Source organism: Pygocentrus nattereri, chromosome 1 (assembly GCF_015220715.1).
Source record: "Pygocentrus nattereri isolate fPygNat1 chromosome 1, fPygNat1.pri, whole genome shotgun sequence".
In the NCBI taxonomy this organism is placed as follows: domain Eukaryota; kingdom Metazoa; phylum Chordata; class Actinopteri; order Characiformes; family Serrasalmidae; genus Pygocentrus; species Pygocentrus nattereri.
In genome coordinates, this window is record NC_051211.1 from 38,905,571 (window position 1) to 39,193,928 (window position 288,358).

At 39.5% G+C, this 288,358-nt stretch overlaps 5 protein-coding genes across 12 annotated transcripts; 3 read left to right on the top strand and 2 right to left on the bottom strand.

Annotated features, from left to right (window-relative positions):
- Positions 1 to 18,158: 18,158 nt before the first annotated feature.
- On the top strand, positions 18,159 to 28,472 carry nup50 (nucleoporin 50). Of its 4 annotated transcripts, none has more exons than XM_017693937.2 (8): positions 18,159 to 18,290; positions 20,668 to 20,743; positions 21,895 to 21,978; positions 22,492 to 22,690; positions 23,894 to 24,622; positions 25,435 to 25,522; positions 25,625 to 25,743; positions 27,095 to 28,472. In XM_017693937.2, the coding sequence occupies exons 2-8, from the start codon at positions 20,675 to 20,677 to the stop codon at positions 27,292 to 27,294; spliced, it is 1,488 nt and encodes a 495-aa protein (XP_017549426.1). In that variant the 5' UTR covers positions 18,159 to 18,290; positions 20,668 to 20,674; the 3' UTR covers positions 27,295 to 28,472. The 4 variants fall into 4 exon arrangements, with proteins under 4 accessions (XP_017549426.1, XP_017549428.1, XP_017549427.1 ...); XM_017693939.2 differs by having other exon boundaries at positions 18,174 to 18,304; XM_017693938.2 differs by having other exon boundaries at positions 18,174 to 18,290; positions 20,665 to 20,743.
- An 11,494-nt stretch (positions 28,473 to 39,966) lies between these two features.
- kiaa0930 (KIAA0930 ortholog) lies at positions 39,967 to 85,233 on the bottom strand. The gene is made up of 10 exons (XM_017693944.2): positions 84,853 to 85,233; positions 66,677 to 66,825; positions 51,305 to 51,409; positions 49,516 to 49,593; positions 49,125 to 49,226; positions 47,186 to 47,326; positions 46,362 to 46,550; positions 45,160 to 45,319; positions 42,709 to 42,864; positions 39,967 to 41,707 (listed from the first exon to the last, which is right to left on the bottom strand). The coding sequence occupies exons 1-10, from the start codon at positions 84,995 to 84,997 to the stop codon at positions 41,667 to 41,669; spliced, it is 1,266 nt and encodes a 421-aa protein (XP_017549433.1). The 5' UTR covers positions 84,998 to 85,233; the 3' UTR covers positions 39,967 to 41,666.
- On the top strand, positions 60,676 to 66,994 carry LOC108425355 (microfibril-associated glycoprotein 4-like). The gene is made up of 5 exons (XM_017693946.2): positions 60,676 to 60,782; positions 64,040 to 64,228; positions 64,548 to 64,644; positions 64,816 to 64,998; positions 65,913 to 66,994. The coding sequence occupies exons 1-5, from the start codon at positions 60,777 to 60,779 to the stop codon at positions 66,158 to 66,160; spliced, it is 723 nt and encodes a 240-aa protein (XP_017549435.1). The 5' UTR covers positions 60,676 to 60,776; the 3' UTR covers positions 66,161 to 66,994.
- Positions 84,182 to 153,432, top strand: LOC108425354 (stimulated by retinoic acid gene 8 protein homolog). Of its 4 annotated transcripts, XR_005130464.1 has the most exons (10): positions 85,253 to 85,550; positions 91,107 to 91,285; positions 92,795 to 92,870; positions 93,139 to 93,220; positions 93,427 to 93,582; positions 94,381 to 94,645; positions 95,508 to 95,569; positions 99,559 to 99,670; positions 143,170 to 143,329; positions 150,397 to 153,432. XR_005130464.1 is itself a non-coding variant. In XM_037539926.1 (9 exons), exons 2-9 carry the CDS (start codon positions 91,109 to 91,111, stop codon positions 105,832 to 105,834), a joined length of 1,002 nt encoding a protein of 333 aa, XP_037395823.1. In that variant the 5' UTR covers positions 84,182 to 84,541; positions 91,107 to 91,108; the 3' UTR covers positions 105,835 to 106,067. The 4 variants fall into 4 exon arrangements, 3 of the variants coding, with proteins under 3 accessions (XP_037395823.1, XP_037395820.1, XP_017549434.1); XM_037539926.1 differs by lacking the exons at positions 85,253 to 85,550; positions 143,170 to 143,329; positions 150,397 to 153,432 and adding exons at positions 84,182 to 84,541; positions 105,763 to 106,067; XM_037539923.1 differs by lacking the exons at positions 143,170 to 143,329; positions 150,397 to 153,432 and adding an exon at positions 105,763 to 106,067 and having other exon boundaries at positions 85,253 to 85,613.
- Positions 108,489 to 197,352, bottom strand: LOC108425352 (LARGE xylosyl- and glucuronyltransferase 1). Of its 2 annotated transcripts, XM_017693941.2 has the most exons (15): positions 196,614 to 197,352; positions 177,056 to 177,243; positions 162,116 to 162,411; positions 154,755 to 154,837; positions 148,646 to 148,769; positions 147,727 to 147,898; positions 131,411 to 131,515; positions 128,748 to 128,860; positions 124,353 to 124,478; positions 120,108 to 120,263; positions 117,182 to 117,345; positions 112,716 to 112,994; positions 112,191 to 112,337; positions 111,210 to 111,405; positions 108,489 to 110,420 (listed from the first exon to the last, which is right to left on the bottom strand). In XM_017693941.2, the coding sequence occupies exons 2-15, from the start codon at positions 177,159 to 177,161 to the stop codon at positions 110,223 to 110,225; spliced, it is 2,265 nt and encodes a 754-aa protein (XP_017549430.1). In that variant the 5' UTR covers positions 177,162 to 177,243; positions 196,614 to 197,352; the 3' UTR covers positions 108,489 to 110,222. The 2 variants fall into 2 exon arrangements, with proteins under 2 accessions (XP_017549430.1, XP_037395811.1); XM_037539914.1 differs by lacking the exons at positions 154,755 to 154,837; positions 177,056 to 177,243; positions 196,614 to 197,352 and having other exon boundaries at positions 162,116 to 162,385.
- Between the last annotated feature and the right edge of the window lie 91,006 nt (positions 197,353 to 288,358).

Genomic DNA, 288,358 nt, shown 5'->3' on the forward strand with positions numbered 1-288,358 from the left:
CCAAATTATTATGCAAGTGTTAGTATATCAGTAGGATTATAGTAAAATGAGAATTTAGGGTTTAGTTTTTCAAATAAAGTATTTATTTTATTTCTCATATCTTTTAGATGACTGGTATCAGACGGGTTCATTAATAAGTTTGTCAGGTGATCTTGATTAAAGGGAAACTTGCTTAAAGAGGCTGTTCCACATGATGAAGCAAGTCATATTTCTCATGCAATAGGCATTGGAGGAAAGATCTGTCTGAAGATGAAAAGTGTGAAATGCCTTGCAAAAAGCAAGAAAACAATTGATATTTCACCAAAAAAAAAAAAACTGAAGAGATGATCATCAAACTGTCAAAAGGCATGTGAGTGATTCAGAGCATAGGTGAATATGGTCAGATAAAGGCTTATAAAGAAGAGTTTCTGTCAAACTCAAACTTTCTGTTTCAGCAAACAGGTCTTTGAAGCTGCTAGAAACTGTGGAGTCTCAAGAACCTCTCAGTGCAGGATCCTCCACAGGCTGGCAGTTGCGCATAAAGCTGTATTTTGGCCACCAGTTAGCAAAGCTCACAAAAAAATGGAGACTGCAATGTCAGCTAGGAGGTGGCAGACGTGACATGGTAGGTCCCTTTGCTGTCTCTGAGGGAGCTAAAATGAACTCTGCAAGACATGTGGAGGTCCTAAAAGGTCCATTTTCTGCCATGGTATAACAAGAAGAATAGGGCCTGCCAAAATAAAATCATTTTCATGCAGGATAGTGCACCACCCCATGCTGCAAAAACACCTTTAACTCTTTGGTTGCTATGGCATAAAAGGAGAAAGAAATATGGTTTGGCCACCATCATCACCCTCACCTGAATCCCACTGAGAGCCTGTGGAGCATCCAACATCTTTAAAAGGAAGCTTTATAAGGATGGGCATCGGTATATCTTGAAACAGCAATACTGGCATGCTCAAATGAAATCAAGTTCAATGGATGAAAGAATCGTTAAAGTCTTCTTAAAGAAGGGCTCTTATATCAACATTTAACTTGACATGGCACAATGGCTCGGTTTCCTCACTACAAGAAGGGCCTAGGTTTGGCTCCTCAGCTGGACATCCAGGGTCCTTTCTGTGTGGAGTTTGCATGTTCTCCCCATGTCTGTGTGGGTTTTGTCCTACAGTCCAAAGACACGCAGCCACACAAAGCAGAAAGTGCCTGTAGGTGTGAGTCTGTATATCTGCGTGTCTATGACGGACTGGCAGCCTGTCCAGGGTGTTTCCTGCTTTCTGTCCAGTGAACGCTGGAATAGCATCCAATGACCCAATAGGAAAAGTGATTATGTTTTACAAACTGCATTCTGCATAATAAATTGAGAAAGAATATATTTTGTGTTCTGTTCAAAATATCTATAAAGCCATCGCCAGTATCAGTGCTGCCACTTGTACACAAAAAAGAGGCATAAACTGTCTCTGGGGCAGTACCCCTCTAGTCGCTGGGGTGGTATCCTCAAGGGTACATCTCAGTAACTTTAGTCAGGGAACAAAGTTGTACCATAATCCATTGAAATGATATTTTCTAAGTTGTAATGACTGCACATACCCCATCTCGTCTCCAGGTCTTTTATTTCATTGTTCTGTTTTAAAGTGTTAGGTGATGAAAAGATGCAAATATGTACTTTTCACCTGGAAGAAGCTATTTAAGGTGCAAAACTGGACCTTAAAAACACTGTTGTACCCTTGAGGGCACATTTACCTTGTTTATACCTTGATAAACGAAAAACATACCTGCACAGTACCTTTATTTCTAACGGTATAATAAAATCCACTTTGTTATGGAATTGTTGAGGATAAAAAAAAAAATCCTTAAACATACTGAGTGTTTAGAAAAAACAAACAAAATGGCACGTGCATAATAATTTGGAGCAGGGTCTAAAGGCGTATACCTACAATTTTCACATACTTTATTTTTCTCCCTAAAGTGAACAAAACAGTCATAACTCATTTTGCACAACCATTTTCCAACTTCACCCTATTCCTCACAGTTTAACAGGCTGTTTATTGCTTCTGTGCCTTTAAGACTGGCATATGTAATTGAGCTCTGTCCTGATTGGCCGTCCCATATTGTGCCTTAGTCCAGGCTGAGACATTCCTTATAACATTAGTGTGAATGGGTGGGGCTAAACTGATGTAGGTTGTAGAAGTGGATGTATGTATATGGATTGGTTGTTGCGACATCACAGGAACAGGCTTAGTGTCCATATATGAACTGAATGGACAAGTGACAGAACGGTATGTTGTAAACCTTTAACATTGTTTACATACTACATTAGTCCCATCTATTCCAAAAAGTGAGGGTCTTTCAGTTTTCCATGATATGGACCCTTTAAATTCAAAGGGAAATATTAGTTTTTACCATTTTTTCCAAACTTGGACATAAAACATGGTATAATGGTTGGGCTCTGTGCTAGATGAGACTCTTCTCTCAGTGATAGGTGAGGGTGGAAGAAAGGGGAACTGGTGCATGTCACTGAAATTCCGGGGAGATTTTAAAGGCGGAAAAAAAGTCACTACATTTTAAACAACGATTACAAAGAAAGCAAAACATAGTCTTTTAAATGATATGATAGGATGAACGGTGCTTAAAATGATCACAGAAAATGAACTGACTTGATAAAAAGGTCCATTTCAACTTGATTCCAGCTTGATTTTTTTTTATTTTTAAAGTGTAGCATGCAAGACTAGGATGAGTAATACTGTTAATTCAACTATTTCAAAGTTCCTGGTTTACACACAAAATCCAAAATATCCAGAACTTCATAATCTAAAGCGCGGTGCGGTGCTGCAGGGTGTTCATCCAAGACTGTTCCCAGCCACGGACTAAATAAATGAGCGTGAGTAGAGTAAGTAGCCTGAGAGCCAAATGATTATGAAATCAAAATGTGGTCTCAGTAGTGATCTCAACTCAAGCAGGAATAGAGGCTTTAATTTGCGTCAGGACAGCAATTCCTGGCATGGCCATTTGTTAAATGCACACAAAAATAATGCAGTCTCTTTATTTCGTCTTCATATTATCTTCAATACAGCGCGCAGCTCAGATATAAGGTTGCGTCAGTCATGCGATGTCTCTTGTCCTTTAACTAGAGATGCTCAATCACTAAAGTGGTGCTCTGACATTTTTAGTTGCCTCTGTGAGTAAAAGCTTTGGCGTGGAGCATTGCACAAAAGCCTGAGGTATGTGAGCCAAGCAAGCCAGGCTGTACGCTAATGAAAATATATTACACTGCTTTTAATATCAATAGGCAATCAGAGCTGACTGTAAATATTACTCAAATGAAAAGGCAAAGTCAGTAGGGTTTTTTTTAGTAATTGAAAAACTGCCCTGTTTAAGGATCACAATCTTTGTGATTTTTTTAAAGACGCCTTTACGCGATTCGAGCAAGCTGCTAAAATTTTTTAGCTATCAGTGGGGAAAATGAAGTTAGTTCAAATAAGCGACTGCACACTGATCTTCTTATTCCAATATTCAGTTGCTGAAGCGATGAGTGTATTAAGCAAGGAAAAGCATGGAAAATGATCATCATCTAAGGTCCAGAGCGTCAGACCACGGTTAATGATGAACCGGACTCACCAGAGACCTCCTTGAAGGGAGGGGCCCCTCGAAAGCCTCGGAAATAAACAGATTTTGGTTTCTAATTTTGATAGTCTTGTCATTATTAACAATACACAACTGCTTCTTCCAAAAAGTAAAAGTGGCTCGAACATCTGTCGTCAGTGGCTGCCAAATGAAACCAAGCTCTAGATTTGTGGTTTTTGTGGTGGTTGGTTAGTGTAGTGGTTAACACCTTTGCCTTCTACGCTGTAGACTGGGGTTCAATCCCCCACCAGAGCAAGCACCCTACACTATACCAATAAGGGTCCTTGGGCAAGACTCCTAACGCCACCTTGGCCTACCTGTGTAAAATGATCAAATTGTAAGTCGCCCTGGATAAGAGCGTCAGCAAAATAATGTAAATGTAGATTTCAGAAACCAAATGAGCAGAGAGAGAGAAAACAATAATTGTGCAAACAATTTCTGACTATTTTTTTAAGAAAACAGGTGAGACTAAAGTGCCAAACAGCAAAAATGTTGTAATAATGTAAGCTAACTAGTTGAGAAGCTATTAGCCATATCTATGGTGATTAAACTACATTTACAGTCATTTGTAACAAGCACAAGCTGATAAGGAAGCCCAGGAACTGATTTAATGCTGCAAGTAAGTTTTTAAAGCAGACAGTCTTTCTGTGATCATGACCAAATGAAGTTAGCCTTAGCCCAGCAGCTAACTAAAATACATACTGTTAGCTCCAGAGGCAGCCACAGTCACTGAGGGGGAGACAGAAGCCCCTCTTTCTTCACTGATGCAGCTGAAGACTTTAGGCAAGGAGAGCTCACCGAGGTAGGCAGAGAGAATTTGAGTAAGATGCTGAGGGGCCGAATTTACTCTTAAATGCTGCACCTTTTAGGCTGGAATGAGCAAATTGGAACAAGAAGCTGGCGAGAAAGAAGCTGACTTAAGCTTCACTGAGAGTTCAAATGAAAAGGGATGAGGAGGGTTCTCCTGGTTGACAGGTGGGTAACTTTGACTTATTTTTGCACAGAACCAATAGGTCAGTGTTGTTTTGTCCTGTTTGCTAATGCTTGTGATAGCAACTGGTTAGCTTCACCACAGCAATTGTAGCAGCAGCTTGCTAACCGGCAGCCTAGCTGACGTTAGCTACATTACTTGCTTTGTCGTTGTGCACTCTAACATTGCCATGTTGTTTGACTGTACAGTGTTTGTGAAAGTTTTATGGTCATGATGATCTACATAAGTGTTGCTCACCTTGGCAACGCGCATCCATGAATTCGGGGGCAGAGGTTCTGAAGGAGCAATGAGGGTTCTGATTAATAGCTCTCCGGGGGACCTTATTACAGAAACGTTTTATCTGTTTGTCTTAACTTAAGATCTGACAAGTCAAGATAAGATTTTTCACAGAACCAAATCTTATTTTAATGTAAGAATCTTATCTTATCTTACAGCATCTTTTCTTATTTCAGGGCAGGAAATCTTAACAGAGCCGGTTTATGAGGAGCCTGGCCACTTCCTACTCCCCCATTATATTAAAAACAGGACTACTAAACAGCACCTGTAAGGGGGTCATCAATGAATGGGAGTAAAGGGAGCTCAACGGCTAAAAATGAAAAGTTCAAACAGTTTCTAATCACTTGTGCAGAATGTTTCTTTCATTTTTAGAAAGTAGAAGGATGTATTACAATTTGTAATCTTACCTATATATTTCCTTTTTTCTACAGCAAACAGGTTTTGGGCAGCAGAAGGCGGGCATTACTGCCACTGAGTGCTGATTGATTGGTGAGCGGAGCAGCTCATTGGCTGTTCATGTTCACTGATGTCATGGACCTACAATGGTTTACTGCACCTTTTAGTCTAATCCTTATTAAAGTACAGCAAGATTGTCGACTCAGAGCTCATTTTATCACATAAATGTATACCAATCAACCTCATAAAGAAATACAATATAATAAATACATCACATTTATTTTTTTTGCGGGGTGGCCCGGGTACATTACTGGACTTGGGGCCCAAATGTTGGTACTACACCCCAGTCTGCAGTAATCAACTCTACAACACCAAAGTGGCACATAGAGTCTAGACTGAAAAACAGTAGAATATTCCTTCAATGAATTTCAGTCTGTCTGGTCTCTTGTTTTTATGATGCAGCATTTCTTACCTTAGCTAAGATAATGATATTACATAGTATAGGCTCACATGTAAAGTGTATCACTTAAAAAGACAATTGAATTTTGCGTTCTTTCTTTCAGCAATAGTTTTGTGCCATGCTCCTCAGATAAGACAGAGTGGCTTTCTACTGCTTTTTGAAGGTTTTGTTGTTTTTGTGGTATTGAGGCTACAACTTTTCACCCCATGCTGGAGCACCTAACATATGTAGTTATTTCACACTGCAACGATTTGGAGGGGAGAAACAAAGGAAGCGATAAGGGAATGGTGTGGAGGGATACTTGCATGCTTACATGCTTTAGGATCAAGCGAATCATTTGAATCGATCAGCGGCCTATCTCTGCACCGAGCGCGTTCGTGTGTGAATGCTGATGCTGCTCTCGCTCCTGTTCATGCTGTTGTTTTTTTTTTTTTTTGCTTAGCTGGAATGGAAAAGATGCTGCCGCTTTATCTCACACACAGAGAAGTGAATTAAAACCTTATCATGAAGACAAACTCGCTGCTCCGCACAGTTGCGTGATTACCATTTTGCCTACTCAAGTGAAAAGAACAAACAAACAGTCGTTTATGGGCTATCAGGCCTGTGAGACATTAGTCATCAGCAGGACGGGGAGGGCGTCTGAGTCGTGCAACGCTACAAAACTGCAGCCCTTACAGAATAACAGAAGTCCAAACGGATCCCAGACCTTCCTATTGAAGAGGACTGTTCCAGCATTGTTATCCCTGAGTCTTAAACAGGGGGTTTATTTTTGCATTAGTAATTATACACTCCTAAAGGGCACAAAGACAAATTGTCTGCAGCCTTTTTGGTCAATAAAAAATGGAAGCATTGTTAAAGTGTCAAAATATATAGCCCATTCTTCAGTCCACACACTCCATTTATGAAAACTAATCTGCAAGGCAAAATTCAATGATTTTATGATGTCACAAAGGTTTGGATGGCTCGATTACATGTTGTCTTGGCTGCAATTTGTGTTTATTTGGAGAAAAAAAAAATATTATATCGCTGTTGTTGGAAGAAAACCTCGTATCTACTGAAAACTCCGGAGAAGGAAAAAACCTGCTTTACTTTCGGCGTAAGTCAATGGAACTAGACTTTTTTCCAAGACATATTTTGTCATTTCTTTCAGTCCATTCATCATGAAATGTGCATACAATATATAAAGCAACAGGCATTTTCAAATGATATCAAAAACTGAAAAACAGCATAAATGGAGATATGAGGAGACTGGGATACAGCCTGTGAATTTATCTGCCTACTCAGCCAGCATTTTAGCTGTGCCTATTGGCATTGAAGTTGTAAGGAGTGTTTCTGCCCAGGCTCCTTTTTGGGTAAGGTGAATACATGGCAGCCAATCAGAACAGTGCTCATTTACATTCATCAGTCTTAAAGGCACAGTAACAAAAAGAGCCTGTTTAATTCTATGGAAAAAGAGAAGTTGGAAAATTGTCATGAAAAAATGAACAATGACTGTGTTTGGTACACAAAACCACACAAACATTATAGGTGGAAAAAATCAAATGCCAGAAAAATCTAGCTTATTGGCCCTTTAAAAATAAAAGTGCCAAGGGTTTTTTTTTTGGAATAACACGTTTGGTTCCATAAAGTCTTCCAGTGGGTGGTTCTTGGTGCGTGGTTCTTCTAAAAACATGAAGCCACTCAATCAAAAGCTTCTTTAGGGAGCCAAAACTTGGTTCTTACGGGGCATTGCTCCTCGGCATCTTTGTTTTTAATAGCCAGTTTTAGTTGTAGAAGCTGGATTTGTAAGTGTGTAGCTGTATTGTGGTGGGACTGGCAGTCTGCTGCCACAGAGATGGAGGAAAAGTCTCAGAATTCTGCTTGTGCCTGTTAGCAGCATTTTAAAGGTTCATTTTTCAAAACCTTCAGTCCTGATGCCAATATTACTATGGCACTCATTTTCATCTGCATTATTTTAAGACAGCAGAATGTGATAAGGGAATGATAATGAGATTCTTCTTGATGTCTGGTTGAGAAGGTGTCATTAGGTGCAAGACTGCAGTTGCCATTTGAATATTAATATTGCAGAAGAATGATACTGACTTTGCTGCTCTCTTTCTCCTCTATATTTTACACATACAGGAAAAAATGTCGATCCAACTTAAAAGGGAATTATACAAATTTTTAAAAATCCTGCATAATTCAGGCGAGTTGAAGAAAAAAATCAGAGTAATTTGAAAAAATCCATTAGGGAGAAACTTTTAGACTTATAGATTTGTTTACAGTGGTGGGTGTAGATGGTGGATATAGCCAGTTCATTTACTACCCTAAAACCACTGTGAACCTACATGTGTCTTCAGAGTTTTCATATGTAATATTCACAATGACGAAATAGTGATGAGTCTAAAAAAAATGTTTTCTTTGAGGACTACTTAGTCTCGCAAACCTCTCTGCAACGAATGTGTTTCATTCATAACCATGTCATGGAATATTTAAGTCAAATAGTTGAGTCACTTTAAAAGGCACTTCTGATGTCTGGTTCCTATCACCATCACTGTAAACAATTCTGTCTTGGTACGTTTCACATCAAACTACTCTGTAGTCTGATAGTCTCTGTAGTGAATGTCTTTGTTTGCATTTTTTCTGTCTACTTATATAGCAATTGTGAAACATCAGTGGAATTTCCCTTTAATAAATAGAGTCAATATTCTGTGCATGGATTTCCAAGTAAAACCCAAGTTTTGGTAGTATAATTTAAACTTTAATATTGCCAAAACTGGACTCTGTATTTATATCTTGTGTATTTGTTTTGTTTTTTATATGATTTCTTAAAAGATCAGCATTCATTCATAATGTTTTCTCTTCACGCAGTGTAGTTTAGTCTTTTGAAGTAATGTGAAGGCCACAGCAGACAGACAGTAGTACTGTAGAGATCTTGTTGTTGTCCTGAGCTGATTCGGCCGAGCCGCTCACGGTGTCCTCCGTAATGGCCTTGACACACTAGCACTTGGGGGATTTAATATAGATGAATTATTAATTGCTATAAGTCAGTCATATCAGTACGATCATTCTGAGTGCTGTGTTGCCAAAGTGCTTCATACGGAACCTTCTGGACTAGATTTAATCAAGCATGTTTGATTTGTGAGACAGGGAGATGTGTTTTGTCAGACAGTTATGGATGTAGGATTAAAATCTCGAGTCAATTTTTTCCCTTTCAGAATTTCACATGGGGCCAGTTTTCAATAATATTGTATTCTGAATGATCTGGAGGCACCGACTGCATGATTTACAATAATATAACCCATATTCAAATGATTAAACTTTTTATTTGAAGGCTACCCGCTTAAGAACTTTATGACACATTCACTAACATAGAATAACAGCAATCCTTCAGTATATATAAACAGCTTACGTCACTAATCACTCATTATTCAACACAGTTAACATAAATTATATATATATATATATATATATATACACACACACACTTACAAAGCGTCTTATTACATGTTAACTGTGCATTATTCAAGGCTTATGTTAGTGTTATGAAGCCCTGTGTAGGTAACCTTCCAAAAAAGCTTATGATAATTTAACCTACTTTTTGCAAGAAAACCAGACTGTATGAGTAGCTACATGTTAAATACATATGGCTACTATTGCTACACCTCTTGAAACCCCAGGCTTATTGCTCAAATATTAATTGAGAGTTATTATTCAATTACAAGAATGAATTTTTCAGTATGATACTGAATGATATTGATACTGATATGTAAATTATGCATTTATGAGAATGAGGGGCTGAAGTGTGTGCCCACAATGTGCTTAATCCACAGACATGAAGAAATACCACGGTCTAAAAGTTCAATGGGAATACCTCCGATGTTTCAAAGTTTCAACATAATTCTTTCAGTCACGACAAAGTCGTTCACAGTGGTTTGATGTGTAATTCACTGTTCAAGAGAAACGGGCCAACTCAGAATTATTTCAGTGTTGATGAAAGGAACCAGGGGGCTGTCATGTCTAAAATGCAAATATTGCCATTTTGTTTACTAACCACCAGCAAACGTACACGACGTCTGAGTTTTTAAACGTGAGGTTGATAACTGTAAAATTGTAGAAAATCTGACAATCAAAATCTGGAAAAAAGCTTTCCATATGTTTTATTTGGGGATCATTTTGTCTCTATTTTTCACGTAATACCATTTCACGTAATAGCTTTCTGTGAGGGAGCATTGCGTTCTTCAGACGTCTGGTTCCCATCACCACCACTATAAACGATTCTGACTCAGTAAGTTTCTGTACAAAGGAGAATTTCACATCAGACCACTCTGAATTACTTTCTTTACACTTTCTTGTCTTTAAACATTGAAAAATCGGTGGATTTCTCCTTTAAGGTTAGTTGTTTTTTTTTTATAAGCTGCACTTTCTGAGATTTTCTTACACCAATCATTACATAAACTTCACAACTGTTCAGGGACCTGGAATGCAGGAATGCATGGACTGTGCCAGGGGAAGGACGGGTGAACAGCCTGTTTCATGTTTAGCCTTACTTAGTACCAATAACAGCCACTAGAAGGCATTAGACTGGTGATTTGCATTTGGCCATTTAAAGAGGAGAAACTGGCTTAGCATTGCTTGGGGATGCTGCTTTTTTGCAATAGTTTTATGACAGAAGCTGCTTTCATGTGAGATTTATTCATTTTTCATCCTATGATAGAACCCATATGTCCCCAGGAGAGACTTCCAGGTTGCTCTGGCATGCATTGCACATTTTTGTAAAATGTTTTTATCATAGATTTTCCACATAATGAACAAATTGAAATTTTAACGGTGGGCCTTGCAGAGTTAACATATATTTAGCTCCATTAAGAGCAACCAATTAAATTTCCTCTTAATTTATCCATTCACTCCAGTAATTACTGCATATGACAGTTAACTAATTGTGCATAATTAGGCTTTCAGTGATCTGTGGTGGCTGATTGACATTTAAATATGTCTTGTGAGCACATCTGCGATTAGAAATGCATGCAGAAAAAAAATGATAATCAGTGCTCCCTGATTCAATTAAGAAAAGCAACAAGGATGAAGACATTGCTCTAATTTCAAAGGGCAGCAAGGGGTGATGATGAAAAGACCCCCGAAGCCAATGTGGGCATGCGGGTAGTTCAAAAGGGCACGTTTTTTATTGAAAAAGAGAGTCATAAAGTTGGCCCGTGATTGATTTGAAACTGTAATCTCTCAATAAAAACTGAACAGTGTTGGAATAAGGCTGCCATAATTATTTACAACAGTCACTGATGTAAAACATCTCCTCATAAACAGTGATCGATTGCGCTGCGAGGCCTCGGGGGACAAAGCGGCTTTGGATGAGCGGCTGCCAGCTCGGAGTTTAGTTGTGTCAAAAAATCTGAAATCAATCCATTTCTCCTTCACCCCCGTAGAGAACATTGCAGCTGTGCTCCATGCACACCAGGATGTGACAGTCTGACGGAGGCCCCCTCTCCTTTATGACAAGCCAGAGGCCCCCTAATTGTATCAGCCCAATAATCTTCATAACTACTAGGAGGCCCTCTCATCTCCCCCCTTTGTCAGGGACAGGCCATGGCCCCTCCCACCACAGTGAACCAGCGTCCATTTTAACACTTTTTGTGGTGTTGATGCATCTCATTGGAATTTACCCTGAAGGGGTGCTTGGATAGATTTCATCACCTGCTCAAGCCAAAAATAAAGATTGTATATGATAAAAGCCTTTAAAAACATGCTTTATTAGTAATAACAGAAAATCAAAGCACTTTGGCAGCTCTAACAGAAGATATTTAGGCCATCCAGAGAGCAGATACTGTACCCACCATCCCTCTTAAAGGGGAACTCTAACCAGAGTGGTTTGGAAATTATTCATTCCAGAGAAAAATACAAACCCACCACAAACCAGGCGTCTGAGGAGTTCCCTCACAAAAACTTATTCCATATATAATGAGTATAAATACATTGCGTGATGTCTGAGACATTGTTTTACAGCAGTTTTATGAGGAAGTTTTAATTAGAAATGTTTTTTAATCAATTTAAAGATGGCACGTGTAGGCCCACTGGTTGTTTTGGATAGTAAATAGACTGGCTATATTTGCATTGTAGATATGGTGACCCCTGCATCCTATCATCACCACTGTAAAGAAATCTTATGAGTTTCTCCATAATGGACCATTTCACGCAAAACCACTCTGAATGACTTTGTTTACATCTCAACCATCTGTATTAAGCAGATTTTTAACAAATTTCCTTTTAAGCATCAACATGTTTTAAAAGAAATCTGAGTTACTAAGTGAGCAAGAACTCACCTTTAAGATTAAGATTTTGATTGCACATGTGCAAATGAAATTTCAAGACGAAAACAAATAAAGTGAGGTTGCTATCTATGGAGTTATTTTCAAAACAATCAAATTTTAAATGTAAAAAATGAGTAAAAAATATTAGTGAAGTTACTGTTTATTTGCTGACTTTAACATATTGAAAAAAAGTCAAATTTGGCCTGTAAAAAAAAATATGGCACATTTTATATTTTATGCTTTATTTGTATTTTTAAACTTTTAGTGTTAACCCATTAAAGGCCATTTAGGCCAGGGCCTAAAGTTTCATTACACACTTCTGTAACCTAAGAATAGCTCAACCAGTTTACATTGAAGTCCCTGTAGTTACTGAATAAGAAGCCTTAGTATGTAATAAGCCTGGCATTTTAGGGGTAAAATTAAGTATATTAACAGAAACTATGCACTAGAATTGCAGACAAATTCCTTATTTAAGCTAACTTTTTTTACTTCAAACATTTTTACTATTTGAATTTTACTTAAATTAGTTCAAACTACAGTACCACTGTGAAAAAAACTATTTAAATAACAATAAAGTATTCTGGCCCCAGATATTTACAAGGATTATGTTATGATCTATTGAAACCTAAGGCAATAATTAAGATAGTAATAAGCTAAACATAGTCAAGTGAGAGGAAGTGAGACTTCATTCGTATCCTATCACATTGTGCCACTTCATTGTTATGAAGTAAATTTAATAAATTTAATTATATATATATATACATATATAGTACTGTGCAAAAGTCTTGGGCATTTAAGTGAGTGAGTTTATCACAATATACATTAGAATGAAGTCATATTCATAATTTAAATAAACATAAAAACAATAAAAAGTAACAAGAATTTCTTGGGTCCATATTTTTCCTTGACACCTTTACAGCCACCACAGAAACTTGTTAATATCATCAATTACATCATGAGCACAATTTACTGAAGCACTGATTGGTCAAACCAGGAGCTGCTTTTTAACTACATATAATACTGGACTTCCTCAAGGAGAGGTTTGAAAATGGTTAAACAACTAACTCTGTCACTATTTATATATATATATATATATATATATCCATCCATCCATCCATTTTCCAAGCCGCTTCTCCGTCAGGGTCGCGGGGGGGCGCTGGAGCCTATCCCAGCAGTCTTCGGGCGAAAGGCACGATACACAGCGTGATACACGCCTCACAGCGAGGAGGGCCTGGGTTCAATTCCCTGGCCGGGCGACCGGGGTCCTCTCTGTGTGGAGTTTGCATGTTCTCCCCGTGTCTGCGTGGGTTTCCTCCGGGTTCTCCGGTTTCCTCCCACAGTCCAAAGACATGCAGTCAGGCCAATTGGACATGCTAAATTGCCCCTAGGTGTGAGTGTGTGAGTGACTGTCTGTGTGTATATATATATATATATATATATATATATATATATATATATAAATATAAATATATAAATAAAATCATTGTTAATTAATATTCTATCAATTTTGTTGATTCAAATATTAACACTTTTCTCAGCAAATAAACACAAACTACACAAATAAATTGATTTTGAAAATGTGTCTTGGGTGCCTAAGACTTTGCACAATATTGTATATATATATATATATATATATATATATATATATATATATATATATATATATATATATATATATATATATATATATAAATAATTTATATAAATAAATTAGTTCTGGTTCCATTGACTTACATTAACAGTAAAGTTGGATTTTTCCCTCTCCTGTAAAGTTATCATTTTTGAGATACAAGGTTTTGTTCCGACAACAGCAATATATGAATTTATTACAGTGAAGGCTGAAATATGGGCCCACAAAGAGACTAAAAGGGTCCTTGGGGTTAATATTAGGAACCACCCATTCATGAATGAAATCAGAATATAAGTAAACTCAAAGACAAAACTGTGTGAAAATGATATTTTTATGTGGAGATCAACTACACAATCAAATTCAACAAATAACCATTTTACTATTTAGTTATTAATCTTAAGTCTTGTTATTCAGTGCTATGAGTCTACTGTTCTGTACTGATGAGAGTGGGCCCACATACAGGTCTTGGGGCATTAAAGGGTTAATACTATGATCCACCCATTCATGAGGAACAGTAAACATGCCCTCTCTTTCTCTTTTGTCCCACACACAGAGCTTGATCCCCCATCTCTCAGTCCTCCGTGCTCTTTCCCGGGCCAGCTGGTCAGGGCTCTCCTGTGGTCGTCCAGGGCCCCAAGCTCACTTCCTACTTTCCTTAGCACCTGTTCCCTGGTTGGCACAACGACTGTGGGATCCTGAGCGTTTGGAGTGGCGCCATCTGTTCCACAACGCCGCAGCATTTTCCACAAAATCCCCCTAAAAGTCTTTCTGAATCAGTTCCTCCCTGCAATGAAGTGGAACCCCACCAACAGCCTGGCAGTAATAGATCGCATCAGCTCTCTTCATCCAGATTTCTCATGAGGGTTTTGCACAGCATAGTAGCTCTAAAGCTACATTTTATTTCCTTTTCTATGCTGTCAATTACAGTTAGCAGAAAAAAAGACTTTAAACAGTGCGACAGTGATTACACAGACAATATATAATGACTACAGTCATAGTGGAGCTCCATGTGTGCACTCAAAACTTAACGCATTAAAGGGGAATTCTGTGTATTTTCCATAATTGCTGCATAATTACATAATTAAGATTTAACGACATTCAGAGTGGGTTAAACGGTTCATGGTGGTGATAGGAACCAGGGGTCATATCTAGAATAACATGTAGCCATTTTAATTACTATCCAAAATGACCAGTGAATCTTCTGAGTTTTTATATGTAAAGCTGATGATGGTAAATTAGCGCTCAGTCTGAAAGTTTTCTTTGAGGGACTGTTTTAACTTAACTTGCCTGTTTCTTTCTGCCATGAATGTATTTTAGGAATTAAACGTTCTCAAAGTTGTCCTAAAATAACGTGTAAGACATCAGGCAGTGTATTAAATACACTAGCATCCATGCTAATGGCACACTATGACATTAATATCATTCTCAAGCTTTACTTCAAATTTGTATGTTTTTTAAATTAGTATTCTAATTTCAGCCCATGATGGACTGGTGACCTGTCCAGGGTATATCCTGCCTTCCACCCAATGACCTGGGATAGGCTTCAGCTCCTCCCGTGACCCAGAAGGATGAGCGGCTTAGAAGATGTGTGTGTGTGTGTGTGTGTGTGTGTGTGTGTACTTTACTTTCATTCTGTAATTTGGGTAACAGGGCTTAACCTTTACAGTTGTTTCACCAGTCCATATCACAATATCTGAAGATAAAGAAAAGAAGCATAACATTTTCTTTTCTACTTCCCATGATCTTCCCGAAAGTTCAGATGAGGCATATTGCTGTCAAAGATGTAACTTTACATTCCAGATGTTTCTCAGAGGGGAATGTGTTCAGGTAACAGGGTTGAATGTTGTGAAACACTAACGTCAATTTTTCACATCCCATAATGGAGGGATGTTTCAACCATGAAATGTTAAATGGATTCACGCATTAGTGCAAAAATAAAACAATGATATGAATATTAACGATTAATTAATGATCAAATTTCAAGGTACAGCTTTAGTTATGTCCTTAATCTTATTTTTAATACGTATTTGTAATTTGTAAAGTGGGACACAAACGGCATGCCATCATCCATTAAACTCCTCAGACGCCCGGTTCCTATCACCACCAAAGTGAACAGTTTGACTTTTCGGTTTCTCTAGAACTTTGATTACTTGTATAAATTTAATAATACAGAAATTTTAAAAAAAGGTAGAATTCCCCTTTAACCCTGCTTGATTTCGGTGTTTAGATTTTGCCTTTCTTATATTTGGCAGTAAGTGAGTTACTGAATCAGGCAAATTCAATGCAGTCTTTTCTTTCTGTGAAAAAAACTGAAATCGGAAAGAAAAAAGTCTCACATTGTTGTGCGTAATAAAAATAAAAGCCATTTTTGGTTCTGTAGTTGCATAGTGAAAATACATGTAGATAAACCTGCCATGGAATAGACTATTTTTGCTCTGCCTCTGCTGCTGATTGACTTTTTTCAGTCTGTACAGTAAAGCCATCCGTGTCAAATTAACACTATGACTGCACTGCCTTCAACACATGCTACAGATGTTGATTTAGCTGAAATGTCAAAAGAGAATTTCCAAAGCAAGGCCTGCTGTCTGAAAGATGTTTTGACATGTTGTCTTGAGACGTGCCACAGTACATTTTTATGGCATTAGATATGTCAAGTGCAGTGAACAGTCAGTGCGGCCACAGGAACCATATCTTATAGAGGTAGGACAACGTTTCTGATACCAGTACTGAAGCTTAAAAACTAGTCTCTTCAAAAACTACCAAGCTTTAAAAGTAGCTATTTCTAACTAGAACACTCCTACCCAACAGGAAAAAACACACATCACAAAATGTGAGCGTGATATTTCAGGATACATTTGTTAAAGCACTGGATCAGATTCGTCCTCTTTTTCCCTTTGATATCCCATCAAGCATTTACTGCTGATATTGGCCCATAACAGATACACATGATACCAATATGCCATCTCTAGTCCCACACAAGGCCTATTTAAAGAAGAAATTTCAATAGAATCAGTTCAGAAATGTGCTGTAGTCCTGCAGGTGACAAGTCTTTATCTGTAGCATGATGTGAACCAAGTCATTTAAAATTTGCAGTTGAAATTATCTTTGCAGCCCACCCCAAATTCTGACATATATTTTGTTACTGTACCTTTAAGACTGTTATGTGTAAAAATGAGCTCTGTTTTGATTGGCTGCCCTGTATTGTACCTTAATCAAAAAGCAGAATGGGCTGAAACACTCTTTGTAACTTCTCATGAAAGTAAGGGCTAAACTGCTGTGGGCTAAATAGGCTGATGTACAACCCCAATTCCAGTGAAGTTGGGACGTTGTGTAAAACATAAATAAAAACAGAATACGATGATTTGCAAATCCTTTTCAACCTATGTCGCATTATGTCGCAAAATATGACAGCGGAGACCCCGGACTGTTGAACAACTGAAGTTGTACATCAAGCAAGAATGGGAAAGAATTCCACCTACAAAGCTTCAACAATTAGTGTCCTCAGTTCCCAAATGCTTATCGAGTGTTGTTAAAAGGAAAGGTGATGTAACACAGTGGTAAACATGCCCCTGTCCCAACTTCTTTGGAACGTGTTGCAGGCATTAAATTCAAAATGAGTGAATATTTGCAAAAAGCAATAAAGTTTATTAATTTGAACATTAAATATCTTGTCTTTGTAGTGTATTCAGTTGAATATAGGTTGAAAAGGATTTGCAAATCATCGTATTCTGTTTTTATTTATGTTTTACACAACGTCCCAACTTCATTGGAATTGGGGTTGTATGTAAATAAGTTGGTTTTCATGACATCGCAGAAACAATCAATACAAAACAGTCTCATAAGTAAACAGAAGACTATGATCTACAATTTTAGCAATGCTCACATACTACACCAAGCTTTTATGTCAAGAAAATGTAAAGTGTAAAAAAGGGTTTTGCACAATATGGACCCTATAAATTCATGCAGAAAAAAAACCTTCCTCTTCCTTGGTTCTTCACATTTAGCTCCTTTCATGGGTTTGATATCTTTCTGTGCAGGTGGTGGAGCATCTAGACTGCTTAGCTGTTGCCCACACATCTCACTTTAGAGCCAGAGCCTTTTATTTTAGACCAAAAATGACAAAAAAAAAAAAAAAACCTAACAACATTCACCGTTTTACCTCTATGCAGATAGACAATGGAAGCCCTAAAACGTTTTGCTAAAGTTTTCTAGGGAGCTTGAGGTTTGAGGTTAAGCTGCTTGAGGATTTGTTTGATCTGATAATTTTTTCTGAAGTAGCTTTTTGTAGCATTTTTTTCTTCTTCTTGAGTCATTGTTTCAATGAAGCAACATCACGTTTACATGACTTTACTGAGAGGTTCACTGTAAACATTTCCTTGTATTACGGCGTGGAGCACATTGCATGTTTTCAGATTACACAAATTGTAGTCCTAAAACGTGCTCGAAAACTGCATTTCCCACAAACATAATCGAGCCTTATTCACCGCACATGCGCAGTGCGGCTCTTCGACGCGCGAATATCCCGTTTTCTAAAATGGTGGCGTGGTGAAAGTGGGAACGCTGCCGGTGTTGTTATTTTAGGCCAGTAATATCTCAGAGTAGCTGCTTGGTGCCGTTTTTGTGCTCGCCAGAAAGGTGTGTATACGACGGTACGCTTTATATTCACCGGAGCATTTTTTCACTGTGAGTCATTCGTCAGTGTTTGCCGGCTAACGGCTAGCAGCTCATTTAGCTGGATGGAAAGTGACCGGCCTTCAGATGGCTGCCGGTCGGCCCCAGGATCGCCTGTAAATCTGACACATCTAAAAATGCCATGTGCTCCTGGAGTAACGCTATATTACAGACTCATGATATGGTGGCTATTTAAAACGAGTTTGTCTTGTCGTCCCTCGCGGCGGTTGAGGAAGGAAGAGCGCGAAGGATGTCGGTTCGCTTAACCCTAAAGAAGTTGGCGTTCCTGTGGACTCGCTGATGGTCGACTTGGTTTTACTTTGTAAATGACTGTAAATCTCGCTCTGTAACTTAACCCTAAAAGTAATTAAGGAGCGGCGGCTGCCAGGTTTTTTTTTTTGCGCTAGGGGCGAATTTGACCGTTTTTGATGTTTAAGCTGTGTAGTTGAGTCGCAGAGCTGTAAAATTTCAGGTGTTTTGGTATGAAGTTGTGTGAACTTAACGACTCTGCTTTCCTTACAGTGGTGGCGATAGGAGCCAGGCGTCCGTAGCTACAACACACACACGACGTTAGTCACTTTATTTGCTATTCGAAATGGCTAGTGAGCCTACACATGTCTTCTGGGTCTTTATATGTAATGTTGATGATGGTAGTTTCGATGACTAGTTGTAAATTTGATAAAGCGAGATTTATTTGAGCGCTATTTTCCTTAGCACTTAACGCCTTGCCTATCCCTTTCCGCCATTAAAGAATTAGCTAACAGCTGGTTTTTAAACCATCGTGAAGTTGTATCCCAGTCAGTGGTCAACATATTTGTAATAATTTTACGTAATAACTGGCCTCCTGTGAGGGGGCTTTTAGAGGCAATAAACCGTTCGGACGTCTGGTTCCTATCACCACCAGTCAAACAGTTCTGTCTCGATAGTTTCTCTGGAACGGTGCGTTACACGTCAAGTCGTACTGAATGTCTTCGGATTAGTCCTGACGTTTTGTTAGTAGTAATTTTGATAAATGGTGGAAATTGCCTTTAATTTCCCACTCAATGCTCAGTGTGACCAGATGACCGCTAATATGTGAGGAAATTTGTCAGGTTAACTTAAACCACATTAAAACACAAGCAGTTAAACGCTGGTTCCATACAAGGCCTAGTTAAAGAGTTTTCAGTCATTTTAGGAAGGTAATATAGTGACAAATTATCATGTGTAGTGTGTTGTAAAGGTGGCTATTTTAAAATTCAACTATAAATGCAACTTGAAAACCCCAGATTTTCTGTTTGTTTTCCTCGAGTGTGGCAGGTCAGTAGTAAATCCGAGCCTCAGCTGCTGAACTCTACAAATACTAAAATCATTTAACATGGACAGTCTTGGGAAAAGTCTTGAGAATGTCTAAAGGGGCAGAAACACTGGGCTGATCTCTGTCCCAACTCTAACAGTGGTGGTTCTGACAGAGGTGGGCGATATGGAAAAATATCACAATAGTTCAGAACATTTTTTACGATGCATGATGTTACGATATTTATTTTTCTGGCATCTGGTAAGTCAGAACAGACAAAGTAGTGCCACGTTTTAGAAACACTATAAAAATGGATCTGGATTTAATCTTCCATACACTGCACTAAATCCGATCAAACAGCTCTCTTTTTAATTGAACATGCAGTTTGGAAGCATTTTTAAGTACCGATGTTATCCATGATATGCGCAGAAAAAGCAAGATGTGATGTAATTTATCATTTTAACACTAAATATGATCGTGTTGCCCAACTCTGGCTCTTAGTGCCTGAAAGGTCTTTAGATGGCCAGAAAAAAAATCAACCTGCTTGTGATATTTTGCTTCGCCAACTTATTGGATTCCAGCGGAACATTTAAAGATAAAGGATTAAAGATGGTGTTGATAAAGAGAAATCCGATCAAATAGCAAAGCCAGATATTCATCAGTATTCAAATGTATAGCTGCTGATTAGAAGCCTTACATTATTTGCTAACTTATAGACAAGAAAACAAAGGCAGCTATGCAGCAGATCGGCTATCTGTTGAATGTACTACATTCCTCTGTTGCTTCCTGAATGTTACAAGCAACAGTTTTTTAAACCATGTTAGAGTTTGGTGGGTTATGCTTTTTTATTTTTGATAGGCTAATAAGTTTACTGTAAGGATATGTGAAAAATCACAAACGTTAGTGTTTTGAAGTTACTTAACTGTTTTTCACAAAATTCATTGGGCAGAAAAAAAAAGTCTGAACTGAAATGACATCGGTTGACTTTTTTTTTTTTTTGCACTTGCATCTTTCATTGTCGAAATTCAGCTGGTTAATAGTTTCCACATTTATTTGACCTGTCAGCAGATCTGTGATGGCAAAGCGGATTGCGGAGAAGGAGCTGACGGACAGGAACTGGGATCAGGAGGATGAAGGAGAAGAAGTAAGTGTTAATTTTATTAATGGTAACTAGGCCTATGATGCAAATACAGCATATGTAGGATTTCTTAAAGACAGTTTGTTTCACTGCATTGAACTCTTAAAAATGTGCCCGTCTTTAAGGCATGAAAATCTTATCCTTGGAGGCAGTTCAGCATAAATCATTCCACTGTCTATATTTAAATTTATTAGTAATTTTCACTAAATCTACAAGAAAAAAAAGAGTTTGATTTACAAATTTTAGAAAGTGCTGCATAAAAGGTCAGGATAAAGTTATTGGCACTCAAATATGGAGTATATACGGTATATTTACACAACTTTTGGCTCTTAGTAAATAAATACTTTTTGATCTGTATTCAGTCAGTAACAGTACAAAGCTGAGGTGTTTAGCATTTTAGAAAGTTATCTTTATTGTATTTTGTATATATGTGCTCATTCTAAATTTTATGCCTGCACATGTTCCAAAATGTTTGGAAAGGGCATATTTACATGGTATGTCAGTATAGTAGATGGCAGTATGTGTTGCTCCAAATTGTGTATGTAAAAATGGATCTAATATGTTGTGATTCTCAAGGTGTTTTGGTTTTTGTTGAAAGGACTAAGTGGCTCTTCTTAACATTTGGGTTGCCAACCCCTGAATTAATGCTTTTCCATACTATCCAAACTTTTCTGTAGCGGTTTTTTAAGTAGCTTGCAAGAAGTATGTTGTGCTGTACTGGTACAGTCTTTTGTGTGTTGGGTTCTGAATGGAGAGGTGTTGCAAAATTGATATCAAAGTGTGACTCAAGTTATAAAGCATCGATATTTTGCATGTCTGATAATTCTACTCTTAATAGTAAATGGATTAGTTAACTGAAAAATCTATTTTATGCAGTTTTCCCCTTACCTCAAATGTAGTGTATCAGTCTACTTGGCAGGGTTTGAGGTGGTAAGATAATTTAGGCCTACAGTTTTCACAGTGCTAATAAGTTTCCATTTATTGTTAGCTGTATTAGCCTCTTAGCTCCAATGGAAAATTACAGAAGCTAACTTTAAACACACCAGATATCTTGGCTCATTGATTATGATTTTTTTTTTTTTTCTTTGTGAACAGTTCATTTCAGACCGTCTTGTGTCCACATTTAACATTTGGGGCTCTTCTGTCTGTCTCCTCAGGCAGGGACATTTTCAATCGCAAGTGAGGATGTGATGAAAAACCGAGCCATCAAGAAAGCCAAGCGTCGAAATCTTGGCGCTGAGGTAACAGATTCGAGACTACTTCCTCACTTCCAGGACACGTGAGGCATATTGCAGAATGTTATTGTATAATACATAGATTTGCATGGCCAAGTGTCATATGAAAATGGGTTATTTAGTATCAGGAATGAGATCACAGCGCATAGTAATATGTTCATACAGTGTTTCTATTATGTCTATTTATTTCCAGGTTTATTATTTAAACATCTGCTAAAGATAGCCTTATCAAGTTTCAGGGTTGAGTACTGACTCCAAGCACTAAGGGCATGTCAAGTACAAGCCACCACTCTTCTTATTCTGAAAGCACCCATACTAATGTACTAGACACTAATGTAAATTTTGCTTAATTCATATATTTAATAACCTTTTCTTCGTTTTTTTATGTGAAAATTATTTTAGTAGTATTATAAAGTGTTGGTATTTTATTTTTTGCTGAGTGCGCAATGTGACTACTGTAACATGCAGTGCAATGGGTTTAAATATGAATAATAGATGAGTTTTCTCCTTTTGCTACAGGGCGAGAGTGCAGGAGCTTTTAAAGGCTTCAAGGGTTTCTCTCTGGCCTCGTCAGCTGGAGGAGCTGGAGGAGCCTTAACAGGCTTTGGAAATGGGGCTGGCTTCAAACCCCTCACTGGTCTGACCAATGGCAGCACATCATCTGTCGCCCCATCTTTCGGAGGCTTCAACTCCCCTGCCACCTCCAAGGCCAACCCTGGTAAACCTTTCAAACTGTAGTAACCACATGACGGATCCAGTCAGTTGTGTTAAATTTGAACCATTAAAGTAGTGGTTCAGTGAAGAATCTAATTTAAACAATTTTCCACTTGCCCCAGATGTAGTCAATCAACTCAGATTTGGTGATACAACGCAAATATAGCCATTGTATTTACTATTCAAAACAGCCAGTGAGCCTGCGTGAGTCTTCTGATGTTATGTCATGTTGATATCCATAACCATTTTGTGTCACAGCTTTCTGTGATGTAGATTTTAGTCCTTAACCTTTTCAGATGTCTTTTTTCTGTCACCACCGCTGTGAACAATTCTAACTCTTGTTTCTCCAGAACTTAGCATTTCACATCAAACCACTCTGAATGACTGTCGTCTTAACCAGTTGGTTATGCAGAAATGTTTAAACAGCGATGGAATTTAACGGGAAAAGAGGAAAGATTATAGAAGACTTGGGTGACTTATGGCTCCTGTTGTTTGTTTGCAACAATATCCTCATAGCTCCAGCTCAAAGTTTGGATACCAAATGTGTCTTGGCTGTTCGACTATAACTGGGGCGAGTAGAAGATTGTGTAATTTAGATTTTTTTGCTGAACCATTCCTTTAGTGATATCCACTTGAGATAAGGGTACGATGGAACAAGCAGAGAGAAGTCTATGAATCTATGAAAAGTCTTCATAAATTCTACAATAAAGTAATTAAATTATAATAAGGGGTTTATTCACTTTTGCTTTATTAAAATACCAGTGAACATGCTAAATCCTATTTCCTAAAAATTAACGTCAGATTTGGATTCCTAAATTTTAAGTGTTGTCCTGAAATGGACTTGTAAAAGCTCCTTTTTTGGGGTTAGAACTGGCATTTGTGACTAATGGAGCTGAATCTGCGGTTAGTGTGTGTACTGTGGAACTCAGCTGAGTGGCCTGAATTAAAAAAAAAAACAAAAAAAAACCAATATAAATGAATCTGAAAAAGCTGCAGTGAGCTTGTTCTGGTTGATCATAGAGTCAGGAGAGGGAGGGGCGAGAGGGGTTTAGCCAGTTTGCACGCCTACTAAATCTGGCCTCCCCCCTTCGTTCTCCTGCTGTGGTAAAGGCAGCATGAGGAATATTGCTTTCCACCGCAGTCAAAATTCTCCTCTCTCTCCCCCCCACACCCCTCCCCCTTATCTTCCCTGGCCCTCCACCCCCAGGCTCCTTGTCATTCAATGGCCCCGCCTCCTCCAAGCCTGCAGACTCTGGTGACATCACATCCAACGGCTCCACCCCCAGCTTGGCTGTGAGCTCTGGCGGCAGTGGCAGTAGCAGTAATAGCAGCAGTAAGGAATACAACCGGCAGCTCACAGCTCTCAACTGCTCTGTGCGTGACTGGATCACCAAGCATGTCAACGACAACCCTCTGTGCGACCTCAACCCTATCTTTCGTGACTACGAGCGTCACCTGGCCAGCATCGAGAAGAAATATGGCAGCTGTTCTGCTGCTGCAGACACTGGGGCCAAGCAGGAGACGGCAGGGGAGGTGCAGAAAGGGCTTCAGGCAAGCAGCAGCGCCACAGCCACTCTGTCCTTCTCTTCCAGCAGCAGTAGCAGCAGCAGCGTAACACCAGCTGCGGCCAGCGTCAGCACAGCTCCTGCTTTATTCTCCTTCACCAAGGACAAGGACAGCGCTGCCCCAGAGAAAAGCTCCGCTCCTGCCTCAGCACCAGCTCCAGTTCCAGCGGGGGTTACCTTTAACTTTGGCCAAAAGCTTGACAGCTCTGTGCTGGGCTCTCTTGCCTCTGGAGGGGCATCTGGTTTTTCATTTTCCTCCTCTTCCTCTTCCACATCCCTATTCGGAGGTGCCGCAAGCAGTGGCTCTTCTGCAGCCACCTTCTCCTTCACTGCAGCCAAGACAGAGGCAGCAAGCAACAGCCAGGCTGCAGGTACACACTCACCTTACACGGGCTTGTTCAGGAGCTTGTTTTTGAATTTTCTAACTAATTTTGAGCTATTCTGTGCCTAGCAAAGCTGAGGCAAAGAAATCAATTGATTTTAATGTGCAGATTTACTGAGGACATTTTATCTATATATTGCCTTAAGTAAATTAAATATAGTGTGTTGTGTTAAATTTGGCCAGTATTAAGCTTTTATTCGAATTGTTTTCCCACTTCCCCCTTAAATTAAATTTCAATATTTATTAACTTGTGTGAAAACTTACAGTATGCATTTGAATTTTTTTTTTCTTTTGGATTTTCTTTTTGGGTTCTTTTTTCAAGTCATGAGGAATGATTAAAGGAGGTATTTAGGTACATATAGTATTTATATTTTAAAGCGTTTTTGTATGAGTGTGGTTTTGCATAAGAAATTGAGCCCTTCATTTTGGTGGAGCGATTTTTATGGAATTTATGGTTTTATATTGATAGTAGAGCAGGTGCTTTTATATTATTATTATATTTTCAACAATTTCAGTAATTATGTAAAAAGAATAATTAAATCATTTGCTAAAATTTCTGCCCAGGTGTATTAATGCACTTATTTTGCACTGTGATTGCAATGAGCTTTTAATTAAAAGCAAATGATAGTTCTGATCTAAACCAGTGTTCATCTTTGAATTTTACTTTACTAATGTAATATAAGATTTTGCATAATCGTGAATTATGCATACCAGTAAAAAATGTTGAAGTCCAGGAGAACGTTCCTCTTTTTTTTTTTTTTTTAATGGAGTCTTACAGTTTAATCTCTACTTTCCTTGCAGATGAGAATGGAGCAGATGAAGAATCGGATGAGCCTCCGGTACCTGTGGTTAAAGAGATTAAGGAGAAAGATGCCTTTTACTCTAAAAAGTAGTCCATCCTTCATTTCTCTCCTAATTCTAATAGCATCTTTGAGTTGATGGTGGATTCTGTTTTATACTTCAGTATTTTTTTGTTTAATGTGCATTACAGGTGCAAGTTGTTCTACAAAAAGGAAAGCGAGTTCAAGGAGAAAGGCGTTGGTACACTGCATTTGAAAATGGTTTTGGAGAACAAACTGCAGCTTCTGGTGCGGGCAGACACCAACCTGGGTAAGTTGCTTTGTTGATTGAACATGCTGCTGTCTGATTTAAGCAGAAGAGAACAGTGTTATTGACCGCAGTGCAAAAGCGCATTTTACCTACACACCTGCCATGTAAAAGAAAAATGGTCGTATTGCATTTTTTAAAATAATAATTTAATGACACATGGACAGCAGACCCTGTGTTTCTCTGCCCAGACTTTATTAGACCATTAGTACAGTGTTGAATCTGTATCACATTTGACAATAATTTGTCACTGTTTAAAACTTAGTCATACTATAGAGTGGATGGAGACTCATGCTGCTGTTGTGTCTGTAAGGAACCTGTGATGAGCATTTCTTCAGTGATAACTCCGCAAGCGTGCCTTGACATCCAGAAGTAGGTCAGATTGCCGCACCGAGTGAGAATCAAAAAGCTAGTGATGTGAGGCGTGAACCCAGCCGTGAAAACGAAGCGTGACGCAGTAAGAAACAAAAGAGAACAGTATATTATAGCTCATTCGGTTGGTGGGCAAGCAAATATTTTTTTGGACAGAGAGCTGTTAATACTGGAGAATACTGTATAAATAACAGGAATAGCATCCTCCCCCTGGTGGACAATAGAACAAATACTGAGAAATCTGGTGCCTTTTCCTCCATTTTCTCTTCAGTCCTCAGATCTAGATTCTAGAAAATGAACCATTAATCAATTAGCAAGAATTATACAAATAAAGTAAATTGGTATGGGATAGCTTTTTCATTTCATCAAATGTTTGTCTTGTGAATAAACTGCACGCTAATTTATTGATTAATGGTTTATTTTTAAGACATTAAAAGCTTATTTTTTTCTCATGTTTTAAGCCACTCGGCATTGATGGATTATAACATTTGAAAAAGCTCTTTGTGTTTAATTTGAGACCAGATATAGGGTTTAAATCTGGACTCTTAACTAGGTCGAAGCCATTAGTAAAAACATTAGTGTTTAGCTTTTTTTTTTTTTTGCATGGGAGTAAAAAACTATAGAAATTATGTAAAAGAATTATTTTAAGCAGACATTTCTGACACTTGCCATTGGCCACATGAGAGTATAGTCACTGCCCAAACAAAACCATGCATACCACCATCTCTAAAATGATAAGTTTACAGAAGATGTCCAAGTTCTTCAATTTTAAGGTAAGTTAAGGGAAGAAGATTTTGTGGAGGATTTCTTTCGATTTATCATAAACTGTTCACACACCGGCACGGACAGCTGTTGATCGTTTTTCGTATGATGGCTATAATAAGCTGAACTGTGATGCTGAAGTAGAAGCCTAAATCAACTTGTCAGTCTTCGCTTTGTGCTATTGATGATGACTGAACGTGGCCCCTTTATTTCTGTCCAGGTAACATTCTGCTGAACATCATGGTCCCTTCCTCCATGCCCTGCTCTCGAACAGGGAAAAACAATGTAATGGTCGTCTGTGTGCCAAATCCCGCTGTGGATGACAAGAACCCCACCACTCCTGTCCCAATGCTCATCCGTGTCAAAACGGCAGAGGACGCTGATGAACTGCACAAAATTCTGCAGGAGAAAAAAGCGTGAGCCATCACCACCCCACCCTTTTACAGACTGTTTCCTGCTCAGATTTTAAGACCCCCCCCACCCCACCCCCTTTGTATGTCATGTATTGCCTGAATGTGGTTTGCACGGCTGTGACGATCACCCCGGTTGTGTCATCGTACACGCACTGGACTCATGCTTATCGTAGTCCATTTGAACTTGGAACAGTTTTTACATGCATGCCAGCGCACATCCTTCATGAGCAGTGGCAACAAATCGGTTCATGTACTGTGAAATCCCGGCCGTGGTCCTACTTTCATGCTTCTGCAAGTATCGGTTGCATAAATGCTGGTTTAACTATTTAAAAATAAAACCGAGTCGGGACAACGGCAACATGCTTAACAGTGAAGATACAGGCTGTAAAAAGCCTAGGTTCTTGAACATTCCGTCGAGTTTTTATTTTTGCTGCTATTTAACAGACAAGTGAAGCAGAGCATATGTTTTTGTTTTGTTTTTTTTTTAAACTTGGGTAAAATTGAGGAGCTGTTTTTATTCAGCTATGAATGTGTGAGGATTAAATAAATTAGTTTGAGTACGAATTGAAGCTCAGCATGATTGATTTGTGCTCACGCCTTTCTTGTAAAAAGGTTAACTTTGGAGGCAATTCAGACGTCTTCAGATTTGGAAAGCATTTAGAATTGCTTAATGACTCTCTAAAGGAGGATAAACTTACATAGGAAAATTATAAACTGTAAAGAAACGTTTGAAAGTTTTTCTCCAGGTATTTGATTGGAGGAACTGCAGAATACTAGATTTCGATCTTTGGACTTCTTTGAGGTGTAATACAGTTTTATTTTTTTGTTCATTTTCATTGTGTTGCTCCAGCCATTTGCTGTAATTGATATTTATTCAGATGGAGAGTCCTCAAGAGTGCTTTGTGTAAATGAACCCTGTAAAGTTCCTCCAGTGAAACATCTGTCATTCTACATCATTATCAAGATTGCAAGTGAATTATCCTGCACCCCCTACCGCCTGGCTCTGTGGCAATCTGTCTTAAAGTGGATCTTGGTGAAAATTTCATTTTTCTTTTCTTTTTTGGGTTCATTTTTCTTTTTCCAAGTGACCTTTGTAACGCCTTAGAAAAATGAGGCATGCATTTAACAGCACCAGATACTTTTTGTAGATTCATTAATTGGCGAATAAATCAAATTGACCTGAAATGTACTTGTGGGTTTCATTACTGTCACTTATTATAGTGTTTCAGGTTACCGTTAGCTAACCAGATTACCTTGTTACAGCAATTTTAACTGCATATATAAAAAGAAACAGCATCCTGCTGAAATGGGACCTGAAATACATGAAGTGGTTCTGAATGGTAAAATTTTCTACATACACCTTTTTTTAACCACTCTGACCGTTTACATCTCAACCATTGAATTATGCAGTTTTGGAAGGTGCGCTCCAGTGTTTTCTGGCCGCATCTCAGGCACAGAGTGGTTCTGAAACTTCTGTCCTTTTGACTTCTTTTGTATGTTTTGAGTCAGTGGATCTGTGCAAGCTGTGCACTACTGCAGCTCGCCTACTTCTCCACTCTAAACAGGACTGGTAAACAGTGATCCAAATAGGAGTATTTGCACTTATAAACCTCCATATATTTGGGACAGTATGTGAAATATTAATAAAACGGAGCAGACATTAGTAACTTTATTAAATTTGAAACATGCTTTGTGTGCAGATGTTGGATGCTTTACTTCAACTGTTATCTTCTTTGGTAAATAATTTTTCAAAAATTTGGTGTCTGCAACATGTTCCAAAAAGGTTGGGACAGGAGCATGTTTACCACGGTTACATCCCCTTTCCTTTTTAGAGCATTAACTGAACATTAACACTAACTGAAGATGGCAGTTGATTTTTTTTTTTTTTTTTTTTTTTTTTTTTTTTACACACATTAATATACACAGATCTTCCGCTGCATCATCAGACAGAGCCTTTGTTGTCATATTTTGCACATCGTAATGCAGGACATGTCTCTCTGAAAACAGGTCTGGACTACAGGCAGGTCAGTCTAGCGTCGACACTCTGTGGTTACACAGCCATACTTGTTGTAACGTGTAGAATGTGGCTTGCTGTTATCTTAGACTAAGCATAGATGTCCCTGATCAAGACTGTGTCCGGAAGGTAGCATATCGCTGTTGTAGGAAGAAAACCTTGTATCTCAATTTTTCAGTTTTTGACATTATTTGAAAGTGCCTGTTGGCCTTTTATGTTGTGGGCAAGTTTCATGAAGAATGGACCAAAAGAAATGACCCAAAATGACTTGGCAAAAATATCTGGTTCCATTGACTGACATTAAAAGTGCAGTATGTTTTTTCCTTCTGTAAAATGACCATTTTGGAGATGCAAGGTTTTCTTCTGACAAGAGTGATATGTTGCTCCATAATGTATATACATCTTACAGCATGAATAGCTCCTCTTCAGATGTTCCGGTTAGCTATAATGTGATGAACCCTGACTTTTAAACTTTGTGCTGGTAACGGTCTGGATAATCCTCTTCTACTTTGGCCCAGAGCACAGTGTGCATTTGAACTGTGTTTATTGACAACGGTTTGTCAGAGTATTCCTGAACCCATGTGGTTATGCCAGTTACAGAAACATGCGAGTTTTAATGTCGTGCGCTTTGAGAGATTGAAGGTTGTAGCTATTCAGTTGTGCTGCTTAAACTTTTGGATTATTCCCTGTTGCATTCTTTGGCAAAGTGCTGAGCCTCAACACATCCTTGCTCGTAAAGGACCAGGCCATTCCTGGATGCTCTTTTTTTTTTTTTTTAAATATCCGAGCATGATTGCATCTCTTTCTTTAAGACGTTTTCTGGATTATTCAGTGTTAGTGAGCTTGTAGAAGAGAATTACCACTCTATAATGTGTTCGTGTTTCTCAAACGCTAGAGGGCGCTCCCGAGTAAGTTCAAATTTTTTTATAAATAGCTAGTATAAAACAATACGTGAGTTACCTGAACCCAGACCGACATGAGTCATTTTAACACCGCTGTTATGTTTTAAGAGCTTTTAAACTCGAGTTATAGGAGTTTGTCAGTGAGCGTGAACAGCCAATGAGCTGCTCCGCTCTCCAACCAATCAGCGCTCAGCAGCAGTAACCCCGGCGTTCTGCTGCCTGAACCCCGTTTGGTGTGGAAAAGGAAACGTGCAGGTAAGTTTTCTGGTTTTAGTGATTCGCGTCCTCCTGCATTCTACACTTAAAGGCAATTTCTGGGCACGTGATTCGAAACTATTTGAACTTTTAATGTTCAGCCTTTTGCCTCCACTCGCCCCGTTCATCGAGGACTCGCTCGCGGGCGCCCTCTGGCGTTCAGCAGTCATTGTTTTTCATGCAACGTGGGGGGGAAATGGGAAGAGAGCAGGCTCCTCAAAATCCTGCAGCTGGGTTAGGGATCTGGATAACGCAGCACACCGCGAGGGCTTTGGGATGACCTTTTTCCCAACGTTATTACGTTCAGTCAATAGCCCTGCTGTGTACCGTTCACCTCGCAATAGGAACTTAATAGGCTTTCATTCGTTTGACGCTATAACCCTCGCAACTGGTGAATCAGTGTACAGGAAACGGTCCACTTCATAAGGATCTAATGAAGTTTGACAGTGGGGTCGCCTGTGTTGCCATCCAAGTTCCAAGGATGCTGGGATTCAGTAAAATGTTTTATTTTGCCGCCCTGTATTAGATATTCCTGCCCACTCCTGCTTTTTTCAATTATTAAGGCAGCTGCCTGCTTTGTTCCCCTGTCTTTCTGTTGCTATGAGCTTTTTTTGCGGACCTGCCTCGGACCTCCTTCCATCTGTGGCCTCGTGATAGACATGCCTCATGAATATGGACGCGGGACCCGGTCAGGCTGGGCCCTCTGTCTGTTTCTCAGAGATAGATGTGCAACTCTGCCTGTCCAGCTCAGCTCTGTGATTCTGAGAGAGCTCTAACCCCTGAGTTAAATCAAAAAAGGCAACACCGTTGCGTTATTGTACCATATGCAGGTGAATAGGTCTGTCGCCCCCTGGTGGTGCACTTATGTATCGTTTTATTTTTTTAAGGGATGGTTAAGTGAAAAATCAATTGTTTGCTACTTTCCACTTCATGTCAAACATGGTCAGTCAGCCAAGACATTTGGTGTCTGAAGTTTGCTTCTTTAGTTCTGCGCTGGAGCTGAAAGGCTGACGCAGCTTCTAAGTAATGGAAGCTTATAAAGCATCAGTTGGTATGGCGTAGACTGCGGGCTAAATCAGCAAGGTGTGTTGAATTGTGAGTTAATCTTAAGTAGAGCGGCTGATTTAGTTTTTGAGGCTTTATGAAATACTTTGATCTAAAAGACGGACAAACGTATGCTGCATAGGAAGAACAGTAGTAGGAAAATTCAGACACCAAATGTGTCTTGGCTGATTATATTTGGCGTTAAAGGGGTTTAAGCTTCTGTTGGACTTAACAGAATATTTATGTAGATGCTTTAAATGCTGAAACAGGACTTTCTTCTACTTTTGACCTATTCTATTTGTAAGAGTTACATGGCTGCACGCTTAAAAAAAGATTGTTCCTCAAGGGTTCTTTAGTAAAGGGAATGGTTCTGTTTAGAACCATGTGTTTCATATGCGTAAAAGGTTCTTCAGGAATTATGGAAAATGTGCCGTGGACGGATCTGTGTAGCACCAAAAAGGGTTCTTCTATTGTGTTACGATGCTAAGCTTGTAACAATAGAAGAACCCCTTTTGGTGCCCATTTTCAAAGAGGTCCAATGTAGGACCATATACACAACAGTCTCCCTCCATGCCTTTTACTGAAGAACCCTTAAAGGACCATCTTTTTTAAGAGTGTACAGTATGTTTTATAAACAGTTTGGGTCACTGCCTCCAAATCCTAAACCTGGAGTAACTCCTGTACAGCATTGGTGCTTCATTCTGCCCTACATGGCTGATCGTATCAGGTTTAGCCGATGAGCTGTGCTGGGTGTTGAGCAGCAGGTAAAATTATACAGTGAGGTGCTGAACTACATTGATATTGCCTTGAGCCGAACATTAGATTGCTTCAATATATGTTCCCCAAGGACTCCGGCTTAGTGGATGCTCAATGAAAGTGTACTTTTTCCGGTAACCTCATCAACTGGCAAATCAACAGGACTTGACATTTCTGCCTCTTTGAAGTGTTTCATCAGCCAAGGATGGAGACTAGCTGATGTAAGTAAAAGCCCGAAACCTAAAAAAACATGTTCTCATCCCTTTCAACTACAAGCAGCCATCAGTTCCTCCAAGCTGACATTGTTTTATCTAAAAGAACAGCAGTAAATTTAAACGCACAGAAACAGAAGAAGTCCTTTCTGAATTCAGAAGTCCAGCACATCTGAAAGGCGTGATGGTTCGGCAGCTTCTGTAACAAACTAAACCTGCAAAAGGTCTTCATGCTTGCCAATGTTCTACTTCCGTGAGAGTATAACCATAAGACATAAGTAAGCTCTTTACGTGATGAGATGTAAAAACAATAACTGAACTTAATGTGTCCTTTCATCTGTATTCAGATAAGGCCCCAGCCCACGGATTAGGAAATGAAACCAAGCTACACCTTGAGTTCAAGCAGAAAGACCTCATGTCAGACAGTGATAATACTGCCCTCTTGTGCTTCTCTTGTGCTTCAGTAATGTTACTGCCACCCCTACAGTTTGTACTGCTCTGTAGAAATAGAAGAGTTTAGCCTTCACACTTTCACTAATGCAAGTTCTTACTGGTCGAGCTCCTGTGTAGTTCACTGAATGTCAGGCTATGTTCCAACATTAGACCTGCAGGCCTGTTTTACCAGGCAGGATTTCTTACTTATCCAGCTAATTTAAGGCTTAGTTCAGTTGAAGCCTGGGCTCCAACACCAGGGGGCTAACCTGCTCCTGGACAGGTCAAGTTCAGTATTTCAGATCATAAACAGATTTTGATTCATTTGAGTTGGAGGTGGACCCTGGTGGTCCTTTTCAGGCCGCCTATTTTTTCTTTGTGACATTTTTGGCCTCAGTTAGTTGAAAATGCTGTAGTGGGAACAAATCATACTGTATAGACATGAAGAATATGAAGCACTTATTACTCCAGTAAGGACTAATATGGTGACAGTGGTGACAGCACTGCTGTTACTGTTACCGAAGAACCCTTTAAGAACCATCTTTGTGAACCAAGAACCAAATGTGACCGGGCCGTCACTGGCATTAGATGCAATATCTGTACAATAGAAGCACCCCAAATTTGTACTTATGTAGACACCTAAAGTAAATAGAGCTTCGACTACGCCACCCCTATATTATGTGGAAGAGGACCCCCTCCACAGGCCACTCAACTAAAAGAGTGTTTAGAGCCAGTCAGAAATACACCTGCATCAATCAGAATATAAAGTTGCAGTCTTCTTCTTCTTCTTCTTCTTCTTTCGGCTGCTCCCTTTAGGGATCGCCACAGCGGATCATCTGCCTCCATCTTGCCCTATCCATTGCCTCCTCTACTTTCACACCAACCATCTCCATGTCCACCTTCACTACATCCATAAACCTTCTCTGAGGTCTACCTCTTCTCCTTCTGCCCGAGAGCTCCATCTCCAACATTCTTTGACCAATATAACCACTATTCCTCCTCAACACATGTCCAAACCATCTCAACCTGGCCTCTCTGGCTTTATCTCCAAACTGCTCCACCTTCACTGTCCCTCTGATCTGCTCATTTCTAATCTTGTGCATCCTTGTCACTCCCAACAAAAATCTCAGCATCTTCATCTCCGCCACCTCCAGCTCAGCCTCCTGTCTTTTAGACAGAGCCACAGTCTCCAAACCATACATCATAGCAGGACGCACTACTGCCTTGTAAACCTTCCCTTTCACTCTTGCTGTTATCCTTCTGTCACACATCAGCCCTGACACCCGTCTCCACCCACTCCATCCTGCCTGCACCCTCTTCTTCACCTCTTTTCTACACTGTCCATTGCTCTGGATGGTTGACCCAAGATATTTGAAGTCATCCACCTTTACGACCTCTACTCCTTGCATCTTCACCTTTCCACCTGCCTCCCTCTCATTCACACACATGTATTCCGTCTTGTCTCTACTGACTTTCTTTCCTCTCCTCTCCAGTGCAAACCTCCACCTCTCCAGATTCTCTTCCACCTGCTCTCTACTCTCACCACAGATTACAATGTCATCTGCAAACATCATGGTCCATGGAGCCTCCTGCCTGACCTCATCTGTCCACCTTTCCATCACCATTGCAAACAAGAAGGGGCTCAGAGCTGATCTCTGATGTAACACTACCTTCACCTTGAAACCATTTGTCACTCCAACTGCACACCTCACCACTGTCTCACTATCCTCATACATGTCCTGCACCACCCTAACATACTTTTCAGCTACACCTGACTTCCTCATACAGTACCACAGTTCCTCTCTTGGCACCCTATCATATGCCTTCTCTAGATCCACAAAGACACAATGTGTGCAAAAATTGCATCTGTGGTACTCTTTCTGGGCATGAAACCAAACTGCTGCTCACTGATCTGGACCTCTTGCCTTAGCCTTGCTTCAACAACTCTTTCCCATACCTTCATGGTGAGGCTCATCAACTTTATACCTCTGTAGTTACTGCAGCTCTGCACATCACCCTTGTTCTTAAAAATGGGGACCAGTACACTGCTTCTCCACTCATCATGTCATCCTCTCACTCTCCAGGATTTTGTTAAACAACCTGGTTAAAAAGTCCACTGCCTTCTCTCCTAAACATCTCCATACCTCCACAGGTATGTCATCTGGACCAACTGCCTTTCCATTCTTCATCCTTTTTAAAGCTGCCCTCACTTCCACCTTACCAATTCTCTGCAGTTCCTGATCCACTATCTCTCCCCCCGTTGTCCTCCTCTTTCTTTCGTTTTCCTCATTCATTAGTTCTTCAAAGTACTCCTTCCATCTACTCAACACTCTCTGTTCACTCACTAGTACATTTCACTCTCTATCCTTTATCAGCCTAACCTGCTGTACATCCTTTCCAGCTCTATCTCTCTGTTTAGCCAAACGATACAAGTCCTTTACTCCTTCTTTACTCTCCAGCCTCTCATACAGCTCATCATAGGCCTGAGCCTTTGCCTTTGCCACCATTCGTTTTGCTATGCGACTAGCCTCACAGTACTCCTGCCTACTTCCTTCATCTCTCTGGTTATCCCACTTTTTCTTAGCTGCCTTCTTCTTCTGAATACTCTCCTGGACTTCCTCATTCCACCACCAACTTTCCTTGTCTTCTTTCCTCTGACCAGACGAAACACCCAACACATTCTTGCCAGTTTCTCTCACCACCTTAGCTGTAGTTTCCCAGCCCTCACGTAGCTCCTCACTGACCCCAAGGGCCTGTTGCAGTTTTTCCCTGAACTGCCTGCAACCATCCTCCTCCTTCAGCTTCCACCATCTAATCTTTGGCTCTGTCTTCACTCTCTTCCTCTTCTTTGTTTCTAATCTCATTCTACAGACAACCACCCTATGCTGCCTTGCTACACTTTCCCCTGGCACCACTTTACAATCTCCAATCTCCTTTAGGTGGCATCTCCTGCTAAGGATATAATCCACCTGTGTGCACCTCCCTCCACTCTTGTATGTCACCCAGTGTTCTTCCCTCTTCTGAAAATACGTGTTCACCACAGCCATTTCCATTCTCTTTGCAAAATCTACAACCATCTGACCTTCCGCATTTCTGTCTTTCACACCATACATACCCAGCACCTCTTCATCCCCTCTGTTCCCTACACCAACATGTCCATTGAAGTCTGCACCAATCACTAATCTCTCCTCTCTAGGGACACCATCTACCACTTCATCCATCTTACTCCAAAATTCCTCTTTCTCCTCTAACTGACAACCAACCTGTGGTGCATATGAACTGACCACATTCAAAATTACTCCATCAACCTCCAACTTCAGGCTCATGATCCTGTCTGACACTCTCTTTACATCCAGAACACTTTTCACAAGCTGTTCCTTTAGGATTATCCCTACTCCATTTCTCTTCCTCTCTACACCATGATAGAACAGTTTGAATCCACCTCCAATGTTCCTGGCCTTGCTTCCTTTCCATCTGGTCTCCTGGACACACAGAATATCTACCTTCCTTCTCTCCATCATGTCTGCAAGCTCTCTGCCTTTACCAGTCATTGTCCCTATGTTCAGAGTCCCTACTCTAACCTCCACCCTGCCTTTCCTTCTCTCTCGCTGCCTTCTAACCCGCCTTCCTCCTCTCCTCTTTGATGGTCTTTGATGACCTACAGTAGTCCAATTTCCACCGGCACCCTGCTGGTCAACGGCACCGGAGGCGGTCATTGTTAACCTGGGCCTTGACTGATCCGGTATGGCAATCGTATTTGTGATCCGCATGATAGTTTTGGCACAAGTTTTACGCCGGATGCCCTTCCTGACGCAACCCTCACCATTTATCCGGGCTTGGGACCGGCACCAGACGTACACAAAGTACACCCCTAATGGCTGGTTTATAAAGTTGCAGTACATATTTTATTTTAAAGTTATAAAAAAAGGAATCTTTAATATTATAATTACTATGAATAACTTTGTGGGATTCCGGCTAATTAGCGGAACTAATTAGCATAGCACAGGCCCAAATAAAACGTGTTAAAAACAACACTCAAAAATCACTATTTACCTGAAGCTGATTGGATTATTGAAAGGATTACCACACAATTAAATGTCTTTCTATCAAAATAAAGCAGTTTCATTGAGCCAACACCGTGAACTTGGCCTTGAATTTTCTGCTGTGGATGGTAACTCATGTTGATCTGGCTACTAGGGTTGAACAAGGTTATAGTTAGGGTGATCTCTTTTGTAGCAAAGTTCAGCAATAGCTATAAATTTATACTCAAGGGTGTCCAAGTCTGACTGGGCCTGTGGACAGACTTTAACTGGCCTGTTGATTCTGTTTTACAGTGTGTTATAAGTGGCCCAACCAGCAATTACTATGCTGATTTTACTTTCACCTGATGGTGGCAGTGTTGCTGTAAATTACAGTGTAATGCACCTCATTGTGGTAGTGAAGTTGGCTAAAGGTTAAGAGCTTTTCATCTCTGATCAGACCTGCGACGTAATTTACCAAAAGACATTGTCAAAACTGAAGCACCAGCCTAACATTTAGAACGGGTGATTTTGGCGAGACGGGAATTTGAATACTTTTTCCATGGAGAGCCGCAACAAATGTGTGTACCTCATGTCACAAGACTGTAAAGGAACGTGAAACAAAGTGTGGACGTTCCAATAAATATTCAGGAGCGGGCAGAGAAACTAAAGCAACTGCAGCTAATCAGGACTCACAGCACCACCTTCTTTTCAGAGCAAATTCAGTAGTTCAGTAAATATTAACACTGAGGCTGAAAATAATGTAGCTAAATATGCTGGTAAATCTGCTCTGCCTGCTTGATAAAGTGATTTCTGAATGTGGTGGCTGCACATTATCTAACAAAATGAGAACGGATAGATTTTTGTGTCGTTATATTTTTGAAGAAGTAAATTTGATTAGACGTTTTATTGTTAAACCCTTTGTTCTAAGCACTTACTGATATTAATCGCTCTGAGCAATCCAACAATAAAAGTTGTGCATATTTTATACAGTGATAGGAATCATACTACTTCACAGAAATCTGAGTCTGTGCACTGATATTTTGAAGATTTTAATCACTTGAGAGTCCTATTTCTGGCCTCAGGCAATCCAGCCTTTTTTAAAAAGGTTTGGACACTCCTGGCCCAGGAGGAAAGACGTAACAGAGATGGTAGTAAAACAAGGAGAAAGATGCCCAATATGCAATCAGATGGCGCCAGGAGCCCATATAATCTTGTCTCCTGTGGCAGTCTCTCCCGCTGCGAATGGCAACAGACTCAATTTTAATATGTTGATACAACTCAAGGGTTCTATTTGAATGCATCTATGAAGTTCTCCTATCTCTAAATAGTCAGTTTATGTGGGATATTTCCTTTTTTAAATACAACCGACTTCATTTCTTTGGGTCTGCATCTCATGACATCAGGTTGGAAAAACACAATTCATTCTCTTTTATTTGATTAATACTTGAGATTTAATCTTGGGATCATTACATTTTTTCAACACTAATACTTTAAGCACATTTTAAAAATGGGTCAGTTCAATTCATATCAACTTAATGTGTTTTCTTACATATTACACATGACCACTGGGATAGGCTCCAGCGACCCTGAGGGAGAAGCGGCTTAGAAAATGGATGGATGGATGGATGGATGGATGGATGGTGTTTTCTTACAAAACAACTCTAACTTTTAGTGTACGTATTACTACAGTGTGATTTTTTTGTTTTTAATATTAGCCACTCAGCTTTTCTTCATGTTGATGGCCGTTTATGATAAATATCAGGCTTTCATCACAGTCTTGAGTACCTCAACTTGGCTCCACAGAGAACGCTGTTAACCACCACTGATAAACAGTTTAGCTGCGGTTGCATGTGTAAGGTTGTGTGAAGCTGAAACTTTGTTAGGAACTCTGTCTAAGCTGAATGTTCATCATGAGACAGATTCCTGGGTTTCTGCAAACATCCTCTGTAGATTACAGAAAAAAGTGGAGAGACCTCCTTCTGGTTTATATTCCACAGTTTAGGAGCCTGAAACTTCTTTCACAGGTCATTTTGGTACATAGTTTTAAGAAACATTTGGAAACATGAATTTCTAACTTTGTTACATTTCTAATGCATTTATCTTTTCATTTGACCCGTTTCATCTTACCTACCCCTGCTGAAAAGAGACCATTAGTATCATTAGAGTTAAAACCTGGTTTTGACTTCTTTTAGTTTAAAAGTTACCATTAGAGACCACTAGTTTCTTGTGGAACACCTTTAGATTCTATTAGAAAACCATCAAAAGCATCTAGTATCAGTCACACCTCATCTGGTAAACCATTAAGATCCTTTATGCTGTGATAGCCCACTGAGAAAAGCCAAAACATTACAAACCCACCAGGAACCAACACTAATATTCAATGGTTGTGTCCTCAGAAGGGATTTTGTTGTATATTTACTACTATCTTAGTGTTTTCTTGTCTAGTTTAAGCTCAGTACATAAAGCTGCTATTATTATTATTATTATTAGTATTTTATTATTATAAAGTATTTTAGCAGTTTGTTAAGGGGTAAAATGCCACATAATACATGATGCTGTTTGCTTGCAGTTGAAGACTAAGCTGATTGTTACAAGAAGCCTTTGGAGGCGTTTATATTTTGCCAAAAGCTGAACAACTAAGCACTAGTTTTTGGTATTTGCGCCAGCATGTTTTATCCCACACAATAGGAACAGTAAACCCTGTGCAGGACAAAGCTTCAGAAAATGTAAATGCCAATAGATTAGAGCTGGAAAGCAGCAATATGGACAGAGCTGCAGGAGGCCTTGATGAGACCTAAGCCTTTCAGCTGTCTTACATAACCGTATGCCACCTCACAATTATTGCGCAGTTCTGACCTTTTCAGGCATGCACAGCTTCACCCACTGCTCTGAAGTGATTTTCTCATCTCTGCTCACCTCAACTCCACACAGACTTCAATACAGAGAACAAATCTGCTTCAAGGACCTGCGGCGTCAGCCTGCACATCAGTTTGTGGCTTGTATTTCTGAAAAACGCAGTGCGTGTAAAGAAGTACAAATTTAGAAAGTTTTTTTGCAATCTGTATTTTCATAAAGAGGTACAGAAAATGTACATTTATTAACTGTGTAACATAAATATTGGCTAAACATGCACATTTACATTTTGTAACTGAATACAAAAGCGCAGTTAAAGCATTTAAAGAAGTGTATGTAACCACAAGACCTCCTTCAAAACAGCCTTCTTTTGGCTTTGAAATGGGCTTTCTATAGCCTACAGGAAGAAAATTAAAATAAATAAATACAAATAAATCGAGTTTCAAAATGTTTTTTAAAAAACATTTTTCAAAATGCTGCTGACAAATCATGTTGCCTTTCGAATATCAAATGGTTATTGAAGCACTCGTAAGCTATTTTTACACTAGGAATACATTCAGCTCACAAAATCCAACGTAATACTGACAGTCTGGGTCGCTGCTCACCTCACGCGATCTTCGCTAAGCCTTTAGCGCAAGTGATTTTCAAAGCCAATCGAACGAACAGAAAAAACAAAAAAAGAGTGTCGAAAGACAACAGCCACCAGACCCACACTCAAACACTTCACAAGACAAAAGCTGGAGAAACTGAATGGCTCCGTGTTCGTTTTTCGAGGTTTGGCTTGTGATTAAATCGCTAAAGCCTAAAGATTATGGGCTAGAACAAAACAGGGACAAGAGTGAACCGGTTAAATGTCATCCAGTGAACAGTTACTACAGTGTAGTAGTGTTTTTGTGCACATATAGCTGTATATAACTGCAATAGTGTGGATGCCAAGCACTGTGCTCTGGTCATAACACAAATCTATGGAGTGGTCCTCTAGGAAGAATAAAAACAAAAAAAAAAAAAAAAAAAAAAAAAACACACACTTTCAAGGCCTTTTGGCAAATTTGCTGTCGTTCTTTCACTCATTCTACCGACATCAGTTATAAAGATCACAAAGGTTACAAATATCTCCAAACATACTAATGAACAAAGATATCGTCACATCTTATTTTTAGCAAAAGAAGAGAAATCCTACTTGTGCAGCTTGTGTTTTTAACTCAAGACACATCCAGCATTTCCAAATACAGACTTTTGTGAGAAGTCTAAGTGATACGTAGGCCATAAAAGGGAGTCTATGTGTCATATTAGCTGGTTAGGAGGTGTTAAGGCCTAGGGATGGGAGGAGGTTACCTTTGGAAAAAAATGCACTATGCACAAATAAACGACATTGAAAGACCCGGGAGAGCCTTTTTTTCTCTTTTTCTTTTCCACACAAGGCTGAGGAGAGGGTCGTGGTTGGTATAATTCACTGAGTTTCTAAGCAGCAGTGTATTTACAAGGAACAAAGACATTCTTTAGCGTTTTCTTTTCTTTTTTTTTCAACTCTTTTACACATTTCCCTTTTGCTCGCAGGCAGGACGTCGGCCAGTAACTGCTTTTGTTCCAGACCTGAGCCAATCTAATGGACGACGAGTCTCAGGAGGTGTTCTGCTGTCCAGGCTCTTTCGCTCTGGTGCCCACATAGAGACAGTGACTCTGGCAGAGCACACAGAAGAACAGGTGGAAGAGGCACTTCTTGATTGGCTGGTTTATTTTTATAAGTCCTTTAGGTCTCAACATTTGTTCTCTTCTCCTTTCAGTGTTGGTTTTTTTGGTTCTCTGTCTGGACGCTAGATGGCGGTGTCGTCTCGGGGGCCTGATGTGGAGAGGCACTTAGTCGTGTGTTCGAGGGAAGTCAGGAACTGCTATGTCATCAGAATGGGCTTTTGTCTCACTTCCAGAATATCTGTGGGAGCAATTCAATAATTAGACACCTTCAGTAAAGACAAGTTGAGTGAAATTCTTTGTTCAAAGAAAAAGGGGGTGTGGGGGAAGAGGGGGTGCAGTAGCCAACAACAGCAACACAACCTGAGATGAATAGCAAGCACTTTGTTGAGTGCTGGCTTAGAATATGTGCCTGCTGTGTTCCTTAATCACATTTACACACATGTAGTTCACCAGCCAAGACATATTTGGTGTCTGAGCTTTGCCTCTTTAGTTTTGAGCTGACGCTATGAGGCTTATGTAGCTAACAAGTAATAGAAGCCTATCCCTCACAAATTAGCATAATGCCTAAATCGGAATGCCTTCATCACACACTTGTTAATTAACCTCATAGAAGTGCCAACTACTGGAAATTAAATGTCCATTACTTGTTAGCCAAGACAGCTTTATAGCCTTAGTCCACCTCCTGCTATGGTCAGCTACCCACTGAAGCTTTGTTCATTTTTGTTGTTTACAGCAAGTCATACTGTGTCCTAAACCACATCTGCGACCTTTAAAGGGCACATATCCTACATTTTCTGTATTATATTTAATGACTTCTAGTGATGAGGTCCACTTCCAACATTTTCTAAACCCAACATTTGTTTGGGTTTATGTACAAAACACACTAATAATTCAGAAAACACAAATAATTCATTTTTACATGACCATTTTCAAACTTTTTTTTAGAATTACACAGGCTGTTTCTGTTACTGTGCCTTTAAGATTGAAATAAGTAAATTATTGATTATATGTAAATTACTGTTCTGATCAGCCCTGTATTGTGCCTTCTTCAGAAAACAGTCTGGACTAAAACACACCTTATAACTTTACCATGAACGAGTTGAGCAAAACTGCTCAAGACACCACACGTCTTAGCTGAGCAACTACATCTGGGGTACGTGGAAAACTGCATAAATTGGATTTTTTTGCTGAACCGTTAGGCTCATTAAGATGGTTATGTGCAGCATGTTTGTGTGCTACCTGTGGTTATACGGTGCAGGGGAAGTGTGACGTAGGTGAGGTGGGAGTACAGCAGGAAGTACTCCTCTGTCCTGTTCAGCTTCAGCCATGAGCCCACTAGCGAGCGGCCCGTCCCCGACAGAGAGCGCGAGCGCAGGTTTGTGGTGTTGCACAGGTCTATATAAACACAAGCATTAGTAAATATAGACGTATGCTTACTGACTAATTTTTTTAACACAATCATTTTAAATTGATGGTCTAGAATACCATATACTTGACTGATATCAAGACAGTGTCATATGTGGCAGTGCCAAGCTACAACCTGAATTACAGTCAGTTATTTAGAATGACAGAATTACAGTTTTCTTCTCAAAAATTTGGTCTCACCCATCATGACTGGTTGATTCCACTGCCAGTTTATAATTACGTCAGTGACGTGTGATATTAGGTCTTCAGTTCAGCTCCTGAAGTCCTAATCTCTTAACCTATGGGAGAACTAGATTGACTACATCTACCTAGAAACCACAGAGGAAAAAAATCCTGATTTGCTTCCAGCCAAACCTAACAATGAGTTTGTTTACATGCACTTAATAACACCATCATAAATGGATTTCTGAAGTTATCAGGATTATTCAAATGGTCGTGTAAACAGCATACTCAGATTTCTTAGATCAGAGTAAGGTCTAGAAACCTGACCAAGAGAGCTGGATTTAAATTCAGTAATCAGATTTCTTAGTGTAAACTCTTACTTGGATTTCTTTTGGAATCTTTCTTTTGGAACACACTGCACCCGTGAGTTTGCAACAAAACCCTTCTGGAGCGACACAGAAACCAACTACCTGCTTGACGAAATGAAGGATTGAAACATCCTTCATCTTCTAGATGATGTATGTTCACAATTTTAGGTGAAGTGACTTCTTCTTCTTTCGGCTGCTCCCTTTAGGGGTCGCCACAGCGGATCATCTGCCTCCATCTTGCCCTATGCACTGCCTCCTCTACTTTTACACCAACCATCTCCATGTCCACCTTCACTACATCCATAAACCTTCTCTGAGGTCTACCTCTTCTCCTTCTGCCCGGCAGCTCCATCTCCAACATTTTTTGCCCAATATATCCACTATTCCTCCTCAACACATCCAAACCGTCCAAACCATCTCAACCTGGCCTCTCTGGCTTTATCTCCAAACTGCTCCACCTTCACTGTCCCTCTGATCTGCTCATTTCTAATCTTGTCCATCCTTGTCACTCCCAACGGAAATCTCAGCATCTTCATCTCTGCCACCTCCAGCTACGCCTCCTGTCTTTTAGACAGAGCCACAGTGACTAGTTAAAAAAAAAAAAAGCTGTGGCATGAAGTTTGTTATTACGTTTACGTCACAACATCTTCTGTGAGTTTATTGGCTGGTTGCAAAGCAGAAACCTTATTAATGCCTGACTCATGTAAACCCGAAGTTTTCCCATTATCTGATTCCCTAAATGCATGCAAACGTTGATCGGATTACTGACAAAAGCTGATTTTCTGCAGTTATCGGAATATTAAGTTAATGTAAACGCTCTCAATAGAACAAAAAAAACAACAAAAATGACCATTATATTAAATAAAAAAGATGTTTTTTTCCCTATTTCACTGAAATCATTAGGCAGAAGGTCCTAATGGCTGAATGGCAGAATCTACGACAACAGACTTAACAGTCTAATTAATAACTTAATACTACATTGACCACAAACATCATCTCAACTAGGCTGTAAGGATATCCCAGTCCAATCCAATGGTGCAAAAGCTGATCAAAGTACTGGTTATATTAAGGCCAGTCAAATTCTCATCCTTTGTTAAGGCTATTTTACCCCACTGTACTGCACGATCACAGTTATGAGATAGCACAAAAGGATATTATCTGTAATTTGTGGCAGTGAAGCATGCTTTCAGAAGCCAACAAGCTGTCTACAAATCCACAGTGTGGGACTATTTAAAAGCAGAAAAATGAAAACAGCCCAACAGCCATTTATAATATCTGCAATGCCGGTTTTTCAGGAGGTTCTGTTAATAGGACTAGCTTCAACACAACCAAAATGATAAAGTTTTTGTTTAAAAAAAAAAAAAAAAAGGAAGAAAACCTTTAAAGGAAAGCTGTAATAAAAAACTGCCACTTTTCTCTAATTCAGAGCTTGAATTTGACTGTTCAGCATATCTTACCTAAGCTGCATTGGCTTTACTACATACAGGAAGTAGCCCTGTGCCACTGTATTGCTTACAAAAATACAAATACTGGATTGGACTGCATTAATTGGTATCAGACAATACTCAATATTAAAGGGCTTGGATCAAGGGTAAACAACCCTGATCTGAGCATCTCTACTAAACTGTATTAGCAATCAAAAGTCAGCATAATGCACTCCTCAGTTTCTCAGCTCGATTCTCCAAAATCCTTTGCATTTCAGCCCAGCATGATGGTCTGATGCAGTAAGCCTCACCTTCATCATCCTCTTCCCTGAAGAACTCCTCACTGTCGTTGGCTGAATGGGATTTCTTCATCTCGGCGATGCGGTTTCGGGGCACTTTTCGGCGCAGAGAAGGGGAGAAGAAGGAGGGCCTGTTTCTCTCTGGTGTGGGAGGGGTGCTGAACGATGTGACCTGCAGCAGAAACAGGACGTGAAAGAATGTAAGAACACAAAAGAATAACACGTAAATATTTCACTTCGTCTTCAAAGCAGTTCTCTGAAATAAACATTAAAGAGTCTTGTTCAAAAAGCAGTCCAGACACAGATTCTTAAGAGGCGTCAGAAAAAAATCTGCGTCAGCCAGACGATATCTGTATGTTTTTGCAGGGTAAACAATGACACCCTTGAGTTCTGGAACAGCACAGCATTTCTCCAACAATGCTCTGATAAATATACTACAGACTGTCTGCAGTGACAACACTACTTATCACTTCAACATGAGTGAGCAGGCATATATATATATAAACAGGTTCAAAGTTGAGACAATGTACCTCTGATGAACTCCAAATGGGCTGCTATTACAGCTTAAGTTGGTTACAAATCTATGGGCAGCGATGTGTAATTAGTTTTTTCCCCTCTGTGTAGTATGTGTAGTCTTCTCTCCAAATTGACTGTAGATTAGTGGGAGGGGAGATGCACTGGACTGGTTGCCACCATGAGAGCTGTGATGAAGAATGTGAACAGGAGGAAGGATGGTGCTTTGCTTTTGACCCGGTTTTTGTTGCGTTCCTGGTTCCCTGACCAGTTGTGTAATTGTCCGCGCAAGAGCCCATTTGTTAATGAAGTGTTTGTTGCATCAGTGTTGAGATTTTCATACTTGGCATAGTTAATAAAGTATTCACTGAATTATCCTGTAACTACAGAGCTAGTGAGTCTGAACAGAGATGCAACTCCTGTATATAAACCTACTTGTTCAGGATAAAGGATCTTTTTGTTTCACTTGGGTTTTCACCTGGTTTGTTTTAGTTAGAAAATTAGGTTAGTTGTCATCTTATTTTCTTTGATAGGCAAATTCATTTCCATAAACTTAAAATTAATCTTAAAATTTGTTATTTTCCATTGCCCTCTTCTGCAGTTTCATTTTCCAAGTAATTTGCATTTTTACCAAGTAATTTTGACATTACTGAGCACATTTGTGCGAATTTCGAATGTTTGTGTGTTATGGTTGTACTGACCCTCTCGTGCATAGGTGAGTCCTGGTCCTCCTCAGTGCCGCAGGGAGAAGTGTCCCCCGTGGGCACTCGGCTAACTGCCATCTCAGCATGGCCCTTCCCCTGCGGACCCTTCATACGCACAAACTCCATGTTGTTGTATTTGTAGAAGCCAAAGGACATGCGCTGGGCCATTTTAGCAGCCACACTCACCTAAACACACACAAGAAAATGAATAGGAATATAATAGTTTCAAGATCTATTCCAGAAATAATCCTACACTGCCTACCTTGCTTTGTAAAATGGTTTTAATAAATGATGCATGTTTTATTTTGCAGACTTGCAATAAAATAAACAGCAACCTGTTGCCATTTTCTTTCGAAAAACTGCAAAACTGAAGGAACAACTGGGACAAAGTCCTTCCACAGGCATAAAGCCATAACCCACACATTTTATTCCCCTTGTGATGTCAGCACTAAACCGTGCCTTTCAGCCAAGTTTAGGCCTAAAGATTTTCAATATGTGCTTTTAACAATAGTTTGGAAAGGAAAACTGGCAAATCATTATTTAGAAAAGAGCTGCTAATCATACCAAAGAAGACACTGATGAATATGAAGCTGAGTGCTGCAGAATATACTTAAGATATTATCCAATAGCTGCTTTATGCTACATTAATACATTTTTACCCAATTTAGTCTTTTCCATCACATAAATTAGATCTATTATAAAATGCAACCAAGCTCAGAGGGTGAGGGCTAGTTCAGCAGAAATGAGAACATCTCTGCTTCAGCTTTGTGGCATGCTCTTTATGTGAACAAGACCTTTGTTGGCCTGTTTGCATATCCTACCCGGTTGTCATAGACCTTCTTGAGGGCCTCATAACGTATGGAACCCTGGAAGATGACTCCCTGGAAGGTAGTGCTCTTGTCACTGGCCACCAACTCCACACAGACCATCTCTCCTTCTCCAACAGTCATATCACTGAACACCTGCAAGTCATGTACACACCTCATTCATTTGTTTGCACATTAGGTGAAGCAACAAAGAGCACTATAACAGGGACGTGTCCACTCTAGATGATGTGTTAAATAGATGTGCGACTGTAAAAGTAAGTGTTAATGCTAACCTAAGTCTATCAATAAATGTGCCAAGTTCCATCGATTTCCCATCCTAAGTGAAGCTATTTAGAGTATGGCTGCTCTGCTGGCTGGTAATAAAACCGCTCTTACAGTACAACAGCTTGCTTCCTACTTCTACTACTTCCACTTACTAATATCCAGTGAGGTCATATCTCATTACACTTCAAGCTATCTAGAGTCCATCAGCTCCTCATCCCAAGGGCAGTATTTGCTAAGGAACACCATCAATCACAGCTCATATTTTATGTTTTCTCTCAATTCTCATCTTGGAATTCCACTGCACTGCATAATTTAGTGTATTCTATGCTATTAAGACACTTCATTAAACTCAGATAATTATCTAAATCTGCCAAAATTGAATCGGGAGGGTTAGAGCAAGGAGTAGGGGTTAGTCTTATACCATGTATTGGAAGTTTGACACATGCTAATTTGAGATGTGCCCATTACGATACCTACACCGTCCAGGTTAGTTTTATTCAGTAACATCTGGCCTGACGCTCCTAAAAACAATCAACATATAATTGTAACTCATTTTAACCCACACTACAAGTTTGTATGCATCAGCTCATCCAAAGTTTCTTCTGAAATTGAACTTATCCCCCCTTTGCTGCAGTACCAGCTCTACTCTTCCGAGAAGACTTTATACTAAATGTTGGAACACTGCAGTGAGAATTTGACTGCATTCAGCCACAGGAGTATTAGAGAGGGCATGTACTGATTACAGATTCTGGGTCACAAATCACTCAGTCACGCCCAGGAATGCAGCTCCACTGCCCCACAGCTCAGTGCTGGGGCCTTTATACCCCTCTAATGCTTGACATTGGGCATAAGTTCGTAAGCGGCTGCTCCAGAGCATCCCATTCTACTGCCGATGCTTTTTTACGGCGAATACACGAGCCGCAACCTGTGCACCTTCAAGTATCTGAAATCACTAATTAGAAAGGGTGTCTACAAACTTTTGGACATATAATGTATCCTTTAATTCACAAGTGACGAGCATCACAATCAATACAAAATTAGCTATATATTATATGAAGAGGATCTCAATTATTTTCTAATTATTTATTAGATTTCACAATAACATAAAGTTGCAACAAACTAAATGTGAATTGAGTGTGTTAAGGCAAATGCATGTAAATAAGAGAAAGCTGTAAATGCTTTCATTGAGGCACTTCATGGGACTTTAAAACAAAAAAACTTTGAACGTGGTGTTTAAAGTAATGTTTTTGTAGCTAATTCTATTGTTTTTAGCATGCATGCTAGCAGAATGACAGCTTTTGGCTTATGTTTTCATTCACAAGAAAACAAGCTGCGCTTGATTCACATGATTCTGTATAACATATTTGTGTGGGAGCATGTGCAGCCAACAGTGTACAGTAATACCAGTGTTAGCTAGTAAACATAACTAGGAAGCAAGACGGCCAATAAGCCGATTTCTTTGTAATTTTTTTTATTGTACATGCAATTATTGGTTTATACATTCATAGATGCATATAATGAAAAAGAAAAGACAACTACATGATTTTGTTGATATGACAATAACTCATCAACTAAAATTTCATAATTGTGACAGCTTTAAGTGTTAAACTGCAGAACTGACAGATTGTGTGCTGTGGTGTTGAATCAGATGCTGAGGGTTTGAGGTTACCTCCTCAAAGTTGTCAATCATGAAGAAGATATTTGGGTAGCTCATCTTGGACTCTTCTCCCTTACTGTCCATGGGGTGTTTGCTGGGAGAGGCGAACACTTGCTGTGAAATGTAGAGTGCAGCAGATACAGAGTTGGTGAGAATCAGCTCAACTGTAGTTATAGAACTCTTTTATACACATTTATAACATTTTAGAACATGTCACAATGCCGCATCTGTCATGCTGTATCTGTGGGTTTTCAGTCATATAACTGATTTGTAAAACATTATTTTGAGCAGATGTTCCAGCAAGTTCAGAACACATAGGATTACTTGGTAACTGATGGCTTACAAGGACACAGATGGGCACATGCCAGTGATACTGAACTTTGTGAATAACTGTTTTCATTACCTGAGACTTCTTCTTATGGATATGGATGTCTCCTGCATCTGAGCGTGTGCAGACAGCACATGTGACCACATAGTCCAGCTGAGGGAGAAAATTTGATATGTCAGCAGTGCTATACCTGGCTTGAATAAGATTGGGCAAAGAAAAAGGTTGAACACATGTCATAATTTTTACATAAGCACCTGATGGCAATTACTATATTCCACAGTCATTAGATTTCACAATCACAAGTAAAGCAAAAAATTCTTCCATCTAACTCGAGTAACTAACTGTGTGCTATAACACATTTTGGGGGAAGTGTTTTCACCATCTCTAGAGAAAAATGTGAGTTGTGGTTGACTGTGTAACTGTAGACACTTGCTATGCACACTACAGCGCAGTGTGTCGTCTCTTGTTAGCTGCAAAACAAAGCTCCAGCTAAGCAGGATCACTAAAAAGCAAGTCTAGCTGTTTAGACTTGTCATTTATTAATTGCTTAAAATGAACAAAACAGACAATTAAATAATTAATTGCAGTTATTTGTATAATAATTACCAGTGCTGGTATTGTAGAGAGCAGCTAACATGCTTTGATATTAGTTTCCTCCCCTTTTCCTTTTTCATGCATCCTTTTTTCTCTTTCCATCTTTTAAGAGTATACTAAAATTTAATACACTATATGGCCAAAAGTATACGGACACCTTTCCTTATTATTGAGTTCAAGTGTTTTAGCCACACTCACTGCTAACACCTTTCCTTATTATTGAGTTCAGTGTTTTAGCCACACTCATTGTTAACAGGTGCATGAAATCAAGCACATAACCTTGCAGTCTACATAGCCAAACAATGGCAGTAGAATGGTTTGTACTGAAGTGCTCAGTGACTTTAAACGTGGTACTGTCATTGGATGCTACTGCTGTCACCTCACCACCACTGTTAGATCTGCCCTGGTCAATTGTGGTTCTCTTGTGAAATGGAAGCATCTAGGGGCAACAACAGCGCAGCCACGAAGTGAAAGACCACACAAACTCACCGAGAGTCTAAAAATCACCCATCTTCAAGATCACTATGCACAATTCCAAGTGTTGGCTGGAGTGGTGCAAAGCACCAACATACAAACATGTTCTCTAAAGTGATGAATCACGCTTCACTATCTGACAGTCCAATGGCCAATCTAGATTTAGTGGATGCCAAATGCTCTTCCGACTGAATGGCTTTTGCATAAATTCCTAAGGACACACTCAGAGTGTAGGCTGTTACAGCCACAGAAGACCAGCCTCATATGAAGGCCCATGGTTTTGGAATGGGATGTCCAACAAGCTCATATAGGTGTGATGGTCAGGTGTCCACACAGTTCTGGCCATATAGTGTATACTCTTTGTTGTGCTATGTAATATTCTATACTGTACCTCTGCATCCCTCAGCCTCATCATTTTGACGTATTTCCCAATTTTATATCTTTCTGTGTTTTCGCTCATCAATGTTCTTTCACTATGATACCCATACAACCATGGGGAACCAGCCCACCTCGCTTCCTAGCAATAATGTTAGCTATCTGATTTTTTTCTGCATTTTTAGTGCAACCCGGTCCCCCCCAAAAAACAAATAAACAAGAAAACAACAACAAACAAACAAAAAAACAAACAGTCCAGTCAGAGTGCTTGTAGTTTTTCAAAACTTCAGATGAGTTTAAGAGACTATTGCAGCACTGCTGTATGAGGTGAGTAGGCATGTCTTCAATAGGTATAGTCATGGCAAAATTTGTCATTTTGGCCAGATTGCCCTTTAATAATTGATCATACACTTCAGCTTACCTTTTGTAAGATGAGGTTCAGGTAGACACTCTCTTCCCAGTCTATGTCAGGATCCCCCAGACCAGGCAGCTTTTTGGAGTCCCTTCTGTATACCTCAACCTCCACCTGAACATAAAAACAAGGCAAATAGCTTCAATATTTATAAGCTGTTATACTGAGAACCTGAACCACACGATGCCTCAGGTTGAACACTTCAATCACCTTACCTACCATATGCTGGCTGATTCAAGTTTCAGGTGATAAGACTCCAATCAACTCAAATATTCTTTTGAACAGAGAACGACAGCTGGTGTTCATATTATCCTGTAATTCTAATGGTGCTAGATAGCTCTGTAATAGCTCTGTATTCAGTTCAGGCCTTTGTTCTCCTTGACTAAGAGACTGATGTACATTCATTTGGGCATGTGGATTGTTATGCTCTAATGCAACAATGACAGGCCTCTGTGTTCAACCTGGAAGCAAAGCAAAGAGTTATTTATGAACTACACAGTCTTTCTTCTAATTTCACAGGCACTAGAAATACAGCTCTGCTGATTGAGACTGAGCCAAATGTCTGATCACTGACAGTACGTATTGTTCTTTTTTTGCTCTTTTTAGTATTTCAGAATCCATGTCTCTCTGCCTCCATGTTCAGCCTTAGCAGTGCCACTGAACCATTAGATAGGATAAATCTAGACTGATGACTGGCTGTCTGAATTATATCCTTGAGCATTTCATTAATGTAAGTGCTTCTTTAATTATGTGCAAGATCTGTGTGTGTCCTGGAAAACTGGACTTCTTAGAAAAGAGAATTAATTGTTTTATGTACAATATTTATTTCTGTAATGTTTTTAATAGAACATCTATTTTTAAGCAATATACAACAACATACAATATACAAACAAAAGTTTGAACACCCCTGGTCAACTGACATGTTTTGTTGATTTTCTAAATGAAAAAAAGTTAATACATCCCCAGTAAAGAAAACATCCTCTTCTGGGAACACACTGAAGTAATACTTCAACATATTTTTTTTATTTGCTGAGTTTAACACACACACACACACATATATATATATATGGGTGTAGGCACTATACCAAACACTCCACAATATAACCAGTGAAAAGTGAAAATTCATACTACGTAAGGGCATCTTCTGTCTGCTTTTGTTTGCTTTACATGAACTCTTGTAGTGTAAAAAAATCCTATGGATTTTAAACATATGGACTAAAGTACTGACAATAGAAATATTAAGCCATACCACTTTAACCCAATGGGGATGGAAGATCTTTTTACAAGGGGAGGAGTGATTGTCATTTTTAAACTAGGGGAATTGCATTCTCTTGCACCCCTCTCCATATCAAGCCCTCCATAACAATGCCCAGCCCTAATACTGAGCTTTAGAAAGGTAGTTTAGTAAGGTTTACTAGGGTTGGGTACTAAACAGAATACCAAAATCCATTTTTGTATTCTTTCTTTCTTTCTACTTCACAAGTTTGTCTGTTTCAGTAAAAAATACCAGTGTGCACTTGAAAAGACAGAGACAGTAATCAAAAGTAACAAAAATGGCTTCAGTTCTGCTCTGATCTAACCCGTATTAGAAGCCTCCATCTCTCTGCTGCCTGAGGAAACACAGGAGATAAAGGGGAAGGCAATGATGCACATTAGGCCTTTAGAGGTTGTCATGGTTACTGGAAGAGAGGTGAACGGTGATGTATGTTAAGAAGATCAGGGGTCAACCACCTGGGGCAACTTTAACCTTTACCACTCGCCACAGCAAGCAGTGCGAAATTAGAGTGGTAAGCAGTATACAGTGTATGCTTGAGGCAGTGGCACTATGCTTTAACAAAAAGCACTTATATTTCCAATAGTAAGGTATTTCATATGGACTACTTATGAGTCTTAGACCCCAATTACAGTGTTTAAAACCGTTTATTTTATTCTATTTTAATAGTCACTTTTAGTATTCTTACAAGTGCCTGGATTTCTACACAGAATAGTGACAGCCTTAATGAGAGTAACACTGCCTCTGAAGCCGAGAGTCACTGAAGGGCAATCATCAATTGAGGGCTTCATTTAAAAAATCTTCATTTTGTGCACTGTAGGCATGTTGTAATGTATGAAATGGTTTCATGGTCGATACCCATTTTAAAAGGGTATAAAATTCAGATAACTGATAATATCAGCTGATGTAAATTTACACTTTAAATGTTTAATTTTATACTCCAGTTGTTTTAGTTAATCAGTGTTTTGCTGAATGAGATGATGGTCGATTTCAGTTGTCACACATCTTAAACTCACAAACAGCAGCAACTAGTTCTCACTAACATAAATTAAACATAAATATATAAAATGTAAATACTGTAAGCACTCAGGGTGGAGTTACACAGTTCTTAATGGTTCTTAATGGTTTTAGTTAATTACAAATTAGTATCTTATTTTTCATCAGTTCTCTTCATTAAAAAACCTTTTTCTGTGTTATGTTAGGTTTGTATACATGTTTTTGTTCTAACCATGATGATTTTTGTGTTCAGAGTCAGCAGTTCAGCCTGTATGTCATACATTTAAACACTGGGTGAATCATACTGGGTCCTCCAGTGGCACAATGTTCTAAGGCAGCGGTCATCAGTCCTATCCACAAAGGACTGGTGTGGCTGAAGGCTTTCATTGTAACCAAGCAGAAACTTGGCAGTGGATAAGAAGCTTGGTAGTGGAAGTTTAGTGCCCCTTGATCCAATGTCCTGCCCTATTGCCAGGGGATTGCAAGCTCATTCCCAACAACACCACAACCAAAAAGTTTCTGATTTGTGGTGCATTATCTGTGATATTTCTGCTGATAGTGATGAAACTAATTGATATATTGGTCCAGCTGTAATCTGAAGTGAACACAAGGACACTAGTCAATCGAAAGACATCATAGTATGCACCTAAATATGTCCCAATTGGCTTAAACAAATCAAACAAGTCAGAGCATGTTACTGTTCATATAAAGAAAACTGTACTAGGATAAGTGACCCATACAGAGGAACGCCTTTCGAAAAACAATCAACAGCTGAGACTGTGATAGTGGCCTTGTTTTCTCTGCCCCATGAAAGCAGTTGACCAGCTGTGAGTCAGTTCCACATTGTTAGACACAGTAATAATTTCAGTCCAGATCAAAATATGGAAAATGAGTGTTAAATTTATCAGTGTCAAAAGACATTTAATTGATATTTGTATGCACGTGAATAAACATGCTGAGTGCATTTACATGCAGACTGATAATATGATCATTTTCAAATTTTGGCAGTTATCTGATTACTCAAATTAAACAGCATGGTCCCTTTTCTTGGATCGCATTAAAGCCATTCTTAGATTTCTTGAAAAGAGCTGAATGTTAGCTCAGTCATCAGGTTTTTCAGCACATTTGTACCCTTACACAGATTTCTTTCACTCACTTAGTCTGCGCATGTGTGCAAATACAGGGCAGCAAGCAGCATTTAACACAGCACTTGTGAAATGGCAACAAACCACAACAATAAGATTTTGAATATTCTTCATCGTCTAGATGTAGTAAATCCATGTTTAAAAAAAGAAGCCGCATCATGAAGTTTGAATGTCACATCACATCCTTCTTCTTCTGAGTTTATTAGCTGGGTGCAAAGCAAAAATCCAATCATTACCTCACTCACGTAGAGTTCTCTCATTATCTGATTACTGAAGTACATGTGAAGTACATACTTACTGAAGTAAATGTGGTGAAGGAATTTCTGACAAAATCTCATTTTCTGTAGTTAACAGGGTATTAAGTACATGTAAACACATAGTACTTTAAACTTAAAATGAAACTTTTTGTAGCGAATCCAAATTCCCACCTAAATTCACAAGGCTGAGCAGGATTTTTGTCAATGTTGTTTAAAGCTCATCCAACCTCGCAACAACTGTGACCACATTTCTGGGCAGGGCATGGCGAGGTCTTTTTTTGCAGAAATGCTTTTCTCCAAGTGTCTTTTATGCTCACTGAGCATTCTTCCTGTATAAAAAAAAAATTCCAGCTTCGAGAACACAGACCAAAGCGGCACGGTGAACGCCAAAACAGCAAGATCCTTTCCAGTGTAATTGAAGTAGACATCAGATAAGAGGTGCCTTGTCACTGTGGCATTTTCTCATTTGTTTGCAGCTGTGCCTCTGGCTAAGGACAGAGAAGACGGCTTCTCTGAAACTCGGCTTCAGAATACTGCATGTCCTTCATTGGCCCTTGTTAAGGGCCTGGCGATAGCCGCAGTGCGAGACTCGGAGCCCTCCCTGCCTGTCTGCAGTGACTGGTCCAATTCCCTCTGACTGAGTCGTGAAAAATTGAGGCCCACAGTGTTTGGAGTGTGAGATAATGTACTCAGCTCTGATGGGTTTGTGCCCTTACAGAGTAGCAGTCTACACCTTTTCTACTTCATGTTCTCATTTCTTTGTTCTTCGTATTTTAAGCTACGTGGATTTGTGTCTCTATGTAACGTACCTCGAAGAGACATTACTAGAGGCTGTGAAATGTCAGCATCACACAATGGCTGTGGCAGCAAGCATTAGGAATTATTTATATGTTTCTTTTTCTTCTGTGGTTGCCATGGAGGCTCTACCTTTTCTCAGAGGGGAAAATGAGGTGATGGCATGAATAAATGTGGCATTTGTTAACCATAATATAATGATGGGACTGATAGTCGTCTCTTACTGCTAGTAGTGTTGCATTTTTTCACCAATTAAAATACTGCAATCTTTGGAGTTTTACCATTTTAGGTGATTGTATGAGGCCTTGGGGTCTTGCAATCATCACAGGTACTCTGTTACCCGTTCACAGTGCCATTCAAATACTGAAACCACTATTAAAGAATTTCTTTCGTTTTTTTATGGAAAGACGAAGAAAATAAACATATGAACAACAGGAATGACAACTGGGCTAACTATGCAACCTGATGTCGGCTAGACTCACAAACAGTGAAAATGTACTTCTCTGACAAACTACCAAACATGTTGGTGCATCGTCCACTGAGGAGAAAATGCTATGTTTCTTGCAGTTAACTGATCATCTGTTCATTAGCCTTTGGATCCCCAAATATTAATAACAGTCAAAAGGCATATTCCTGGTTTTCACAGTTAAAAGCATCACATAATTTAGATAAGATATGCCAGGCTACTACTACAGTTGCTTTTTAAATATATGCCTAATGTGGCATTCTGGACTGACATGCTTTGCTTTTTGTCTTCTTTTCATGATCATTTTATATTGTGTTTAATAGAGGCATATCATCATTTTTATCTGATGATGTTTACACTCTGAACTTGTGGACTATTTATGTGAAATGGCCATTTTACAGTACTGAGAATACCTTATAATTTCATCCTGCTGTAACATGCGTGCAGCAACCTGTTCCTTTCTCTAAGATTTGAATGTCTTGTTTGTGCGGTGTTTAAAACCGGAAGTGGTGAGGCCAAGCAGGTAAAGCAGAACAAAAAACAAGAAACAAAAGATCGGAACTGGATTGGGCTTTTCTAATCAAAAGGAAGGGAAATTCCATTGATTTTTCTAAATGTCTGCATAATTCAGTGGTTAAGATGTAAACAGCCATCTGCAGTGGTTTAATGATGATTCGCTCATTATACAGACTCAGATTTCTTTACAGTGCTGGTGATAGGAACCAAAGGCTGTGATGTATACAAGGCAAGGTACGTTTATTTATATAGCACCTTTCATACACTACTGCCATTCAATGTGCTTCACAAACAAGAAAATAGTCAGTTAAAAAGTAAAGGAGGATAGAAATTAAAAACAAGATAAAAACAATATATTTAAAATAAAATCATTATATTAAAAATCAAATTAATAAAATAAATAAATCAAGAAAGTTAAAAATGAGGTTAAAAATTAGGATAATGAAGTGCTGTTTCAGAGGAGAAGGGCTAGAACTGCTATCAGGGTTTTACACTGAGCTTAAATCAAAGTCAAATAGAAATAGAGATGGATTTAAAAGTGACCAGTGTCGGGATTCTTCCAATGCTCTCTGTCAACCGGCTCAATTTAAGAGCAGCACAGTAACTAAACGCTGCTTCTCCATATTTAGTCTTTACCTTCGGCAGGACTAACTGACTAGTTCCTAATGATCAGAGTTCTGCTCGGCTCATATCATTGTAGGATATGAAATAAAACATGCTGGTCCTGCACTATTAAGCCAATTATAGACCATTAATAGTGTCTTAAATTACTTTTAGTTCCTAATGGGACTAATAAAGCATTATCTTCTCTTATCTTAAAGTCTATTCTGTAACAGACTGGTAACCAGTGTAAGTACTTTTACTCCTATTGGGACTCTGGTAATCAATCCTTCTAGAAATAAAGGCGTGGATGAGTTTCTCCATTTCTGCTTTTGTCAGAAAAACTTGATATTTTTAAGGAGATAAAAAGCTAATTTAGTAACTGCTGTGATATGACTGCTAAACTCGAGACCAGAGTCCATTAGTACACCATGGTTACATGCTACTTCTTTAGAGTTTAGCGCTCTCAAGTCCAGATAGGCAGCTAGTCTGTGCCTCTCATTGCTATTCCCCCCCCTAAAAACTAAACTCTTATCTTAATTCAACTGCAAAAGGTTTTGTCCTGTCCAGTTAGTGATGCTCTCAAGGTACTTAGAAAGTACTTACAATGCAAATACAGCAAAATTTACTATCAAAAATAAACAGTGAAGGTCTTCTGAGTTTCATAAGTAATAATGATGATAGTAAAAAAGTGACGGCGGGGGACAAAAAAAAAAAAAACCTTTTCTTCAAGCACTATTTTGCCTTGTAGCACCCTGCATGTACCGTTCCACCATGAATGGATGTTGAAAAATCTGATGTTTTCCAGCCAAACCCTTCTCCTCACAATGTCTCAGATAGGCAGCGTATTCATAACTATTTTAAGACACAGCTTTCTGTGAGGGAGCTTTTAGAGGCACTAAACTGTTCAGACATCTGGTTCCTTTCAACAACACTGAACAATTCTGACTCGCCAAGTTTTTCTCTAGAATGGCACATTCCACATCAAACCACTTTGTTTACATCTTAACCATTTAATTATTCAGAATTTTGTTAAAACTGGTGAAATTCCCCTTTAATACAGCCAAAGCCCAATTTATTTAAATATACCTGAACTGGCCAGGGGATCGGGATCTGGACATCCCTTGGACAATCACATTGAATGATTTGTTACAGGGCTCACTAGCATTTCATTAGCATCCCACTATGATATCAGTATCTCAAAAGCCAGTTTTACAATAATGATTAACAAATGGTATACTTTGCAGCCCTAGATGCTTCTCTACATCTCTGGATTAGACTTTTTCACTAAAAGGAAAGCATGTGCTTCATTGTTACAACACACCTGGCAGTCTTTCTACAAACACAGCCTCATTAAATCTGTGAAAGAGATTTCCTTTGAATCAGAGAGGTAAGAGAGACAGACAGACAGTCAGGATGAACTTCATTAATGCTCCTCCATGCTCCATTTAATTTAAATGCAAATGCAGACACAGAGAGAGAGAGAGAGAGAGAGATAGAGAGAGAGAGACAGAGAGAGACAGAGAGAGCGCTGAAGAGAATATGCTGATAATAAAAAGGACAAAGAAACGGAGAAAGAGTACACAGCTGAGACAGGTCATAGAAAAGGACAAAGCAAGCGCATCTCTTGCTTCCACGCTGTCTTTCAGTTAATTGAATAATCTGTGCTCTCAAGGCTGCAAAGCAAGCCAAAGCTGCAGGAGCGCAAAGCTGTCAGAAGAGATCAATCAGTGCTGTTGAGGGCAAACGTTCAGAATTGACCGAGCGCTTTCACTCGCGTCATATAAATGACATCACTTGCATTGAGATTGCTTTGACATTTGATTAGTGCCAAAAGAAAGGAGAAGGATCGATATGCTAACGTGCTAGCGAAGCAATGCTATAAGAGAAGCAATGCAAAGCAAAGCAAACAATGCAATGCTGTAACTTTAAAAAACGCTAGGTCATCATTTTGAAGAGAGCTTGGAGAAATAAAAGTCTGTCACAACTACCTGATTAAAAAAGAATGAAGGAGTTAATAATTAATATATTAACAGTTGGCAATTTGCATGATGAAAATGCATATTTTAAAATGTCCTTCTACTTGGCCAATAAGTACAAGTTATTCATTTATCCAGGAGATTAGATACAAGATAATGCACTTTTTGAACTTTCTGAGAAGGAAACAGCCGAAAATGCAGAAAATGCAACCAACTTTTAAAACTGAACTTTGAAGGTTGGAAAAATAATATCCCTGCAGATTTCTTTGAAAAACAGAAAGCAACTCTCCCAAAAAGTATGGAAGCGGTAATAATGGGCAAAGGGTGGACACACTAAATACTAAGAAAACTTATATTCGATTTAGTTGTTGAGACTTCGACAGTCCCGAAGTCTTCAAGACTGTCGAGACGTGTAACCTTCTATTATGTTTTCTGCTTCTTTAGTAACACTGAAAAATGAATAACTTATGTGTTTGGGCTTTTTGCAAAAACTCTGAACACCTGATTAATCATCAAAACGATTGGCAGATCACTGAATTACTAATACAGGGTGATTAAAAAGATTCATCCCATTTCAAAATGATTTATTTCATTTGTAAATCATTACAGAACAATGCAGTAAATGGTTAAGTGAGCTTAAAGTTTAAAGAAAAATTGCAAGGAGAAATTGCAGTGTTACAACAGCAACACATAAAATTGCACATACATATATTACACAAAAATAAAAAATAGACATATATTAGGCATAAATATATAAGGATGTCTTATCTTAATATCTGAGGAAAGAAAAACAGTCTTACATTTATATGCCCCTATTGGCTAATCACTGGGCTGAAAGAAGAAAAAGACAAGACAATGTGCAACGTGTCGCTCTTAATCATTAATCAGATTTCAGAACCCTGTGGACATGCTGTAATGAAATCTTATAATGAGAAGAAATCAATATATAAGATTTCTTATCTTATTGCACCATTAGAATGATTCTCCACATGAGATAAAGAGATTACTAAAGAGCTAGAAGAGGACTGTGACTTATGAAGCTGATTGATGTATTAAAAGATCAGCTTTACTGGAACAGCTCCGCTACAGATTGCATTTGAAATGTGCCTCCAACGACAAAACGTTGTCAATAATTTCCTGAATCACTGGTCTTAATGAAATAAATCCAACATATTATGGAACCTGTGTGGCAAAATGTAATCTTCTGATTATTATTTTACAGTTTCAGAAGTGCATGTGTTACTACTAATTCAGTGGTGAAATTGGGAAATCCTGAACATGAGCAAGATGGGAAAAAGAAGTTGCACAATATTTGGTAAACTGATAGTAAACATTGCCTAAGCTGTAGGGAATGTTATTACATTGCTCTGATAAGCCACTACTTATTAACCAAGAGAAGACACACAAAGTAAAATCTCTGGTCTTCACAAGAGGCTCTGTGATCAGCTACAACAATGAAGGTAAGGTTTAATTCATACTACAATGTACAGTATGTAAACCAAGTTTGTACAATAGTGTACAGCTGTCAACTAGCATGCTCCAAAGTTTAGTAGCATAGTTGCTGTACAGCCTTGACTGGGTCGAATAAGTCCAGTCGTATACTGCTTTCTGACTATGCACTTTGACATATCTCAAAGTCTAAGAGGGTATTTATATCTGTAGCTTCATGCTCTTAAGCAGACTAAAGCAGAAAATAGCGTTTACACTGATATGTTTGACATTGATCCAAAAGATGCAAACAAAAAACATTTATAACTGATATGGAAGAGTTTATGGTGTACATTTGGTGAACATGTGGAGACAGCTGGCCTAACTGAGCTTGTAGATTTTTAAACGAGTTATGTTCAATTCATGGTTCATTCTGCGTTTGCACCAATATTCGGTAATTCTGTACATCGCGATTTTAAAGACGCAATTACTTTTTTTAAATTTAAAAAAGTAATTACTGTGTTTTGTGGACACTGAAATGCCATCACTGCAATTTAGTCAAACAAGTTGTAGTTTCACTAGAGATTTTTAGACATGAAGACCAGGTCAGCTTTCACAAGCTCAAGAAGGTGAAACCTCACATGCCACACAGTTTGGAGAAGAAAATTTAATCTCCAAAATACATGTATGCCTGGGTTCATGTATCTTTTGGTCATCCAATTTTCAAAAACGGGAACATGAGTCAGTTCTTGTTTCTAGTTCTGTTACTGTCAGTAGTAAAATCTATTTAAATTCAAATTTGAGCTTTTCTATCACTTAAAATAGAAATCCCAGCATTTTGGTAGATTTTATGACATTTTTATAGGTGTTTGTATGTCTAATGTAGCTATCCTATCAGCAAAAAACTGAAGCAATATGGGGAAGAGACTCTACAGAACGCCTGCCATTTAACAGTGAAATCAAAGAGAAATGAAAGTCACGCTGGTCAATAAAGATGAGAAAAATTAATCCTGTAATGTCAAATGTCAACTTCATTACAGTGACTGTGTTACAGTTCCAGACTTAAGAATTAAAGTTGTGAGCTGACCTGTGTTCATATTGTTCCTATAATACTACGGCAGCTGCCAGAGGCCCCTGTTTTGGGAGGGAGCTTTAGAGGCACGTTATGAAAAGCTGCATTTTGAGCTCCGCCCCTGTAAAAAGGGACGACATTGTGGTTTAATGTTGTTAAATGTAGTTGTTCTTTTAGTCTAAAATGTATGTGTGTTATTATGTTATTCTGTAGCATCTCCCGCATCTCTTTCTTCACCAAGACCCTCATCATTCAGACTAAAAGCAGCAACTCCATTACAGCAAACTAAATTCTCACTGTGAGACTCTGTGTTCAGCTTTAGGTCCTGTTGTGCTGTTTGTTATAAAGGAAAAATAAGAATTATTTGTTATTTACACACAGAAACAGCCAGAATCACAAGTGTAATCCATTGCGTCCATATGCCTCCAAAACTTCTGAGAGCTTCTGAGACCATGAGTGCACTCTGCGCATCTATTTCAGATGTTTTATTTAGATAAATAAAATAAGACCCTTTATTCCATTGTTCTTTGTTATTAGATTTTATGATTAGTGTGTGAAACTGTAAAAAGAAGCTATTTCTTTATTTTTCCCCCGAAAAATGGGAACTGACCCATTTTCCTGTTTTTCAATGTTGGTTTTAAAATGAAAATTGAACCCATGCCTGTATCACAAACAGCAGTTTGGGACAAATATTATTGGGTTTGTTTGTGTTTTTTTTTAAATGCAATATTTGTGAAAGTATTGTAAACCATGCTAAGACATTAGTTGATTATTGTGATATTTTTTATATTGACACATGCCTAGTCTGTATGAACTACGTTGCGTTTGTATTTTAACCAAACGCACTAGAGTTCATGTGGATATGGATTGAGAGCAACCTCCTCAAGGAGTCTTGGTCCACTTATTTGATGCGCACCAGAATCTGCACAGCAGCATTCTTCACTCTAATGAACTGAACTAAGAGAGCAATTGCACCTGGGTTCATTTTAATCGAATGAAACCTGCCAAGACTGAACACAATGGAAGAACATTGGGCATCAAGCGCACTTAAGAAGAAATTTCTTCTTAAAACACACTTATGCAGTTTTCACATAGACACTTAGCAACGTTTTCTTATTCGGGATTTGTTCCTAGCTAAGAACAGAATCTACACACACTCAAGAGCACAAAGGTGTTAACAGTTCTGTGGTTCGAGAACACGTCATGAATCTGATGCGATTTTTCTCAGCACTGTTGGGATCCAGAGCAGTCCAGCCTCCACCCTGGGTCTCCGACGTAATATTATGTTACAACTAATTCACTTTTTAATTGATATGCTAATTTTAATTTAATCTGTTTCCTAATATAAAAAATAATTTATTAAATCAAAAGATTAAAAACATTCTTGCAAAGTATAAAAAGCAACGCCGCCAAAAAGTTTAAAAGATTTTCTTGCAAGAATGAAGAAGATGAAAAGCCAAATTTCAGCCGTTGGTTCTTTTGAAGGAAAAGGCTTTTATTAAGTTTCAGGTGACAAGTCAGCTTCCGGATAACCAAAAATGCAAAGATTCAACACGTTACATCAGTTTTTATAATGTTTTTCGAATATGCTCATTGCCCCTCCCCAGGGTGCTGTCTTCACTCCTCCTCTCCGACCATCCTAGGGTTTCCATTGGCTATCATTATATTTGCTATGTTAAATTTACTTTTTGACACCTCCATGCTTTGCCTGACAAGGACCATTTTTACGACTTCTCCATAATGGCTTTTTTAATTATTTAAGAGTTACAACCTGTTCCTGCTCCCTGCTTATCTATCTCCTCACTAAAAGCTAACTTGTTTTTTAATAACAAGGCAGTATTTCTTACATGCAGGTGTCTGCTTATCTCTTAAGGCCTTTCAAGCACTGCCTGGCCCGGACACCTCTCGCCTACAAGCAATAGGGCCTAACTTTCCTACCTAAGGCTGCCTGGGCCTTAGTTACAATGACTCTGTACTCTAGTTTAATAGTTTCGAAATTAATAATTGCCTAAATTAACAAACCTTTTATTAATGATAACTTAAAGATATATTTGATCAACAAATCCCTACAGTACCTTTCTCATGAACAAACTTAGGAAAAAACTTAAGAAGATACTGGTGAATCAGGCCCATTATGTTGAACCAAAACCCTCAGTTAGAACTGAATAATTTTGTACTTTTGTTTCATGCAATGATGTCTACCATTTGTTCAATCAGATAATACTGGGGATCTTATGGATGTCCATGCTGGTCCAGTCTAAAAGCCTGATGTTCCAGCCTCTAGACTGTGCAGATATCTATAACGACAGTTCTTTTACCAGTGGAGTGTATCTGATCTATCCTGCCGGCCCCAACTCTGGCCACTATGTATACTGTGACATGGAGACTGATGGAGGAAAATGGACAGTGAGTAGTTACGGATTATTAGTTGATTGGACCGGTAATGCACCTTTTACTGTGGTTACTGTGAGAGCAAGAAAAATGTTAACTCAGTCTAATAGCCAGTGCAAGGAAAAACAACCAGTGGAAAATCACTTCACTAAAGTTGGTTTTGGAGCTTAAAATGGAACATTTAGAGATATTTCCAAGTAAGACATGGAGCAGTAGTTCAGGTGGCAAAATGCAGGTTTTGTAGCACTATGCTTTTTCTATTGTAACAATAATATTGAATAATTTTAGATCTTTCTCACAGGTAACATTGAATTAAAGATGTTTTTTCTGCCAGGTGTTCCAGAGAAGAATGGATGGTACAGTGAACTTCTACAGAGGATGGGATCACTACAAGAACGGGTTCGGGCATGCAGCTGGAGAATACTGGCTGGGTAACACAGTCCATGTTTTGGCCCTAAAATAATAAGAATTACACTTGAATCAATGTTTTTGCAGTCAGCCAGTCAGTCACCGACTTGCTGAGTTTCATTTTTGTCCTGCAGCTTTCAGGAATCCCAGCAGAAATGCTTTGTTTATTTCACCTTTTTGTTACTTGATTGCAGGACTTGAAACGATCCATCTTCTTACCCTGAAGAAGAACTACGAGCTGAGGGTGGATATGGAGGACTTTGAAGGAACAAAGGTCTACGCTAATTACACATCCTTTGGTATCTCTCTAATGGCTGTCAATGCAGAGATGGATGGCTACACACTTCATGTAGATGGTTTTCAAGATGGAGGTGCAGGTATGTCATAAGAGCTCTGTAGAAGACTTTATTTGAACCTTGTAACATAACTAACAATCATGCTATCAACCTGTAATGGCAGATGTGATATGCGGTCATGAGTCGTCATGACAGCTTGCATCATATGAGCATTTTTGCTGTGTGTTAGTTGTCATTAGGGCTCAAAGATGAATTATTTTTATATTGAAATCGCAATTTTAGAGAGAGCAATTTTCAAATCACAACAGCTGCATTTTTTAAAATTATAGCCTACATGATTCAAAACATTGTCCTTCGTTTTAAGAGAGTAATTTAACACAATAACAGAGTTGTATACCATTTGTAGAGTTAGACCAATCACTTACAATAATGATGTCACAATCTACTGCCTTTGTAACTCACTATATTAATGTGTTAAGCTTTAAGCCAGAAAATGTGCATGTTCTGGTCTTCTTGGACAAAAAAAAAAACAAAAAAAAACCCCAAACAGATCTGAATCTGAATTTATAGAAAATAATCACAATTAAAATAGCAGCAGCTGCAATTTTAGCAAGAAAAAGCGCAATTAGATATTTTCCCCAATTGTCAAAACATCAAACATTATATTTGTCATAATATTAAACATTATAACATCTGTCACAACTGCCTCACACAGTTATATTACTGAACAAAATCTATCATGCCAACTAATGACAACACGACATCTGCCAAGATGTTTGTCATGTTTATGTCAATGTTTTGGAGGAGGATTCACTGAAAGCGTTACTTAGAAATTTTACCTCCATAAATGCTTCATTTTAATAATCAGTTACATAATATTAACCGTATATTAACATTGTTCTTTTGTGACAGGTACTGTTTAGATATAAAGGCGTGAAACTGATATGAGATTTACTGTGCAGCCCTAATTCATGCATCATCTGTGTGCTTTGTAGGGGATTCATTATCTTACCACAGTGGATCAAAGTTCTCCACCTTTGACAAAGATCAGGATTCATATGAAGGGAACTGTGCTGTTTCTTATTATGGAGCATACTGGTACAACTCTTGCTACTCGTCCAACCCAAATGGCCTCTACACATGGGGGGCAGATTCTCAACTCGGACTGAACTGGAGGGCTTGGAAAAGTTTCGTCTCTGTGAAGAGTTTCTCCATGATGATCAGACCAGTAAATCTGACCTGATCTTCAAGACGTGACAACACACCTGCTGTTGTAAAGGAGTTTGTCCTGTTGTTCCAGAATGACATGCTTTGAGTTCTTGAACTAGAGAATCCTTTTGAATGTGATTTCTTGATTCATTTAAGCTTGTACCATTGCAAACGCATGGCATCCTAAAGCAATTCAAACTCTCTGAGACATGTTTAGCTTACAGAAGGATGCAATAAAAGTTTGGACCCTTGCCATTCATGGGATTATAAAGAAAAAATAAATAAATAAAAGAAAATATAAACATAAGAAAAAAGTACATATGGACAAATACATATGCACACATACCTTTATACAGTTGTACAGTGTACAGTTATATGCAAAGTGTGAATAGCTCTGGTCAAATTACACATTTTGTTGATTTTATTAATGTAATATTTATTAACATATATATATGTAACACAAACTCACACTCACACACAGGCTGAGATTGTTGAGGTTGTGTACTGTGTTTAAGCAGGTGGTAGAGGGCAGTGAGGAGGTTTCTCTTACCTTTTTTCCTTCTGTGTTGTCTGCACTGACGTAAGAGAGCTTCCGTCGCACATAGAACAGCATGTCATCCTGTCGTGGAGCCCATTTCTCCATAAAGTATGTAGAGAACATCCACGTCCAGAACACAATCCTGTCATCCTTAAAGCATCCTGGAAAAAATAAAATCTGTGGTAAAAACACCAGTCACTGCTTTGAACAGGTGCAGAAGAAAGAAATCCTAATATTGTATTCTGCTTGTTTGTTTTTCAATACCACAGGCAAGAACCCAACATTACCATTACACTGTGTTTAATAGTTTTAAATAAAACTATAAAACTAGCCAAGACTTAAATATGTTTCAAGTTCAAGTTTCACATTTATTTGTGATTCCATCCATAATTTTGTTTTATTCCATCCATATTTTTGTGAATTACATAACTGCATGTAAGAAAAATGGATGGAACAACACATCCAAGATTGCAAGCATGTCACATCATTTTCAGGCTTAGTTGATGGAAAAACTGATTCAATTGTATTACCTTTTCAAAAGTGCACACACAATTTGCGAAACAATATAAACACACAAACAGGACATACAGACTAGGAAAAACAATGCACAGACAATCCTAACAATTAGTATAATATTACTGTTGTAAGAAAACATAAAAAGGAAAATGAAAAAAAAAAAAACAACCAATTCAAAGGTTAGCGTCTTAGCTTAGCCTCTCAAAATTTGTATTGGTCCATGCTACCTGAAATGTTTAAACAGTGTCAAAGAAAAGGTGGCATTTTTCAGAAAGTAAAAATGGCATAGATAGGAGTTCAGAGGTTTTCTATAGAAAGAAATAAGTATATTTTGTATCACAGATCTATGGATTTCTAGTACTGAACATGAGAGAAATAGAGAGAGAGAAAACTAAGCACTCTTCAACCCAAAGAAAGTGAGGTAACTCAGAGCAGAATAATTCTGTGCTTGTTGCTGAGCAACAGCGTTGCCGTTTGGCAGGTGTCTCGGCTTGTGGCAGTATCAGCTGGGGTTACTGAGTACAGACCTCACGTAAACGCTGATACAGTAGTGAAAAGGTGCTCAGCTGCAACCTTACAGAGCTGCAGGGCCTACAGGTGTTCCTCCACCTCTGCACTATAACATGATTTCACTATTTAAGCATTCTTCTCTGCTGAAGTGGGTGGCTCACTAGCAATCTCACCTATACACACAATAAACATATGGAGACATCCAAAAGTGTGTGGACATCACTCCTAATTACTGAGTTCAGAAGTTCTAGCACATGTACAGCCAAATGGCTGTGTATATAAATACACAGCCATGTGATATGTATAGACAAACACTGGCGCTCATACTGAAGAACTCAAAAATGTGGCAACTTTAAACGTGGCCTTGTTATATCACGGCAACTTTGTCACAAGTCAGTTCATGAAATTTCTACATCTGTCAACTGTAAATGCTATTATTGTGAAATGGAATTGTCTAGAAGCAACAATGGCTCAGCCACGAAGTGGCAGATGACACAAACGCTGAAGTGCACAGCATGTAAAAATCACTTGTTTTCTGTAGCATCATTTACCATAGGAGCTGCAAATTGCCTTTGGAAGCAACACCATGACAAGAACTGTGAGAAGAAGCTTTCCTTGGCTGAGTAACTGCACACAAGCCTAAGATCAATACGTGCAATGCCGAGCGTTGGCTGGTGTGGTGTAAAGCATGGTGGCACTCGACTGTGGGGACTCTCAACCCCATTCTACGCACTTGAGATGGAGTGGAACATCAACTATGAACCAGGCCTTTTCGCCCAACATCAGAGCCTGACCTCATAAATGCTCTTTTGAGGCACAAATACCCACACACACTCACATTAATCCTTTTTTGGAGATGTCCAACAAGCTCATATAGGCGTGTTGGGTGTCGCATACTATTGGCTATTTATTCATTTATAAACAGAAATTGTGTAAATGTTATTAGAGCACTCAGTAACAAACATTGATTTGAGTGAAGGCTTTTTACATAGTGCTAGGCTTGACGGTATCATTACTGCAAAGATAATCATTATCACAATAATTAACAACCAGTACCTTGTGCAGCTCTACACATTCCACTGACAGACAAGAAAAAGGCTGATTCAATCTGAAATGCTGACGAGATAATGTTTACATGACAAGATCGGTCAAGTCCCAAAGGGGAAGGACTTAATGATTAACTGCAGCCAGACAGTATGTCTGCATTATTTAGGACAATAGAAGATTTATATTATGCCGTTTTACTTCCATTTACAAGGCAAATATTTATGAGAAGATTCTAGTTCCTCAGTAACATGCTCTACAATTTTAAATCAGATACGATATATCAGTTGCCTTCTCCTGCTGTGAACCTCATGCTACAGCCACGTCTATAGTCAGGGACCTGCACAATCAGGCCAGTAAATGACACATATCTATTTAACTCCCAGCCTTGTCATATAGTGATAATTGAAGGTTCATTCCAGCATAAAACTAGAGTTTAATATGTTTATTGTGATATGAGGTATTCTGCAGTGCAGGTCTATATCCTTCAGCCTCATTCATTGTTTCCATGTTCTCTTGCTATAATACCCAGCATGCATTATGCAAAATACATCACACAACCATTGTATTGTCAACCAAATCTAACAGGGTGATCACAGTCATGGTAAAGTTCTCTCTTAGCATAGCACAGTTTTCAGTCCCACAAAAAATTCTGAAATAATGGTGGCAAAAAATGTTTCAAGAGAAGAACCACTTGTGGGCGTCCCTAATGAGCTTTTCAGTGGATGGGTCTTTAAAGAACCACTCTTCAAAATGTAAAGGAGTTTCCTAGAACTGTAAGTTGAAGCCAAGAAGCAAATTCTAACCTGTATTTAAAGAGGAATTATACTGATTTTTCAAAATGATCTCCATAAATAAATTGCTGAAATGTAAACACAGTAACTCAGAGTGGCTTAACGTGTAATACTGCATTGTACAGAAACTCAATGACTTGGGGTCGTGATGTCTACAACGCACATACAGCCATTTTATTAACGATCCGATACACTGAGTGAAATTACATGTCTTTCTGAGTTTTTATACGTAATGCTGATAAATAGTAAATGCTTTTTGGGTACTATTTTTCCTTAAAAATAACCTGCATGTACCTCTCCACCATTACGAGATTTAAATAATACAAGTTTTAGGCCAAAACATCACATTCAAATGAACAAAAGCTTAATGTCTTATGTATCAGGCAGCATATTTGTAACTATTCCATGGAACAGCTTTCTCTGCAGGAGCTTTTAGAAGTTTTAAACACTTCAGATGTCTGGTTCCTAACAACACCACTGTGAACAATTCTGGCCCTGTATGTTTCTCTAGAGTAGAGCAATTTCACATCAAACCACTCTGAATAACTTTGTTTACATTAAAATTCAATTTTACAGAAATCTGAGAATTTGGCATTCCCCTTTAATAGTGTGAATGACTGTAACTCTTGATGTCAATCATTTCACAGACTAAATGCTACTTCATTAAGATTCTACAAGCACTTTCTTCTGTGGGTAGAAAACCAAAGCAGTAACTCCACCTCTTCCTCACTGAGTGAAACTCTCTCCTTTCCATTGAAAGATCACTTACGTAAGAGGACCCTCATCACTGACGCAGAAGTGAGACCTCACCCTGCTTTATCAAAACTTCTGCACCCAGACTTCTGCCTGGATGCCATCATATGGGACTGACAACAGATGTATGTAGAGGAAAAACACATGATAATAGACTCTTAACTGAATAATCCCAGTCACACCCTTCTTAAACATGAACACGCCATCAAGATGATTCACTAGCTGATGCTGCTAGTTGACGACTCTTTGTGGTTTTGAGGCACATGGCCATATACAGCTTTTTGGCGATGCTACCTCTAGCCTGCAGACCTAAATAAGAGGCATACTGAGATCCAGAGAGTCTTCATATGCAAACACTGAATTTCTATACCATTCTTCACAAGAGGAACTCAGGAAAAGTTCAAAATTCATCCTTTAAAGAGAGAAAAACAGAAAAAACAGGAAACACATCAAGAGCTTTACACCTCAGGGATGTTTGTGCCCTAGGCCAGCTTTATCTCATTTGGTGTTTTATCTAGTTTGGAGTTAAAAATGACTCCCTCCCAGACTTCTGGTCACATGGGTGAGAAAAAAAAGGAAGCAATTTCAGGAAATTAGGTAAGGAACTGAAATTCTGCTTGATGGGAATTGACCCAAAACAGAAGCGCTATTTATTTTCTGCTTTGGGATTACTGACAGTGTGCCAACAGGCAATCACTTGAGACAACTTCAATATTCTGCCCTGAATACACACCAAGCCTGCCTATAAAAATACAACATGTGGACAAAAGTATTGGGGCTTTTTAAGGAGCTTTTATGACATCCCATTCAAATCCAAAGGGATTAATATAGAGTTGGCATCTATAACAGCTTACACTCTTCAGGGAAGCTTTCTACATTATATTGGAGTGTGTCTGTGGGAAATTTAACCCATTTATTCAGAAGATCATTTGTGAGGTCAGGCACTGATGTTGGGTGAGAGGACCTGGCTCACTATCTCTATTCTAGTTCAACCCAAGGGTGTTTGATGGGGTTGAGGTCAGGGCTCTGTGAGGGCCAGTCAAGTTCTTCCACACCAAACCCACCCAGTCATTTATGGACCTTGCTTTGTGCACTGGGGTACAGTCATACTGGAACAGAAAAGGTCCTCCTTCCCTAAACTGTTCCCACAAAGTTGGAAGCAAACAATTGTCCAAACTGTATTGCATGCTGAAGCATTAAGATTTCCCTTCACTGGAACTAAAGGGTCTAGGCTAACCCCTAAAAAACAACCGGTATCGTTTTACAGTGGGTACAGTGTTTTTCTGCTGTTGTTGATGCCAGAGGAGGTTTGGAACTCTACAGCAGAGCCCTGGTGACTTTTATGCTCTGTATCTTCACAGGATCTGTCACCTCCTGGCTGAGTTGCTGTGGTTCCTAAACACTTCCACTTCACAATAATACCACTCAAACTTGATTGTAGAATATATAGGAAAGAAGGAATTTTACGAATTGCCTTTCCACAATGGCACCCCATTACAGTTATTACAGTATCATGCTTGAATTCAGTGAGCTCTTTTTTCCACAAATATTTGTGGAAGACTGCATGGCTAGGTACTTGATTTTATACACCCCTGGCAATGAGAAGAATGAAACACCTAAATTTAATGATTACGAAACTAAAACCCATTCAGAGTGACTGGAGGAGAAATGTCTACAATGCTAATGCAACATTTTATTTTCAAGCAAAAACACCAGTGAACCAACACATGTTTTTATATTGTTGATAATGGAAAAAAGTTCAATTTGAAAAAATATACGTTCTCTTTGGAGATTATTTTGCCTTGTAATGCATGCATGTAGCTTTTATAGGCATTAAACCAGGGGTTTCGAGTCTTATCCATAAAAGATTGTTGTGGCTGCAGGTTTTCACTCCAAACAAGCAGAAGCTGAATAGATTTTACTTATTTAGTCAACTGGTCTCAGTCTTCGAACAGTCAGGTGCACTCCTCCTTTGTCGGATTGAAACTGCAGTTACACCAGACCTTTGTGGATAAGACTGCATCTCCCAGCATTAAATGCTTTGGATGCCTGTTTCCTATCACCACCACTTCGAATTTTGATGCAGTAAGTTTCTCTAGACAGAGTGGTGACCTACAACAGTGGTTTTCAAGCTGTGGGTTATGACTCTGGTGGGCTGCAGAATGGGGACAAGTGTGTTGCGAGGAAGCTGCAATGGTGCATTTTTTTTTCTTCTGTTACTTGGAAATTATGCTAGAAGGCGCGTGTGGTTGCTTACCGCATGATACATGCAACTAGGAACAACATTCCAGTTTGTCAGTTTGTAATCTAATGGAGTTAACAACATGGATCAGAAGTGTAAATAAAACATGTATAGTCCAAATAAATATTAATGAAACCTTTGTGTTCACACTTATGGTCAAACTAAAGGGATTACAATTCAAGTATTGTCATTATTTGATAGTTTTGTATTTAACAATCTTAATAAGTACATAACAGTACAGGCCTATGCATGTTTCTTCCTTTTATAACAATGTGCCTTAGGGCTTGTTGATTGAAATAACATATTCAGTAAAAGTAAATTGAAAGCTAAAGGACTTATAGACTTTCTTGGTAAGTCTGCATATTTCACTTCATTAAAAATTTGGGTCTTGGGGAAAAGCTCTACCTGTACATGTCAGCCCTGGCTTGAAAAAGTTTGGAGCTTCAGTAAGTTTTAAGTTGAATAGAGTTTTACCAATGTTCTCTAAAGTTGGCCCAACCTTGCAACAGTAAGCAGTGAGAATGCATCTGTAAGCCAATTTGCATTTGTGGGTCAGCTGGTGGGCTAATCTCTTCAGGCCACACTTTGTTCGGATAGTATCAATTTTCAATTGAATATACCAATCTGGAGACTGCATACAATCCTGCTTGTTGCCCAGAGTCTAGCACACATTTATTTCAGCCTCTCCTTCGCAGCAGCAGGAGCAGCTTCAGATCAATAGCCACAGATGAGCCAGCACTGATGGGTACTGGGGCATTTCACACCACAGCTCAACATCAGAAAGTGCGTGGAACAGTCCAACCTCTAAGCAGCACCAGTAGCCAGCAGAGAATGTAGTGGAGCAGACTGGAGCTCACTGAGCACAGTGGCACCTAAAAAAAGAGTCATCAAGTGAGGCCTACAGTCTAAGACTTGAATACAATGGGTTCCTGTGAGCTCCAACTGGCTAAGAAGGTTTCAGCCTAGTGCCAAGACCTGAAATCAAATCCTGACAAAGCCACAGCCATCTGTGGTCAAGGGCCCAGGAGAACACAACTGGCCAAGCTGCTGTCTTTGAGTGAGAAGGATGGCTGTCAGTCTATAGCGATGCCAGCCAACAGTGTGTGTCTGCTGGTTCGTGTACACAGATCAGAGGGTTGGAACTTTACTCTAAAATGTTCTTTGCTGTCGTTGCATGACAAGCAGTTTGAAAAGATGCAGTGACCAACCTAATGTGTCTCAAAACGATTAAGGCTTCTTGGCAACTGTTCAGACCATATTTAAGGAATGTAAATGTTACAGGGATGGGCTGCACACGGTGAGATGTATGTGAAGAACTTGCACTCGCAGTGAACTGCAACACAACATCAAGTGACTTTTGGGCATAGTGTTTATTTCTGGATGCCTGAACAGCCTCTTCTACGAAAAAACGCACACACACACACACACACACACACACACACACACACACACACACACACACACACACACACACACACACACACACACACACACCCTGAGTGGAAAGTCAACAAATCAATGCTGTCTTCCTCAAAGCAGTAGCTCTCAAGAGCTCTGAGTCAGTAAGAGCATAAAAACACACATACACACCTGCAGAACTCACATACTGCGAAAGATTACGTAAAGGTGATTCATCTGAAATGTCAGTATGTGGAACACTGACAGTTCATGAGACAAGCTAAAAGATCAAACAGTCCCCAGAAAGCATCAATACGTTTTAAAATAATCACACCAAATCAAAGAATGTGGACAAACTTGTCCACCAAAGCCTTTGAACTGATGCCTCTCGGTATTCAGTCAGGAAGTACAACAGAGAACAGAAAATCAATGTTTTCCTGTTTCTCATTAACAGGACGGCTCTGTTGCAAGGGGTGTGGAAACGGAAAGGAGAGATGACCTCTGGACGGATTCCAGTGAGTCTCGAGGGGGTGACCTTGATTTGGGCAAACGTGAGCAGAGCAGCCTGGCATACGAACCCTATGACTCCACTACAGGATGAGGAAAAAGTGGAAGTTTTATAATAACCACTCACTGATCATGGCTGCCGATATGAACTATGGTGAAGGTAGTATTGCAACTGTATTGCTACATATCGTCAAATGCCTTGCAATATATTAAAGACACACTGATGAATCAGTAACGTGACATGGTTGAAGACTGGCTTGCATCATTTTCTAAGGATGAAAAATGTTATCACAACCATATCGGTGTTGGTAGATAACTGCTTAAAAAAATGACTGGCATCAGGCAGATGTTAGAAGGCAGAATGCTTCACCAATGCTGGGCTACTGTTCTAAAATACCTGCATTTTATTAATTTCACTGCATTTGTACATCTATCGAAATAAATGTTATATTTTTAGCTAATTCAGCTACTTTTAGCCATTATTTCTAAATTTTATAACTGCCAATCATCGGCACCGGCAGATATTTACAAGAAAAATATTGGCTTCAGCATCTGCATCAGCCAGAATTCCTATTTAAGTTGCATTCCTACTACTTACTCGAAAATAACTTGCATTTGTTGGATCGTCACCTAAACATCCTTGATTGGTCAGAATGCTCACAGCAGACAACAAAACATTCAATATTCAGGTTTCTACTGAAACCTATTCCCATCACGAAGTGGTCTCCATCTATCTCCTTTTCTGTTTATAGCTGGAATAAGTCAAAATATTGACTTAGCATCTTTAAATAATGGCTTAAAATTCAATATTCACTGAAGTCTGTATTTTGTGAAAATAAGCCATTATTGCAAGATACTAAGGTAATACTATATTTTGACATACTGCTGCCAGAAACGGTGAAGAAGAAAACTACCTGGTGCAAATGGGCTTCCTTAGGTTTCCTCCCAGCTGTCAAACAAAATTCAAGACAATATCTGAACCAAATTGTCAATATGAATAAGGCTTCATTTCCATCAGCTCTTTCCAAGAGAATAAAAGTCTCTGTCATATTCATACAAACACTTCTGACAAATCTTTAATGTTGTGACTGAGCAACTCTTGTTGCTGTTTTCTTTTGTTTTAATGGCTTTTAAATTTGACACCATAAGGAGTGTGGAAACAGAAAGCAGCGGCAAACGTAACGGCTCAGGAAATGACCAGTTATCAGAGTCAGGCATCTTATCTCTGTCGTACATCAGTTATTTGTTATAGTTATTTACTGGTATCTGCTGCTTTTTCTCATGTTTTTTTTAACAACAGCCAGGCAAAAATGGATATGTGTGATGTCTTTTTAACAGAAGTGCTTATTCACCTCAAGCGAGCATACAAGGATGTATGAAAATGTTTCTGATCTTATTCAACAATCTGCCCCTTTCATCACACCTTTAAATTGGACATGCAAAAATTTGCATTTAAACATGAATAAAATCCTATATGCCTGTGGCTTCAAAAACTGCATTCTGTGTTATCAGCTATAACTGTAAGATGCTACTACTACATGATTGACAAACGGCACACTGTGAAGCTCTAACATGATATTCAACTGCCAGTGATTGTGATTGGCTCTGTGATTGGCTTTGTACTGCACACTGAAACCTCTGCTATTCCTTCAGAGAGCGAGTGCGACCACCACACAAGCCCGCCACGCTTTGGGCAGCAAATTGGCTCACAAGCAACCAACTTAATCCACGGTGACTGAGCACATCGCCATAACTAAGCTCACACACCTCTTTTCATTCCCAGACACACACAATATTGAACTGTGGTAATTACCAGCCATCAATTATGCAAAGTCCTAAACTGGAAAGAAAGAGAGGGGCCGCTGGGACACGGAGAGGCCGATACAATTTAAGACTGGACTCGGAGAGCATGCGGGGAGGACAAAGAGGGCACCACTGCAGCCCAGACTGACTCTCACCGTAATTAGATAATGGTCTACACTTCAGTCTCACATAAAGAGACAAAAGGGGGGGTGGACAGAGAGAGAAAGAGAGAGAAGTTTGATGGATGTAGAAACCGTAACTAAGGAAAGTGGGACTTTGCAAACAGTCAAATAGCTTGATGGGCTTCTGTCACTGTGTGACTGACTAATAAATATGAACATGTGAAACAAGTTACAGTGAAAATTTATTTTATAACTGTGACACAACTTTATGTAATCTTTATGTTCAAAGCCACTGCTTTTGACAGTACAAACTAAACTTTTAATTTCCAACTATTTGACCCCACCACAACTTTACTGACACAAACAAGTGGCCATGTAGCACCCGGTGAAAACAAACTTGTTTGGTGCTTTGGTTACAGTAGATGTTGGTAGGTGACTTTTCCTGAATCTTTTCAACATTTAACCCCTTAAACCCCAAAACTTACACAGTAACTTCAAAGTTGTTTATCGTAGTTCCTAGAACTGGTCTGAACAATTTGAAGATACTGTGTAAATCTTGGAAATTACATGGTTAGTACAGCGCAGGAGCTGCTCTGCAACTTCTTCATCAGCAAGATCATCATATTATAGTGAATTATTATTTTAAAAATACTAGGCCTGCAACTAATTACAATCATCATTATCGATTAGCTGGTCTATCAGAACTCCGATTAGTCGATTAGTTGAGAAACAAAAACCATATCGTTCAGCTAAACTAAAACAGAATTAGCTGTAAAGTTGACCGTGATGTGGAAGTGTTTTACTTTTGATTGTAGTTTTAATAAGATGTTAGTATTCATGCTAACGTCTGACGGTCGTGTTGCCCACTGAGCTCAGTTTTATAAAATCACATTGGAAAGTCTTAGTCCTTTTAGATGATGTTAACATGAAGTGTTTTTACAGTTAATTTTTTGGGTCATCAGTTGATGCTGTATTGCAGTTGCATCTGTACTTCCCTCTTGCAATTGCAAGAAGTATAACGCAAGAACATCATCAAGCCAACCAACTGATGATTCACTGAAACCATTTAAAACATTTTTATTACTAAAAGCGTTCCTCTTTGAGAGGGAGGAGAAAATCAAGCTCCACACTTGCTTCAGATCTGGGAAAAATCCACAGGTGTTTCTGTCCATCCGTCACCTCAACGTCATGTCTGAAAGGATGTGTAGCCCAGAGTCCAGACCTCAACATCACTGAATGAGTTTGGGATTGAAGCAGAAAATGTAACCAAATTTTAAGACTGAGCTTTGGAGGTGTGGAAAAATATCTCTGCTGATGTATGTAGATAGCATGGTTTGTGTTGGTCTGAGTCGATCAGGCACAGCAGTACTGGTGGAGCTTTTAGACACCTCAGTGTCACTGCTGGACTGAGAATAGTCCACCAACCAAAAATATCCAGCCAACAGCATCCTGTGGGCAACGTCCTGAGACCACTGATGAAAAACTAGACGATGACCAACACAAACTGTGCAGCAAAGATGAACTGCTGTCTCTGACTTTATATCTACAAGGTGGACCAACAAGGTAGGTGTGTCTAACAGAATGGACAGTGAGTGGACACAGTGTTTAAAAACTCCAGCAGCACTGCTGTGTCTGATCCACTCTTACCACCACAACACACACTATAGAATGATCCACCAACCTAATGATACCAACTCTGTGGTGGTCTTGTTGGGGTCTAGACCATTGAAGAACAGGGTGAAAGGAGGGTAACAAAGTATGACGAGAAACAGATGGACAACAGTCTGTAACTACAGAGCTACAAAGTGCGTCTGCACAGTAAACGGATCTGATAAAATTGGCCAAAGGTATAGAAATGAGGAAGTGTACTTAATTAAATGGCCAGTCAGTGCGTGTATCAACATGTGCGCCCACACATACCTCTTTCCTCTTGACAGAGCTCAAAAGGCTGCATGTTATTTCTGACTGGCTTCTGATCAATATGTTTAACATTAGTGCTGCTGAGAGTCAGGCAGTGAGGACTGTGTGAGGCCGACTTGACGTGCCAGTCTTTAAAAACATTACTCTTCATCAATTTCCCCTCAAGGTGTGATTCCTGGACAGTGAGCAGGGTTGAAGAGCTATGGCCAGAAAGCTCTGCTCAGCAAGCTGTGTTTATGAGAGTAGTAAAAAGGGCAGTGAGCTTTCGCCAAACCTTTTCACTTCCTCTGGCAACCCGCTGTCATATTTAAGTGGTTTTCAGAACACATGTTAAATATAAGCTAATATATTTATATATTATATAAATATAAGACGAGGCTGAATGTGTTTGGAGAACAGGCTAATTTTTAACAAACCCGTTAAAAATAGGACGTACTGCTACAGTCCATAGTGCTAAATCCAGCTGTCTGAAAGGGTATATTATATATTGAATTTTGAAACTTTTCAAAGGCTTTCATTTTTATCTAGTCTGTATGTAGTACATACTAAGCAGGAATGAACTGCAGATTAAAGATGCTCAGACATTTTAGACACCTTAGATCAAATAAAAAAGACTACTGCGCTACCATGATAAAAACTACACTTAACAAGCACAATTTTTAGGACTGTGAGCAGCACAAATGTCAGAGCAAGTAGGCCTTTCCTGTGACGGGATTAATGTTAGCAGGGCAATGAATTAAACAGCACATTAAGAGGAGCCTTTGGAAGCCTGCAGCTCTGAAAATGAAATATTTAAGCAGGGTCATACGTCAGTGAGAGATGACTGGGGCAATGGGATAACAAAGAGTGAGTGTGTGAAGTACAAAGGCCATCTTACAAGACACTCCAGCCAATGACCACTGCACACACTGCTTTCTGAGGAAGGATAAACAATGCATTACACATCACTTTGCTTGTAAATACAGGACTCCAAAGAGGCAACAGTACAATGGATCAGCACGTGGAATTGTAGCTTTCTTTGTGCTACTGTGTTTTATGTTACTATGAAAAAGAAGCAGTAACACTTTACTGAAGGACATCGTTCATTATTTTAAACAATAACTACATAAGCTACACTTTCGGTTTTAAGCCAAAACAGGAAAAAAGAATGAAAAAAAAAACAAAAACAAAAAAATCGTTATGTTCAAAAAAGCAGCAGATCAACAGTGAAAATGTTAGGGATGTGGCACTATTTCTCAGTTTTATGAGGGACATTAAATAAGTGATTTGTAATAATAATAATAATAATAATCATCATCATCAGTAGTTCATGCTGAATATAATTCAAGAACTTCTCCACTACAAGCTTAAAGCTGACACTGAAAATTCACTTGAAGCATCCTGCAGAATATAACAAAACAACAGAAGTGGAAAGGAAGGTCCCTGCTAGCAAACTGACACCATCTGTTGACATGGGTTTAGAAACTACATACTGTAATCATTTTAAATTCATTCTATTTAAGTTTATCAGATTTCCAATTTATCGCCAGACTTTTCTGGTTTTCAGCTTAGTGTGTCCTGAACTTCGTTTTTTTTTTTTTTGTTTTGGCCAAGAATTTTCACTTCAGTAGGTAATGATATGTAACAATGCAGGCCTAGGTATTTGCCTTCTTTGATCATGGTCTGGTATTGCATTTTTGGATGGAAAAAATTATAGACACTGATAAAAGTGGGCTGAAAATGTCTTTCACAAAAGATCAGGTGGACAATGAGATAAACACTACTTCTACATACTGTCATTAAAAAGTTTGGAAATCTTCGCTTTACATAAAATAAATGCAACAACATTGACAATTAATGTTATTAAAGGAGAAATGTAGGCCGAAATGGTGCTTATTTTGCATCAGCATTAAAACGTTAAATGAAGGCAAAAACCTCAAGGACAACAGGACAAAATGTCTTATTAAAATCAGCCAGATATGTTTTAAGTTGTTTTTTTTACTTGCCAAGCATCTGTAATTGATTTTTGTAGGACCACATTCAATTACATTGATCCAAAGATGTTTAAAATCATTGGGCTTAAGTTACTACTGACAACAAAACAGATAAAGAAAAGAAGTCTAAGTTCACGACACGTATTACCACAAAACACTGATACCAGCCTGAAGAGTAAACATGTGAAAAGGCAGTTAACAAGATCATGAGGGCTAAACAACATGACGAAGTGACACCACTGAACTCGTGACAGGAGAAGCAGAAGTGCAAAATCAACTAACTCTGATTGAAACAGTGTATAAATAGCAGAATCTTTTGAGAATCTGCCTCAGGTTCATATAGCAAATATAGCACCAATAACCAGAGCCAAAGGACTAGAGGAGCCATAACACACCGACTGATGATGTAGTGCACCGACCAGACACACTGATAGAAGCGCCAGTCTAATAATAGCTCAGAGGCTCATTTAAATACACTCATGTCCTGGTCCTGGGCTTCTGAGAGCCTTAAACCTCATTTGACAACTGAGAGCCCAAATCACTATTCTATTTTAAACCTTTCAGAGTCAGAAGCCAAATCATCTTCAAGCTCTTTCCTGTATGCTGCAACGATGCACAGCATCATTTTACCACCTATCTGACATTGAGCTGATGATGTAGTTGGTTTTACCATGAAAGTAAACTTCAAGTAAATCTCAGAGTCTGATTCTGGTTCTTTTCAGGGTTTTTAAGCATTGTACCTCCTCTTGATACTAGACATCTAATGTCTAATGTCTCTTGTAGAATCCATACACATAGTTGCACTAAAACTGCTTTAACGCGTCTGCGCTGACCGATGCAGTAGAGCGAAAAAACTGCTTCTTGTTTATGTTATTATTCCCATCATAAGTGATATGACGTTTTGTTGTATTCCTATTTAATCTACGTTTGGACCAAAATATTCGGCACGTTTTCTCCTTCGGAGGAACACTTAAAGTGCCATTTTTCACCATTTTCAGCCAAAATGTCAGTGCGTATCTAAAAACGTACATTCTAAAAAATCGAAAACATATATGCCAACATTATGCAAATTAGTTATTTTATTTTCTGAATTGAATTATTACCTTTGTGCAATCATTCTGATCTAAAACGTACACAATAGAAAAGGTTGCATTTAAGTACAGGATATACAAGCAGAACATTAGTAACTGCACATAAATCTACTTTAAATGCTACTTAGAAAGTTTACAACCTAAAGTTTCAGTCTGGCAAATAATGCTGGGGTATATGCAAATGAAACAAACCAAGATCTGCTCTCCAAAGAGTGTCAACATGCCCGTTTGACAAGATTTTCATTTTAAACCAAACTATTGTGGTGAACCACCGCATATTAATAGTGTAGCAATATTTAACGCTAATCCATTTGGCTGCTTTCGGAACAAAACCTTGCATCATTATGTATCATTATTATTGTCAAACACTGGAAAATGACAAAAATGGAGATACAAGGTTTTGTTCTGACAGCAGCGATATGGTTATTATACAATACTAGCTAATATCTGATGATAATCCAGACAATAACAACATGGTAATTATGCAGCAGTTATATACAGAGGAAATGTACGCTAAAGTATATAAAGCAAGACCCTCACATGTGGTACTTCAGGACTTGTAAACGGTGACACATAATTCCTCAGATTATAATCTTTCACCTAAATCTACATTATCGTCCAAGCTTGATACCCATGTGTACTGAACACAAAGTGGTTACATAAGCATCTTTTGGAGTCCTCACTTTAACTCTCATCTATGCAAAGGATGTAAACCGATTATTTTTCCAGCAATCACACTGCAGAAAAACCTGGCCAGGGTCCCGGGTTGACCTCTGCTATTCTGCCAGAACCTGGCCTTTTAAACTCTACTGTTCAGTTTTTAGCTGATCACCCAATGCATTTCTCACTGTTTCTATGTTCTTATCTACAGGTTTTACAGCGTATCGCACTATGTTTTGAAATCCAGCCACTCAAGGTCCCATTATGCCTTGCCACTTCTACTTCTAACCGCAGACTATTTCGGACTATTATTTTATGTATTGTTCAAAACAAGTTTGACCCTGAAGGGTCACACAGCAGGTATGGTCATTCAGAGAGGGTGAACTAAATGAGGGAAGGGCAGGTCCAACTGGCCAGCAGGTCAATCTGTAACAAGCACTGCCAGAAAGTGGTGAAAAGGACAAAATGAAAGAGCAAATGAAGTGGCCCAAACAAAAAGACTACAAAACTGCAGTAAAACAAACGAAACGAGACTTCATTCAGTTACAGTATTAGTACAGTATTTTTATTGACCTTTTTCGGGGCTGAGCTTATTCTATGATTCATTTCCGTTCTTCTGCAGGATAAAGCACACCCTGGCTGGTGAATGACTCCCCATCTCCAAAGCCAGAAGGACTTCTCAGTGGGACAGAAGGCAATGGTACCCCAAACCCATATGTTCTACCAAACCCAGTCGCTGCCAGTATTTTATATGGCTCATTGATGGTAGCACTGAACAGGGATGTTAGATCTAAGTGAAGCTATATAGAACAACTACTTTACAGACGTGCATACCTAACTGCATTCGTTTTCTGCATAGCGCAGTGCGTTTATACTTGAAGTGAATACCAACATAGTTTTTGAAGGGAAAAAGAAAGCACTGCTGTACTACGTTAGCATTAGTAAGCACTCTTCACTAGGGCCCACACACACTGTAGTTCCTGAGTAAGCCAATGCCTGAGTCACTGGACTGGGTAATTGATATGCACAGACAGGGCCACTGAGTTAGTGCAGCCTTGTGAAGAGACTGCAGTGCTTCCTACAGTGGTAGAGAAGCCTCCAGCATAACCAGCCTTGTGACCTGAAGAAGAATCAGCTGAACAGCAGCCCTATAAGCAGAGGAATGCTGGTTAAACATTACTATAAGGCACAAAAGTGCTCTCATAAGCAATTCTGCTCCTATGGAATGGAACAGCGACTTCAGTTCCCTCAGAAAATGCCTGGGCTGAGCCTCAGACTATGTATAATCTGTATAACATTCCCTTGATATTATAGCCTACGACATGAAGAAGCGCCAGTACCTCGGCTAAAAGAAGAGGCACACTGCTTGGCCTACAAACGGGAAGTTTGCGAACAGGCACTGCTCCGCCGGGAACAGGCTGGGAGCGTTGCGTTTTTTTATTTTTGAATGCGGTTTTATTTATGAGCCCTGCGCCTCAGAACACTGAAGAGGGCTTCATTTAAAAACCGTCCCCTTCATATGATAATTTACCTTTTAATGTAATTATGCACACCTGGTCAGCAAAGCAGGATGCAAACTGAATGAAAGCCGGATCGCAGGCCAGGTGCCAGCCCTTGTCATTTCAGAGGATTTTAGACCCAGGCTGGAAATACAGTCATCTTCTTTGTTGCATTCATAATGCCCTTATCCAATGTTATGATTTCAAAACCCCACACTTTAAGTCTAATAAGGAATCCTTTCATAGTGCTTGCCTTTATGAGTACTGAAAGACTACACTGGCACGGTACGCCTGCTTAAATATAACAAAGGGGCACTCTGGCCAAAATGAACAATGTAATCAGTGCTACATCTGTTGTAAACATGTCTGCTCGCCTCTCTCATCTGTGCTGCTTAGTCTTCAGAGAGAGCTTTTCCTGTTTTAAAGGCTAAGGAACCCATCCTCTTATGATATATTCTGATAATGAGGAACTTTGAACCACCACCCCCCCCCCCACTAGCTGTTGAATGCAGAAGAAAGCCACACAACTAACATTACTGTTATGAGGCTAGCATGCCAAATACTGTAGTGAGAGAATATTGATCATGGACAAAAAGCAAAGGGATGCAACACTGTAAAAAACACTTCAAAACAGATTACGTTAGTTTTAGGCCCAAATGCCCCTCTGATATACTGCTGTACTGCCACAGAGCATTATTGTATGCTAACCATGACCTTGTTTATCTGGCTAAAAGTGCTTTGTGGTGTAGCACAGCCTGCTTTGTCTTAGGCAGGCCACTTCTGACGTTACCTCAGGGGCTTTCTTTTACTTTTTACTACCAAGGCATCAGAAATGTTGCATTTATTGCACTCAACATGTTGCTCCGTTATTGAGGCTTACAATTTATTCAGTCCATCTGGAGAGAAATAGGCAGTGTTGTCTTTCACCTCACGACCAGCACAGTGGAGCTCAACGGCATGACGTCATTACCGTCCAACAACAACATCAGCGCTGCTTAGCTTAGCTAAACTCGTCCTACTGCCAGACAGTCTTGCGTGTTTTCAGGTTTGTTTTGACACACGACAGGTGTTTTTGTAGGACTTGGGTTGGTTTTATAACAGAACGCGTCCTCGGTGGAGACCACAGCGAGCTTTATTTCTGTGGCAAGGCTGTCCTTAGTGGTGTTAGCGCAGCTAGCCTGAACGAAACTGAAGTTGAATTCTTGTTCGAATTTTCCGTTCCACCTTAAACGGTCCGGCAGCTCCGTTCTGCCCCAGAGGCACAGAATGCAACTGTCGCACCATTTAAGGTGGAACGGAAAATTTGAACTAGGAGCCGATGAAGGCAGTGGCGCTGGAGGCTGAATGAAGACTCACCCAGTCCGCTCATCTCTTGCCGGCTGTTCAGGCGGCTCCTCTCGTCGGCGATGGCCTTTAGCATGTGCTGCAGAGACTGGTCCAACTCGCCGTTCTCCTCCTCCGCTGGCACCGCCGTCTTACCGTAACCTGGAAAGGACGCCATCCCCAAACTGAGCTCATGACAGTCTAATAGCGGCGAGGAGAGAACAGACCTGGATGCGGGAGGGAGACACAGCAACAGCGGGCTGAAGGTGCTTTAAAGTCACAGTTGTCCTCACTAAGTGAGTAAACGGGGGGTGAAAGAGAAGCGGGGTCACACTCCCGCTGTCATTTTACGGACACTGGATGACAGTTGGAGAGGAGTGAGACATGGTCGTTCCTCTCCGTCTGCTTTAGAGAAGAGCTCGGCTCTGCGGGAACACCCCTCACACTTCCTGCAGCGCAGGACAACACAGGCTGCTTAAAGGCACAGGAGTCTCACTTCAGACCGAACCCCTCAGAGACGGGCAGGAGCAACTGTGGTCACCACTGATGGGCGTTTTTCTACTCTTTCAACAGTGGAGGATACATGTTACTGGTCTGTGGAGCAATGGTGTCAGAATGGTGAATAGAGCATTGCTGGACCATTAGCTGTTGAAAAGGTAGAAGTCCTGCCGGTATGTGGTGGCGGGAAAACGTGTGAACAGCAGAGGGCGCCATAATGGCACGACCACCGGGTGAGGGCCAACAGAGCCTCTCTACAGATTCTCTGGGACGGTGTAATAATACTTATTAAAAATGTAATTTTATTTAAAACAAATACATTAGCAGTGTTTTTTCCCTCAGAAAAAATATTTAGGCACTTCTCTCTTTTTTACTTATGTTTGACTATTTTGCTGGCAGGGGTCACCAGTTCTGCTAATGGAGAGCTGCAGTCCAGCACAGTTTGGTGTGAGGGTTGACATGTGGTTGGTTGGTTAGTGTAGTGGTTAACACCTCTGCCTTCTATGCTGTAGACTGGGGTTCAATCCCCCACCAGGGCAAGCACCCTACACTATACCAATAAGGGTCCTTGGGCAAGACTCCTGACACCACCTTGGCCTACCTGTGTAAAATGATCAAACTGTAAGTTGCTCTGGATAAGAGCATCAGCCAAATGCTGTAAATGTAAATATATGCCCTTGGAAAATATATTCCATTGGAAAACTGGACTGGAAAAAATATCTTTTGAAAAAGTCACCATTTTCAAATTCTTTGGCAGTTTGCCGGCATGGCCTACTGTGTCTGTAATTTGGCACCACATATTATGTTTAATAAAATATTATCTTATTCACTGATGTAACACTAAATTCAATTAAAAAATTAATATTTAATACACACACACACACACACACACACACATTTTCTAAGCCGCTTATCCTTCTGAGTCGCAGGGGCTGCTGGAGCCCATCCTAGCAGTCATTGGGCGGAAGGCAGGAAATGCCCCAGACAAGTCACCTGTCCACCACAGGGCAGACAGACATATACATTCACACACACTCACACTGAGGGTCAGTTTAGCACGTCTAATTGGCCTGACCACATGTCTTTGGACTGTGGGAGGAAACCGGAGTACCTACAGGAAACCCACACAGACACAGGGTGAATATGCGAACTCCACACAGAAAGGACCCTGGAAACTGAGCCCAGGCCCTTCTCATTGTGAGCTCTACCCACCACGCCACTGTGCTGCTCTGAATGTTGAACAGAGATGTGAAAATTGAAATACTCATCATTAATGAATTATAAATACTACCATTTTCAGCAGGGATGCACATTTATGTCAGAACTGTGTCTGTAACAATAGATTTTTGTTTGAAAAAAAATGAAGTCATCAGACAGATGCTTTTATTTGACCGATATTTCAAACTGATATTTGATGAGAATCATTGTAGTCTGGAAAAGTAGAGCAGGCATAAATAAATACATACATACATGAATAATCTTTCGTAATTTAATCCCAATCCTACAGTCTGAGTCCAAGTCCTAGTATCTACATTTTTTGAATGTTGATGTTTTGGCAAATAAGTACATGAAAAATACTGGATATCGGCCTGGCCTATAATTCCAGTATTGCTGCATTCCTAATTTTCGGCATAGTCAAATTTTGGTTCTTTGCAATCATAAAAAACCATTAGCCATATGTTAGAGAAGATGCAGGGTTAAATGGTGCCCACCACAACACAGTGCATCGAATGTTTAGCTTTAGCTTCTCAAGCTTCTCCTTGTCTCTGTAATGAAGGAAGGGGACAGTGCAATAACCTGCAGCGGCTGTTTACAGAGTCATGACATTTACACAGGGAAAGTAATTGCTTAATCCATAATCTGAAGGGCTGTTTTGAAGTGAATGATTTGCAAACCCTTTAATAAGGAGCTCTGCACAGATTGACAGGCCAATGCGATTCAGGCCGGACATGTCTGAATCCATTCTAATCACCCTGAAAGCTTCTTCACAGCAAATGGGTGCTCGGATAAAAGGCCATAACGGTGGTGAGTGGTTAGAAGGACATAATTGGACATAATTTGTCACTTATTGCTCTCATAGGACCATCACACAGTGGTGTAACCTTTAAATTGTGTGAGATCACTTCCCATATGGACATACTAACCTTGAAGAACCTTGCTGCAGTTAAACGGACCATAGATTAGCATTATCTGTACTTTAAAGGGCCCAATATGCTAGTTTTCTATTTTATTTAGTTTCTCGGGTTCGCTTATGACTTTTGTAAGAGTTTGTGTACCAAAAACAGATATACTTCACTTTTACATAGTCATTTCCAGCCTTTCATTATCCCTTATGATTAACCCCCAACATGGCTAGGGCCCTCTGGCAGGTGTATTGTTTTACTACACACATCTATAACCTAAGAATAGCTCAACCAGTTTGCACTGAATCCCCAGTAGCAACTGGATAACAAGACTTGGTATGAAATAAGCCTGGGATTTTAATAAGTTAAATAGACTGCTTTTGTTGCTCTATCTTCAAGACTGATATATGTAAATGAGTTCTGCTGTGATTGGCTGTCCTGTATTTTTAAGCATTCTTGGCTGAAACACTCCTTGTAAGTTTAAGGTGAATGCGGAAGATCATGGAAGATTCATTTTTTCCATGATATGGGCCCTTTAAAGCTGCACTTGACATCAAGATTTCTTTACAATGGTGGTGATGGGAACCAGGTGACCCAATGTCTAAAATGCAAATATAGCCATTTTAATTACTTCTGAAAACCACCAGTGAACCCGCATGCGAGCTTTTATATGTAACGTCCATGATGGTAAAACAATGGTCAATTTGAAAGAAAGCGTTCTCTGGGGACTATTTTGCCTTAAACAGCCCTCGTGTATCCCTCCCCTGTGAAATGAATAACTTGATCGTTGGAGTTCCCCTTGCAAGCAACCCATTTAAAATCACCATTCATTAAAATCAAACCATAGAAATTTAAGGGGAAAAAAAGAAAAAAGAAAGTGTTGTTACAAGTGTTCAACTGTTCACAGGCGCTTATTACAAATGATCTACCCTTGCAAGCTTGAGAAGGTATTGCTGCAGATGACCTGTGTCAGGAGTGTACAGCTCCAGTCGTGGAGGGCCAGTGTCCAGCACAGTTTGGTGGGTTCCCTGCTCAAACACACCCACTGAACCTGCCATTTAACACAGGAGTTGAATCAGGTGTGAAGAACACGTCCAAACTGTGCTGCTGGCCATCCAGGACTGGAGGTGTGCAGACCTGATTTATGTGCTTAAAGGAGTTTACTGGTTTGAGTGAAGAACAAATGGAAATTTGACTATGCATTTTATGTAGGAGAACTGGAACTGAACCCTATGAAAAGTAAACTTTAACTGAAATCACTGTATACTTCAGGCATTTAGTTCTCCCAGTGCATATAATACTGTTTATCATAGTCGCTGAATATCCTTTTTGATTTTACTAAAGCACTTTACTCATGTATAACTGATTTTGTCGTTAAGGAAGTGACTGCACAAAATTCAAAGCCTAATCATCGAGGAGTACTAAAGATTTTCAGCAGAACACTGAATAATGCAAGCTGGTGTCCAGGCGGACAGAGAAGTCTCCGTGGTCGAGCGCAGAGGCTGAAGCGCTCAGCTATCTGAGGCGCCGCTTTATAGCTAACGCAGTTAGCTTAGTCAGCTACAGAAGCTCACATCACTTTGTTTTTGCTTATGTTCAGTAAGAAGAAACTGAGGTCCACTGATAAACTAAAGTCAAACTCAGAAGGTCAGTTGTCCGTAACAAGCTGACTGACTTTATTTACTACAGTCTGGATATGTGGCTGAAATTGTTGCTAAATTTCTAGCGTTAACTAACTAGCCAACTAATTAGCCAGCTAACGCTAGCTAGATGGGTATTTCGCCTTCTAAGTGCAGAAAAATGTCCTGTAAAGTTTTCAGTAACAAATATAGCTAAAATTTCGCCTTTCACTCGTTTACTAAGTTATATTCGCCAAGGTTAGCTTATGCTACATTAGCTAGCTACATGAGTTATGCTGAAGGCTCGTACACGTCAGTTCATCGGCTCAGTTAGCTAACGCTAACTAAGCTACGTTAACTAGCTAACCCACCCTAATGAGCGTTCATTTCTCTGACTTGGCTATCTCAAGTGTTGGTTGCGAAAGTCCACATATTTAAGTCGCTGCAGGTGTGGTAAACCCATCTAAAGCCACTGTTTTAAGCATTTTCGTGTTTCAGTAGCGCTTCAATGTTGATCACTCACTGTTCCTACTAAAACTAACGTTACTGTGAGGGACTGGAATTCAAAACCGCAGAAGGGAAACGTTTCTAACGGGTTTTTGACGTTTACCTAACGTTCACTCACCGATACAGATATTTACTACTCTCATTACTCATTAATATTTAGTATTTAGAGTGAAATAAACGATCCATTACTAACAACAGGTAGGTGTATAACCTGCTGTGTGGTAACCCCACATCTGTTTGTTGGATGGGGTGGACAATAATTAATACTTCTGACACGTAATACCTTTTGAAAAACAGTATTGATGGCAGATGGCATGCCAACTGTTCCCTTTCCCAGCTCACCTAATCCAGCTCTCAGGGAATTAATCAGGCTCTTCGTGGGCTGGTTTGTTTGTGGCAGAGATCATGTGCAGGGCAGCGGATCTCCAGGGCTGGAGTTGAAAACCAGTTTTTAAAGGGTAATTCCACCAGTCTTTCAGAATGTCTAAATAATAAATAAATACAATTTTTGGAGATGTAAACAGTCACTCAAAGTGGTTTGGTGTGAAACGATTCATCTAGAAACTCAGAGACTCTTCAGACTCGGAATCAATACTGATTTCTTTACTGTGGTGGTGATAGGGACCGGGGGTCACCATGACTGCAACACAGATTTTTTAGTATACAAAAAGACCAGTGAACCTACACGTGTCTTCTGAGTTTTGAGATGTAATGCTGATGGTGGTAAAAATGTCATCAATAAGGTTTTCCTTGAGGTTTTGTCTTACAACACTCTACATGTACCCTTCTGCCATGCATGGATTAAAATATGCATTTTAAGCCAAAGCATTATCACAAAACTATCATTAAATGGTGTCTTGGACATCAGGCAGTGCATTCGTGTGATAACTTTGTGTGTGGGAGCTTTTAGAGATTAAAATCTTCAGGCGTCTGGTTCCTATCACTACCACTGTAAATAAATCAATAGCATCTGAGGAGTCTTGCGTCTTGAGTTTCTCTACAATGAACCATTTCACATCACAACATTCGGAGTTCCCATCTGAAGGACTGGATTATTTAGAAATTTTGAATAATTGGTGGAACTCCCCTCTATGTATTTGAATTCAAGAATGCACTGATATGGGAACTGTGGGCCGATGTTGATATTTATTATGTACAGTTGGCGATGCTGATCCTGATACGTACACTTCTATGAAGTGTAGAAATTGGGGAGACCTGAATTAGCTTCACAGTAGCTTGGCGTCCAGCAAGTAACATAAAATATCAGTCAAATCTGATCATCTGTCTGATGCCGATTTATTAAAAGCAGATACCAATATAATTCTGAGATCATCCCTATATAAACTAATAGAAATCATATTTACAGATTACTGTATTTTAGCCTAATCAATAACTTTCATTTAGCTAGCTCTGCATTTGTTTTTCTTTACAAAACAGAACACAGCAAAATCCCCAGTGTACTAACACCAGAGTTATACTGTTAAGGACTTAAATGGACCTTCATTAAAGTTAATTGAGCTCTTGGGCTTTTTCTCTGCAGACATGTCTTGTAGAGGCGTTGTCCATTGTAACGAGCAGGGAAAGAAGAGGGAAGCGGCTTCTGGACATCGGTCAGTGCAGGGAACAGCGCTGCAGGCCTGCCAGCGGGTCACTTTAGCAGATCTCTTTGAGTCCCTTAGAAATGTAGTGTGTCCTTCGACTCAGAAGACCCCTGCCAAGGTAATGAAACAGTTAACCGTGTAATCAACCTCTTAATAAATAAGTTATTAAAGGCAGTCTGACAGTTTCCTTCAAAAGAAATTTTTTTTTTCAGATTTCAGAGGTTTTTTAAAAAGATGCTTTAAAGGTAAGATATAGTGCACAGGCTTAGACCATAGGCTTCCACATGGCACAGCATGAGGCAGCAACACTACTTTTATAAACTCTAGTATACTGCAGGAAGTGCTGCAGTGTTCTTTCATAGTTATTTCCATCATAAGATAAAAAGACAAAGAAAAGAAAGCAGTCAATATTGTAAGTTGTCTGGGACTATTTTACTGCTCTGCGCTCATTGGTGTGTTGTTGGGACTGATATGTTGTTGGCACTTCTGTATAACCGTTTCATTCATGGAGAGGAACACAGTTAATAGTTAGTCATGGAGAGAAACACAGTTAATAGTCATGGAGAGGGACACAGTTAATAGTTAGTCATGGAGAGGAACACAATTAATAGTCATGAAGAGGAACACAGTTAATAGTCATGGAGAGGAACACAGTTAATAGTCATGGAGAGGAACACAGCAGTCATGGAGAGGAACACAGTTAACAGTTATTCATGAAGAGGAACACAGTTAACAGTTAGTCATAGAGAGGAACACAGTAGTTAGTCATGAAGAGGAACACAGTTAAGAGTTAGTTATGGAGAGGAACACAGTTAATAGTCATGGAGAGGAACACAGTTAATAGTCATGGAGAGGAACACAGCAGTCATGGAGAGGAACACAGTTAACAGTTATTCATGAAGAGGAACACAGTTAACAGTTAGTCATAGAGAGGAACACAGTAGTTAGTCATGAAGAGGAACACAGTTAAGAGTTAGTTATGGAGAGGAACACAGTTAATAGTCATGGAGAGGAACACAGTTAACAGTTAGTCATAGAGAGGAACACAGTAGTTAGTCATGAAGAGGAACACAGTTAAGAGTTAGTTATGGAGAGGAACACAGTTAATAGTCATGGAGAGGAACACAGCTAATAGTCATGGAGAGGAACACAGTTAACATTGTCAGTATTTTAAAATGCTCATTTATAATCTGCACAATAAGCCAGTAATACAATGATGTTGTACTTTTCTGTGCTTGCTCTGCTAAAAAACTGTTTTGAACCCAAAAGTAGGTGCAGTTCTGTGAAGCTTCCAGAATCATGCCCTGCACATGAAAACTCTCCAAAATAGCACTAAAAACCTTTAATCTTCAAGTTATTTCAGTTACTACCGTGAATTATTCAATAACTACTGTGAAACTAAAATGAAAGTTTTGTAGCAAAAAAATGAGGTGAACTGTAGAACAGCTTGTGGTTCCTGAGAGTTAAATGAGTCATTTTTGCAGTTCAAAGAAGTTAATAAAGACTTAATGAAGATAATTAAAACATCAAAATACAGATGGAGTGCTTAAAGCACCAAAAGAACAGTGTAATTTGATAATTGGGTGTGAATGAGAAGAAAAGTTATTGCTTATGATGGTTTTTGCAGTGGAAGATCCTTGATCATGCCAAGGGATTTCTACTTGAGAAGGAGGCCTACCTCAGTAAATTACTTGCACTGAAAGGTAAAGTAATAAACACGCATACTTTTTTGGACTAATCAGCTTTTACACTCTACCTGAAATCAATATAGATTGTTTTTTTTACCTTGTTAGCTCAGGTCCTGGTTATATTAAGTATGATTCATCATGCCATACAATTAAGAGACAAAATTCTTGTTTTCTCTGAATCAAAATGTAATGATTTTAACCAGGAAAAAAAGATAATGATTTCCTATTCATTTTGACTTTGTATCTATGCTATTGATCATGGCTGAATTATTGACTTTTGCAGCCGTTTTCCTGCAAGATGATGGAGGACCAAAGAGTTTGGAAGAGGTGCGAGAACAGTATAAGAGACTGTATTCCAAATGCTTGTAAGTACTTAAAGTACCAGTAGATGGCAGCAAATACTCTTTTATAGTATAATACTCTAACAGGTTCAAGTCCTTTACCTGCTGTACGCAGTTAGGCTTTGCTATTAGGTACTGGAACATTTTAATATTCTTAATGCATATAATTCTGTACCACTGTTTAGAATTTTGTTGTTAATTAATCTGCTAACATATTTTCTCCTAATCAGTTTGCACACCTGTAGATGCAGGCATAGAATTCATGTGCCTGATGTGGACCAAGGACCATGTAGCAATGAGGAAGACTCTGCTGATGAGGAAGTGGATGTAGCACTGCAGTCCCAGTCCTCTGGGTTATCTGCCTACAGCATCCAGGAGTTTGAGGGGTGAGTTCATCAGACTGAGGATCTCAAATTCAGTAATTTGGCTTAAGGCCCTGCTGATATATCATTTGGATGATACAGTCAGCCAAAATTATGGTTCCACTGATTTACTGGTATCTGTGAAAATCATTTTTTCATTACAGCCAGCTAATTTGCTTTCCTCCAGAACTGTTTGCCTTTAGTGCCACCAAACTAAAACGCCAGCAAATGAGTATTTGCAGAGTTCTGAGTTCTTTTGAGCGCAAAGCTCAAAATATTAGCCAAGGTAATGTTGTCCCACATGTTCAGTACATTTCTTTTTGTAAGCTTTATATTTTTAGCATAGTGTCTCATCATTTTTAGGAGGGGTGGTGGGAATGGGAGTTAGTGATTACTGGTTAATACTATTTTTCTTCGCCAGCTGGTGCACCGCGATGTAGTCTAAAAATAGACCTTTTTGAGGTATGCTGTGAACTGAAGTTTGATGATTGTCTTTTAAACGGTTTGGGATGATGAATCATGCTCAGTATGACCCGAGACATAAACTAGTTACAGGACACAAATCTTGTTTTAAGGTTGACCTTAAGCACAGCCACTGGAATTTCTTTTGGTCATATAAAATTGTATCAGTCAATACTGTTGGTTATTAGAATTCTGAACTCCATACAAAATCAGTATTGTGTCTGAATTTTCACATCATTCAAGCTCTATTACTCACTAATAAGGTGAGGACAAAATCAGAAAGGAGGAATAACCATATAAATAAATAAGCGTAAATAAGCATTTTCACTCAACTGAGCATGAAACTGTTTCTTTGTGTAGATATCTCTTTTTATACAGGCAGACTCTAGAGCTCTTACTGCGCAGTGGAATCCTCTCCCCAGACCAGACGGGCCTGTCTATGGTGTCAGAGGCCATCTCAGGCCTGTGGAATAGCCTGCCTCCAGAGCAAAGGGCTGCAGTCCAGCAGTGCACACTGAAAGAAAGTGCTGTCACTTGGATAGAACCAGCTAATAACACCCCCTGCAGCTCACTGGACTCATCCCAGCTTACCAACTTAAACGCATCTGGAACTGCCTTCGAGGAGGTAAGGAGTGGTACTGCAAATTTTGGTTTATGCTCAGAGTCATTTGTCATTTTCTTACCGTTTCCAATTTCTGCTACAATTACTCCTATTTCTTACAGCCGTTGGCAGCACGTCTTTGCCTCAGCCTATATTCTCCTTAACTCCCCTGAGCCTAGACTTCCTTTAGTAACATTAACCTTGTTAATGTGTGAATAGCATAGCCTGTTACATAAGCAAGATCCTTTCTCCAGGGCCTCATCCAATATGAAAGCTGTTTATCACTGTCTAGAGGACCTGGAGGTGAGATTTCTTTATCAGACAACAGCACAAAGGTGTGCTCCGGAGGAGGTGTGATTTCCAGCAATATCTGCCACATGGGTTTCTCTAAGGACAGATGCCATCATTTAATCCTTCTTTTCCAGCTTGAGAAGGTTTCTGTGGGGAGTGCCAGTCTCTCCTGGCCTCAGGGAGGACAGTCGAATTGTGTTTGCTCGTTGGAGGACTGCTGTGGCTGAAGTTGGCACAGATGATGCTTTGAAAATGAGGCTTATCAGTGCCCACTCCTGTCACATCATCATTCTCATACTCTGATAACTGGAGGAAATAGTTCACTTCTCAGAATACAAAAGATGTCTTTAGCATCCACTGTAGAGGGAGCCTAACCTCCTAACAAGCTGCTTTTGAGATTTCTCTTTTCCCCCCAGTGTGGCTCATCATTTCTGAATTTGCAGAATATTTGTGGTTGGAAGGATCATAAACTAGAAGGAAGGAGATGAGCAAACTGCGTAAAATCTTACCCTGTCTATAGAGTATATAATGTGAATGACCATTTGGTTTTTATAAGAGCCACCGAATATGAAGTTTGCTCCTTGTTCTCTGGTAGGATCTTCTTCAGGATGCTTATGATGTGGTGCAGAGAGACATGGATGACACTACAGCAAACAGGTACCATTTAGCATTCATTTACACATACACATTTATACAAGAGGCCTAGTGTACGATATTCAAATTTATGAATAGTTGACAGGACAGCTGTGGTATCTGTTGACTGTGACAATGCAATCTTTAAAAGAGTGGTTTGGCAATAAAAAAGTACACAATTTACTGCTTACCTCAGATGTAATCAGTGGCCTTGGTGTCCACATTTCACTTCTTTAGCTTAGCACTGGAGCTATAAGGCTAATGTAGCTAACAAACACTAGAACTCAATAGTCTCCCAAATCGCACAGCACGAGATTGCCAAATTCTGACTCTTGACCACATTTATGCACATTCCTAATTAAAATTATGTATCTTCAGTTTGAAATTTCAAGATTAACAGTTGTTTATTAAAGGAAACAACAGAATTACAAAAGAAATCTAGCATCTTTGTGCCTGTGTGAAATGCGTGCACTTAAATTGGAGTCAGATTTTAGCAGCATACCTCTGTTGTCTAAAGTGTCAACACTGTGTAGTTTGACTTGTTTTCACAGTTGGTCATATTATGCCTTAAACCACATCACCAAGTCTGCGTGACCTTATTAAAGACCTGGATATGGTATGAGTGGGTTGAGAGAAGATTTGGGCATGTATCTAAATAAAAGATTAGGGTGGCTGTGGAGTTCTAGTTTTTGTCAGCAAACAGCCTCATATCTTCAACTCAAAACTAAAAAAGCAAAATTTGGACTCCAAACATGCCGTCACCTACTGGTCTAATTCATAATAGCCATGATGAAACCTATCTAACTTTAACTCTTTAAATGGTCAGGGGCTGTCTGCATTGTTGGCTTTCATTTCTTATTCCTGTGACTTAAGAATAATTCAGTGAGTTTGTGTTATTTCTGATGGTGTTATTGAATGATAAGCTTTAAGCCATGTTCGCACTGGACTGTCGCCCATCTGTTTTGTTCCTGAGAGTGGTGCAAAAGTCAGGCAAGTACAGGCAGTAGTGATGTGATGTGGTTTGGAGGGAACATATAGTTCAGTAAATGGTTAATGTTACCTGGCTAACTACTTTTTTTTGTGTTAGTAACTGAGGCTGACCAGCGATACCACAGCTCACCCTCTTGTTTTCTTTTGATTGACGCTTCTAGGGTTCAGAAATTCATGGGGTTAAAGTTGACCTAGATGAACTCACCGTAAAGCGAAATGTATCGCTACCTGGGGTGAATTCATTTTTGCATTCTTTTCAGTCAAGTGAATTGCCTTTTTCATCAGGCAGATTTTACTTGCATTTTGTGTGATCGTGGCTTTAGAATATAATTAACCTATGAATTTAAGAGGTTTTATAAATATTTGAGTGGTTCTTGGCTTTGACTTACTGTGTGAGCCTGTAACCTACAAGGTCTGTGCCTTTAAATTCCATGAAGTATAAACTGAACTAAGAGAGAAAACAGCAAGCGGTGCAGTTTTATCCAACGTAATGGATAAAGGCCAGTTTGTCAGTGGTTCCTGAGTACATTGTAGTCAACCACGTCTGAAAATGTGTGCTTGGCATCCACAGTCACAGTAAAGTAATATACTTTATGGCTTCATGTTAAAGTCCTGTAAGTTATGTGCTCTCTGGAGGACATTATTTTTTTTCCCTGTTTCTCTACTTGTCCATTTTGTATGTCAGTCAGATTAGCTGAGATGAAAGTGATGAAATGGTGAAAACAACATCAGGAACGTGATCGGTTTTAAGTAAGCCGAGTTGAAAAAGTCTCAGGAGTCCTGCATTAAAGACTGTAATACTTTAGGGCCAGAAGAAGGAGGCACTTAGGTGGGATCTGTGATTTTGGAGGAGAAACTGTTGCTAGATGAAATCTCTGGGGAGGACAGAGAGAGGGGAGATGACAGAAGCAGGTAGATGAGTGGATCTGCAGGGAGAGAACAGTCTCCTCACGTAGCACTCTAATCCAGGATGTCTGCTGCGTCCCGATTGAAGCAATCAATCACAGTCAGGGGGGTGCTCCCTCTAGGACAGGCACAAAGCTCACACACAGACACGCACAGGCACACACGCACATGCACACACACACACACACACACACACACACACACACACACACACACACACACACACACATACAAATTATATATATGAAAGCTACATAAAAATAGACAATAGATTGTAACATCCATAAACATACATATACATTCACTCAGAATAAATGTGCACCTTCACATCTACACTAGGATTGCATTGTTTGTTAATCATTATTAGAGTATTAGAGTTTGCTATATCTCAGAAGGTTGCAATATGCAAATGAGCCCTTTATCTAATTATACTACTTTTTGATGTGCGCGGTGAGCATCTCGACCAATCACAGCTCCAGATGAGAGTTTCTCTGTGTGTTCTGATAAATCAAGGTATTAATTCAAATCAGTACATAATTTTAGTCATAATGGTACAAGCCAGCACATTGCAGTCATGATATGCAGCGATATAACGGTATATAGATATTCAGTCCACATAATACATCCCTAATCTAAGCTTAAGGATATTCACACATAGTGACAGGCATGGAAATCTCCACAGAGATACAGGCTTCAGTCAGATTCAATTCAGTTCAATCAGTGATAACACATGAGACTTCAAGTCAAGAGTCAAGTCAAGAGGTTTTAATTGTCATTCCATCTATATACAAGTACACAGTGAAATTACATTCCTCCAGGAACAAGGTGCAACTTGGAACAAACAGTACAAAGTGCAAACCTGCGGACATAAGAGTAAAGAGTTAAATAAGAGAGTTAACATAATTAAACATGAAACAATACAATAAATAGATCAATTAAACAGACATTAGACACAGTGAACAGACAGGACCGTGCAGCACTGGCACAGCACTCATTCACAAAGTTATGTATCACTGCTCTCGAAACAAAAACTTGTATCTCCTTTTTTATTGTTTTCAGTTTTTGTTATAATTTATATATGCCTGTTGTCCCTTTCTGTGTGTAAATTTGTGTATAAATTTCATGATGAATTGACCAAAAGAAATAGCCCAAAATTACTTTTACAAAATTAATAGTAAAAAATTAATAAGTAGTACTTTATCACCATTTTGACTGGAAATTTAATAAACAAAGGATGGGCATTAACTTTTGCACATTACTGTATATTATAATATATACATATAATAGATTCATATATAGCAACCTGAACCCTGACATATTACTAAAACATGTTTAAATAAGTATAGATATTATATGTAGAAATATACAGATGCATTATATAGACATAAATGTCTACGAAAAAGCAATGACTTGTTCATGTTCATTGTAATTCATCTCATTACGCACCAAACAGTATGAGATATGTTTACCATCACGCTTTTAAAACTCAGTATATATCAACTAATATATTGAATAGTGCACTAGAGTCAGTCCCCTAAGGCCAGTCGTAGATGTATACTGTATTGCTTAAGACGAACAGTATATTTTGTTTATGATCACATACAGTGAATGAAACTTGTCGCCTGTAACATCTTAATTAGTCGGTGCACACTGAAAGCATGCTTTATCACCTTGATGTGAAAGCTTGACAGTACATTAACTGCCTCAGTCACGCTTCTTCTGGAAGTGCCTCTTAAACACATGCGATGAATTATAATGCAGTATCCCCCTGTACTTGCATGTTGCATTTACTATTGGTGGATAATGTATGAATATTGTTTACCTCAGCTGTCTTTGCTGATTAAGCCTAGTTGTTTTTTATATAGATCTGGAGAGTCCACTGGAGAGACCATGTAATTTAGTTTGAATCAATGTACTGGAAACTGGCATAAGTGAGTACATAACACTGCTGTTATAAGAAAACATTAACTTATAGAAGAAAAAAAAGCTTTTGTAATGTAACAACTGTTAATGACTTTTCTACTGGTCTGTTCATCAGGGTGGTCTTTTCTGTCTAAGTTTACCAGTACGCATGCCGTTTAGAGTAACATTTCCCTCTGCTGTTTTCTATTCTGCAGCCCTTCACTGGTGCCTCCACTGAATGGTGACAATGAGAAGCTGAGTGAAATCTACAAAGACGTTATGGGCTTCGTCAGGAGCCACATGTCTGAGGACCAGAAACTCACGCAGGTAGGAAATGTTAGTTTAGCCATGGAGAAGGGTACAAAGAGATAATGAAGCTATGTTCAAGGAAGACATGCTCAAATCAGCTCTGTGCCCGTGTCAGTTTATGAGTGTGACTGAAAAGATCAGTTCAGCTGATAAGTCTTCAAAGAAAAAAAGCATTTTCACTGCTTCCTGAAAGGTTTTGCAGAGAATTCAAAATGATTATTTTTGCAGAATACAGCACTTTTACATTCTTTCAAAGAAAAGGAGTTTTTGTTTAGGTTCATACTAGTACAAAGTGAAAAACATCAAATGCCAATAAACAAGTTTTAGCAGTAGAAAAGTACTTGATTGCCTATCCTGTGCATGCAGTAACTATTTGGAGCTGCGACCCACTGGCAGCTTTTGCTTTGATGTTGGCCTTTGAAGTCAGGAGGCATAAACCGGCACAGAGACTTGAGAGGTGTCTATGAAAGAAAACAAGAGTGATATCACCAACACCCTCCAGAGTGCAGGGACAATCTACTGTACACAGAAGACTTATATTATAAAGGCAATAGAGCAACAAAAGTCAGTAACCCCTCAAAACAAACAAGAATAAGGCTGAAAAAGGCTACAGCAGAAACTCCAGAAATCTCAGGACGTGATGATGTCATTGAATTGCCTGACATGATTATTGCATACAGAAAAAAGGCAAATACAAACATTTATACCACTTCAGATAAATCACAATCCATTTAGACCCGAAGTTCACCTCAAGTGCTGATATTACAAAATCACAAAAAGTCAACCTTCCACTATATATATTGTAGGAGTTGCATGACTGTTACCGGTTAACTAATCATTCAGAAAAGTAGTTGACTACTTTTTTGATTGACAAAAGTGTTACAGACATCTGTGAAATGTGGCCACATTTATGTTGTCACTTCTCCTAATTGAGTTCAGGCGTTTCAGCCCCACACATTGCTAGCAGTTGAATAAATTCAAGCACATCACCATGCAAACTCCACAAACACTGTCAGTAGAATGGGTCGTACTGAACATGGCACTGTCATAGGATGCCACCTTTGCCAAGTCAGTTCATGAAATTTCTGCCCTGCTGGATTTGAAGTGTTATCATTGTGAAATGGAAGCATCTAGAAGCAATAACAGCTCAGCCACAAAGTGGTAGACCACACAGAAACTCACAGGGTATTGTGTGTCCTACTGGGCCTAGTGCATAAAAATCACCTATCCTCTGTTGCAACACAGAGTTCCAAACTGCCTCTGGAAGCAATATCAGCATAATAACTACGCATCAGGAGTTTTATGAAATAGGTTTCCATGGCTGAGTATCTGCACACAAGCCTAGAATCACTGTGCACAATGGCAGGTGTCGGCTCGAGTGGTGGAAAGTCCACAGTTCTAGCATCACTGTGCCCCTTAGTTTAGTGTGGAGGAACTCCAATGGCCTGCACACCGAGACCTGACCTCAACCCCACTGAACACATTTGAGATGAATTGGACTGTCAACTGTGAGCCAAGCTTTCTTGTCTAACATTAGTGCCTAATGGAGGGTGTTATAACCACAAGGGGGAGGAGGTGCATTATGGGGGGTGGCAACACCATGGTTTAGGAATGTTATGTTCAGCAACTCCAGCTAGCAGAAAAAATGATGTTCTCTCTGCAATACATTGTAGTTTTTACTACGGCTGTTTTTCAGACAGTGTACTTGATTAGTCGACTGCTGCCCGCAGTGCTGAATAGTGGGATTATAAGTCAAGCCTCTGAGTGTAGTGCTAGGAGGCCATCAGTTTTTTTTTTTTTTGGTAGAACAGTAGTAATTTGTTACAGTAGACATTTACCCAAACATAATTTTAAATGTGATAAATATTGCTGTTTATTTGTGCAAAAAAAGTCAAAACATATAAATTAACCTGGCAAAGTGCTAGCTAGTTATGTTTATAGTTTCAGTGCAAGTAAATGTAACAGCCTTTCACTTTTCAGGCATATGCAACTCATGCATCATGGATGAATGAGAAAGTAAGATAAGAGTCTTTCAAAAGGAAACACACTATATGGATAGAAGTACTGGGACACTCCGCCTAATTATTTAGTTCAGGTGTTTCAGCCACACCCATGGCTAACAGGTGTATACATTTAAGCACATAGCCTTGCAGTTTCCACAGACAAACACTGGCTCAGTGACTTTGAACATGTCATAAGATGCCTATAGGGGGCAGTCTGATGGATGAGTTTGGGTTTGGTGAATGCCAGGAGAACGTTACCTGCCTGACTGCATTGTGCCAGCTATAAAGTTTGGTGGAGGAGTGGTAATGCTATAAGGGGTGTTTTTCAGGGATGGCCTACGTCCCTTAGTTCCTAGATCCAATTTTCCAATCTGACGTCACAAATGCTGCATGAATGGGCAAGAATTTTCCCAGACACTCTCCAAAATCATGTAAAGAATTTCCCGGAAGAGTGGAAGATCTCCATATTAACTCCATATTAATGTCTATAAATTTAGAATAGGATGCCATAAAAACTCCTGAAGGTGTAATGTGTAGGTGTCCAAATACTTTTGTCCATATGGTGTATCCTGAGGCTGGGCATTCGACAAGTGAAGCAGCCAATGTATCTTACTTGAGAAAACCAAGCATATATTAACATGAAGAAAATAAAGCATTGAACACTTAGCGCTAGGCTTTAAGCGCTTGGAAACTTAGAACGGGTAACTACCACACTGTGCTGTTTGTTTAGAGGTCTTTTCAACTGAAGATTTAAAAGGCAATAATTTACACCTTCACGTAGAGACTAAACATAGCAAATATGTATCTAAAAGAGCAAGTTTGCTGCTTTCCTCTCTTCAGCCTGACATTTAGCACTCAGTAGCTTTCAAACAAGATCAGCTCTTATTAGGTGAGTCAGAAAAAATGATCAGATCAGTTAAATCTTGTAGGCTGTGGAGGCTTTTGTGATTGTTTATGTTGGCAGTGAGTTTCAAAAGGTTGGGAACCCCTGGATTAGTCGACTACATTACACAACCCCTAATATATAGTGTCGGGAAAACGCATGTAAAGGATGTACATTTTTGAATTTAAAAACCATCTATTGCTAAATTTCCTTCGGGATCAATAAAGTATCTATCTATCTTTTCTGAACGCGACTGTGGGGAGTTCACCCGCCCGTTTTCATTTACTAATGTAATTCGGTTCTAGTAGAAAAGACAGCTTTTCTCCTAAATTCCTAAAATGAATTGTCAGACTGTACCCAGCCATATTCAGAGGTGACAATCTAATAATCTACGACCTAATAGCTTCAGTCGCAGTGGGTGTGGACAAGTCACCCAGACATGCCACTAGACTAGGCATATAGCCAGGAAATGTAGGTATAATGGTAAGTTATACTGAAGCCATTTTTGCGTCTGTGGTTATTTCATACCACATGATATACATACCACTCATATGAATGTAAAAATATTTCGATTTGATATCATTTCAACAGTAAAACGAAAAGTTCTAGCACATGAACTATGCAGCTCACATAACACTATAGCGATAAAATACATGTTTAGTTTGTCTAGTTGTCCATCATTTTGGGCGCCCACTGAAGTGTAGGGTTCACTCACCTTCTTTAAAGACTAGATCCCTGTTTTCACCTTACTTTTCACTGATTAATCTGAGACTACATTGTTTTCCACATTGGTGGGAGGTAAACTAATCTAAACCGTCACAAAAGGTGGTAAATTTATGGCCAAATCGGAATGCAGACTCATTTATTGGCAAAGCATGGCGTTCATACTGGCTTCAGTTATGCATTATGAGTATGAAATGCATCAGTCATTGACATTAATGTACTGTAAGTAAACAAACTGAGAGTGAGGGTGCTGAAGGTACAGAGCAGCTTGTGTAATGTGTAATCATTACTGACTCTCTAAAAGATGAATAGCATGTGTCTTGGGGCAGTTTGTATTTGCACTATTAATATTACTTGGTGCTATTGATGCAGGGGAGAGGTTATGGAGCATTGCAGAGCAGAAAATATTTAATCATATTTAATCATGGCATGTTCAATAAGAAGGGAGAAGTACTTACAGTTTCCTCTGTGGGCTGAGAAACTAATGAAAATTTGAGCATGGTTTTGAATCATAGAGCACCATAGAGAAAATCACTTTGAGAAGCGTGGAATGTATGGAAGTCAAACGCATACAGAGCAGTGCATACAGCTCATCCTATTAAAGGGGAATTACACTGATTTGTCAAAAACGGTACATAATTCAGTCGTTACGAAGTAAATAAAGTAATTTACAGTGCTTTAATGTGAAATGGTTCATTGTAGAGAAACTCAGATTTCTTTACTGTGGAGGTGATAGGAACCAGAAGTCACCATGTCAACAACCACACAAAGTATAGTCATGTTTTACTATCCAAAACACACGCTGAACCTACATGTGTCTTTTGAGTATTTATATGTAATGTTGATACTGGTAGAACAAAGGTAAATCTCAAAAGAAGTTCCCCCTGGGTGCTGCTTTGCCTTATAATGCTTTTTATGGAGCTCTTTGTAATGAATTGATCTTAAAAAGAAATTTTAGACCAAAGCCTTCTCAAAACTATCGTACAATGAGGTGTCAGGCATCAGGCGAGGCATTTGTAATCATTTCATATATTGGCTTTATGTGGAGTACCATTTAGAGGCATTTAAAGCCCAGGACATATGATTTCTCCAGGTTCCTGCTAGAGTAAAAAATTGTCGAGAGGTATTACATTCTAAAATAATGCCCAAATACCAGGTTTAAAAATGTGTATAATAAACTAATTCAGAATAGTCTGTTAAGCAGGAATCCCCAGCCAACAGTCAGAAACAGATCACTGTTTGAATAAAATAGATATTAAAGAGTCATGGAAACAGGGTTCTTCTTACTTTTTCTTAAGTAAAAGAGTTGTCAAAGTTTCAACACCATTTACTCTCCAGTCTATATGCAGAGAAACTAACCGACATACATTTACCTATTCAGCCCACAGCAGTTTAACTCCACCCATTCACAGCAAAGGAGTGTATCGGGCCAGAATGCGGTTTAAAGGCTGGACAATGTATAAATGAATTATTAGTGTTTTTGGTACATAAAAAACACACAAATGTTATAAATGGACCTCGGGGGTGGGGGGGGGGTACAATACATGAAAAATGTAGCACCATTTATTCCATAACATATTTGAATGTGTACATTAGGATACAGTGGAAATAGTAATGGCACAGCATTCAGAGAGGTGTGCATTGTAGAGACTCATTCTTTCTTCACAATGGTGTTGATAGGAACTAGGTGTTTAAGTGTCTGTAACACAGATATATTCATTTTATGTACTTTTCAAAACCACAAATGAACTTGCACTTGTCCTCAGAATTTTTATATGTAATGTTGATAATGAAAAAATAGTGGTAAATCTGAAAAAAAAATGTTTTCTTTCAGGACTATATTGTAGCACAACATCCTACATGTAAAAAAAAAAACTATTATAAAACAAGGCCTTAGATGCCAGACTGTATTTATAACCATTTTGAAATAACTTTCTGTGAGGGAACTTTCAGAGGCATTAAACTCTCTAGACATCTTGTTCCCATCACCACCACTGTGAACAATTCTGACCCAAGTTTCTCTAAGACAAAAGATCAAAGGATTTCACATCAAATCAGTTTGAATCACTTTGTTTACATCTTAACCAATCAGTAATGCAGAAATAAAATAATGGTTGAATTCCCCTTTAAAAATTCTTAAGTATTTCTGGAAAGACACATTTCAGATCCAGCCACTCTGAATGACTTGGTTTACATCTTAATGGCTGTCCTTTAACAGTACCATTGCATGTCTCTAGATGACTAAAAAGAACATCTGTATTTAGTAAATTACAGTGCAGGACTAAAGGAGAATTTGCATTGTTGCTTGATTTAACATGACTAGAACCACTATTAATCTTCACATTAAGGTCCTGCGTCAAGGTTAGATTTAGCTTTTTATCTGGTTCATGTACCCAAGCCACAGCTTTTTGTCATCATGTGATATATGCAGCTTATTGACTCCATCCTTCTGTGGAAAATTACACATACATTGTTTTAACACCTCCCTCACTGCGTTTCAGGATATGTACCTAACTGCTGACTATGAAGAGCTTTTCCTGAGGTGTTCAGAAAGCTTTGATGAAGATTTTTAGCTTGTTCTGCCAGTCTTTGTAGCTGTCAGTTTTCATTTTGTCAGCATTTTTGTTCATTATTTGAGGAGCTGCATTGTCAGTAGGTTTGTGTCGAACATGTTCCTCATTTAAACTATTTGTTCAAACCTGCCACGCTCTTAGTTTTTAATGTTGTTTTTGAAAACCGGCTATGACCATCGACTTGTGTTCTTGTATTATTCAGATGTTTTAAATAAATAAGGTCAGGCCAACGTGAGCGATCATACATTGTCAGTGTTGTCTGTGCTAGTCACCTTTACTTTGATTTCTCAGCATGGTGCCTCGTTAATCAGTATTTACACTGCTGTGAACGTGAATGTTAAAGCCAGCATGGCCTGTAGATGAGATGCTGTGGCAGACTGCCTGTGCCTATCATCTCACTGTGCCCCTCGCCTCCCTCACTACCGCACACTTCTCCATAAATAAACATCACGCATGGCCATGTGACTACACAGCCCAGCTTTGGGATTCCATGTGTTTATGTGCCTCAGATGAGTCTCGCCTTCTCAGTCTGGATGACTATGCTTGCTGTGCAGGCGGTGTCTACATATTGTTCCCCCCCAGTACAGTGAGATTCAATCACCATACATTATATTTTTCACACTGCGATCACAGCTGTCTTTTAAATATAGTAACACAGGGCTTCCCCATCCCACAGATCCTGAAAACCTGGAAATTTACAGACTCATGGAAAATGAGAAAAAAATGATGTTATCCAGAAAATGTTGCTGTAAAGCTGAGCATATAAGCCACTGAGATGGCTTTGTGTATTTTTAGACATTGATTCCCCACCTGGGCGTCCATTCATACCCGTTGTAGTTTTGAATACTGTAGTGTCACATGACCAGACTGCTACATCAGTGAAATTTGATAGCAAAGGAAAAAGGGCTGAAGAATAGTTTGTGTGAGAGTCTTGTAACAACAACAACATATGTCAAGGTCTGGGATATGTCCGACGGTAAGTTAATAGCCTGTTTTTATAGTTGTAGTGTTGGATGGAGGAAAAATGGGCAGGTATGAAGACCTGACATTGACACCAAGGCTTGTTGGGCACTCCTGCTCAGCAGTGGTGAGTACATACCAACATTGGTCTGAGAAGAGACAAACCACAAACTGTCAACACGGCCAAGGCTAATTGATGTGCGAGAGCAATGAAGGTAATCCCATCTGGTCTGAACCAAGAGGAGGGATTCTGTGGCACAAGTCACAGATTTTTTTTTTTTTAACAATGATTACAGGAGAAATGGGGCTGTGCACCCAGAGGCTATTAGAATGCCCATATTTAGAACTGTTTACTATCGAAAGCGTCTACAATGGTCACAATGTCAGAACTGGACCTTGGAGCAATGGAAGAAGGTTGCCAAGTCCAGTGAGTCACATTTTCCTTTACATCACATGGATGGCCAGGTATGTGTGGTGTTTACCTGGGGAAGTGATGGCACCAGGAGACACTATAGGAAGAAGACATGCCGACGGAGGGAGTGTGATGCTCTGGGCAATGTTCTACTGGGTATCCCCTGATGGCAGGAACCTTTTTCAGCAGGACAGTGTGCACCTGCCACACTGCATACATTGTTCAAGAATGGTTTCAAGGTGTTGCTGTGGCCTCCAAATGCCCAAGAGCTCAGTCCGTTCCAGCATCTGTAGGATGTGCCGGAACATCAAGCCCAGACCGTGGCAACTGCACCTTGTGGGACTTAGAGGATCGGCTGCAAATGTCATGGTGCCATTTACACACCGGCACCTACAGAGGTTTTGTAGAGTTCATGTATCAGAACTCTTAGTGCAGCATATCCAACAGCATATTAGGCAGGTGGTCATGTTTTGGCTCATTAGTGTATATTTAACAGAAGATTACACAGAAGCCTCAACAACTAAATATCATTTTTTAGGATTTAATGTGTCCATTTAACTTCCATTCTTCTGCAGGGTGCTTTTCTATAGCCCCAGAGTTCATTCTGCAGTAATTCCAAACACATTAAGTGAGTTGTCTTCTCACAGTGAAAGAGAGGTTGTGTTCTGATGGTGAGTTTTGGTGGTTGACCAGGTCTTACATGGTTGTTAGGAGTCCCATTTTCTCAGTTCCTTTTAATCATCTGCAGTTCTGGAAACTCTTGTTTTCTACTTATTTTACTTTGCTTATGCGATTGGATTATCTTTTATCTAATCTCCTCAGAAATACCTCAGAAAAATGAACAAATTATTTAAAAGCACTTTTAACTTGAAGGATTATCTCTGTTGGACAGTACTGTGTGATGAGTTTTACTGATTGTAATGTTTTTTTTGTCATGTTCCTTAACTTTATCCCTCATGGTTACCCAGTCCTCTTGAGGTATTCCAGAATATCCAATGTTTAATTAGCCCAAGGGTGTCCAATCTTATCCACAAAGGGTTGGTGTGACTGCAGGTTTTCATTCAAGCAAGCAGGAGCACACCTGATTCCACTTGTTTAATCAGTTAGTTTCAGTCTTCAGACAATTGAACATGTGTGATCCTGCTTTGTTGAAACCTGCAAGAGCACCGACCCTTTGTGGATATGATTGGACACACCTGCATTAGGCAAACGACAACCGCAGCTTTTCCACTTGTTCAGATGGTACAATAATCAAATCCACCAAAAAAAGCAAAAGAAAAGATTATTTTTTCCAACATTTTTATTCATGTAACAGAAAAAAAACTGTCAGTGCTATCCTGCACACTTACGTCTAGTCATATCCAAAGCTGTTCAAAACACACACACATATGCACATCAACCCTGTCTGCACACAACAAAACTGAAATACACATACTTTTTAAGCTTCTCAGCAGTCTTGCTCACCCCTGTTTCAAGAGCATGTCTGGACCTGACTTTGATGTAAAGTTCTAAACATACTTCAAGCCCTTGAGCTACTTGCTCAACATTCAGCAGGTACTGATAGGTACCACATTTCTGCCAATGTTAATGCACAACCAAACTATTTCCAGGTTTGCTCGGAAAGAGAGGGGATTTGGGTTTTTTCCTCCTTAATAAAGTAATCCTAGTTTTGATATTTTGTGGTCAGGCCTAATATTATAATTACTGTTGCTCATTCAGAGCTGAGAATTGGATTTCTTACAACATAGGTGGCTGAGACAGGATGTCTCCATAAGTTTATCATCTCATGGTGCATGAGCTTAACCATAGGGACAGACAGAAAGAAGTGCAAACTATCCCTGCCAAATGGTACACAATTGTATGTACATCATATACTGGCAGTAGGAGTTGTCTTTCATTTCCAGTGCTGCCCTGTGTATTCTTAGTGACACAACCCACCAACCCCACACACACACACACACACACACATCTTCTCAATCTGACTCCACTATGGAGTTAGTGCATTTCTGTTAGCTTGCTTATGCAGCTGCAAGACATGTAAACACATTACTGATACATGATAACATGACAACAAAAATAATCCATTTGAAATTTTAGGACAATTATGCATAAATTTATGAAAACATAATACTGCTGTGTAATACTCTTGAGTTTTTGCTTTAAAAAGAAAAGGACGCTGTCAGAGTGACCCAGTCATTTTGGGTTTTTTGTGTTTGCCATCTTACATCTGGATTGTCAATGCTGATAGCCTGACTTCCTCCAAACGTACAGTAGTTACTATGCACCAAGGTCTCATTCTTGAGCCACAGTGCTTCTAAGAGAAAATCTCTCTATGATCTAACCTATCAAAGTTTTTTCTGCACAAGTCCATTGCTTTGAAATCCAAAACCATTTGTTAAACAGTTTTTGTGGGTAACAATGTAATTTTCCTCTATAGAAGATCTAAACAAATTTCATTAATGCTTTACCAGTCACTTTTAGCAATAAGATACTAGTTACAGCATTTACCAGTTAAATGCCTGATTGGGGATCTCCTTGTGTCCACCTTCTGCTGACAGCTAATACTGCAAAAAGGTGCCCAATGAGTGGACACAAACACACCACCTTCTGTTTCAGGGCATCCGAGTCCTCTTAAGTCCCTGCAGAGCTGCATTCCTATGTAGCTATATGCAGGTTACCATGGCAAATCTCTGCCTGCCCGGTTGTTAATGATGTCCCAATTCCGTTTCATAGAGTGGCTTGACTGAACTCATCCAGTGCTAACCATTTAACCCTATGGTGTCCAACTGAAGACACGCAAGATATTGCACTTTTGCTATTTCTAAAGCAGTGACAAAAAAGTCACAATGGTCATGTCAGCTCCCTGAATGACAGAATGGTTAAGCACAACCCTCTGACTTCTCATTATCTCAACTGTCCATTATCAGAATATTAGGTCCATTATGGGCCTACATTGCCACCTAACTTTAATCTCTAATGTTGCCAGCTCAAAAGTGTAAAACACGAGCTGGCTTTGCTAGCTGTTGTTGTCTGCGGTCATGTATTTAAGTGCAGCGAAGCCGTAGCGTCGGGACATGTTCTGCTGAAACTCCTCTTTCAGAGTCTTGAGGCAAACGCGGTACTGCTTATTGGATCGGAACTTGGTGATGTCGAAGCTGGGCGCATGAGGCATGTGGATCATGTAGGCGTTCGGCAGAACCACAAACTCATATTCCTGTGACAAAGAACCAAATAAAAATGACTTAGTGACACAGTACAGGATGTAGTTAAGTTATACACAAGTTGCTGTAACCAAAATATGTTAAAGGTCCTGTTGTTATTTTGAGTAAACTGTCGAAAAAACTTTAATGAGGGGAAAAAGACTGATATTAGCAATGTATACAATGATAGTGCAAGTAATTAAAATTCAATCACAAAGAGAAATATCTGTTCACACGTTCTTTGCCTATTTAGGAAGCTCACATGTCTGAAATTAGAAACTAAGCATTTAAGAGGGAGTACTCCCACTATCTGACTGCAAAAAAGGGCAGTACTTTAAGAGGTTATGAGCTAGGTATGACTCTAAACTTGACCAGCAAATGCAGCAAAAATAACCTTTGCTTAAAGAATCTGGACTTGGTCTTTTACATAGGAAACGAGGGAAAACAACTACAAAATATGGGATCATAAAAATGTAACAATAAGCACACATTTGGGCAAGCTTGACAAATCAAGCTTTGCCTTATTCTAAGATGTTGCTTGCTAGAACGTTCTGACCAGAAACCAAGAGTACCTTTTCCTAAGCAGTGCAGACTGTCATTTATAAGGAGCCCACACTGGAAAGGTAGCAGTTTTTGAGAGGAGAGGTGAAATTAGTATTTTCTGGTCTACAGAATCATTGGTTTGCTTCACTGAAGCTATTTTGTGAAGTGAGAGCTTTACAGCAATTCTGGTTACTGAGATTAAGGGAGGCAAACTGCCTAAAGCTGTCTTTTGCTGACAAAGGTCATGACAGTTGGTTTACCTGTGCATCCAGCTCCATAATATGGGCTACTTTGTTCCAGCCGAATCCCACAAATCTGCGGTCATACTCAGGACAGTCTCTCCTCACCATCACATACGGCTCAAAGTCCGCCTCCCACTGCACTCTGTACGGCGTTGTGGCTGTTCGCCATTTCGCAAAGTTAGTCGGAGCGTGGCCTTTTGTCCATACATGATACCTGAACACATAGATTACAATAGCAAATAGATACAAAAAGATTAAATCAGACTTTGACTCATCTTGGTAGAAACTGCTTGTCTTTGTAGCAAAAAAAGCTTTTAAAAAAAATTACCATTGCATGTATCCTTGTCAGCCAAGACAACAACTGAGAGTTACATGAAAATTTGGAAAACATGGCAGACAAACTCCAAAGATCAGCGAGCTGGTATGTTCATTAATCTTTCATACATGAAATAAAAGAGAAACACAACCATGCTGTGCATGCACATCATAGTAACGAGGCTGACATCGTTCTCCACTTCATTATTAACTAAATATGAGTTAACAACAACAAGTAATAAATTCTTTATGTGAATGTACTACATAGTAGGCTACAGATTTTCAGTGATTATAGTTTTAAAGCAATTTTTGCTGTATTTAGGAGAGGGATGTGGCATGAGTCAGTTTAAAGCCTTGAGTACCCAAAATACAACAGACCTAGACCCTTCAGTGTTTCCAATATGATGAGGACTGCAAGGAGAAAAAGGAAATTATATGACTGTTCTGCCACTTATTTCCCACACCCTTTCAAGGCTGGAAAACCAAATTTCAAAACCAGTAAAAAAGAGGTTTTAAGTTAAAATACATTCCAAAGAACCTGCGATCTGTAAAGTTTGTAGCTACTTAGGCAGCTCCCTCCTCAATGGAAGGAAGTTATAAATTGTTAATCTGTCTAAAAAGTTGGTTGATGTCATGAAACCAGAACAGTGAGTGCAAATGTATGTGTGAGAGGATGTTGGAAACCTGAAGGTGAATAAGGTGCCCATATCAAGCTGAGACAGAAGCTCAGCCTTGGATTTGGGGTAGGACAGCCGGTAACGCAGGGTCTCAAATGCAGGCACCACCAGAGCCTTCTTAGTATTTGCCATGTCCAGCTGTACCACTGACTTCCTGCAGGATAAATATCAAATGTGTTTCAGGCAATAACAGAGATGACAATAATGGAGCCAGTCAATATAATAACATTCATAATAGATGTCCAAATATTTGAAAGCCTACTTTTAAGAGCATTAAGCATTTTAAACATTAAGAGCAACCAGAAATCCCATTTCTAGACTTGCTAGCTATCTGCTAGCCGCCTGTGCAGTCTAGTCTTCAATCTAGTCCCATTGGACCCACAAGCAGCACCTATTTTTTGTTCTAGTCTATCTTCTTTTACACTTGAACCAGGTAATGTATGGTTCTCGATGTCCTAGCTTGTTGGGAACTGAAGTAGAATAAATATAGGAGAACTGTTCTGACAACCCCTACTCTAAGCAGCAATCTCACCTGAGGTACTCGTAGAGTCCATACATGGGTAAGAAGTCGATGTCAGACAGGAACATGTAGGGGGTGTTGACCTGTCTCATGGCTACGTTGCGCAGCAGGTTAACCGGGTAGAACTGGCCTTCCTTATAGACGATATGGTATCCCACGTTGCTCCTGCTCATGAGCACCTCGGAGCCCTGAGCGTAGCGCAAGAACTGCTGGGCTTCAGCATCAGACAGGTAAAGAGCCAGACTGATGGGGCCCTCCCAGTGTTTACAGATGGCCTCCAGCATCTGCAGCCTGCAGCAAACAAACAATGCCTTGGATCAAAAGTACAAACAACCTTTCAGTGATTCAGTGTGAAAGGGAAAAAATTCTGACACGTACATCCGTATTACTGGTGTCAGACAAGTCTGGATTAATCAACTGGATTGCAGGCCATTTCAAACTGGTGTACTCAAGAAAGGTTATACATCCTTGATTGTCAGTGAGGCTGTTTACAGACAGACTAGATGGAAGTAGATTTATCGCCCAAAATGGAAAGCAAACCTTTTACCCTTTCTCACCACCATGACCTTTTCAATCAAGTCGAGCCAGTAAAGTCCGACATCATTCTCACCTTATCAAGTCTGTAAGGACAACAGTGCACCAAGTGACGGACAAGAGAAAAACTGACTTGACTTTTAAACACTGCCAGCACCTATTTTGGAGATATCAGCATATGGATTTCTCTACAGTCCTTTGTCACAGTACTCTCAATATGCAATTGTCAATCTGTGTAGTTCCATCAACAACTTCAATGGCACTGATTGCAGGAAGGAAATAAACAGTAAATCTGACATGGGTCCTAACACTTGACATCTGAAATCAATGCCAATATCTTAAGAATTGGCTGGCTTTCAGAGATGTCAGAGAAGGAGGCGAACACTCAAGTCTTCATCTGCATCAGAGTGTAGTACAATGTATGCAGAAAGGCCAAACAAACCCAGGAATCAACATTAATGACTGCCCAGTGGTCGGACTGCCTGGGGCAAGAAAAAGGCTAAGTTGGGACAGCAGTGTCTGAAACAATTTGCATGGTGTAGCAAGTGAAAACAGAAAGCAGTCACCAGATTTTTATGGAAAATCTTCCCATCTCTGTGATCTTTCATATACAAAAAAAATACTGCTCACTTGTCAAGAGTGCAGGAGACTGATACACAACAAATGTATAAGACAACAGTTCTAATTAGCAATACAGAAGAGCTACACCCTTAATCTCATATACACTCTTTACATTTCAGTAGCGGTTTTAACAAACCCTCTTTCACTTGGCTTCGTCATTTCCCCTTTGGAGAAATCCCTGATGCCATCTTAAGTCATTCCATTGCTTTCTTAGATCAAGTGAAGTGTGTTCGATGAGCCCTCAGAGGGGCAAGGGTCCATGTGAACGCAACTGTTGACGTTGGCAGCAGAAATAATGGCAGAACTGTTTATAACTTTTAGCAGTAAACTACTTTAAAATGCTAAATATTATAAAACAATAACATTGAATTTGTCGGGCTTTAGCTCCATCCTGTATACATTTCTGCTGACTCAACATCAACACTTGGGTAGTTTACTAATTAGCATGCTGAAGGTTAAACGGCTAAGAAAGGAAAAAAGAATGCCACTACACCATGACCCTACACCACTTTACACCAGACAAAGCTATTTTTAGAGTTTGCAAGGCTAGCTGATCAGCTAACCAAAGCTAATCTAAATGCATCCTATATATTTTTTTTTCTTCACAAAAATTTGTTCAATGCTATTGTTTTCATTCTACATGTCCAATCTGACAAGTTGAGGGACAGTTCATTTTGAACCCTGTAACCTGCTCTGAACGTCATGACAGTAAATAGGAATGTTTTCGGGACTGACTGGACAATAAACAAGATCAGGCTTTTCTGAAGAACTGTCTAATGAAGATCTGGGTGATTAATTATCCAGAGGAAAATCAGTTTCTAGTACTTATGTCTTCTCAGAGTACTAGAACGAAAAAAGATGAAGACAAAAAAAACCTTCATTGTTCACAGTGACCCCCTTTAAATGCTTAAAATGAACTGACTCAATTTAACAATCTTCCCTTTGTTCATAGTAACAAGTCCCTGAAACAAGGTTTGAACTGAAGTGAAGCAGTTTAGGCTGCACACAAAAGCTGATTATTCTGCAGCTAAATATCCTTTGAGAACACCATCAATTCAAGTTGTTATTAGGTTTCCTCTCGAGTCAATTTGTGGGTCAGCATGAGTGAAGATGGGCATAGATTTCTTTAGAGATGTTCTCCTCTCTGAACACAAAGATCAGGATTAACATGTCAATTTCAACGACAACAGTGACAAAAATGTTCATTAAGCATTAAGAAAAAAATCTATTTAACCTAACTGACATGACACTTGATGCATCTTTAGTCAAAGAGGACAGCCACTTGGCAAAAAGCAATAGGAGTCTGCCCTTCTTTTTATATTATTTTTGCCTGCTTCAAAACAGATTAAATATCCCAGACCCACCACCTTGACTTTTTCCAATGATTCCTCAGGCAAAACTGGCTCAGGCAGTGCTGCAACCTGAAGCTGCCTTCCTTAAAGAGGGGTGGGCAGGAGTGACCTAAAACTTGACCTTTCCTGGTGATTCCTCTTCAATCAGAACCGACTCGGTCAGCGCCTCTGTCTGAAGCTGACCTATCACAGCGTTTTGAGATCTAATGAGACAGTGGGCTGTGAGCGAAGGCTGGTGCACAGCAGTGAATACCAATTCAGAGAAAAAGGCCTGCAGGCTTTCACTGCTCTCTTACTCTCTCGTGCTTATCAATATGGACCAGAGGAAACGAACAACTTTCTCACACTGATAATAAAACTGAAGCCGTGATCCGAAACTGAAAATCTATCAGTGTGGAGATGCCTTGGCTTCACTTGAAACTTGCCACATGACCCCATTGGCAAACTGATACTGCACAATTTATAAATGGAAATCATCCATTTTAATAGTTATTTAAATGCAGATAAATATTGTTAGACATCAAAGGTTGCAAAGACCACTGAGGATGGAAAAACCTCATCTGAAAGAACATTTTTGTAAGGTTGCATCAAAAAAACTTCACAGAGATAAAACAATCGCCGTTTCAGACACAGAAAGGCTGATATAGAGGGTTAGAATCAGTATCACATATCAGGAGAGTCCGCAGCTCATATCTGTTCAGTCACTGCCTACACTAAATGAGTAAAATCAGTTCTCTGGGCTATGATTGGAACGCCAAAGACCTTGTTTACTGAGGGCAAACAACACGCACCCAGCATTTCACATACGCTGGCTGTGCTAAATTACTGAGTGGCTCAGCTCTGCTCAGCACTCAGTTTGCCCCAACCGTGAAACGATCAGCGTGAGCAATCAGGAATTAGAGACCCCTGTCAAAGACAGAATGTGCAGTTAGTGTTCCAACCTTCATCTCCTCATTCAAAACATGTTTTAACTGTCAAATAAATAAATAAATAATAAGTATGCCTAAAACTGAAGATGCTACACATTTAGCATTAACATCAGCAACAATCTGCATTTTAAATTAGGCATACAATTAGGTTCGTCCCAAAATTGCCAGACCCTTAACGCTAGAACAAATATAAGTCAGGCGTGTTTTGGAGTGCTGTTGAAGTCGATTATTCTGTTAGCACATGCCTTCCTTACTTTGAGAATAAACTACTTCAGTGCATTACTGTTTGGTTGCTCTAATGCGGTTGTGAAGCTCCAGCTTGAGTAAAATCTAACAGCCAGAATTCTCACTATGACTGAACTTATTAGCTGCTTATGAACAAACAGAGACGTATATGATTCTTGTTATTTATGTTGAGATTATTCTGTTAGAGTACTATTTGAATAATATAGTAGTATGGCTATTGAAGCTGCCCTCAGTGTTCATATTTCTACAGAAATGTGTTTAGTTCCTTGCTTTATATAAACCAGGGGTGCCCAATCTTATCCACAAAGGGCCAGTGTGGCTGCACGTTTTCATTCGCAATGAGCAGGAGGTCAACTGACTCCCTTTGTTTAATTAATCACTCAGGCTTCAAACAACTGATCATTTTGTTGGTACAAAAAAACTGCAGCCACACTGACCATTTATGGATATGATTGGACACCGATTTAAACGATTTCTTGTGGCTTATTTCTATTTACATACTATGTTTATGGCATTTCTGTAGCATTAACTATGCTACTTCAAAATTCTCATAAATGCTTGCTCATTTTTACCATGTTGCATTCAGCATTTCTCAAGTTTCATGCAACTGCTGAATCTGACATAGAGCACGTAGAAAACGTACAGGAAAGTGAGCCATATTCTATATATTTTTTATATCTTGTTCCTATTTTGTCTATTATCTGAAATCTGCCTACTCTGCAATCAAAGCAAAAACAAACTTTTCATACAACTGGAAGTATTAATATATAATATTGCTATACGTAATCATGTATACCTGTCCATAGAGAGCTGGGCCACTAGGGTGACGTCAGTCTGGTCAGCGCTGGGTTCGTACTCGTAGTGCAGGAAGTATAGGTGTGTGCGGTGAACGGTGAAACGCTCCCGTCGGAACTCGTAACACGGGTCGTCTTCATCAAGCTCCAGCAGAGTCTTCTGAAGCTGAGAAAACGGTCAGAAAGATTGGTGAGATTTAACTACATCAGAAGTCAATTTTTAATACTACAACTACCAGCTGTAGTATAAGCAGCACTGAATAGTACATTTTTATTCTCTGGTATGGAATTCTTCAATATTTGGACAATCAAGAGATGATGTTCAGATGCTTGACACTTTTTCTTCTTATAGTCTTCATTAATATTAAGCAGTGCCTTTAATTGGGGCTCTGCCTGAGGGAATTATGATTTGTTGGGCTTTAGAACATTTCCATCTAATGCACAGCTCTATACACAATAGTATAGGTGTCACCATGAGTAACGTTTAAAAATTACATTCAAAACAAATTAATAAATCTCTCATCCACTGTAAGGCACTGGACTGCTTTAATCTATTTGTGGCTGAAACACGCAAAGCTGAAGAAAGCTGGGCCAGCTAATTCCTGAGTGACTTCATTAGCCCAAGCATTCCATTAATGTGATTTAAATAGCTTCTCAAACTCAGCAAAATCAAGTGAACAGCGTGTTTCTACAGTTAAGAAGTACCCATTAAATTGATTAGTGCGACAAAAGCCATGCTAAAGCCATCCTAGAAACTGTCAAGCTAAGAATGATTTGATTAATTGAGGAACCTGGAGATGTACTGGAAATCTTGGAACAATATGCATATTCCATCCAGATTGGTGGGAACGTCACATCTTTGTTTACACACTCCAGTGTGTGAATAATATACAACAAACCTATAAATATAAAATGCAATTCAACAGTAAGTAATGATGAAATAAAACAGATTAGGATACATCAGTGGGGGCTGCACACTGTAAACAGCGAGAGATGCTGACGTCCCTTCTGCAGGGACGCAGCCCATATCACACTCCTCTGATCCTTCCCCACACACACACACACACACACACTCAACATGCCTTACAAAAAAGTGTCTCATTATAAAGACCACCTGCTGTTCTTGCTATGAGGGGAGAGAACGACCTAGAATGAACGCACACGCACGCACGCAGTCACATGAAAGACCCATCTGTGTCCCTCACCCACAGAGGCATCTGTCATTTCACAGCACAGAGAGAGAGACAGAGAGAGAGAGAGAGAGAGAGAGAGAGAGAGAGAGAGAGAGACAGAGAGAGAGAGACAGAGAGAGAGAGAGACAGAGAGAGAGAGAGACAGAGAGAGAGAGACAGAGAGAGAGAGACAGAGAGAGAGAGAGAGAGAGATTCATTCTCATTTGGCCTTTCACCATACCCTATAGAAACATTAACCTTTGCTACAGGTACAGAAGTTGTGTGAATCTGTGGAGCTGTGTAATACTGATTGGCTATCCAGTTGTGTTTGGACAGAATAAGAACCAGAATTAGTACAAAGTCAAATGGAACCCCTGGTCAAAGATATTCCAAATGGGTATATGAGCCATTTTCAAGATTTTACACAGCACAGTGATGTGAGTATTCACTCTTGGAGAGAGAGAGAGGTAAAATATGAGAATTTCCTTTTTGTTTTTTTTGTAAATCCTGGTTGTGCTCACATTCATGTGGAGGTATGTTGGCAGACACCTACGCAAACTTCTGCACACAGTGCCTGGACATGTTGGCAGATACATGGACGCAGATGTATAATTCAGGCTTTACATTCTCATGTTAGGCTGGCACTACACAGGGAAACATTCATGCAACTACTTGCGAGTTGCTGAAATGTAATTTTAATGCAACTTGACAGTTCACTGAATCAATTCAAAGGCAATTATATACTGCAGATGACTTATATAAAGTCATCTGCAGTGTGCTATTTAAATTTGTGTATTTGCTGCAATTTATTTTTCCATCTGTCATTGGAATTCTTTTTGTACTTACACCGTGGCTGTTATTTACTATACCTATGCCTACACAGGTTGCACATTTTGACAAATTATTTTTACCAATAACCAACCATCATTAGTCAGCATCATTAAACAAACCTAAAACCAAGTATGTGATCGATCAAAATATCAAGTACAAAATGGATAGTTTCGGGTCTTAACATTAATTGCTTATTTAAAAGAGATATTAAAAAGATTTCCTTGTATAGACTGTGGAACATGGAACTGATATATGGGGCAGTAAACAGCCTAAATCCCTGCTAAACATACTACTAAAGAACATGGTTTTGTGTAAACTGATAATATGACCAAACTTAACTAACTAGTTGACAAAATGACTAAAATATACACTGAAGGGCTACTGAAAGTTATTTTTTCAAAAAGTTTTAAAGTTATATTTACCAGTCATTAACTAGCCCAAGTTAAAATGCACATAAATGCCATGACCAGGGCTGCTTTTGGCTCAGTGTAGCTCAGTAGCTATTATGAAAGGTATCGCTGTCCACCACGTCCTTCTTTATAAATATTTTCACCCATGTGCGATTTCCTTTCACTGCCATACATCACACTTTTACTCAGAAAACACAGGCAGAGTAGTTTTCCGTTCTCTTCACTTGCAGATGCTTTTGATATTCTGATATGGTACATCATAGTTGTCCAATTGCCCACACTATTTTTATCTTGTGGAATGAATTGCCATCATGCATATAATTCAAAACCATTCTTCAAATTAAATGATAAACTTACATATTCAAATAGGAACTACTGTTTATTGGGACTGAAATTAATGTTGTTTACACAGTAGTAAGTTATAGGGATTTACAGATTTGTTTATAGATGATCAGTTGATCATTTACATCAGTAGTATCTACATTTTCACTGTTCTTAATTCCACCTGTACCTACATTTTCACTGTTGTGGTCAGTCTTGCTCGGGCAGCCGAAGAGTTCCCTCCTCAACAGGTTTCCATCATACTCCAGGAAGGTCAGATAAAGGTTCCTAAAGAACTCCACGTGCTTGTTCTTCACCCGAAGCTTCTTAGGAGAATTCCAGTGGATCACCTGTCCAATCAGACAGAGAGGCAAATTGAGGGAATAGCTGTGTTTATAAAAATTGGTTGTGAGCATGCAAGTGTGACAGAGAAAACAGGACAAGTCTGCCATGCTGTGATGGGGCGATGAGATGCATCAGTTTTTTACGATGGACCTAGGTGTGTGTAGGCAAAAAGGTCAGTGTTAGACAGCCAGTGCTGCTAAAGAGAACAGCAGTTGCAGTTAGGGAGGAGCAGGGGGCACCAGGCAGCCATTCCTCTACTGTCACTCAGCCATTCACAGAGGACACAGAACACACGCACACTCTGAGAGCAGATGGTCACAGTCAGCAGGAAAGGAATCATACATACACCATCACAGATTTGCCTTCTCTCTTCCCTTATCTGCCTCTTTCTCATCGGTTAAATACAGGACTTCAGCTGCTTTCTCAAAACTGACTTTCTCCTGTCGAGTGTTCTGGTGCTACAGAACACTTTATTTGACAGGCACACGGCATTAACTAATTCACTGAATTAATTCACATTGTCGTGACAATGAAACCAGTTCCCTGTAGTGGGACCAACGGCACCGTTCCATACGACAATTTTAGTAATTTCAACATGAAATTTCTGATGTATTGTGAAAATAAATTATAGGGGTAACGGCTTTGTAATTATTTAGTTCATTGAGTTGAACAACAATAAAAATACAAGTCATGACCAAAAATTTTACAGCTTTTTTTTTGCCTATTTGGTAGAAATCTTGGCAGACATCTCCTTTTGAGCCTGATTAAAAATCATCATAAATAGAGAAAATTCTGAAAACTTTGACTATCACTTGTGTTCTTCTGGCTTCGTAAGATGCTTGGACCCCGATGATCACCACTTGAGATGTAATTTGTAGATGATTGCTTAGCTCTCGTATTGGTTATGGCAGTCCACAGAAATCGATGTTCTCTTGTACTGTTTTTGCGGGTCTCATCTAGCATTATTTCAAAACAGATTAAAAATGTGCTTCTACATGCTTAACAAGTGAATGCAATGCACAATTTTCAAGCCATCATACAATAAATGTCAAACCATCTATCGAACAATTGATAAATGTTAAACAGTTGATTAGGAGAGTGGAGCTGGTTAGCATTAGCTATGTTAGCATGCTAACCACTCGACATGTTCGTGTCTGGCTAGCTAAAGCACTGACTCAAGTTTAAATGAGTAAAAAAGCAATGATTTAAAGAGTGAAGTTGAGCAACAATTGATGGGATATAAAAGGCAAAATTAAACCTGTTCTGTGGTGTTCGAATCTGTAGCATGATATGCCACTTTAGCGTTAGCTTAGTGAGCAGGCTATAGACGCAACAATGCCACCAATCACAGTACAGATTTGATTCTGAAAATTGGTACCCTGTTGACACAAATTTAGATGATAAAAATGTTTGAGAGAGCAAAACAGAGTGACAGTAAGCTAAATCAAACCTGTTCTATGGTGTTTGGAAGAGCTTAATTAGCAGGGCAAAATACACCACAGCACAGGCTTAATTGTAGATAACTGATGCTAATATGACCATTAGAATAGGGCATCTTTTAGAGAAAGTGACTGGTGTTGGAGTGAAAGCTGAAATTGAACTTGTTCTGTGGGGTGTGCAGAACATGTGTGTGGTTCTTGTAAGTCTAGCTCTTTGCCATGGCGGAGCTCCTATCGTACATTTTTCTGAAGTTTTTCCTGGCAGAGTGTCTGTTAGTGCCACCTATCATCCCTCTAAAATATAAATGGGTGGAAAGTATTTATTGATCTGTTCAGACATAGAATAGAAAATTGACATAATTGTCATAATTTTTAAATACTGTCAAGTATTTTTAAATATGCTAAAATACTGCAGGTGAAATAAGTATTGAACACATCACCAGTTTTCTAAGTAACTATAGTTCTAAAGGTGCTACTGACATGGAATTCTCACCAGATGTCTGTAACAACCCATCCAATCCACACAGGCAAAGAAATCAAACCGTAGATGTTCATGAATTAAGTTGTGTAATAATGAGAAATGACACAGGGGAAAAGTATTGAACGCTTACTGAAATGCATTTAATACCTCACACAAAAGCCTTTGTTGGTGATGACGGCTTCAAGACGCCTCCTGTATGGAGAAACTAGTCGCATGCATTGCTCAGGTGTGATTTTGGCCCATTCTCTTCAAATTCTCAAGGTTCCGTGGGCTCCTTCTATAAACTCTGAGCTTTATTTCCTTCCATAGATTTTCAATTGGATTCACGTCAGGTGATTGGCCGGGCCATTCTAGCAGCTTTATTTTCTTTCTCTGAAACCAGCTAAGCGTTTCCTTGACTGTGTGTTTGGGATCAATGTCTTGCTGAAATGTCCACCCTCGTTTAGTCTTCACCATCCTGGTAGATAGCAGCAGATTTTTTAAATCAAGAATGTCTCGATATATTTGTCCATTCATCCTTCCTTCAATTATATGAAGCGTGCCAATGCTGCAAGCTGAAAAACAGCCCCACACCATGATATTCCCACCTCCAAACTTCACTGCTGGTGTGGTGTTTTTGGGGTGATATGCAGTGCCTTTTGACCTCCAAACATGGTGTGTATTATGGCATCCAAAGAGTTCAACTTTGGTCTCATGTGACCAGACTATATTCTCCCAGTATTTCACAGGCTTGTCTAAATGTTGTTGAGCAAACTTTAAACGCACTTCAACATGCTTTTTCTTCAGCAATGGAGTCTTGCGTGGTGATTGTGCATACAGGCCATGGCGGTTGCATGCATTACTTATTGTTTTCTTTGAAACAATTGTACCTGCTGATTCCAGGTCTTTCTGTAGCTCTCCACAAGTGGTCCTTGGCTCTTGGACAACTCTTCTGATAATTCTTTTCACTCCTCTGTCTGAAATCTTGTGGCGAGCACCTGGTTGTGGCTGGTTTATGGTGAAATGACGTTCTTTCCACTTCCGGATTATGGCCCCAACAGTGCTCACTGGAACCTTCAGTAGTTTAGAAATTCTTCTGTAACCAATGCCATCAGTATGTTTTGCAATAATAAGGTTGCGAAAGTCTCGAGAGATCTCATGGTTTTACGCATCATGAGATGTTTCTTCTGTGGCATCTTGGTAATGAGATGGGCCATCAGTTGAACCAGCTGATATTAATTTGCACCAAGTGGCAGGATTGCTTTCTAATTACTGATAGATTGTAGTTGGTGTCATGACTTTCCATGGCTGTTTGCACCTCTCTTTCTTCATGTGTTCAACACTTTTTCCCTGTGTCATTTCTCATTATTACACATAATTTATGGACATCTATGGTTTGATTTCTTTGCATGTGTGGATTGGATGGGTTGTTACAGACATCTGGTGAGAATTTCATGTCAATAGCACCTTTAGAAATATATTTAATTAGAAAATTGGTGACGTGTTCAATACTTATTTCACCCACTGTATCATCTTACTGTCATACTACCCAACCCTAATGGTTAAAGAGGCAAAACTATTTAGAAGGATCACAGTTAGATATTTACAAAATATTGTAGCATTTTAGGTTCAACAATCTCCAAAATCTAGAACCCTGGAGGATCTGGAGAAATTTTGTACTACAGAGTGGTCTCAGATTGTTTGCTCATTGTTATGCTGGTAAAGAGTCGTTGCCCAAATGCAGGGGTGCCAATAATTAAGACAATCCTTTTTTTGAAAGGAAAATAAGTTTGTTTTTTTTTTAAACTTACTTTAATTAGTAGTTAGATTTATTTCATACTAACCACAATTTTTTAATGACCCACCCCACTATTTACCAAAAGTGCCAATAATTATGAACCTGACTGTGCTTTTATGAGTTTGCACTGTGAACATTGGCACTATCAAATATTGGTTAAAGACACTATAATGAGGCTAAGTAAAGGCAAATTTGGGGTTCCACAATTTCTTTTTATTTCATTTTATAAAAAAAATTAATTTCATATAAAACAATAAAGCAATTTCTGATCATATACATCAATCATGACACAAAGATGTTATGGGCATCAAAATGCTTACTTGCACATATTTGCACACCATTTGTCTAGAATCCCCTGTCTCATATGCACACAAAAAGCCTCCCGCAAACCACTCACCTTGAGGTCAGACACATCTTTGTAGCACTTCTCGGAGCGGGTGTGATCAGACAGCTGGACATTCCAGAAGCAGGGCAGCTGGTGAACCAGGAAGGGGTTCTGTTTGATAACAGCATTGAAGATATCCTGCAAAGCACAACACCAGAGCTCACATCTTATTACATCACATCCAAACAGACCCGTGGGCTGACAGGCCTCTTCGCAGCATAAACAAAAAACAAAAAAACAAGAAGAAGCGACCAACTCCACCAACCCACAACTACCCGAGAGACACTTATATGGCTGCATACTGTGATTGTGATATGCTTGGCAATATAAAAAAAACTCTGGCAAACCCTTGATGTGATGAGGTTAATGACAGGCCTGCATGATCAAACTGATTTTTGTTTTTTGGCTCATGTGAGTGCCTTGATTCATTCAACCATCCAGAGGACATCTGTGATTGGTCAGGACACTCCCAGCACACAATCACACAAAGCGTTCAGTGTTTAGAGGCTCACTTGCATATTTCAGCATTGTAATATCAGTAATGCAGTACTGTGATACTTGTGCAGGACTATTATCCTATATGTAATACTTTCTTACAAACTGAAACAACATGTGCTGCTTAATTAAACATGTAAATCCCCATCAAATTCTAGAACACAGAAAAAAAGAAAACAACAGAAAAAGAAAACAACTTCATTGTTTGTTTTAAACATGAAAGACTGACAAAAAGTTAAAGGAGAGTATAAAGCAGCTATTATATGAAGATATTATTACATGAGCCGAGAATTAGAAGTCCCTCAGTGGAACAAGGGTACTTGGGTTCAACTATGCTGCGTCCTGAGAGGCAGATCAAAGAGCTGACACACTACAATGCGCAAGACTGCCAAATGTGAAAATGAAACGAGCGTATAATCTGTTCTAATCAACTCTGCTTGGTGATGACAGACTAGCAAATTCCATCTTAGGCTAGCCACATCCCCAGTTGAATATTTGAGGCAATCGAAGGCAAGTCAGGGGTCACCCTTTCATTTAATTAATTTCCTGTCAAAATGGTCATTAAGTAGAACTTCATTTTTCTTCGTGTCAGGAAAAAAAGAAGAAAAACCTATTTAACAGAAAATTACACAGAAGCCTCAACAACTAAACAGAATATCAAAATTATCAGTACTTACTGTGTCCACTCTTTTACCTTTATTGCAGCTTCCATTATTTATAAAGATTTTCAGGAGGCTTTTCAAATAAATCTGCAGTGTTGGGTCTTAGAGGTTTGTTGCATTTTTCATATTTCACGATCAAAGTAATCCCAATTACAAATTTAGAGTCCATAAAATCGTACGCCACATCTGATGTTTGATGTTTTGGTGTTCTAGAGCATTTTTTAAAATTATTTATTTTTGTCTGTTTATTTTTTTTTTCAATAACAGCTTCTTGACAGCTACACATCTTTTTACACCCATACCATTAAGTTGTTTTTTCACAGTGGAAGGACAGAAAATACCTGTAGATTTTTTCAGATTTACAGCAAGAGGAGCTTGATTTTCACAAAGATCAAAGCTTTAAGTACTCTTTGTTTGACGGTGACAGTTTTGGTGGTCTACCAGGTCTTGTGTGGTTGTAGAGAGTCACATTTTCTCTGTATTTTTTCATATTTTGGAAACTTCCTTTAATAAAGGATATTCCTTTAATGAAGTGTTGATGTTCTCAAATTTTTGCACATATAGATATAGTTTTCAGATCTGAAACAAGCGTGGGGCTCGATTTTCTCCCTTCTCTAAAAGATGAAAGCTTTAAGTGCTGTTTATCTGATAGTGACGGTTGTGGTGGTCTACCAGGTCCTGCACTGTGGTTAGGCGCTCCATTTTTTCCACTACGACTTCTAATAATGTTTTGAACTCCTGTTTTTGGAACTCAAAAGTGGATTTTTATATCTAATGTCCTCAGAATTATACCCTTGCCATTTTGGAAGCACATGAGAAACAATCCTGCAGATCAGGTGTGTTTGGGTAGCTGGTTAAATGAATGTTGGTGTCCCTTTGAGGAGGAACATCATTTCAGTGATTTCTTTGGAAACAACTTTAGTTGGGAAGATGCAGCTGTAGATTGTTGGTTTTAAGACTGAAAGGACGCAAGAGTTAAAGAGGTAATAGTTGCACAAAACTAAAAATGGATACTAACAGTTCTGATGTTGTACTTACTGCTGAAGGTTTTTGTGTAGTTCTCTGTTAAATTTATATATCCTACTTTCCCTACTTTCAGTAACAGTCACAGTATTGCATCTGATTTATATTTGACCTAAGATCTCAAATCATTCTTAACCATTTACTTGAAAAGTTGTCCCTGCTGACCAGATAATGATGCAGAATAGTCACAGAATGGCCTCCAAAATGAACTGGAATGGTATGAGGGCAAATGGAAGTAAAGTACTTGGGGAGAGAACATCAAAGACTGAAGATCTGGAGAGAAGAAAACTCTAAAAGAGAACCTGTTAAAACAATGACTGTGAGGTGCTCTGAGAGTTTCAGAGAGATGTGTCTCAGAGAGAGAGAGAGAGCACCAGTGGGAGAGCAACAGAGGGCAGAGGCCTTTGAGGAGAAAATGAAAGATCTGAACCCGAGTGTTTGGTGATGGTGGATAACCAAACGCTTAAGGCTGTAGAAGCGCAGACTGTGGTTTTGCAGGAGAAGGTATGGGCAGAGAGCTGCATTAAAGCAGCTCGGTTCAGAAACGGTCTGGTATGACAACTTTGGAGTTGTACTGTCGATCAGACATTCTGTTCACAGCAGTGAACACAAAATGATAGAGGCTGGAGCAACATACCTGCAGTAGGTCAGGCTTCATGCTGCTTCACTCTAAAGTTCATAAAATGCCATCAAAACAATGTTTTGCCATTAAGCTCATCCCTGTTTTTCACAACACATTTTTAAATGATTTCATTCACTTTCTAAAGACCGCAGCGCCCGGGGAGCAGTTGGGGGTTAGGTGTCTTGCTCAAGGACATGACTGAGGTGTCCTTGAGCAAGACACCTAACCCCCAACTGCTCCCCGGGCGCTGTGGATTGGGCTGCCCACCACTCTGGGCAAGTGTGCTCACTGCCCCCTAGTGTGTGTGTGCTCACTACAGTGTATGTGGTGTTTCACTTCATGGACGGGTTAAATGTGGAGGTGAAATTTCCCCGTTGTGGGACTAATAAGGGTCTCTTAATCTTAAAGACATCAAGTACGTTCTGTACAAGAAAGCTTATCAAGGCTAATGAGCTTTCAAATATCTTTGTGGTGTAGTCTGTAAATAATAATGATAATAATAATAGTGTGTGAACTTTTCTTAACTCTTAGGAGTCTAGAATTGGTATTTTACAACACTTCATTAAATATTGGATATTTAATTATATAGACTGCTATTAAATTGTTTACATTTGCTCTAAATTCAACATCAACAGATTTGAGTATGCAATTCATTTTGCCCCAGCAAGAAATGACAAAAACTTGCTTCCTCTGTTTTAATGAGGTATAAAATTAAAAATCAGCTGTAACTGTGACTTATAATGGTTAATGTGTCCCATAGAAAAACAGTGTTTACATGTGCTGAGGGGAATTGTTTTAATTTAATGCAGAAATGTTGTTTTTCAAAATTTCTGCATAATGAAATGGGTAAGATATAAACAGTGGTTTGATGTAAAATTTGCCATTCCAGAGAAACATGACCCGTCAGAATTGTTCAGTGCTGGTGACAGGAACCAGACAACTGAAGTGTTTAACACCGTTAAAAGATACCCTCACACAATGATATTACAGGAAATGGTTATGAATACACTGCTGCTGCTTTAAAATACATTTGAGATAAAAGTTTTGGACGAAAACATTTTTTTAAACAACATGAATGGTGGAGAGGAACGTGCAGGGTGCTGACGCAACAGTCAGCAAAGAAAACTGTATTCTGATTCATTACTATTTTACCATCAACAACATTACATATGAAAACTAGATTCAATGATCTATTTGGTACACGGCTATATTTGTGTTGTAGGCAACGTGACTCTCAGTTCCTATCACAACCATTGTAAAGAAATCCGAGTTTCCATTTCACATCAAACCACTCTGAACACGCAACATTTGCATCTCAATCATTACATTATACAGAATTTTTTCCGATGACTTTAGCGTTAGTTTGTGAAAATGATTAATATGGGAACAACTCCGTCATGCAAATACAAAAACACATTCCATTAAGATTGGACTAAGTAGAGATCTGATGCCATCTTAGTTTGAAAAAAAATGGTCAGAACAGAATGTGATCTAAAATTCACCCAAAAATGTCACATAGAAGATCAACAACACATTTAAGCCATTTAACCAGGGATAGACTATCTTTTGCATACTATATGAAGAAGAAAGACAGTGTGTTTGTACCTGATCTGCTAGTGATGTTGACAGCATGCTCATCAGCTCCCTCTCTGCTGTCAGTCTCCACATTTGCTCCCATCTGAGCTTCCTCAAACGATCCAACAGCAGGAGAATCACACCTGTAACACATAGGCACATAAAAGCACAGCAGGAGAGAGTCATTAAGTGTTATTAAGATGAGCCACGCAGATGCCCTTTCACTAATCATGACCTTGATAATGCCATTCTAAACAGAGCTTAGAGCTAACATGCTATCACCCAGCTGTCAGCCACACAGTTAGGGTAAAAACCCACATTAAGAGTGCGCCCATGTGGTGATGAGTGTCTGATTACTTTAAGCAGAATGGATGTATTAGGGAACACGGTGTGACAGTGGACTGAATAATGTGACAGCAGTGTAATGAGAGCTATGCCATTTCACTAGTGTGGCAGCAATCATGCTGGACTGCCTGAATCATGGCATCTACTCATAGTTAACTGACCGTAGCTGCATGTTTGATATGGACAGATGATGAATCTTGAACTGAAGAGGGAACGACATTTCAGAGAGTAGAGTACGCTCTTAGCTAAACAGTTTTGAGGACACTCAAGTTAATGGCAAAAAAGCACTATGGAAAACTGCTGAGCAAAAGTTGTCCCCACAGTGGTCTTTACTATGTATTTAGTCGTTTCATCATTCCTTTATGCACCTCCAGCTTCATACTCAAGATCTGTTTAAGAAAAAGCACATGTACACAATTGACCTTGATGCTGTTTCACTGCTTTTCAAAAATGTTTGCATAATACAACCTCTTACATGTAAGCAAAGTCATTCAGAATGGTGTTGTGTGATGGTGGTTTGTAGCTCAGCACAGATTTCTTTATGGTGGAGCTGACAGGAATCAGGAGTTGCAATGTTTACAATGCAACTATAGCCACTCTGCTTATTATTCAGAATAGCGTTTTTATGTGTAAAGTTGTTAGTAAAACAGTGGTAAATCAGAAAATCTAAGCCTTCTTTGGGCACTATTCTGTCTTGTAACATATTTCATGTACCTTTCCACCATACATTTTATCTGAATCTATCCTAAAATCATGTGTCCGATATCAGGCAACATATATGTAGCCATTTAATTGAATAACTTTCTATAAGGTAGCTTTTAGCAGCATTAAAAATTTTGGATGTCTGGTCACCACCACTGTGAACAATTCTATGCGTTTCTCTAAAACTGAGCATTTTATATTAAACCATCTTTAATTTTTTAATGCATTAATGGAATTATCTTTTACCCATGTGAAGTAACCTAAAGGCTACTGTTACTGTGGCTATATGTTGCCATTTTTGTTTTTATTAACTGATGTTATCACAAGGTAAAAATCATTTAAGCTCTCATTCGTGTCATTCTGCGAGTGGAAGGCTGCAGCACGGCTTTATCAGTTTAACAGGCATGACCACACTGTTCTTTGTTCTAAAACCAGACAACATATCAGACCTGATTCAGGACATGGAATAATGCTGCACATTAAAAAAGACTGAACAGTGAGTTTTCAGATATTTAAATCATCCAACTTGACTGATGATTGCGACAGATGAAAGCTATGGACGACTGCAGTCATAATTGTCATCTGCTCAAGCCTAATTTGGTGTTTATGAGAGTCATTTCAGGGCAGATGTGTTCACATTAATGACAACAATGTGCCTTTTACAAACTGAGATATAAACTTCCAGAATGGTCTGAGCAAAATTCAGAGGTGAGCAGTAAAGCTTGTAATGTGAACGTAGCCCACAAGAGCAAAGATATACATATGGAGAAGCTCAGAAAGGTAAGTTAAGATAGACCACAAAGGACTTTCCTTGAAAATGATACAGCGGTTTGTGTTCATACAGGAAAAAATAAGTAATATGTGTAAATGACGAACCGCAAGACTGATACACACATGCCTGATATGGGAGTTAACCATCAGAACTTTCTAAGAACACAAATAAAGAACAAAAAGAAAAAACATTAGGTTTCCTCTCTGAGGGAAAGGGCTTCACAGATAAACATTTTACACCTGACTGTGTTCCATCTGTTACCAAAGCAGCAGAACAACTACTGCAGGAGGGATGCCGGCACTTGGAGATTATTCTTCTAATATCAGTAATAAAAGCTTTTATATTGTTGCAAAAAACTGAACTGTCTTTTTTTAGAGCTTCAAGTGGTTTTATTAAAGAAGAAACAGTCAAGAAGTAGTACATCTTCACAGCATTTCCTGTGTACCTGCAGAAACCTCTTGACAAATGCAGTGTTTATGACAATAAAATGCAAGTATATTCCGAGCTTTTTTATTTTGCTGTCAATATAAATAAGCATGAAGATTAAAGTAATTCTCCTGGTCCTCTTTGGTCCTACAGTGGAGAACATTAGATGAGTGAGGGGAAAAAACAAACAAGCAAGTATTTCCCTGCTTTATCCTCTAATACATTAAAACCAGTCACTGTAAGGCACTTCTCCATGAAACTGACAGGTCAACATATGACACAAAAAAGGATCTCAGCTCACTCTTAAAGAGGGTTTACACATCTCTGCTTTGAGGAAAAGATCAAAATATCTGATCATTAAAGAAGTGTGTGAAGGGTTTGCATGAACCATGTGCGGTGCTGCCTGACATTTTACAACACAGATGCAGCTCCTAACTGTCCGAGTCACCTGTGTTGAATCCTCTGCCTAGAGCAGGCCAAGGCCGATGGTTCTTCCACAGATTCCCCAAATACCAATCACTCTGATTCTCCACCAGTCCCAGCACCTGCTGACCTGAAAGAGAAAGAGAGAGAGAGAGAGAGAGAGAGAGAGAGAGAGAGAGAGAGAGAGAGAGAGACAGAGACAGAGAGAGAGAGAGAGCCAGAGAGAGAGAGAGAGAGAGAGAGAGCCAGAGAGAGAGAGAGAGAGAGAGAGAGAGAGAGAGAGAGAGAGAGAGAGAGCCAGAGAGAGAGAGAGAGAGAGAGAGAGAAGGGGGGAGGTTCATCAGATTCACCAAAGCCAATAGACATTTATAAAAAAGGTGGCAAATGAACATTTTAGTCCACCTGTCTGCAGTGTCTGGAGGAAGCCATTTTTTTAAAACAACATATTACTTGTAACATTGTAAAATTGCAAATATGATTATTAATAATCTGATAAAATAAGTCTAAAATCTGTGTTCTCCATGGACTACTTTCATAACACTGACATGCTGTATCCAGTGTTATGTCACAAATAAATCTGAATACTGATTTAGTAACTGCTCTAGTTAGGTCTAAATAAGCAGACTCTAGAACTGTTACTAGCGTAACAGACACTAAGATGATTTCTACTCACACACACATTGATGCGTTGGGTCAAGCAAATTCTCTATTTTCACTTGAGTGTAAAAATATGAGCAAACATTACACTGTTAAACTGTTACACTAAATGTCTCTAAAACTAGCAATTACCTTATCAAAATGCTGCTTATGCTTACATTCTAGTGTACATATTAGCCAGGTACTAGTCCTTGAAGACTTTCTCATTTGAAAAGGTGAAAATTTAATAAATAACTGGGTTGCACCAGTTTTGCATAAATTTGGAAATAAAGTCTTTACTAGTTTGTTTCAAACTACTGTTTTACTAAATTTACTTGCACCCCAAATCAGTAAGTTTTGTCTTAACTAGTAACAACTAACTAAACCGTATGTCAACAAGATGATAACTTGTTCAGAACCAAATCAGTAAATCTGCTGCCATGGAAACGCAGCACCAGCTGCTTTGACTTTTTCTATGGAAGAAATATCCAGCCTAGAAGAAAACAATGTTTACGAATTAACCTGAATAAAAATGATCTACAGCCACTGTCGGTGTATTCATTAATATTTCCCAGAGAAAACCAAATATGCAGCTTTTTAAATGATAAATTCAAGCAAACTGACACAACAGCAGATCAGTTTAGATGTTTGGGCAGCTGCTGAGTCTCACTGAGCTGGAGCTGTGGATGTTCAGCTTCATGCTCAAGAGTTAAAACCAGGACAATTATTAGAGCTGTGAGAAAAATCACAGTGTATAGTTTAGAATTTTTAGCTTAGTTAACCAAACTGTGCTTTCTATGTGGTTTCTGATGGTTTTCCCAAAGCGTACACCTGTTCAGGGGGAGGTGTAAATATTTAGTAATCTAAATGTCTTAACAAGAATGTAGCACTTTGGAAAATAGCCGACTTGTTGACATGGCAATGGTAAGTGTGTGAGGTAAAGTAATAAAGCGTAAAGTCATCTCTTATGTATAGTATTTACAATACAAATTAAGCAGGTGAGAAATGGTGACTAAGCAGGAAACGAGCAGAGAAAGGCATCTGGCTTTAAGGGCTGGGGCTGTGGAGAGCAATAACGGAGGATAGTAGTGAGAGTGAGCGAGTGATCAGCTGGGGGAAATTGAGAAGTAATTGTGCTGAAAGGGACAGGAGAACAGTAATTGTCAGCAGTTGGAGAAAGAGGCCTCGGTGTGTGGATGTGTATGTGTGTCCCTCAGAGTGGCAGCACCACAGTGCAGGTTTAATGAAGGCTGTGAGCTAGATTAATGAGTGTATCTGAGCAGCAGATCCATGTAAACAAAACACACACACACACACACACACACGCACAGCACAGCACGACCGTTAGAGAGGGACAAGAAAATAACAGGAGTCTCCTTACAATGCTCTTTCCTTTATTAGGACTAACTACAGCACACCACTGTGACTTCCACTGATGCCATTAGAATCAATTGCTCCATTTACATTATGCAGATAATCCACAGATCCAAGCTAAGAATAAGTCATTCACTTTTGCAGTGAAAGGACTAAACAGATTTTTAATGTTGTAAATTCGTAAGTAATAAGGAACAATTTGGCCCACCAGAAAGCAATCCTAACCCCACCCCCTCACCCAATGAGAAAACAGACATACTTGTATACATATATAACTCCAACAGCACTGCTGTGTCTGATCCACTCAGACCAGCGCAACACACACTAACACACCACCACCACAACATCAGTGTTGCTGCAGTGCTGAGAATGATCCACCACCCAAATAGCACCTGCTCTGTGAGGGTCCATGGGGTTCTTGACCACTGAAGAACAGGGTAAAAGGGGGCTAACAAAGTATGCAGAGAAACAGATGGACTACAGTCTGTAATTGTAGAACTAAGTGCACCTATATAGTAAGTGGAGCTGATAAAATGGACAATGGAAGAAACCAGGAACCTCTGTAATGTAACTAATGTAGTGTAAAGTTTCAGCAGTAGCCTAGCTTTCACATTACTAAGTGAGACCAATTAAATATGCCAGAGTGTTTGTTTGCTTGCTGTATGTATTTTAGTCTTTCGACTACTGGATTAAAGAATTACTTAACAGATTGTGACATTTTTAGTACCACCACCAAACTTTAAAATGGCTTGGATTTGGGCCCATTTGCACCAGCAGTATGCAAGTTCAAATGTAGTCTAGTTATAACGTGCTTATTTACATTACAACTTCAGCAAGGCGTGGTGAAGGGCAGCACGGTGGCCTCACAGCGAGGAGGGCCTGGGTTCGATTCCCCGGCCGGGTGACCGGGGTCCTCTCTGTGTGGAGTTTGCATGTTCTCCCCGTGTCTGCGTGGGTTTCCTCCGGGTTCTCCGTTTTCCTCCCACGGTCCAAAGACATGCAGTCAGGTCGATTGGGCATGCTAAATTACCCCTGTCTGTCTGCCCTGCGATGGACTGGCGACCTGTCCAGGGTGTATCCTGCCTTCTGCCCGATGACTGCTGGGATAGGCTCCAGCACCCCCCCGCGACCCTGACGGAGAAGCGGCTTAGAAAATGGATGGATGGATGGATGGATGGATGGATGGATGGAACTTCAGCAAGTTACGTTATAACTTCAGCAAGTTCAGGATCACACATTACTAAATCAAAACAAGTTAATTTTACCATTGAGCTTAGCAGAAGTAAAATAAGAGTAAAATAATTTTATAAAAACACTATATATTGTGTGCTGTGGTTTTATTTTTAACCCTAATCAGGACACTGCCTTAAACTTTCAGCTCCAAAGATGACACTTCAAGTAAGATCTGTAGCTCTAGTTCTGTGGGTCTCGGCAGAGGCTGAAACTTCTAGTTTGATGCTGCTGTTGTGTCAGTTGTCCAGAAACCAGTGTTAAAAAAGCTGCACATTCAGTTGTCACAAGGAATTATTAAAAATAAATAAAGTAGCAAACAATGGCTATAGGTAATCAGTTTTACTCAGTTTAGCTGTAAAACATAAATGTGTACAGATCATTTTCTTTTATACTGGATTGTTTTTTCCACAGATTGCAAAAAGCCAGCGCAAGCTGCTGTTCTTGTTTCAATAGCAGTGTGTTTATTGATTGGTATGAAACTTGTCATCTTTACATTAAAGAGAATCTGTTAAACGGTTGTTGCTATAAGCGCATTTCTTAATTGTTACTAGGGCATTACTGATGGATTGGTGGTGCATCTGAATTCAGTGATATGATAGTTTGAAGCTAACTATTGTTAATTAAGGACTTGGTAAAGTCATTAACAACCAATTACAAAACCCAGACAAGCACAGCTCAAACACACCTCCATCCTGAACTATAAGTTCTAACTACATTAGGACTGTTCTCTTACCCAGTATTGCATTTTAAATGTGTGAGCCATTAATGGCTACTGCTGCAACGAACATATTTAATAGCGAAGTAAAAATAAATAAATAAATAAATAAATGGTATTTGTATGCCTTTATAAAAATAACTATATATGTGTTTTTATGTTTTGTTAAAGCTGAATGTTACTCAGCCTTCCACACAAAACCTGTGTGTGTAGTTCTGATGTTAGCAGCTGTTAGTAAAGGAAATATTTCTAGCTAGATTTCTGTTTACACATCCACAAAAATATCTGTACTTGCGTCACATCCAGTAAGAGGCATTTTAATAACACTATTGCTTATCATATTGTCTTTGTGAAATCCAGCAGTTTTACTGAACAGCAACTTATGTCAATATAATATGGCCCTAAAGCAATTCACAAATTTAGAAAAGCTTGAATAACCTACTTGCTGGGGTTTTGACTGGCACTCAAAGCGGCAGGAGAGCAATAACATTAGGTGAGGGAGTAGCTGACACACACACACACACACACACACTCACATATATATATATATATATATATATATATATATATATATATATATATATATATATATATATATATATTAGTATTTTTTCTCATTGGTAATTTGGCACATCTGACATCACCTGTGCCAAATTTAGTCCCACCCAACTTAAATCTAAGAAAACGCCAAACAAATGTCATTTCTGAAATCTCTCAAAAGAAAAGACCAACATCATTCTTGCTCTGCCAGTTCACATTAAAAAAAAAAAAAAAAAAAAATTCACAAAAACTATAAACTATAGATAAAAAAAGAAAATCATGAAAGTAAGTAGACAGGTATGGAGCAAATCAGTGTCACCATAATCTGAAACTGAATTCATGATTTTGAACCCAAATTCTGAATTTGTGATGCTGAAACAGAATTTGTGACATTCAACCTTAGTTTGTGATGCTGAACCTGAATTCCTGATGCTTCAGGCCTGGAATTTTACCACCTGAATTTCCAGACCTGAATTTCACAACCTGAAAAAGCATCAGGAATTCAGGTTCAGCATCACAAATTCTGTTGTGCAATACAGTCCTGGAGTCTTTATTTGCTTTTTTCGTGGCTACAAAACGAAACATGACTGCACAACTTCAGAGAGGGAAGTCAAATGTGGGCTAGATAGGCACTGCAGAAAGATTACCAAAACAAAAAAGAAATCAATGAGTCACTGTCCATCTGCATAAATGAAGCCATAGATATTTACTTCATCTATTGAGGCCTAATGGAACACTTACAGTCTGGACACAATCAGTTAAATTAAAATAAGATAGTCCTTGCTGTGGTTACAAGTAAACCTTTGACGAATTCTACTAATCCTTAACAAAATCGCTCTCATCAGCTGGATAAGCAGGGCATGCATTCAGTCTTATATGCAGTTAAGTCAGGTTAAAGGGCAGCCTATAACACATGGATGTAATTAAAAGTGATGAGATCCTAATCGAGCTTTTTTTTGTCTGTTCTCTTGCTGCTGGTGCACATGAACAATCAGCAGTCACCACAAACACATTCAACACTCAATTACACCTGTGTTCTATTTTGTCTCCCACACTGTTCACCATGCTCGATGGTTTATGGAAGTCTTTATTTGTACACAGTACTTTTGCTTAGTGACTGTTTTACACCGTGAGCTTTTCAAGATATTTGTGTTCATTTCAAAATTGTGCTGTTGTGCAAAGCAGTAACACCACCAAAACAGTACCACTGCTTCTAGGTAAATAGGCAAAAACCTACAGCTGATATCTGATTGTAGTGCCCCTCATTTGTTATCTCTAGATCCTGGTTAAATGTCATTGTTTCTCTCATTTTCTCTCTTTAACACACCAATAATGCCACTTCTTTATCTTTTCCATTTAGAGAAATAACACTAACAGTGCTAGCTTGATCAATTTCTTCGCTCTCATTTGGAACAATGGGAGTTCAGCCCTGATATTAATGACTTGTGTCTCTGTTCTGGCTGGGCTCCATTCAATATGTTCATTCAAACTGAACAGCACTGCAACGGCTTTGTGCTCCAAGATAATGAAGGTGTTTGGCTATCATAACACCAAATCTACACCCCTCCCCACTTTCACCACTGACTGAGCTGACATTCAAACACATTCTGTGCGTGCTTGTGTATGTGGATAGAGAGAGTTAGTGAAAGAGAAAGAGACTAACCCTTACTTAAGAACAGAGTGATCATGATCGTGCAACTTCTGTGACACAAATATTATGACTGAAATAACAGTGATTCAGGAATTTATGCCACAATTATAGTATAGACCTGATAGTTTAACACCACACAATAATAAATTAATGTGGTTGCCTTTAAGTACACTAAAATTAAAGGCATAAACAATCCACAACTACGCACTAGATGTCGTCATTAATATTATTATACTGTGAGATAACTGCTGTCACAGAGATACTCAGTATTTAAAGAACACTTACCAACTATGCTTCATTACTAAGAGAGTATAATTAGGCTTGTTTAACTGAATTGTGTTGTGAACAGTGTTGTGAAATGTTGAATAAAAGTCTGTATTCAAACCTCAGCAAAGCTAAAGGTTGTGATTAATATTGCATATTATAAAAAGTCTTCAAGTACTGTAAAACTGAAGCTTGAGCAGTTAAGCAAGTAAAATGAAACAAGTTCAGAAATCCTCCTGTAGCAGGGTTCAGAGGTATCGCAGAAACTGTAGGATTATTGCTGTGGAATTCCTACTGGCTCCTTTAGGTGCTTGGACCCCCTGACCACCAATTCTAAAGTAATTCTAGCTGTCATTGCGGTATGACAGTCCACAGAAATCTGTGTGTTCTACATCAGTTTCACACATAAAATAAATAGATGCTGAATATCTTGGCTTATAACAAATGGTAATTTACAAGTTAACCATTTTTAACCTGTTTGTGATGTAAACAAATGATAAAACAGCAGAAAACAAATCACTGTTAGCTCAAACAGTTGTGCTCAGTCATCTACGTAACAATTACGTTAAGCCTAAAGTGGAGTTTGAGGAGGACAAAGAGGCCAAAATGGTATACACCCCAGAAACAAGGAGTAGTGAAAGACAGGCTTATCACAGCAAATGAATGTACGCACATCCACACAACTGTCTATTGCCAAGTTTCCGCATTGTTTTGATTTTTAAGACTGGGATCTATATCTTACCCAGTCAAACCTAAGCATAGTTGAAAGCACAATCAACAAAGCATTGTGCTCTATGGCTGCCTGAACACATCTACAGTAATCATTAGAGTAGCCCTGAATAATTTCAATACTTAAGTATTTGTTGTTTACACTGGTATTTGTTTCTCTATTTAGTATTCAGGTGTCTTTATTTTAAGGCAAACAATTGTAGCCTAAACTCAGCAAAGACCTTTAAATAGAAAATGTTATTGCTAATATATAGAAAATGTTAAAAGTGAATAAAATATAGCTGGTTTAGATTCACATATCCAGGTATGCATGCCAACTCACCCAAGAGCACAACAAACTGCACAACGCTCCACATTGCCATTGAAGCAAAAAGAGCAATAGATGCCTGAGAAACTGTGTGTAGAAATGCTTATTTAAAAAAATATGAGGAGAAAAAAGTATGTAATAAAAGGCTGGTATACTATAGAGGCACAACAAGTATGATAAATGATCTCAAACACTGATTATTATTTGAGTACCGTTCTCTAAGGATCTCTACACATTGGATAAAATTTGGGAACCCACCCCCCAAAAAAAAAGAAAAAAAAAAGAGATGAAGCATGGCCAGTCTTGAGTGAAACAATGATTAAAATTCTTGAGAATAAGAAAAGTGTGGCAACAGGTGGATGACCAAAAACTGCTTTACATTTTGACTGATTCTGAGAACAATTTGAGTACTAACTCGGACGTTGAAGCTTCAAGCCTGTAGAATGATGTTAGGGACAGCACTAGTAAACATGCATCAACAAAAAGCTACAAGAGAGTGCAGAAAAAAAATAATATTTGCTTGTATGTATCTAAACCCAACCCTAGAATAACCCCAAGAGATGATCACTGACAGGCCCTCCCAAAAGCGATGAAGTACACACAGATCAGACTGAAGTATAGATGAGAGATTATTACCAAAATAATCCTTCACACCTTCCAGTATTGTTTACTGAGCAATTCGTCTCAGCTCTATGACTGATGTATTGTGTTAGAGGAATTGTTCCCAGTGATCCCTGCCTCAGCCTTGGAGCGTCTCTCTAGCCTCCTGCCAACAAAAACACGCTCTTATATTATTGATCTGCTTGCCAGAGATGTGTGTCCTAAAGCATTAAAAATACAGCTAGGCTCCCAATACACACCTGTTCTGAGTCATACCACTCAGTGAGGGACTTCAAATTTCATACACTTTCACACGATTGCGTTGGAGTTCTATGTCTTTGTAGATACATAAATAAATAAATAAATAAATGGCACATAGGAATGAAACTCTAATTTTTCCTCCATGGGTTTTGATAATGATTACTGGAGATGGCGCAGTGATTCATTCTTTTCAAGTTCAGATAATGATACTGAAACCTAGAAATATTATGTGATAACAACACTGATCTGATACATTTTCCTAATAAGCTGCTTTAATTTTATTTAAAGCACTTTTCTTATGAAGGTCATCTAAAGCCCCTTTCACACTCAAAACCCAGGACATTGTGGGTATACTCTTGCTAATGTTAAGATTTTGACTTTGTTTCATTCATCTGTGCAGTATTTTATGGGGATGCACACATTCACTAAAAAATCTCAATAAACAGGAGGTGATGCTATCAGTATGAATCTCCAAGAGATACTGAAAATTCTGAATCATGTGCAAAAAAGATTTTTTCGTCTGTAAAACCTGATAACTTGACCATAAAAACACAAATGCTCAACTCTCAGCTGTTTATTATTTAAGCAAGATGAAGTAAAGAAAAAAAAAATCGCTTGCACTACCTTCAGGCTAAGTGCTGCTGCCACTTTATCACTGAATGATAGTGCATGTTATGGGAGGGTGGGACATGATCTGACCATTTTCATTAAGGTCACATATCCATGAATCAGATATGTATCCAACTAGGACCACATATGAAAGTGGCTCAGATCTGATTTGAAAAGATCAGATTTGCATGTCCACACAGCTCGGCAAAAACAAAAATCTGTCTCATTGCCTGAAAATGAGAATGTAGCCTGAATCCAGCTTCCATTTACACCTCCCAATTAATTACTGTTAAATTCATCAGTAAAACTGCACATGTGAAAGGGGTTTAAATGTACCAAACACTAGTAGAGTAGAAATACTAAGCCAAAAACATGGCTTATACAAAATTACAGCTTTTTTTTTTTAATCTGGTAAACTTTCACAGGAAAAGAATACCATGGACAAAGCAAACTAGACTGTGTAGACTATAAGACTGAGTAGGACTTACATTAAAGCTTCTACTTCTACCAGCAGACTTTAGGATTTCTTCCCCAAAATGATGACAGAACTGCTTCAGCTCACTAATCCTTCTGAAAGACCGAATGTAATTGACAGTAAGAGAGGAAGAAAATCACAAAAAAGAAAGGGGAAAGGAGAAAAGCAGGGAGGGAGAGACAGAGAGAGCAAATATAAGGGAAAACATTGAGGGAGTGAGCAGCAGAGGCAGAATGAAAGAAAAGCGAGAGAGAGAAAGAGAGTGCACAAGCGTGACGCTGCATGATAAATCCTATTCATGAGGCAAGTTCATTCGGAACCCTGCCATTTTCCTGTAGACTCGGAGGCGGTGAGCTGTCTTTACTAGGCGTTTGAGAGTGGAGAGACGAGCTGAACGATATGAAGGGGCCGTGTGCGTGTGGGCTGGGGACAAACCTGTTTCTCTCCCAGGGAGTTCACAGTCCACACACTGCAGTGCTCCTGGCACTACCACATTCAGCTGCTGCCACAGAGCCTAGACTGATGGTGAAAGGTTGACGGCTGAGCAAACACTGATTATAATACAGACGGATACGCTCGTCTCCCGGGTGGAATCATGGCGCGGTCAATTTTCCATATGAAAACGACAAATGCTGCCTTTTTATTATTATTTTTTATTAGATAAAAAGTATCCCAATCGCTAAATACTTTCAACAAGGACATATCCATGATGGGTGTGTAGGCCTGTTACGGTCATGAAATTTTAGCTGACGATTAACTGCCATTTAAATTACTTAGAGTTGTCGAAGGATTATAATTACTAATCACACTTAATAGCATTATGTTGTTTAGTCAATTTGAATTCACTGCTTTCACATGATTTCATCACTGACATCTTCAGAGCAACAGTAGCTGCATATTCCAACTCTCAAACATCTAGTTTTGAGGGGAACTGGAGCTTTTCACTTGGCTGTTGCTTTGCTACTTTGTGAGTTGTTGGTTTATCTATAGTCCTTCTATGCTTACTGTACAGCATACACCTTCTGCGTGAAGGTGCCCTTTAGTGCTACCCTTATTGATATGGCCGGCTTCAGCACTGCAGGTTGCTTGCACATAATGTATCAGACTATATGTACCATCGTGTTAACAAAGTCACAGCATTGCAGTAGCTGGAAATGTATAAAGTAGGACAGGGATCACAACCCAAGTGTTAAGAAAAGCCATTTTGTCCTTTCAACAAAAATCCAACCACCCTGAGAGCTACAACATTTTATGTTCATTTTACCATCTTGGCTGTAAATATGTCTCCGTATGTGCTAATGTGCTAGTATAGGCTAAAAAGTATAATATAAACAAAAGCGCAGACTTGCTTTGCTCTGCTTTAAGCTTTAGCTCAGCTATAGCTGCATTTCTTGCACCTCCGGCAGGAAACTTTCCCAAAAGCAGAATAGTTTCTTGTAAAATCTCTCTCAACGTTTGATTTTTTACGAGGCTTAAATCAGCTTCCCACTCCCCTGATCCTTGTTCGAATATACCTTAAATGAACGTAACTGTACATGCTGCACCATTCAAGTGGAACGGGAAAGTTCATGACTTTTTTAGGGTTTGACAGACTGGAAATTAGCTGAAGTGCTTATAAATGCAAATAAGTCCACCTGTCTCCAAATTATTGATGTTTGTCTTGCAGCTTTCTTTTTGCCTTATCGTTAGCTACTAGCTAGGTGAGATTTTTGCCTGCGTTGCCATGTTGCTAGCAGTCTGCATTTGCATCTTTGTTGGCTTACAGACAGCAAAAGAAAGACCTAAAGCAGCACAGTGGCTTCATGATCTCATGCGCTCTTTACATTTGGAAAAGATCAAATATTAAATTAGAGGATCACTAATTTTTTTGATTGAGGACGCCTGTTGTCCTAAGTCTCTAGCATTCGGTCACTCCAAGTAAACTAACTTATTTTTATTATTCTGTTTTGTGTATTGTATTTTTTTCATTATTATGTATGTTTATTTTTTCAAGTTTGTATGGTTGTTACAATGAAGTGGGTCACACTGGGGTTTTCAATTATGTAAAAAATAGCATGGTATAGGCATGTGTTTGTTAATGCTGTCTTACAAATAAAAAAAGTGGCTTTACTATTTTACTAATTACTACTTTAATTACTACTAATTACACACACACACACTAAATGGACACATTATTAGATTATTATTACATATTAGATCACATTTATTATGCTTTGTATCCACACTTACTGAAAACTTATCAGCTCCACTTTCCATATAGATGCACTTTGTAGTTCTACAATTACAGACTGTAGTGCATCTGCTTGCACACTTTGTGAGCTCCTTTTCACCCTGTTTTTCAATGGTCAGAACCATTATTCAGTTGGTGGATCATTCTCATGTCACTGCAGGACTGAGAATTCCCACCATCCACCCAAAAATATCCAGCCAACAGTGTCCTATGGGCAGTGTCCTGTGACCATTGATGAAGGACTAGAGGACGACCAACACAAACTGTACTGCAACAGAGCTATTCTCTCTGACCTTATATCTACAAGGTGGACCAACAAGGTAGGAGTGTCTAATTCAATGTTCACTGTCTGCAGCTATTAAAATACAAATTTAAAATGGCCAAATTGGCTAGAAAATTCTAGATGCTGATACTCAGTAGCTCCCATACGATGACAGACATAGCTCAATAAACAAACACTGCTGCCTTTTTAAGGTGTTTGCACCTCATTCAGAAGGTTTTTAAAGAATCATTACATATTTCTATTTGTACAATTATTTTTTTACATCTGTAAAACTCACATTTGCTAATGCAGAGGATGCGTACTTACTTTAACTTAAAAAAAAAAAAAAAAAAAATCAACAAACCAGGTATTCTAAGTGAGGTGTCCAAAATTTTGCATATAACTGTATTTGCCTCAAACCAACTGATTAAAATGCATGCAACTCCTTTCTGGATACACTTTTATCCTTTTTTTGCATAACACTGTCATGCCACATAAGAGACCACATAACCTGAAAAGGTTTGAGGCAAGTGCATGACTTATGCAGACTACGCTTATGGGGGGGCATAAGCTTCCATTTCTATTATCTGCTGTATTGTTATCCTTGTACCTTGTATGTTTGGTCTGATGAACTATATTTGAAGTAGCTGAAAAACTGTCTCAATTTAAGTTCTGGCTGAACTATTGCTTTAACAGCAACCTTTCTTTCTGTTCACTAATGCCATGAATCAAGCTCAGAATCTACAGCACAGAAGGACCCCTATCCCCCTGTTGCTCTACAAGGTCACCCTGAGAAAGGAAACCCCTTCTGACAACCTGTACCACAAACATTTCTGTCCTTCACTGAGCTAAAGATCATATCTTAGTTCTGCAGTAGATACAGCAGTGTAGTACAAGATTCTGTATAAATTACCAGCGTGCACAAAAAACAAATCATTTAAATGATCTAGTCTCTGCAGCCTGATCCAACCTCTAAAACAGGAATAAACACATTTATACTTCACAGCAGGCCATTGTGATGAACAGATGTAAAGAAAGGGAGCTGAGTTATCCTCGTCTATGCTTTGTCATGTATTAGCAATGAGAGCCCTGATTGCCAGTGTTAATAATAGAAGCATGCTTTCAGTGTGACTTAGTGCATTTCTGCCATTTCATCTGTTATTATCTGCCTACACACAATCCGCAGAAACAGTTTTGCACAAATTCCACACATAATAGAAACAGCTCAAGAAATAAATCACGGTCTTCTCATGTTGAATTAGTTAAGCAACCATGCTCAGTCAGGCTGCAAATCCCACTTAAAGATTTAAAACCAATACTGCTAAGGAGTCACTGCTAAGCACTGTTTTGATTTTAGGTTGTGGCAGTTAACTTACACCAGTGGTCTACAACCATTCTACTGGAGAGCCAGTGTCCTGCAGAGTCTAGTTCCCACCACAGTCTTCCACACCTGCTTCAGGTAGCTTGTTACATTGCAGGCTGGACTAAACTCCGCAGGACAGTAGCTCTTCAGGAGGACTGGAGACCACTGCCTTACACAATGCCATCTAAATAAAAAAAGATAGTTATATAGCTTTGTAGCACAACAAATTGCATATAAAAATAACGCACAGCAATTATCTCAAAACTGGCCCAATTTTCCATGAAGTACTTGTTGTTTGTGGCTTTCAGTGCATCTTTAGAGGACAAGGCACACTCTGATGAAGCCCATAAAGATTTCAGAAGGAAAAGCCTCAGCAGGAGGGCAGAAACACAAGAAAAACTCTAGCAGTTTGCCACATTCAGGCATTTTTCATCATTTTAGGTAGAAATAACTCAAAATACTATTATGATCTACTATGACTTTTATTGTTTAAAGCACAAAACAACTAATTCTTTTGGTCATTCAAAACATACTTTGTTTGGTTAACATTTACTGATTATGCTTACAGTGAGAGCAACCCCATCAGCAGTCACATCAAAAGTATGTTTCTTTTAACTGATTAAAGTAAATTGGCCTTAAGAGAGGTTCCTGACGTCCACCCAGAATACTGAACAGTATCATGTGATAATATCAAAGACCATCGAATCTCTATAGGTGATGAGGGTATTACAAGAGAGACACATCTAGAAGTCACCTCTCAATCAACACTTATTATTGGCATTTGGCTGACGCTCTTATCCAGAGCGACTTACAATTTGATCATTTTACACAAATGGCCTAACTGCATGTCTTTTGGACTGTGGGAGGAAACCGGCGAACCCGGAGGAAACCCACGCAGACACGGGGAGAACATGCAAACTCCACACAGAGAGGACCCCGGTCGGGGGAATCGAACCCAGGCCCTCCTTGCTGTGAGGCGACAGCGCTACCCACCACGCCACCGTGCCGCCACACTCACAGCAATGTCCCAATGAACAGACTTTGCAATTTATCACCCCAAACCAAACCTTAGTTTTCTTTCCCTGCACACATTCTCTGCCATTGACTATGACCTCTGACTCATCTCGTATCCACTAGCACCCAACCACCCCCTCATGTATACTATCTGTCAAGCCTTGCTTTAAAATACCAAGTCAAAATCTCAACAGTGTTCATTTGATGTTCTAACACACACACGTTTACTCCCACAATGCTTTGCACTGAGCATCTCAGTCAGCCCCCATGCTGAGAGCTGGCAGGCACATAGAGAGGCACTCTGCTGCTTGCCTTAAGAGTGGGTGGAGAATGATGACCAAAACTGTGGACTACACAAAACATAAGGCTGGACAGTAACTTTACAGGAGCTTATTTTAACTGCATGCTCTGCTATATTAGTGTGCTACTGGAAAACTGGAAAATATTACAGTGACCTGGGTTTTATTTTTTATTGCAGTGAGTTGAGTTTTATTATTTTATTATAGTGTTTAACTGTAAATTAAACATAAGAACAAGTTTGCATTAATAATACAATATTGTACAAAACCGGATCATGAATGACAAGGTATAAAATTTGACTGCTTATGCTCAATCTTAGTCTGCCGTCTGACTCACACAGGATTCAGTGTGGTGCTTGCTGCGTCTCCTTCTGCTCAAGCATGTGCCTTATATTCTGTATCAGCACTGCAAGATTAATTATATTTTTCTAGTTACTGTGAAAAGTTTTCATTCTAAATAAAACATAAAGGTCTCATACTGGCAGCTCTGTTAGAAGCCTAATGAGGATCTGAATCCTGCTTACCACATGTTGGGGAACAAGCAACTTAACCATATTTAACATATAGTATTTATAGTTTGGTTGAATAGCGAAGTTTGCTTTTATAAATTTGTATTTTGTTTTTTACTTAAATGAGAGGTTAGTTAAATATCTACACCTATAAAAAAAAAAAAAAAAAAAAAAAAAAAAATTTTACCACTCCTTGTATCATTGTGATATCTGACAGCTTTCTTTAACATTGCATTTTCTGTCAATATCAAATGGTATGACTCAATAAATATGATGAGATGCATTTATATAAGGGCAAAAAGACAAACATCAAGACCATAAACACTGAGGCAAATAGCTGCATTAAATGGAACTCTACTGCATATTTCTCCGTAACTTAAAGGCTGAGATGCAAGCAAAGCAATTGAAAGTGGTTTGGTGTGAAATTGAGCATTACAGAAAAACATGCTAAATAGGCAATTCTTTACATGGTGGCAGGAACCAGGTGCCACAATGTCAGAAACACACTTATAGCCATTTGATTTGTTATCCAAAATAACACGTGAACTTACAAGTGTCTCAAGTTTTTTTTGTTACGAGTTTTCTTTTTTTTTGGTGCACCACTCCGCTACAGATATAAAAAAGAGGAGTTAAGGCCAATTCCTTATCTTAAAACTATAGGACACGTCGTCTCAGATATTTGTAACCAAATTAAAGGAATTTATCACAACCGCTGCGAACAATTCTGACTTACCAAGTTTCTCTATAGGGCAGCACTTTATCAAACCACTCTGTATGACTAAAGAATTTAATTATGGAAAACTTTGAACAATGCTGTGTCACGGTTTTCGGGCACAACTGCCAAAACCTGCTGTCCTCAAGTACTGAATCGAACAAAGGGAGTGGGGAAGTGCAGTTACCATTTCTAACAGACCTGGCATTGAAGATTCTTTCCACAGCGATATCAATCACATCTCTTTGAGTAAAACCATTACGCTGTAATGCAGCAGGTGTAGTCCTAATGAAATGCATTAATGAACCACCTTTTGTGATTTAGCTCACTGTCAAACAGCGCACAGCACCTTTTCAACCCATTACTAAGAAGCTTTTATCTATTCCAGCTGGTACCAAAGTTACCACTTATTTGTCATTTTGAAATATGATGAAAAATCCAAAGCAAAATGCCTCAAAAGATTCTAGAAGAAGACTGGAGTTAGAGTTTATAACTGATGGGAGCAGCAACTAAATTACTGAAGGACATTAAAGTCCATTACACAAATACTATAAGTACCTTTGAACTTATGAAAAACAGCCCATAGCTCAGCAATGTCGGTGGCAAAAGTGATGTCAGTATCCAGAACAATGACTTTCTGCAGGTCAGAAGGCAGCGTCTTGGTCAGAACCAGCTTCATCAGGCCATAGATACCCGAGTAATGCTTGTTGGGGATCCATGACACCTCAGACTAAAACAGCAGAGAATGCAAATGTTACTCTTAATGCAGAACCAACATTCATTTTTTTTAATAAATCTATATTTTGAAAGACCCTGGTTGATACACAAAATTGTAATGACATTTCAAAGGGGACACATCCTGCATATTTCTTGTATGGGCAGGGCTAATACTCTGCAAGCTGAATAGTTTATATGTATTACATGTAAACAGATGTAATACATGTAAATACAAGGCGTTCAAAACAAGTTGTTTATACAGATTAATTCCTCATATGGGGAGTGATGTACGTTTTTAGCTGTAACATGTTTACACACTACATCAAATACTTATTTTCAAAAAAGCGAGGAAACTTGGGTCTTTGGTGATTAACAGAACCGTGCAGAAGTAGACCACCCATTTTTTTTCCCAGTCAAAACAGTCATTAAGTACAAGTTATTTATTTTTCATGTGTCAGCACAAAATATACGAATAGAAAATTACCCAGAAGCATCCACTACTAATTGTTTTTTTTCCTAATCATTTTTCAGGGATATTTTCCCACAACTTCAAAGTTCAGTCTTAGAAATTGATCGCATTTTCTGCTTTTCATGATACAAGAAATATCTCCTGAAAAATAAACAGCTTGTACTTAATGGCGTTTTTATTGGAAATACACAAAATGAAGGGAGGCCTCTGACTTTGTATTGTACTGTAGGTCCTTAAATAAAGGATATTCTAGTATTGACTTTCTCAAGATTTTGCACAGATGAGCCTCACCTTTAGTTCATCAGCATCATAGAAGTCCACCCGGACAGCAGGCACCATCCATGTGTGGAAGAGGGAGGCCAAGATCTGCTGGGCGATCGAGTCAGTGATGAAGTGGAAGTGGAGAGGGTTTCGCCTGTTGCGCGCACACACACACACACACACACACACACACACACACACACACACACACACACAGGGAACAAATGCGTTCATTCTCTAGACGACAACACTGTTTTACTTTATCACAAAAGAGGCTTTATTTCAATTAGTCTCAGCCTCAGACATGCCATGCACAACACTAAATGTCTATTCACAGCTAAACTGGCCACAACAACTGGGATTTTGTTAGATCCATTCTGACTGGCTATGCAGACAGCTGTGTTTACAAACTTCTATGCACATCAGTCTGACAGGAAACATAATTTTGTGAGCAACTGCCTGCTTTGTGCCCCGTGACGAGTCTTTCGGAGAAAGATGTTGGTTTGAAAAACATTTGAGAAGCTCACAGCATCACTTCTTACAAATAGATTTGGGGCTCCCGAGTAGCACAACCGTCTAAGCGTCATCCCTATCATCAGGAGGTTGCTTTCCTCCAACTGCGTTCAGCTGTCCAGCAGCATTGCGTGAGCAGCACTGCAAAAAGATGCGGTGGCGCTTAACAGGTCTCAGAGGGAGCGTGTGCTAGCCTTTGCCCTCCTAGCACTGGTGGTATTGTGTGACTGGAGGAGTCTTTACTAGCGGGTGTAATCGAGACGACTAAATTGTGGATGTAGATGAAGATGTAGTATATTTTATATCATTGGATGATTGTCACTTTGTTTCTCAAAGGGTGTTTTTGTTGTAGCCCTGTTTTAAATGCTAACACAACAATGGTCTGGGGCATGGTTGGTTTATGTCAGTCAGACTGCATTTTCTTGTCAGAGTAGCTGTTCTTTTTGCCACTTCAAGCAAGAAAACGTGCTCTCTGATGACAGGCAGGTGTCTGTCTTTGCTGTTCTACTGACATTTAGTCAACAGCAGTGTTGTCTCTATAAGGTTGGCAATAATTACAAAGCAACAACCTCATTCTTAATTAGCTGGCTATCTGTAAAAAGGCCCTTTTATAAAGATCACATCTATGTTTGCTTCCATGTCAGAGTTATTTTACTCGGTTAAGTGTCTTGAAGGCCCTCAACTGTCACCATGAGTAAATGCTCAGGGCACAATAAACTAGCCTTTGTAACAGCTGTCATGGCAACAAACAGATGCAGCAGTTCTTCTGAGCTGGTGTCAAAGTGTCAAAACTGTAATTTATTTAGATGTCTTGTCGTTTTGAAAACACAGTTTTGATGCATGTTGTTTGTTTTATAGCAGGCACCATATAACAATAAGGCCAGAGACAACAAGCCCATACTTTTCAGCCCTAATGCATTCCTAACGTAAGCTGGATTTATGACCAGTCAGCTCATTTATTAATTTCTGTATTCATGATGACGTGACATTTGCAAAGTACTGAGGAAAAGGACATTAATAATTCAGTTCACAATACAGTACAGCTCCACAATACAACTCTTGGCTATAGATCAACCAGCTTGTAAATCACAAAGAAAATGCACACATCCCATTCATCACCATATTGACTCACAGTCCTCGTTGCCATGGTGATTAACTAAGAATTCTCCTCTGAAATTCTGGCAAGCAGGGACCCCCGCATTTCTCGCATTTCAGATCTGGCGTGTTGCACTAATGATGATAATTGCCCTATTGTTTTGCTTCAATAGAGTCTGGCAGGCCAAGCGGGAGGCAAAGGCTTCTGAGGGCTGAGATCTGAGCAGGAGCGGCCTGATGCTGCAGACAGGTATGAACAGAAGAGAGACCGCAGCGGTTGGATGTGTCACAGACACTCGGAGAAAGTTTCCATCAGAGCAGCCGGCGATAAAAAAAAGGAGCAGACTCGTTTAGTGCACTGGAAGACGAAGAGAAACTTGCTCTTTTTTTGTATCTTTCTAGAACTCACTCCACATCTTTCTCCCATGCACAAGAAACTCCCTTTGTCTCCCATATTCAAAGGGGCCGAACCTTTACAGCACACTGAAGGTTTTATTTACTACTCCTGGGTGATAAAGTGCTGATGGGATACACTTTACTGATTCTGAGCCTAGAAAAGTAAAACAACTGAAGTGAACAAGACTGACCACACAACATTAATCATACAGACTAACCATACACATACGGTTGCTATAGTTTGCAAAAGGGAATGTAAACACCTCACTACACTGAAAAAATGATAAAGCGCTTGGGCTTTAAATTGGTGGAGGATTCAATTATTTAAACCAGCAGTTTTCAAAATATTGGACCAAATATCATCCTTGACTAAACCAAAAAAACAACAACAAAAAACCCTACATACTAGGGCATAATCATAAAACTGACTGATATCACACAAAAAAGGAATTGGAAAATCAAATTTCCACTGATAAAAGAGGTCTTCTATGTTGTAAACCAAGGTCTTCTATGTTGTAAACCAAGGTCTTCTATGTTGTAATGCGTATACTTTTATATTCATAAAAGGATCCATAATAGTAGTGGGCAGTACACTGGTTAAAATTCTGAGATAAACATTATAATCGCACGCCACAAATAAGCACAAATAACAGAACATGCAAGCAGTTATCCCAATTGGTTGAACAGCTGGGCCAGGGATCACAATTCAAATAAAAATGAAAATGCAGCAGATCCTCAATCACCTCTCGCGGTCCAGTTTGTTGCATCTGAAGTAGTCCACTTTTATTTTTTCACCACAGCAGACATAATTGAATAGCTGGCCTTTTGGGGTTTGTGTCAGTCTAACACGGACAACAAAGTGCTCCTGTTTATCCTCGTACCTCCTAATAGGAGCAGCCTGACTCAATCAGCTGCATCACACAACATTCTTAGCGTTTTTGTGTGCAACAACTTGTAGACCAGCTGGTACTAACAGTGGTTAGTTTCATTTATTCAATTTAGATTGACTATGACCATGCATATTAATCAGCATTTCTGTAAATGTGCCAGTATAGCCAATTTGGCTCATTCAAAATAAATGCATTTTTCCCCCCAATTTCCAGCTGTGTCTGACAGTTGGAGGTACAAGTGCATAAACCACACAAATCACAGACAAATTTGACTAGTTTCATTTTTTCGTGTTTCTCATTCCACCTTCAAAGGTGTAGCAGTTACACCCAGGTGCCTGTACAGCTGCCCCACTAATTCAGAAGTGAAATAACATTTAGCACTGTTTTTGTCAGGCCTGCAAATCTAGTGTCAGAATGCAATATTGACATGGATTTGTCTATTGGTTTTTCCGTTTTGATTCTACTATATTGCACAATTTTTTTCTGATTTACTTTGGATCTTAAAAATGATTCTTACTGTAAGGTACATTCCAAAACAATAAGCCACAGTTAGCCTGTAAGAATAGGTCCAATTAAGAATCAAAAACAGTTCATTTCCATTACTTCCAAACATACCGTATTCAAAGGCCTGAATCAGTGAAAAATGCTATCATGAGTTTAGACACATCACCTCCCTCACTCCCCTATGGTGTGACCACAGGGTCTGTTTCAGATCTGTGGAAAGCACTGGATGGTTATCTTAAGTGAAATGGAAAAATAGCTCATTTTAAAGCTTAGTAAAGATTAAAGAAGTGTAAAAGTAGAGGAGGCAGTGGATAGGGCAAGATGGAGGCAGATGATCCGCAGTGGCGACCCCTAAAGGGAGCAGCCGAAAGAAGAAGAAGTAAAGATTAAAGAAGAAATATTGTATATATATCAGCTGATAAAGTTCTTAATCTGTTTTGGTAGAGAGTAAAAGAAAAAGTGATATCTAATTTCTGGTATTATGCTCTTATTCTAATCTTGATAAGATACTTCTAAGCCACCAGTAACAAACTGTTCACCTTTAAGATTGCAATACCAGCTGACCTGGTGAACACCACTATGATTACAATAACAAAAGAGTAAATGCATTAAAATCTGATCGTTATCATAAGAATAATGTGTCATAACAAAAAGAAACTTTTGTGAAGAAAACACAACTAAACACTAAAGCTGGGGTGCTCTGCAACCTGTAAGTAGCCATGCTGTGATTTTATCCATGACATTGAAGCCAGATCATCGTAAATTGAAATTTTCATAATGAGCAAACAATTTGTTGAGATACAACATAACAAATGAGAGAGTCTGGTAGTCTAATAGTGTAGCCTAGCTTATTTACAGAGAGGTTTATTTTCTTTTCCTGCTTGTGTCTATCTTGACCTGTTGTGTTAGCCACCACAGTGCAACGCTGTAAACCGGTAATCAGAGCCCAGGTCATCAAATTATTCATGATCCCACCAAAAAAGTGAAAACAGCTTGTTTCATTCTAGGGCCAAATGAGAGGGTTGTAAATGGGTGTGTATAACTACATCTGGGCATTTTTCACCCTGAGCAGTCACAAACCTTCTATGTAGAGGACAATTTAAAATGCTGAGTAAATGCAATTTATGGCACTTTTAACCAAGCAAGGCCTATAACAGATAATACAACACATATATGTACCTTAGTTTTATCCACGTGTCTAACTTGCATGCTTTCTGTGCACAGGATATATTGATTTCACTTGTCAGCTTTGCCCAATGTAGAGGCATTTGACCATGACATAGTTCTCCATGTCACACAGTACAGCAGTGGGATGTAAGAGCTATGGTACTGACCAAAGCTAGCTGTGTATTGTTCACCCTTCTCCTTCCTGAAGCATCTCTCCCTGCTTCAAGATAGATTATGTTAATAAGATCCTAAAATACCTCACACAGTTTATTACCATTATGTCTTTTTCAGTAATATTAAAGGTTCCCTTGGCAGTTACCAAAGGGATGGTTAGCTGTGATGCAGCTCTGGGCAACATGGCTGGATGCTAGCTTTTTTTTTTTTTTTTTTTTTTTTGATAGGAAAAAGAACTTTATTTAAATTAGCCTAATACAAGACTGAAAGTTATTTGATTTTATACTAAAGTCGACTAATTAGTGACAGTTAATTGACCACTTATTATTTGTTAACAACCCTCTGTCATAAGAAACAATGAAAACCTCAATGTCCAAAGACAACATGCATATATGAACACAGAGATCGGAAAAATAACAACACCCTGGGGTTTAGGCTCTTCTAGTGTCCCAAACTCTGTTTTTATAACAACTGCTACTCTCTGTGCCAGGTTCAGCAGCAGGTGCTAGCATAATCCTCCTCACTCTCAACAAGTGTTGCTTATCTATCAGGGCTGACATCAGTCCTCTGAGGCATGTATTCCTTTCAGCCTTGACATAAAGCTTGGTTTTAGTCAGGCACTCGTTGTTTTTTTTTTGTTATGGTAGCCACTCAAAAGATATACACTTAGACTACCTATTAAACACAAACTAATTTTATTACAACACAAAATATGAAAACTCACTTTAAGCTTTTCTTCAGAATTCAATCTATAAAATTGAACTTTTAATTTTCTACTTTTCAGTGCCCACAACCAGCTTCCAGGGTCATCTGGGAAGCAGTTTAAAAACAGCTGCCAATATAGAACGTCAGCTGGGCCACAGTCATCTGACTGTGTAAATGTTTATATTGGACACATACAAACGTTTACTGCCAAAAACCAAGTGTCCAATGTTAAAATTACATATGCTTATATAACAGTGATCAGCATTTTCAGGCTGGTATCTACACTGCTCCATCAGGACAAAGGCAAGTAATGTGGAAGTAAGTTTAGTCCAACAAATCAGTGAAGCATCTTGCATGGATGCTGCAGAGCAATACTTGCACTTCAGCAACTGGTGCAAATACTGCAGATCCTCTAGGCACGCCATTACGATTATGTCTGCTCCACTTCTTAATTGTTTAACTGAAGTGACTAACAGCTGGAAATGGCACACAAACTCATTATGAGATCCTGTCCTCATGAATGATCCATTTTATCTTCTTCAAAATGTACAGTACACAGGTATAATGTCGTATGTAATAACACAAGAACATTTTTTCATTTAGGTATGTCAAAAAGATAAGAAATAAAAATGACAGTCGTCGCCTTCGGGCAGTTTACTAATAACAGTTTCAGTGTATTTTATTATCTAACTCACCTATGGAACAGCACAGACTTGACCAGCGTCACCACATCACGACTTGCATTGTATCCCGCGCACACAATGGCAACGTGAATGGTCTGGGGGAGAGATGATGAATTAATTATAGCAGAAAAAGTGTCAAAAAAGTGAACAAAAACATTAATGCAGAGTGATGCTGACAAGAACATTATACTATGCATAATAGAACTGAAGCTTTCTATTTAGATAGACGTGGTATTTGGATTATTGGCAGTGTATGGGCCTGTGCCCGGTGACAGTTAATTGAGTTGGCAATAGCCCCTAGAGACAGTACAAGCTCACTTACAGTAGTATTGCTACATGTAAATATAAATGTTCAGTGATGTGATATCTTACTTATTTTAGCCTTATTTTATTTCTTATTTAATATTTTAGCTTTATGTTTAAATTGTTTTGTATGTAGGAAGTGCCGTTGGATTGCTGCTCAATTTCGGGGTGTACACTGTGCAATGACAATAAACGCATCTTATCTTATCTTATCTTCTTATCTTATCTTACACTAATACCACATTTATTGTGCCCAACACAGACAAGATTATTCTAGAAACATAGCTGAGCCGACAGCTCACCACAGCGTCAGTTTTAAGACTGAAAAACTGCTTCGTTGTCGACATGAGTAAGAACACGTCTCAGCTCTCATTCATTAGGCAAAACAGGTCGTTTCAAAAGTTCTCTGGTGAAATGGCTTCAGAGAAGAAAGTAAAGGGCTAAGTGGCCAAAAAAATCTCAGGCAGTAAAGTTTTACCAGATTAATTACCGTTAATGACAGGCCAAATTAAAAATGAGAAAAATATTACAACCACCACTTTCACTGAACAGTGCTTTATTATATTCTTTTTCCCCAATGTGCAGTTTAACCATTTACCACATTTCTTTTCCACAAATTTACCCAAATAAGAGGACTCTGTACCTAGCAATGTCTTGCATTTTATAAAAGCTGGACTTGTTTCCCACTGTGATGCTTCGCTTAGAACATCCCCCCCTCCAAGCTGATAAAGATGATAATAAGGACTTTTTCATGCCATCTTCCACTAGTATTATGCATCAATGAGAGACAGATGGATAGACAAAGCAACACCGACAGAGTAGCAGGCGGTGTCACAGGTGGTCTAGCAAGCGGTGCAACAAGCAAGCTTGACCCTGAGGTGCCACTGCATGAACACGAGCACATGCTCACTTCCAAGTTGAGAAGTTTTATATTTGTATGGTCACAACGCAAGGATTGCGCTGCCTTCAGCCAATGAAATCACAGTTTTTGCTGAGGGAAAAATGGATGATCATCTCATCCTTAAATAGGTGGCTCTGTTTTTGATACATTTATCCATATTTTTTTATTTATTATGTTTTTCAGGATTTCTATATTTTGTTTAAATTAGTTGTGCAATCTGTGTTTTCATTAGCTGTCTGCAACGCAGTCACCATGGTTACCACGCGAGAGATGTAAGGGACAATCTGCCTGCTGTATGAAAAGCTGTGCTAAGCAGTGGATATGACCTTTCGTATGGAAAGCAGAGAGAGGCCGAGCGGGTTAAAGGCCCTTTAAAGTGGAATTCTGCTGATGTTTAAAAAAAATCTGCACAATTCAACAATCATTCAGAGTGTTTTATATGAAATTGTGCATTCTGGAGAATCTGCTTTGCAGGTGGGATGTTTACAACACAAATATAACCATTTTATTTACTATCCAAAGTGACCAGTGTCTGAGCCTTTATATGCAATGGTGACAGTGGTAAAACAGTGGTCAATCTGAAACATACAGCAACAGCTTTTCATTAAACTATCAAAGTTTCAGACGTCGGGAAAAGTGTCCATAACCATTTCAAGTAATAATTTTGAAGTAGCTTTGAGAGGCATTAAATGCCTCAGATGTCTGCTCCTTATCATCACTGTTATGACAATTCTGACTCAGTAATTTTCTCTAGAATGGAACATTTCACATCAATCCACTGAAAAGGACTTTGTTTACATTTTAACAATTCAATTATTCAGAAATTGAGAAACTGGCAGAATTTCCCTTTATACTCTTCAGCTGACTGACACACGAGGCCAGTGTTCATCATGCTGCAACAGATATCAGACACTTAGTGAGTCCACCTGTAGCTTTATTTAGAAATGACAGAAATAGATATATATACATATATACACACACACACACACACACACACATACATATACACACATATATATATATATATATATATATATATATATATATATATATATATATATATATACACAGTGGGTTGCAAAAGTATTCATACCCCTTGAACTTTTCCATATTTTGTCACATTACAACCACAAACATAAATATATTTCACTGGAATTTAATGTGAAAGACCAACACAAAGTGGTATACAATTGTGAAGTGGAAAGAAAATTATACATGAATCAAAACATTTTTTACAAATAAAAAACTAATAAGTGCGACGTGCAAAAGTATTCAGCCCCCCTGAGTCAATACTTTGTGGAGCCACCTTTTGCTGCAATTACAGCTGCAAGTCTTTTAGGGTATGTCTCCACCAGCTTTGCACATCTAGTGACTGAAATTCTTGCCCATTCCTCCTTGCAAAACAGCTCAAGCTCAGTCAGATTGGATGGAGAGCGTTTGTGAACAGCAGTTTTGAGATCTTGCCACAAATTCTCAATTGGGTTTAGGTCTGGACTCTGACTGGGCCATTCTAACACATGAATATTCTTTTTTTTAAACCACTCCATTGTAGCTCTGGCTTTATGTTTAGGGTCGTTGTCCTGCTGGAAGGTGAACCTCCGCCCCAGTCTCAAATCTTTTGCTGACTCCAACAGGTTTTCTTCCAAGATTGCCCTGTATTTGGCTCCATCCATCTTCCCATCAACTTTGACCAACTTCCCGGTCCCTGCTGAAGAGAAGCACCCCCAGAGCATGATGCTGCCACCACCATATTTGACAGTGGGGATGGTGTTTTCAGAGTGATGTGCAGTGTTATTTCTCCGCCACGCATAGCGTTTTGCATTGTGGCCAAAAAGTTCTATTTTGGTCTCGTCTGACCAAAGCACCTTCTTCCACATGTTTGCTGTGTCCTCAACATGGCTTCTGGCAAACTGCAAACGGGACTTCTTATGGTTTTCTTTTAACAATGGCTTTCTCCTTGCCACTCTTCCATAAAGACCACATTTGTGTAGTGCACGACTAATTGTTGTCCTGTGGACAGTTTCCCCCACCTGAGCTGTGGCTCTCTGCATTTCATCCAGAGTCACCATGGGCCTCTTGGCTGCCTCTCTGATCAGTGATCTCCTTGTTCGGCCTGTAAGTTTAGGTGGACGGCCTTGTCTTGGCAGGTTTACTGTGGTGCCATACTCTTTCCATTTCCGGATGATGAATTGAACAGTGCTCCGTGAGATGTTCAAAGCTTGGGAAATCTTTTTATAACCTAAGCCTGCTTTAAACTTCTCCAAAACCATATTCCTAACCTGTCTGGTGTGTTCTTTGGACTTCATGATGCTGTTTGCTCCCCAATATTCTCTTAACCAACATCTGAGGCCGTCACGGAGCAGCTGTATTTGTACTGAGATTAGATTACACACAGGTGGACCCTTTTGAGTCATTAGCAGTCATCAGGCAACTTCTGAATGCAATTGGTTGCACTCAGGGAAAAGGGGGCTGAATACTTTTGCACGTCGCACTTATTAGTTTTTTATTTGTAAAAAATGTTTTGATTCATGTATAATTTTCTTTCCACTTCACAATTGTATACCACTTTGTGTTGGTCTTTCACATTAAATTCCAGTGAAATATATTTATGTTTGTGGTTGTAATGTGACAAAATATGGAAAAGTTCAAGGGGTATGAATACTTTTGCAACCCACTGTGTATATATATATATATATATATATATATATATACACACACACACACATATATACATACACATATATACATACATACACACACACATATATACACACATTTTTATATATATATATAATTTTTTTTTTTTTAATTCTCATTCCACAGCTGAGATGTGCACAGGGAGGGGTGTAATTGATCCTGACCCGCTCTAGAGGGTTATCTGCTCTCCCTTTTCCACTCACTGCTGTTTTGCCAGTGGGTAAGTGTAACCTAGCTTATCCAATCAGCAGGAAATGAGACAGTAGAGGCACACACAAAGCCTTCTCAGAATTGCACAGCGCATCATCACTCCTTCTCTCACACAGGGTAGTGTGCAGAAATGTCTGCTGAAAATACAAGAAAATACAATAAAGACATTCTTTGAAAAAAAGAAATAATTTTTTTTTTATATTCTCAGAATTTGTACTTTGTATTTTCCATTCCTATGATGTTTTTATATGATGTTTTTCAGCAGTGTTGCCAAGTGAAACAAGCACACAAATAGCTGTGCAAAAGAAAATCCTTCATTTCCAGTTAAAACAATCATTAAGCCATTCATTTTTCAGGAGATATTTCTGATGTGATTAGACAAAAGATAATCCACTGCATAAGGAAGTCAGAGGGAAATACGTGAGAAAAAGAGTTCAGATATGATTACAAGGTATGAAGAAAATGACTCCTAACATCTGTGCAAGACCTGGTAGACCATCAAAACTGTTACTATCCTTTGACAGAGAGGAGAGAGTCAAGTTCCACACTTGCTTCAGATTTGAAAAAAGTGAACATGTGGAGTGTTGTGGACTGATAAGGCTAAATTTGTAATTTGAGATTAGTGGGATCATGAGAAGCAGAAAATGCAACCAACTTCTACAACTGAACTGAAGGTTTGGATTTTTTTGCAGATTTTTTCTGCTGTTTTTTGGTGAGAATTTCTGCAATTTTTTGAAAAACATGACGTTAGCCACCCAAAAAGAATCAAAACTGTAAAAAAGGCAAAGGGTGGAGACAGTAAATACTGAACAATTTGACGTTACATTCAGTTGTGGAGGCTGTCGTGTCATGTTTTTTCAGCTTTTTACCCAATGCAAAAAAATAAATAAATGTAAAGAAAAGTAGAAATTAAACAAATAAAGGTGGTCTCTGAGTTTTGCACAGTACTGTATATATAAACCATGTATATACATCAAGCCAAGTTTTTTTTTGCTGTCAATTACTTCAGTTAAAATTACTGAAAATGCGGTCTGGTCACTTTTCCTTTTACTTTTGTCTAAAACTGTCGTCGTCTATGAGGCCTAAGAGTGAAGTGTGAGTGAAATTTTATTGCAGTCCAGTAAGCATCAGTCCACCTGTCCACTAATGTAGGATTTGTGTACAGATTTTTCAAATTCTCAAATTTTACTATTACAACATAAAACCCCACAGTTTTTCCTTCATAAATAAATGTTTAATAGGTTTTTCCTTCCAACAATAACAATAGACTTGGAGCACCTTGGTACAGAAGTCAACTGTTCAAGACTCTGACATTGATTGACAGCTCTCGTCTGGCAGAGCTTTGACACATGACCAGCCTCCAGAGATTTAAGCCTCTGGGTGAAGTCTGAAAAGAGTACAGACTTTGGAAACACATGCAATTTGGATTTAATATGGAGTTGTAACCAAGCAAAGTAATCAGTAGAGCAAAGTGGAACACGGATCCAAGATGTACACTATTTAAACAAATACATCAAGACAGTCATGACTTGACTTTAATCATGGCAGCAATATATTGACTGGCTGGAATTACATTAAAAAGATCAGAAACGAATAATGATGTGTTTGAAGCTCTAATGCCAATGAAAGACAAACTCTGTACAAATGCACAACTAACTTCTAAGCCAGTAAATAGACAGCGTATACACTTACAGGCGAAGTGGTACAGACCACCGCTAAGAGGTTTAAAGGGTGAAATTTTTATGATGTACAATATGCATTAGAATTTTTTTTTTCTGAGGTTCGCAAACAAGTGGCATATACCAAATGGCTTAATAGGCTGACATCCAATTAGCTACTTGTTTCTATGCAGTTACTACAGACTGACTGTTGCTGTTTGCAGCTTGTAACTGTTAACTGTTCTAGAAGCACTGATGATATCCACATTATATGACAGACAAAAGCACATTATGATTTAATACCACAGTAATAACAGCATACTGTTGTGCAATTTTCTTGTAAAAACTTATTTTCATTAATATGTTTACACTTTTAGGTACCAAGTCCAGTATGAATGCACTATTAACTCAAATAGTATTGAACAGTGTTGTACAGAGAGTAAAAATAATGCTGCCATTTGTATACTTCTATGTTCCGTCAGTAAGATTTGGGTTGAGCAAGACTATGTTGGGAAAAGCTGATATCATGTTCTTCTTTGTACCAGTCAGAACTAGGCCAGATTTTTCGTCAGCTGTCTCTAACCACAGACCCCCACCACAAAAACCCAAGTTTCTTCAATTGTGCTTGACTGACTACCAGTGATCTTCAAGTCTAAAAACAGTGGGCAATCGTGGTAAAGATTAAGACACATGGTACCAATAAAATTGAGACCCTTCTCTGTCCTGACACCCAGATTTTGGAGCAAACTTCCACTGGCCAATGAAGTACCCAAGCGAACTAATCTAGCATTTAATGAAATACACTTATGCTGTGTCTTAATTCAGTATTTTTTTTCTTGGGTATCAGCACTGGCTTTTGGTTCTGGCATTATCTTAGTTCAATAGTTTGGACTATAACCTATTTGTATTAGTTAAGATATATTCTCTGAGTGGACAACAAAGCACTTTTGCAAGTCACTCTGTAGAAGAGTGTCTTTAAAATGTCATAACTGTAAAGATCAGCCTCTTATGGCTTACAGCATTAATGAGAAACCCATGTCTGCACCCATGCTCACCTGATGAAAGATCAGTTTCACAATTGCACACAAGTGAAATTAGGCTTTAGAAAGAAGGATTGCTCCTCTTTCTCTGTACTATCACATGTCCGAGCTGCAGAGCTGCAAGTTATTTTGACAGTTTCATTCACGAACAAATGCAAGCATTGCTTGATTTGCTGCATGTGATAGCCAGCTGAGCACAGTCCAAATGCTAATGATGTCACTAACTCTATTTCTCTAACTCTAAAGATACCGCAATCACTCCCAGCACAAAACTTCACACCTGTAATCTGACATCTCACACAGATCCAACATCTGCCAGAAAACAAAAGCTTCAAATAGAGAAAGAAAGCTGTTGCTGTGGCTACAGTGCTACCACTATGCCGTATGAAAAGCCCACACATTCAAATGGAGTTTTTCTAAATCCATCTGAATTACAGTGTAGGATTCATATCTACAGAATCATTGTGAGTTTTAATATTATATTTATATTTGCTATTGTGTTGACAGTCTCGTTAAATTCCTTGGGCCTGCATACAGAATACAGTGACTGTCACCTCATCTTACCTCACATTTGTCCACAACAGGCTGTTGGACACAGCTGGAGCTGTTGCCTGTGGAGAACATTTTCTGTGCTTCGCTATCGCCGGTACCTTCCTCCGTGGAGTGTGGATGTGATTGATTGCCATTGCCATGGTGGTTGGAGTGGGTGGGGTTTCTGGGTGGCTGGCTCAGCTCTCTTCTCAGTGCACGGTTCTCTTCCTCCACCTCTCGAACCCGGAGCTCCAGAGCCTGCCGCTCACCAGCCCCACCTACCAGAGTAGAGGACTGAAGCTCTAGCGGAGACAGAGGCAGCGGCTTCACTGAGGAGAGGAAACAGAGACGGTATTTACTTGTAACTGGAGATTACTTTAGAGTGATACAACCACGACCTTTGCAGGAGCATTACTTACACTGAAGAAAAAGCACAACACGTTCAACAGAAAGATGACACCGTTTTGTAGAAGACAGCCTTCATAAGCTAAACTGTCTAACAGTGGGCCAAGTAGTATTACATTCAGGGATGATCCAGATCTTTTGAACAGATGTTTGGTAAGAATGAAGGGAGCAGAGTTGTACTTGAGATCTTTTCTGTTTATTGTTGTACCCAAATTTCTCTGCCTGCCCTAAATCCACTCCACTCCCCATGTGATCAGTGACAGCCAGCTGGTCACATGGCTTCATGTGAAGAGTGATTCCCATCAATAAGGCCAAGATAGTTTCAATTACAAATGAGTATTCAGATATAATAAAGTTGAATAAAAATCAAAACTTTTATAACATTACACAAAGAGATGGCATCAATTTAGTACCAGACATCAGCATCAAGCAGACATCAAGTCAATGAATCTGATTCAATCCTGCAATAAATCTAGCCTGAAATATCTCACACTGGGTGTAGCAATCATGATGTTAGCTGTTTATCTACTCCTGTGGGGTAAAACAATGTTGTCTGCAGATGATAGTATGAGCAATCTGTCAAAGAATGTAATCCTGCTAATATGAAACTATGATAAATATTCCTGTGCCAAGGAAGAGAGAGTGCAACATCACCTCAACAGGCCCGACTTGCTTTTCATTCAGAGACAGCCCTGTAAGCCTTACGTTTTACTTGTACAGATTTTATTTTGAGGTAGAAATATTTTAACGGTTTTTACTGACCAGCTTGTAGATTTTCAGAGAGTATGTTTACTGTGATTGATAATTCTTTCCAAAGTACTAAAAGGACCGCTGGGTTTTCTCTTGTACTTTCCAGTTGGTACACCTGAAGAGGGCAGCAGTTCACTAGTGTCGTACCTATATGAGCAGATAACAAAGCAAAAGAACAAAGTCTGGGAGCATTTTCTTAAAATGAAGGTGAAAGTCGTCATATCCAACATATGTACGTCTGACTTGGCTTTCCAAGGTGAGTAAATGGACAAAACTGAAGTTGATGTAACTGCTGCACCACTTGAGGCAAAAGAAAATTTGAGTAAGAAGCTGGCAACAAACCAAACAATGGCCTGAGGACACATGCTGTTGTCAGAAGGAGTTAACCTTACGCTTACAAAAATCACTAAAGCTCATCATGTTACTCTGTGTAACGTTAGTCAGTGGAATGTTTTACATCATATCCATTTCTGTTTGTTAGAAGTGTTTATCAACTACTTCAAAAAAACTACTGAACATTTGTTCTGCTCATCCCGTTACAGCGTTACACATGTACAACTGGGTAATTAACTCAGTTGTTGTAACAAAGTTGTCATGTGAAAAAAGGGTATTCGCTCATTCTGGAAACCTCTTTCACAAGAGCCTGTCTAGTAAACTAGCTCATTAAAATGTTAAACTGTTTAAATGATGCTGCAGCCTGAAGTGCTATGATGTTTATCTACTTATTTATTACATCGCTTTTTTTCCATGGTGGTAAATTAGCACTTGGGGAACAGTACCTCAGTGCAAAGTTCAGGGAGGGATGGAGGAATGGAGGAATGGAGGGAGGGATGGAAATAATAGTAATAATAAAAAATCCTGTGCATCAGTAACCTTTTACCACAAACAGCAAGAAAACTGCTCAGAGCAGGGGAGACAAAACCTTTCCACACATTAGCACAGCTCATGGAATAACATTTATAAGGTTACTCACAAAAGAGGCTCTTGAATATTTTCTATAGTGGGATGTTAAGTTAGCAAAGCCCAGCGTGGCTAGCCAGTGATTTCCAATTAGCAGTCAGGACAGCGTGGTAATGCGCTGCATGCTTTGAGGAACATGAATGTTATTCAGTCGATTCTGTGGCTTCTGAAAAGACACAGTTACTGAGGTGAAAACAGAGAGCGCCGCAGTTTTCCCTCAGCAGTTGCAACATCTGTGTGTACATGTATAGAAGAGCATGAGTGAGAGGGGTGGAGAAGCCCACAAGCTCCTGCAGCTCTCAGGGAAATAATGATGAACTCTGTCTGAGGGTAATTTTGAACACCAGAATTGTGCAATTAGAAACGGGCTTGTCATACAGACCAAGCAGCACACCTTTTTTCCTGTCTGAAATGGGCTCAGGGAACTACAAACAGTGACAGTGGCCATGAAATGGCCATGTTCACAGCTGCATGGCTTCACCAAACAAACAAATGAAAATGGGGCAATCAAGGGTTGGAGGTTAGGGAAACGGCCCTGTGACAGGAAGGTCGTCGTTTCATTCCCCTGAGCCAACAGTACCAGACTGAAGTGCCCCTGAGCAAGAAACCTAATCCCACACTGCTCCCCGGGCCCCATGGATAAGGCTGCCCACCGCTCCGGGTAAGTGTGCTCACTGCCCCTAGTGTGTGCGTGTGTGTGTTCAAGCCGCAATCCTCAAGGCAAAACACAGCGCAACTGATGTTTCAGCACTCTCACAGGATTTGTATCAGTGTTTCAATAAGTTTGATGACAGGACAGTGCATTCTGTTCATTGTACTGCTGAGGTGGAAGTAGCTGTATATTAAAATATACAATAAAAAAAAATCTTTGTGCACAGCAGTGTTTCCAGAAAGCTTTCCATCTGCATGAGAATTCAAAAACTCAAACACTCACATGAGCACTGCACTAAATACACAGCGCAAAGCTAAAAGCAGAAATTCTTTGTAACAACGTAATGGCAGCATGTTATAAACACTGTAGGCTTCAATCTGCAGGCCATCAGACCTCCATAAGTCAGGATTTCACAATATCCAAATCCAGATTTGTTAAAAATAAAAATTCAGACATGTAGGCTCCTGAGTGGCACAAACATCTAAGCATTGGCCGTATCATCAGGAGATCGTGAGTTCGATCCCTGGTGATGCTAGAGCCGTCCGTAGCCGGGAGTCCAAGACAGCACAATTGGCCTCGCTCTCTGAGTGGGTAGGATGGCCCCCATTCTCCTCCCATCACTCAAAGTGATGCTTGTCAGCGCAGGCGTCTGTTAGCTGACGTAACAAATCTGGCGGTTGGCGCTTTCCTCCGAGCGCATATGGCTGTCCAACGACGTTGCGTGAGTGGCAGTTTGAAAAGAAGCAATGGCTGGTTTCACAGGTCTTGGAGGAAGCCTGTGCTAGCCTCACCCTCCTAGCCTTGGTGTGATAGGGAGAGTCCTAACTAGCAGGTGGAATTGCAGATTACTAAATTGGGGAGAAAATCAGGTACAATTGAGAGAAAAATAAATAAATAAAAATTTAGTGTGGATGGGGCCTAAGACAGACAGTACAGGAGTTACAGACCACTATGCTACAGCACCGCACTAAAGCCAATTGTGCTCATTTCACTTGTCTGGATAAAACAAAATAAACAGATAAGCTTCCATTTTAATCAGTGTTTCAAAGCTGTATAGTCTGTTGTGCTCTGATGTAGAATAATCAAGAGGAATGTGCTTAATGCATTTATTTTAGGATACAATTTTTATGGTTCAAAATATTAAATAATACAATGGTTGTCATAGTTCTGAAAGTTGTGCATTTGTGAGTTCCTGAGTCTTCTCTTTAAATGATGCAGACAAAAACTGTTTTGGATGTTCGAGAAACTTCAGATGCTCATGTAGGTAAGAGAGTTCAAAGCCACATCTAGCTTTAAGCATTTTTGTTTTCATGTTTATAGAGGAGGGACTCTGTAAGTCAACTACAGATGCCTGTGGGAAAGGAAGAAGTAAGCTGTACAGAAAAAGCTGTACACATGCTCTAGGAGACACCCAGCAGAGACAAAGAATGTACCCTAATGTAGCCACTACACAGTTAAAGTGAATAAAACACTGCATGTAAATACGTTTAATATGTATTAAGTTCATAGTTTTAAAAGAACATAATCCTCTCTAGTTCTTTGAATCATCGTCATCGGATGCAGTGCCCCATCACCCGGCTCTAGACAAAATATGACCAGAAGCAACCATGAGTAAGAGAACAAACTAAAGTTCCTGATGATAATCCAAAACAGAAAGCACACATTCTCAGTTTTGGCTAAAATGTCACTTTGGAAATACACCACCACCTTTCTAATATGACCAAAAGCATAAATGAGCCTAAATGGTTAAGTAGAATAAAGCTGTTGCTTAGAGAACAAGAAATACCTTCTATGTGGATATGCCAAAGCACCTCTGCCTCTTTTCAAGGCTGAGCTTTATTTGCTGAGTGGATTCTGGGCTTAGTCTCACTGAACTGGCGGAAGCCGTGTTTGGTAGAAGCATTTTGTCCATGCTTTGGCAGCTGCTGTACAATATGTGCACCTGGGCCTCTTTTGTAGGCCAAAGTCATTGTTGTCCCAATAAAAATGAAAATTTGCTGTGGAAGTAATATCAGGAGATTGAATATTCATGCCAGAGATTTCATTCAAAGAGCACCTTCGCTTCTGTTGAATAGAGTCAGACATGGACAAGATACGGAACACTTTTAAAATAGTTTTTATAGCAAATTATTTTACATTTGAAGAAATCAAATGATCGTTGTAGTTGTAGTATTTTCTTTAAGTAATTGCACCTAGCCTAAAGGGAAACAAGATCATCATGATGCTCTTTCTAGGCTAGAACATGTTTTTTTCCCTAAACGTACACAAGATGACGGCTCTAACTCAGACAGAATATCGTTCCCCGCTAATCAATGGTGCATGAAGAAAACATTTATTTTAAGGCTGTAAGCAGGCCGTGTGTGAAAATCCCCTCATTGTGTTTGCTAAGCCACTGCTCAACCCATGAAGCTGAGATGAGGCGGCGAAGCATTTGACTTGCGACTCATTGGCTGCTGTAATGCTACCGCTCATAGAGCACTCATGTGTACTGCACTTTATTTGCCTGAGCTCAGCGCCTGCTGCAGCGACAGACTTGCGCCCACGACAAGACCACTTACGATCACATCATCTGCGTAACGCACTCAAACTAACCCCAAAAAACCCGCTCCCTTCCATGTGGAACTTGGACAATTCCATTACCTTCATCATCCACCCGAAACAAAGCTCTCCAGATTATCTCAAAGTAAGATAAAGGCTGCCTCTTGCCTCTCTACTGCTCTGTCAGTCAAATGAAGTGGTTGGATGGTAGAAGATAGCGAGGAAAGGTTCCTTATTTGCATCTTCATCAGCTTGGAGGAAGTGTTCTATGAAGAGTTTAAGTAGTACAGGGTGGTGTGGATGTTTTTTCCCCCCTAAATGTTACAGCATCAGATGATACATAAATTTGCATTAATAAAGTTAATGAACCCACATTTACTGAGTGCTGCTACTGTACGCTGAAATCAGGTCTTACAAACCTGGCACAGCATGTTTTGATTGGACTGTATTTTACAAGGAACTTTGTACAGGATTGTAAATGTTAACTACACCTGTGACCAATTAGTGGAGTTTATCACAGTTATTTTCAACATTTGTTACCTTTACAATCATATGTTTAAGCTGCAGCCAACAGAAAGTAAATTGGTTGTGTTTTCTTCAGTTTGAGGCTAAAATGTGTCATGAGTCTTACAAATACAACCAAGTTTCTACAGAAGGGCTATTAGTGATACTTTTGATCCCACAACCGGGGAAATTCCACCTCCGCATTTAACCCATCCACCTCAGTCATGCACTGTCGGCCCTGGGGATCGAACCGGCAACCTTCCGGTCACAGGGCCAGATCCCTAACCTCCAGCCCACGACCGCCCCACTATTACGAAGAGCATTTGACAGGCTTTAAATGCTCTTTGGTATTTGATAATTACTTGAATATAAATTCTCAACATCAAAACAATAATATTCCATGCATTCTTTTAGTTGCCCATCTGACAGAACAGATATGCTTCCATTTTAATCAATGTTTCACTCCACACTGGTTGTGCTAGACATGCATCTCACGTCCACCAAAGTGCAATCACACAATCACACCCTCCAACTTTCTACAGAGTTCCTAACTATATTTAAATAATTTGATAAAATGTGATCATGCTGCCGTTGTAGTTCTGTGAGAGTCAAAGGTGTGTGTGATGGTGTGTGACGGTGATTCGTCTCAGACACAGTGGTAAAAACTTACGATTGTGATTTTTTCACAATAAGTAGATCTTTTGTTTATACTATCCAAGGTTTAAACCTGCTTTAAACAGGAAAATAACAGCTAATATTCTCACCTCAAGCAGAAATGTGAAAGTGCAGAGCCGAAGGCAGTATAGATGTTGTAGAGCATTTTACTCATCACCCAAAAATTAAAAAATCTCCCGTAATTAGACTTCTTTGCTCTTTTAGCATGAATGCCAACATAAAAGCTGTGCTCTGAGGCAAGATGATGTGGAATAATGACGTGAAATGTCTGAAAAACATTAGACTACAATTTATATGGCTTAAAAAAAGATAAAGGTTTAAAATACTATACAGAGAAGTGAATATTACTGTAATGAATGAATCAAGTATTAGAATTGTTTTATGGGGCAGTGCTGAGTAATGTTAGTTTATTTGCACTTGGGCTGTGTATGTTGTCAGCTGGGAACTACTGCATACTGATATCTAGGAAGCAAATTAGCTAAATCAGCCAATTTGGTCACTTTAGGCTTGTGTTTTAGTACATATAGTTAACCAAAAAAGAGATTTACATTGGTAAAAGCAGTTAGTTACACAGTAATTAATCATCAGCCAAAATATCCGAAAGCACAAGAAAGGAAATTGCCATATAAATAATTGATTTTATTAATAGTGTGCAACTATTAAAAGAACAAGCCTAAAGTGACCAAATTAACAGGTTATTCCCAGCTGTCCATGCTCAGATCCCAAATGACGCAAGTGATTTGAGCTCACTGCTGCCCTCTAAAAGTGTTACAGCACCAGACGTTAAAACGTTAGAACGTTTTGAGGTCTCAATAAACATGTTTGCTGTTTTTTTACATGAATTTGACTGAATGAAACAGAAGAAAACACACCCAATTCACATTCTGCTTCTGCCACAAATATATGACTGTGAAATTAAAAAACTAAAAAAAAAAAAAGTGAGCCTCTATAATCACAATCAGGCAATAACGTAATAACTGTGACAAGCCTAAGAGTAGTAGCTCTAGTGTATCACCCAGCTCTAGCTCTAGGTGACAGTGTCAATGTGAATATCTTTCTAAAATGCACATGAATGCTAGGAGTTGGCATACTAGGCAGAAGACCAGACTAAAAATGAATTATTAACATCACCCTGAGCAAACTTTGACTCCCTTGCCGTTATTTGGTGTGGTCTTTGGCTTGTGTGCCATATCTGTTCTTTCCACTTGCTCCAGGCACTGTGAATGGAGAAGAATCTAACTTTTTTCTGCTTTTCCTCCCACACACCTCCCCCCCAAGAGTCTCTAAATGTCACTTTGGGTGTAGCAGAAAAAAAAGCCACACTACGGGCCGTTTCAGAGTGGCACAAACACGACCGGCTCAAACGAGTGCTGTGCCACTAGGTCCGATTCTCTGTGGACGGAAATTTCAGATGAATGCCAAATGCAGCAAATGGGGTGGCCAGAGGTGGTGGGGGATGGTGTTACTGAGGGGAACTGGGGCATATTCATCTCTCTATGCACTATTTTTTCTCTGACAGTTGGTGAGCTCTCTCTTCCAGGTGCAGTCAACTAGGCCTGTCAGTTATTACATAATCACCTAATCACAATTATTTGAGATGATCACAGTCATTTGAGATTATTGCCACTATTTTGGCTGATTGGCATCATTCATTAGATTTCACTGCCATACTATGTTGCAACAAACACAATGTGAATGGTCTGAGCTGAATTAAAGCTAATAAACGTAAATAAATGAAAGCAGTACATGCATTCATCCAGACATCACGAGAACAACAAAAATGTCTAACTTAACTTGGTGCTGTAATGCATAGAGAGCAGTGCTGAATGTTTGAACATTTGTTAGCTATATGTCTATTGCTAAAGTTTTTAGCATGCATGCAGAAAGAATTTTAGGATTATCACTTATTTTCACTAACATGAAGAACACGGCTCAGCTTAACGGTACACATGATTTCTTGTAAATGCAGACCTTTGTTTCAGTGTGAGCACAGCACTGATTTGACTGTACAACCAGTGTTAACTACTAAGTAAATATAGCTGCAAGTAAAATGGCTCATGAGGCGTATTTTAATAGGTGGAAAAAATGAACAAGAAGATTCAAATCATTAATCAAAATTATGAATATGACAGTTAACCGTCAGCTAAAATTTAAAGATCGTGACGGCCCTGCACTCAACAGTACTGGCACAGTATCGTATACCCTGAAGACGTCATGTGCATCCTTAACCCCTCACAGACTTATAGCACTCTCGTGTGGTATAGCAAGAGGCTTGGCATCATTAGAGACACTTGAATAGACTGAAATGCAGAAGCACACCCATGCTGTAATCCATCTGAAAGGAGCTAGTGCAAACAAAAGGAACCGAGAGAAATGAACAAAGCACGCTGAAATAGAACCAAAAAGTTTGGCTGGGTCAAAAGCATTTGCCTCTCATTCCTTAATTTCTAGTCAGGAACACCTGCCGTCTTCAAAAGCAAAGTCAAATTCCTCTGGGCTTTCACATGAAGGCAAGGGAGAGTTTTGACTCGGTGATATTTCAAAAGGGCTCCCTTGGGTACGTACTTGTGAACGAGCGCAGCGGTGAGTGTGCAGTGTATGAGACACGGCAGAGAGAGGTGTGAGGAGATGCAGAGCATTAATGAGATATCAGCAGCAGAGCCAAGAGGCAGCCATTAGCATAAGTTCCTGCTGCTGCGCATTTGTGCATTCAGACGCATTAAAACAGTCAGAGCCCTCCTCTGTCACTTCTGCGTACCCAATCAATCACTCCGAACACCTTCATGTTCTCTCTACTCTGTGATATGAGCAGTCAGAAAAATTTGGAATCAACTTGGCGATAGGGCATCGTCATGGAAACAGCAAAACAGAGCACATATAAAAATGAGTGCTATTAAGGAAGGAGAGATTTTGCCTTGATTTGCCTGTGGCCAAATACTAAATATTCATGAGGAGAATGCAAACGAGACAGGAGAGACCCCACTGTTGTCATGACCACCTATTATAAGTATGCTTTGTAACAGACAGGTCAAAAATTCTCATGCAGTCTCAATGGATGTAAAGGTACTTTTCCTTTACACCGCATACTGGATGGTATGTTACATTGCACAACTGCATTATAAATTCATTTAAGGGGAAAAAAACTTCAACAGAACTATACAATGAGGTGAGTTCATTTGTATTTGAAAGAATGTGTATGCAATTAACAATTTCTCCTGTTTTTGTAATGGATTTGGTCCATTATGACTTCCACTAATCAATTAGTTGGCAAAAACCAGCAGATGTGAGCTTGGTAATAATGTTTCATTTATCAAATTAAAATACACTGATTACCTTCCTTTTTTTTCTTAAAATAGGTTTTATTCAAGGCACAGCAACAGATTTTATGCATTGCCTTGAAAACTTCATTTGTGAAGGTGCAGAAACAATGAAGCAGCAACACATCCAAGTCCATGATATATTTCTGTATCTCTCCTCTAAAGATAAAGCAAAAACAAATAGCTTATAAAGTTTATGCAACATCATATAATAAAACAATGCTACAGATCACTAACAGTGAAGTCACACACACACACACACACACACACACACACACACACACACACACACACACACACACACACACACACACACACACACACACACACGTCAGTCCACATTTGATTACTGGAAATAGAGAAACCTCAGTGACCTAAAGCTCTGTTTGTGTGGACAGGAGGATAAAACCCTGACAAAAAAAAACTAAAAAAACTTCAGTGCTAGTGTGTACCTGTGTGTCAGTATAAACACAGCTCTAAAAATGCATTTTCAAAAGAGTGATGTCCTATATCAAGATATTAATATCTGAGATACTGTATCTCAACAGATTGAGTTTCTGCCATGGATGCAGTGAATATTCTCCCTCATATTCTCGCTTGAAGGTTGCGTAGGCTGCTTTCAATCACTTGGATGTAAATTATGTAAATATTTGGGTCTCACAATCATCATCAACCAAGCTAAACGATAATTTGATTCACTGGCAACAAATTTTTGTGATCACAAATCAATAATATTGATTTGTTGCAGCCCTAATATGTATTACATTACACTTTGATACTACAAAAACATGAGTGCCTTAACATGGTCGTGTTGCCACAGAAGCATGTTTGTTAAGGATGTGACTGAGAAGCTCTGGTGGAGCTTGACTGGTAACTTACTCTAGCTGACGTTAACTAGTTCCATATATATTTCAAATTACATTCAATTCAATGAAGGATTGATTAGCTGAAGCAGGTAACTGTAAATACTGGACTTCCTTGTGAAGAGCTTTGGACGTTAGGTTAACATATTCACATACATCAAATTCTGACAAAGATTTGCAAAACATTTAGTAAAGTTTGTATAGTAAAGCTGTTAGTGTTTTTTGAACAAATAAATGCTTACTAGGGCTGCAACAAACAACTAATTTGATAGTTGAATAATCAATTGATTACTGAAACAAATACTCGATTATTCGGATTATCACCACATTACCAGCTATCAGCTTTTAAATTTAGCTTGAAATTGTTTTATGCATTTGCTAACTAACAATAAAGACAATAAATATGAATAACATTCAAGAATTCACTGTTTTAATGAACTTTCCTGCTAATAAAAATAAATAAATAAATAATGTATTTTTCCTGTCAAAACTTCTAACCAAGTAGCAGCAATAAAATAGAACAAAACTAAATCAGTTTTCCTGCAATCAAGCAAATTAAAAAAATCTATCTGAATTTAAATGTTCATTTTAAACAGTGCAGTCTGTGATCTGTGCATTTTGCTGTCTGACTACACTTTACTGCAACTAAATTCTACAATCACAGGTCTTTAGTGAAACAGTAAAGACAGTATCGCTGTGCTCCTGTGAGAGTCTCGCTCTCCTCCGAGTGCGGCTCTTCCCCGCTGCAGAGGAGACGTGCCCTGATGGAGGGGAGTGGAAAGTGGAGAATTCCTCTACGAACAGTAAAATTTGAACGATTTTGTGTAAACACTTCATTTCAATGGGACCCTTAGCCCAGCTGCCCTGTGTGTTCACAGAGAACTACCTCCTTTAAACTGTTTGCGAGTGGAGCCCAACGTTCGCAAAGAACAGAAAGCTTATTGGATCTGCTGTGTTCCCTGAATCTGAACGCACCAGCGTCCTTGACGCCAAGACGATGACGCGGTGTTTAAAACTGTCATTTGAAAAGTGAACAGGGTCGCTGTGAATAATAGTTACTGGCTTCTTGTTCCAGCTCCATTAACGTTTACAGAGAACCTGCATTTTGAAACAGAAATTGTTTGAGCTCGTCTCAGAACGTGGAGGAGGACGGTTTGTAACTAGCTCACAAACACACCTACCCCTGTGTCCCAAACTACACACTTCTGTATAATTCTGTACACACTACACTAATGAGTGCACTTCTAATGCTATATTACATTGGGACGTAGCATATTTTACTGAGATTAATCTTCACTCAGTGAGTTTCCTCTTCAGATGCTCCAACATGGAGGGCGTGCTCCCATAGTCAGCTGAGGTTGGCTTTACAAATAGTACAACTACAACCTTTTTTCTCCTGAGTTTAGCGCCCACACTTTTAAGGATTTTGTTCTTGAGGCTGCCGTTGTGCTGTTGTTAACTCTCCAGTAAGCGGTAATGTCAAAAAGTTCCTAATTAGCGTGATACAGATGCTAAATGATGTCATCAACTAATCAACTATTAAATTAGTTGCCAACTAATTTGGTCATCGGTTTTAGTCGACCAAGTTCGAATAATCGGTGCACCCCTAATGCTTACTGCCCTCATAAATACCTTGAAATATCATTTCACATATCCTAAGACAGTAAAAAAAGAGCCACATTATTAATGATTCGTTTTTTCATTCAACTGAGCAAAGGAAACAAAAACGTCTCGAGGTAACGCAGAAACAGAGGAGGTTGTACTTAGTTATCCTGACCTTAGAGTCAGCCTAATATCTGAGCTAGCAGTAAGCTCAGTCTAAATACAGAAGCACCTAATTCAATCCACTTTGAAAACCTTCTCTTCTTATCAGGCAAAATACCCACTCAATGCATTTCTGCATTATGGAGAATGACAGTCAATTTATTTAATCTGGGAGGGTTAAGGAGATGACTGTTGCAGGGCTGGCATGCAGAAATATTTTAAAAAGGTAGGAGAGCCAATTCCTCCGAATAATCTCCCAATAATACAACTCCCATTCTGACTGCTTCACTTCTCTCCCCGGGTACTGTGATCTGAGGGCAAAGCAGACACAAGTGTCACCAAATCTAATGACAAAATGATACAGTGTGGAAAACGAAAAGAGAAAAGCAAGCCCTTTCCAGAGAGAAATCGCCGTATCACAGCTCCGCTAGCTTGTGGCGTGACAATGGCAGTTTGGTTTTAAAATGGAGTGGAAAAATGGCTCAGAAAGGGCTTGGAAAAACTAGGCTGCACATCACAAATGCAAAAAGGTGAATTATTAAAAAAGAAAACGGAGACAGAGCAATTTCCTTTGAGTGCAGAACCAGGTACGTGTGAGCCAGTAGACACAGTAGCCAAAGTTTTACATGTACAATAAGGTTACCTTCCTTACATGGAGTGTAAAAACTGCATACACTGAAGTGAGTAGCAGTGGTGTAGGAGAACACTACATTTGTCTTACTTGACACCAATTAACTTTGTAAAGCTGTCGGGAGTCCTTGAAAGTGCATTTACACTACACTGAGCAAAGGAGGCGTCTGCAGTCTGTTCCTGAAAGGAGCTTTCTGACCACAGTCTGGATTCATAAAGAGCAAACACGGTAGCACTGCAATCATTTATTAACTACAGCAGGCTATGTGACAAGCTGTGCTGCTACACTGTTATTGACTGCTGGGAACAAGACTGGACTGATATGAAAACCCTGCAAATAATCTGTATTTTCATGTCTGCCAACACCAACTGTGGTTCTGTTACATTAGAAAAAAAAATGCACATGCAGATTCATTTCACCTTCACCAAATGTGGATACGCGCACCGTGTTGGAATTAATGTTATTACCTTTAAGAGAACACACAATTCCCCTAGTCTGCAGTTTGCGTGGAGTTCAATTTGGCCTAGTTCTACAAATGTAGAATACTGTAAAATAATTACGTTCACTGGACACTTCATTAAAAACACTTACATGAACTCATTGGTCACTTCATGAGCTCCAACTACCATGTACTGTATTGTGTAAAAGTGAACAAGGCACCTCATCATACTGGTTAAACCCATTTATCTTGGCAGTAAGTGTGGTTTTGATTGTCATTTAAATAAAAGCAAATAAATATAAATATAGTACAAAATAGTAGTTTCATTTGGAAAAAAATTGATACATAACTTTATTGATAGATTCCTACTGTATCTTAATTTGTTCATGACCTGCATTTCATGCATCTGTGCACTTAAATGTAAAGAACCTTTAGTAACTTTAACAACAAAATCATTCCGGTATGTTCGATTTTAATGTAAAGCATTTTAGGAATTCTTGGAGAGATTAATGTGATTCTCAAATCAAATCACTGGTAAAGAACATTACAGGCTAAAACAGTGAGCAAACCTGCTTGGTCATTTATTCTTAAAACATTACAGGAAAAAGCTTCATAGCTCTGCCTACATTTCACCAGATATTTATAAAAAAAAAGGAAAACATAAAAAAAAACAAAACAGAAGCCGAGTAAAAGTGGTGAAGTGAAGTAAAAAGCGGTTTGCAATTCTAAAGCTGAGACCATTACGCAGCACACTATTTGAAGCGTTCAAGTTCACTGAACCAAAATCAGAGGCTTAATAAATAATTCACATAACTAATAATGTGAAGGCAGGCAAATTTCTCTTTCGGCCACAAAGTCATTAAAACCTACTGGACTAAATCATCTTGAGGAAGTAATCAATTTCAGACAAGGTACAGTGACTCAATTCATCACAGAAGAAAAATAAACAGCCTAAATGAGTCTGTGATGTACTTCAGTGTGCTTTTCAAATTAAGCCAAAGAGATGTATTACGACATTCTCGAGGCTTCCAAATGTTTAGAAAAGCTCAGCAGAGTGAAGATCTGAAGCAACTCACCAGCTCTTGAAGCCTTAATGTCATTATATTTATTTTTTTGTTTTGCTTTATTACAATAGAGCTTATAATAAATAAACAGTATAAAATAATCAGTGTCATATGTGTAGTTTTTTCCCCACATAGTATTTCTCTCTTTTTTTTTTACTGCTGCTACACCAATACCAAATGTCATAGTAAAATTATGCATGACTCATTGTGCTAAACAGCCAGTCATCTCTTACTTTCGATGTAGCACTTTATTCAATTCATATTGTTAACATCTAATTATTTTATTTATGAACACAAAATTGACCTGTTACTGATTGAATAACTGTGGCAACTGTCCATATGCTACAGAAACATCAGACAGAGATTAGGTAAAAAACAAACTCCAGTTTTCCTTGAAATGTTTTTTCTTACCTGTAAAGTTGGCAGCAGACAGGTAGAGCCAGGTGAGGGCTGGGATGAAGAGCAGGGCGAGGGACGCAGCCAGGAACTTCCTGCGCCCACGACAAATTCCCAGCATCCTCTGGGGCCGGAGAGGACACGATCAGGAGGCTGAGAGACCTCTATGTGGGCAACAGCTGTTCGCCAGGAGGTACATGGCACTGTGAGAAAGGACAGAGTTACTGGGAGGCACACCTCTACAAGAAAAGCTTGACTGTCAAAGCAGACAATCCAACTCAGAGGTAGGCTGAAATGTTATCAGGAACACACGTGTTCAAATCAGCCTGAAATCAAAACTGATTTTTTTTTTTTACCTCGTCAGCTCATGTACCTGGTCATATGAGGTTTCATTACATATCACTATATGATATGTCAGACAAAGTTGCCTTTTTCTAATAAGCACCCATCAAAATGTAATGGCTTTTGCCCACCTATAAAACAACATCTGACTTCTGCACCAGCGGTCAGGGAAAACGATATTAACCAACAATATCACGTTTAATCTCCCCCACCCATCATCACACGAAATACTCTTAACTCAGAGAGGTATGCACAATAACACTGGGATCATACTGATAGAGTTGGGCAACATGACACATGACGATACTGCATTGTGATAAATACAAGATTTCAAGCTGATATTTGATTGTATTTGTATTTATTGTGCAACAGAAGAGCACAATGTTTAGGTGGTGCTGGGCTACTGTGCTAAATTATCTGCATTTTTTCATATTTCTACACTGATAAGCCTACAGAAATAACTATATGCACCTGTAATGGCAAGCTAGGTGGATGCAGTCTCGTTTACGCACGAGCATCAGCAGATACATACATGAAAAATCTTTGATATTGGTGCTTCCCTATCAGAGACCTTTTGTAGCACTGTTTCACTCAGAAATACATCAGTCTTCAGCTTTCAGTTTACTACAAAAGTCCTCAGGCATCCTTCTGACAGAAGTTAGTTTCATGCTTTTCCTTTTAGTTTATACAGTTTTACGTTATACTAGTTAGATCATCACCATCCACTAAAGGAAAGCCAAACACAGTGTAAAAAGAGGAAAGCAACTCCAAGAGGCACTTTTTGTTTTATATGACACACCAAGTCGTTCAACTCAGAACAATCCCCATCTCTATTTTGTGAACAGTCACTGCAGAGGCAGAAAACTGAGAATTCAAAACAAATGACTAGTGGGGGCAGACATTGAGAGCATATTTGGAGGAGGCATCTCATAAAGTAAAAATGATTTGGGGTTTTATGAGGCCATTCCCGCAAAACTGTGTGAGGAGTCTTTCAATGCCAATAAGTGATACTGTTTACTGTCTTCACTAAAAATATCAAAGCCAGCTTTCTCTTGCAGTGTGGTGCGAGTTTAACTGGAGGTGAAAGTGACTTATAAACACAATCCATCTCAGGTGTGAAGCTGTGTTTTTGAAGGGTGAATGAAGCCAAGGCCATCGTAAAGATGGAAGTGTACATAGTGTAATGGAGAAAGTGAATTAATGTGTCGTGAGGAAAGAGGGAAAGAGAGCCAGAGAGAGAAGACATAGGAGGAAGTAAAGAAGAAATAAGAGCAAATATAATTACTTTATTTAATGGCTTGCACTCTTGCACTCTTACATTACTAAAATAAGCCAAATCTGAACTGTAGTTCTTATAAGACTTTTCTCTGCACATGGCATTAAGAAGTTGGTCACAGGTAGATGGTTCAATATCATACGTGACAGGGCTGCACAAGATATCATTTGCTAGTACTGGCCTTTGCAATTCTAATATTGTGTGAAATACAATATGCATGAGCCTCTAACGAATGAGGGTGGTCTTGGGCCCTAGGGTCTGACTGATAGGAAAAGTGGCAATGCCCTTATCTAATGCCATCATTAGAGAATATCTTGAAGGAACCCGTCTTGTTATTGGGGTAACATCATTCCTAGACCAAAAGAGTTCTTTGAGGCCTTTATAAAGAAGACTGTAGGTGCTTATGAATCTGGAAAGGAGTTTGAAAAGTGTTCCCAAAGTATAAAAGTCCATCCTTCCAGTGCCCAGAAGATCATCTACAAGTAGGTCATATTTAAAACCACTGCCAACTTGTCCTTGCCAGGGTGCCCCAGAAAATTTAAACCAAGAGCAGACTGTAAGATGCCAAGACGTTTTTAAGACCCCAAACATTGTGGATGTCAGAGCACACGTATCTACCGTTAGAATAAGACTGCACAAATTTGATTACACAGGAGGTGCACCAGGAGGAAGCATTTGTTGTCTAAAAGCAAATGGGGGGTTTGAATAGGGCTGTACATGCAAGAAGGCCCTCAAACATTGCACGTTTGCACAGTGAAAGAATTCTGCATATAGTGGACAAAAATGTCCCCAGTAGATGCCAGAAACTGGTACATAGTTATAGGAAACATCTTCGTAAAGCTGTTTCTATCAAAAGGGCAATAGTTACTGAAGCCAGGGTTGTTAAATACATGCTTGCAAAAACTTTGATTTCTGTTCTATGACAGAACATTTAGAGTTTAGTTGATGATCAAACACTGATATGTCCACACATGTCAAAGAAGTATATTTTAACAGAAAATCACATTTATTTGAGACTTTCCCCCACTAATAATAACCCATCACTAAATGGATGATGTGCCATCAGCATTTCTCATGTTCCAGATGAGTTTCTATAAATGTTTTGGCAAACAAGGATTCAAAGTGATCCAACAAATGTGAATTATTTTGGTCAAAATAATGCAAAACACATAAATCCGTGATCAAGCCTGTATCTGAATTACAGTTTCCTTTTTTTTTGGAAATTATTATTTATTAGATCACAAAAAGATTCACGACTTCGCAGTCAGGCCACAGTAAAATTAGTATCCTTTTAATGGAGAATCCCCACTCAGAATGCTTTGCAGTCCAGGACTAGATTTAATCCCCATCTTGGAAACCAACCCCGCATGCTTACACCAATGTTTTAGTCCAAATCACGCAGCCCTAGAAGATGATAAAAACCCACAGAGCTCATCACAGAATATAGCAATTAATTATGCAATGGTGTATCCGTCCACACATACAAGATTCTGGATGACTGTGGAAGCTTGTGTGATACGCAGGCTGAATTTTTCTTTCGAGTCAGCACTAGTGAAGGGCATGAGGCCTTCATGTACATTACCATTACAAAGAAAAGCAGGGCAGCCAGAGGCAGAAGCTCAGAGGTGAAGAGCCTTCTCAGTGTTTCCTCCAGCAGCTCTCAGGCTGGAGTTTACAGCGGCAGACAGTCATGCTGACACACCAGCACCAAAACATTCTGCGGGTGGATAATGAAACCCTGCTCAGCCAGAGACATACTGATCATGGGTTACGGCACTGAGGTCAACGCTCAACTGCACAGAAAAAGGCATGCAAATTTGTGTTTTACTAGACTCCTTTACATTTATACTGTATGGTGTCAGGAATTGTGCTAGACATAGTGATATGGTAATAGGCTGTTGCGATATATTACAGCGCACCACTTTTTCGGACTATTTTATAGGCATTGTCAGCACTCTTACAACACCTAAAACAAGCGTATTTAGACCAATTACAGAGAGCCTATTAAAAAACAACCGCTAACTGCATAATGCATAAACTGTTTCACCTTCTAAGTTGTTCATTTTTGAGAAACACTAAATATAGTTTGAAAAATGATTTTACTCCGTTTTTTTCATAGCTTTGTTAAAATAAGGCATTTCTGTGTTTCCTATTTAAACATATTTGCAGACCTCAGAAAAACTAAACATTGTAACACATACCACATGTCATAAAATGCCTAGTAGTGTAATTATTTTTTCCTATATCGTCCACTTCTAGCTGGTCATCAAACTTTGCATGAAACTACTATTTTCAGGAGGTCCACTTAAAACTAGAGGTGGGCCATATGGCAAAAAGTCCAAAACATATTCTCAATACCCAATATGCATCACAATATTTTATTTTTCTGAGCTTTGATATGTTGGAACAAAGACCAGAAGAACAACAAGTGCCATATTTAAAAATTGCAATAAGCTTCATGAAAATAATGAGCTTCACATACTACACAAACTCCAATTAAGCAATACTGATTATACTCTCTTTGTAATGAAACATGCACTAGGCTTTAAGTACTGAAGATTTCCTTCATCTGCTCAGAAACTACACACAATCAACTCCAGAAATATTGGCACTCCTCAGGAAAGTAAGCAAAATAATCAAATATAGGCAACACATCCAAAAATGCTATTTTTCCACTAAACTTTTGAGAAATTGATAAATAGAAGTTAGGACATTTCAAGTTTGTCATTCGCACATGTCAGGACATTTATGCATTGAAATGCTTGTGATGAGGCTCAGGTAATCAAGTAAATCAAGTCAAAATAAAATAAACAAATTTAAATAAATATATATAAAATACAGAGAAAATATACACAAAATATAGAGACAATATACATTTTAAAGTGACTTAAGTGACTGTTATTGTTTTTTAAAGTGACTTAATGTTAAAGTGTTATTGTCCATAGCAGAGATAATATGATACAATAATACTGGCAGAGTGACTGAGTGAAATGGTAGTTGGGGACGGACCCACAGCTTCACAGCTTGTTCAGAAGCCTGACAGCCTGTGGGTAGAAACTGTTCATTAACCACGTTGGTTTAGCCTGTATGCTACAAAATCTACTGCCTCATGGCAGGATGGTGAACAGGCAGAGTCCTGGGTGACGCTGTCTGACCGGATCTTTTTGATCTTCCTGAGGCAGCAGGACTGGTATACGTCCTGTAAGGCTGGTAGTTTGTTACCTATGATGGATTCTGCCATCCTCACCACTCCTTTAAGGATCTTGTAGTCACATGCAGTGCAGCTGCTGTACCGGACAGTGATGCAGCCCATGAGGATGCTCTTTATGGTGCCTGAGGTCTGGCCGTCAGGAAGTCCAGTATCCAGTTGGAGAGATGAGAGTTCAAACCCAAGTCTGTGAGCTTAGGAATGAGTTTGGCAGGGATGATTGTGTTAAATGCTGAGTTGTAATCTATGAACAGCATTCTTATATAGGTGTTCTTCCTGTCCAGGTGTGTGAGAGCAGTGTGTATTGTTAATGCAATGGCGTCATCTGTGGATCTGTTGGAGCAGTATGCAATTTGGTGAGGGTGCATGGCGGCTGGAAGGGTTGAGCACATGTGAGCTTCGACCAGTCACTCGAAGCACTTCATAACTGTAGATGTCAGTGCAACAGAGGGTAGTCATTCAGGCAGGTGACAGATGATATCTTGAGGATTGGTTAAAGACCAGATTGGTTAACTGCCCTGAAGGATCTCACCACCTCAGACAGGGGAATGAGGAAAGAGCGCAGCTCTCCTCATCTACTGGGAGTTTCTCAGCAGGTGAGGTGTTAGTTGCCTCTAAACGAGCATAATGAACATTTCATTTATCTGCAAGTGAGGAGGAAGAGCCCCTATCACAGATCACACCTTCTTTGTAGTCAGTGATGGTGCGCAGGCCACTCCACATACGTCTGAGATCAAAGCCAAGATAGTTGGATTCCACTCTGTCCCTGTAGCTCCTTTTGGCCAGCCTGGTGGTCCTCTGAAGGTCATACCTGGCCTTCTTGTAGTTAGCCAGGTCACAAGAGTTCCCGAGCTCTTAGTTTGGCTCGAACCTCAGCACTGATCCAGGGTTTCGGGTCGGGAAATGTTCTGATACTGATTTTTTGTACAATATCTTCAGTGCATTTATTGATGTAGCTTGTGATGGAGTCAGTGTATTCATCTGCGGTATTCCACTCTGTGGATTCAAAGCAGTCCTGAAGTATGAAGATGGCCTCAATCCATTGATAGACTGGTCTGAGAACTGGTTTTGCCTGTTTAAGGCACAATCCCATTTCACCCCTTGCCCCTAAGACTTAGCCAAACCCCTCCCTTTTGCACGTTCACTACTAGGGGTAGGGTTGTCCCGATTGCTGTTGAGATGGAGGGGTAGGGTGAAGTGTTGGGGCTACATGGCTCTTCAAACAGAGATTTTTCAGAGGCTGCACTACAAACGGAGTATTATGAGAAAATTCCCAGAATACCATGTGAATCATTGGCAAGATGGCTGCACAAGCGGCAAAAGAGACACATAAATGTAAGTATTTCTCTGTTAAAATGCCGCTGTATTGTAAGAGAATCATTGTAATAGCGTTTTATGGTCATTTCCTTCATAACATAAAAATCGCTAGTAATATGCTGATGTCTTGGTCGCTACCTGGTGAAATTTCCTGTTCCACCTTAAATGGTGCAGCAGTTACATTCTGGTACGTGAGGTTGCCTCACCATTTAAGGTGGAACGGGTAAATTCAATCATGAAGCTGGCGATATATCACCGAAGAATTCTTGGTGGCGATAATAAATAATTGCCCCCTCTTTGAAGGCGTATGATGCCCTAAATGTATTTAAGCAGAGAGGAGCTGAACTTCACCCTCCTCTGCTGTCACTGCAGACGGGCAGGGTCGCCTGTAGAGCAGCATTAGTAGCCGTTAATGAAGTTATGTAGTTTCATGTAGTTTGTGCTCTTTTTTATACAGTGACTCGTTTGATTGATTGATTCATAAAACTGAAATTGTGAATGAAGCGCAAGCGCCCACGCCTTTTGGTCTCCTTCGGATAAATGGCACAAGCGTGTTGGTAAACAAAGAGGCAGAGAAGTTGCGAATGGGCAGCCGCTCGCATCCGAGTGCGAGTTAAAGTCAGTCTTGAGCGATGATCAGATGTTCAAAAAAAAAAGATGCTGAGCTGCATAGAATGGGGAAGGGCTACAACAAAATAGGTCTGCAGTTGAAATTACCAGTAAGCACAATCAGATCCATAGTAAAGAAGACTCAAAAGCATTGAACAGTTGAAAATTTGCATTAATGACACATATTGCCCCCAAGCACAGTGACGATGATGCTAAGAGAGCCCAAAAATCAGTTTCACAACTGCACAATTTAATTGTGTTTCACAGTGAGACACCAAGAGCTTTTTGGTTGAGTTCCACAAAAGAAGCCCTTCCTGAGACCAATACACAAGAATCTGAACTTTGCCAAGCCCTGGAATTCCATCCAGAACAGTGTGCTGTGGTCAGAAGAGACGGGTGGCTTTCTGGCCATGCACACCATCATGTTCGGCGAAAAGAAGGGACAGAGTACAAAGAATGGCACCTCATGCCTCATGGTAAAATATGGTGGTGACTCTTTGATGCTTAGAGGCTGTTTTGCTGCCAGTGGCCCAGAGGCTCTTGTTAAGGTCAATGACATAATGAATTCTAATCAGTACCAGAACATTTTAGATAAAAATAAGACAATGACTTAAAGCACACATCAAAATCAACAAAGACATCAACATAAGGCAGCAGCATAAAATCAAGGTTTTGAAATGGCCCTCATTGCCCTCTCAGTCTCCATACTTCAACCCAATTTAAAATCTGTGGTCTCAACTGAAGAGGGCAGTTCACAGAAGAAAACCCAAGGAAATCAATGAGTTGGAAATCTGCATGGGAGAGTGGTCCAAGATCCCTCTACAAGTGTCTAGAAAGAGGCTGAGTGCTGTCATTCTCGCCAGTGGAGACTCCACCAAATACTGAAATTTGGGCTTCCAATATTTTTGGAATCTGCATTTTAATGAAAGGAGACCTGTACTTTGTTCGAAAAATCTTTTTGACAATAAAAACATGAGGCATACTCATTTGTTTAAGCCCAAATTATGACTATATACACTGTATGTGTAGTTCTTTTAATATGTTAATTTTAGCTCATTTTATGAAGTGTGTCAATATTTCTGGGGTTTACTGTAAAGTATGAAATAATGCATCAAAGGTGAAAATTATCATATTGCTCATCCCTACATAAAAATAAGGCAGTCACCCTACAATATACTGCCAAAAGTACCTGCCAAAAACCTGAACAAAGGTCAAGGGAAACGTTGACATAAAACTAATCCATTTTAATACATGTTCTTTAAAAAGACCAGTAAAATACACAATGTACCATTTCATTAGTTGTGTTTGAAGTGCACCTGCATTCAGTACACTGAATAGTTATTAGCTTGCCAAACAGCTTTAATCACAAATGTTTTGCCTACCAGCTGTTTATCATTCACATCAATTGTATTTCTTCAATCAAATTTCATGCTGACTACCTTCTGATGACATGACAAAGTGGCCTTGTTAGACTGTTCCATTTTGCATTAAGTAATACAAATAAGGACAGTGCCACAAAGAACTCATCCTGCACAGCTGCAGTCTAGCTTTGGGAACGTAGCTACTGGCCCTACAGGACTGGAGCTGAACAGCCCTAGACCACCAGACACTTCCTGGTAGACACCAGCACTGTGGAGTTTAGCTTCACTGAACATACCTGATTTAAGTCATCAGCTAAACTCCTAAGAACCTCTGCAGAGCTGTAGTCCTCCAGGACCTGAGTTTGATCTAGGCTTTTATTTTAGTATTCTAACAGGATGGTCCTTTTAAAAGCAGTTTGGTATAAACACAAAGAATCTAAAGAACTAAAACCTAAAGTGAGGGCCTGAGTGAGCTATGGAAACTGACCCTGAACAAGTGCACTATGATACTGCTTTTCAGTTTTAGTGCTTTTTTAGCAACATTCCTTTCTGGAAATCTGATTTGTGCGTGGTAAACATTTACAGTACTGTTGAAAGCTTCCTTTAGTGCAATTTTAAGAGACGAAACAGATAAAAAAGTTATATTGGGCATATTTTAGCATATAGTACTTGTACTCAGGAAGCAGGGGTTCATTTAAATAACTTACATAGGTAAAATACTGTGATAGGGAATTTGATGAATACCACCCAGCACCCAATGCACTGTAAATGTGCTGACCTTCTACTGTAAAGCACTTTTTATTGAATTTTTGAGGAAAGTGGAAGTGGTGGTATATAGTACAGGGCCTAACAGCATAATAATTTTTTTTTTTTTTATTATGCTTGGAGCTGTTTTTCAAACTTCTTATATGGCCACTTTCCCAGACACAGATTAAGCCTAATCCTAGGCTAAATAGAATTGTAGTGGTGAAAGACTATTGCCATTACTATTCAGTCCAAGACTGTGTCTGTGAAGTACACAAAGATTATGTTGTAATCTACAGCATCCTGTATGGCCACAGCAGAAACGTTATCTACAACATTACGTGCAACATTCAGGCACTAACTGTTTATTCGTGAATTACACAATTCTCTTTACTATCTAAACTGGCTGCAGCTGTAAAACCGCAAGCCATATTTTGCTTATTCTAGTTTTATGTATATAATGATTCCTTAAATATGCCATACATAACAGCACATAAACACAACTATTAGCCTACACCACCCAAGAACTATTTCCCTTTCTTGTTTTCCTGGCACAGTGTCTGCATATTTATACTTTTTTTGCTACAATTTATCTTTCCATATACTCTCAAACCACTCCCTCTCCACTTTGTCAAAGTACTTCTTTTTGAAGCATACTTGCACTGCATTTTGAGTAGCTTTTGAAGAGGAAAGTGCTTCATAAATAAAAGATGCATATTGGGTCATAAACACAAGGACTGCAAACTGTGTCAAGATGTCTTTGGGTTTTTTTTTTCTCTTCCCCCTGAATCTGTGAATCAGCTCACGACATGAAAGAGTTCACATTCCAATTTCAAAATGTGATCAATTTGAACCTGTTAATCTGTGAATTATCAATTATCACACTTAACCACCAAAAAAATAACTCCACAAAACTAGGCCACCACATTCATTCCAGATAAAGAATGATGCCCTATTGCTATAGCAACAAAGTCACACACAAGGCTGAGGTTCTCAGTTTCAGTAGATTTCTTCATCTTTCTGATTTCAAGCACAGAAGAGTATCAGAAGTAGGGCTGTATTCAAAACGTCGATATGGCAATATATCGCAGAGAAGCTCATGGTGGTATGGACATCGATACAGTGGCGGCTGAACTGATATTTATAAATGTACTTTTACACGGCACGAGTGAAACAGATCCTGCAATCCGGTTTGAGCGCACATTTTACAGCGTCCAACATGCGAGAAACAAGTGTTCTAATAGTTATGGTTTACTCTTTATTTATTATGTGTACAAAAAATGTACACTTTGGTCTGATGGCATTTTAGGGCCACTTAATAAAAATGAAAATTGTAGACTATGAGAATAAAGTCGTTTAGAGAAAAGAGTCAGACGGTATAATATTTCTAGAAAGAAGTGGTACCATTTTGAAAAAAGAAGTCGTCGATTTATGACATTAAAGTGGCATTAATACCAGGAAAAACTGCAATGTTATGGCCAAAGGGAAGGCAGCACCTCCTCATGTTAAAATGAAAGATGTCGAGGAGTTGGTAGAGCTATACTTTCATATCGATTTCGCCTATAAAGAAATAGTCTCTCTGTCTCTCCTGCACATCAGCACCAGGCTGTTATTAGTATAAGACGTAGCTGTGCAGGAAACTGGTTATTTAGAAGTAGTAGCTATCAGTGGCTTCATCTCCATGCCATTCAGAGAGGGCATGAAGTTTTACAGACAATGAGAAATGATAATTAAAACGATCGATCCACAAAGAGACAGGAGTATGTCGAACTCCGACGGCAGTACAGAAACCGAGGCTAAGCAGTCACAGGCAGGGCAGCTGCTGTACCAGTGATGCAGCCCAGGATGATGCACCATAGATAACATCCTCATGGGCTGCATCACTGTCTGGTACAGCAGCTGCACTGCATGTGACTGCAAGGCCCTTAAAAGAGTGGTGAGGACGGCAGAAGCCATCATAGGTAACAAACTACCAGCCTTACAGGACGTATACCAGTCCTGCTGCCTCAGGAAGATCAAAAAGATCCGGTCAGACAGCGTCACCCAGGACTCTTGCCTGTTCACCATCCTCCTTTTAGGCAGGAGATTTTGCAGCATCCAGGCTAGAACAACCCGGTTAATGAACAGTTTCCACCCACAGGCATTCAGGCTTCTGGACAAGCTGTGAAGCTGTGGGTTCTTCCCCAACTACCATTTCACTCAGTCACTCTGTCAGTATTATTATATCATATCATCTCTGCTATAGACAATAACACTAACATTGTCACTTCAAAGAACAATAACACTGAGTCACTTAAGGCACTTTAAAATGTATATTGTCTCTATATTTTGTGTATAATTTCTCTATATATTGTGTATATTTAATATATTTCAATTTCTTTTTTATATTTTACTTCTACTTATTTACTTTTTGTAGAGTGATACCTGAGCCTCACCACAAGCATTTCAATTCATAAATGTCCTGACATGTTGTGCAAATGACAAACTTGAAACATATTTTTTTGGGGGGGACAAAATAATGTTTGCAATTACCAAAAAAACACAAACAAACAAACAAAAAAAACCCACAACAAATAAATGAGAAAATTATGCCATTTCTTTTCTAATTCTGTATAGCAAACGTATCATATCATGATTCAAAAACAGCAATCAGTATCATACTGCAAAATCTGCATATACTTACATCCCTACAAAGCATACCCTGAAGCTCCCTCTGCGTTATTAGAGGGATTGAAAAGTGCTCTATAGTCATCTCTCATACTTCATTTATTCTACTTTCACACTTTCTGTGATTAATACAGCCCAAACTGCTTAACATACAGGCTCAGTTCAAACTGCATTTCAAAGGTCTCGGCGCTGTGACTTGTGCTATGTATTTTTGGAGTTTATCGGATTGGTAATTTTTAATAAAATTAAGTTTAAAAATTAAAAACCTCCCATAAGAATGAACGGCGGAATGTTCAGAAGTTCAAATTCTAACTGACATCGTCTCACAGTCTCACAGACACAGCTGTCACGCAGGAAATCTGCTTTAAAATCCGTAAACTCTCACCTAGAAACTCCATTTCAGTTTTAAATGGTAGAGAAACTTGTCATTTCTGAAACTTCAAAATCTCTCATCATTTTATCAATTAGCTTTGGAGTTATGAGCATTTGTCTGGCACTAGGCCCAGAAAACTGCCCCATTCACTCCCATGTAAATTTCTCAAAATCAGAATCTGCTTATTTCAAGATTTTCTCTAACTTGTCCTAACTCAGACATTTTCTTCTCAATACACACAACATTACACCAAAATAATCCTCAAGGGTCTTATCTTACACCATCTATCCGGTTACGTGACAGAGTAAACATTTCCTGAGTTATGACTGTTGGTTGATGAGGGTGCAAATCAGACTCACACAAGGCTTCTCCACTAAGAGCTGCATAATAACAGAGTGGCAGTTCATTTGAATGACCCCCCCAAACACACCTCTCCCTCTCACACACACCACACAGACACACATACCTAAGGAGGTGTTGTTCACCTACACAGAAACACACACAAAAACACATGCAGCTCTTTTCAAGCACTCTTGCAGTGACTTCAGGAAATGCACATCTAGTTAATATTACTGTTGCATTTTTTTAAACTTACCATAGAAAAACTTAAGTAAGCATTCATTTATACAGTGTCATCATCATTCTCTCAAACCTTATTTTTTCATTTATTATTACAGTAGGCATTGACCAAAATATCTGTTGCACATTTGGTGTGTTTTTCCACTGTATTGTATCATATTGTGTTGCTTGTATTGTGAAGTTGCTGACAATACTCAGCCCAAGTGAGAAATAGCCCCCAAAATAAATGAATAAATAAAGCCACACATCAAGCCTACAGACTACATACTACTATATTGGTTCTTTTTGCTCACTTGTGTGAACAAACAAAACCCACCAGGAGGTGACAGGTAATCTCACATAGTCTAGTGAAGAAGTTAAACTAACACTGACACCTAGAGACACTTACAAAGCCCCAGTTCACTGACCTTGCCCTATATTTCCCGCAGCTTAGCAATAAGGTAGAACAGAGCTTAGTCTCATGGGACAGGTGACAGGCAATCGCGCACTGTCAGGTGAGGAAGCCAAACTGATGTTGGCACTGTGAAGCTCACTCGCGTTTACAAATCTCCGATTCAGGGATCTCGCCCTATATTTCCCGAACAGCTTAGTGAGGAGGTAGGGTAGTCTCGAGGGATATGGACCAGTACTGTCAACTGCTACTTGTTAAGGGGAAATAAGCAAGAACAGTCAATTCTGAAGGGCCAAGCTAAACTTAGTAAAGGGAAAAAAATAAAAAGTAGCTCTCCTGAAGCTGCTGCAGCTCACACCATCAAATAATGAACCAGGCAGATGATGATATTCATATTTAGGGATGTAAATGATTAACTGACAAATCAATCATTTTTCAACCCGTTCTATCCTTTTAAAATATATTAATTGTTTCATTTTAGGTCATTTTCAACAACAGTTTCTACCTGATTAGGTGGGTTTATCATCCAATTTAAGAAAAGTTTTTAAATTGTACACTAGGGCACAATAAGAAACTGGTGCTGCCAGAGAGGCATACTAAAAAAATGAAGCGTGCAGCTAAAATAGTCTGTTCGGGATCATTTTTCAAGAGGGCGACAGCTCAGCTACAACAATGTTCCACTATGTTTGGAATCAAAGCGTGATATTTGAGAATGGACAATCGTATTGCTCAACAAAGCACTGTTTAACTAAAACCATAACAGCATAAAATTTACAGATATAAAATTTTTCATTTATATTGACCAATATTATCGGTTAGCTGAACTTCTAGCTCCCTAAAGTCGCTATCAGCTGCAGAATTTTTATAGGGATCGGCCTCTAGCTCTGACATGGGAGTATGTTTAATTCAGACCATTTACGAGATATACAAATACACTCACCGGCCACTTTATTAGGCACACCTTGCTAGTAAAAGGTTGGACCCCCTTTTGCCTTCAGAACTGCCTTAATTCTTTGTGGCATACTTTCAACAAGGTGTTGGAAACATTCCTCAGAGATTTTGGTCCATATTGAGTTGATAGCATCACACAGTTGCTGGAGATTTGTCGGCTGCACATCTATGATGTGAATCTCCCGTTCCACCACATCCCAAAGGTGCTCTATTGGATTGAGATCTGGTGACTGTGGAGGCCACTGGAGGACAGTGAATCCATTGTCATGTTCAAGAAACCAGTTTGACATGATATGAGCTTTGTGACATGGTGCACTATCCTGCTGGAAGTAGCCATCAGAAGATGGGTACACTGTGGTCATAAAGGGATGGATATGGTCAGCAACAATACTCAGGTAGGCTGCGGCATTTAAACGATGCTCAATTGGTAATAAGGGGCCCAAAGTGTGCCAAGAAAATATCCCCCACACCATTACACCACCACCACCAGCCTGAACCATTGATACAACGCAGGATGGATCCATGCTTTGATGTTTATACCAAATTCGGACCCTACCATCTGAATGTCGCAGCTGAAATCGAGACTCGTCAGACCAGGCAACAATTTTCCAATCTTCTATTGTCCAATTTCAGTGAGCCTGTGCGAATTGTACTCTCAGTTTCCTGTTCTTAGCTGACAGGAGAGGCACCCGGTGTGGTCTTCTGCTGCTGTAGCCCATCTTCTTCAAGGTTCGACGTGTTGTACGTTCAGAGATGGTATTTTGCATTCCTTGGTTGTAACGAGTGGTTATTTGAGTTACTGTTGCCTTTCTATCATCTCAAACCAGTCTGCCAATTCTCCTCTGACCTCTCACATCAACAAGGCATTTTCGTCCACACAACTGCCACTCACTGGATATTTTCCTTTCTTCTGACCATTTTCTATAAACCCTAGAGACGGTTGTGTGTGAAAATCCCAGTAGATCAGCAGTTTCTGAAATACTCAGACCAGCTCGTCTGGCACCAACAACCATGACATGTTCAAAGTCACTTAAATCACCTTTCTTCCCCGTTCTGATGCTCGGTCTGCACTTCAGCAAGTTGTCTTGACCACCTCTACATACCTAAATGCATTGAGTTGCAGCCATGTGATTGACTGATTAGCTATTTGTGTTAACAAGCAATTGAACCTAATAAAGTGGCCGGTGAGTGTATATGCCTGGCCACACTTAACAATACTACGTTCCACAGTCTACACAAGATATTTAACATCTCCATGCTTTAATACAGAATTCAGCTAATAGGCTACCTGTGCTCTCAAGTGTGTGCACATCAAGTACTTCACAATGGCTTAAAGCATCAGATTTCAGAATGAGTACCATCTGTTTTATAATTGATATTTTGATGGGTTGCAAAATTTGCATCCCTATTGTATTAGAGCAAAAAAAAAATCTATATATCTATGTCCTATTATAGCTCCTTTCAATTTAGAAACTGGCCAAATTTATAATTTGGCTGAATGGTGGATCTGAACAGTTTCCTGCATCGTACACTGACAGTCAAGTATGTTGAACCTTCTTCCACATTATCTACTGTGTGAAAATCAAGCCATTCATTCCTTTGGATTGAATCTCATGTTTGTGTTTATGAATTCCTTCCATCTCAAGTTCTCACATGTCTAGGTGCGAACATTTTGATAAACAGTGTCTGTTAGTACTTGGTTTTGACCTTTCAGTACCAAATTTCAGTACTTTAATATGCAGTCGTAGCTCTGGGGAAACAGGTAAACATGTTCTGCAAACTAGACTGCTAACTGGCTGTCTTAATTACATTACTGAAGCGTAATTTTAATGTCAGTGTTGCGTCCTGTGTCTGGATGTTTCCTTTTCTCTCTCTCTGTCTGACTGTTTTCAGGTGGACGTTGCTGCATGACTGACGTCTCGTGTTTTCCGGCATATGACTGGCTCTTCCAGTTGGCGCTGGTCATAAAAAGCCTTTGATGTCGGAGCAATAGTGGAACGTTTTTTTCTTATTCTGCCTCACACGGTTTCGCTCCCAAGGCTGCCTGCCAGTCGACAGTCCAGTTATTGTTGATTTGCTGGCCTACAGGTATCTGTGGGCCAGTGAAGACACTTTTGTAATTTTGTTTCTTTATTTAGAAAGGAAACGTAGGGGTGGCCTGCCTTCTTGTTTGATCTGTTGGACTTTGTTTATTGGTAGTGTAGTGAGGGTAGTGGTTTTGTAATCCCCCCCTTTTTTGTGTTAGTAAAGCTAGTTATATTTTTCTGTTTTCAGGCTTTTTTTGTTTGTTATTTTGGGCCTTGGGCCCCTGAAGTTATGTTTCCTTTGTTTTTTTTTGGTTTCCTTGCTTCAGTTGATTGCTGAGAATAATTCTGATGACTGGATGAAAGTGCAAAGCCTCGAATAAATTTTCAAATCTGTAATTAATGTGTTTATTATCACTATTTATTCATTCTTTTTTTTGCTCTGGTCTGGCGTCTGGGTGGGCAGTCCTGCTTCCTATTTGTGCATCTCACCCCTAAGAGACATTTCAGTGTTTCTTGATCAAGTCTGCAATCCATTGCAATCGGTAAAAATACCCACTTCCAACATCTCACACTAATTTCTGGTTTAAGCCACTTCCAATTTGAGTTTGTAAGTAAAAGGGAGGCATCAAAAAATAGTGGAAGGCTTATTTCTCTTTGTTAAACACTCACATGCAATAAAATGTAAAAGTTTCCCCATCATATTTCCCCACCGAAACGCAATGTAAATAAATGGAATGTCATTCTGCTAGTTATACAGAACTTGTGTTGGTCACATTTGGTTAAAAAATGAAAGAAATAGAGGGTTAGAGCACACAGAAAATGAGGTTAGGAGCTGTCATTCTGTAATGGCTACTGTCCCAAATTCAGTACTAACTGAAGTTGTCTTGGTGACCAAACAGATAAGATTTCAGGGTTAGGCTGTTTCTGTAACAGAGCCCCTGATCACGCACCCTCTTTACCATGACTACACACCTGATCACATACCCCTTTACCATCACTGCACACCTGGAGCTGTATTACACAAACGTCCTCTCTTTTGTTCCATGTTAAGATCTGACGGGTCAAGAAAAGATTTTTCACAAATTCGAGCTGCACAAATCCAGTCCTGGAGGGTCCAGCAGTTTGGTAGTTCCCTTACTCAAACTCACCCACTACACCTGGCAAATGAACAGATGAACTGAATCAGGTGTGTGTGAGCAGGGAAATCATCAGATTGTCCTTGACACCAGAGGCCCTCCAAGAGTTATGTACGCCATATTACAGAACAAATCCCACCTTCATTTAGGAAAGATGTTATTGTATGTTATTACTTATTGTAGAAATCCTTAAGTCCTCGATCAAGGTCAATAATAACTTATGTCCATTACCAAGCAACTGGAGGTATGTGCACAGCCAATCAAAAGAAAGCTGGTTAGGCAGCCCACCGATGCAAAGAAAATGTCAAAACTACAGGCTAATTAACTGGAAGTTGGAAAAAGTTATTAAACAGCTTCCCATGCTGTTTAACAGGGAATCGTCGCTCCCTAGTTTCAGAGTTTCCATTTCACAGGCTTCAGACCGTTATTCCTGCTAGTGTTATTCCTCTTAGTAAACAGGCATGCAACTTTGTCTGCTCATTATTCACCACCATCACTGCAGTGTTTTATTAGACAAGTTTTCACCGACATTAATATATTCAGGTAATACAGAATAAGAGGGAATGGTACAAAGCGTCTCCTCAGTGTCTGGGATTTTTTTGATTTAGGGAAAAAGATCACTCTCACGAGTGAAACCACTGTTTTACAATATGAATAAATGGAACACCATTATGCCAGGTACGGTGAACATCTGATTTAAAACAATGTTATTATATTTTCAGTAGAGTGGCAAACAACAGAAATGAAAAGGTAAAACAGAAGTTAGGAGACCACGGGGGTTGTGCTAACATTAGGACAGCTTTTAGGAAATTTTATTTAGCTAGAATGGTTCTGTAATGACCGTTTTCTCATTTGGAATTGATGAAAAAGTATTGTTTGTAATAGTATCTGTCCTAAATTGCATTTTAAATTAAACTGTCATGGTGACTAAAAGATAAGACTTAAGAGTCGGGCTCTTTCTGTAATACAGCCCCTTCTCTTTAAATTCTTTCCATCTTTAAATCTAGTTCCTTTACTTTACATGCTGCTGACACCCATCCGTGTACATTGTTTTGTTGTCCTGTCTCATTAGCATCACGTATATTTATACTGAGAAATGACAAAGATCCCAAGATGACTTGTTGTAAATCTCTGGCAACTAAAGGAAAGAAGTATGCAATTATATATAGTTATATTACTAAATTATTTACGCATAAAAACACCAGTAGCGCTACAACAGATCTCCTTATTTAAGAAATGTACCAACGTGTCAGTAAAATGTACTAAGGTATCAGTAGTGGTATCACTCATGCCTGCCATCAGCTGTACTTTCTTTCCCTTCACTTCTTTCTCTTCATCCAATGTGTTAATAAAAAGTCTTAAAGACGTTTGGAAAGTTTTGTTATGAAAACACAGCAATAGCCCAACAGCCAATTCACAATAATAGAAAAACCAACCTTAACGTATTATCAATTGCCAAACATGAGACCACATTCAGAAGCTTCTGAAATTAAAAGCATTTTTCTTTGTTAGAGCATTATCCAGGTATAATACAGGAAAGGAGCAAGTGACAGTGGAAGAACTGAGACACATTACTCTGCACGCTTAAATGATTAATGCACAGCATTCCATGCACCAACATTCATAATATGCAGAATTCTTCGGACATAAAGTGAATATTTTAAATAATTAATGACAGAAGAAAAAAAGCGATGAGTGCCACATAATTATATTCTGATCTCTTTTCATGGCCCAAAGGCCCAAAGGAAATATTATATCATTAAAGCCTTAGAACTGTTACAACGCCCCGTTATATAACGTTACACTGCTTAGACTCCTTCAAATGACCGGGTTCTGATACGTTTAGAAAGCCCATCACTGATGAAATCACCTCACTGTGTACAGTTCCAACCCACAATCCATTCAGAGTGAGATATGAGACTTGTTTCTTTTCTATGGTACTTAAAGGGCCCATAACCTAAAACTTTCTTCATTTTATTCTTCACTCACTGGAGATATTTTGCAGTTTTATGTGGCAAAAGCAGTTTAGAATTTATGAATAAGAATAAGAATTGAATGAATGAGAATTTATGATGTAGTTTCTACACAATCATTTTCCTCTTTTTATCGCCTACAATTGAATTAAAGTGTTATCTTTTATTACTATGACTGATATATGCAAATGAGCTCTGTTTTGATTGGCAACCCTGTATTGGGACTCATTCAAAAAGCAGTCTAACTGAAACACTCCTGATAAGCAAAGTATGAACTGGCAGGACTAAACTGATACAGGCTGAATAGGCAGATGTATGTAAATATAAACTTTTGTGACAGACTGCTGATGTTGTACAATATTTAAAGCTTGACAAATTTTGAATTCAGTCTAAAGAAGTCTGTGAGAGAGAGAGAGAGAGAGAGAGAGAGAGAGAGAGGGAACAGAGATGGAAAGATAAAGAAACAAAAAGAAAGAAATTCTGACTGAATGGTGGTCGTATTTTTTAATTCAATCTAACGTTGTCAGTGAAACGTTAAAAAAATCCTGGATATTTCTGCATAACCTAACTGGGTTAACTAAGCTAATACCAGTGCATTTACACTCATATTTACACTCACCGGTCTGAGAGTGAACAGGTGTCGACTTCTCCTCTCCTCTTCTCGATAGGTTTTCAGTGCCAAGCAATGGAATAAAACACCGTCCACAAATCAGAAACACCGGTTTCTTTCTCCAGTCGCCGTCTATTATTAGGTTTCCACCATGTCGAGCGCCAGCTGGCTGTGTGTCAGCCCGACAGTCAGCGCAGAAAGCCGAGCTCGGCTCTAACGCTGCTACTGTTGTGCCCACGGAGGCAGCTAGCGAGCTAGCCTAGCTACCGTTACCCAAAATAAAGCCTTTCCATATGCTAGCGTGTGCTAACGCTTCAAAACATCGCTCCTGAAACACATGACTCTCCTCCTCAGACAGATAAGGAAGAAACACTTGTGGGCCAATTTCTGAAACGTGCAGCTAAGCCGTGGGTCTACCTACCCGAGCCAATCATACTCTAAAATCACGCGCACGGTTTGCTAGCACTGCGGTACTTTAGTATAAAGAAGTAACGTTAGCGCTACAGTCTGTGGTAAGTTAATGTCTCCACTCATTACCTATATCCTCTAAACGGAGTCGTGTACTGGGTGTGTTAAAAGCACAGGAATCCCTCTGGCGGAAGACTTATTTCGAAGGCAGTGATTGTGTGTCGGACTTCCAAGACGGCCACCAACACACAAATTCTTCCCGGCCTCCTCCAGTCCTGACAACGGAGAGCAGTCCAATGGCTGCGTGCTCCATCCAGCGCCGCCTCCCTCCGCCTGGATCACCCAAAACCTGGAAAGATTTGGATCGAAGCTAATTCCTGTCCTTGTGGACTGTGTTCCATTAGCATGAAGGGGAATGGTTAACATGTCAGAGTCATTCCGAGTGGTTTGCTGAGAAATGCTCCATTCTAGAGAAACTTGGAGCCAGAATTGTTCACAGTGGTGTTGATAGGAACCAGACGTCCACCTTTAAAAGCTGCCACACAGAAAGATTCCATGTAACGGTTATGAATACACTGCCTGACGCCTGAGCCACTGTTTTACAGTAGTTTTTTTCCTTCAGATTTACCACTATTATATCAATATCAGACAATATAAAATCTCAAGACACATGTAGGTGGTTTTGAATAGTAAATAAAATGGCTATATCTGTGTTTCGCACATAGCGACACCTGGTTCTCATCACCACCAGTGTAAAGAAATCAGTCTCTCTACAAATGAACCATTTCACATTAAACCTCTCGGAATGACTTTACATCTCGAATACTGAGATATACAGAGATTTAGAAAAATCAGCGGAATTCCCCTTTAACTATTACTGTTATGGTACACCGTTTTAGCTTATAATCACATCATACATTCAATTTGACCTATTTTCAAATGATTTGGATTTAATGTGAAAATTGATGTGATGTGAAAATATAAGTTTTATCTGGGTGATTCCACAGATATTACATTTAGAAATATGTATGTGAGGTTAAAAGACATTTTAAATGCAGGCAAAGTGTTTTTTTTCTTCACAACAACCTGTTGATGTCTTAGATAAATAACTTTAAAGACATCATTAAAACTTGGCTGCAGCACGGCAGCACAGTGAGGAGGGCCTGGGTTCGATTCCCCGGCCGGGTGACCGGGGTCCTCTCTGTGTGGAGTTTGCATGTTCTCCCCGTGTCTGCGTGGGTTTCTACCAGGTTCTCTTGTTTCCTCCCACAGTTCAAAGACATGCAGTCAGGCCAATTGGACATGCTAAATTGCCCCTGGGTGTGAGTGACTGTCTGTGTCTGTCTGTCTGCCCTGCGATGGACTGGCGACCTGTCCAGGGTGTATCCTGCCTTCCGTCCAATGACCGCTGGGATAGGCTCCAGCACCCCCCCGTGACCCTGACGGAGAAGCGGCTTAGAAAATGGGTGGATGGCTGCAGCACTTAGCCTGTCCCAGCCCACCATAGCTGAACTTTACCTTGAAATATGATGATTAAAATCTTTGATTAAGATCTTCACAAAGCTCATTATTTTTTGCAAGAACGTGAGAATCCATTTCACGTCTCATGATTGAAATATTCTTGTGTCATTATAGCTGTTAAGCAATGTACAATTGAGTTGTATTCAGCATTCAGTCAGCCCTGTTACTTGGACACGTTCACCTCTAAGAAATAAAGTCACATTTTCAACAGCAATTTCCATAATTTCTTTATTTGCAGTGACGTTGTCATATTGACAGATGAGGTCACTTTGAAAGTTCAACCTTTTTATGAAAACACAACATGTTGTACAGGAATGGAACTGAAATCAGGTGCTTAGGTCCTGGTTCGGGTAGCAGCAATAACAAAATCAAGAAGAAAACACAGGGTCACCATAAATAAATAAGGGTAAAGTGAGCAGAGTGTAGAGAGGGATTAGACTATTAAAATCTATAAAGATAAACAAGACTGTCAAGTTCAATCCAAATTTTAGATCAAAACTTTAACCGAATCATTAAAATGCCATTAATGCTAGTTATGCCCATGGATGCTAGTTAGCCACATTCTGTGTATCAGTCAATTCTGTGCTAAAAAACAACCCTGTTACTTTTAATCCAGTTACTCATTTAAAAGCCATAATCAGTGAAGAAACCTCATAACAATGAGATGCTTTGACATATTGTGAACGTTTTTTAATTTGTGTTAAAAACAGATAAAAAAATTAAGTTTCAGTTAAAGAAGCCTAAATGTGTCAAATCGCCTATCGCTGTTCTTCTGACAACAGCGATAAATTAAAATATAGTTCATGCTAGTAAAAAAAAAAATGTTCCTGCCTTTGAGAAATTAGGAAGAGGAAAACTATTGATTCTTACTCGCGAGAACTGAAACCTCAGATGCTATAATATCTTATCAGTAAAAGCTGAATTTAAAACATTCTTTTTTTTTCTAATAATAACAATTTAACCTGTTCACATTTAATTTGTGGTATCAAACTGTGGATTAAAAGCTTAAACAGCTTTCTATGCACTGTATATAGAAACCTACATCCAGCTTAACCCCCTCCCTCAACTTCAGTAGCCAAGAGCAAGTCTTTTGGTTTTTGCCTTCAAATATAAGCTGCTCACTAGAACCAGTAAAACTTCCCCAACATCAAAATCTTCGTTTCCTATTATTGAGGGAATATTTCGGTTCCCACACAGAGGCCAATACAAGGTCACTCAAGCAAACAGCATTACAGAGGAAGTGCAGTTTGGTTCCATTATGAATGTCTTAAGTCTGCAGACAAAACCACATGGAATTGTTAGTACATGCTTATTTACCTCCCTACTGAAGTGGAAATGCCTTTAAAACTTCCTATGAGCTTCTTCTGGGAAGAATGTCTCTTCATTACATACATGACAGCTTTAAAGCCACGATTTGGGTTCATAAATAGTGAGAAGAATGTGAGGTCAGGCTGTTTTGGCAGGTCTTGGTTAAGCAGTGTTGTTAGTAATGTAGCTGGATGATTTGAATACTTGGGGTCAGAGTGGCTATGCTGAGGTGGTCATTTTAAGAAATTCAATGTCCTGTTCATGTACTTCGTTTCAGTAAGACTTACTGCAGCACGCTTAGGCCTACATTATGAAGCTTCAATTCCACCCTGTTCTCAGTCCCACCTCTGAATAATGTGTGGAAGGCAATTTCTCTTTAAAAATAGAGTCAAACCTGGTAGGCTGGGATAAAATACTTGTGACAGCACACCCTGTGTCCAGTGTGAGTCACACACCTGTGTAGTTACATGTCAGACTTGTATTTGAAATTATTTTTTCCTTCTCATCACTCTGATGTAAATGAAAGATTCCCAAAATTAAAATATTTTGTATTACGCAGGATAAAACATAAATAAAAGTACAATATGGCCTAGCATATTGGAACAAGTGCCCCAAAACAAGCTGCCTTAGTAGGGCGTAAGAGGAAAGAAAAACATTGTTTAGGAAGCGAGTGAAATTATGAACTTCTCAAGGCCGAATGGCCAAGATGGGATAAACACCAGCAATCGTGCTATGGTGTGTTAGGATGTGCCTGGTACAATGTCTTTCTTAAAAATGATACAGACCAGACTTGGTTTCCACATGATTCCATATGTTAGACATATAGACATCACATTGGACATAATGGTGGTGTCATGAGATTAGGAGATGACAAAAAAGGGGTGGGATGACACCACCCCATCCTTACTGAGGGTATACATTATGTGTACAAACCCTGTATCTGTGTGAGTGTTACCTGAGGGCCTTTGGGAAGCATTCTCCATGCTCAAGAAGAATAAATGACCTGCACTTCTGAAATAAGAAGAGTCTTCTCGTACTTTTTAGTTCGTTTGATTCTTTTATTTTCTTTCAACAAACCGTTAACTTCGTCTTATTTTACCAACCTTAAATAATACCTAGGCTTAGTAGTTAAATCAAGTGTCAAGCGACGGCAATTCGTAGGTCACCCATGGCACGTGTGCCTTGAACATCTTACATTGTGTTTAATTATTTCTCATTGAAATAAACTTTCCATCAATAACAGTGTTTCTAGATATTTTTTGTTATGATCTGCATTTGATTAAAAGTTACTGTAGTGCAGTGATGGACTGGTGACCTATCCAGGGTGTTTCCATCCTTCCACCCAGTCACTGCTGGGATGGGCTCCAGCAGCCCCCCTGCCGTGACCCAGAAGGACAAATGGCTTAGATAGTGAGTGAGTGCGTGTGTGTGTGTGTGTTACTGTAGTGTGCACATCATTGTTTTGTAGAAAGAAAAAGCATCCTTTGCATTTATCCCACTCTTGTTATTTCTCAAGATTGAAACAAGTGGAAAACCCATCTATGCAAAAGACACAAGTAAATTTAAGTAATTACAATAATAACCAAATATATTGCTAATTTTGGAATTTAGTACTGTGCAAAAGTCAGAGACTACACATTTTTTATTTTACAGTCAGAACAGCCGTTATGCACATGTTCTTCATTTTTCAGGAGGAGATTAAATATAATTCACCTGCATAAGGGTCAGGAAAGTCCAAGGAAAATAAATGTTTCCAAAACTAAAGTTAAAAAACACAGGCTGATTCAAAAAGATTCATCCAATTTCAAAGCAACATATCTTTACAACCGTGAGGCACCTAGGAACCAGTCACATACCAATTGAAAGTGGGGGTCATAGAATTTCTGACTGTTACTGGACGTTGGTTCCACAACACTGGATGATCTTTGAAATCGCATTGAAAGAGCCATGAGTATGGGGACACCCAACATGCTCAACTGAGTATGGGATGAATTTCGCTGTTGCGTTGATGTTGTCCGTACAGCTGGAGGAGGTTCATATTGAGTACTTATAAAATTAAATAATAATAAAAAACTTTATGCTCACTTAAACCATTTACAATTAATTGCATTGTTCTGTGATAATTTACATGTGAAATAAATCATTTTGAAAATAAATGAAATCACCCTGTATATTAAAAGATACAGAGAAAATGACTATCCTGACACCTGTGCAAGACCTGGTAGACCACAAAAACTCCATCAAATAAAGAGTAAAGCTCCCATCTTTGAGAGACGAGAGAAAATCAAGCTCCATTCTTGATCCAGATCTAGAAAATCCTCAGGTGTTTCACAGAAGCTCCATCCTTCCACTGTGAGAAGACAACTCAGTGCTATGGGTCTGAAAAGAACTTTTACTAATCAAACAAAGAAGCTGCTGGTGCTCTCAGAATGATGGACTGACTACCTCAGAGTCCAGACCTCAACATCACTGAATGTGTTTGGAATTACTTGGTTTGTGAGACGCAGAAAATGCTGAACTTCTAAGACTGAACTTTGATGGTGTGGAAAAATATCATTGCAGATTTAGTTGTTGTTGATTCTGTATAATTTTCTGTTTTACTCATGCTGAAAAATGGCCTTCTGGCCTAATATTTACTAGTTCAGTTAATACCATGTCCTGGAAATCCAGCTTACATGTGTTTCAACTTATATTCAACCATTCTTATCCTTGTCTCATAGAGGGATTTCTGAGAAAATTTCATATGCATGATGCATCCTTTATTCTTGACAGAGGGTGGTCATCACTTATTTAAGACTATCTGGATTAGGCATGTAGTGCATTTGGTGTTCACAGATTGTTGGAATGGATGATATTATACATGCTTTAAAAATTGAATCATTCTTATTTTGCTGTTATTGGTGATTTGATGCATTTTCAACTAACACAAATCTTGTCTTTACAGAATGGGTAATAAATGGCATGATGGCATAGCTTGTGATGCTTTCTCAGAACCCATTCACTTAAGCTGAAATATATCAAGGCATGCTGTTACTCATATTTGCTACATGTGGCAAGATGTTACATAGAATTTCTCTCACTTAAGAAAATAAACCTAAAGCTTTAGCATGATGGCTAGTTTGCTACCTAAATAGCCAGCTTACCAGTAAAACATTAAATTGTGTTTTGGACTGAGTTCGCTCAACACATCTGTGTAATATTATGAATCTAGGATACTTGAATAATTATATGCAGGAATTTCACTTGTATAAGCATAAAGATAGTACAGATTTTCCCCCATAGGCACCTGCAGGATTGTACTGTATAACAGCGAATGTCAATGAGTAATTCACATTCTAGGCACACAGCAACCAAACAACGGCTTTTTCACACTGCTTTTCAACAAAGATTTGTTCTGTTGTTATTGCTCTGAACAGAACAGGTTTACAAGGACTTGGACAAGGTGTTTGAAAAGAGGTCATGTAAGTTGCTTGCACATTTATTTAAGCCTCAATCAGGAACTGCAGAAACAGTGCCACTTTTATAACGGAGGGAATGGTAAATACAAATATTGAACAATTTAGTGTCTGAACAACAATTTAGTGCTGTTCCAAATGCACTGTTGCTGCCCGACCAAAAATTGTCCAGCCAGCAGCGATTCGTGACTGGAACTTCAAAGTGCTCGCTGGTAACAGGATCGTAAAAAATCCTTTTCTTTGCCCCTAACCTAATGTCATCAGTATACGTCTACTGTTATAAGCAGCTCCAAAGTTTAAGTATAAATGCTTAATAACAATCTGCGCCGTCTTTATCTCGCAGTGTGCACTGATTGGCTAGACGACTCTAATGCTTATCGTGAATAAGCTCCTTACTGGCACTGTCCTCAGCACCATGAGGCCAGGCAGCAGTGCGTGACATCTTGTCAGTCACTGAGCTTTAACATGGAGCGGCAGCATAGAGACTAAGGACAGTCACCCGGGCCACCGGCGATGGGAAATGCCACAGCAGCAACAGAGCAACCAAGCTGAAAACCCAGAGTGACAGAGAGTGAGGGCGGGGGCTTTGCAATTGACACCACTGTGCAGAAGTTTTAGGCCTGAGAAATGTATATTTAAAGCTTTATTTATCGGATAAACATTTGTTTGCCTGGAGAAGTAGCATTAGGCAAAAAGGAGACAGATACAAGAGAGATGAAGGAGAGACGAGAGTTTGGTGGCAGAGAAACAGGAGTGTTTTTATCTTGCCATATTTGAGGGTTTGACTTTGAGATTACTTCTAATACTCAAGAAGAAGAGACATGTGAGATCACTGAGCTGTTTTTCTTTAGCAGAAGTCTTTTGTTTTTATATCTGATCTCAGTGTTGTCTAGGACAAACTACAGAGATATTAAGGATCTGTTTTTTAATTTAGACGTGAGTAAGAGATGTGTGTATACACATTGTCCCATCATTAGCTGACCTGCCTAGAGGACGTTAGAGAACGTGCCAATACCAATCTGAGTCAACAATTTGGATGATCTCACTCGTATTAAACATGAACAACGTTCATAAACATACAGAAATGACTTGAGTGATGATTTCTACTATGAAAGTGACATGGAATACATTTATTCAGTATTTAAAATTGTCTTCTTATGTCTACGTGGAAGATATTTATCTTTGGTTGGGGCAAAAAATGCCCAGATGCAGTTTTACACAGCCATTTAAAGTCCTCTGATTCAGCCCTAGAACGAAATACGCCATTTTCTTTTTGGGTTGGATGATGAATAATTTGATGAGCTTTGCTGTGATTTACTGTTTTACAGTGAGGCTTGCGATGGCTCACACGAAGCAATAGGCACAGGAGGGAAAATAAAATCACTTAAGTAAATAAGATAAGCTGCCAGACTATTTTGTTAGCTATGCTAGTTGGAGCTTGCTAGTAGCTAATGTTACCTACACTAGCTACTTGATTTCAATCCCAACCACAACAAAGTAAATTAAAGTTGTTTGCTCGTTGTGAAACCTTTAATTTAATATCTCACAGCATGGCTTCTATTTATAGGCTGCTGTTGCGGTTGTGATGCTATAAAAATGTCGGGACTGGTTGGAGAAACTGCCCAGAGTGAAATCCGCTGAGCAAACTAACAACTTTGAGTCAAAGTTGTCCTGAAGTTGGCTCCCTATTTACTAGCTTGTTTTGTGTTCCACCTTAAATAGTGATGAAATTATATTCTGGCACCTGTACAAGCTGTAACATTTAAGGTGGAACAGAACATTCAATCAAGAAGTTGGTGAATGGGAAGTCAACTTCAGCCCTGTTTAAAGATGAACGTCAACAATGCTCGTTGACAGTTCGGTTCCTTGGGGATGGAATGAAGAGTGCTGACATCCCTTCATAGCCTGAACAGTGAAAATTCCACAAACAGTCTGCCATTTAAATTGCTGTTGCTCAACTGTCATTGTTTACATCAGGTCATGCTGTAGCCCAGCAGTATGTATATTTTAGCGGCGTAAATATTAATGAGTCAAAACTGTCAAGTAACAGTTTAGGATTTTGGAATTTTCCTGGCCTCTTTTGTAAATGTGGGATTTGAAGGAGGAGAAGGAGGAGCAGTTTGAGGGTCATGGTATGTCAGGTCCATGTACTGAACTTTTCTAATTCAACTACACCAATAGACCAATAGTTTAAACCAATAGTTTAGACCAACAGACCAATAGTTTTCCATTCCTATGGCACCTTTAATGTAAAGTGATCATTTTTAACAAGTCCAAAAAACTAAAGTGAAAGAGTAAATCAAGAGATGAGAGATGCAGTATCTCCAGCAGGCTATCCCACTAGCATAGCAGAGACAATAGCAAAATATTACTATTCATCATAACTTTTAAAATGATATACATATACAACTTATATATAAAAAAATTTACATGCACTTAACAATCCACTAACTGCAGAAAACCAGACTGTCAGTAAACTGTTCAGCAAGTTTACATGCACTTGAGTATTCAGATAAACCTCCAGGTCTATATCAGTCAAACAATAATACAATTTCTGCTTTGAAACTGGCCAATAAACTCACAGAAGATGACGGGAGGTAAATGTAACTCGAAATTCATATCTCGCCTTTTTTTTTTAAAAACACTGCACCACTTTACCTGAAAATATAAAAAACATACATCATCTAGAAGATGAAGAAAATTTTAATCCTTAATTTTGTCAAGAATGTAGCTGGTTTCAGCATCACTCACGGCATTGCTGCTTGGTTATGTGTGGTACAGCAGTCTGTTTTCATACTCGTGCAGATTGAGAAATCAGAAAGAAATCAGAGAAAGAGTTTACATGCACTGAGTAATCTGATTACTGAGCTAAAATCCGTTATCAGATTTCTTAATCGGGTTTCTAGACCTTACTCTGAACTGAGAAAACGGAGTATGCTGCTTACACGACCATTTCAATAATCAGGTAACAGCAGAAATCCGATTAAGATCAGATTACTGAGTGCCTTTAGATGCACTCACTGTCTACAGGTGTTGAAAATGTTTATAAATACAATAACAAATCTCTTAAATTGTGCTCTTGCTGATTAACTAGAACAGTGATGGAATGTAGTAGAATCTCAAAATGTGGTTCTCTCAGTATTGGCTTTTTAGATGTGGTAAAAATGTTAAAAAACTTGAGATATTTTTTAAAAATCCAAAGTACTGTAGTTGTAGGTGCTCACTTTTAAGGAGCATAAAAGGCCCATCAAGTCAATATTTCACCCTGCAAAAGCTTCTGCAGGCCACCACACTTTCTAACATCCACATCACCTAGAAAGCAGGTGGCCTAAGACTTTTGCACAGTGCTGTATTTCAAGTAAGAAATTGAAATTCCAGAGCTCATTATACTCAGTAAAACTTTCCTATTTACTGAGGTTCCACTCATGTTTTCATCTTGAATGACTCGTTTTTGCGTGTGATCTCATTTGTCAGTCATGCTTTGCCACAGTGATTGACACATTCAGTCAATTTTGCCAAAACATCACAGGCTGAGTCCCAAATTTAGATTCTCACTAACAAGGTTAACAAGCATCGACACATTCAGTTTGTTAAAAATGACTTATTCATGTATACAACACTCTGATGATGTTTCCCCACACTTTCCTGATCTGCATAAGGTCAGCTTGTTTACCTAATGAATGAATAAAAAAAAAAAGGATATCAAAAGCTTGAAATCTCAACTTTAGCATTAAAATGCATGAACAACAGATTTAATTGTACAGCTGCACTGGCACAGGGTAATGTTTCAACTTTATATATCAAGATAATCTATGAAATGTTTATAGTTGTCATGTCCTAACTTTTAGTGTGACTCAGAGCATCATAGGCACAGCATGTGTAACGTCAGGCATGTGAAGTGTGGACACAAATGAGTTTATTTATGACAGTTACAATTCAAGAAGCCCACTGAATAAACAGTGGTCGATTGAAAACTTAGGTTACGTAAAAAAGTTAAGAGCCCTCCTCTTACCTTTTTTAGGTAACCTGTCTAAGTTTTCAATCCAAAAAGAGGGTCCAAAAACAAAGAGTGTACAATCCATCAAAGACTCAGTATGTCCACAGAAAACTGAAAGCACTACCGCACAAGGAGGGACATAAACTCAGGGACTTATTCTGCGTTCGACTTGGCTCGTTATTTCGTTATTTCGACCTCCACATGTCGAGCTACAAAGTGAGTAAAAAAACTGAGGCCTCAATGAGAGCAGGTATTGTTGGGATCAAACTAGCCAGTTAACTGTACTTAGCTGCTGAAATGCTTCAGAGTGTTGATTAGTTAATGTCTTTTGCTGTGATTATGCTAAACTAGCACATAATGCTAGAACAGGGTTCAGCAACCCAAATGTTTTGTCTTTTCAACAAAATGAAACCATGTTGGAAGCTACAGCATTTTATGCCCATTTTGTTGAAATAACGCATCATGGTCTGGAGCTGTGTGAGTGCTGCCAGCACTGGGGAGCTGCAGTTCATTGAGGGAAACATGAATTCCAACATGTACTGTGATATTCTGAGCAGAGGATGATCCCCTCCCTTTGGAAACTGCATCGCATAGCAGTTTTCCAAAACGAAATAAGCAAAAACGCTGACTTACTGTGCTCTGTTTTAAGCTCAAGCTCAGCTGTAGCCACTTTTCTCACATCTCTGGCAGGAAACTTTCTCCAAAGTAGAACACTTTCTTGTAAAATCTCTCTTAACATGTGACTTTTTATGAGGCTGAAGTCAGTGTCTCATTCGCCAACTTCAATGCAACTGCTGCACCATTTAAGGTGGAATGGTAGAATTGGACAGTTGTTTGACAGTTTCTCATTGCAGATTAAACATATCAGGAACCCAGCTGGAGAATTAATTCAAATAAGTTAATTAATCTCCAAATCATCAAATGCTTGTCTTAAAGATTCCTCTTTGCCTTTTGGTTAGCTACTAGCTAGGTGAGACATCTGCGTTGGTCACCAACCTTCAGGTTTAAAAGGGTGAATTAGCAATTGTAGGCCTTATTAACTCCAGCATGTTAGACCATTTTTAGTTTTAGCTTTACTTTACTGCAAGGGAGAATTATTTAATTTTTACCTAAAAATTTTATTCTGCTGTGGAGCTGCAACGAGACCTTGAAAGAGCTTCAAGTTGCCAACCTGTGTGCTAGTATAATTCAGTATCTCACAAAAATGAGTACACCCCTCACATTTATGCAAATATTTTATTAAATCTTTTCTGGGAAAACACTATAGAAATTAAACTTGGATATAACAAAGTAGTCAGTGTACAGCTTGTATAGCAGTACAGATTCACTGTCCTCTGAAAATAACTCACAGCCATTAATGTCTAAATAGCTGCCAACACAAGTGAGTACACCTCACAGTGAACAATTCCAATAGTGTTGTTGTCCCTCCCTGGTGTCGTGTGCCTCGTTAGAGTTACAAGGTTCCAGATGTGAATGGGCAGCAGGGCTGTTAAATTTGGTGTTTTGGGTACAATTCGCTCACTGACCACTGGATATTCAACATAGCACCTCATGGCAAAGAACTCTCTGAGGATGTGAGAAATAGAATTATTGCTCTCCACAAAGATGGCCTAGTCTATAAGAAGATTGCTAACACCTTGAAACTGAGCTATAGCACAGCGGCCAAGGTCATACAGCAGTTTTCCAGGACAGGTTTCACTCAGAACAGACCTCACCAGGGTCGACCAAAGAAGTTCGACCAAAGAGTCCACATGTCCAGAGATTGACTTCAAAAAATAGACTCTTGAGTGCCGCCAGCATTGCTGCAGAGGTTGAAGAGGGAGGGCAGCCTGTCAGTGCTCAGACCATATGCCACACTATGCATCAACTTGTTTTGCATGGCTGTCATCCCAGAAGGAACCCTCTTCTGAAGCTGACGCACAAGAAAGTCCCGGTTTGCTGAAGGTTTGCTGAAGGCAAGCAGTCCAAGAACATGGATTACTGGGACCATGTCCTGTGGTCTGACGAGACCAAGATAAACTTGTTTGGCTCATATGCTGTTCAGCATGTGTGGTCGTGCCCTGGTGAGGAGCACCAAGACAACTGTCTCTGGCCTACAGTCAAGCATGGCGGTGGTATCATGGTCTGGAGCTGCAGCTCATTGAGGGAAACATGAATTCCAACATGTACTGTGATATTCTGAAGCAGAGGATCATCCCCTCCCTTTGGAAACTGCACCACATGGAAGTTTTCCAACATGATAACGACCCCAAACACACCTCCAAGATTACAACTGTCTTGCTGAAGATAAAGGTGATGGACTGGCCAAGTATGTCTCCAGACCTAAACCCAGTTAAGCACCTGTGGAACATCCTCAAGTGGAAGGAGGAGGAGCGCAAGGTGTCTAACATCCACCAGCTCCGTGATGTCATCATGGAGGAGTGGAAGAGAATTCCAGTAGCAACCTGTGCAGCTCTGGTGAATTCCATACCCAAGAGGTTTAAGGCAGTGCTAGATAATAAAGGTGGTCTCACAAAATATTAACACTTTGAGCACAATTTGGACTCTTGTTGGCAGCTATTTATAGTCATTTCTATAGTGTTGTCCCATGAAAACATATAATAAAATATTTGCAGAAATGTGAGGGGTGTGCTCACTTTTCTGAGATACTGTATATATTAGAATCAACATGCACAGGATTTTTCAACTACAATGAGCCTATTTATACTTGAAATCATATCAGCAAGTCTGTGACTGACTGTGGTACATCATACAGGACACAATGATCTCCCATGGGGGGATCCATAGAAATGGAACCTGCCAAAATTGTTTATTAATCATAGAACTGATCACATTGTACTCCGTGAAATTCTGAAGTTCTTCTTCCTGACTTATGAGGCATCTTTAGAGGTCAGTAGACAGAAACATTCCAGTAAAAAGAATCAGTATACAGCATATATTTCCAGTGCTTTGTCCTGAAAACTATGCCATTACTCCAGAGGAATCTGACCTGATGGGCTCCCTTTGTTGCAGTGTGAAAAGCAAAGCAAGCGCAGTGAAGAGGGAACAGCCAGAGCAGCCATCAGAGGTGTTCGTTATGAGAGTCCCCTATGGGAGTTAGTAGAAGTATGGCTTCTAAGTGTGCGCTGATATCACAGCAGGGTTCCTCCGGAGAGGGACAGAACAGTGGCACTGTACTCAGATCCTGTTGAGATTGCATCCTGCTTCAAGCAGAATGACTGAGAGGAACACTGGAATAAAGCATGTATGCCTTCTAAATTTCCAGAGATGTTTTTTTGCCATCTTAGTTTCATAGAACTAAAAGTAATGGATCTCAAAATATCAATTCACATCAAAAATAAATATTATAAATATATATGCTTCCCATTGTGTGACTTATTGTGTCTTTCCTTACGTGGCTTCGCCTATGCAATCTATATGCATGTATTCTGTTTCTCCATTCGTGGGATTGCATCAGACTGTTCCTAAAGTCACTTACAAGTTGGACAGTATTTGAGACTTTATAGACATTTCTGAGTTCTGCTAGTTCTCCCTAGTTGAAATTCATAAAAGCATTTCAGTTTTAGACGCGAGAAGGAAAAATACCATATAAACACTAAACTAGATGGGATTTAAACCTAAAAAAAATTCCCCACAGACAGCTGTGTACCAAGAGATTCATGATAAATTGACACCTGACTGATTTCAAGCCTCAGATTTTATGAATCCCTCTGCAAAAAGAAATTACTCAGGATTTGATGTGTCCCATGGGTTTCCACACTCTGAAGTTACAGTTAGTAGACGGAGGAATCTCTATTCTTATTTAACGACATTTCTGTGACGGTAATTCATTTCAAAAGGTGTCAACACAGTTGCTGAATTATTATCTGGCCTGCAGAGAGTGCAGCAGTAGTGCATCAGTCCGACAAAGTCACCTTGCAGCTGAGGTGTGTATTATATAGTTTTTTTTTTTTACATTAGCAGTTCACATGAAGCAATCATGTGTAGATGATAATTTACTGAAATACACAACAGTAACAAATACAATAAATGTATGTGGGATGATGGAGCCTTAGAATCATTTGTTCTTGACCTGCTTTTTTTCCCCCCATCAAAGCAAATATAGTATATAAATATAAAAATGTATGTAATTAATATATATACACATATACATACGCACACTTGTACATATACATAACTTGGTCAGTGTACTGCTTGTATAATTGTATAGATTTACTGTCCTCTGAAAATAACACACAGCCATTAATGTCTAAATAGCTGCCTACACAAGTGAGTACACCTCACAGTGAGCATATCCAAATTCTGCCCAATAGTGTCGTTGTCCCTCCCTGGTGCCATGTGACTTGTTAGAGTTACAAGGTTCCAGGTTTGAATGGGGAGCAGGTCTGTTAAATTTGGTGTTCGGGTACAATTCGCTCATAGTGGCCACTGGATATTCAACATGGAACCTCATGGCAAAGAACTCTCTGAGGATGTGAGAAATAGAATTGCTGCTCTCCACAAAGATGGCCTAGGCTATAAGAAGATTGCTAACACCCTGAAACTGAGCTATAGCACAGCGGCCAAGGTCATACACTGGTTTTCCAGGACAGGTTTCACTCAGAACAGACCTCACCAGGGTCGCCCAAAGAAGTTGAGTCCACATGTTCAGTGTCATATCCAGAGATTGACTTCAAAAAATAGACTCTTGAGTGCCGCCAGCATTGCTGCAGAGGTTGAAGAGGGAGGGCAGCCTGTCAGTGCTCAGACCATATGCCACACTATGCATCAAATTGGTTTGCATGACTGTCATCCCAGAAGGAAGCCTCTTCTGAAGCTGACGCACAAGAAAGTCCCTAAACGGTTTGCTGAAGACAAGCAGTCCAAGAACATGGATTAGTGGGACCATGTCCTGTGGTCTGACGAGACCAAGATAAATTTGTTTGGCTCATATGGTGTTCAGGGTCGACCAGAGTCCCCATGTTCAGCGTCATATCCAGAGGTTGGCTTAAAAAAAACAGACACACGAGTGCTGCTAGCATTGCTGCAGAGGTTGTCTCTTGCCTACAGTCAAGCATGGTGGTGGTAGCATCATGGTCTGGAGCTGCGTGAGTGCTGCCAGCACTGGGGAGTTGCAGTTCATTGAGGGAAATATGAATTCCAACATCCATCCATCCATTTTCTAAGCCGCTTCTCCGTCAGGTTCCAACATGTACTGTGATATTCTGAGCAGAGGATGATCCCCTCCCTTTGGAAACTGCACCGCATGGCAGTTTTCCAAAACGATAACAACCCCAAACACACCTCTAAGATGACAACTGCCTTGTTGAAGGTAAAGGTGATGGACTGTCTCCAGACCTAAACCTAGTTAAGCACCTGTGGGACATCCTGGAGGAGTGGAAGAGGATTCCAGCAGCAACCTGTGCAGCTCTGGTGAATTCCACGCCCAAGAGGGTTCAGGCAGTGCTAGATAATAAAGGTGGTCTCACAAAATATTGACACTTTGAGCACAATTTGCACATTGCTCACTGGGAGGAGTACTCACTTGTGTTGCCAGCTATTTAGACATTAATGGCTGTGTGTTATTTGCAGAGGACAGTAAATCTATACTGCTATACAAGCTGTACACTGACTACTTTAAGTTATATCCAAGTTTCATTTCTATAGTGTTGTCCCAGAAAAGATAAAATATTTGCAGAAATGTGAGGGGTGTGCTCACTTTTGTGAGACACTGTATGTATAATAACATTGTAACATTGACTTCCATTATAAGTTATGAACGTTTTTGAGTTCTTCTGTAAAGTTACCATATATCTTGCTGGTATTTCTAAAAAGCTGTTCTTTAGTAATGCAATCAGTATTGCTAAAGAATAGACCCATTTAACCCAGAATGTCTAATGGTACATCTCAAATGACCCTGGCTGTGACACTGACATGGATCTCTACTCCCTCATTAACATGGTGATATATAGGGGGCTTTTACTATATGAGCAGAAATATATGGATCAATAAATTAATTCAGGCACTTTCTAATCATCAACCTGCATCAGTGTTCAACAGTCACATAAATACAGCAATATCAATTGCTTGTATCAGCAAATCTAATCATAGAGATCCCATTGAAAGTGATGCTGCTGTTGATAATGTATGTCTTGAGTCCTATTCAGGTGGGATTAGTTTTCCAATGGGGAGATGGTCTAATGCTAGTTTACACAGGACATCTGATTTGCCTGGGATAAGAAATCTCAGTCTAATTGAAAGAGATAAGAGTGGCTAGTTGATTTGTATACTACCTCTACTCCAACAAAAGGAGAAAATATGTTCAACATTTAATTTAGCCATTAATTTGTTTACTAAACATGTAACAACTCTAATACAGACCCATCTCAACATCCTCAACAAGCTGTTAGAGACACACTGCTGACACCATTCTGTAACTGGATAAGGTTTTGGATTAGGGCCAGGGTTAGGATTAGGTTTTAGGTTGAGGTTAAGGTCAGGATTAGAACCAGGGTGAGGTCTAGGATTATGTTTTGGGTAAAGTTAAGGGTAGGATTAGGGCCAGGGTGAGGGTTAGGATTAGGTTTTGGGTTGAGGCTAAAGTTAGGATTAGGGCAGGGTGAGGGTTAGCTTTTGGGTAAGGTTGAGTGAGGTTAAGTTTTGCTTAATGAAAGCAAAATGTAAAGTCTACTTCATGTAATAGATCATCAATACATCTACTTAATGTAAGAAATGTATGAGCAGTACGTCAAGATATTTACCTCCATGTATTCAAATGCTGCACTACTGCTACTTAACTGCTAGTTCTGTAAGTAGACATTAAATGTATGGAATCTGTTAAATAAACGTTTAGTAGTTGGTAGGGCTGGGAATATTGATGCCAAAATCAATCAATTATTTTATTCCAGGCATTTTGGAATTGTGAGTCGACTCAAACTTGGGACTCTATTCTATACAGTGATATTCAAACTTTGTAACTGAGCTCTGAGAACTTAATTTACACTATTTACTCCTTACCCTAAAAGTAAATCACTGGCCAAGAAATGTCTGATGTCTGTTGTAGTGGAGCTACCAGGCTAATGCGGCTATCCAGTAATAAAAGTCAGTCAGTCACCTAAAACCTTTGTTTTTTTTTCCTTTAACAAATCCATGATTTTGCCCTTATTTCCACTGCAAATTAAACTGAAGCATCCCTGAATACACTTCTTGCCAGAGTACCAAGGATGCTGAGGTAAAACATACATGGAACTAGAAATAGTGCAGATTATGGAAAGATCAAACCATAAATATATATGAACTACATAAACTTCAAAAAATGATACCTTGGCAAGTGAAATGATCTTAAATCTAATCAATATTAAAAGTTATTTCTAGACATTAGAATTAGTAGAATTAAGAACCGTGTCACTGTGTTTGCACACTGAAATTAGACCTCTGCATTTAACCCATCCGTGCATTTAACCCATCCACACACACACACACACACACACACACACACACACACACACACACACACACACACACACACTATATACATATGCCATGTTATCCTAGACATTAACATATTGCTGTTGTCAGAACAAAACCTTGTACCTCCAACATACATCTCCTTGTATGTGCCAACAACCTGATCAGAATTAAGGAGGGTGATCAGTGGAAAACTGCCTGTGTGACCACTAGAGGGCACTATGAGTACTTTGTGATACCTTTCGGCCTCTATATAGCCCCTTCCATCTTCCAAGCCTTCATTAACGATGTTCTGAGAGATAAGATAGGGAAATACACAATAGCATATCTTGATGACATACTCATCTACACCCCTGAAGACCCACGTAGAACATGTTCATTCTGTCATCAAAATACTGTTAGAGAACATAGTGATTCGAAGATGGTACCACCGACGGCGACACTGGTTTGGAGCTCCATTGTGTTTTGTTTGTGTTTGTTTGTACTGTTCTATGTGAACCACTCTCACTCACATACAACGCAGAAGATCTGCTGAACATCAAGCAGTCCATGCCACAAGGCATTTTTCCTGACTTTTCACTTTGACTGCTTTTTGGACATTTTGTTGAGCAGAGTGGCTGCTCTGTACAGCAGGTGCAGACCCAGGCAGACATGCAGACGCGAGAAGCGTGCTGGAGCACTGGTTAAACTTTGGAAGCTTAGTATGCACAAATAAACCATCAACCATCTGGAAGTGCCTGCAGAACATCACCAGCTACAAAAGGACACACCACAATGGTCGACTCTCAGCTGGCTGATGAGCTTATCATCTTTTACCGCAGGTTTGAAAAGCCCAGCTCCTCATACCCATTGAGAACAGAGTCATGCCCTCTTGTCATCCAGCTATCTATTCAGCCTGCCCTGCAGATCGGTGAGAAGGACGTGCATCGACTCTGAGACAAAAAGTGAGGAAAATCACCAGGACCAGATGGTGTATCACCCTCCTGTCTGAGGGTCTGCATCGACCAGGTCGCACCAGTCTTTACAGCACTATTTAATAAGTCACTGAAGCTGTATGTCGTACCTTCCTGCTTCAAATGTTCCACCATAGTACCAGGTCCCAAGAAAGCAACCATCACAGGATCGAATGACTACAGACCCGTTGCATAGACCTCTGTAGTCATGAAATCATTTGAGATCTCCCATTGAAAACCATCACAGATCCTCTGCTAGACCCCTGCAGTTTGCATACAGAGCAAACAGATTGGTGGACAACACTGTGAACATGGGACTCCAGCTTATTCTTTAACACCTTGAACACCTAGGAACGTATGCAAGAATTTTGTTCTTGGACTTCAGCTCAGACTTTAATACGGATCATCCCTGGACAGCTACACAGCAAACTACTCCAACTCAGCATGCCAAGCCCCACCTGCCAGTGGATCACCAACTTCCTCACTGGCAGCGAGCAGCAGGTGAGGTTGGGAAAGTTCACTTCAAAACACCCAGATCATCAGTGCAGGCACTCTACAGGGTTGTGTTCTCTCAACATTGCTCTTCTCACTGTACACGAATGACTGTACCTCCACAAACCCCTCTGTCAAAATCTTATGCAAATGACAAGTATGCAGATGACACTACAGTCATTGGTCTCGTCCGAGATGGTGATGTGTCTGCTTACTCCTTTGGAGCAGCCACGAAAAAACCTGGTGCTGAACACAAGCCTGCAAGTTCTTGGGCACAACAATCACCAGGGACCTGAAGTGGGACAGCAACATCAGCTCCATCATCAAGAGAGCACAGCAGAGGATGTACTCAGCTGACGCAGGAAGTAAGTTCAACCTGCCCCAGGAGCTGATGGTGCGGTTCTACACAGCCATCATAGTCTGTCATCACCACGTCCATCACAGTGTGGGGCAGCTCAGCCACCAAGCATGACCTCCACGGACTGCAGCGCATCATCAGATCTGCAGAGGGGACAATTTGGGTTAAGTTGCCTACACTGTTGGAACTGCATGCCTCCAGAACCAGGAAGCGTGAAGAGAAGATCTCCACAGACCCCTCTCACCCTGGAAACCACCTGTTCCAGCTACTTCCCCTCTGTCTGGTGCTTCAGCCAGATGAGAATCAGGATATCTACTCTACAAAGGAGCTTCTTCCCACAAATCATCACTCTTGAACTTAAAATATTAGACCAAACAATATTCCAGCTTCATACCGCACTTGAAAAATACTGGTGTGTAGTATCAAGTTCTTTCATCTTATTCTCTACATGTGAACGTCAGTCTGATACTGTGCACTGTGAGCTCCTGTAACCAAAACCAAAATCCTTGTATGCGTAGCATACCTGGCCAATAAAGCTTGATTCTGATTCTGATCTCTAGGTAAAAGGGTGATAAGTGCAAATTTAATTTACAATCAGTTGCCTTTTTAGGATATATTATTAGTGCCAATGGGGTAGTAATGGACGACAATAAAGTAGAAGCAGTGGTGAATTGGCCTACTCCTTTGTCTGTGAAAGAATTGCAAAGATTGCTGGGTTTTGCTATAGCAAATCATCTGTTTGTGGTTTTGACAAATCACAAGACTCTAGAATATTCACGCAATGCTAAACCTCTTAATGCTCACCATGCCAGATGGTCTTTACCTCTCTAGGTTTCGATTTAGTATCACTTATCGTCCTGGTTCTAGAAATACAAAGGCCAATGCCCTTGCTAGCATGTATAAGGAGGATACAGTAGGGATAGATCAGACTAGGATCGAACCTATAATTCCCCCACATATAAAAGATAGCATCCATATATTGGGAGATAGATGATGAGATTGAGAGGGCAGTAGAGGATAGCCAAGTACCCATTCAGTGTCCCCCTGAAAAGCTATATGTTCCAAGTCAGTTCCATGATAGAGGAATGTACCCATGTGACGAGTCTATCACTTCAGGTCATCCCAGGGACTCACACTCAGCAATTGTCCAATCGTCATTAGTGGGAGAGTAGAAGCAAGGACATTCATTCATTTGTATCTTCCTGCACTACATGTTCTCAGCGTAAAACTCCTAAGACATCGTCCGCTGGGAAAGTCGTTCCTTTACCCATGTCCGTATGACCCTGGTCTCACATCACATTGGACTTCATTACTGACCTTCCAGAATCTCAAGGCTTTACCACAATTCTTACTGTGGTTGATAGGTTTTCACGTGATGTTGGGTTCATCTCCTTTACATCACTCCCCACTGTGTTTCAAACAGCTGAGGCTCTGTTCAACTAAGTTTTTTGTTATTTTTGGCAACCTGGAGGACATTATCAGATAGGGGACCAAGATTTGGTCAGCCTTCTTTGAACATATGGGGATTTCTGTCAGCCTGACGTCTGGCTTTTCATCATGAGCGAGTCAACCAGGAACTAGGAAAATTTCTGAGATTATTCTGCTTCAATAATCTGTCTGATTGGTCCAGATTTCACTTGTGGGCAGAGGAGGCCCAGAACTCACTCATCAGCTGATGGGCGTTCTAACCGTGCTGATATTTTGCCCCAACATCAGGTTTTCACAAACACTATCACTCCGCTGAGATGCCATTGCTAAGCAGCGACTTTCACAGCTGTAAGCCATTTGAATATTTTTACTACGTACTTTGCGAACAAACAGAAAATGGATACAAGATGACATTTGACTGACAGCCGATTTGGTCAGACTCTGAAGATGAGACTACACTAAATTTCCAAACTGTCATCACCGCTGAGCAGCTTTTCAGTCGGTAGCTGTGACAGAAGAAAAACTAAAACAACCTGGAATCAGCCAGAAATGAACTAAATACCATTCGCCAAACAAAATGGGCTGTAAGATGCGTTACAGACGGGCTGAAACAAAATGATATTAATATTGATCTAGCCAAAAAAAAAACCCCAAACACACACACACACACACACACACACTCACACACACATGCATCAGTGAGCTAAACTTGATATTACAGCAGTTGTATGGCTCAGTCCGTACTTCAAAAGGGGAGGCTTACAACTGACTGCAGTGATTGAGTGGAGCTCGTTACTCTGATGTTGCAACAAGCTACTTGTTAAGGCACTATAATTTGGCAGAAAGAACTGCTAACATTAAACATTAAATGACACGTTCATGGCCCAATTTATAAGTTTGACATATTTCTTTAACTGTTGTATAAAAGTAGTAGGACACTCAAGGTTGCGTGTTATTGCCTTCAGCTCGTGCCTGCGATCAAATCACAGCCATCATGTCATTTTGTGAACACACTTCCTCTTGTGTTCTATTGCTTAATTACTTGACTATGATACACACAGTTGGTAGGTGTCTCTATTGTCATGCATAGTTGGAGATTTTGGGCTCGAAGGGAGAATGTGAAACAGCGCACTTTGGTTCCTGTAAAATTTTTGAGCAGTAAACAAGCACTCACACATGTAATTTGGTGCACTTAAGCTGTTGCAGGGTGAAACCAATCCAACTGAATGAAAAAAGATACGATAATCACAAAAAAACTAAACTGGTTTACACACAGTGCAGACAACCTAGATATGAAAACGGTACATGTTTTGGATTAGACATTGTTTTTGAATTCAAAACATCCGTCATATTTTGTTGAGCTTTTTTTCCTTTTCTTACCCACATGGCAGAAAATCTGTAGTAAGCTAAAAAGATACTAAATATTAACACTCATTGAACAGTAATTGTTGAATTGTGTTCATGTATCATATTAAACTCAATTGATTTTAAGAAAAAAGAAATAATGAAGTATAGTGAAAAACACACTGCTGTGTCAAGTAGTCAAATTTTAGTCATAATCATGTCACAGATTGGGATAAGGGAGCAGTTAGAGTGTAGTTGCAAACATTTACCTTACATGTGATTTAAAGTGGTGCAATTAAATCTGTATTTTAAATATCAAGCACTGCTATACGCACATAACCAGTCTGCAGTGGTTTTGTGTGCGATTTAGTGCTCGACATGTTGCAGTAAAATGGGATATAATCAGCACTTTGGTTTACTTAAAAACCCCTTTGTGTCTCTAAGGTTGAACAGACAGCCTCAATACCCAACTCCCTGCTCTCATCTCTGCTGCCTGCTGCTGTAACTATGATAAGAGCTTTCATTTAGATAGGAGGACATCTGGGAGGCTAGATTATCATAAGCAACGAAAGGCAGCACAATCTATCTGCCCTGATTGTAGTGCCTGTAGTTAACGTAGACCTTGTCTGCCTGACCAAACACTGAGGACTTATTACTGCGACTCCATGAGGTGACCACCATGAGGGGCCATTAAAGGAAGTGTGTCACAGGCAAATAAAAATGACAGAGACTGAGAAATGAGTGTTCATGTGATAATGATCATGGGAGTTGGGATGTGAGCTTGGGAGGTTAAGCGTGTGTTGTAGGAATATCATCAACTGGTCTTATCAAGTAAAATGATTGCATTAATAGAGAATTTGTAAAAAAAAATCCATCCAGACCTTAGATATTCACAAGGATTATATTATGATCTTTCAAATCCATAGCATTTATTGAGATAATAATAAGCAAAATGTATGTACACAAAATCATAATTGTAGCGTACTTTCTATTGGGAGGTTTCCGCCCCAAAAACTAACCCCTAAATTTCTAATTTTGAGGATAATACTTCATTTTTGTGGGGGTTTGTTTTTCTTTAAGATCTTTTTGATTTGTTTTAAAATGAAGTTAAAACAATTCCTTTATGATGAATTAAAAAAAAAGGAGCCTCAATTTAGCCACATCATTAAGTACTAATTATGTGAGACCTATCTAAACAATTTACTGGTAATTATTTTAGATTTTATTAAGTAATCAATGTTTGTTTAGTTCCATAATCATTAATGTAGTTATTACTTAAACCTTTAGTAATGCTCAGTACTGTTTTAAGTACCGATAATGTACCCTTGTTGTAAAGGGTTACCAGCTTCATAATGAGTTTAAAACTTCAGTGATACTTAACATGGGATAATTTTTTTTTTTTTTCTTTTCATCATTACCAAAACACAGAGTTAGTCCATAGACCGAGCCTCGTTTTAGCCATGCCCCTGCATTTTAGAGCAGGGAGTGCCCCTCATGGCCACATGGTGAGAAGTTAGAGCCAATCATTTTGAAGTAAAAAAATCCATGTGTAACATTAACACATTTTCTGCAATTAAGTAAACTTTGTTTTAATGACAAATATTAACATTTTGAACGTGTACAACTGTTCAAAGCTGTTTTTGCTGGTCATATACTTGCTAGCATTTTGAGTTATGTTCTAAATTAGGCCAGAATCATTACCAAAAACAAATCACTACCAAAACCAACTTAAATATGGGATTTGTTTGCAAATTCTTTTGCAAAATTTCTATTTATTTTCTTTAAAACATTTGAAAATCGTTTGAAAATCAACCTTTTGCACAGGCCACATTTTATTTGTTTTTTGCAACATGTTAAATTCAGCGAATGAATAATTGTGCATTAATACGCATAGAAGTGTGTTCTCTGTAGAGGATGTCAACTTATTTTCACTTCAACAAAATGCAGTTTGCCCAAACTTTTGCACATCTCTATCCCGCACTAAAATGGTTACATTTACATACACTCACAATATCAAATATTTCAAATATGCTTATATCTAATATTTCTCATTATGAGAATATGCTAACTGAATACGAGACAGTTATTAAATAATGTCTTTTCAAGCATTCTGGCCACAAAAGCGTCGCCCGAGTCCTTTCAATGAATGTGATTGTTATAATTTGAAAGCCATCTGAGGGATTACTGTAATGGGTCCCACAGATGCCTCCCCATCTGTCTTTATTTAGCCATATCCTCAGCACAAACAACCTGCAAGCATTTGATCTCAACACATGAGGCTACATGAGCTGCTTAAAGGAATGGCATTTTAATGGCACCATCAAACTTGTACAAAGGGCATTAGGTAACCTGACATATTTTGAGGCCAAGGCAAGCAAAAATCTTTCATGCTAATAGTAGAGCTACACTTCAGTCAACTGATTGTGCAAGTTAACAATGCATTATTAATTCAGCAATTTAACAGCCATCTGCTTCTGTAACAGGCCTGAGTGCCACTTACCTAAACATAAAAGGAGCCAGAAGTCACACTGCTGCCCTGAGCGACATCATTTAGCACAGTGCACCAGCGTCTTAAAGCAAAACAACAGCAGGACACAAAATGCTTCCCGTATAAATGATTGTCCTCCCGTCACCCCGCCACAGGTCTGAGTATGACATACCGCCACAGCTGTGCTCGGAATAGACATGCAGATAGACAGTTTAAGGAGAGAAAACATGTAAAAAAAAAAAAAAAAGATTTACAGTAGAAGACTGTAATGACTAGAATGCAAGTCTGTGAGGATGGTCATATTCTCACAATGCCATTGCTGCCTAGATTTGGCTTTGATACATACTGTATCAAATTAGTTACTCTAACAAAGATTGATTACTCTGGAGTCATGAAAAAACACTTGTGTCCATAAAGAATCTTTGAACAGATGCTTTTTAAAACAGGTACAGAGCTCAGAGAACTAAAAATTTACACAATTTACTTACCCTAACAGCAATTCACTGGCCAAGACATGTTTGGTGTCTGATGTCTATTATAGTGGAGCTACAAGGCTAATCCACCTATCCAGTAATAGAAGTCAGTCACCTCAAACCTTTTTGGGTGACTTGTGACTTCAGGCGTTTTCCCAAGTACCAAGCATGGCAAGCTAAAACCTATACATGGAGCTTGAAATAGTGCAGATTGTGGAAAGATCAAACCATAAATATATATGAACTATATAAACTTAAAAAAAAATGATACCTTGGCAAGAGAAATGATCTAAATCTAATCGATATTGAAGTAATTTCTAGACATTTCTACTGCATGGGTCACAGGCAGGGCCAGATTAACACTTCCTGAGGCCCGGGGCTAATTACCAGGATGAGGCCCTTCATATGATGTTCTGACGCATGACCTCACACAAACCCACTGACACATCAGCGTACACAGTACCAATCTATGACAGACTACCGTTTAAAGTGAACTGGTATTATGATTTCAATTCAATTCACTTCAATTCAATTCATTTCAATTCAAGGGTAGCTTTAATATCATTACTGAATCGTTACTGAATAGTTTGCAAAAAAAACAAAACACATTTCCAGTAGATGGGGAGTAAGACAACCATTCTCTTGCCACCTTCTCTCCATTTCTGAGCGAGCGACTGAACAATGTTTTGCTCAGACATCGCTTCTGATTTTTATAGCTCCTTTCAGAAGCCGAAAAATCGGCATCTTTATGTTGACATTGTGTGGGTGCTTCAATTCCCTTTCCGACCCAATAGCTTCGCATCTCCTCATTAACTTCTCCCCAGCATGCAATATCTGTTGATATATCTATTTTCGCCCCTGCCTCAGAATCAACAGGCTCATCTGCTACATTACCCACTGGTTCTTCTCCATCACTTGTTTCCTCAGAGATTGTAGCACTATTGCTAGCAGACTGGCTAGTTGGGCTGGTTAGTTGGCTAGCGGTGGTTGGCTGCTGTCCATCACTGACAGTTGCCTCTTTGCTGGTGGTAGCTGCTACAGCAGGCTGACTACTCCACATGTTGGTTAATTTGGGTGTTTTCTGTAATAATTCTGTCGCTCTTTCCTTTTTTATTGATTGTAATTTTCGTTTTTTTGCTCCGCTCTCGTGTTTCCTTTGGCCCGACATTTTCGCTTGTTTCGTTTTTTTTTTTTCTATTAATTTTTGTCATTTGACATTCAGCGACCGGAGGCCCCCCTAGTGGCGAGGCCCGGGACTGCAGCCCTTTCAGCCCATTCTTTTAATCCGGCCCTGGTCACAGGGGGTGCTGAAGCCTCTCTCAGCGCTCATTGGGTGGAAGGTACGAAACACCCTGGACAGGTTGGCAGTCCATCACAGGACAGTCTAGTATATCCAGTTGCACTGGACTGTGGGAGAAATACAGAACACCCAGAGGAAACCCACACAGACACGGGCAGAACATGCAAACCACACAGAAAGGACCCTCGTTACCCGGCCCAGGAACTGAACCTGAGCCCTTTTTGCTGGGAGGTGACAGAACTACTCACTGTGCCACCATGCATTACTTATGTCAGTAAGTGAAATTCTCACAGTATTGGCAGACAGTTTTGCATGTTTTTATCTTGTTTCTTAAAATGACCTGCTAATATAGTTGGATAGTGTTACGTACTAAAATGACTTGGGTATAAATGTCTGAAAAAAGTTAACCTTTTAATAAGCTTACAACTATCTCAACATGAAAATTAGACATATTGGCTAGATTTAAGATCTTTTTACGTACCAAGATACCATTCTATTTACACAAATAGAAAGAACTAGATTGCTGACATCACTGTATATTGTGACTTGTGAAATGTATATTGATGCTCCTTGGGCAAGCATTAATTTTACAGCGCAGAGATGGAGCAAAGTTTCAATGCATTCATAAAGTAAAAATGTTGAGGTGCAGTCATCACACGATCATCACTCAAGACAGATGACCATTTCTAAAAAGTACTAGCTAGCCAGAATGTCTGTCTATGTCACACAAATGCAGAGTAAAGGCTGAAACAGAGCTTGAAACTCCTCCATTGTTGCTACATGAGAAATAATGTGACCACCAGTCAACCTCCAGAGAACCCCGCCTACTTTCATGTTACTGTTGTGTGACGGAAACATACATGTACTCAATCAGGGCGTGGATAATTCTGGGTTTGAGTTAGTAACCATCACATGCTGCACCCTATTAGTGTTTTATTAACACTCCACTGCAAGCATATCTTGGCCAATTTACTATATTTATGGTAACAGGCAAATTGTGTACACGACCTTTTGATTGTAGCCTCTTAAACACCTTAGAACCACCAGCGGTTACAAAATGCACCATCATATTCTTCCGTCATTCTTCATAACTCATTTCAAAAGGGTGGGTGTCATGAGCTGTAACTGTCTTTTTTCCAGTAATAGGTAGGTAATGTATTTTTAGCAACAGACGATAGCTCTCTTTTTATATATAGCTTATAATAGAAGAAGCTAAACTCAATTTTTTTGTCTACTGAAAGTCAACCCATTTTTTCACAAATCTGGGCTAGAACCTATAAACAGATGGAGTCTGTGATAAAAATAACTTTTACAAAAATAAATGAATAAATAAAAAATTTGCATTTATTTTATGAGTTACTGAATAATTTGCCTTATGATTTGGTCATGTAAATTCAGATTGTCATGCATTCGGAACCTCCCATAGGAGAAGATGGACTCCATCTCCCAGAATCCTCTGGAGTCTCATGTGACTTCCAACTCTCCACCATGCTCCTATCAGCGATCTCAGTCTCATGATTACTAATACCATCCACCTGCATTTGTATCATGTGACTCTTAGATTAGACTATAAAAGCCCAGGCTTTAGACAATATCTTTGTGAAGTATTGTTTCTCTGAGACTTACTGAGAAGTTTCCCATTGAGCTGTTTGTTCCTGTGTGCTTTGACCTTTAATTTTGTTTGCTGACTTTGACTTTTGCCTTGCGCTTTTTGATTTTTTTTTTTTTTTTTTTTTTTTTTTTTTTTTTTTAACCTTGGCCTGGACTTTGACCATGTTATTGTTTTGCCCTTTTTGACAACTGGTGATTTGTTTTTCATTAAGTCTCGCTTTTCTTTTATCTGTGTTCGTCTGCAATTTCACCATCACACAGGTGGACAAACCAAAATCTACCCTGCTGAATAAGAGGTTAAGAACCATTTGAGGAAGAAGGGAATTTGAAGAATCTGCGATGGACTGGCGACCTGTCCAGGGTGTATCCTGCCTTCCGCCCGAAGACTGCTGGGATAGGCTCCAGCTCCCCCCCGCGACCCTGACGGAGAAGCGGCTTCGAAAATGGATGGATGGATGGATGGGAATTTGAAGACTTAAGTGTAAAAATGCTTTACATAATTCTTTACAGATTTAAGGTTTGTCCTAGTACACTTAATAGGACTGAATTAACTCAAAGCCAAGAACCATTTGGTAACCTTCATCTAATTTTAACAACATTTTATTGTGGAGTGTTGTAAAGTGGTCTTGGAGACATTAAATGGCAGGGGTTCATGATGACCGTCGTGTAAATGCATAACTTTATTTTTGCAGCCGCAGTTTGGGAGCCAGTATCTAAGCATCTTTATATTATGTAAATCAGTTCAGCATCTTTACAGCCACTTCAATAAATGCACAATGGTCCCGAGTTACAATTCATTTGCTTTTATATGGCCAGTGCTCTACAGGGAGGGCTCTGTTCAGCTTAATGCAGTGTTTTACCTCCTGCATTCTGAAAGCGTGGGCATGGTCTAATGAAGTGTCATAAATCAGGAGAGGCTTCTTCACATGGCTTCAGATTGAAGCAGCATGTAGTAAATCAAAATAAAGGCATTGAGTAGATGGATTGTTCTGTCTGAAAGTAAACAGGGTTTAACTTTACATACCGACACCCATCAATAAGACAAACTAGAAAAAGTGTGCAGGAATACTGGCCTAGGACAGTTCTGAATTCTGAAAAATACCAATCTATATTTAACTGCAAGAGCCCATATACTGACGTACTCTGCAGGTCAGCAATCCATGCTCTGCCTACAAATGTGCTGGTCTGGTGTTGCTTTAGCTGGTCATGCTGGTTGACCAGCATACCAGCATCCAAAACGCAATATATGCTGGTTTTGCTGGTGCCAAGTCATGATGGGCCATGCTAGTTTTCTAGCAGGAAATCCCTGTGGTGTCACCAAATCCTGGCTGATGTATAGCCTAATAAACACCAACAACCTAGCATTAATATATCAAAAAGAAAACTGTGATTTGATCTTCAGATTCCCCTAGCTAGCTGGCTACCAGGCTAACAAACTTTAACAGATTAGCAAATATCTCTGGTAAGTGAGTCAGCATTGCTGATTTGTATGATCAGAATGATTACAAGGGCTCCTATGAGACAGGCCCACAAAAGTTGTACATTACAACATACATCATATTGTCTTAGTTGAATCTGTTCATTAATTGAATCAAAAGTAAAGACTAACTATCTAAAATATCCAAATGTTTTTTGCTCTTTTAGCCCAAGAAAAGGAGCCAAACTGAGGTGAGGTATTTAGTTAGCCAGGTAGCTACAGTACCTTGCCACCTTTACCTTCTAATTTGTTGACCTTCTCATCTGACAAGTCATTCCAGTCATTGGAGTAATTCATTCTCTCCATTACAAATGGGGATTTAAAGACAGTTATACAGTTGCAATAACAGTCTGCTCCATAGTTGTAATGTTACCTCTTTGGTTTACCTCTGCATTCACAAGATGATAAAGACAAAGCATTCAAAAACAGCCCAACACCAAAAATCTACCCTAAAGCCATAGTTTTTCAGAGGTTTTTCCCCCTTCTCTAGAATGGGATGTTTCAGCTTTAAAAACTAAGATTTCTGATAACATACTATTTTTAAGCTGTGTCATCAGATACATTATTGGACAGTCTGGAAAAATCTCATTCTAGAGCAGTGGTCACCGACCCTGATTCTTGATATCGACCTACCTGCAGAGTCTAGTTCCAATCCTAAAGTAGATCTCTAGGAGGGATTGGTGACTGCTGTTCTAGAGTCTAATGGGTAGACATGTTTACAACAGATGTAATGCTATGTACATTTTTCATTGTGTCCGTATTGCCCCTTAAACCTGTAAGATAATCCTCTGCGATGTCACCAAATTCAACACTTCAGCTGTTAAAGTTTGTCCAAGAGTCCGCAAACTGCAAATCAGGCAGCACAGTGTTCTGCGATGCAAGACAATTCACAGTGATACTGATCCAATACAAAAAAGCAATTATTATGCAAATGCTTCAGAAAAAAAACACCATGATTCAATCACTAAATCACACTGGAGTTAGGTGAGTGAATTTCCCAGTGCAGTGTTTTCTGTTCATTACAGGAAAAGTAACATATGTAATAAGAAAAAAGAAAAAAAAGGGGAAAGATTGATGCTAATTTAACACAAATGTTCTCAGTACCTTCCTGAGTCACATTTTGCATCAGACTTTTCCATAATTCTAGCATGCTTGTTGCACAGTATTGCATTTTACTCCTTTAATCTCCCACATGCATTAGCAATATGAGGTTCATTATTTGTAATTACAGTGAAAAGTCAGTATTTCATGAAAATACGTTTCCAACTTTGATTTTATTTTTCCCCACCATCAACATTTTGCTACATCGCCTGGGAAGCACACTAGCAGTGTGAAACTTATTCTGTTCTGAGCTTGATACCATTTACCTACCCCAATAGTTTCAGTTGACTCCTATTCAAAACGTGTATATAAACCCATCATTTCTTAGGGCAGAATTATTGCAAACCTTAGGGGGTGACATGACTTGAGATGTACACCATTTACACCAACAGTTTTCAAGAGTAGAAATGAACAAAAGCAACATGCCAGTCATGTTAAAAATCCATTCTCCCCCTCAGCTTGAATCTGGCACTCAACTGGTGTGCAGAAAAGTAGTGTGAATGGATTACTCCTATCGTCCTGTGATCCCTAGCTGGGTATATTATTTATTACAAGGCTTCAGTTAGCCTGTTACAACCCCAATTTCAATGAAGTTGTGTAAAAAATAAAAACAGAATGCGATGATTTGCATAATCTTTTCAACCTATATTCAAACTTTGTTTTTTGCAAATATTCACTCATTTTGAATTTGATACCTGCAACACATTCCAACGAAGTTGGGAATACCCAAAACACTCCTGTTTGGAAGGTTTGCACAGGTGAACAGGTTAATTGGAAACAGGTGAGTGTCATGATTGGGTATAAAGGGAGCATCCCTGAAAGGCTCAGTCGTTCACAAGCAAGGATGGGTGAGGTTCACCACGTTGTGAACAATTGTGTGAGCAAATAGTCCAACAGTTTAAGAACAATGTTTTTCAACGTGCAATTGCAAGGAATTTAGGGATTTCATCATCTACAGTCCATAATACCATCAAAATATTCAGAGAATCTGGAGAAATCTCTGCAAGTAAGCGGCAAGGCAGAAAACCAACATTGAATGCCCGTGACCTTCGATCCCTCAGGCGGCACTGCATTAAAAACCCACATCATTCTGTAATGGATGTTACCACATGGGCTCAGGAACACTTCAGAAAACCACTGTCAGTGAACACAGTTCGTCGCTCCATCTACAAGTGCAAGTTAAATCTCTGCCATGCAAAGCGAAAGCCATATATCAACACCACCCAGAAACGCCACCGGCTTCTCTGGGCCCGAGCTCATCTGAGATGGACTGACGCAAAGTGGAAAAGTGTCCTGTGGTCTGTCGAGTCCACATTTCAAATTGATTTTGGAAATCATGGATGTTGTGTCCTCCGGGGCAAAGAGAAAAAGGACTGTCCAGATCGTTATCAGCGCAAAGTTCAAAAGCCAGCATCTCTGATGGTCTGGGGGTGTGTTAGTGCCCATGGCATGGGTAAGGCACATCTGTGAAGGCACCATTAATGCTGAAAGATACATACAGGTTTTAGAGCAAGATATGCTGCCATCCAAGCAACGTCTTTTTCAGGGACGTCCCTGCTTATTTCAGCAAGACAATGCCAAGCCACTTTCTGCACCTGTTACAACAGCGTGGCTTTGTAGTAAAAGAGTGCGGGTACTAGACTGGCCTGCCTGCAGTCCAGACCTGTCTCCCATTGAAAGAGTGTGGCGCATTATGAAGCACAAATACGACAATGGAGACCCCAGACTGTTGAGCAACTGAAATTGTACATCAAGCAAGAACGGGAAAGAATTCCACCTACAAAGCTTCAACAATTAGTGTCCTCAGTTCTCAAACGCTTGAGTGTTGTTAAAAGGAAAGGTGATGTAACACAGAGGTAAATATGCCCCTGTCTCAACTTCTTTGGAACATGTTGCAGGCATCAAATTCAAAATGAGTGAATATTTGCAAAAAATAAAGGTTTATCCGTTTGAACATTAAATATATTGTCCTTGTTGTGTATTTAATTGAATATAGGTTGAAAAGGATTTGCAAAATCATTCTGTTTTTATTTATGTTTTACACAACATCCCAACTTCATTGGAATTGGGGTTGTAAGTATTGCAAGTTGGGTTGGAACAAAAACGTGGGCCATCTAGTGTCTGGGAAGCTCTGAATTATTTGGACCCGTTTTAGATTCATGGCCAACAGCAATGCATCTTGCATTCTTCAGTGTGCTCTGTCTAAAATATCAAATTGTTTATCCAGGTCACAGATTGTAAGAAACATGAGAGTTTTGTTTTGCATTAAAGTGATGGCAAAAACAAAAACCTTTACTCTGGTAACAGTCGGGATGGTCCTTTTCTGCTTTGGCCCACAGTACACAACATTTGATCATTTCCATTAATAAGTTTTCACTATGCATCATTCAATTTCAGATCAGCTCAAGCCCAAAGAAGTCGGCAGTCTTTCTAGACATTGACGTATGGCTTCCGATGTGCTTAGTACAGGTCTTAGCTTGCATTTGTGGATGGAGCAATAAATGACGTTTATGGACAAATGTTTGTTGAAGTGTTCCTGAGCCCATGTAATGATATTCATCACAGAAGCATGTTTTAATGCAGTGATAACTACAAATGCTCATCACCTTGCCCTTTAAACAAGGCCAGTGGTATGCCGTTCATGCCATCCTCAGCAGACTTTCATGAATCTTTTGAGAATGGTATCTACTCTAGTGGGTGAAATACTTAAGATCATTGTAAACACAAAACAGAAATGCTATTCTTATTTTTCGGACAGATTTTTTTCCAGTAACCCATCCCACAGTTAAGATTTTGACACCGTTCCAACTCTGAAATGTCTGGTCTGAGTGGGAATGGTGTGCTTGTATACAGCTTTTTGATCTAATGTTTTTGGACAATTTGTTAAATTACACTTTTCCCCATAGGAATGAATATAATCTGGCACAGTAGATGGGTGTTCAACTATAGCTCTCCTCAACTGAAAGACATCTTAGGGCAGGCCTCTGAATGCAAAGTTGTTCTGGTCTGCACTCATCTGTTTGTCAATTTTTAATCCTTCCTCTCAGAATCCTTTCATTTGCATTGAGAGGCATTCTAAACGTGCTGTTATTTTGCCATAACATCAGGTTTTTTCCCCCCCAAAACACCATCACTCTGCTGAGACGCAATTGCTAAGCAGCGACTTTGACAACTGTTGGAGACACTCAATCCATTTGAATGTTTTTACTTCTTACTTTGTGACCAACAGAAAATGAATACTTTTAAGATCATGATCTACAGCTGACTGTCAGACTCTGAAGATGAGACTACACTGAATTCTCAAAGTGTCATCACCACTGAGCAGCTTTTCAATTAGCAAATGTAACAGAAGAATATCTAAACAACCTGTAATCAGCCAGAAATTAACTGAATACCATTCACCAAACAAAATAGGCTGTAAGATGCTTTACAAACTGGCTGGAACAAAATATTAATATCGATCTAGCAAAACTTGACAAAACTGAGCTAAACTTGATAGTGTGGCAGTTTTATGGGTCAGTCTGATTTGGTCAGACCCTGAACATGAGATTACATGTTTGGTGAATGGTATTCAGTTCATTTCTGGTTAATTCAAGGTTGTTCAGGTGGCCTTCTGTCCCAGCTGCTGACTGAATCTTGCTCAGTGGTAATGACATCTTAGTAATGTAGTGTAAGAAGCTGGAGAATGAACTGGCAGCTGTGCAGTGAGTGAGAGGAGTTCGTTGCTCTGACGTTGCAGCAAGCTACTTGTTAAGGAACTAATTTGGTGGAAGGAACTGGTAACATTGAGAAAAAAAAAATCAAATGCCACCTTCACAGACCAGTTTATTAATTTCTTTATTTAACTGTTGTAGAAAAGCAATAGAACACTCAAGTTCATGTGTTCTCAAACATCATGGCTGCGTTTTGGTCGCAGGCATGATCCGAAGGCGACAAACACTCCTACTCATGTTGTATTGCTTAAATAAATACCCTATACATCATGGCAATCTTATACCTTATACCTGTGACACTGGGGAGCGATGAGGCGGACACATGCCAAGATGAGCTATTTTGGGCAAATCCAAGGTCATGGTCAAAATGGTCCCGGTTCAAAGAGCCAACACAGATATGGAGAGTTAGACATAACTCAAATGCATACAGGGAAAAAACAACGCTTCATACAAGTCAAACATTCAAAACAGCACATCAAACATGCATACAAAAGACCAACGAAAACAAGGGGCAAACACAGGGCTTAAATAAATGAAGGCTAACTAGGGATTAACAAGACACATTGAAACTGGAAGCAACAATTGGGGCGACAACAAGGGGGCTGGACTGAGACTCAAAACAAAAAGCACGTGGACTAAACCAAAACAAGACGCACACATGGACAGGACTGGGGAGGGGCTAATCGTGACAATACCATGGCAACTGCCTAGCAACACCTTGGAAACCACATAGCAACACTTTGGCAACCACCTTGTAACACCTTAGCAATCTTCTAGCAACACCGTGTAAAAAAAATAAATAAATAAAAAACACACCACCATAGGAACCATTCTTATGAATCACTGTGCTCTGCATTTTTATCAGAAAAAGCACTTTTCCAGTTACTTAGTTCTTGTTTGCGTTTCACATGTGTGCCAAAGTTGAGGTTTGTTATCCTAAGAATACTGATATTGAATATTGCCCATCAAATGCAACTGACAAATCTCTCACAAGTGTGTTGGTATAACAAAAATTGGGATCCAATCTCAACAAGATACAAGATGTGTAGAACTTATGCATTCCTTTAAGGTTCACTAGGCTGATAATTATTAGTTTCAATTAGGTCAATAAAACCATAACCTTGAAAAATATTGATCGAGTAGCTGAGACAGAAAGGCTCTCTTTGTGCATGTAGTCTCGCTTTCAAGCTAATCTACCTCTGCAAAACATCAGCTTAGTCAATTTACATCCAATAGTGAGCAAAAACACAAAGAGATCAATAAGACCTCATTGCCTAAGTGTTGCCCATCACCACTTCCAAAGCACGTTAGATTTTTATGCCAATAACGGAAAAATATTGAGAGACTGCCAAGCCTTGGTCTTGCACAATAAGAACTGATACCATCAGGCTGTGTATGAGATATGACAAGAGACACTTTTCACTCCTATTCATTACCCGTGGCATTTTTGACTTATACGAGTGGCTGCAGATATTGTTTTGACCCTAAGGGATGAATTGACATTTGGGTCATCCATACTTTCCGTCAATAGCATGTGATGATTCAGAGTGCAGCTGAGGATTCCAGCTTCCACATACAAGTCAGCAGTCAAAATAAATACACTTCATACTTGCAAATCACACAAGTACGCACATAGTGCTTGTTCATCAAAAAGAAAGGTCGGAGAGCTCAGAAATGCTACAAATCCCAAAATACAAAAGAAAATCAACTGTGGTGGATTCCTTATAGGGTGAAGAAATCCTCTTCACAACAGTTGGCCAGATCAGGAACTCCTTCCATGAGGTATATGCACCAAAGTCAGTCAAGAGAAGATTAAAAGAGTAAATACAGGATTTAAGACAAGCTTTAACCATATTTATACCTCAGTAACAGGAAGATCATGTGTGAATGAGAGGGAGGCAGGTGGAAAGGTGAAGATGCAAGGAGTAGAGGTCGTAAAGGTGGATGACTTCAAATATCTTGGGTCAACCATCCAGAGCAATGGACAGTGTAGAAAAGAGGTGAAGAAGAGGGTGCAGGCAGGATGGAGTGGGTGGAGACGGATGTCAGGGCTGATGCGTGACAGAAGGATAGCAGCACAGTAGTGCGTCCTGCTATGATGTATGGTTTGGAGACTGTGGCTCTGTCTAAGAGACAGGAGGCTGAGCTGGAGGTGGCGGAGATGAAGATGCTGAGATTTTCGTTGGGAGTGACAAGGATGGACAAGATTAGAAATGAGCAGATCAGAGGGACAGTGAAGGTGGAGCAGTTTGGAGATAAAGCCAGATTGAGATGGTTTGGACATGTGTTGAGGAGGAATAGTGGATATATTGGGCAAAGAATGTTGGAGATGGAGCTGCCGGGTAGAAGAAGAAGAGGTAGACCTCAGAAGGTTTATGGATGTAGTGAAGGTGGACATGGAGATGGTTGGTGTAAAAGTAGAGGAGGCAGTGGATAGGGCAAGATGGAGGCAGATGATCCGCTGTGACGACCCCTAAAGGGAGCAGCCGAAAGAAGAAGAAAGTAACAGGAAGACCATATTAGAGCCTAAAAAAGCCTGTGCAGTTCTTCTGGACAGATGGGGGAAAAAAAAAAAAAAAAATAAAAAATAAACTTTTGCCAGAATAATGTGTAGAGAAAGTATATTGAAGGAATGGAACAGTTCATGATCCAAAAACATGCCCAAAAGAATGAGCAGGAACTGAGAATAGCTGTAGTAAAGGCCTGGTACAGCGTCACCAGGGAAGAAAACCAGCATCTGGGGATGTCCATGGATTCCAGACTTCAGGCATTCACTGAAAAGTATTTGCAACCAAGTATTGAAAATGGCAATATGATAAAGTTTCTCAAATTACACACCAATTTCCAAAAAAAAGTTGGGATGCTGTGCAAAATGGAAATAAAGACAAAATGCAAATGATATGCAAATCATTTAAACTAATTTAATTGAAAATTGTACAAAGACAGCATCAAATGTTAAAACTGAATTGTTTTTTGAAAAGTATATTCTCATTTTGAATTTGATTCCAACATGTTCCAAAAATGTTTACAAAACACCACACAACACACCACACAACGCACCAGGCAAAAGCACCTGGCAGGTGATTACCAACAGATCAGTAACATAATTGGTGTAAAATGAACATCCCAGAGAGGTTGGGTCTTTCAGAAGTACAGAGAGGGGGGGGGGGTCACCAATCTGAAAGACTGTGGGGGCAAATAGTGCAACAATTCAAGAATGTTTTTCAACACGAAAGAGCAAAGAACTTGTTTTATCTATGGTACATGAAATCATTAAAAGATTCAGAAGGGACAAGGCAAAAAAAAAAACCATGCAGTATTTGCTGGCCCTGGTGTTTGGGCCCTCAAGCAGTACTGCATTAAAAGACAGGAAATCGCTGCATGGGCTCAAACACATTTGAAAAATGCTGTCTGAACAGTTTGTCGCTGCAACCACAAATGCAAGTTAAAACTAAAATGCAAAAAATAAACTCATACATAAACAAGATTTAGAAATGCTGCTGCCTTCTCTGGGCCCAGCTCATTTGAAATGGACTAAAGTGAAGTGGAAAAGTGAGGTTATTCTGGAAATCATGGACACTGTCCTCTGGGCTAAAGAATTCCGTTTTTTTCTAATCAGTGCACCATTCATGATGGAATAGGGGTGCGATAGTGCACATTGCATGGGTAATGTGCACACCTGTGAAAGCACCATTAAAGATGATGATATATACATGTTTTGGCAACATATGCTGCCATTAGGACAACGTCTTTCAGGGAAGACCTTGCTTGTTTCAACAAGACAATGCTAAACCACATACTGCACTCATCACAACAGCATGGCTCCATATTAAAAAAGCCTGGATGCTAAACTGGCCTGCCTGCAGTCTAGACCCATCGTCACTGAAAACATTTGGCAAATTATGGAATGAAAAATGTGACTAGACCCTGAACTGTTGAGTAGCTGAAATCCTATGTTCAGCAAGAATGGGAAGATATCACTCAAAACTACAGCAGGCGTTTCAACATTTGATTTGTTGTCTTTGTAGTATTTAAAAAATATGCAAATCATTTATACCCTGAGGGAGAAGCAGCTTGGAAAATTATTTACATTCTAACCGCATCCCACCTTTTGCACAAAATTTCACCTGAATTCTGGGGTTCTTCCACAATGTGTAATGGAAAAAAATTGCCTCCTAATATTCATATTTTTCAAGCTCTTCCCTGCAGCACTAATGTAGAGAAACAGTTTTGATGACCAGCTACAGGATACATTTGGAAGGCATTTTCCCTCAACAAATAACCTTCAGTAGGAATGTAGTGACGAACCAGTTGAAGTGTAACATCTGTGAGTTTATTGGCTGGTTGCAAAGCAGAAATCCAAATTATTGTCTGACTCATGTAAACCCGGAGCCCCCCCCCCCTTATCTGACTACTCAAACACATGTAAACATGTTTGGATTACTGACAAGCTGATTGTGCTGTTATCTGATTATTAAGTTCATGTAAAAACGCTCAGTGAAATGTGACCTTGTGTTAAAGACATTACTGGCAGAAAAAAATGGACAAAAACCATAATGATGTAACTGTGTACTCTCTCTAGCTCTCCCTCTACCCTTTTCTCTCTCTTTTCCACAGTTCTACAAGCCATTCCATTCTTCCTAAGTGAGGTTCCATAGGGAGTTACACTAAGATGAATGACAATTTAAAGCAGGAAATCCATCCATCTCTTTACCACAATCAATAAATGTCATAATATCTCCTCTGGTCTCCATCCATTTCCCCATTAGGGCCACTTCATTGGGGACAAGCTTGTCATCTGGGTATGACATACACCCTCATTACAAGCAGTGCGTTCTCTTCCGAGATTTTTTGCTGTTTCACAGTTGCTATGACTCAAGAAATACAGTAAGTGATAAGTACTCAGGTACTGACATTGTCGTTTACTGTACTTCTAGTGCATATATCCACTTCACATTTGCAAACAATGACAATTTTGGAAGAATGTACTTTGGTCAGATGAAATTAAAAACAAAATCTTTTGATAATTCAGATAATCATGTTTAGAGAAAGAACTCCATACCCTCAAAGAAATATGGAGGTGGAAGGATCATGATGTTCTCTGCTAATCTTACTGGGGCATTACATTGAAGGAAGTGCAAATTAATAATGTACAGTGACATGAGAGAAGAATGTAATCTTGGTCAAGAAACTGCTTCAACAAGACACTGACCTCACACACATTGCCTCAAGTCTTTTTTGCAAGTGGATTATTGAAAACGGAGCCCATGAGGAACAGGCACACCTATACATTAAATAGGAGAGGACATTCCATTCTAAATCCATAGGCATTAATACGGAGTTGGTCCCTCCTTTGCATCGATAACAGCTTCCAATCTTCTGGAGAGTTTTCCACAAGATTTTGGAGTGTGTCTGTGGGAATTTTGTGATGGGGTTGGGGGCAGGGCTCTGTGCAGGCCAGTCAGGTTCTTCCACACTAAACTCGCTCAACCATGTGTTTATGGACTTTGCTCTGTGCACTGGGGCACAGTCACACTGGAACAGGGCCTACTCCAAACTGTTCCCACAAACTTGGAAGCATACTGGAACCAAGGGTCCTAGGTGAACCACTAAAGGAAGGAGGGAGAAAAAAAAAAAAAAACACACACACACAACAAACACACACACACACACACACACACACACACACACACTATCCCTCCTCCACCAAACTTTAGTTGGCACAGTGCAGTCAGGGAGGCAACATGCTCCTGGCATGGATACCAGAAAACCTTATGGAAAGGAAATAGGTAGAACTACTTTTATACTGTGTTACTCTAGTATTCACTGGAGTCACTAAAAGTTCAAAAGAACAGCTTTGGTGAGACATCCTCTTATGTCTGCCTCTCATGCAAATTGTTAGAATAATGTTTTTTCCATATTAAATTTCAATGCTTTTATTCACATAAATATAAATATTCACATAATTTCTTTGCCAAGTACAGTGAAACGCATGGTTGAAATGATTGTCCATGGTAAGCAAGTAAATAGAGATTATAGATTGAGAGACCCTTAAATCCCACAAGGGGGAAATTTCACCTCTGCAATCTAACCCATCCATGCGGTGAAACACCATATACACACACACACACACACACACACACACACACACACACACACACACACACACACTAGTGAAGACACACTAAGGGGCAGTCAGCACACGTGCCTGGAGCGGTGGGCAGCTCTATTCCCAGTGCCCAGGGAGCAGTTTGGGGTTAGATGCCTTGCTCAAGGGTACCTCAGCAACTGATAGTCAGCTCAGACGATCAAACCGGCGACGTTCCGGTCGCAAGGCTGGTTTCCTAACCTACAGCCCATGACTGAAAGTTGAGTATTTTTTTTTTTTAAAACACTGCTATCTGTAGAAGAAACTATTACTAAAGTCAACTTTACAGCCATGAGTTCACATCGAGTGCAGAAGTGGCTGTTGGCTGGCAGGTTACTTAAGAAATGTACCACATTGTTGGGGATTAGGCTGGGCCTAACGTCTCTAGATTTGTTCTGATTTCTCAGACTGCAGGTGATTTGCTTCAGTGACAGTGACAGTGACATCTCTTTGGACTTCATTCTGAGAGTTAATTCCTACACTGTTCGTTTTATTTGAATGTAAACACCTTTGAATTAAAGCTGGAAGTCTGCACTTTGAGCTCATGCTGTGGTAGACCCTCTAAGACCGATTAGAATTCTGCACTTATAATTCTGATGGACAGTTTTCAAATGGTCTAGGTCACAGCTTTGGCAAAGTAAGCTACACTTCAATGAAACCCCCAGTGGAGCAGTCCAGCACTCGGTGGAGTGGAGCAGGTCTGTGAGGCAGCTGTTTCCTGCCATCTTTGGGAGCTCCGATGTGGCCCACATGAGAAATGGATGCCCTCAGGCCTTTCACTGGAGATAACATCAGTAAAATGCGTTGATGTTGACAGTTTCATGAAACTTAAATTAGTTTCATTTTGGACCAGAGAAATGTGAGCTGGAACATGCCAAGCTTTTATAGATGGGGAGACTGAGAATATTCATGAAAACGGAGACTGGGATATTACTGACTTCTGAAGTGAATTAGTTCAGTAACCTGCCATTCTCCATCATAACATTATAAAGGAATACACGCTTTTCAACCTATTCTCCATCTTTGTCTGAATTGACCATTGATTACCATGGACAAATTTTGGTGTGCTTCCCTTAGTACTTAGAAAAGGACAAAAACCCTGACTCAAAACATAAGAGAAGCTAAAGGGGCAGGTACTTAATGCCTATTGATTTCTATTAGAAATATTTTTTGGTGTCAATGAGCTTTGTTCTTTTACAAAGTACAGGGAAGTTATTGGCTGTGATAACTGACAATATGCTGCACATCTAGCAGATAAATATTAGGTTGAAAAATGGTCATTCTCTACTCTATATCCCAAATTCCTTGGAATTCCCATCACAGTAAAAATGCTTCCATAGTAGTAGGTCCAACATTTTTCAATAGAATATATTAGCCATTATCATCTCCACCAAATGTTTCAGCCAGTCAGGGTTAGGTTCCTATTGCAAGTTAGGCAAGGCAGTGTTTTTAAAAAGAAAAAAAAAGAAAAAAAAAGCCTGAAGATGGAATGAAGCCATTATATCCGAACTGCATCCTTTTTAAATACACTAGAAAGTGGCAAACAAATATTAACAACAAGCTAGCCAGGTAAAGCTACTGATACAAGTGTTAACCAAACCTTAGGGTTAGTGTTATTGCTCGTCTATGTTGACTGATCTAAAAAGGAAATATTTAAAAATAGAATAGTCCATTTCTATTTTGTCAGCCTTGGGCATTTTGTAACAAATAAAACCTTGATTTGTATACATTACTGAATTAACAAAAAAAAAAAAAAAAAGAGTAGTTCTTTATTACTGTTGATGCTGTGATTAGCCATGTTTATTTGAAGTCACATGCTGAGATGGAGAGTTGAGAACACCATCTTGACTTTTCAAATTGGAATTCAGTTGATGGGGTATTTTCTTTTGTCTTTTTAGATGAAGTTGGGAAATTCTGAATTAAGGTTCAGTCGAATGCAGCAGTCACATGCACAGCTATGGCCAGCTCACAAGTTCCTCCCAACAGTCCATCCATCCTGGCCCATCTCTGCACACACATTCTACTGTTCCTTCCAGTGCTATAGTGCTACAAGTTCTGATAAGGTCTGACATCACAGTAATGTTTCTTCTCACCAGTCATAAATCAAGAATGTCTGAGGTTGATCCTTTTTGTGTACTGCCTACTTACAAGCACTTTTCTACTTTTCAAGTGGTTCATCTACCTGGTCTGAGTAACGAGGAGGCAGCCTAACGGTTTTAAAATCAGATAACAGTGAGATTTTTCTAGACATCTCTCTTTTGGTAGACTACGTTTTGTTGTTCTCCTTATCAAATCTGCCTGGGCCACCTGACCTGGTCAGACCTGGTTCCACAAGTACATAATTGGCCAGACCAGCTTTTGACTCCGTTCCTCCATTTAATCTTATTCAAAGTTGCAACCCCTGTCCATTACAGACTGCCAGATCATCAGCTCGTGGATTCTATGGCTGATATCCATTTATGGCCTTACCATGTCAAGTCCCATCTCGCTGTGGATATCCTGTACCAGCTGGGGCCCTGTATACTCCATTTGGACAAAAGCACTGGGACACCTACAGGAGCTTTTATGACATCCCATTATAAATCCATGGCATTAATATGGAGTTGGTCTCCCCTTTGCAGCCATGACAGCTTCCATTTTTCTGGGAAGCTTTCTACAAGATTTTGGAGTGTGTCTGTGGGAGGTTTTGCAATTCATCCAGAAGAACATTTGTGAGGTCAGACACTGATGTTGGATGAGAGGGCCTGGCTCAGAATCCCTGTTGTAGTTCAGTCCAAGTGTGTGTGATAGGGTTGAGGTTAGGGCTCTGTATGGGCAAGTCAGGTTCCTCTACACCAAACTCACCCAGCCACCCTGTGAACTGACTTGTTGCAATGGTAGGATACATTGCAACACAACCTCAATGAATGGGAAATAAAAGGTGGGAAAAAGATAAAGGCTGAAATAAAGTGAAATAAAAGAACAAAAAAAACTTTCTCTGTGATTATAAGAAGGTAGATTTTGTTTCACCTGTGTGGTCTTTAAGAAGCAAACACCATTTGTATAGCTTGGAGCCATTTCTTGCTCAAACCTTCTTTTGGTTTTTAAATAGTTTTGGGGCAATTTCTCTTCTTTTTTTTCTTCCTTTTTTGTTTCATTTCCCACCTGGCTAAGTACCATACCAGTCACCCCTCTACAAAGGTGTGACAAAGGCCTGCTGTTTGCCGCAGCCTTAAGTAGAGGAGTCCACAGGTGTGCCAGTTTGGGCAAGCAAGCAAGCAAGCAAAATTTATTTATATAGCGCTTTTTACAACAGGTGTTGTCACAAAGCAGCTTTACAGAACAATCAGTATTACAGAGAGAAGAGTAAAGAAGAAAGAAAATCTGGGTCCGAGCCCCCATGAGCAAGCCAATCAGCAAGTTGGGCCTAATCAGCCCGAGGGCTTCTGGGAATTGGAGTTCCCTGAACTAAAAAAGGACCTTGCCACTGTCTTCCTCTGCTGGTGCAGGCTGGGCACTTACAGGACTGCATGAAATGCCTGAATTTATTGATTAAGAAGTGTGTACCAATACTTTTGTCCACATAGTGTATCTCACCCTCATCCAGATTGTCTCTAGTTAGTCCAAAGATAATAGAGAATGAGGAACGTTTGTCATGAGTCTTGTTATATAGGTAATGTCCAGTCCAGGCTCAAGGCAATATGTGAACTTTGTGGATTGTGAGAGAGACCAGCTGTTGTTTGTTTTAGTGACAAAAATAAAAGTTTCACATTGAGTAGTACAGGTTAGCTGTATAGTCCACAAATACATTCAGCTGCTGACAGTGCAACTGGCATCTTGCCACTCTGCCTGGAGCATATCCATTTCTTTGACAGTGTTGGGTGGTGTTTCAGTGGTGGAAATGGCTACTTGATCATTGCCTTACACATTTTCTTGGGTCAAGAGTGTCAATGTCAACTTCCCTCCATGAGGCTGGTAATGTTACCTAGGGTTACCTCATCTTCACTTTAGTTGACTTTCAATTTTTGGAAATTTTCTATTGTTACTTAGCAAAATATCAAAGTAGCGTGCTACTTTTTGTAGCTAACTACAACTATTTTTGTGACTAATAGCTGTAGCTGCTACAGCTTTATGAAATGTAGCTGATAGCTATTGCGCCTACAATTTTTGGGTAACAATAATGATAATTTTGGCTACAGTTTCACTACAGGATTCAGACAATATGTGCAAAATTTGAACCATTTGGCTGTTAACTGGGCTTGTGGCGACTGTATAATCCTGACTGAGCTGCAGACAGTTTGAGCAAACCCCTCACTAGTAGGCTTAACTCAACGGTTGGCAACCGACATTTTAAGAAGCGCCATTTTGTCCATTCAACAAACATAAAAAAATAAAAACGCAGACTTATTTTGCTTCAATGTGTGACTTATTGTGTTTCAATGAAATGTGGGAAGTGTCAAATGTTTTGAGTAAATTTTCACATGACCAGAGCCGTTTACTTCCTGGTTGCACCTTGAGAAGAGGATAGCTGCCTCTTCTCAAGGTTAGTAAAGGTTAGTAAAGTATGTTAAAAAAGACATAGGAGAAAGATTTTTTTGTACACACGCTCTGTAAGTTTTTGTTATGTAAGTTTAGTTATGACATATACATTTGTAATTATTCAAATGTCATTGGTGTGTTTGCAGAATGGGTAAACATGTAAACGGTCACAATAGTGACCGGTGGGATAGAATGTTGTATCTAGATACACACTTACTTCTTTATAAACAAAATTCTTGTTGTATCTTACCTACATTTTATCTTTATTTTAGATTGAATTTAAGTGAAGTCCTTGACATGTTGGATGCAGGTGATAGCCCATGAGCCAAACTCTTCTTCACCATCATCTACTGTTGAAGAGCCAAGCTCTTCTAGCCACCAAATAGATAAGACCAAAGAACCTCAAAAGTCTTCATGCCACCAGACTGGCCAGACTGAGAGACCTCCAAGATATCCTAGCTGCCAGAGAAACAAGTCTAAAAACACTCCAAGGTCCCCTGAATGCCACAATGACCAGTTTTGAGGAACCTTCAAGGTCCTCTACCTGCCAGAATCGTGGATCTGATGAACCTTCTAGTGGGTCTTCTAGCCACCAGAGAGGCCAGCCAGAAGGGCTAAGGGCACAGCCTGAGGTGGTTAAAAATATGTTCAAATGATCAAAGAGGCCAACCACTGTTAGCTTTCCTGAATACAAAGTATACAGCCCAAATTCTACTGAATGTGTCAAACAGGGCTGTCCTGATCCAATGGCTCTTTTCCTCCTAATGTATCCGCTCACCCTAAGAGAGATGAATGTTGAAATGTCCAACCTCTACTCCACCCAGACCAAGGCCAGGCCACTGAATATGAATATGGAAGAGGTCCTTACATTCTATGGGATCTTACGGGCATCTAGCTACAGCACTGTTCCAAGAAGACGTATGCACTGGTCGCTTGACGATGATGTACATAATGAATGCATTTCAAATGCAATGCGGAGGAATCGATTTGATGAGATCATGGCCTCACTACATTTTGTTGACAACACCAAGAACACAGAGGACCCATTTTTCAAGGTCAGGCCCATCTTCACTGAGCTCAACACATCGTACAAAGTCATGCCATATTCAGAATAGCTGGCTGTGGATGAAAACATGACACGATATTATGGCTGTCATGGATGCAAGCAGTTTATCAAAGGCAAATCAATCCGTTTTGGATATAAAAATCTGGAGCCACGGGGTACATGCATCATATGGAGCCATACAGGGAACGCTTCACACTCATCCCACAGACTGGATTAGGCCAGGGTCCGACTTTCGTTCTGTTGATCATTATTTTATAGCAAAGGAGGATTGTGTTATTTTACCTGACAATCTAGTGGAGCCACAACAGGGCTGTGTTGCTGACCCCTGACTTAGCTAAGGCTGAAAGAACATTTTTATAAGACTATTTTATATAGATTATTACTAATAGTAAGGCGCAGAACCAGGGTGACTGATGATAATTTTGGGCCTAAAGTGTTGCTGAAGTTTAACAAACCACTCTGACGTCATGTCTGTAAATATCTCACTGAAATGTTTAAATTGGAGCAGTTTGACAATGCTTTGCACAAAGTTCTTTGATTTGTATTCAATTATTTTTTGTTGATTTTTGTTAAGAAAAACCTGGAATGATTGACTTTGCCTTTGCTTAGTCTAATTTTTTCTTGGATATCGCACCTTTGGGTGTGTAAGTCTGATTGTTGGTTACATTTAAACTTTTTGGTGATCTTTTTGTAAATTTGCAGCCTTTTCAATTGCATGTTTCTTTCTGGCACATGATTAAATGCAGTGTCTTGTTCACACTATCAGTTGGGCTTGTTTGGTGTGTCAGGTGGAGATTCACAAACATTCTGACAATCGCGCTTTGGAAGTAACTAAAAAGTAGCCACTATATTTTCTGGAAATGTAGCTAGCTACACATTTTGGGAAAGTAGCTACAAACTACTAATTTTTCAGTAGCTATCCCAATGCTGCTCATCACCCACTGTGCTTTGGAAAACATTGTGAATATTTAGGAATGAAATAGAATAAGGTTCTGTGATTTCCAGCCGACCAATAGAGCTGACAATTACTAAGAACATGCAATAAGATTGTTGGAGGACAGCTTTCTGACAGCTTTCAAGCCCAGGCTTGTTGGTTTAAATTGGCATTCCAGCTTAATACTTATACTTAATTGATTGTTTGTCATCTTATATAGTATTCTGCAGGGTAGCATTGTATTCCTCAGTCTCATTGGTTTGAAATCATTCACACCATCTCACCACTATGTATACTGTAGGTTTTGTCTAATAATGTTCTCTCAATACCCAGAATGCCTTATGCAAAAACATCATACATGCACTGGGAACACACCAAGAAATTAAGAAATCCAAACAGCCAATGATGTAGAGGTTAATAGGTACAGACATGATGTTTAGTTTCTCACCATAATATTAGCCATCTTACTTCTGCTTTATCCAGCTATCAAACAAACAAACATTTCAAATTCTCAAACATTCATCTCAAATTGCTTGTTATTGCTTCCCACCTTTAAGATACATTATCAGAAGAGGGTTTTACTAGATTTTAGATCTAGAACTAAAATCTCACTGTCTTTAACTATTGCAGCACTTCTATAGTAGACAAGCAGGCATGTTTACAATAGATGGTTTTTTTGACTGGAATATGTTTTGTTATCGAGGAGCGGTTCAGTTATTTGTGCTCCTATAATAAAAAGTCAATGACTACCATTTATTTAATTTCAAGTCAAAAGTTATTCATTTTCTGGAGATATTTCTGAGGAAAGGGTAAGGAAGGGGAAAGTCGAAGAAAATAAGTGAAATGGCACAGACAGAATTAGGACGCGTATGGATTGTAAAAATTGAAGAGGCTTTACTTGTTTGAGGGAGTTCCAAAGTTGTCAAAAACAGGCCAACGTGAAGTCCAAAACAATCCAAAACCAGGGAAAAAAACAATCCTTACAAAGTCAAAGGGATAAGGCAGAAAGGCAGAGTCATAATAAACAGGCAGCGGTCAATAAACAGGAAAAACAACCCAGAATGCCCAATGAAACACTCAGCTGCTCTGTTAACAGCAGCAATACCTCACCAGTGTCTAATTCCAGGCTTATAAAGCTAACTAAGCACATCACATGAAAGACTGAACACGTCAAAATGATCAGTAGTCAGGTGAGGCTGATCTTGGATTCATGTGATCATGAGCCATGTGATCATCCAAGAGGTTCTGAGACCTGGACTCCCTGCTGAAGGGATGTGTGATAAAAAAAACAGGAGTTTCTAAAAACAGAGGGACTCTTAACAACTGCGTAAGATCTGGTAGACCATGAGTCTTTATCTCTGAGAGACAGCAGAAAATCAAGCTTCACTCTTGATTCAGATCTGAAAACATCTACAGGTGCATCCTCAACGCTATGGTTCTGAAAGGATGTATAGCTGTCAAGAAGCCATTACTGAGAAAAGGGATGCCCAGAGTAAGTCTGATTGTTGGTTATGCTTTTTGGTGATCTTTTTGTGTATTTGCATCTTTTCTATTGCGTGTTTATTTCTGGCATATGATTAAATGCAGTGTCTTGTTTACACTATCAGTTGGGCTTGTTTGGTGTGTCAGTTGGAGATTCACAAACATTCTAACAATCACACTTTCAAAGTAGCATCTTCAATGCTATGATTCTGAAACGATATGTAGCTGTCAAGAAGCCTTTACTGAGAAAAGCCCCCCTCCCCCCCAGGTCCAGACATCAGCATTATTACATGTGCTTGAGATGACTTAGATTGCGAGAAGCAGAAAAGACAACCAACTTCTAAGACTGAACTTTGGTGGTGTGGTAAAACATCCCACCCTATTTCTAAAACTAAATTAGTGTACTGAAAAGATTGGAAGCTGTAATAAAAACAAGTCACTAAAATGTGATAATAAATTTAGCTGTTTAGGCTTTTGTATACACGTCTGTTAAATATTCATGTTAACTGTGTGCAGTGGTAATGTGAAAATCTGCTGGCACTATAAATTCATCCATTTGTTCTCAGCTCATCCATAGAGGTTTTGAACAGAGCTCCATTTGGGGGATAAAGTAAAGTTAACACCCTGAACAAAAGGATCACTCACCTCTGAAATCCTGATGCTTTTCCTCTGTGTGCATCACTATATTAATGAGGCACACTGGCCCAGCAGAGCCTGATTACTTTCTCAAATGATTTAGTCCGGTGGTTTTAATAGCAGTTTTTAAAGACTTTGAGAAGATTGAAATTCTTCAGTAACTGCTTTGTTAATTATGATTAAACCTCAAGTTTGACCCAGAGGTCATAGTCGCTACGGTAACCATGCATTGGAATGGATTTTGTGGGTATGCACACAGACAAATGGATGCCAAGCAATTATCTGACTGAACAGTTTGTGTGCCCCCTTTAACATATGAAATGGAACTTCATGACTGGATGTTTCAGAGGTTGGAATTTATTATTAGGGAACACAAAAAGCATGAAGGGAAAGCTGTAAACTGGAATAATTTGGTGCTGTGAGTGATACTGGGAAATATCTTATCTTATAAATGAGCTTTTTTAAAGACTCAGCATGGGGGCTTTTGAATTTCTGGAAAAAATAAGTTTGATGAAAGAAAAATGTTAACCTCATCTGCTTTTTACGTGCTTGATAGTGTGTGGGCTCTCCTCAATTATCTAAAATGTCAAAGGTACACAGAGTCTTGTATTCAACAAATGACTAAGCAAGAGGTTACCGCTGCTTAAACCCTTTTCTTTTCATTTAAGGCAGTTTTGGCTTATGGCATCCACCAACGCCATTCAAAATCACTTACAAAAAGTGAAAGCTTCTCCATCTAACTGTCTGCATACTTTTTTAGGCCCCTTTCACCCTGTCCTTCAATACTAGGCCCCCAACAGGACCACCACAGAAGTATGAGCGAAGCAAACAGCATGATTTTGTCTTTCCTCAGGTAAACCTGGCTTATCTTAATGTTTGTTTACCTAATCAGTCATTCGAAAAAGAAAATGAAAGTAAAATTAGATGCTTTAACAGTTTGTTCGCTGAGTTTATGGCACGACCAACCAGGCGTAAATAATCTATATAGAGGAAACATATATTTTAAATGCACTGCACCTAATTAATAATGTTCTGCTATGGACATATGGGTAATGCACATAGTATCATTTTTATTAAAAGAGAAATCTTTTTGAAAAAGTCTCATAGTTAGATGGTTAACGTCAACAAAATCAGAGTGGTTTAGTGTAAGATACTTTGTTCTAGAGAAATTTATTCTATTTATTTTGTTCCATTCATGATGGAGGGATACATCAAGGGTATTCTAAGGCAAATAAGTCCCCAAACAAAACTTTTTTTTCCACATTCACCACCAATTTACCATCAACAATGTTCCATTAAAAATTCAGAAGATGTGTAGATTCACTGGTGGTTTTTGATAAAAAATAAAATGGCTATATTTGTGTTGTAGCCATCAGAACCCATGGTTCCTATGACCATTATTGTAAAGACAGTCTGTAAGTTTCTCTGCAAATGAAGCATTTTAAATCAAATAAATGTAAATGACTTTGTTTATATCTCAACCACTGAATTATACAGAAATTGTTGAAGTCAGTAATTGCAGCATGTAACATTATGCTATTGCAGATAAGTACTCACATTACTGTAATGTATTACTCTGTACTGTATTACCCTCCCATCACTGGTTATGTAGGACATCTAAGGTAATACCAAATGAGGTGTAATTGCAAGAAGGTGATGAGGTGCCAGCATAAAAATATCTTAAACTTTAGAGGTCATTTTATGTGCTTCTCAGCACACAGAATTTCTTGCACTGAAACAACAGTAATAATAATCATAGACTTGCTACTGGGTTGAGAGTATGAGCGAGAAGGGAAAATACTTTGGGGCCTTTTAAACAACTCTTTCTCCAATGTGCTCTAATGTATCAATGCACAAGCTTTTGTAACATTAGCAGAACTTTTGATTATAGAATAACGTCACCATCGTAAGAAAACCTTGTTCTTGAAACCTTGAAAATTGTTCTTAATTTGATGAATGCCAGTGCAACTATTTCAATCTGACCATTTTGGAGCATTTCTATTGATCCCTTTGCCTTGATATGTTCACACAATGTGCAGAGCAGCTAGAATTCTCAAAGACTGTAAAAAAGAAGAAGCAGTTTGGAGTTGTACTTACAAGGTTTTCATGTGACAGCAACAAGGTCTTATAGGTAATTTACACAGAAACAGAAATATTACTTGCATGAAGATACGTGTCCACCTGGCTCGAGGGACCGAGCTCTCACACAGAGGTCATTTTGTCTGAGCAGAGTGCTTTGTTCTGATTTGGTTTGCATCAGAGCAGGTGATTTATGGGAGCTGTCAGTGAAACAGACACCTCAGTGGGGGGCCCAGCGAGTGAGGACCAACAGATGCCACTTTCCTTATTTGATGACTTCAGAAGTCAGAAGGTCATACAAATATTTATGGAGTTTGCTGTTCTTTCTTTTTCTGTTGTTGTTAGAAACCATCCTTCATTCATTTAATTTAAAAAAAATGCTGTTGAGTATGAATAATTAATTTTTCAGGAGATGTGAGAAGATCAGATATAAGAATTCCACTAGCATGGGAAATAAGAACAGGAAAGAACACGAGTTTCCAAAACTGGAGTGAAGGAAAACATCCAGAGTAAATGGGAATCCAAAACTGTCACCTTCAGATAAACAGCATTTAATGTATTCATTTTTGAGAAAGCAGGCAAAATTCTCCAAAAAACTCCACTATTACTTTAGATCTAAAAAATCCACAGGTGTTTCTGTCCATCCTTCCACTGTGAGAAGACACTGTGAGTCTGAGTACTGAGTCAAGCAAATAGACAACATTTGTGCTTGAACACCAGAACTGGACATCTGAGATATTCAGCTTTTATGAACTGATAAAAATTTGTAATTGGGATTATTTGGATCATGAGATGCAGAAAGTGCAACCAACTTGTAAGACTGAACTTGGCAAGGCAATTTAGTTTAACCAAGCTTTCCTCAAGGATGTCCAGTATTTTTCAGTTATTACATACCTACATTATTAGAAATAAATGTTCTATGCAGGTACATTTTTCATTCATCAAGGTGCAAACCATATAAATGTACCCTATAAAGTACAACAGTGCTTTTAAGGTCCAATTGTGAGCCTTATTTTTTTCACAGATGAAAAGTATATATATTTTTCTCTCTTCATAACCAAATGTTTTAATACAGAACAATAAAAAAAGCTCTGGAAATGAGATGGGGTGTGTGGAGTCAGCACAACTTAGAAAATATAATTTCAGTGGATTATGGTACAATTTATGTTTCCTGACTAAAGATACTGAGATGTACCCTTGAGGGTCCCACCCCAGTGACAAGAGGGGTCCTGCCCCAGTGACAGTTTAGTACCTTTATTTCTGAGAGTGTAGTTTATTAAGTTCTTCATTAAATTATATCAGCAGTGCTACTGCTGAATTTTTAACAAACTCAAAGGTTGGAGTGCATCGAGAAGTCAGGAGCCAAATTGGTAATCTTCTGTCTAATCAGCATATTAAGAACTTTATTGAAAGGAAAAGATTTAGTTGCGCTTTACTGTATTTTCATGTTTTACTGTATTTTATATCATGTTTATTCGTATTTATTATGTTGCAATTTCCTGTCAAAAACACACTTCCTGCTGAGATAAACAGTTTTAAACAGTTGAATGTGATGCATAATGTGCATAATGTGATGAAAAATATGAAACCATCCAGTCATCCTTCTGTCCGTTATGTTTTTTCGATTTTCCTAACATCCAGACATCTCTTCTCCAAAGCCTGATACAGCAGATCTGACATATTTCAATATGACAGTGGGAACAGCCGTGAGATGCTGTGGGCTTATGGTTCCTCTGTCGTCGTTATTGCTTTCTTCTGTTGTGCTGAGACTGCACTAGAATAGAGAGGTGCACTATTGTATTTCCCAGTTTAGATGACATGTTACACAGAAATGGATCCTGCACATCCTTTCCAGGTTAAATTTCGCTGGTCATATTTTCACCTCCTTTTCTGCTTTTTTTTCACTTTTTTAGCTTTTGCAGTTGTATCTTGAATATATTTCTCTTTTATATTACAACCCTTCATTTTCTTTTCTCTCAGGTTTCATATACAGCCTATGTGAAAGAATGGAGTAACAGCAGTGCTCAGCAGGGTATATCCTCACTGACTGAGCTAGAGACAGAGAAGGCTGGTGGCATTCAAATCACAGCCCTCAAGGTTCAGATGCTCCAGAATTTCTACCTTCTCTTTATCTAAGAGCTGTGATAAACTGGCAACCACTTTCATTAACTGTTCAGTTGACTGTCAGTGATTATGCTTCATTCAGACTTCGTGGTCAGCAAGTAACCTAGGCATGCAGACTGCTTCTGCAAACCTTTGTGAAAGAATGGGTCGCTCTCAGGATCTCAGTGAATTCCAGCATGGTACCATGATAGGATGACACCTGTGTCACAAGTCCAGTCGTGAAATTTCCTCACTACTAAATATTCCACAGTCAACTGTCAGTGGTATTATAACAAAGTGGAAGCGATTGGGAGTGACAGCAACTCAGCCACGAAGTGGTCGGCCATATAAAATGACAGAGTGGGATCAGCGGATACTGAGGCACAGAGGTTGCCAACTTTCTCTGCAGAGTCTATCGCTACAGACCTCCAAAGTTAATGTGGAATTCAGATTATCGGCCATGGAATGGGTGACCATGACCAAGTAGCTGCATCCAAGCCTTACGTCACCAAGTGCAATGCAAAGCATCAAATGCAATGGTGTAAAGGACTCTAGAGCAGTGGAGACGTGTTCTCTGCAGTGTGTGGTGGTTGGTTAGTGTAGTGGTTAACACCTTTGCCTTTCACAATGTAAACTGGGGTTCAATCCCCCACCAGGGCAAGCAACCTACACTATACTAATAAGAGTCCTTGGGCAAGACTCCTAACACCACCTTGGCCTTCCTGTGTAAAATGATCAAATTGTAAGTCGCTCTGGATAAGAGCGTCAGCCAAATGCCGTAAATGAATCACCCTTCTCCACCTGGCAATCCGATGGAGGAGTCTGGGTTTGGTGGTTGCCAGGAGAACGGTACTTGTCTGACTGCATTGTGCCAAGTGTAAAGTTTGCTGGAGGGGGATTATGGTGCGGGGTTGTTTTTCAGATATTGGGCTCGGCCCCTTAGTTTCAGTGAAAGGAAGTCTTAATGGTTCAGCAGACCAAGAGATTTTGGACAGTTTCATGCTCCCAACTTTGTGGGAACAGTTTGGGGACGGCCCCTTCCTGTTCCAACATGACTGTGCACCAGGGCACAAAGCAAGGTCTATAAAGCCTGTACAGAGTCCTGACCTCAACCTGATAGAACACTGTTGAGATGAATTAGAGCGGAGACTGCAAGCCAGGCCTTTTCTTCTGATATCAGTGTCTGACCTCAAAAAGGCGCTTCTGGAAGAGTTGAAGCTGTTATGGCTGCAAACGGTGGGCTGACATCATATTAAACCCTATGGATTAAGAAGCGAATACTTTTGGCATTATAATGTATGTGCTTGGTAATCAGGAATAGACCAATGACATTGCTAACAGTTAGGGGTTGCATATTCACCACAGAAAGGTTTAAAGGGGATTTTTTTCTAAATGTCTGTATAATTAAACCGTTCAGTTGTAAACAGTCATTCAGACTGGTTTGATGTGAAATGCACCAATCTAGAAAAACATACCAAGTCAGAATTGTTCACAGTAGCACTGATTAGCATCCAGATGCTTGGCCTCTACAAGCAACCTTACCAAAAGTTCTTGCACAAAAATGATCATGAATATTCTGCCCGATTCCTGGGACATTGTGTTTGATAGCTGTATTTTTTTCAGATTTTCCGCTGTTTTACCATCATCACCTTTACATATAAAAACTCAAAAACACGTGTCAGTTCACTGGTGGTTTTGGATAGAATATAAAATGGCTATATTTGTGCTGTAGACATCACAACCCCTGGTTCCCATCATCACCACTACTTTACTTTTTCACCACTCAACATTTGAAATATTTGAATTTTTTTAAAAATTGGGTGGAATTCCCTTCTTATATTTTATTTATTTGTGTTTAACACATACTGATAGATTTACCATTAACCTGGTAGACCACAATGTTTAATTGCTCTTCCTGCTGAATTCATAATTGGGGAATTACTTGGCTACATCACCGATACATTGTTAGCATCGTTTTGACATCACCAAAGCAGGATTTAGGCCATCTTTGGGGATAGGCCTTCCCAAAAGCATTCACATGTAACTTCCTTGTAGTAAACTTGACTAAACTTTTGAAACAAGACTGGTTATGTCCATGAATTCATGCTGTTGGTGCAAAATTCTGACCCTACTATCTGTGTGCCTCAGCAAACATCAACATTCTTTAGACCAAGCTATGTTTTCTGGTCTTCAACTGTCCAGTTTGAGAGCTTTTCCCCACTGAAGCCTCTGCTTTCTGTTCTTTGTTGACAAACATGGACCCAGACATGGTTGTCTGCTGTTGCAGCCCACTGGCCTCAAGATTCAATGTGTTGTGCACTACATCTGAACAGAATGGTTATCTGAGTTACCGTAGCATTTCTGTCAGTTCAAACCAGTCTTTGTTGACCTCTATCAACAACAGGGTGTTTCTGTCTGCAAACACTCACTGGATGTTTTTGTTCTTTAAACTCTGGGGACTGTTGTGTGTGAAAATCTCAGGAGATCAGCAGGTGCAGAAATACTTAAACCAGCTCATCTGGCATCAACAATTATGCCATGGTCAAAATCACTGATCACATTTTTTCCCATTCGGATGGTTGATGTGAACATTAGCTAAAACTGCTGGCCCACTTCTGCATGATTTTATGCACTGCCCTCCTGCCACCTGATTGGCTGATTTAGATAACTGCATCAATAAGTTGGTGCACAGGTGTTACTAATAAAGTGCTTGGTGAGTGTGTGTTGTGCTTGTCTGACAATTTGTCTGATTGTGGTTACAAAAAGTGTCTTAGATTGACATAAATGTTTCTTTGATAGTCTTCAGTCTAATTCCTATAATGAACATGAACAAGAAATGGCACCCAGTGCTGTTAATGAGCCTTATTCTTGGTCTAACGTGTTTTAGGCTGCAGCAGGAAAAAAATAATTTAGTTCAGAGTGAACCAAAATGAAAAATGTTATGATCCTTGATATGCAGGCTGATGCTCATTTTCATGGTTTGTTTACCTCTGTCTATGGCAATGGATAACAGATGCACTTCTTCTTTTCTCAAGGACTTTAATCTTGGTGTAAAAAATATATCTACATAGAAATGTTGCCTGCTGCAATTATATTTCCTTATATGAATGATGCCAGAAACAAATGGATTAATTCTTTTTACTGTATTTTATACTTAGTTTGCCATCCCTGGGCCTAACATAACTAGACTATTGCACAGAGACAAGGCCTGGCATCTATCGGACAAACAGAAAGTCACTGCAGTGAACGCAAACAAAGCCCAGCACTGTAGGGTGCAAACATCATTTTATTTGCAAATTTCAAAACTTGACTGAAAGTTTTCCAAGATGTATTCCCATGTCACTATGCGGCGAGCAAATGGTCTGTGAAACGCTGTTAATGGCAATAAACTGAACACATCTGTGCTCGCTGCATCCTTCACCTTTTTCCTCCTCTAAGTGCCTCTGCTAAATCTGTCTGCACAACACATCTCTCTCCAATTACCCACTAATTTCTTTATACACAAGACCATCTGTTAGTAGATCCGGGTATTTGTTTAGCTGAAGTTATTTATTGATTGAAAATAATGTTTCTCAGGGAGTGATGGTGAAGTAAACGGCATGATCAGGGTTATTTTGGGGAAAGATTATTGTCGAGAGGCTGCTCGTATAATTGCTGGGGTGCGGGAAACATAAAATATCTGCATGTTATGCGCATAACAGAATGCATATCATCAGTTTTGTAAAACCTTATATCTCTCAGTAAATTTAGAGGACAAATTTATATCTATGCAATCTACACTATCTGTATATGAAATTCTTCCAGTACATCCAAAACCTATTCGTAGGTTCTTGACTATGGTGGGCCCAAATCATTTAGTTTGGAGGACCCTTTTCTCCTTTTAAAACTATAGATGGAGAAAAACAACATGAAGTGTCTTAGTGAGGTGTTGTACTACCACAAGCTGCTAGATGAACTTCAATGAGCCTTGCATCGATTGTACAGGTCTCAGCACTGGAGAGATGGAACACCATTATTCTAAAAGATATTTCCTCAAAAAATGTTTTTATGATGGTGGGGGAGAGCGCTGTCTAACATATTAGTCCTGCCTTCACAGTAAAGGTCATAACGTGTGATTTACACACTCTTCACACCCATCAAACCATTTGGTGACCCCTTATGCCCTGTGGATGGGGGAAATTATCATCTTGGAAGTGGATGCTTCTATCAAGATAGAAATGTCATAGGCTAATATAAGTCACTAACTCCTTGTATCTATGCTTACTATCCATTTTATCAGCTACACTTACCATATAGGTGCACTTTGTAGTTCTGCAATCACAGATGAATGTCCATCTGTTTCTCTGCATACTTTGTTAGCCCCCTTTCACCCTGTTCTTTAACAGTCTGGACCCCCACAGGACCACCACAGAGCATGTATTATTTAGGTGGTGGATCATTCTCAGCACTGCAGTGACACTGACATGCTGTTGGTATGTTAGTGTGAGTTGTGATGGTACTTTGGCATTGTGACATGGTGCATTATCCTTCCCTCTGAAAGGACAAATATGCTGACAAAATGCCCCAGACTGTAGGGATTAAGCATTTAGGCCTGTACTGTTGTCTTGCTGTATGCTGCACATGCACTTGCCCACTGAAAAATATGGTGCAGGATCTGACTATATCACTTTTTCTAAATCTCTGTAGACCAGTCCTGGTGGTTTTTGCACCACTGAACCCTGAAAATGTGTTTGTGTCTTTGTAATGAGGGTTTTATAGACCGCAGCCCTACTGTAATATCCCTCTCTATATTGTTGTGGATGGACTGTTCTTGCTGACAGTCTGATCACATCATATATCAAACAGCTGTTCTTCAGTTCTTCCTTACAGTTTGTCATCAATAATGAACCCTGTTTTGGAGTCATTTAGATCCTTTCCTCTAGTCAGCCGGATGCAAATCTAAGTCAGCTTGGTCTGCTCTGCATTTTGAAACATGCCACAGGGCATGGCAGGACGTTAATTGCTTAAGTCCATCTTTCTGTATTCCTATTTAGAAGCACCTACTCTTGTTATGTATCTCTATTTCTCATTTATTCAGGCCTTTCCTTTAAATTGAAATGAGGTAGGCTTTCATTTAATGGAAATGGAAAATTGTTTTTTTTTCCAAATGAACATAATTTCAACTTTTTTCAGTACTGGGTAAACAAATCTTGTGTAGGTTTTTCCTCATTTACTTGATAAGGAGTGAAGCCTCAGACTTGTGGATGATTGACATTTGAAGAATGGACACAGTGGAAACATGCACATTATCATCAAGCTTCATGGATCAGTGATATGTTTAAGCCTATGTGAATCCATGAAGTTATCTAGCTGCATGAATGTTGTCCTACTGAGAAGCCATAGTGTGAGGAAATAGATGCGAGCCTGTCCCTACACCTTCTAAGCAGAAAGCTATAATTGGAAAGCCAGCTGACAGTAATAGAGGTCGGGGACCCCTGCTTCACACAGAAATTCATGTCTTCCTATTGCTAACCTTCTGCTGTGGCCCCAAGTCTTCCCCCCTCACTGTGTGTCTCAGCAGACTCCAGTGATTGGCTTTTAATTGATATCTTTCCAGGAACAGATGCCTGAGGAATGTGAAAAAGACCAAACTAAGGAAGTAAACACAGGCCTTGTTGGTAGATCATTTTAATTCTGAAAGTTTGGTGGAAGTAGAAAGAACAGATGGTAGATGGATCATTTTTAATCTATTTTAACAGTGCAGGCTTTAAGGAAGTAGACACAGTTCCTGTTGTTTTGGCTCGGTAGTCCAGCACATCACACCTGATATGACAGGTGAAAAGAACCTGAAATTAAAGCTGGCATTCTGAAATTTATCCTCATTAATCCTGTTTGCTGGAGCACAGAGACCAAACAACAGAAACTGTGCTGCAGTCCACTTTGTAGCCTAAAAAAATAAATCCTAGAAGGTTCTTGGCTTGAATGTACAGTTGTAAGACAAATGCACAGTCCAGTCTCCAGCAGGAAACTTTTCCTCAAAAGTAGAATAGTTTCGTGTTAAATGTCTCTCAGCTGAAGAGGCCAGTTAAATGGTGCCTGAGGTGCCAGAATGTAACTGTGGCACCATTTAAGATAGAATGTGAGAATTCAAACAACTTCAGCTTCATGACTTTTTAGTGTTTCAAACATTTCAGGAGGCCTGCTGACTGCTTATAAGTGCATATAAGTCCATTCCTATTATCAATATTATCAATAAATTTTCAGTATTTATCTTCAATCGCTCTTTTTGTTGTCTCATTGGCTCTAGTAGGTGAGATTGTTGTCTACGTTACAATGGTAACCAGCAGTCTGCGCACCACTCTTCAGGGTTAAAGGGTGACTTAGCAGATATAGGCTACAATAACTCCAGCATTTAAGACCATTTATTGTTAAAACTGTGTTAGAATGATCAAAAGAGCTTTATTTTACTAGGAAAGGAGGATTTTTTTTTTTACCTAAAAATCTAATTCTACTGTGGAGCCGCAACAGGACAGTAAAAGAGACAGATGGTCCTGACCCCTGTCCTAAACATAACCTTGACCTAAAACATGGTCCAAAACTTAGGTCTAGCCCCAATGAGAATCAACAGTGGCACCACATAGTTTATTTATTTGAGCATTTGTAGATAATCTATTGGGGGATACCACAATTAAGATGGACATTTCTGACAGTTCTTTAAGGGAACCAAATGTAGTTCTACTATGACATCGCTCCAAAGACGGCACCTTTGTTTTTAAGGGTGTAAATCAGATATGAGGTTTTCCACTGTTGGAGAGTTGTTGTTTTATTCTCTATGCTCAACCTTCGTTCTAACTGAAAGCATTTTTACCACTTAAAATGACCAATAAAATATTTTGAGCATTTGAAATTTATCTGGTTATTTGTATTTTGTTATAAGCACCATATAACAAAGAAATAACACTGTTTGGGCTTTTCTGTTTTTGAAGAAATCATATTTTCATAGCCCTTTGTCTCATGTTTGTTTGCAAAAGTTGCATCCAATGATGTTTTGTTGACCTTTCTAAGTGAAAAGTTAACACATCCTCTACGGGGAACAAACTTAAATCTATTATTTTGCAGATTTTATTGCACAATTTCTGTTTATTTGCTGAGTTTAACATGTTTTATATGACATACATCATATAAAATGTATAAACATCATATAAAATGTGCCAGAACTTTGACATGGGCCACTTTTGATGTTTTATTCTTTTACAGTGCGTTAAATACAGCAAGTGAACGGTACTTGAGCATTAAATTTGCAGAAGTGTGCTTGGTGTAGAGAATGTGAGTGTAACTTAGGGGCATAACACTGTTTATTTATTTTACTTTAAAAATCAACAAAACATGTCATTTGACCAGTGGTGCTCAAACTTTTGTATATGACTGTACATTCATTTTTCTCAATTTGGTTGACATGTTGAAATAAGGATATATAGATTTGTATTATAAGGATATCATTTTCTTCTTTCTCATTTTTTCCTTATGTAATGCTAAAATTGGGCCATCTTATTCCACCTATATCCTGTTCAGCCAACCCAATAAACAAAGACTCAAAACTTTGTTTCTAGCTATGATGTCTTTGCAAAGACAAAAAGCCCCCCCCCCAAAAAAAGAAAGATTTTCAGTTTAGAGACTTACTTTCTCCCAGAGAATCTGCTGTTCTGGAGTAGATACGCTGTCCCGAGATCAGTTCAAAGATAGTTTGAGTAATGGCAGCTCTACTTTGGACAGGAAACTAATCAGCCCCCATATGGCGCACTCTATCTCGCCCTAAATAAGGATAAATATCTGGCTCTGTGAAACTGAAGCCCAAGCTCATACTGGCCCAAAGGGAAAATGAGCTGTGATTACTTGTCCTGCCATGAATGGCTGTTGTAATGAGCCAAATAGGCTTTCAAAATCCCATTTCACCATTTCACCCAGTTTGATCTGTTACATACACCGTTTGGCAGACTTGTGAAGAAGGTAGGAAGGCCTGTGCCTTTTACAACAAGAATTGAATCAGATTCTTTCATTATCACAAATAAGCTATCATCACAACAAACAGCTACACGTGTTAGAAGAAGAACCTTCTTAAAGTTTAAAGAGCCTCCACATAATCTAAATGTTGTCCTAGAACCATATGTTACACACAAGAACCTTTTTAACTGTAGTGGTAGTTTTCTTTGTCATCAAAGCCAAAATCCCTTATGTGTGTTTTTCACAGAAAAGTTTTTACACAGTTTCTAGAACCAACAAGTAAATGGACGCTGCAAAATAGGCAGTGGACATTTTCTACATTTCTAAAATTGAGTGTTGTTGACAGGCAGCACATTCAGTGCTGTACACAGAGTAATTTATAGAAGCATAGAAGCAGCGTTTCTTAGCGTTTCTGAAACGAAATGATTACATCGCATCAGCAAGTTCTGGCATCCAGCCTGGACACCAGGCCTGTTCAGATCATACACTGCATACAATCAGGGAGGAATAAACAAAAACATCAGGATGGCTCAAAAGAATCCAAAATTCTTTAGCTTATGAGTTATTATGAGTTTATGGAGCATCTGTTTAAGTGTTGGATAAACGACTATAGACTCATTAATCAGGAGCTTATTGAAGGCAGAACCAGCAATAGAAATATACTTTACTTTTTATCCCATTTTCCCAAGAATGTTGCTTACAGTAGGGGATGGCGGAACCAAGTCAGTCAAAGGACATGTTTTGCTGATTTTCTAATACATTCTTTAAGGCATTAACACACTTAAATATGACACATTTTTAAAATTTCATGTGCACAATTTTATCATTTGCATACTTTAACATACTGGAAACAAATGAACCTTAAATGTGCCATAACGTTTGCACAGGCCACATTTGAGGCTTCTTACCGATTTGTTAAATTCAGCAAATAAACATTAATTGTGCAGTAAGATGTGCAGAAATGTGATCTCTGTAGAGGATGCGTAACTTGTTTTCACTTAGAAAATCAACAAAACATGTCACCTGACCATGGGCACCATTGTATATGACTGTATATGATATATTACACCTACACATCATTTTGTATTGATAACCTTCATATAGAATCATCTATTTGGTTAATAAGCTACATTTTCTATAGTACATTGCTCATATTTAATTGTATGGTCAAACTATGTTACAGCTTCATGGTACTCGAAGTTATTTTCATGACACATAATGCATACCACAATATTTTTTTTTTCTGAGGCCTGAATGCTATGACTACATTTTAAATTCAATCTTTGCATCAAGGAACTGCTTAATAAACTATTAAATCAAAGCACTGGTAAACACAAATCAATGACAAATGGCATGATATGCTGACATCCAATCAGTTTACTAGTTTACTACAGTATGCCTGTACTCAGTTATGGTAAACCAAGTTACCATGGTAACAGCATTTGACAATGAGTGCCATCTCCTCATAACTATTTAAGCGATAGAACATAAGAGGGAGGGTGAATATCATGATGTTATTCACGATAACACACGACAGAGTGTTCCATTGCTTTTATTAAACAGCTAAATAAATAAAGTAAGAACGTGCCATTTAATATATTGTAATGCTAGCAGTTGCTGCCCCAAATTATAGTTCCTTAACAATCAGCTTAGTAACGAACTCCGCTCACTCGGTGCACAGCCAGCAGTTCGTTCTCCAGCTCCTTAAACTAAATTCTGAAACTGCCATTACCGCTGAGCAGCTTTTTAGTCGCTAGAAGTGAAAACCTAAACAACCTGGAATCAGCCAAAAATAAACCAAATGCCATACGCCAAACATCCATCCATCCATTTTCCAAGCCGCTTCTCCGTCAGGGTCGCAGGGGGGTGCCGGAGCCTATCCCAGCAGTCTTCGGGCGGAAGGCAGGATACACCCTGGACAGGTCGCCAGTCCATTGCAGGGCAGACACACAGACACAGACAGTCACTCACACACTCACACCTAGGGGCAATTTAGCATGTCCAATTGGCCTGACTGCATGTCTTTGGACTGTGGGAGGAAACCGGAGAACCCGGAGGAAACCCACGCAGACACGGGGAGAACATGCAAACTCCACACAGAGAGGACCTCGGTCACCCGGCCGGGGAATCGAACCCAGGCCCTCCTTGCTGTGAGGCGACAGCGCTACCCACCACGCCACCGTGCCGCCCTACGCCAAACATGTAGTCTCATATTCAGATCTGACTGAGCCATAAAACTGCTGCAATATCAAGTTTATCTCAGTGTTGTCTTTTTTTCTAGATTGGTATTAATGTTGTTTTGCTCCAACCAGTCTGTAAAGCATCTTACAGCCCATTTTGTTTGGCGAACAGTATTCGGTTCATTTTCGGCTGATTTCAGGTTGTTTAGGTTTTCTTCTGCCACAGCTGCCAACTGAAAAGCTGCTCAGTGGTGATGACAGTTTGGGAATTTAGTATAGTCTCATCTTCAGAGTCTGACCAAGATGCTGTCGGTCAAATGTGATCTTAAGAGTATCCATAAAAACATTCTAATTGTTTGAGCATCTCCTACAGTCGTCAAAGTCGTTGCTTAGCAACGCCGTCTCAGCGGAGTGATAGTGTTTGTGGAAAAAAAAACGTGATGATGTGGCAAAAAAACAACACAGTTAGAACGCTTCTCAACCAATCAGCTTGTGTGGCTGGAATAACCGTTGTATAAAATGTTACATCATGTATAGCGAGGCAGAGCCTGTAATGTGCTGGAGGGACAGTTGATTTCACAGTTCATGATAATGAGATATTTGGTAGCTTATGATTTGCTGTAGTCAATTAATGTTATCTGTGACATCTAAGATCATGCCAAATACAGTGTAATGCCTAAACGGTGGTTAGGGGGTAGTATACAAAAAATGTAAACATGTAGAGGTCATTTTATTCACTCTGCATTGCCCAGTTAAATGTTAGACTGAAGCAGAAGTGTGACGATGACCACATACTGCCTGCAAATATAACATTTTGAGTAATGAGGAAAAGTACCGTGTTGGGCCGTTAACCATTTAACCTAAATCAGAGGATCCTGTTATCAGCACAGGCCAACTACAGTGTTACAATGCACTGGTTATTGTTGTTTACAGATTGGAATCTCTTTGTTCTTTTTTAGATCTCTTTTTTATGATAAATGCAGTTGTTCAGTGTACTAGAAGTACTGAAAAAAGGTTTCATGGCATAATTTATCACAATAACAAATTTGTCAAATTTCCCAATCTTACCAATGAATGAGGGATTGGCTCTAAATCATATGCACTGCACCAGATGAGCAACATAAGCTCATCCCTTTGTCCACGCAACCCAATGCCACATCTGTAGAAAGTTCCTGGTATTAAATATTGCAATTCAATACTCCTCACTGGAGGGAGCTTTTAATTTCACCCCAGAGCTCAACTGCAAATCTATGTAGGTCGCAATGTGTGTGACACCATTTTATCCTGTGTGCTGTTGAAAAGATTCCTCTTTTTCTACATGTTTTATTTAACATAAGGAGATGCCTTTGATAGACTCCTTCCCATCTCATTTTGAATAGCTGCTGATCGACAGGGTAAAGCACAATGGTGAGTGGGCAGATGATTAGTTACACTGGGCTGAATAGCCACAGCAAAGCAGCTGGAAAATATAATCATATCACAGAAACAATTTACTTCACATGGCATATGCACAGATATTCCAGTCCATTGCCTACTTGTACACTCATTCACCACTTTATCAGAAACAGCTACCATGTAGGTGCCATGGTGGATTTAGTGATTCTGGGGCTCTAGGCAAAAGACAAGAATGGGCCCCCTGAATGCACATTTTAGTGACGCTGCTGTCTACACTGCAAAATGATATGTCAGGTGAAATAATCTTAAACCTAGTCTTTATGTGTAATGTTTCCCATTTTGAGACTGCTGTAAGAATATAAGATCATAACTTACATGCCCATTTAGAACCCTGTCTTCTGGCCCTAGAATGAAACAAGCTTTTTTCCCTTTTTTTGGGGGGGGGGGGGGGGGGGGGGGGTCATGAGTAATCTGAAGAGCTCTGCTCTGATTTGCTGGTTTACACACAAGCAGGAAAATAAAACCTGTGTAAATAATCTAAAGTTGTTTACTCATTGTGAAACCTTTAATTTAAGATGATTTGGCTTCAACTGTCAAAAACTGGATGAAGTCACACAGCATGGCTACTTACAGGTTGCTGTTGGGGTTGTGATACTAATAAAGGCAGAATGGAATATTTTTAATGAAGAAGCTGATGAATAGTAGGCCAACCTCAGCCTCATATGAGGTAAAATATATGTATGTTACAAACCTCAAGTTAAACATATCATGTTTATATCATATTATATCATATCATATTCAACATACCAGCTGTCCTATATGTAAACATTTTCATAATGAATGGACCAATAGAAATGCTTAAAAATCACTTTACACTGATAGGTTAGTGTTTTTGCCTTTTTCTGTGAAGTTACTATTTTGGAGATATTTCTTTTTCAGTGGACAGGGACGATACGGAATGTTTTTACAATGTAAAACTTTTTTTTTTTTAACAGATGTAAATGTTTAGTCTAGAATAGCCAATATACATCAGTATTAACTTAATGCTAAAAAAAAATAAGAAACCCTATAGAGATGCTAGCAGTTTTTTTTCTTTTTCATGTCATTTTGCCCAAACCGATGGCCTAACACTGTCCACCACCCAAATAATACAATGTTTCTCACCCCTGGTCCTGGAGGCCCACTGTCCTGCACCTGTTAATGTTTTCTCTGCTCCCCACACACCTGATCCAACTAATCAGCTCATTAAGAACACCTTATTGAGTTGAAGTGGCTGTGTTAAAGCAGGACAGCACTAAAATGTGCAGGGCAGTGGGCTTCCAGGACCATGGTTGAGAAATCCTGAAATAAGAGATCTGTTTCGTGCATGGATCCCTCTTTTTTTTCTTCCAACATCTGATCCAGCATTTGCTGCTAAGTGGTTGGGATAGTCTGTGTCTGTCTGTCTGCCCTGCGATGGACTGGCGACCTGTCCAGGGTGTATCCTGCCTTCCGCCCGAAGACTGCTGGGATAGGCTCCAGCACCCCCCCGCGACCCTGACGGAGAAGCGGCTTAGAAAGGTTGGGATAGTGTAGTGGTTAACACCTCTGCCTTCTACACTGTAGACTGGGGTTCAATCCCCACCTGGGCAAACACCCTACACTATACCAATAAGAGTCCTTGGGCAAGACTCCTAACACCGCCTTGGCCTACCTATGTAAAAATAATCAAATTGTAAGTTGCTCTGGATGAGAGTGTCAGCCAAATGCTATAAATGTAAATGTACTGCTGATATCAGCCTGGTATGGGACCAGTGCCATCTCTACCACAGGTTGTGTATGATGTCCTTTAGTGGTTCCTTTACAGGAGTTATGGTAATCCCTTTCTATTGTTGAACATGCTAAAGGGGGCTGATACATTGTGTAGCAACAGATGGGCTCCACTTAGTATTGTAAGTAATTTATAGATATTAATACAGATAATAATGAATAATGTTTCCAATAAAATGGCCAGGTGTGAGAATGAGTGTAGGTACCTAATAAAATTGCAACTGTTTATATACAGGGACCAAAAGTCTGAGTCCACTATTGAAAATGTTTCTGTTTTGCATTCTTCTCTATGTTTTTCATTACAAACTCTGTATAATGATCTGAGTAAACAGAATATTTAAATGTTTTAATTTGTTGCTTTAATGACAGCATGCATTCAAACTGGCACTCTGATCACTGGCAGTCACAGAGGTCTTTGATGAGTGCTTGAGAGTTGTCTGAAGTTTCTTTGAAAGAAATAAAAAATTTTCACTAACTTTCAGTACAAAGGCCTGGTCAATGACACGAAATTGTCTTGGGCCCCACTTTATGCTTTTATGTTCCTTAACTGCAGAGAGATTGTTTCACTCTATGCTTATTGCTGTCTGGAAATGCCTCTGGTTATTACATTTCGTAGATCAGGCATGACTGATCATATTGAGTGTCCTGCCACAGTCATCTTTTTAGTGTGTATAAGGTAAAAACATCTCCACTTATCAGTATAAGTGGATGTGTGTGTTGAATGAAGCAGCAGCATGTCTGCAGAGCAGCCACAGAGATGACTCTGCTGAATAAAATGTTTAAATGAAATTGAGTAATGTTGAAATCTATCAGCAAATCACGATTTTATAAGGCAATACAAAATGCCACATTTGCAATGTCGGACTACAAGCTCAATTGATTGGGTAATTTTGGAGTTGAATGGTGTTGATATTACCCCACCACCACAGAACCAGGAAGATAAGTGGGTTAGATGATGAATGAATGAATGAATGAATGAATAGTTTGCTTTTACCAATAAATTTACAATGATTATTTGGTTTCTAGTCGATGGTGTAGTGTAGTGGGTAATACCTCTGCCTTCTATGCTGTAGACTGGGGTTCAGTCAATGTCTGGGTAAACACTATGCCAATAAAAGTCCTTGGGCAAGACTCTTAACACGACCTTCGCCCACCTGTGTAAAATTGTAAGTCGCTCTGGATAAGAGCGTCTGCCAGAAGCCATAAATATAAGTTTATGCAAATTACTGAGCCTGCTGAGTAACCTTGCATTCCTTTAGGCGTAATTGACTCTGGTAACATGTTTTTGATGATTTTATCTGTTAACCACTGATTCACTTTTCACATTTAGCGCTTGCAGTGTTTGGGAGACTATGCTCATTTAATCCAATACTTCTAATTCCACTTCCCTAGACATTTGATGATTGCTTTGGATTTGATTCCAGCATGTATATTTGTCTTTTCCTCCCAGGAGACTTTATGTCGAGCTGAGATACTGCCAGACTCCGTAGCATAAGAAATGCAAAGGCAAATTGTGGTTAGGATTACATGACTTGCTGCAATGTAATACTCCATTTAGACTATTGTGAGCACATATGTTAATTTATCACAGTGACAAAACGTGCCTCAGATTAAATGAAACAAAATTAACACTAGTCATAACAGATTCCTGGGTGGCGCACCATCATTCCAGCAAGTTGTAGGTGGTTCTCTGGTGATGAAACACCCTGAATCACCAGTCTGGCACTAGCACTTGCTTATTGAGATGATATGTCTTGTAGATAGATCCCCTGAGAAAACACATCAATAGAACTATTCAAACAATATTATATTCAAGTTACTGACAAAGTCAATCTGAAAAATGACTCTTTTTGAAAGTTCTTGGCCTTTCCAAATATCCACACTTCATCCACCAACGCATCCTTTCTTAGCAACTGTTGGGAGGTTGGACAAACTCTGGAGAACCCCGACAGCAGCCAGATTCAAACTAAAGAACAATAGCACTATTCAACTGAATTAGTTCAAACAGCAAAACTGTAAAAAAGATAATTACAAGAATTATATTTTGATCTATTTAAACATAAGGCATTAATTGAGATAGCAATAAGCTCTATGATAAAATGATCACTTAATGATCACTAAATCTCAACTTCTAAAATAAAACTTAATTTTTTCTTTTATCTTTTTAAATTGCTTTTAATGTAAATATTAAATGTGGATTTATGGTTATGCTTTACAATAAGAGTCCATTAATGAATGATACTTCAGACTATTTGTAAGGTGGAGCGAGGAGGCTGACGCACTTGCTGAGATAAGCAAGATTTATTAAGGGCAAATCCAGGGTCATGGTGAAAATGGTCCAGGTTCATATAGCCAATATGGATAGATCGGGGGGCAGACGTGACATAAACCAGACTACAACAGACCAAACACCACAGCAGATAACACCAAGAACAAAGACAAAGATCAGCACAATCAAACAAAGCAAACACCAGGGCCAAACACAGGGCTTAAATACACATGGAAAACGAGAGACAGGTGGAAAACAGGTGGAGATAATCCGGGGCGGAGTCATGAAACGAGGGGGCTAAACCAAAACATGAACACATGGACAGGACTGGGAGGGGCCAATCGTGACACTAATAAGCATTACTAAACAGTTAAGTGATGTTGCAGTTAAATATTGACTAATGTTAATAATCATAACCAGCATTTTGTTTTAGATATTATTGAGACAGCAAGAACTAATCATTGAATACCAATGTATTAAGGTGTCTTATACAAATTCATGTCAAATAAAGTTTTACGTAGTACCTTAACATTTTAATTAATGGTATGTCACAACCAAGAGCTCTCTCTTTTTGCCCAGGTTATGGACATTTATTTGTAACTCTAATATTATCTATACTATTGATCTAATAACTATTTGTAATCTAATATCTTCAAAAAGAATGAAAAGAATCAAAGAACATCAACAAAAGTGAAAAGGGATAAAAAGGAATGCAAAAAGACTTCAGCCACTGACTTCTTGTGGAATGAAGGAAAAGGCCTGGGCTTTATTGAGCATCAAATGGCAAGATGGTTCCCGGTCAATCACAATGCGAATATCGTCTCAAAATATCCCTTTTTATTTACCGTCCCCACCCCAGGTATACAATTCCATACCATTTTAGTCCCCAACATGTCTTTAAACCATTTTTGGTAACCTTTAAAACCAAACACCTATGATGTCTTTTTGTCACTCTGGGCCAGGGCCCTCTTGCAAAACTCTCCATCTACAATCTCACACAACCCACCATATATGTACAAGAGTGAACCTCAGCTATAATTTAAACTGCCACCTGGTCCAGCTCCCTTGTTTGGGCCCAGAAACTCTTTCCCCGTCTAAGAATCTACGACATACAGTCCATAGTCTGCTTTCCTATATTATCTTATTAGGAGGGGTCTCTAGTCAGCCAAAATTTAGTTTATTGACTACAAATCAGGAATATTTTTCCAATTTTTCCTGTCAGTTACTTAATAATTTACCAAAAAACAAAATAAAATATTACAGGGCAAAGATTACAACAATCTCAGTATCGGACAAAAAGTATCTAAATATGTAGTGCTTGTCTCAGTCTTTCATGTTCCCTCAAATTGTGTTTATCCATTTATCAGTCAGAGCTGTTAACTTACCCCCTAAGAAGTGCTCCTGCTTCTTTTTAGGCATGAAATGCGGCTTGTTCATCTGGAAGCCCCCTAAGCCTTGAACATGTGCCGAGAGAATATTTACCCACAGAATTACATTATTTAAAGCTCTCGGGATCAGGTGTAGCTACGATGCTGTGCAAAATATATCACTATGCAGCTGCAATCTGCAGTTTGTTCCTTTGTATCCACATATTCTATTTTCTCAGCGAGGGTGCAGTTAGGAGGCGGAGTCACGCGCAGTTTGTGGTCCAGTGTGCAGCTTTATTAAATCAAAAGCTACTTTCAGACACACTGTAAGCACATAATGTGTCACATCAAGGCACATGTAGTGCTGTACCTGCGCTTGTATATACATCTCTAAATTTAGATATTTTGACAGAAATGGTCATTTTCCGTTAAGTTGAATGGAATTTCTGCAAACGTTTGTCCAACTCAATAGCAGTTGCTTTTTGGAATTTTGTTATGCAAGCAGCAGAGTTCCAAAGACTCCTGGGTCACATGTTTTTGTGTTGAGGATGCAGCTAAATAAAGACAGATGAAGGTGGGCTGGGTGTGTGTATCACCTCATTACTCTGATTCCTCTCACATTATTCCGCTGGCACTTTCATACAGTCCCGCTCTTACTTTGGAGTTCCACACCTTCAGTATTCATCACCACCACAGCTGAATACGCCCCTCTCTCACACACTCTTCACACTTCTCTCTCTCTCTCTCTCTCTCTCTCTCTCTCTCTCTCTCTCTCTCTCTCTCTCTCTCTCTCTCTCTCTCTTGCCCTCTCCCTCGCTCTCTCTCTCGCTCTCTCTCTATCTCTTTGTTGCCCTCTACCTTTCTATCTCTCTGTCTCTCCCTTTTTCCCTCAGTATCTCTCCCTCCCTCTCTCTCTCCCTCCCACTCTCTCTGTTGCTATCTACCTCGGTATCTCCCTGTCTCTCCTTTTTTCCCTTCAGTATCTCTCACTCTCTCTGTCTCTATCTGTCCCTCAATATCTCTATTATGCTCTCTCCCTCTCTGTGCTATATCTTGCTCTGTCCCTTAGTATCTCTCTCTCTCTCTCTCTCTCTCTCTCTCTCTCTCTCGCTCCCTCCCTCAGCATCTCTTTTTCTCTCTCTCTCATTCTATCTCGTCTCTGTCCCTCTGTATCTCTCTATTCTTTTTTCAGTATGTTTCTTCCAATCACTCTTTTTCAATCTCTTTTCTCTTTCTCTATCTTTTCTTGTTCTCTTCACTCCTTCTCTCTTTCTGTATTTCCTCTTTCCGTCAGTCAGTTTCTTTTTGTCTTTATCTTTTGTCTATTTCTCTCCCTCTCTCTCTTTGTGTGTGTGTGTGTGTGTATATGCATCTCTAGACAGAAACTCCAACTTTGTCTTTCTTTCAGTCCCTCCCTTGCTCTCACCGTTTCTCTTTCTCCCTCTCTCTTTTTCTTTCTTTAGATCAGTCTTTTTCTGCCTTTTTCATTCTTCTCTTGTTCTCTTCACTCACTCTCTCTCCTTCTGTATTTTCCCCTCTCTCTCTCATTGTGTGTGTATCTCTATCTCTGTCTCTTACTTTCTGTCCCTCTCTCTCTCTCTCTCTCTCTCTCTCTCTCTCTGTATCTTTTGCTCTTTGTCTCCTCCAATCACTCTCTTGTTCTATATCTCTTTTTTCTTTCTTCTGTTGCTATCTTCACTCTCTCCTTCTGCATTTTCCTCACTTTCCATCTCTCTCTCTCTCTCTCTCTCATTGTGTGTGTGTATCTATATCTTTGTCTCTTTCTTTCTGTCCCTCTCTGTGTCTTTCTCTCTCTCTCTCTCTCTCTCTCTCTCATTGTGTGTATCTCTATCTTTGTCGCTTTCTTTCTGTCCAACTCTCTTTGTCTGCTCTGTCCCTTAGTATCTCTCTCTCTCTCTCTCTCTCTCTCTCACACACACACACACACAATGAGAATCTCTGTCTTTGTCTCTTTCTTTCTGTCCCTCTCTCACTCTCTTTATTTTTCTCTCTCTTTCTTTAAATCACTCTTTTTCTGTGTCTCTTGTTCTTTTTTCATGTCTCCTGCTTCACCCTTCACTCTCTCTCCCCTTCAGTATTTTCCTCTCTCTCCTGTGTGTCTCTCTGAATTGCTGAACTCAATGTTATTTTCCACTCAAACTTTCTGAATGTAAACATCGCTCTCCTCCTCAAACAAACAGAAGAGTGAGGCAGCAGACGGAGTGCTGCTGTGTAAAGTGAACCGGCAGGTTCGTTCTCCTCAGAGAAAACCCTGCTCACGCTCTCACTCTCTATCTCTGTCCTGTTGTTTCACACAGGGTAATTATATAGATGTTATTGGACGTGACGGGTAGAACAAACCACACAGACGCTCCAGGTACCGAGAGGAGCAGGAAAAACATGAATAGACAAACTAAAAGCTCTGCTGGGAAAAAAACATGACAACATAACGTGAGTCTTGTTTACTTGTCATGCTTTACTCAAAGCTCATGCTCGATTGCCTTCAACAGTCAGCTGACCTGTGTCATGCAGAGGTCATTCCTCTATCACTAATGCATGTATGGCTGGAAGTGTACAGTCCAGGGTGCTTGGTGTGAAAATAAAGAGCTAATCCTAAGAGTTTGTTAATCTACTGTTTACAAAATCAGTTGTATTCATTATAATAATTCCATTTCAACAGCTATCACTATACCTGCACTGGGCTAGTGTCAATATTATGAACATTGAAAAAATACAATGTATACCTGAATTCTACATTCCACATAAATAAAGACATAATAAGCCACAATTAATTAATTTAATTCAAAACAGCCAAAATCTCTCAGATCATTCTTAGCTATTTATTGGTCGGATGTGTAAACTTGTCCCCTAAGAAGTACTCAGGCTTCTTTTTAAGCATGAGATGTGGCATGTTCATCTGGAAGCCCCTCTAAGCCTTGAATGTATGCAGAAAGAATATTCACCCAAAACTCTCAGGATCAGATGTAGTTGCAAAAGGATGCTGTGCAAAATGTCACTATGCAGCCACAATCGACATGTACAGTCTGTACCTTTATATCAATAAACTCTATTTTCTTAGAGTCATGCACAGTTTGTCAGATCTTTACAAAAGTCTTTACTAAAATAGCTAAAAAGCTAATAATAAAAGCTAAATAGGTGTGGATTTCTACATTCCACTTGAATAAAACACATAAACCACCATTCATTTATTTCATTTCTAGTCAAAACAGACAAGTACAGGTTGTCAGAAGATGTTTCTGAAGAGATCCTTCCACAGTGAGAAAACAACTCAACACTATGGGTCTGAAAGGATGTGCAGTTGTCAAGAAGCCCTAACTGAGAAAAAGAAAACAGACAAATAAAATCAAACACAGTGTAACAGGGAGCAAGGAGGTGGACGCATGAGATAAGCAACTTTTATCATGGGCAAATCCAGGGTCAATGAGCCAACATGGATAAACCAGAATCAAACAAACAACACCAGTACAACCAACAACACAGACAGCGATTCAAACAAAGACCAGCAAACACAAGGGGCAAACACAGGGATTAAATACACATGGAAAACGAGGGACAGGTGGAAAACAGGTGGAGACAATCAGGGGCGGAGTCATGAAACAAGGGGGCTAAACCAAAACAAATGCACATGGGCTAAACCAATACATGAACACATGGACGGGACTGGGAGAGGCCAAACGTGACACACAGAAGCTGCTGGTTTCCTCAGAACAATTGACCGATCACCCCTAAGTCCAGACCTCAACATCACTGAGTGCGTAACCAACTTCTAAGACTGACCCTTGAAGATTTCTCATTTCTGTGAAAGTGGAAAGCAAGTCACCTGAAAAGAATGGTAATTGTAATAAAGGTAGTGTGGACACATTAAATACTTAAAATGTTACATTAAAATTGAGATATTGAAGGTTTCTGCAAATTTAATTTTTATATGTGTTTCCTGCTTTTTTTCCTGACACTAACTTGTATTTAATGGCCATTTTGACTGGAAATGAAATAAAGGAAGGACAGACTCTTTGCACATCACTATACATTACATCATCACACTCTCTATGGAATGATTTGACACCCACAAAACATTAAACACACCTGGGCCAGGCACAGTAGCAAACCATAACAGCAGACGACAGCCCAAGAGGACTGTGGGGGGAGGATAATAACCATGAGGCCTGTGGGGATGGTACCTGATTAACAAGCTCTTCCTTCTGGGCACCGGCTTCAGTCTCATTATAAGGTCACTCCAACAGATCTTTTGTTTGATCCCAGTGGCTAAGCTGGAGGCATGGCCAGTGAACTCTCTTTCCGAGAGAGCCGAGAGAGAAAGAGAGCTTGTTGCTTCACCTCTCCATCACCGCCTACCATCCACTGGGATCAAACGTGAGGCAGTCTAGTGGTCTCACTGCGGAACAGGAGGCAGGACTCAGGAGGTATGGTTGGGGACTCAGACTTCATCCTCGTGCCCCTTTCCTGGCTGCCATCGCTCTCACTGTCTTGTGGCAGACATCCTTATCCTGCTGTCTTTTGTGGCCTTTCTCAGGGTATAAGCACTGCCTTCTTGCCCTCTCTTAAGGCTGTTGTTGGTGCCTGTGGGTCAAGTGACTGACACAACACCAGAAAAACTAACTTTTCCACCAAAGAGTACAACTCACATCAGGCAAGAGAGACAGAGAGAGATATTTCCCATACTTTTTAAACAAAGATGAGAGTGGTTTGTCCTACTTTATACCAAATGATGCCAAACTTTGAGCCTGAGTCAGTTTCAGTAGAGGGATAAACTCTGTTGTAGGACCCAAATAGAAGGCTTTGGCACATACCTCTCAGAACAGAAATTTACAGTGTAACTTTGATGAAACAATTATAGACCTTGTCATCAGTCATTGCTTGTCCATGACAGAAGGTGGATGAACAATCCAATAGCCTTACCTATTACTTATACCTGACATGTCAAATTCATATCTCCTGCCTCCTGTCCTGATTGACATTATTGTGATCATTTGGGCTGTGAAGCCTTCAATAGTTCTAACCTTTTTTCAATGAAAATGACAAAATGCAGAAACTAATGTTTCTGAATATCTCATGAGATTTTTTTGGGTTGGAGAGGGCAGGGATGGATGGAGGTATACAGTAAATTGCCCAGTAAATTGCCAATCAATGAAGTTTTGTATTTTTTCTGTAAGAGACTACTTTGAAAAACATGAGAAAATACGTGAAAGCAATGGACATTTTTAAAGCATATTTGCAAAAAGAGGATTTTACTTTGCTAAGAAAGTGACAGTGAAAACTGGGTGGATTCCAGATTCATTACATGTATTTCAGCAATTGAACAAAACCTGTAACTCCATCCATCCATCCATCCATCCATCCATCAATCCATCCATCCATTATCTTCCACTTCTCCGGGGTTTGGGTCAGGGGGGCAGCATCCTAAGCAATGAGGCCCATATCGCTGGGTGATATAGTCACGCCAGCGTGTCCTGGGTCTTCCCCGGGGTCTCCTCCCAGGTAGTCTTGCCTGTGACACCTCCCGAGGGAGGCGTCCAGGAGGAATCCTAACCAGATGCACGAACGACCTCCGCTGGCTCCTCGCGACGTGAAGAAGCAGCGGCTCTACTCCGAGTCCCTCCCGGATGACCAAACTTCTCACCCTATCTCTAAGGGAGAGTCCAGATACCCTGCAGAGGAAACTCATTTCGGCTGCTTGTATTTGCGATCTTATTCTTTCGGTCATTACCCAAAGCTCATGACCATAGGTGAGGGCGGGAACGTAGATCGACTGGTAAATCGAGAGCCTTACCTTATGGCTCAGTTCTTTCTTTACGACAACAGACTGGTAAAGAGCCCGCATCACTGCTGACCCAGCACCAATCCGCCTGTTAATCTCCCACTCCCTTTTACCATCACTCGTGAACAAGACCCTGAGATACTTAAACTCCTCCACTTGAGGCAAGAGCCTATCCCCGACACAGAGAGGGCTCTCCGCCCTTTTCCGCCTGAGAACCATGGTCTCGGATTTAGAGGTACTGATTCTCATCCCGGCCGCTTCACACTTGGCTGCAAACCGATCCAACGAAAGCTGAAGTTCGCGGCCTGATATCCCCAATAGGACCACATCATCTGCAAACAGCAGCGATGTGACACTGAGGTCACCAAACCAGACACCCTCCAAGAAATTCTATCCATAAAAATTATGAATAGAATCGGTGACAAAGGGCAGCCCAGACGGAGTCCAACTCTCACTGGGAACGAGTCTGACTTACTGCCGGCTATGCGAACCAAACTCCAGCTTTGCTTGTACATGGCCTGAATGGCTCGTAGCAAAGAGCTATGTACCCCATACTCCCGAAGCACCTCCCACAGAATACCCTGGGGAACACAGTCGAATGCCTTCTCCAGATCCACAAAGCACATGTGGACTGGTTGGTCAAACTCCCATGAACCCTCCTGAATCCTGGAGAGGGTGAAGAGTGTTCCACGACCAGGGCAGAACCCGCACTGCTCCTCCTGGATCCGAGGTTCAACTATAAGCCGGACTCTCTTCTCCAGTACCCCTGCATAAAACTTACCAGGGAGGCTGAGGAGTGTGATTCCCCTGTATTTGGAACACACCCTCTGGTCCCCTTTTTTAAAAAGAGGCACCACCACCCCAGTCTGCCAATCCAGTGGCACCGCCCCTGATGTCCACGCAATGTTGAAAAGGCGTGTCAGCCAAGACAGCTCCACATCCAGAGCCTTGAGGAACCTGGAGCCTTGCCACCAAGGAGCTTCTTAACTACCTTAGCGACTTCGGCCTCAGTAATGGACAAGCCTATTCCCATGTCCCCAGACTCTGCCTCCTCACTGGAGAATGTGTCGGTGGGATTGAGAAGGTCCTCAAAGTATTCCTTCCACCGCCCAATGACGCCTTCAGTCAAAGTCAGCAGCACACCATCTCCACTATATACAGTGCTAGTGGCACACTGCTTTCCCCTTCTGAGTCGCCTGATGGTTTGCCAGAATCTTTTTGGAGCCGACTTAGTCACTTTCCAAGGCCTCACCAAACTCCTCCCACACACAGGTTTTTGCCTTGGCGACAAACTGAAGCCGCAGATCACTTGGCCTGTTGATACCTGCCAGCTGCCTCTGGTGTCCCACAGGCCAACCATGCCCGGTAGGACTCCTTCAGCTTGACGGCATCTCTCACCTGGGGTGTCCACCACTGGGTTCGAGGATTAGGACAGGCACCAGCTACCTTACGGCCACAGCTAGAGTCAGCCACTTCAACAATGGAGGAGCGGAACATGGCCCATTCTGAGTCAATGTCCCCCACCTCCCCTGATATCTGGTCAAAGTTCTGACGGAGGTGTGAGTTGAAGATCAATCTGACAGGTTCTTCTGCCAGACGTTCCCAGCAAACCCTCACTATACGTTTGGGCTTGCCTGGTCTGACTGGCATCTTCCCCCACCACCTGATCCAACTCACCACCAGGTGGTGATCAGTTGACAGCTCAGCTCCTCTGTTTACCCGAGTGTCCAAAACACATGGCCGCAAGTCCGATGACACAACTACAAAGTCAATCATTGAACTGCAGCCTAGGGTGTCCTGGTGCCATGTGCACTTATGGACATCCTTGTGTTCAAACATGGTGTTCGTGATGGACAAACTGTGGTTTGCACAGAAGTCCAGAAACTGAACACCACTTGGGTTCAGATCAGAGAGGCCATTCCTCCCAATCACACCCTTCCAGGTCTCACTGTCATTGCCCGCGTGAGTGTTAAAGTGCCCCAGTAGGACAATAGAGTCTCCAGGAGGAGCACTTTCAAGCACCCTTCCCAAGGACTCTAAGAAGGCAGGGTACTCTGAACTGCTGTTCAGTGCATAAGCACAGACAGCAGTCAGGACCCGTTCCCCAACCCGAAGGCGTAGGGAAGCTACCCTCTCATCCACTGGAGAAAACCCCAACATACAGGCACCGAGTTGAGGGGCTATGAGAAAGCCCACACCTGCCCGCCGCCTCTCACCATGGGCAACTCCAGAAAAGAATAAAGTCCCGCCCCTCTCAAGGAGATTGGACCCAGAGCCCAAGCTGTGTGTTGAGGTGAGCCCGACTATATCTAGCCGGTATCTCTCAACCTCCCACACCAACTCAGGCTTCTTCCCCACCAGTGAGGTAACATTCCATGTTCCAAAAGCCAGTTTCAGCAACCGAGGATCAGAACGCCAAGGCCCACGCGTTCGGACACTGCCCGATCTACAAAGCATCGAACCCCTACTACTGCCCCTCCCATTGGTGGTGGGTCGATGGGAGGGGGGACTCATGTAACTCCTTCGGGCTGGGCCCGGCCATCAGACGCTCGCTGGCGAGCCCCTCCCCCAGGCCTGGCTCCTGGGTTGGGCCCCGTTAACCCTGTTCCGGGCAGGGTACACCAGTCCTGTTTGCGTCTTTTCATAAGGGTTATTATGGATACACTTTGTCTGACCTGTCACCTAAGACCAGTTTGCCATGGGAGACCCTACCAGGAGCTTTTGCTCCAGACAGCATAGCTCCTAAAATCATTCAAGCATGCAAACCCCTCCACCACGATAAGGTGGTGATCCATGGAGAGGAACCTGTAAGCTATCAATATATATATATATATTTTTTTTTTTATATGGACAAAGTATCCAAAATGAACCTTTTCTTTTCTCTTGGGAATTTTAAGACTTAAGAAAACTCATTTTGTTTCCAAACTAAGCTTAACCATAAAAAATTGTGATGATTTCACTGAATTCAAAATTAGTTAAAGATTACAGGCATGTGTTTTTTTGGTTTCCAGAAATCATAAGCTTTGTCTATTGGTTCCCCACTGATTTTATTTATTGCACTTTATCAAAAAAGTATTAAAAAAGCAATAATAAACTGCTTGCAGTTAAATGTTGTAGTTATGTGCTTCTATTTGTTCTTTCTACATTGTGTCTAACAACACCATTTAACTGTGTAAAAATCTCTGTAACACACTGCTTTATTGCTTTATTTGACTAGGATATAGGTCAAACTGCTGCAGTCTCCTTTAGAATGTTAACAAGAGTTAAATGACAGATCCAGCTGAGCATCTGAGTGCACTTCTCAGCATAAGTGGTTCCTGTTTGAACTGAAGTCCTGTCAATATTCAGAAAGAGAGAGAGAAAGCGAGGGAGCGAGAGAGAGAGATACTAAAGGAAATACAGAGGGAAAACTTGCCTAAACTGTGCTTTGATTTTTGTAGAGTCTTCTGGCCCTACTAGAATTTCACCACAGAGCTGACTATAGCAAATCTGATTGGAAGAATACATGCCTGACAATGGTAAATTCCACCCTGTTACTTCTAACTACTTTGTTTTGTTAGAAGCAAACCTGCATTAGATGGAACTGCTACTTACAGTTCAGTGTTGCGAAAGCAATGACAATGCCGTCAACCTCAACATCAAAGCTTCTGGCTGCCCAACAGGAAGTTACACTCAGAAGATGAGGAAATGTGCAGCTCTTCAATATCTCCACAGGGAAAAAAAGATTAATAGACTTCTCCAGTTACCCCAGAAGATGGAAGTGTCCAGATTACAGTCCCAAGGCAATATGTTATAAACAAAATAAACACTGGCTGTGATAAATGACCATGACAAGTGTGCAGTTAATGCCAAATCTATTTGGTGTTCTTCTCTTTGGCTCAGTATCCAAAATGAACTTTTTGTTGATAAGTGTAGGCTGGCTGTCACACTCACTTGCCCCCCCCCCCACCCCACCTTCACCCCCCCAAGCTCATAATTAAATAAAAGCAAGAACAAGGGACTCTCGACTGCATCCATCCACTTCAGAGGCACTGAGTCCAGGGACTCCTGCAGGTCAGAATAAAGCACAAAGGCCAGCCAGAACTGTGGAATGAAATTCAATAAATGTTTATTTGAAATGTGAAACTGAGCTTGTGTCCCCTCAGCTCAGACTCGATGCTGCTAAATTATTCTTGAATACAAAGTAGAGAATAACCCATCAGAGAAAAGTGAATTTCCAAAATCACTGATGTAGAAGTTTTTTGTGCATCGTTGTCAAATTACAAGTTTGGTTGATTTTCAAAGTGAAAAGAAATTAACACCACCTCGACAGTGAACTTAAATCTGACTTATTTCTTCAGTTTTCTATTCTTGACTTTTGTTCTTTTCCAGACATAACCTTTTGTGATTGTAGCGAATGAGTTAATTTTTTTGTTTCATCAGACCCCAACACTTGTTTCCAAATTACCTCTGGTTTATCCAGATGTGCAAACCTCATGCACTGTGATGAAATCACAGTTAAATTTTGCTTCTGGTGATCCTTACATGTAGATCAGTGATTCCCAATCCTGGTCCTCAGGGCCCTCCAGGTGGTCCAAATTTTTGCTTCAACTCAAGTTGCAATGCAGAGATGAAGGAAAAACGTGGACTGCCTGGGGGTTCCTGATGACCAGGTTGGGAGCCACCGATGTAGATGATTATTCAACAACACTGCACAACGAGCCAGTAAAGCATTATCCCCACACCAGCCAAATCTTCCTGAAGGTTCTTGGCAGTGATGTGGGGGTTTTGCTTTGCATGTATGACCAGAATAAGAGTTATTTTCTGAGATTTCTCTTTCCATACATTGTGTTGACTTCAACAGTTCTCCTCATCTTCCATTTCTTAATGACATTTGAGGCAGTGAAAATTACAAGCAAAAAAAGTATTTACATAATTTTTGCAGAATGAATTACCTTCAGTTTCAGATTCTCAGTAAGCTGCGTAATTCAACATGCTCTGCAATTTTTTACTGCTTGAATTAAGGTGAGGCAAATATGATCTGAGACCTTACAAAAAATAATAGTGGATTGATTGAAAGGGACTTTTTAGGTTTTTTTTTTTTATATATGTGTCAGAAATATGTCAGGTGTCATGCCTCCTGTTGAGGATGCCTCTTCTGCCTGTGCCTTTTTCCCTGCAGCATTACATGTCCATGAACTGTCCAGACCCCAACTCCCATGAATCAGTGGGAGATCACATGACTGTCATCCTATCACCTTAAACCAATGAAAATTATTCCATCGTTTCTCCTTACCAGAATTCGAAATTATAATGCATACGTGCCATTACACTCCATTAGTCAGTTAGTATATAAAGCCCAGGCTTTAGTCCTTCTGTGTATAACCTGTTCCCATGTTTTGACCTGCACTTTTTGTCTTTGCCCTTTTTCAGTTTGTTTATTGATAACCGTCTGAGCCTTTGGTTTTTGTGCTTGGACAGGTCTTTGGTTAGTCTCTGGATGACCCTTCCATTTTGGTTATCTTGCTTTCTGGTTCTGACCCTAGCCTGTTCTGATTATGCCCTCTATAACACTACCAAGGTCTGAAGTAAACTTCAACCTTGACTTTTTATCTGCAAGCGCCTGATCTGTGTTGACATTATAACAATAACAAATAATGTTAGCTTCTTTGACTTACTAAATCCACTAACTGTGTAATTTGACAGGGATGCCCAAACTTTGGCAAACAGCTGTATATTTAGGATATTTAGTGTATATTTAGTGGCCTTCAGATAAGCTCAAGAACAGCGTAAAGAGCTTCACTGAATGGGTTTCCATGGTCGAGCAACTGCATCCAAGCCTTACATCACCAAGTGCAATGCAAAGCGTCGAATGCAGTGGTGTAAAGCACCACCACTGGATTCTAGAGCAGTGGAAATGTGTTCTCTGGAGTGATAAATCACGCTTCACCGTCTGGCAATCCGATGGATGACTCTGGGTTTGGCGGTTGCGGGGGAGAATGGTACTTGTCTGACTGCATTGTGTCAAGTGTAAAGTTTGGTGGAGGGGGGATTATGGTGTGGGGTTGTTTTTTTCAGGAGTTGGGGTCCTTAGTTCCAGTGAAAGGAACTCTTAATGCTTCAGCAGACCAAGAGATTTTGGACAATTTCATGCTCTGAACTTTGTGGGAACACCTTTGGGATGAATTAGAATGGAGACTGTGAGTCAGGCCTTCTCGTCCAACGTCAGTATCTGACCTCACAAATGCGCTTCTGGCAGAATGGTCAAAATGTGAGGAAAAATGTGGGAAGTTGGGGATGGCGCCTTCTTGTTGCAACATGACAACCCATTACTGAGAATCCCCACCACAGTGCTAAAGAAATATTCCAAGCTTAGCTGTTGATGTTGAGGCTAATAAACACAGATATGATGTCTGACTTCTTTCTGCATTTTCAATCAGCCCATATTCATGTATCGAACCCTAAATTCTTGTTGCCTTTCAAAAGTTTCTCCAACCATCATGAAACATCTTCAGAGGGGGTTTTTACTAGTTTTTAAATGGGAAAATCTTACTGTGCAGACTGTTGCAGCATTGCTGTAGAAGCTGAGTGAGCATGTTTACAACAGATATAGCGACATAAAATTGTCATTGTTGCTTTAAGTGCCTTGATCAGATAATGCTTACAATTACTTCTCATTCTTTAATTTAACACCTCAGCAGATAACGTGGCCCTGTCTGCTGAAGAGCACATGGAGGAAGCTAGATTAGCACATGGTGAAAGGTTACACATTTCAAGATGATTGTACAAAGCTAAAAATGCCAGAGGTTCCATTCTCAATGGAAATTAGCAGAGTTGTTTGTAGTCAAGCAGTCAGTTTTATTAGTGACTACTACAGTGCCATCAGTGATAATCTTTGAGAAGCCCAATTAATTGTAATCTCCTGTGAATAGGGCTTTTGTTTTTCTAACATCTGTGCCAGCTTAAATGATTCACGCTGACCATGAATTATTTCCGGCAGCTTCTGGATATTATTCTCTTCTGAAGCAATGTGTGAAGTGAATCAAAGTCAATGTTGCTTTTTGAAATGTTAATAAGGAGCATGACTGAGGACTTCATCAGATACTTCAATAGAGTTTCTGTTGTATTTTTGTCATGTTTTAACATGATGATGTGAATTCAGTGTTTAAAAAGTGTGTCATTAGGGAAGTGACTGCCAACATCTTCACAGCTGAGTGGGACATTTAAGTTTTTTTTTTTAAAGATACATGTATTTTTATGGCTGCAATTATATATTTAATAGAAAACTACACTAAAGCCTCAACAACTAAATATGTATGTAAATCTAAATATGTAATATATATAAATATGTAATATATCTTTTTTCAGTATGGAGTGTGTCCACCGTTTCAGGAGACTTGCTTTCAGTTATTCACAGAAATCTTCAGGGATGTTTTCCAACACCTCTAAAGTTCAGTCTTAAAAGCTGGTAGTATTTTATGCTTCTCATGATTCAAGTAATGCCAAACAGTCAGTGATGTTGCGGTCTGGACTCCATTATGGGGTGGTCAACACTAGCAGGTTCTTTATTTGATTTGAAAATGTTTTTCCTTTTTGTCCATTTCTTTTTCCTCAGTAATGGCTGCTTGACAGCTACACATGTCTTCTCACATGTGAATGAATGGACAGATGGACTTTTTAGATATGAAGCAAGAGAGAAGCTTGATTTTCTCCTCTCTCTCAAACATGAAAGCTTTAAATATTGTTTATCTTGTGACAATTTCAGTGGTCTTGCATTTTTGAATCATTTCTTGAATGAAAACCTTGTCCAAAGGTTTTGAAAACTCCCTTTTTCATTTACTTCCTTTTACTTTTCCCTTCTTTTTTGAAAGTGGATTATATTTTAACAAGTACTTAATGGCCACCTTGATTTTTTACACTCACACATCTTTTTTACAAAAATCTACTGAAATGTTTTAGGGAACCAAAAGTGTTTTTCTATGGCATAGAATATTTTTGTGTCTTCCTATCACAATGACAATAATATTCTTCTCAGAGATGCTTCTAGTCTCTGATACTTTAGTTAACAGCTAATCTAATACTGTTTCCTAGTGGTCTAGGAAAGTGGTTCCCAACCCTGGTCCTGAAGGACCACCTACCCTGCACATTGTTGTGTTTTTCTGCCCAACACAACTTCAACTTAGGAATGGCTTGTTAATTAGTGAAGTAGTTGGATCAAGTGTGCTGGGAACAGCACAAACACTTCAGAACCAGGGTTGGGAGCCACTGTCCTAAAAGCTAATAACACCTTAAACTTTCATATAGAGCTTTCAAAGCACTTTCTGTCTATTTAGCTTTGAGAAGATCCCTTTAAGGATGAAGTTGCTAAATGAGGTGTGTGTGGCTCACAGAAATGGTTTCTGGTTGAGAGAGAGAGTGAGAATGAGTATGTGTAAATGGGTCAGAGCTTTTACTGTTGTCCCAGAGACGTCTCTTCAGAATGTGGTCAGACCTCTAACTGAGCATATCCTTTAAAAAATTAGGTTTCTTCAATGTTTTTTGGCTTGGACATAAGACATAAGACAAAACTCTTGAGAACCTTTGCAGTATTTGGAAGTACTTTCAGCTTCAAAAAGGTTTTCACACTCATCCATTTACAACACTGGTTCTTTAAAGAACTGTCCTTTAAAACCTTCTTCAGGAGACCACAAATGGTTCTTCTCCAGGCTCATTTTAAGAATTCCTATTGGGCACCTTTATTTTTAAGAGCTCAATTCACCAACATGTTGAAGCGCCAAAGATGAATGGGCCTCATTCATTAACTGTTCTTAAAAAGAAACGTCATCTCAAAGCCCCCTTATGCAGTTTTATTGAAGATTATGACATTCACCAATGTTTTCCTATTTGGGATTTGTTCTTAGATAAAAACAGAATCTACACACACTCAAGAGCACAAAAGTGCAAACAGATCTGTGGTTTAAGAACACATCATGAATCTGACACAGACTCTTTCATAGGACCTTTCTCAAGAACATCTTCTTCTTCTTCTTCTTCTTCTTCTTCTTTCGGCTGCTCCCTTTAGGGGTCACCACAGCGGATCATCTGCCTCCATCTTGCCCTATCCACTGCCTCCTCTACTTTTACACCAACCATATCCATGTCCACCTTCACTACATCCATAAACCTACTCTGAGGTCTACCTCTTCTCCTTCTGCCTGGCAGCTCCATCTCCAACATCAACACATGTCCAAACCATCTCAACCTGGCCTCTCTGGCTTTATCTCCAAACTGCTCCACCTTCACTGTCCCTCTGATCTGCTCATTTCTAATCTTGTCCATCCTTGTCACTCCCAACGAAAATCTCAGCATAGCATCTTCATCTCCGCTACCTCCAGCTCAGCCTCCTGTCTTTTAGACAGAGCCACAGTCTCCAAACCATACATCATAGCAGGACGCACTACTGTCTTCCTACTGTAAACCTTCCCTTTCACTCTTGCTGCTATCCTTCTGACACATCAGACCTGACAACCATCTCCACCCACTCCATCCTGCCTGCACCCTCTTCTTCACCTCTTTTCTACACTGTCCATTGCTCTGGATGGTTGACCCAAGATATTTGAAGTCATCCACCTTTACGACCTCTACTCCTTGCATCTTCACCTTTCCACCTGCCTCCCTCTCATTCACACACATGTATTCTGTCTTCTCTCTACTGACCTTCATTCCTCTCCTCTCCAGTGCAAACCTCCACCTTTCTCAAGAACATACTTAAGAAAAAACTTAAGAAGATATTGATGAATGAGGTTAGAAATATCATGGCTAAAATATCTGCCCTAGTTTGACTGGAACAGAACTAACGTCTCAGCATTCACAGTCATATAAATATGAATGGCCTAATATTCTTTTATTCTCAGCTCCAAGATGCTCCTCAGTTCTGCGTTAACATGGTTCTACACAATTTGCATTACAGAAGGATTTTGAGTAGGAAATTGGCTGGGGTCAGTTGGCTAATTGCACAAATGCGTTTTAATTTGAAAGGAGATTATGTATTATCCCCTGTAATTGCAGTCTTTCCTCCACGCCTTGTGATCACAACACATCAAAATGTGGATCTTATAAGACAGAGAGTGTCCTTGAGAGAGTCTGTGCCGACATTTGTAATGTACAGGGTTTGCAAATAAAAGCATGTCTTATCTGATCTCCTCTGTTAAATCACCTAAGATTCAGGAGGCCTTGATGTTATCATGAAGGCACTCTACATTAAACTTCACTTCACAAGTACTGAGTGCAGACCTTCCTTCATCCAAAATAAGCTTTTTACTGAATTGGCATGCTGAAAGGTCAATGAGTGTTGAGTCTGATGATGAGATCAATCTGTAACTCCCAATGTATCCATATTTCTGCTGTTGCTGATACAGTTTTAATTGGTTCTACAGTATAGTTTCAACATAACTGGTGAGAACTGGAGCTTACATGAAGTGTAGTTAGTGTCATGTTTATGCTGCTAACAAACAATGAAATTGAAGAAGGTTTTAAGTTAAGTGATACTTTATTAATCCCACCTCCTCATTTAACCCATCCTTGAAGTGAAACACCACATACACACTAGTAAATAGACACACACACTATGGGGCAGTGAGCACACTTGCCTGGAGCAGTGGGCAGCCCTATCCACGGCACCTAGGGAGCAATTGGGGGTTAGGTGTCTTGCTCAAGGACACCTCACTCATGTGCTGTCAGCCCTGGGGATCAAACCGGCAACCTTCCGTTTACAGGGCCAGTTCCCTAACCTCCAGCCCATGACTGTTTTGACAAAAGCTTTTGGACCACATACCTGGCAAACATGGTTCTGTTGTGACAACCTATTGTTTTGGTGCCCAAAATGCTGTCACAATGTTGAAATGTAGCTTCTCAGAAAGTTGTGTCAATGTCATCTGACAGGAAGTTGTGACCATTCCATGTATCCATGGAATTTTGCAGAGTTGCCAACAGGTAGTCACAACACCATATGGCAGCATTACTTAATAATGCAATGTAAGACCATACACAATGTCGAGTGCTGAGAAAAGAATAAAAGACTAGGGGTGAGACAGGAAAGGAGTGATATATAATGACTAGATTTGTTTTTATGAACTGTGGGGGGTTTGGATGGATCAGACACGTGCAGAGCAAGCTGTTGTGTAAAAGGTTTAATAAAGGAACAAACCAGAGGCGGAATCCAAAAACAGGCTAGATTCATACACAGCAAATGTAAATATACATGTAAGACATAGACAAAATCAAAAAGGCAGGCAGAAAGTCTGAACACAATTGTGGCAAAAAAAGTGTCTAAGGGGGTCAGGCAAAAAGACATAACAGAGAAACTAAAACAAAGTCACAAACCAGGAGATCAATACAAACAGCAGGCTTTTGAGAAGGTAGACGACCCATTAAAAAGGGCATTTACCTCAATCCTAGACTCAGTTGGTCTTACCCAAAATGTAACCGGGCCGACACACGACTGTAGTCATACGTTAGATTTGGTTTTGACACTAGGTCTTAACATAGACAAGCTGAATATCCTACCGCAAACCACAGTGATCTCCGACCATTACTTAATTTCGTATGAGCTACGATTTAGCCATAATATATATACGTCCCCTCATTATTCAACAAAGCGCACAATAAAACCTTTTACCGCCCTACAATTTATAGAAAATCTCCCAGAGTTATCAACCCCAGTCTCCACTCCATCAGATCCAATGGAACTAGATTCACTAACCGATTATTTAGAAAATACATTACGATCCACTTTAGAAAATGTGGCCCCACTTAAAATAAAAAGAATAAGGCAGAAAAAGCTCGCCCCGTGGTACAACGATAAAACCCGGACCTTAAAACAAACAGCTCGGAAATTAGAGCGGAAATGGCGTCATACCAAACTAGAAGTGTTCCACACTGCCTGGAAGGACAGCCTTATAGAGTATAGAAATGCTCTCACTGAAGCTCGCTCAGCATATCTGGCCTCGCTGATCAAGAATAATAAGTATAATCCTAGAGTTCTGTTTAATGTGATTTCCCAAATCACACAAAATCAGGCAGGTAATGAACCAGAAATCCCAGCAACTCTCACCAGTGAAGTTTTTATGGACTTCTTTAATAATAAAATTGATAATATTAGACAACAAATTCAACCCACAGTATCAAATTCAAATCCAGCTTGGCTGTCATCTGACTTGGCTGATATAGAACAAAACACAGCTGTAGAAAAGAATCTGGAAACCTTTTACCCACTCCCACAGCTGGAGCTAGAGAAGATTATCTCCTCTGCAAATTGCACAACCTGCACACTCGATGCAATTCCATCAAAATTACTTAAAGAAGTACTGCCAGCCATTATAAACCCTATTTTAACTATAGTAAACTCGTCCCTTAGTCTGGGCCATGTACCCAAAGCTTTTAAACTAGCAGTTATCAAACCTCTGATCAAGAAACCAAATCTTGATGTCACCGTTTTGTCTAATTACAGGCCTGTCTCTAACTTACCGTTTATATCAAAGATCTTAGAAAAAGCTGTGGCCCAACAACTTAGTTCATATCTACATAAGAACCATATATATGAAAAATTCCAGTCTGGATTCAGGCCACACCACAGCACTGAAACGGCTCTAGTTAAGATAACTAATGATCTTTTTCTTGCCTCTGATCAAGGCTGCGTATCCCTGTTAGTGCTACTTGACCTCAGTGCGGCTTTTGATACAATAGACCACAATATTCTCTTAGAAAGGTTAGAAAACATGGTTGGAGTCACAGGGACGGCCCTATCATGGTTCAGATCTTACCTATCAGAACGTTATCAGTTCGTTAGGGTAAACAATTTATCTTCCACTTATTCAAAAGTGAGATTTGGAGTTCCGCAGGGCTCTATATTAGGACCTTTATTATTTACCCTATACATGCTACCGTTAGGCACAGTTATAAGTAACCATGGCGTAAACTTTCATTGTTATGCAGACGATACTCAACTGTACATATCAGCCAAGCCTGATGACCAATACAGGTTAAAGAAAATGGAGGACTGTGTAAAAGACGTGAAAGGCTGGATGTCACAGAACTTCCTCCTACTAAACAGTAACAAAACAGAGGTTCTCCTTCTGGGTCCAAAATTAGCAAGAAGTAAATCACCAGATTTAATCTTAAATCTCGCCGACTTTCCAGCCACACCTGGATCAGCAGCAAAAAATCTTGGCGTTATAATAGATTCAGATTTATCATTCGATCAACACATAGGCAGCATCACTAGGACAGCTTTTCTACATCTTCGCAACATTGCCAAGATCAGAAATGCCCTGTCCCTGCGTGATGCAGAAACACTAGTACACGCCTTTATTACTTCTAGGCTAGACTACTGTAACGCACTACTGTCAGGATGCACGAGCAGGAATTTAAACAAACTCCAATTAGTCCAAAACGCCGCAGCCAGGGTCCTCACTAAAACTAGAAAATTTGAACATATCAGTCCAGTGCTATCATCACTTCATTGGCTACCTATTAAATTCCGTATTGATTATAAAATCCTTTTATTGACGTATAAAGCCCTACATGGTCTCGCTCCCGAGTACCTGCAAGACCTTATTTCTCATTATGAGCCATCACGACCACTCAGATCCCAGAGCGCTGGATTATTAATAGTCCCCAAAATTCAGAAGCTTTCAGCTGGGGGAAGAGCTTTTTCTTATAAAGCCCCCAAACTCTGGAATGACCTTCCAGAAACTGTTCGGGACTCAGACACAGTCTCAATCTTTAAGACTAGGCTGAAAACTTGTTCAGTTTAGCTTTTGGTAGCTAATGTCCCCCCTTAGATAAAGGTAGCAGATCCAGGGGTCCATGGACACAGGGAATTATAGTAAACTGAGGCGCTGGTGCTGTCGTCCCGCTGCTCGCACGCGGTCACTCAAGAGGGATGCCGAACTGTTTCAGAGTGCTGCCGTGTCTGTGTGTCCTTCTGGTTCTCTCCTTTCAGTTAAGCTGTCATAGTCAGATCTGCCGGAGTCGTTAGCCACACTCTGTAAATGTTTACATTCCCTGTTTATGTACAAATGGATAGAACAAAACTAATTCCATTTACCTACTTTCTTTCCGAGTACACAATCACCCATATGACCGGCTGGACACTGAAGGACGACCGACTGCCAAGCCCTCCTGCTACCTACTTCAGACCAGCTGCCCATGCCCCAACCACCTACCTCGGATGAGCTGCCCACCCTACGCTGATGTTTTCATAGACTCCTAGTTATTCATAATACCAATATTACTGCTGTTAATATTAGTAATAAAATCACTTGTAGGTAGTTTGACCAGAGGAGGATGGGTCCCCCCTGGTGAGCCTGGTTCCTCCCAAGGTTTCTTCCTCAGTTCTGAGGGAGTTTTTCCTTGCCACTGTTGCCTCTGGCTTGCCCACCGGGGGGTTTCTGTACATTCTTAGAGTTCTCTTGAAACTTTTTCTTTTTTGAAACTCTGTAAAGCTGCTTTGTGACAACATCCGTTGTAAAAAAGCGCTATACAAATAAATTTGATTTGATTTGATTTGATAATAACCAGCAGGCTGATACAATATTTCTCAAAGATCCTAATTAAAAGCCCAGGCTTTATATTAACGCTAAGGAATCACATGACAAAGAATACAGGTGTAAACAATCAATTATCAGGAGAGGCTAAACGTGGATAGGATGGCTGAGGGTCCATGTGACCTCCCAGAAGATTCTGGGAGTTGGAGTCCGCAATGGAGTGACGGGTAGTGGTTACAGCAGAGCAGGAGAGAGATGTGACGAGAACACATTAAAACAAAGTTTAAAAAATGTTCAGAAGGTGTAACCTATATTTTAGTGGTTTTATCTACCAAAAACAGTGACAATTAATTTCTACATGGTCATTTGCCAACATTTCCTTCTCTTAGCTTACATGTGTCAGGCTCCAGTCCTTGTGGGCCAAAACATTACAAACTTCAGCACACTGCCACATTAAACACACCTGATTCAGCTCATCAGCTAATTAGCAAGGCCTCCATGAACTGAATGATGTTGGTTAGATGAGGGTAAATGTTAATCTCCACAGCACTTTGGCCCAGAAGTTTTCCAGTTTGACATGCCTGCCTTAGAATGAAGCACATGTTTTTGAGACT

Excerpts from the sequence above, each read along its gene's own strand:
- nup50 (XM_017693937.2), top strand. The coding sequence starts at position 20,675 with ATGGCAAAGCGGATTGCGGAGAAGGAGCTGACGGACAGGAACTGGGAT. Across the intron at positions 21,979-22,491 it reads GTCGAAATCTTGGCGCTGAG|GGCGAGAGTGCAGGAGCTTT; the intron begins GTAACAGATTCG and ends CTTTTGCTACAG. Across the intron at positions 22,691-23,893 it reads CACCTCCAAGGCCAACCCTG|GCTCCTTGTCATTCAATGGC; the intron begins GTAAACCTTTCA and ends CTCCACCCCCAG.
- LOC108425355 (XM_017693946.2), top strand. Across the intron at positions 64,229-64,547 it reads CTGATGGAGGAAAATGGACA|GTGTTCCAGAGAAGAATGGA; the intron begins GTGAGTAGTTAC and ends TTTTTCTGCCAG. Across the intron at positions 64,645-64,815 it reads AGCTGGAGAATACTGGCTGG|GACTTGAAACGATCCATCTT; the intron begins GTAACACAGTCC and ends ACTTGATTGCAG.
- kiaa0930 (XM_017693944.2), bottom strand. The coding sequence starts at position 84,997 with ATGGCGTCCTTTCCAGGTTACGGTAAGACGGCGGTGCCAGCGGAGGAG. Across the intron at positions 47,327-49,124 it reads TGATTGACAACTTTGAGGAG|GTGTTCAGTGATATGACTGT; the intron begins GTAACCTCAAAC and ends CATGACTTGCAG. Across the intron at positions 41,708-42,708 it reads CCTGCACCGTATAACCACAG|ATATTCTGGAAGTGAGACAA; the intron begins GTAGCACACAAA and ends TTGCTCCCACAG.
- LOC108425354 (XM_017693945.2), top strand. Across the intron at positions 92,871-93,138 it reads TAAATTACTTGCACTGAAAG|CCGTTTTCCTGCAAGATGAT; the intron begins GTAAAGTAATAA and ends TGACTTTTGCAG. Across the intron at positions 93,221-93,426 it reads AGACTGTATTCCAAATGCTT|TTTGCACACCTGTAGATGCA; the intron begins GTAAGTACTTAA and ends TCTCCTAATCAG.
- LOC108425352 (XM_017693941.2), bottom strand. The coding sequence starts at position 177,161 with ATGCTGGGAATTTGTCGTGGGCGCAGGAAGTTCCTGGCTGCGTCCCTC. Across the intron at positions 154,838-162,115 it reads CTGTTGTGGACAAATGTGAG|ACCATTCACGTTGCCATTGT; the intron begins GTAAGATGAGGT and ends TCTCTCCCCCAG. Across the intron at positions 110,421-111,209 it reads TTATGGAGCTGGATGCACAG|GAATATGAGTTTGTGGTTCT; the intron begins GTAAACCAACTG and ends TCTTTGTCACAG.